This window comes from Microtus pennsylvanicus, chromosome Y (genome assembly GCF_037038515.1).
Source record: "Microtus pennsylvanicus isolate mMicPen1 chromosome Y, mMicPen1.hap1, whole genome shotgun sequence".
NCBI lineage: Eukaryota > Metazoa > Chordata > Mammalia > Rodentia > Cricetidae > Microtus > Microtus pennsylvanicus.
Genome location: NC_134602.1, coordinates 41,563,167 through 41,851,524, shown reverse-complemented (window position 1 = coordinate 41,851,524; position 288,358 = coordinate 41,563,167). Strand labels below are relative to the sequence as shown.

The following is a 288,358-nucleotide window of genomic DNA, read 5'->3' as shown; positions in this document are numbered from 1 at the left end:
GTTTGTAGGTTTTCTGGGGGTGAAATTGTTGTTAAATTCTAACTTCCTTCCATTTTGATCTGATAAGACACAGTAGATTACTCCAATTATTTTGTAGTTGTAGGTGTTTACTTTGTTACCAAGAATGTGGTCAATTTTAGAGAACGTTCCATGAGGTGCTGAGAAGAAAGTATATTCTTTTCCTGCTTTGGTGGGATGTTCTATAGATGTCTGTTAAATTCATTTGATTCATTACATATGTTAGTTCTCTTATTTCTCTGTTAAGTTTCTGACTGTTTGAACTGTCCATTGACAAGAGAGGAGTGTTATCTTTTACTATTAGTGTGTAGGGTTTGATATGCAATACAAATTGTAGTGATTTTTTTACATATGTGGGTGCTTTTTAATTATGGGCTAGATATTCAGGATTGAGACTTCATCTTGATGAATTGTTCCTGTTATGAGCATAAAATGTCCCTCTCCATCTCTTCTGATTGATTTAAGTTTGAAGTCCAGTTTGTTAGAAATTAGTATGGCCACACCTGCTTGTTTCTTGGGTCCATTTGCTTGATAAGCCTTTTCCCAGCCCTTTACTCTGAGTAGATGTCTGTTTTTGTGGGTGATGTGTGTTTCTTGTAAACAGCAGAATATTGGATCCTGTTTTCGTATCCATTCTCTTACCTGTGCCTTTTTATAGGTGAATTGAGTCTATTGATATTAAGTGATATTAATGACTAGTGGTTGTTAACTCCAGTTAAATTTTTTTGGTGATAGTGTTTGTGTGTTTCCCTTCTTTGAGTTGTGCTGCTGAAAGGTTGTCAGATGTCTCTGCTATTGTGTGTATTGTTGGCTTCCTTAGGTTGTTGTTTTCCTTCTAGAACTTAATGTAAGGTTGGGTTTGTGGATACCTATTATTTAAATCTGTTTTTTTCATGGAATATTTTGTTTTATCCATTGATAATGAATGAAGGCTTTGCTGGGTACAGTAGTCTCAGCTTTCATCCATGGTCTCTTAGAGTCTGCAGGACATCTATCCAAGACCTTCTGGGTTTCATGGTTTTTATAGAGAAGTCAGGTTCTGAATGGTTTACCTGGCCTTTTTCCTTTGCAGCTCTTAATATTTTTCTTTATTCTGTATGTTTTGTGTTTTGATTATCATATGGTGAAGAGATTTTTTTTATCCAGTCTATTTGGTGTTCTGTAAGTTTGTTGTACCTTTATAGGAATATTCTTTAGGTTGGGAAAGTTTTCTTCTATAATTTTGTTGAATATATTTTCTGTGCCTTTGAGCTGGAGTTCTCCCTATTCTCCCCCTTTTATTCTTATGTTTTGTCTTTTCATGGTGTCCCAGATTTCCTGGATGTTTTGTGTTAATTTTTTTTTTGGATTTGCTGCTTCTATTTCCTCTATAGTAGCTTCAGTGTCTGAGATTCTTTCTTTTATCTCTTGTATTCTGTTGGCTATACTTGTTTCTGTAGTTCCTGTTCATTTACCCAGATTTTCCATATTGAGCCATCCCTCGGTTTGTGTTTTTCTTATTACCTCCATTTCTATCTTCAAGTCTTGAACTGTTTTCTTTACCTGTTTTGATTGAATTTTTGTTTGTTTTCTTGGGTATCTTTGAGGGATTTATTAATTTCTCCTAAATTTTTGTCTTCTCTTCCATTTCTTTAAGGGAGTTTTTCACTTCCTGTTTAAGGGGTCTCCATCATTTTAATAATGTTAAGTTTAAAGTCGATTTCTTCTACTTCTTCTGGGTTAGGGTTTCAAGTCTCCGGTTGCGTGTTTGCTGGATTCTGGTGTTATCATCTTGCTTTTCAGGTTGTTGGATGAGTTTTTGCATCATCCATCAAATCCGGCCAGGAGAGTCTTGGCCTCTTGGTCCAATCTTTGCTGTGGCTGACTGTGTACTTGGGGGTTTTTCTTGGTCTGCCCTCCCTTAGGTCCCCAATGCACTGGAGCAGGCTCTCGATTCCCTCTGCCCTGAAGCAGGCTGTGCTAAAGGTTCTAAGGCCCCAGCATATGAAAAAGAGTGCTTGAGGAAAGATGGGATGGGGATAAATAAAGAAAGCTAGTAGCCGGGGAGATGCCCCACTGGATGGCCAGAAATGTTTAGGAAATTGGATGAGGCCTGTACTCCATTCCCAGGACCAGCCAGCAGACTTGGTGGCTACACTCACCCCTCCAGATGGATCTCATCAATACAGGAGCAGGGTCTGTTGCTGGGCCAAGGACCACTCCATATGGATCTCCTCCATATAGAAGCAGAGCCTCCTCTGTGTTTTTGTTTGTTTGGGGGGAGTTTTGGGTTATACTTCCATTTTAAGGTCCTTAATGGTTTTATTTGTTTCCATAAACTTTTTATTTTTTTCTTGTTTTCTTCACATTCATTAATAAGAAATTTATGATAACTTTCATTTTTCTTGGTTATCATTTCCTCAATATAAGAGATTTTTCCATTTCCTCTTTAAGCATTTTTATCATCTTCACTAAGTTATTTTTAAGGTCTTTTTCTTGTGCTTTGACTACATTCGAATGTTCAGGTCTTGCTATCACAGGACAACTGATATCTGGAAGTGACTTATTGCCCTTTCTATGACTGTTTCTTCCACTGTTGTTTGGGCATCTGGATTTGGGTTGATTATAGGTCAGGTGTAGATTCCTGTATTTGTATTCACATTAAGTCTCTGGCTGGAAAAGCAGATACAGACATTAGCTATAAGCAGGCAAATGAGCTAAATAAGGGTCAGAAGTATCTTCAAATAGATTCTGTCCTTATCCCTTAGAATGTCAGTAGAGAATACACAGAAGTGCAACCCTCCTTGTATTAGTAGCCTGTAGAGGGAAGTGCATAGGCCTGTTTTTCATCCCAGCTGACTCCCACATGGTTAGCTTTACACCCAAAATAACAACACACAGATTGTATTCTTTTAAACACTGCCTGGCCCGTTAGTTCTACCCTCTTATTGGCTAATTCTCACATCTTGATTAACCCATTTCTAATAATCTGTGTAGCACCATGAGGTGGTGGCTTACAGGGAAAGATTCAGCATGTCTGACCTGGTGGCTGGCTTCAAGGCATTTGCCCTCACTTCCCTTCTTCACAGCATTCTGTTCTGTCTACTCCACCCACCTATGTTCTGACCTATCAGGCCAAGCAGTTTCTTCGTTAATTAATCAATGAAAGCAACAGATAGTCAGATGACCACATCATTTCCCTTTTTTCTGTTTAAACAAAACAAAAGGCTTTAAATTTAACATAGCAAAATTACACATAACAAAAGTTATCAAGTAAGAATTACAGTTACAATATTTGTATCTACTTTATCTTTTATCATAACTAAGGAAAACAATAACTATCTATCCTTCAACTCCATCAAAGACTCCAAAAGGATATAATATTACCTAAGTAAACAGGAAGTAAGAAACTTCCAAAACTCTAGAAGTGACAGAGACATTTCACTGCCTGGACAGTCACACAAAGTTCTTTTGTACCACTGGAGCATCCATCTTTGGCCTTCAGGTCCATACTATCCAGAGACATTTCCATGAAGCAGGAGAATTCAAAGACAGTTCAGTCACTTTCTGCTGTGTCCTGTGTGCTAGGTTCATCTCAGTTGACAGTAGAGTGAATTAGTTTTCTGAAGGTGTTCACAATAACTTTTCAGAAGGGCATGGTCTATCATACCATATTGAGATAGAAGCAATCCACAGGGTCTCATCCTCTGTGAAAACAAAAGAACTTTTCCAAAGCATCATAACCTTAGACCCAAATTTTGAAGTCAAGATATTTTCAAAATATCTATCTTGGATTAGTTCAGCAGCATTTATAAACAAATATCTTTAAGCAGCTCTTGCTCCTTCCTCAGCATTCAAACAATACAAAGAGAGCATAATAGCATACAGTATCAAGATTCTCTGTGTATTTTCCATCTTTATGTGGCTTTACTTTAACCTCTATTTCATTTATTTTTGCTTTTATTTTTTGAGACAGGTTCTCTATATATCTTTGTCCTGGAATACTCTGTAGACCAGACTGTCCTTAAACTCTGAGAGATCCATCTGTCTCTACCTCCCAGGCATGGGGATTAAAGGTGTATGCTACCACACCTTGAACTCACAGAGATCTGTCTACCTCTGCCTCCCAGGCACTTGGATTAAAGGTGTGTGTCACCACACCTTGAAGTCACAGAGGTCAATCTACATCTGCCCCTTTAAGTCACAGAGGTCAATCTACCTCTGCCTCTCAAGTGTTGGGATTAAAGGTGTGTACCACCACACCCAACTACTCTCTTTCTTTTTTACTTTTAAGAACTTTAACCTTTAGCCTGCATATATTTTAACACAATATAAACCATTTAGAGGTTTTTTTTTCCCTTTGAATCTCTCTTTACTGTATATCTGTCTTTTTCTGATTACATAAGTCTTTAAGAAGAGGATTGAAGGAATGGATTTGATGGCTAAATCCAGCCCATTCGTTAGCTTTCCAGGCTCATGGCAGAGGTATTAGCTGTAGCCATTTTTATTGCCACAACTCTATGGCATTTAAAGGTCCCTGCCAGCAAGCAAGCTGCAGCATTCTGCTCACAGACCACACTCAGTCAGACTGCCTGCCTGAAAGAGTCAGAGTTTTTCCAGGCAGGATGGCGCAGAAAGCCAGCATTTTAAAAACAGCACAGCTTTTTTCCTGCTATGGTTGAAAACCAAAAAGCATGCATTCAGGTTTTCATCAACACCATTTAAGAGTTTTGTGGCAGGACATCTTCAAAGAGCTGCAGGGTTTTGTAGCTAAAGCTGAGTCAGGAAGCCTCTCTTAGATGAGAGCAATTGGATGCCTCTGGCAAGCAGAGCAGACCTAAGAAATTGCTGCTTCCAAGAAAACACACTTTATTCTTTCCCAAGCTTTCTCAGGCTTTCTGTGTATTCAGTTATCCACGTTGGGTGCCATTTGTAGAGAGAGGTGCACAGGACTGCATTTCGACCTGCCCTACTCCTGAATAACACAAATTGTATTTTTTTAAACACTGCCTGGCCCGTTAGTTCTACCCTCTTATCGGCTAATTTTCACATCTTGATTAACCCATTTCTAATAATCTGTGTAGCACCACGAGGTAGTGGCTTACCAGGAATGATTCAGCATGTCTGACCTGGTGGCTGGCTTCAAGGCATCTGCCCTCACTTCTCTTCTTCACAGCATTCTCTTCTGTTTACTCCACCTACCTATGTTCTGACCTATCAAGCCAAGCAGTTTCTTCATTAATTAACCAATGAAAGCAACAGATAGACAGATGACCTTCCCACATCAGCAGCCTAGTGAATCTCTGCAATTCTTATGAGACAAATTTAGGCAAAGATTCCTGAATTCAAACTGAAAAAAAAATTATTGACAAGTTCTTATGAAGCAGAATTATAGATTTGGTAAAAGATGATTTTCAGAAAAACATTATGTGTGTGTGTGTATACATTCACAAATATATAATAATCAATCTTTAGAAACATTTTGGAGAGATTAGGGATATACCTCACCATAAAAGTATGTATAAATAAAGGGAGTTTACAGCAAACTGACAGCCAACATCAAATTAAATGCAGAGAAACTAAAAAAGAAACAACACAAAGCTGTCCACCCTGCATATCTATTCAACATAATTCTTGAAGTTCTAGCAAGATGGAAAAGTGAAGAGTCAATATAACTTTATTTCAAGATCATATGATAATATGTTCTAATGACCAAAAAAATCCATGAAGAAACTCCTGTGACTGATAAACAATTTAGCAAATATTTAAATACAAAATTAAGACACAAAAACCAGTAGCCTTCCTATACACAAAGGACAAATGGTCTGAGAAAGAAATCAAGAAAACATTTCACCATAGTCTCAAATAATAAAATATCTTGGGTAAATTTAACCAAACAAGTGAAAGACCTCTATGACAAGAATTTCAAGTCTTAAAAGAAAGAAATTGTAGAAGATTTTAGAAAATGGAAAGAGGGCACATGCTCTTGACTAGGTAGGATTAACATAATACAAATGGCAATCTTACCAAAAGCAATCCACAGATCCAATGTAATCTCTATGAAAACTCCAACACAATTTTCACAGATCTTGAAAGGATAATTCTCAGCTTCTTATAGAATCACACACACTGACCCACAAACAAACAGGACAGATAAAAGAATCCTGAAAAATAAAAGAACTGCTGGAGGTCTCAACATTCTGGATTTTCAAGTTATACTTCAACCGTATAGTAATAATAAAACCAGTCTGGTATAAGTGTGTGCATGTACACATATGTGTATACATATATGTGTATATGACATACAACAGTTTATAATGACTAGTAAATGAATTGCAATAGAGATGTGGGCAAGATGATGACAAAATAAAAACTCACATCAGAAAGAGGTGAGGCCAGAGACAACCTGGTAACAGTAGGAATGGGAATGTGGCTGAGGTGAAAAAAGGAGAGTTGCAGGGAGGTGAGCTCCTGCGTGTCACTCAGGCAACACTATGGACATCTGCAGAACCACCCTGTCTTTAAACAACAAGATTTCCAGGATGAAGTTCAGGGATCCACCCATGAAATTTGCTTGGCCTGGTTGCCTTGAGAAGCATGCATTATTGGTTTTTCAGGTTATAGTTTGTAATTCCTGGTTCAAAATGTACCTTGCCAGTTCCTGAGAGACAGATATACTCCCTACGACAGTGAAACATTCAGACTGAGTATTTTGTGCAGGTCTGGCCAGAATATTGTATAAGATGTGGACCATTTCAGCTAACCAAGTTGGAATCGTCTGGTGCAGCTGGTACCCAAAGCAGGTCTTGTAGTAGAGCTATCAGTATCATGACGTCATATCAACCAGGTTGAGTTGTTGTTATGGGGCCCCATCTTCTTCCTGGAAACTTCAAATGTCACTTCAGGAAAAACTCATTGTTCATTATGAAAAACTTAAACATTAATCATAATATATATAGACATATATATTCAGTGAAAGGCATGATAGATATATTCAATGAAATGTATGGTAGATATGAAGAAAAGCAAAGATGTTTTCTAAAGTCATATTTCTTTCTGTCCCATATCATGGCTCTTGACATGAGGCAAAAACTCCAGAAACTTTGGGTTTTTCTCTTACCAACAGGCTTGGAATTGGAGAGGGACTGAGCCAGAGTCCAACTTCAAAACCAGTTCTATATATTTATAAATAAATGCACATTAATACATATTTAAAGATAAGAGTAGAATAATTTTACTTAAGAGATCTATTTGATTTTCTTGCTGAATCTTATTGGGTTGTAAATAGTTTCCATCTGTCAGTATCCAAACATCCAGGGTCCCTTGAATTTTCTGAAAATGAGTGTTTTCCTGCAGAGATAAGAAGAGAACCCTGCGCCCATTCTATATGTTTTCCTTACCACCTGTATGAATATCATCATTGTGGATGAGTTGTCATTTCTCCTTTCCAAGTGGTTTCTCCTCTTCAAATCAAAACTTTATTAATTTTGATGGTATCCACAATTTTTCTTCTCCTGTGGAAATAAGAGCAAAACCCCTTCCCCAATGTAGCACATCGCCTGGCTTCCATTGAGAGGTCAGCACATCTTTGAAATAAATCGGTTGATTTTGTTCAGCAGACTTTTCCATTATCCAATGTCTTTATGCTGCTGTCGTTCCTTTCTCATTAGCATTAAGAAAATTCAAGGTTAATAAAACATTATGTAATCTATTTCTGGGGGTATTTTCGGTCCCTTTCTGTTTGTTCAGCATATCCTTTATAGTACGATATGATCTTTCTATAACTGCCTGACCTGTAGGATTATTTGGTATACCTATAATGTGTTTTATATTATAATAATCAAAAAAGCGTTTCATTTTCTTAGATACATATGCTGGACCATTGTCTGTCTTTATTTGTGCAGGTATACCCATGATGGCCATAACTTCCAATAAATGTGTGATTACTGAATCAGCCTTTTCTGAGCTCAGGGCAGTAGCCCATTGAAAACCTGAATACGTGTCTATGGTGTGGTGTACATATTTTAATTTACCAAATTCCATAAAGTGGAACACATCCATCTGCCAGATTTTATTCTCTTAGTACCCTTTGGGTTACTCCTTGCAGGCAATGGTATTTGATTACAGAAAGAACAAGTAGGACATCTCTTTATAATGTCCTTAGCTTGTTGCCAAGTATTGGAAAATTCTTTCTTTGGGCCTTTACTATTGACATGATGCTTTTTATGAAATTCTGAGGCCTACAACACACTTCCAATCAATAATTGATCAATCTCAGCATTGCCTTGGGCTAGAGGACCAGGCCGACCTGCATGGGACCGGATGTGTGTTATGTACATCAGACAAAGCCTGTTCCTGATTATGTCTTGTACCTGGATAAACAATGAAGTCAACTCTATGTCATCTGGTATAAATTCAGCGGTTTCAGTATGCAAGATATTCTTTCTGCATATTGTGAATCTGTAACTATATTAAGAGGTTCTTTAAAATCCCTTAGCCCCATAAGAATGGCATATAATTCTGCCTTCTGGACAGAATTATAAGGGCTTTGTTCCACCTTACTCAATTCATCTGACATGTAACCTGCTTTCCATGCTTTATTTGCATCAGTATAGAACGTACGGGCTCCAGTTATTGGAGCATCATGTACAATTCTAGGAAGAATCCAAGAAGTTCTTTTTATAAGGTTAAGTCTACCACTTTTGGGATAGTTGCTATTAATTTCTCCCAAAAAATTAGCACAAGCTCTTTGCCATTGTTCACTGTCTTGCCACAACTTTTTTATCTCTTCAGTAATAAAAGGTACCATAATTTCTGCTGGGTCTATACCTGCTAGTTGATGAAGTGTCAGCTTACCTTTTATAATTAATTCAGAGACTTTTTCCACATAAGTTTTTGATTTTTTACTTGGTTTATTAGGTATAAATATCCACTCTAAAATAATATCTTCCCTCTGCATTAGAATCCCTGTAGGAGAAATTCTGGAAGGCAATATGACTAGGATGCAGCGAAGATTTGGGTTCACCCTATCCACATGTGCCTCCTGTAATTTTTCCTCAATCATTGTCAGTTCCTTTTCTGCTCCAGCTGTCAGTTTTCTTGGACTATTCAAATCTTTATCACCATCTAAGATTTTGTTTATATGATCTATAACATCAGGTGTTATCCCAACAGCTGGTCGTAGACTGGAAATGTCTCCTAACCATCTTTGGAAGTCATTAAGAGTCTTTAACCAGTCTCTCCTAATTTGTGCCTTTTGCGTTTTAATTTTCACTAACCCTATTCTGTAACCTATGTAATTAATAGAATTTCCTCTTTGAATGTTTTCAGGGGCAATTTGTAATCCCCACCTAGGCAAGACTTTCTTTACTTCTTCAAACATCCTTTCTGAAATATCTTTATTTGAATCAGATAACAAGATGTCATCCATGTAATGATAAATGATGGACTTGGGGAATTGTTTATGAATTATTTCCAATGGCTTACTTACAAAATATTGGCACAATGTAGGACTATTGAGCATACCCTGTGGGAGGACAGTCCATTTATATCTCCTATTAAGCTGAGAATTATTATAAGTAGGCACTGTGAAGGCAAATTTTTCTCTACCCTTTTCTTGTAACAGTATAGTGAAAAACCAATCTTTCAAATCAATAACTATAAGAGGCCATCCTTTTGGTAACAGAGAAGGCAAAGGATTTCCAGATTGTAGTGGGTCCATAGGTTGAATTACCTTGTTGACAGCTCTTAAATCTGTCACCATTCTCCATTTACCAGATTTCGTTTTTACAACAAACACAGGAAAATTCTAAGGCTGGTTGATTCTTCAATATTGTGAGCATCTAGTTGCTCTTGCACCAGCTATTCCAATGCCTGTAATTTATCTTCAGCTAGAGACCACTGTTTGATCCATATTGGCTTCTCAGTTAGCCATTTTAAAGGTAGGGCTGTTGGTATCTCTAAAGGTTTGGTAATTGCTGTATGCTCTTGTACAGCCTGAATGGCTGGTGACCTTTTTCCATAATACCTCATCATATCTTTCCCAGAATTATGAGTTCCTGGAACTACAGGAATGTTAATCTGGGTATTCCATTGCTGTAGCAGGTCATGGCCCCATAAATTTATTGCAATATTTGATATACATGGCCTTAGTCTTCTTATTTGCCCTTCGAGCCCTATGCATTCAACCCATCTTGTGCTTTGTTTCACACGAGATAGGGTTCCAATTCCCAGGAACTGAACATCTACCTCTTGAAGAGGCCAATTTGGATGCCAAGATTCTGGGGTAATGATACTTACATCCACACCTGTGTCTAATAAGCCTTCAATAAAAGTGCCATTTATACAGACTCTTAGCTTTGGTCTTTGATCATTAATAGAAGTCTGCCAAAATATATGTTTACTCTGTCCTACTGGGTTTTTTGACTCATCCTCCACTCGTAATTCATCTTTAGATTAGTATTACTTTTTACAGCTGAAATTGGAGTTTTAATTTTCTTGGTGAAGCACGTTCTCCACTGTGACTGGGAATGACTGGGCCACTGTTGGCTTGGGAGCCTGCGAGAGGCCCTTCAAGCAGTTTGCCAATGATATCTGGTTGCCTTGCCTGTCTGTTGTTGACCTGCATTCGTTGGACCAATGCCGTCCTTTACCTCATCTCTTACATATACCTGAAAGCTGAGGTCTCCTATTTTTGTCATTCCCAGAAGAGATATTATTCCTAGAAATTCTGTGCCTACAATCCCTTTTCAGATGTCCTAATTTACCACAATTAAAACACCTGGCAGTTTGATGTCTCCTCATTGCTGTGGTAATCGCTTCTCCTACCCAAGATTCATCGTTATAGCTAAACATCTCAACATTCATCGTATGCTGAATCTATTCATCCATAGGTGCTGATCTAGACTTTAAAGGCCCAATTATCATTTTGCATTCTATTTTGCATTCTCAAAAGCTAGAGATTCAAGAAGTATTCGTTTAGCTTCTGGGTCTGTTACCCCTATGTCCGGAGCCTTAATTAATCTTTGCAAAAAGTCAATAAAGGGTTCTCTCTGTCCTTGCCTAATTCTGGTATATGATTCAACCCTTTTTGCTGGATCTTGTATCCTATTCCAAGCATTTAAAGCTGCTTGGTGACATAGACACATTACTTCATCATCATAAAGAGCTTGGACCTGTGGATCAGCATATTCTTCTGCACCAAGAACTTGATCTTGGGAAACCTCGATACCTTTTGCTCTTTCTTGCTGTTTCATATGTTTGGATTCTTCTCTGAAAAATATTTCAAACATAAAGGAAGGTCCATTATCTAAAACTGCAGACACTAACTGATGGAAATCATGGGGGGTAGCTCTAGCATTAGAAGCCCAAGTCCTTATCATTTTTTTACATATGCAAAGTGCAAGCCAAATTTACCAATAGCTTGCTTAATTTCTTTTAGATCATTCATTGCTATTGGCTTCCATCTAGCTTCTCTGACTCCCTTTGAGCCTTTAGAAGTTGACGCTTTGTCAGAATTAAGTATAGGGTATGCCAGTAAAACCTTGGGCAAGCCAGTTCTAATAGCTGGTGTTGGCATTGTATCCTGTCCTCGTGCCTTATTACTCTGTTCACCAGCTCCAATAATTTCTTCAAACATTTCAAGTCTTCTTATTATTGCCTTATTAATGTCTCTTTTGAATCCTGAATCTCCTGACCTGCATGAGTTTCTAGTAAAGATTGTATGGTTCTTAGGAGTGCCATGATCTTCCTAAATGATAGAATATGCAAAAGAATACTGAAACCGAGTAACCAGTAAATTAAGTTATCCCCATAGTCATATAAACCTTGCATGATATAACCCATTGTATTGGTAACCAGAACAGTAAAATTCGCGTTGGAAACGAAAACTGCCATATTACCTATTATCCAGCAGGTGGCGCTGTTGCCAAGTCATGACAAAAACAGGGCCCTGTTTCAGAGTCCACCTAGTATTTGTTAAAAACTGGAAAATGTAAGTTGTTCAACAAAGTAAATGTAATTAAATCAATTCCAGAGACGGAACCAGAAACCAGAATCCAGGGGTAGAGAAGAGCAACCTGGAAGCCGCTTATGCCTCCACATTACAGAGTCACCCTGAGGGGTTGCAGCTTTCAGCAACCACGTGCCCTGGTTCACGCCACTTAAGAGCTGTACTTGCAAGTGAGATTTAAAAACGACTCAGAAAAGAGCAAACCAGGAGGGCAGAGACTATGCGGGCCTGTGGAGTTTAAATCCACGTGGGGAGGCCAAGGCACCACTACAAGGCACAGGCAGCGGCTGAGGAAGGGAGGGCTCCCGCCAAGCTGAACTCGCGGCCGGCAGCCGAGTGGGGAAAGGAGAGGTTCTAAAACCACACGTTGGGTACCAACTGAAGGCGTAAGTCATAAACAATGCCACACCAGTTTGGAATTATGATTAATAGGGTGGTATTTATTTAGAGGGAACAAAACTTACAGATCACCGTCAGCCCTCTATGCAACCAGGAAGGGAGTCTAGTCGCCAGCGGAGCAGGAAGTGAAGAGAGAGAGGAGAGGGAAGTGGCCGCTTTTTTAAATGGAGAGACACCATGCCCCAATGGGCTGGTATCTCAGCGGTGATAGGCTGGAGGAGTGGGAGGACCTCCCGTAACCGATGGAAATAGAAAATAGTATCCTGAGTGAGGTAACCCAGACCCAAAAAGATGAACAAGGGGTACACTCACTCACATTTGTGTTCTAGCCATAAATAAAGGTCAGTGAGTCTATAATTTGTTATCCTAAAGAAGCTAGATAAGAAGGTGAACCCAAAGAAAAACATATAGCTATCATCCTGGGTAGGGGAAGTAGACAAGATTGCCATGCAAAAAATTGGTTTCTAGCCATAAATAGGGGTCACAGAATCTACAATTGGCGAACCTAAAGAAGCTAAGTAAGAAGGTGAACACAAGGAAAAACATATCGTTATCCTCTTGGATAAGGGAAGTAGACAAAATTGCCGGGGAGAAAAGTGGGATCTTGGGGGTGGGGTGGGAAGGGGGTAAGGGGAGATGGGGAGAGAAAAGGTAGAAGGGAAGGAGGGGGGACTTGGGGAAATAGGAGGATCGGGATAAAGGAAGGATGGATAGGGGAGCACGGAACCACAATCCTTAGTTAAGGGACCCACTCTAGGGTGGGCAGGAGAATTGACCCTAGAGGGGCTCCCAGGTGCCCAAGCTGAGGTCCCCAGTTAGTTCCTTGGGCAGCTGAGGATAAGGAACCTGAAATGACCCCATCCTAGCGCAATACTGACGAATATCTTGCATATCATCTTAGAACTTTCATCTGGCGAGGGATGGAGATAGAGACAGAGACCCACACTGGAGCACTGGACTGAGCTCCCAAGGTCCCAATGAGGAGCAGAAGGAGGGAGAACATGAGCAAAGAAGTCGGGACCACGAGGGGTGCACCCACCCACTGAGACAGTGGAGCTGATCTACTGGGAGCTCACCAAGGCCAGCTGGACTATTACCAAAAAAAGCATGGGATAAAACTGAACTCTCTGATCATGACGAACATTGAGGGCTGATGAGACGCCAAGGACAATGGCACGCAGTTTTGATCCTACGCAATCTGCTGGCTTGGTGGGAGCCTAGCCAGTTTGGATGTTCACCTTCCTAGATATGGACGGAGGGGGGAGGACCTAGGACTTACCACAGGGCAGGGAACCCTGACTGCTCTTTGGACTGGAGAGAGAGGGGGAGAGGAGTGGGGGGAAGGGGAGAGGGGTGGGAGGAGGGGGAGAAGAGTGGGAGGAGGGGGAGGGAAAGGGGAGGCTGGGAGGAGGTGGAAAGTTGTTTTTTTTCTTTATTCTTCTTTTATCAATAAAAAAAAATGTTAAAAAAACAAAAAAAAAACTGGATGTCCACACACAGAAGAATAAAACTATACCTGTGTCAATTCCCTGCATACACACAGAAAAAAATTAACCACAAGTGGATCAAAGGCCTCACAGCGAAACAAGAAACGCTAAAACTACTAGAAGAACACATGAGTGTAGGAAATGCCTCTCTGAGCAGGACTCCATTTGCTCAGGAATTAAGGCCCAAAATTGTCAGGTGGGGCCTCATAAAACTAAAAAGCTCTGTATAGCTAAGAAGGCAGTGAGTTGAGTGAGGAGAAACCCACAGAGTGGAAGAGGATCATTGTCCGCTGTTGGGAGCTATTGGGGGCTCTGGACCCCCGAACCTGAATTCCCTGTGAGTGGCTTGTTTTTCCTATGCTCGCAGCTGCTCTGAGCAAAACAACTTGTTTTTCTCTGCTCTGAGCAGGCTGCAGCTGCTCTGAGCACGAGACCTTGACTGACAGGCTATGGATCTGCAGCTGAAAGATCCAGAGAGCTGGGACGTGGCCAGAGCCCTGTATAAGCTGCCCCTGAGCACAATAAACTTGGCATTTGTGTATCAGGGATGGCCTGTGTCCTCGTGTCTCTGTCTGTGTGTGCATGTGATTTTAAGTCTCCAGGCCAGTTCCCGGCTCGCCTAACTGGTCCTGTGGGGCAGGAGCTACAGGACCATGGGATTTTACAGTCAGCTCTACATCTGAGAGAGATTGAAAATGCAAAATATATGAAGAACTCAATACAAATAATCCAGAAACAAATAGCCCAACTGAAAATGGGGCTGTCGATCTGGACAGAGTTCTCAAAAGAAGAAAAACATAGCTAAAAATACTTCAAAAATATTCACAATCTTCAGCAAATTGAAACAACCTTGAGATTTTGTCTCACCCCAGTCGGAATGGGTAAGGTCATCAAAGCAACTGGCAGACAAGTGCTGGGGGAGGTATGGGGAAAAGGAACCCTAAGTCCTGTTGACAGAATGGCAAACCAGTGCAGCCACTGTGGAAAAGAGTATGGGGAATGCTCAAAAGCTAGAAATCTACCATTCAGCTTAAAAGTTAGCAGGGAAGTGACTAAGCTGTTGTTGACCTTTGATCTTTGCTTATCAGGTCAGCCATAAATATAGGCCAATGGGCTTAAATTTTTTTAATCATTTGTCTTCAATAAAAATAATTAATTTACATTATGATTCAGCACAATAGCTTTCTCTAGGTGCTAGTACCATGTTCTTGGACTTCCCAGCCTCCAGAACTGTGAGTACAGTAAAATTCTATTGTTTATCCTCAGTCTGTGGTCTTCTGTTCCAACAGGTAATTGCCTCATATAAGCTTTAATAACAAATATAGTTCCATAAATTAAAGAAAAACACCTTTTTAAGGGAACCATTATATTTATCTTACTAAAGAAGATGGAAATACCCTATAAGGATAATGTGGCAAGATTCTAAGGTGAGATCACTTCGATACATAGATTCGTGCTTGGAAAAGATACCACAGACACCCTTGCCATGAGTCAAGAGGCTTTCAGACAGAGGTGAAGGTTGGAGTCTCATGACAAACTCTACCTGCCAGAAAGTGGCTTAAACAGCAAGAATCTTTCTTTTTCTCACAATGCAATGGGTCCAGAAACACAATGATTTAGTAACAGTCCTTAGACCCCTAGGCCCTGCTACTTTACAATCCTCTGGCTTCTCCATCTTCCCAGCGTTCCAAAATCATATCAATCCACATGAGAAAGGACAGCTCGGGCTGGAGAGTTACAGGACACTAGTCAGGTCTGGAATTTTCTTTGATACTATAGACCCTGAAAACCAAGTAATATTCAGATATTTGCTTCTGGCTAAGGGCTAGGCGTGGTGAATAAAAGAATTGATAGGTCCCAGGCTGAGATTCTGGAGCTGAAGGTGCAAACAAAGAACTATTATAGATGAAGAATAATGTGAGTTGTACAAGTGAGCAGCTCGGGTGGAGCGACCTGAAGGTCACCGTGGAGCAGGACGGTAGTGAAGAGCCAGATGCGGCCTTGAGTGAGAGCCTGATAAACCCTGAATAATGACAAAAATGACTTTCAAGAAGTAGGAGGGAGACAGGTGCCAAACCCTTGGAGAGAAATAGAAAAATAATGGGGGCGTGGCAGCAAACTGTGAGAAATAGGAATGAGAAAAGAATGTTCTAGTCAGGCAAGCCCAAGAATGACCTTGTTCAACTGGCAGGAGCAGAAAAAGGGACAACTCCTCAAAGCCCTCGTGCGTGTTCATACCAGTGTGGTTATGTATATGTTATATATGTATAATATATGGTTTTACATAGGTATATAATGGTCAGATGCTTATTTCCAGCCTAAAATTATTGTTCATTAAAAAAATAAATATATAAGAAAATAAACGTTAGCAGGGGAGGGAACTGGAAGGCCTGGAGCTCAGTGGCAGAGTACTCACCCAGCACACACAGGCTCTGGGTTTTATCTCTAACACCACAGATAGAAACACTGTCTATGCATTCATACACTGAAAATCCAGTCAGATAATATATATAAGTAACTGGAGTCTTGGAGAAGTGATTAGATCATGGTATTGCGACTTCATGAATGGGATCGATGCCAATGATGGTCAGAGTTCATTGTCAGCGTAGAAAACCCCAGAATCACGTGGGAGGGAGGCCTCTAGGCTCATCTGTGGAGAATCGTCTTTATTACAACTGATGTGGGAAGACCCATCTCGGTGTGGACAAGACCGTTTGGCTAGGGTTTTCTGGATTGCGTAAATGGACCAATGCAGCGGAGGATCAGCACTTGGGCGTTGGTTTACTGCCCTTTGCTCCTGCCTGTGAGAACAAGAAGTCTAGCCCCACAAGTTCCCACTGCTGTAACCTGCCGTGATGGGATGTAACCGAAAATCGAGAGCCAAATAAACAATTTCTCTCTCAGTCGCCTTTGTCAGGGCATTTCCCCACAGCCATAAGGAAAAGGAACTGAAGCTATACACCTCTGGGAAATGATACAGCTGCTTGCCCTGACTCTTGCTGCTCCTTTCCATGTGAGAACAAAGGAATGAACTAGCTATAAACCAGGAAGAGAGCCCTCACCAGATACTGGATCTACCGGTGCCGGATCTTAGACAACCTAGCCTTCCAAACTGTAACCAATAAATGCTTACTTTATAAAAAAAAAATTTGCATAAAGATAAAACTTGCCCTTACGTTCACATGTATTCACAGAAACATTTTCCACAATTATGATTCTGGGGTGGTTTTTTTTTTTGAATTTTTTTACATTTATTTTTTTTATTGAAAATTTCCACCTCCTTCCCTACTCCCACTTCCCTCTCTCCCCCTACTTCCACCCTCCCTCTCCAGTCCAAGGAGAAGTGAGGGTTTCCTACCCTATAGGAAATCCAAGGTCCTCCCTGTTTCCCCCAGGTGCAGGAAGGTGTGCATGCAAACAGACCAGGCTCCCACAAAGCCTGTCCATGAAGTAGAATCAAAACCCAGTACCATTATCTTTGGCTTCTCTATGAGCCTCCACCATCAGCCACATTCAGAGAGTCCAGTTTGATCACATTCTCCATCAGTTCCAGTTCAACTGACCTTGGTGATCTCCCATTAGATCAGTCCACCATCTCAGTGGGTGGGTGCACCCCTTGTGGTCCTGACTTCCTTACTCATGTTCTTCCTCCTTCTGCTCTTCATTTGGACCTAGGGAGCTCAGTCCAGTGCTCCAATGTGGGTCTCATACTAATGCAAATTATTCATATCTATATCATATCCCCCTTTAAATGTAAAAGAACATTTATAAACTATATTTGGGAACATGGGCGCAGTTTTTTCTCTCCAAACTGCTTCCTGCTGAATGGGGGCATCATTAATTAAGTCTTTCATGGTATAACCTGTGTGCCAGGGTCATCTCAGTTGGCAATTGAGCGAAGCAATTTTCTGAAGATGTTCACAGCAACCTTTCAGGAGGGCATGGTCTATCATACCAAATTGGAATAGAAGAAATCCATAGGGTCTGGTCCACTGTGAAAACAAAAGAAGACCTGCTCCAAAGCATCATATCCTTAGATCCAAATTTTGAAATCGTAATACCCTTATGATATCCGTTCTGGTTCCATTTGGCAGTCCATATAATGAAATGTCTGTCTGTACTTAGCTCCTTTACAGTCAAAAATTTTAAAGAAAACACAATGTACATAATCCAGACTCTCTGTGAATTTTCCATTTTTACATGGCTTATTTTTACTCTATTACTTTACTTTATTCTGTCTCTTTAAAGACTTTACCTTTTTTTAACATTAACTTTATTCTCTATATTCTTTTTCTTCTCTCTCCCAAGCCTACGTACATTCATCCAACAGTGTGACTCATTTAGTGGTCTGAATCTGTCCTATTGTGAATCTGCAATTTTTTACTATCCAGGAGTACTTTTGATTTGCGCCTTTAAATCACTAGGCGCTTAAGAATCTAAGCTGTGACATTGCTAGATTAACTTTTTGCTTTTTGAGCACATATCTTTGACCTGGAATAACCCTGTAGACCAGGCTGTCTTTGAACTCTCAGAGATCTGCCTGTCTCTGCCTCCCAGGCATTGGGATTAAAGGTGTTTGCTACTACATCTTTAACTCACAGAGATCTGTTTGTCTCTGCCTTTTAGGCACTGGGATTAAAGGCATGTACTACCACACCTTGAAGTCACAGAGGTCAATTTCCCTCTGCCTTCCAAGCATTGAGATTAAAGGTGTGTGCTACCACACCCAACAACTCTCTTGCTTTTTTTGTTTTTTGCTTTAAGAACTTCAACTTTTAGTCTGCATATATTTTTAACACACTTTAAACCATTCATAAATTTTCTCTGTCTTTGAATCTCTCTTTACTGTATATCTCTGTTTTTCTGACCACATGAGTCTTTAATTTACCAAGCAATCTCAGTAGGACTAAAGGCATGGCTTTGACGGCTGGATCCAGCCCATTCCTTAGCTTTCCAGCCTCATGGCTGAGGTACTGGCTGTAGCCACATTCAGTGCCACAAGTCTACAGTGTTTCAAGGTCCTTGCCATCAAACAAGCTGCAACAGACAACACTCAAGTCCTCTCTCTGTTGCCGGCCCTCCTGCCTCCAACAGTCAGAGTTTGCCCTGGCAGGATGGCCCAGAAAGCCGGCATTTTAAAACACCACAGGTTTGTTCCTGCTGCTGAGTCAGTAAAATTTCAAAATGGAGGACGTACCATTTTGTGCTAGCTCTGGGGCTACCAGGTAGGAGCGGCACTCAGCACTTTAATTCTGAGACTGAGCATGCAGCACAGAAATTCTTTTCATCCAAGTTACATCCAAATCTGACACACAGAGCACTGCGCAGTCTGAAAACATGTCCCTGTATGGCGGCAGGAATCCTCCATGCTCATACGCCTGCCTAAGCCTGATTCTGCCTTCTGCCCAGGAGCAGGCAGGGAGCTCTGAGTCATCCTCACGGTCTCAGAGAACTCTCCTTCTGATCCCAAGCGGGAACACAAACATAAAGCCAGAGTTTACACTGGTGGCACAGCCCCAGGAAGCCACGCTTTGAAATGACACAGCGTTTTTTCTGCTGCTGTTGCCGAATCAGGAAATCTCTCTACAGCATGCCACCAACAAACAGCAAAAATCTGTGTTAAACTCTCTCTCCCACTTGATTCTGGTGGCTGAACACCCTGATGTGTGGATTTGTGTCTCATACTGTAGCAGCAGCAGTCTCAGACTTTAATTTCTGGGTGGGAATAAGGAGCTCTTTCCTGGGCACTGACACACAAAAACTTTACATAGAGATCCTCTGAAGGGATTTATCTCATGAAGGGCAATAAATGCTCAAAGAGAAGCAGGCTCCAATTATGTCCATACCACAGGATGTTCTTTTATGACAGCAGGGATTCTGCTTTAGTTCATGCCCTGATTTTCTTAATGATAGCCTGACATGGAAATTCATGTACCAAATACATGTATTGGTGAGAAGGCAAGGGTCTAAACCAAGGATTCTAGGGAAAACTTGCTTAATTATTTGATCTGTGACTCATCTGGATTTAATTCTTACTGTTTTGAGGGCACATTCCATGTTTTACTTCCATTTTAATCCTGTATTAACCTCAAAATGACACATTTATGCACTTATCCTGTTTGTTGACTTTACCTAAATCTTAAAGCAAAGATTATAAACAAAGACTAATTCTGTACTCATGGTTGTCAATTTTTTTCTGTCCTGTTGCTTCTGTATTGACTCACCACTGAGTTGTTTTATTTTACTGGCATTTAGGCTGTGGCTGTCCACACTTACTACCCTGCCTTCCTTCCCTAATGAGCAAGCATTTCTAATAAAGTTACTTGTAACAAGCAGGAATAGGTTTTGACAGAAATTCATCAGTCACAAGGCATCATATTATTACAAATTCACCTTTTATTATAACCACTCCTGAAGCTATTTTGATATACTAGTAGTCACCACCAACATTGCTCCAAAAATTAACATAATTTGTTACAATATTCATTATATCTGCCACTCTAAATATAATTCCAAGTATGATGTATACAACATGCCATTTCTGTTCTTCCTTTTTGAGACTGTGCTTCTCAGGAAGACAAAGCTTTCCATGTGTGTTAGAAGGCAAACCCAAATGCAGGGACACAATGAAGGTGATTCAAAAAGGAAAGTCACTCGGCACTAAGAGCCTACATAAGAACTGGAGAGATCTCTTCTTAGCAGTTTAACAGCACACTTTCAACTTCTAGTACAAAATAAAGAAATCACACCCAAGAGGAGTAGATGTCAAGAAATAAACTCAGGGCTGAAATTAATAAAACATAACACACACACAATGAATCAATGAAACAATGTTGGATGTCTGATAAAAATCAGTTAAGATTAGCTGTCAAACCCTTCTACAACTTAACTAAAAAGCAGAGATAAAATATCCACATTAACAAATCAAAAATGAAAAGGAGACATGACAACAGATGCAGAGGAAATCTTAAGGACATAGTTTCAAGAAAATCTGTATACTACCAAATTGGAAAACCTAAACAGCTGGGTAATTTTCTTTATGGGAACCTTACCAAATTTAAATCAAAGTCAGAGAAATAAGTTTAAAAGTTCCATAACCCACAGCAGAATAGAAGAAGGCACTAATGTCTCCCAAATAAAGCCCAGAGGCAGATGATTTCAGCAAAGAATTCTATCAGACATTCAAAGAACACTTGATGGGGGAGTGTCATATATCAATCTGTTGATTTCATTGGTTAAGCAATAAAGAAACTTCTAGGCCCATTTGATAGGCCCACCCTTAGATGGGTGGAGTAAACAGAACAGAATGCTGGGAGAAGGAGGCTGAGTCAGTGAGTCGCCATGATTCTCCCACTCCAGGCAGACACAGGTTAAGATCATTCCTGGTAAGCCAGCTTGTGGGCTACACAGATTATAAGAAATGGGTTAGTCCAGGTGCAAGAGTTAGCCGAGAAAAGGCTAGATATAATGGGCCAAGCAGTGTTTAAAAGAATACAGTTTCCATGTAATTATTTCGGGTAAAGCTAGCTGTGTGGGCGGCTGGGGAAAGTAGTCCTCCACTCCTGTTACAACAAACACTTCATGTCATTACTGCAAAAATTATTCTACTACAAAAGTAGAACACTGTTGTGTAATTCATTTTATCAGACCACAGTTACACAAAGAGGGTACCAATTCTCCTTGACTTTTTATAGGACACCATTATAGAACACAACAGTTCTCTGTATGACTCAGTTCACCAAAATAGCCACAATTCAATAATGTTAGTAAGAACAAGGATATTAGACATACATTCCTAAAATCAGTCTCTCTTAGCCTGAATAGACCTTAGTTAAGGAGAGGCCCTTTGCCTAACTGCTTAGGTCCCCAACTTGCTGCATTGTGAGATAGGAATACCTCCTCAGTCTCTACTGTCAAGCTGTGGCCCTATGTTTAAGACTTTTATTTAGCTATTTATCAATATTACATATTGATGATATTATAAAATATTCCATAACCTTGTAATTTTAAATAATTTTAAAAGCTGTTCTTTAAAAATAATCAGTTTCTTTGTAAAATCCTTAATTTTTTTGGACCCTGAAGTCCAATCACCAAGGAGGAGTTTCTCCAAGAGACCACTCTCACACCTCAGTTGATGTAAAAGTAAGAGGATTTAATTCTTTTGTAACAGTATCTTTCAGCATTTGGGAAGCCAAAAGCACCTGATGACTGTCACAAGCTACTTTTAAGTAAAATTCCATAGAAACAGGGGGGCGGGAATTCAGGGGTTGTTCTTTAACTATAAGGATTGGCTTATTCAAAGGACTATTAACAATAATTGATCCAAGACCAGGCTGGAGAGCAGTAGCCAGATCAGTTGAGGTAAGAGGAAACATTTGACGGTAATTTTGACCCCTTCCCAGGGACTGAGTCAAAATATCTGTGGACATCTGTGGTTTATCTTGTACCAATTCCAGGAATGGAGCTCTATTTGGAGAACACTCAAAAGGACTCAGGGAGATGGAAAGTCCCCAACAGTGTAGTAGGTGCATGTGCAGTTGTTAGGTTCCCAGGGAGGGGAGAAGCACTAACCCTGAGAGGCCTCAGAAATGGTCTCAGAGTTGTCCTAGAGTTCGACATTTCCTCTTAGAAAGTACAAAATCTCTCAAAAATATTTTTTACTTCAAGAGGGGAAAAATAAGGGAAAAACCATAATCCATACAAGGCAAAACCAAGGTCCAACTGAACAAAAATTTAATATTCAATATCTGAGGATTATTTTTAATACCTTGGGCTTTCCAAAGGGGCTTGGGATCACCTCCTGGATCCACCCTTGACAGCATTATGCAGCCGGCTTTCTAGGTCTCATCTGGCTCCATTTAATTGTGGCTGGGATTTCAGAAGATTATCACATGGCACAAGGGTGGGGGGGCACATATGACTCAGTTTCCATCTGGAGTCATTACTGACATAAAGACATCATTTGAGTTCCAGATTGCCTGCTGTGCTGGCATCCTTGAGGTCTGTGAGAAAGCTCTGATTAAGCCTGTGGGAAAGAGCATTTTTTTGCTGAAGAGAAAGAACAATTATCTATTAAGATTTGGTCTGGTGTATGCTGACTGGCGGCACTACTCCTTAGTGATTAGTATCTGCTTGCTGTTATTGAAATTCTTGTATTGAGAAAATCACCTGCTGCAGAACCCTTCATTCCCCGGTCATTCAGCAGGGGCTGCTCCCCTCTGCTGGGACCTCTGTCTCCCTAAACCATACCAGTTTGCACCCAGGAACCTCCTCCCTTTTTCCTCTTTTCTGCAGGGCCACACGATCTGCCAGCTCGGCTATTTGGATGCTGGGATGGGGTGCTGAGGGCAACAGGGCCAGCAGGAATTTCTTTGCTTCAATAGCCTGTCTGCAGCAAGGTAGGCCCTTTCTTAGTGAGGTTCCTGGCCACCAAGGGAACCTGATCCTGTTCCATAAGATCCATCAGATAGTATTTGAAGGAAGAGATGGGCAGGCGCCAAGCCAAGAATTCCTCCACCAAACTAAAAAACTACATGAAAATACCAGAACTCAGTTATTAGACAACAGGTCTTGAACACCCTAATCCGGAAGAAGGGGAAAAATTGACATTATGAAAGTGATAGAGTCCCTTATACAGCATGTAAAAATGCCCTTATAGAAATGGATGAGAATTATAACAAAAAGTTTGAGGAAATGAATAAATACGTAAATGATACACTGGGAAACCAAGAAAAAACAATCAAACAGGTAATGGAAACAGTTCAAGAATTGAAAACTGAAATGGAAGCAAGGAAGAAAACACAAACCGAGGGCCGACTGGATATGGAAAATCTAGGTCAATGAACAGAGACTACAGAAACAAGCATATCTAATAGAATAAAAGAGATAGAAAAAAGAATCTCGACTCTGAAGACACTATTGAGAAAATAAACACACCGAACAAAGAAAATAGAAAAAACAAATTCTCATCACAAAACATTCAGGAATATGGGAAACAATAAAAAGACCAAACCTAAGAATAATAGGGATAGAAGAAGGAGAAGAATTACAACTCAAAGGCCCAAAAAATTTATTTAACAAAATTATGGAAGAAAACTTTCCCAACAGGAGGATAGATTTTCCTATGAATATTCAAGAAGCATATAGAACACCAAATAGACTGGATCAAAAAAATCCCCTCGCCATATAATAATCAAAACACAAAACATACAGGTTAAAGAAAGAATATTAAGACTGCAAAGGAAAAAAGCCAAGTTACTTATAAAGGTAAACCTATCAGACTTACACCAGACTTCTCTTTGGACACCATGAAAGCCAGAAGGTCCTGGATAGATGTACTGCAGAAATTAAGAGACCATGGATGCAAGCCCAGACTACTGTACCCAGCCAAGCTATCATTCACTATCAATGGAGAAAAAAAATATTCCAGGATAAGAACAAATTTAAACAATACATAGCCACAAACCCAGCCTTACACAAAATAATAGAAGGAAAATCACAACCCAAGGAATCTAACATTGCCAACATTGCCTATAATAACACAGACAACTACTGACCCTTCACCAGCAAAACTCAAAGAAGGGAAACACACAAACTAGCAAAAATTTAATAACAACCAGAGTCAACAACCACTGGTCATTAATATCACTTAATATCAATGGACTCAATTCACCTATAAAAAGGCACAGGCTAAGAGACTGGATACGAAAACAGGATCCAACATTCTGCTGTATACAAGAAACACACCTCAACCACAGAGATAGACATCTATTCAGAGTAAAGGACTGGGAAAAGGTTTTTCAAGCAAATGGACTTAAGAAACAAGCGGGTGTGGCCATACTAATTTCTAACAAATTGACTTCAAACTAAAATCATTCAGAAGAGAGAGAGAAGGTCATTTTATACTCATAACAGAAACCATTCATCAAAATGAAGTCTCAATCCTGAATATCTATGCCCCTAATATAAAAGCAACAACTTAGGTAAATGAAACATTACTAGCACTCAAAGCAGACATCAAACCACACACGTTAATATTAGGAGACTTCAACACTCCTCTCTCACCAATGGACCGGTCAATCAGACAGAAACCTAACAGAGAAATAAGAGAATTAATGGAGATAATGAATCAAACGGACTTAACAGATATCTATAGAACATTCCACCCAAATAGGAAAGAATATACCTTCTTCTCTGCAGCTCATGAAACTTTCTCAAAAATCGACCACATAGTCGGTAACAAAGCAAACATCCACAGTTACAAAAAAAAATTAGTAACCACCTATGTGTTATCAGATAACCATGAATAAAAGTTAGAATTCAACAATGAAGCTAGCCCCAGAAAGCCGACAAAATCATGGAAACTGAAATGTCAATTGCTGAACCACACCTGGGTCAAGGAAGAAATAAAGAAAGAAATTGAAGTCTTTCTTGAATTTAATGAAAATAAAGACACAACATATTCAATCCTATGGGACACTATGAATGTAGTGCTAAGAGGAAAGTTCATAGCACTAAGTAACCACATAGAAAGGGGGGGAGAAAGCAGACATTGGAGAATTAACAGCACACCTGAAAGCTCGAGGAAAAAAACAAAGCAGACTCACCCAAAAGGAGTAGAAGACTGGAAATAATCAAACTGAGAAATAAGATCTACAAAATAAAAACACAGAAAACAATCCAAAGAATCAATGAAACAAAAAGCTGGTTCTTAGAGAAAATCAACAAGATCAACAAATCCCTATCCAAACTAATCAAATGGCAGAGAAAGAATATGCAAATTAATAACATCAGAAATGAAAACAGGGACATAACCACAGACACAGAGGAAATTCAGAGAATCATTAAATCTTACTACAAAAGCCTGTATGCCATAAAATTGGAAAACGTAAAAGAAATGGACATCATTTTAGATAAGTACCATATACCAAAGTTGAACCAAGACCAGCTGAACAATCTAAATAGACCGGTTAGTTACGAAGAATTAGAAGCTGTTATCGAAAATCTCCCTACCAAAAAAAGCCCAGGACCAGAGGGTTTCAATGCGGAATTCTACCAGATCTTCCAAGAAGACATAATACCTATACTCCTTAATGTTTTTCACAATATAGAAAGAGAAGAGGCATTGCCAAATTCCTTTTATGAAGCTACAGTTACTCTGATACCAAAACCACACAAAGAATATACCAAGAAAGAGAATTACAGGCCAATCTCACTCATGAACATAGATGCAAAAATCTTCAATAAAATACTGGCAAACCGAATCTAAGAACACATTAGAAAAATTATCCATTTTTCTATCCCAGAGATGCAGGGCTGGTTCAACATACGAAAATCTATCAATGTAATCCATCATATAATTAAACTGAAAGAAAAAAAACCATATGATTATTTCATTAGATGCTGAAAAATCATTTGACAAAATTCAACATCTCTTTATGATAAAAGTTTTGAAGAAAGTAGGAATAAAAGGGTCATACCTAAGAATAATAAAAGCTATTTACAGCAACCCGACAGCTAACATCAAATTAAATGGAGAGAAAATCAAAGCCATCCCACTAAAATCAGGAGCACGACAAGGCTGTCCACTCTCTCCATACCTCTTCAATATAGAGCTTGAAGTTATAGCAATAGCAATAAGACAACATAAAGGGTTCAAGGGGATCCGAATTGGAAAGCAAGAAGTTAAACTTTCGTTATTTGCAGATGATATGATAGTGTACATAAGCGACCTCCAAAACTCTACCAAAGCACTCCTAAAGCTGATAAACACCTTTAGTGATGTGGCAGGATACAAGATCAACTCCAAAAAATCAGTCGACCTCCTATACACAAAGGATATGGAAGCAGAGAAGGAAATCAGAGAAGCTTCACCTTTCATGATAGCCACAAACAGCATAAAATATCTTGGGGTAACTCTAACCAAGGAAGTGAAAGATCTATTTGACAAGAACTTTAAGTCTTTGAAGAAAGAAATTGAGGAGGACACCAGAAAATGAAAGGATCTCCCTTGCTCTTGGAATGGGAGGATCAACATAGTAAAAATGGCAATTCTACCAAAGGCAATTTATAGATTCAATGCAATCCCCATCAAGGTCCCATCAAAATTCTTCACAGATCTGGAGAGGGCAACAATCAACTTTATATGGAATAACAAAAATCCAGGATAGCCAAAACAATCCTATACAATAAAGAAACTTCAGGAGGCATTACCATCCCTGACTTCAAACTCTATTACAGACCTACCGTAATGAGAACAGCATGGTACTGGCATAAAAACAGAGAAGTCGACCAATGGAATCGTATAGAAGACCCGGATTTTAACCCACAAACCTATGAACACCTCATTTTTGATAAAGGAGGCAAAAGTATACAATGGAAGAAAGAAAGCATCTTCAACAAATGGTGCTGGCATAACTGGATGTCAACCTGTAGAAGAATGAAAATAGACCCATATCTATCACCATGCACAAAACTCAAGTCCAAATGGATCAAAGACCTCAATATCAATCTGAACACACTGAAACTGATAGAAGACAAAGTGGGAAGTACCCTACAACATATGGGCACAGCAGATGGCTTCCTATGTGTATCCCCAGCAGCTCAGACATTAAGGGCAACATTGAATAAATGGGACTTCCCAAAACTGAGAAGCTTCTGTAAAGCAAAGGACACTGTCACTAAGACAAAAAGGCAAACTACTGGTGGCAGGGAAGAGACAGAAATCTTTAATAAATAAATAAATTAATAAAATAAAATAAAAGGCAACCTACTGACTGGGAGAAGATCTTCACCAACCCCACAACAGACAAAGGTCTGATCTCCAAAATATATAGAGAACTCAAGAAACTAGGCTTTAAAATGCTAAGTAACCCAATTAAAAAATGGGGAACTTAAGTGAACAGAGAATTCTCAACAGAAGTTCAAATGGCCAAAAGACACTTAAGGTCGTGCTCAATTTCCTTAGCAATTGGGGAAATGTAAATCAAAACAACTTTGAGATATCATCTTACACCTGTCAGAATGGCTAAAGTCAAAAACACCAAGGATAGCCTTTGCTGGAGAGGCTGTGGAGGAAGGGGTACCTTCATCCATTGCTGGTGGGAATGCACTCTTGTGCAACGACTGTGGAAGTCAGTGTTTCGGTTTCTCAGGAAATTCGGGATCAACCTACCCCTGGACCCAGCAATACCACTCTAGGGAATATACCCAAGAGATGCCCTATCATATGACAAAAGCATTTGTTCAACTATGTTCATAGCAGCAGTATTTGTAATAGGCAGAAACTGGACACAACCTATATGTCCTTCAATGGAAGAATGGATGAATAAATTGTGGAATATATAAACATTAGAGTACTACTCTGTGGTAAAAAACAATGACTTCTCAAATTTTGCATGTAAATGGATGGAAATAGAAAACACTAACCTGAGTGAGGTTTCCCAGACCCAAAAAGATGAACATGGGATGTACTCACTCATAATTGGTTTCTAGCCTTAAATAAAGGTCACCGAGTCTGTAATTTGTGATCCTAAAGAAGCTAAATAAGAAGGTGAACCCAAAGAGAAACATATAGTCATCTGCCTGGATATGGGATGTAGACAAGATTGCCGGGCAAAAAACTGGTATCTTGGGGGTGGGGCAGGATAGGGATAGGGGGAGAGGGGGAGAGAAAAGTGAGAAGGGGAGGATGGGGGAACTTGGGGAAACAGGAGGATTGGGATAAAGGAGGGTTAGATAGGGGAGCACGGAAGCACAATTCTTAGTTAAGGGAGCCACCTTAGGGTTGGCAAGAGACTTGACCCTAGAGGGGCTCCCAAGTGCCATGGGTGATGTCCCCAGTTAGTTCCCTGGGCAGCTGAGGATAGGGAACCTGAAATGACCCTAGCCTATAGCCATACTGACGAATATCTTGCATATCACCATAGAACTTTCATCTGGTGATGGATGGAGATAGAGAGAGAGACTCACATTGGAGCACCAGACTGAGCTCCCAAGGTCCCAATGAGGAGCAGAAGGAGGGAGAACATGAGCAAGGAAGTCAGGACCACGAGGTGTGCACCCACCCACTGAGACAGTGGGGCTGATCTATTGGGAGCTCACCAATGCCAGCTGGACTGTGACTGAAAAAGCATGGGATAAACCCGGACTCTGAACATGGCGAACAATGAGGGCTGATAGAAGCCAAGGACAATGGCACGCGGTTTTGATCCTACTTCATGTTCTGACTTTGTGGGAGCCTAACCAGTTTAGATGTTCACCTTCCTAGACCTGGATGGAGTGGGGAGGTCGTTGGATTTTCCACGGGGCAGGGAATCCTGACTGCTTTTAGGACTGGAGAGAGAGGAGGAGAAAAGTGGGGGGGAAGTGGGGTGGGAGGAGAGGGAGGGATATGGGAGGCTGGGAGGAGGCGGAAATTTTTTTTCTTTCTTTTTAATAAAAAAAATAAAAAAAAATAGACCTGTCAGTCAAGAAGAATTAGAAACTGTTATCCAGAAAAGAAGCCAGGACCAGATGGTTTCAATGCCGAATTCTACCAGAACTTCCAAGAAGAGCTAATACCTATACTCCTTAATGTATTTCACAATATAGAAACAGAAACATCATTGCCAAATTCCTTTTATGAAGCTACAGTTACCCTGATACCAAAACCTCACAAAGACCCAACCAAGAAGGAGAACTAGAGTCCTTTCTCACTCATGAACATCAACACAAAGTTCTCAATAAAATACTGGCAAACAGAATCCAAGAACACATTAGAAAAATTATCCTTTATGATCAAGTAGGCTTCATCCCAGGGATGCAGGGCTGGTTCAACATACGAAAATCTATCAATGTAATCCATCATATAATTAAACTGAAAGAAAAAAACTATATGATCATTTCATTAGATGCTGAAAAATCATTTGACAAAATTCAACATCCCTTTATGACAAAGGTTTTGGAAAGAGTAGGGATACAAGGGTCATATCTAAATATAATTAAAGCTATTTACAGCAAGCCAACAGCTAACATCAAATTAAATGGAGAGATACTCAAAGCCATCCCACTAAAATCAGGAGCACGACAAGGCTGTCCACTCTCTCCATACCTCTTCAATATAGAGCTTGAAGTTATAGCAATAGCAATAAGACAACATAAGGCATCAAGGGGATCTGAATTGGAAAGGAAGAAGTCAAATTTTTGTTATTTGCAGATGATATGATAGTATACATAAGGGACCCCAAAAACCCTACCAAATAACTCCTACAGCTGATAAACACCTTTAGTGATGTGGCAGGATACAAGATCAACTCCAATAAATCAGTTGCCCCCCTATACACTAAGGATAAGGAAACAGAGAGGGAAATCAGAGAAGCATCACCTTTCACGATAGCCACAAACAGCATAAAATATCTTGGGGTAACTCTAACCAAGGAAGTGAAAGATCTATTTGACAAGAACTTTAAGTCTTTGAAGAAAGAAATTGAAGAGGACACCAGAAAATGGGAGGATCTCCCTTGTTCTTGGATTGGGAGGATCAACATAGTAAAAATGCCAATTCTCCCAAAAGCAATCTATAGATTCAATGCAATCTCCATCCAAATCCCATCAAAACTCTTCACAGACTTTGCGAGGACAATAATCAACTTTGTATGGAAAAACAAAAAACCCATATAACCCCAGCAGCACAGACATTAAGGGCAACATTGAATAAATGGGACCTCCTGAAACTGAGAAGCTTCTGTAAAGCAAAAGTCACTGTCATTAAGACAAAAAGGCAACCCACTGACTGGGAGAAGTCAAGTCTAGAAAGTCTGAGGCTCTGTCCTTATTTGGATATTATCTTGAGCTACCAACTCTGGAAGCTGGTTCAGGCCGGTTGTGTGCAGTTCCCCTTGTCCTTGGGAATGGGGCAAGTATTGGAGATTGGTAGCTCTTTGTTCATGACTTCCTCAGAAACTGCTTGTTCAGGTTCAAGAGTCAAGAATAAGACCCAGTTCTTAACTGAGTTATTACAAGCCTGCATGGTATTTGCCTGGCCTTCTCATTGAGTATTGAACGGTGTGACAATCATGTACATCTATGAATGAACATTAGGTACTACAGTTATAAACATTTATTTTCTAAATCTCTATCAGTGCTTATGAGTCTCTGAAATATACCATCATTTTTAAAAGGATGGTTCATTCCATGACTGAGGCTGACAGCAATTGTTTAGAAGGTTATTTAATTAGCACATTGCATCCATTTCAGAACATTAAAAAAATAGTTTTCTCATTATTTCTGTTCAGTTGGGGCCTCCAACTTGCCCTCATGTGATCCAGAAATACCCATTCCAGTCTCTCTTTCCAAATCCAAAGCACTCAGAGTCTCTGAGTAAAGGAAAAGCACCAAAAGCCTAGTTCCACATTCTTTTTTTAATTATTATTATTTTTTAATGTTTATTTACTTATTATGTATACTATATTTTGTGTGTATGCCTGACAGCCAGAAGAGGGCACCAGACCTCATTACAGATGGTTGTGAGCCACCATGTGGTTGCTGAGAATTGAGGAATTGAACTCAGGACCTTTGGAAGAGTAGGCAATGCTCTTAACCTCTGAGCCATCTCTCCAGCCCCCTAATTCCACATTCTTAATGGCTATTGCAATTTCTTACCATGTTGCCACTATCCATCCATGTTGCTGCCAAAACTCTCAATTTTTGACCAGATTTGGGAATAAACTCAACTTATGGAGGACATAGCATCACCCTTAGCCTATTACCCATTATCTGAAATTTCCCTGATTTCATTTTGGGGTGAAGATTCTTTGAGCTCAATCCCTGAGACTGGAGAACCTGAGCTAGAGATTCTTTGCTCAAATATACCTGTTATACTTTTTCAATTAGACTTGTTCTAGCTTACAGTATTGGAGGTAGGGGATAAGGTGGGAGATAGGATTGGGTGGAGTATAGAAAACCCATTAATGTCTTCTCAGGCTTCAAGTTTTTATTTGATTTACAGTGTGGATGGGCCTTAAATTTAACAGAAAATGAAAAATAGGTTTAACATAAGTAGTTATTACCCAAAGAATATTTTTGTAATTTTTGCTAGCATTGAAGAATATTCACCTATGCCAGGCCCCTTAAAGTAGCCTTGTATAGCTTATGGGATGACAAGGTGTCATAATTTTAAAAAGTGACATGAGAAAGACACCATGCAACAGAATACATGTGGAGGATTTTTTTATTAGTGGAAAAGGAAAGAAAAAAGAAGGAAGTGGAAAGCAGAGATCAGCCTGGAGACAGGAGCAGCAGAAGAAAAGAAAGAAGCAACGAGGGGAAAAGGAGGGAGGGAGGAACACAGGGCGGGAGAAAAGAAGGGAAGGAGAGAGAAGGGGGAGAGACAGAGAGACAATCAGTAAAGCAGAGAAAGAGAGAGGGAGAGGAGCAGACATAGAGAGAAAGAGACAAAGAGAGAAAGAGATGGGAGGTAGTCAGGGTCCATTTAAAAGGGAACATAGATAATGTACACAGCAGGCCTCTTACTGGCTGCAGCTGAGAATGTATCCTGTCAGAACACCAAGATCAGACCAGTACAGATGCCTAAATACTAATAGTCCTCCCTTTTGATTTATTGTGAAAGGTGAGGAATTAGAATTGGATGGTAGGTGAGGTAGGGATAAGGATGTTGTGTTTTCAAGACTACATCCTGCTGAACTGGGAGATGTCATTCATCTTTGGGGGACCTGCAAAATCTGAGGTGCTGGCCACACCCTGAAGTAGGTGACTGTTCACTTCACTGTTTAGGCTCTGTGGAACTGTCAGGCACTGCCTGGACCTGGAAAAACGCTGTTTGATGCAGATCCAAGTCGGCTCCCTAGGGCTTAAAGCACCTGATCCTTTCCCATCACTATAGCATCACCCAGACATGGTGTGGAAAGTCCTTTTGTATATGTCCAAATTCCCAAATAGTGTTTGTAAAAGTTTGTTTACATTGAAAGAGGGATACCTGCTATAGAGATCAATACTTTGCATTGGTATGGATCTTGGTTTATTGATACAAAATTAAGGTCAATTTTGTTATATGTGTATTTCTCCTCATGATTAAGGTATTTTAGCTTGTGCAGCTAAGTTAAAGATGTAATGCATAATAAAAAATACAGGTTAATAGTCATTTATAATAGTCAGGCTTGTAATCATGTTATTTAGGCTTTCTAGATATATAGAGAAATATTTCAGTTAATAGGTATTCTTTAAACATTTCAAAGACTGACAGAACATGGCAATTAAAATGTTTTTAAAACAAAATTTTTCATCACAATGAGACTCATCTGCTCTCATTACTTCATCAGCACCAAGTACTTCAAGAGAAAGAAGATTGGGCATCAAAGAACCCCCCTACAGAGTTTGCTAGCCATTTGTGCAAGAAACTGCTCTTGCCTGGACTGCTTGATGTTATGCTGTGTAAGCTGGTCATGTGGGACCCATGAAGAGATGACTGCTGAACTTGCCTAAAGGTGAGATCTTTCAGGGTTCCTGCTTCATAAGAATCTGACATTCTATGAGACACAGAAGAAAGTGACTGACAAACTGTCAATACAGGCTAAACTGTCTTTAAAATTTCATGCTTCATGGAAAAGTCTACCAAATACTATGGGCCTGTGGGCTGAAGATTGAGTACCTGCAACATTACAGAAGAACATTGGGTGACTGTCTAGGCAGCAAGATGTCTCTGTCAATTCTAAAGTTTTGGAAGTTGCTTTCAATGTACTTCCTGTTAACTTAAGTAATATTATATCCTTTTGGAGTCTTTATTGAAGTTAAAAAATAGATAGGCCAAGAGTGGTGGCATATGCCTTTAATTCCAGCACTCGGGAGGCAGAGACAGGTGGAACTCTGTGAGTTTGAGGCCAGCCTGGTTTACAAGAGCTAGTTCCAGGACAGGCCTCAAAGTTACAGAGAAACCATGTCTCAAAAAAAAAAGCTACAATTATGGTTTTTCTTAGTTATAATAAAATAAAATAAATTTTATAACCATAATTCTTGCTTAATACCTATTTTCTTACATGTTATTTTACTATGTTAAAGTTAAAACCTTTCTTTTTGTCCCAGCCCAGCCTGCTTGGGCACTGGGACCTAACCCGAAGCAGAGGGCAAAGGGGAGCGCGGATGCTCCTTTGTCCCCATAGCCTGCCTGCAGCAAGCAGGGTGGGCCCTTTGTTTGCGAGCTAACCAAGCAGCATGGAGTTTCGATCTGGGCACCTAGTGAAACATCATTGTGGTGAGTGAGTGCTGTGGCACCCGGGAACAGCCCACCTACCCTTCCTGGCCATCCTACAGGGGCTATACTGCCCAATACCCCCTCTCTCTTCCTATCCCATACAGCTTACATCCAGATCCCCCCACCCCCTGTCTCCCTCCCTCCCTCCCTTCTTTGGTGGCATAGCGCCTCCCAGCCCAGCCTGCTTGGGAGCTGGGACCTAACACAAAGCGGAGGGCAAAGGAGAGGGCGGTAGCTCCTTTGTCCCCATAGCCTGCCTGCAGCAAGCAGGGTGGGCCCTTTGTTTGTGAGCTAACCAAGCAGCACGGAGTTTCGATATGGGCACACAGTGAAATATCATTGTGGTGAGTGAGTGCTGCGGCACCCAGGAACAGCCCACCTACCCTTCCTGGTCATCCTACAGGGGCTATACTACCCTATACCTCCTCTCTCTTCCTATTTCATCCAGCTTACATCCAGATCCCCCCACACCCTGTCTCCCTCCCTCCCTCCCTTCTTTGGCTGCATAGCACCTTCCAGATCAGCCTGCATGGGCCCTGGGACCTAACCCGAAGCAGAGGGCAGAGGGGAGGGCGGTAGCTCCTTTGTCTCCATAGCCTGCCTGCAGCAAGCAGGGTGGGCCCTTTGTTTGCGAGCTAACCAAGCAGCAAGGAGATCCGATCTGGACACCAGGAGAAACATCACTGGGGAGTGTCATCACTGGGAAGGTACATCAGTGGGCAAGAAGACCTGATCCTGTAAAAGAAGATCCATAGGAGAATATTGGGAGGAAGAGATGGGGAGACGCCAATGCAAGAATTCACCCAACAATCTGAAAAACAACACGAAACCACCAGAAGCCAGCGACCTCACAACAGGAGGACATGAACACCTTAATCAAGAAGAAGTAGAAAAAACTGACTTCATGAAAGCGATTGACACTAAAAACAGCATATAAAAAACGCCCCTATAGAAATGGATGAGAAGTATAACAGAAAGTTCGAGGAATTGAGTAAATCAGTGAATGATACCCAAGGAAACCAAGGAAAAACAATCAATCAGATAATGGAAACAGTTCATGACTTGAAAACTGAAATGGAGGCAAAGAAGAAAACACAAACAGAGGGCCGGCTGGACATGGAAAATCTAGGTAAACGAATAGAGACTACAGAAACAAGCATAACCAGCAGAATACAAGAGATAGAAGAAAGAATCTCAGATTCTGAGGATAACATAGAGAAAATAAACGCACTAATCAAAGAAAACAGCAAGTCCAACAAACTCTCATCACAAAACATTCAGTAAATATGGGACACAATAAAAAGACCAAACCTAAGAATAATTGGAGTAGAAGAAGGAGAAGTGCAGCTCAACGGTCCAGAAAATATACTTAATAAAATTATAGAAGAAAACTTTCCCAACCTGAAGAAGGATGTACCTATGAAGGTTCAAGATGCATACAGAACACCAAATAAGTTGGATCAAAAAAAAAAACATTCCCTCGCCATATAATAATCAAAACACAAAATATACAGAATAAAGAAAGAATATTAAGAGCTGCAAAGGAAAAACGCCAAGTTACTTATAAAGGTAAACCTATCAGACTTACACCTGACTTCTCTATGGAAACCATGAAAGCCAGAAGGTCCTGGATAGATGTACTTCAAAAACTAAGAGACCATGGATGCAAGCCCAGACTACTATACCCAGCCAAGCTTTCGTTCACTATAAATGGAGAAAAGAAAATTTTCCAGGGTAAAAACAAGTTTAAGCGATACGTAGCCACAAATCCAGCACCACAGAAAGTAATAGAAGGAAAATCACTAACCAAGGAGTCCAACAATGACCACAATAACTCAGACATCTAGAGAACCTTCACCAACGCAACTCAAAGAAGGGAAACACACAAACCCTACTACTAAAAAAGTGACCGGAGTTAACAACCACTGGTCATTAATATCACTTAATGTCAATGGACTCAACTCACCTATAAAAAGGCACAGGCTAAGACATTGGATATGAAAACAGGATCCAACATTCTGCTGTCTACAAGAAACACACCTCAACCACAAAGACAGGTACCTACTCAGAGTAAAGGGTCGGGAAAAGGTTTATCAAGCAAATGGACCTAAGAAACAAGCAGGTGTGGCCATACTAATTTCTAACAAAGTTGACGTCAACCTTAAATCAAGCAGAAGAGATGGAGAGGGACATTTTATACTCAGGAAGAAGTCTCAATCCTGAATATCTATGCCCCTAATATAAAAGCACCCACGTACGTAAAAGAAACATTGCTAAAATTCAAGGCAGCCATCAAACCACACACACTAATAGTAGGAGACTTCAACACTCCTCTCTCACCAATGGACCGGTCAATCAGACAGAAACCTAACAGAGAAATTAGAGAATTATTGGAGGTAATGAAGCAAATGGACTTAACAGACATCTATAGATTATTCCACCCAAAGAGGAAAGAATATACCTTCTTCTCTGCAGCTCATGGAACGTTCTCGAAAATTGACCACATACTCGGTAACAAAGCTAACTTACACAGCTACAAAAAATATTACTAACCACCTGTGTCTTATCAGATCACAATGGATTAAAGTTAGAATTCAACAACAATGCTACCCCCAGAAAGCCTACAAACTCATGGAAACTGAACAGTCAACTACTGAACCATACCTGGATTAAGGAAGAAATAAAGAAAGAAATTAAAGTCTTCCTTGAATTCAATGAAAATAAAGAAACAACATACTCAAACTTATGGGACACTATGAAGGCAGTCTTAAGAGGAAAGTTCATAGCACTAAGTGCCCACTTAAAGAAAATAGAGAAAGCGTATATTGGAGACTTAACAGCCCACCTGAAAGCTCTAGAAAAAAAAGAAGCAGGCTCACCTAGGAGGAGTAGAAGACTGGAAATAATCAAACTGAGGGCTGAAATCAACAAAATAGAAACACAGAAAACAATCCAAAGAATCAATGAATCAAAAAGCTGGTTCCTGGAGAAAATCAACAAGACTGACAAACCACTATCAGAATTAGTCAAATGGCATAGAGAAAATTTGCAAATTAATAAGATCAGAAATGAAAAGGGGGACATAACCACAAACACAGAGGAAATTCAGAGAGTCATTAGATCTTACTACAAAAGCCTGTATTCCACCAAACTGGAAAATATAAAAGAAATGGACACTTTTTTAGATAAATACCATTGACCAAAATTAAACCAGGACCAGGTGAACAATCTAAACAGACCTGTCAGTTGCGAAGAATTGAAGCTGTTATCAAAAACCTCCCTACCAAAAAAAGCCCAGGGCCAGATGGTTTCAATGCAGAATTCTACCAGAACTTCCAAGAGGACCTAATACCTATACTCCTCAATGTATTCCACAGATTGAAACAGAAGGGGCATTACCAAATTCCTTTTATGAAGCTCCAGTTACTCTGATACCAAAACCAACAAAGACTCAAACAGGACAGATAATTAGAGGCAAACCTCACTCATGAACATCGACACAAAAATCCTCAACAAAATACTGGCAAACCAAATCCAAGAACACATCCGAAAAATTATCCATTATGATCAAGTAGACTTCATTCCTGAGATGCAGGGATGGTTCAACATACGAAACTCTACCAATGTAATCCAGCATATAAATAAACTGAAAGAAAAATACCATACGATCATTTCATTAGATGCTGAAAAATCATTTGACAAAATTCAACATCCATTTATTTTAAAAGTCTTGGAGAGATTAGGGATACAAGGGTCATACCTAAATATAATAAAAGCTATATACTACAAGCCGACAGCTAACATCAAATTAAACGGAGGGAAACTCAAAGCCATCCCGCTTAACTCAGGAACACAACAAGGCTGTCCACTTTTGCCATACCTCTTCAATATAGTACTTGAAGTTCTAGCAATAGCAATAAGACAATATAATGGGATCAAGGGGATTCAAATTGGAAAGGAAGAAGTTAAACTTTTGTTATTTGCAGATGATATGATAGTGTACATAAGCGACCCCCAAAACTCCACCAAAGAACTCTTACAGCTGATAAACAGCTTTAGTAATGTGGCAGGACACAAGATAAACTCCAAAAAAATCAGTCGCCCTCTTATACACAAAGGATATGGAAGCAGAGAGGGAAATAAGAGAAGCTTCTCCATTCATGATAGCCACAAACAGCATAAAATATCTTGGGGTAAATCTAACCAAGGAAGTGAAAGATCTATTTGATAAGAACTTTAAGGCATTGAAGAAAGAAATTGAAGAGGATACCAAAAAATGGATGGACATCCCTTGCTCTTGGATTGGGAGGATCAACATAGTAAAAATGGAAATTCTACCAAAGGCAATTTATAGATTCAATGCAATTCCCATCAAGATCCCATCAAAATTCTTCACAGATCTGGAGAGGACAATAATTAACTTTATATGGAAAAACAAAAAACCCAAGATAGCAAAAACAATCCTATACAATAAAGGATTCTCTGGAGGCATTACCATCCCTGACTTCAAACTCTATTACAGAGCTACAGTAATGAAAACAGGGTGGTACTGGCATAAATACACAGAAGTCGACCAATGGAATCGTATAGAAGACCCGGATTTTATCCCACAAACCTATGAACACCTCATTTTCGATAAAGGAGCCAAAAGTATACAATGGAAGAAAGAAAGCATCTTCAACAAATGGTGCTGGCACAACTGGATGTCAACCTGTAGAAGAATGAAAATAGACCCATATCTATCACTGTGCACAAAACTCAAGTCCAAATGGATTAAAGACCTCAATATCAGCCCGAAAACACAGAACCTGATAGAAGAGAAAGTGGGAAGTACCCTACATCAGATGGGCACAGGTGATTGCTTCTTAGGTATAACCCCAGAAGCACAGACATTAAGGGCAACATTGAATAAATGGGACCTACTTAAACTGAGAAGCTTCTGTAAAGCAAAGGACACTGTCACTAAGACACAAAGGCAACCTACTGACTGGGAGAAGATCTTCACCAACCCTGCAACAGACAAAGGTCTGATCTCCAAAATATATAGAGAACTCAAGAAACTAGGCTTTAAAATGCTAATTAACCCAATTAAAAAATGGGGCACTTAACTGAACGGAGAATTCTCAACAGAAGAAGTTCAAATGGCCAAAAGACACATAAGGTCGTGCTCAATTTCCTTAGCAATCAGGGAAATGCAAATCAAAACAACTTTGAGATATCATCTTACACCTGTCAGAATGGCTAAAGTCAAAAACACCAAGGATAGCCTTTGCTGGAGAGGCTGTGGAGGAAGGGGTACCCTCATCCATTGCTGGTGGGAATGCACTCTTGTGCAACGACTGTGGAAGTCAGTGTTTCGGTTTCTCAGGAAATTCGGGATCAACCTACCCCTGGACCCAGCAATACCACTCTTGGGAATATACCCAATAAATGCTCTATTACATGACAAAAGCATTTGTTCAACTGTGTTCATAGCAGTATTATTTGTAATAGCCAGAACCTGGAAACAACCTACATGCCCTTCAATGAAATAATGGATGAAGAAAGTATGGAATATATACACACTAGAGTACTACGCTGCGGTAAAAAACAATGACTTCTCGAATTTTGCATGCAAATTGATGGAAATAGAAAACACTATCCTGAGTGAGGTATCCCAGACCCAAAAAGATGAACATGGGATGTACTCACTCATAATTGGTTTCTAGCCGTAAATAAGGATCACGGAGTCTACAATAGGTGAACCTAAAGAAGCTAAGTAAGAAGGTGAACCCAAGGAAAAACATATAGTTATCCTCTTGGCTAAGGGAAGTAGACAAAATTGCCGGGGAGAAAATTGGGATCTTGGGGGTGGGTTGGGATGGGGGTAAGGGGAGATGAGGAGAGAAAAGATGAGGAGAGGGGGACTTGGGGAAACAGGAGGATCGGGATAAAGGAAGGATGGATAGGGGAGCACGGAACCACAATTCTTAGTTAAGGGAGCCACTTTAGGGTGGGTAAGAGACTTGACCCTAGAGGGGCTCCCAGGTGCCCAAGCTGAGGTCCCCAGTTAGTTCCTTGGGCAGCTGAGGATAGGGAACCTGAAATGCCCCTATCCTAGAGCAATACTGATGAATATCATGCATATCATCATAGAACTTGCATCTGGCGATGGATGGAGATAGAGACAGAGACCCACACTGGAGCACTGGACTGAGCTCCCAAGGTCCCAATGAGGAGCAGAAGGAGGGAGAACATGAGCAAAGAAGTCCGGACCACGAGGGGTTCACCCACCCACTGAGACAGTGGAGCTGATCTACTTGGAGCTCACCAAGGCCAGCTGGACTGTGACTGAAAAAGCATGGGATAAAAGTGGACTCTCTGAACATGGCGAACAATGAGAGCTGATGAGACGCCAAGGACAATGGCAAGGGGTTTTGATCCTACGTAATATGCTGGCTTTGTGGGAGCCTAGCCAGTTTGGATGTTCACCTTCCTAGATATGGACGGAGGGGGGAGGACCTAGGACTTACCATAGGGCAGGGAACCCTGACTGCTCTTTGGACTGGAGAGGGAGGGGTAGAGGAGTGGGGTGAAGGGGAGAGGGGTGGGAGGAGGGGGAGAAGAGTGGGAGGAGGGGGAGAAGGGTGGGAGGAGGGGGAGGGAAATGGGAGGCTGGGAGGAGGTGGAAATTTGTTTTTTTTATTCTCCTTTTATCAATTAAAAAGAAAAAAAACCTTTCCTTTTATTTAAACAAAAATGAAAAATCGTGTGGAACGTCCTTCTTTATATGTGTTGCTTTTATTGGTTCATGAGTAAAGAAACTGCCTTTTCCTATTGATAGGAGAGAGTAGAACTAGATGGGGAAAACTAAACTGAATGCTATGAAAAAAAATATGGAGTCAGGAGACACCATGGAGCCACCAGAGAAGAAAGACATGAGTCACCAGCCCCAACCTTGCCGGTAAGCCACAGCCACATGGCAATACACAGCTTAGTAAAAATGGGTTAAATTATGATGTTTTTGGTAGAAAGCGTCATCCCGGAAAGTTCTAAGTCCCCTCCCCAAAAGAGTTGAAGCAGTCCAGACTCCACCTCCAAGAAAGCCCGCCAAACAGTGTCCACTTCCATAGGCACTTAAATTGCCCCCAAAGAACGAACATGTGATCTCCCTGGTTCTTATCCCTGTTTCTGTATTTTCCCCAGAGGGTCACCCAGAAGAGCTGGCATGCATTCAACCTGGGCTCCTTTGATTTGGTTTAATTTGGTCTGATTTGGATTATTACATCAGCAAAGATATTTGTCGGACCAGAAAAACTTAATATTAAGAGTTAGTCAATAAAAAGCTAGAGCTAATAGACCAAACAGTGATTTAATTAATATAGTTTCTGTGTGGTTATATCAAGTCTGAGCAGCCAGGAATGAACAAATGGCCTTCTATAGCATGGACATGTTTAATAATCTTACCTCCAGCTCTATGGCCAACAGTTGATAGTCCTGCAACAATAACTGCATAGGAATTGTCAGTGGGGCTCCAAAAAAGACCCCCATGGGAGCAAGGAGGTATAAACAATGATGACACAGTTCCCATGAATGAAGGAGCAAAGTAAGATCCAAGGGTTTGCAATTCTTAAGGTCCATGGAATTCAGAGAGTTAATTTTGGAATGGCACAGGCTGCATTGTATTTTATCAAACTTACAGAGCACGGTTCAAGGTCTCTCAACCCAAGGGAGACACAGTCACTTGGTACCAGGACTTTGAAAAGAGACAGAGGTGAGGAGAGGGCTGTGTTTGTGAAATGAAGCCTCACATCCAGGAGAATGAAAAGGGGCAGTTAGACCCACCATAACCCCAATTGCTGATATTAAATAGAAGGCAAAGCCCCCAGTAAATGAGAAAGCAGGTTTGTTGCAGGTGGAAAAGATCAAATCTGTTGAGGGTGGAACAGGTGCATAAGGTCCTAGCATGATGACCATCTTTCAGTGAGCCCTGCCTCTGAGAAAACATGCCTTAAGCAACAGAATGAAAGAGTTTTATTGGGGGAAGGGAAAAGTGGAAGGATGAAAGGGTGTTACTTCCTTCCATTTATCAAGATTGTTGGCAAAATGTTGCAAAACTCCCCAAAAATTTCAGGATATAGAGTGCCTGAAAGTCGATTTTTGTAGGCTTATTTCCCACGAAAGAGACAGAACAAGTAAAAGAGGATTAAATGAGAAAGGCATGAGGTTCCCCAGAAGGTCATCACTCAAGGATCTGGGGCAGTAGTGCAAAGAGTCTGTGAGTAGTCCTGTAAAGCTGGGGGCTGAGGACTCTGAGTCCAAGGGCTTTAAGTCTGAGAGATCCATGTTTGCCTGGTACTAGGACTTTGCAAGGCCAAAAGTCAAGAAACCCTGCTCTAAAGATGAATCCTCTTGGGAAATAGACAGACATGGGGGAATGGTTGGGGCTTACCAACATTACCAGTTTTGGATAGTGGGGCCCCGAGATCTGCAGAAATGAGGCTGTCATATGTGGACCGAATTTCAGGGTCTTGGCATGCCTCAAACTGCCTGCAAGGAGGAGGAAGCCTTTCCCGGTCAATGTTGTATTTTTAAAAATCCACGAAAAGAAGACATACCACACAGCAGAACACATATGGGAGGTTTATTAGAAGAGAGAAGAGGGAGACTAAGAATCCCCAATGGAACTATGATTTTCCTGTTAACAGGAGAACAACAATTTTTTTCTTTTCTTTTAAATTAAAATTTTTTTCAGGTCTGTTCAATTTATTTGCACTCTTAAAGTCCTATTTTTGATGGGATTCTGACTTAGAAGTAGAAGACTTTAGAAAGAACAACCTGTGTCTCTTGACAATCTATTCCTGGTGTTTTCTTTGGCTTCCTTCATTCTCTTGGATAAATATTTAGCATATTCTGCAACCTCCTTGCTTTTCTTACTTTGTTGTTTATTCCGAGCAATATATTGGTGTTCATATTGCAAGTCATATGTAATAACAAGATACTGAATTTTGAGTGATTTGATGCCAGGCATTTTTTCTTCTTGTTTAAGGAATTTCTAGCAACATAGTAGTGAAAAATCATCATCTTTAGAGATATTGAAGATTTTTTGGATTCTTTTAGTTCCTTTGGGCTCCAGCTGTGAAGGTACCATTATATCTGTCAGTGAAAGAATATTCTTCTCTCCTTTGATTTCTTTTTTAATAATAACCAACTTGATAACACTTAGTTGAGAACAGTCCACAATGCATTCTTGGACATATGTGCCCTTCCTCTCTAATCTCCTTGGTCTATAATATGAGTGTTCCAAACTCAATATTAGTTGCACTGTAATGGGTCAGCACACCTTTCTCCATGGTAAAACATTATTTATTGTTTTACAATTGATTCATACCACATGACCCTTTTACTCTTTACCCAGAGCATCTACTTCTGTAGCCAGTCGATTATCATAGGAAGTATGAAGCTTGCATTCATCATCCACTGCAATGAGTTTCTGTTAGCCTTTGTTTGGGAAGAAAATATCTTGCTTTATCTTGATACCTAGAAGATTCCATGAAATAGAGCTATTTACTTTGGAACCAAGGCTCACTATGTAGCCCTGTCTGCCCTGAAACTTGCTATATAGACTATTTGGTATTGAACTCACAAAGAGAACCATATGCCTCTGCCTTCCAACTTTTGGGATTAAAGGCATGCAGCTATGTGTCTGATAGATCTATAACTTTTAAACATAAAACTTTTTTGATACTCTTATAGCACTACCTGCACTCTAGCGTGGCACTAAATAATACTGAACCGCCAGTTAAAGTAATAATTTTGTCATTGATTGCTAACTTGGTCAAAGAGATTCATAAAGCTGTCATAACACGGAGCTTATAACTCTTAGAGATACCTTAAAACATATGTACCAAAGCAAAATTACTTTCTGTTGGAGGAGGAGCCACTTATTCATCCTGGCCAACCAGAACCCAAATAACTACACAAAAACTGTATTAATTAAATCACTGCTTGGCCCCTTAGCTCTAGCTTCTTATTGGCTAACTCTTACATATTAAGATCTTACATCTTACATCTCCATTAATCTGTGCATTATCACGAGGTCATGGCCCGCCAGCAAAGTTTCAACACATTTATCTCTGGTGCTAACTCCATGGCATCTCCCTGACTCCACCCTTCTTTCTCTAGCATTCAGTCCAGTTTTTCCTGCCTTCATAAGTTCTGCCCTATCAACAGGCCAAGGCAATTTCTTTATTAACCAGTAAAAGCAACACATAGAAAGAAGGACCCCCCACATCAACTTTCCACAATGAAAAATCACAAATAGTTTAAGGGTTAAGACTGGTCTGGTGCACAGAATTTGTTTCATGATAACCAGGAGTACACACAGACCCTGTCTTGAAAAACCAAAAAAGAAAAGAAAATCAGAAATCTGAATTTGAAGAGAAGAGATCCTAAATAAAATCAAACCTCAAGTTTCTCAAGATATCATTGTGCAAATTTGTGTAGATAATTCTGATAATCACACTAATTGGTAAGGTCTTCTGTCATTTGAAGTAGGATTTGTTAGGCATTGTAATGTAATAGAATTAAAATGCCTTTCCATTAAGAAAATCACTCTGTATATTCAGAGATTAATGAAGTTTATTTAAGCTCCTTAGTATTACTTGTCTGACTCTTGGCTAATGCTCAAGGAAAAATAATGAACAGAAGAATTTGCTATCTTATATGCACCGTACAACTTATGAATTTTAATATGTTTTTCCTTTGTAGTAGTTTGAATATATTTGGTCCCCATAATCTCATAAGGAGTGGTAGTATTAGGATGTGTAGCTTGGTTGGAGAGAGTATGACCTTGTTGCAGGAAGTGGGATGGATTTAGGTCTTTTGTTTAAGCTTGCTCAGTGTCATAGTAATTTGATTTCTTATTGCCTGCACTTTCACCTCCAGTACCATATCTGCCTGCATGTTGCCATACTCCCCACCATGAGTTTAATGAACTGAACCTCTGAAATTGTAAATGACCCACCTCCAATGAAACGTTTTCCTTTATAATAGTTTCTGTGGTTATGATATCACTTCACAACTAAGATGTCTTTAGTTCTCTTTTGGCTCCCTGATTTGGGTTATGCTTTAAAAAATTTACACATAGACAAGCAAGCCTGCCCATTTGGACAGAGGTAAAGTTACACAGCAAAGATAGTGCCAGAATTATTTCAGAAGAACACAAGTTTTATTCTTTATAAATGGTAAAGCAGGTTCATATTGGTCACCTGGCAGAATTATGTTTTCTCTGTTAAGAGAACAGACGACTTAATGGCAGACCAGTACTTAATGATGGTTATTGTTTTATCCCATGTGCAAGCAAAATAATGAGAAACAGACCACTGAAGTCTAGGAACCAGAAGCAAACTTTATTCCAATCACAGTGGGGCACAAAAAGTTCCAGTGCACGTGGGCCCCAGGTCAGAATTCACACTTCTGACACTGTGACAATGGAAGCAGGTTTTGATCCTCTTCTTATAGTAAAATCAAGCACAAGGTGTGGGTCAAAGAGCTTTTCCAACCTTGATGTCAGACTTAAACACATGTTACATTTTAACTTTTACAACTTTTGGTTTAAATGATACTAACTTAGGATATTTGTGAAAACCTATGACTGACACAGCTGTTTTTCACTGAAAAATTCAAGGCAGAGAGCACAATCATGTAGAGGGACAGTTAAAAATTAAGGAAATATAATGCAAGGCATCCCATAGAGGCAATAGTTAGAAGCTAACGTTTGCCTGTAGTACCTGCCTAGCTGGAAAGCAGGAGACAATTGTTTAAAGGTTATCTCTGTACATAGTGACTGCTAAAATGTCTGCTCTTAAGGAAGAAAGTGGTTGTTAAAGGTTAACAGTGACTTCCAGCCTTATTTTTTTCCAAAATACATTTGCACTTAAAATTTTATATTTTGGGCTCTTTAGTTAAGACCCTATGCTGCCCCCTTGAACTGCATGTCTTTGATGATGGGCCTAACAACTGGTCAATCTTGGTGAATAAACAATGTACCATCCTAAATTTTGCTTATCTTTAACGGGCTGGTTAGCATATTACTTATCTTTGGGTTATTTGAAAGTAACACTCTTTTAGATAGATTCTACTCTAAGAAAATCCATTAGTAAATTTTTTTTTAATTTTTTTCCTATATGTTTTGCCTGAATGTAGATTTCTGATAATGCCGAATTCCCAGAAACTAGAGTTACCAAACAATGTTAGCTGTCATGTGGTTGCTTGGAATTAAACCTGTATTATCTAGAAGAGCAGTCAGTGTTCTTAGCTGATGAACCATCTCTCCAGGCTCAGTAATATTTAAAACAACTTTATTAAGTTTCTTCTATATCAGTAATGAATTTAACATTCACAATGCTGAATGTCAGAATTAAACAACTATTTTTACAAATTTAATTTTGAAGAGTTTTAAAAACTTTTCCACCCTGGCAGTGGTGGCGCACGCCTTTAATCCCACCACTCAGAAGGCAGAGGCAGGCGGATCTCTGTGAGTTCGAGGCCAGCCTGGACTACAAGAGCTAGTTCCAGGACAGGAACCAAAAAAAGCTACGGAGAAACCCTGTCTCGAAAATAAAAGAAAAATCACTAATTGCAACAATATATATACATAAATATTTGAGCTATGACTGTTTAGATGGACATTTCTGTGCCGCCTGGACCTAAAGTCATTCAGCCCCAAACAAACACACAGAGCCTTATATTAATTATAAACTGTTTGGACTATTAGTTCAACCTTATTAGTAACTAGGTCATATAACTTAAATTAAACAATAATTCTTACCTATATTTACCTTATTCTGTGAGGCATTCTCATCTTGCTTCCTTTGCATCTGGCTGGTGACTGCATCTCTCTGCCTTTCCTCTTCCCAGAATTCTTCAAGTTTGGTTGCCCACCTGTAATTTCTGCCTGGCTACTGGCCAATCAGCATTTTATTAAACTAATATGAGTGACTAATCTATACAGTGTGCAAAAAATTTTCCACAGCTTGTTAGTGTGCAAGTTCCTATAAATTATGTTTCTATTTCCTTGTAGTTAATACTATTTGAACTCAAAAATAATCTTTAGGACAGGAATTTTAAATGATTGAGTATGATTATATAATTTACAACCTTAATCTCAGCTTGTTTAGTACAGAAAAGCCAGATAGAATCTATGTGATATTTTGGGAGAGAACCAAGTGTAATCAATGTTCCTTATTCTGAACAATAAATTGATTAGTTATTTCAAAATAATGATTCTTGGGTGATTATTTTTTTGCTCAGCTTTTGGGCCAAATTGATAATCATTTTCCAGGTGATGGAATGTTGCAATTTGCCCAAACATATACCTTTATATTTCCTAAAGAAGTGATCAAAGGTTCTATAAAAGATGCTATGCTGCTTTTTAACTGTTCTAGCTTCAGCTCAAATAGTTGAATTATGAGCTGTAGCTAGGGTTTTTTAGTTTTTTTATGAATAGTTCAATTAATTTATATGCTGATAATTATTATATTTTGAGAGCACTTCAAATTATAGAGACTGTTTCCTGTATTAAAACTAGTAATGTTGTTTCAGCAAATTCCTCAAAAGAAAGTTGCCATGCTTTGTGGGTCATATTAGAGCTCATTTCAGTTTTCTTGGCCCTGTAATGGATGGTAATGCATCACCTATAAATTAACAAAGATTATTGCCTTATCCCTGGTAGAACTGGCTCAATAGTCATATGCCCTTCATCATTAGAATAGTAGAAATTTAAGAAAACAATTTGGTCTTACGTGGGAAATTGTTCATCAGATTGTTAAGAAACGTGATGTATGCTTTCAGTATTTGCCTGTGCCTCACTTAGGGGTAAATCCTCGAGATCTTCATCCTAATCATTTATGGCAAATAGAATTACTCACGTTGCAGAATTTACCAAATTAAGATATTTGCATGTGGCAGTTGATACCTATTCAGGGTTCTTGATGGCCACTGTGCAAACTGAGGAAGCTACCAAGCATGTGATTGTTTGAAGTGCTTTTCATATATAATTTCTAAAATTATAAAAATGGATAATTGATCCAGATATATTAGTAAAACATTTCAGAAAATTGAGCATAAAACAGGCATTACCCATAACCCTCAGTGACCTCGTGAAATGTGCCCATAGTGCCTTGAAAACACAACTTGAAAAAATAAAAAGGGGAAGTTATACACACATAATGCATTGAATTATGCCAAATTTATTTTAAAATTTCTTAAATGTGGATGCCCATGGATAGATTTTTGTCATGATGGCACTAGAGCAACTTTGCTCAAGTGAAATAAAAAGATCCTTGCACTAGAATATGGAAGGTTTCCAAGCCTGTTGATATAGGGTCAGGGGCATGTTTGTGTTCTTTACAGGAGGAAAATGAAACTCAATAGTTGCCTAAGCATTTGGTGAGGTGTGTGGAAAGAAGAATGCCAGCTCTGCTGATACTGTGGCTGCTAATGTACCACCATCCCCCTCAAATGAGTTGGAAAGAGATTTCTGAACCTATGTTCCTGATTGTCCAGTATTGTGTCCTGCAGTCTTGGAAGGGAAGGAGATTATAGTGATAGTTAATACTTCCCAACTTTTTGGTAGAACTACTGTGCAAATTTCACAGACCTCTGTGAGTCTTAATTATTCTGAGGAACACTGACTGAATGTTTGGTTGTTTTAGTCACTACATCTTGGAATGGAGAATATAGTGTTCATTTGCTATTGAAATAGAAAGCCTGGAGAACAGTTGCCTCAGAAATATACCCCTTTTGATTGTTGGAACAGTCAAATACTATTATGGAGGCCATGTGTAGCTAAAGTCCCTCTTCAGTATAGAAGGAGGAATGAGATAAAGGTTTTGCTGATGGTATTCATTACTCAGGAACTATAAAAGCTCAAACATACCTGGATGTCAGTAGCAGCAATACATTGGGTTTTAGAATATATTGGAAAAAATATTTCCCTTTATTAGATCAAAGTTATGAAAATTGTAATTTAACCAATTGTGTGCCCATTATTAATATTCATACTAGAATTATGTTATCAGATCTTCAGGTTGAACCCCAGTTTCTGACCCTGAGTTTTTATTAATCTTGGTTCAACTATGGCTTCCTACCAATCAGTCACCAGACCAATCTTTCCTCTACCAACCAGTTCCAGATTAAACCCTTCTCCCTGGAATTTTCATATCTCTGCTTCATCATTCATCATTCACTACCCCAACTTGTTGGAATTAATAAAGTTCTCTTATATGTTGCATATGTGATGGTTGACTTTTCTTGGGGGCTTACATAACAAACTGAAGTTGCTGAATTAATGAATACTGCAAAGGGTTCAAAATAAGGACCAAAGTAGCAAGGGCATGTGATGCTTTCCTTTAGGGAATATATGAATTAGAATAGGCACCTTGGTATAAATAAATATTTTACCTCCAAAAATATTTTGTCATGCCACCTCCTGTGGAGTCTGCATGATCTCTCATGTGAGATATGCCACAAGCTTAAAGGAAAAGTGCCTGCAGAGAAGGTGTGTGTGTGTGTGTGTGTGTGTGTGTGTGTGTGTGTGTGTGTTGTACTTCCTGCATTGGAGCACTTTTGGTGTTACCTGCTTATGTTCTAAGAAATACAGTCTGATTTCTTCTGGAAGGGAAGAAAGTATGTTTAAGCTTCCAGAGTCTACTGATGAGAGACATTGGCGTATACAGGAATATATGATGCTAATGGGGGAAGATGGGTTAACATTCAAGACAAAAAGGTTTCCAGGTTTAATCTGGTGCTTAATAAAGAGGAAAAAAGACAAACTTAATTAAGCAATTAAGACAGATTCACCTAACATGAGATAAGAATAGAAGAGAGAGATAAATGCCTGTAACATCTTGAGATTGGTTTGGGGGAAAATTTGAAAAGGAGTTAAAAATATGGAGAAGGAGTCTATGGCCATACCACCCGGAACGTGCCCGATCTCTCTGATCTCGGAAGCTAAGCAGGGTCAGGCCTGGTTAGTACTTGGATGGGAGAAAGATGGAGAAGGAGAAGAAAAGAAGTTCTTCTACATAGATCGCAGAAATATAAAAAGACTCTAGACTGTGTAACTATTAACCACAACTGCTTGCCCTTAGTTCATGCCGTGAACTCATAGCCTAGATATAAAGATTTATATTGAACTAATGCCAAGCCATGTCTAGCATGACCAACCATAGACTCACACCAGGATCATCTGTCTGATGAAAATCTATTCTCATATATCTGATATAATGAATTAATTTAAGATTATTTAAGAATAATCTGTATCACATGAAAAACAATGCTGTTAGGTGATGTGGGAGTGTCATATATCAATCTGTTGATTTCATTGGCTAAGCAATAAAGAAACTGCTAGGCCCATTGGATAGGCCCACCCTTAGGTGGGTGGAGTAAACAGAACAGAATACCGGGAGGAAGAGGAAGTGAGGTCAGACTCCACAGCTCTCCTCTCCGGAGCAGACGTAGGAGAGACGCCATGCTACCTGCTCCAGGGAAGACGCACGCTATGAAGCTCCAACCCAGGATGGACTTAGGCTAGAATCTTCCCGGTAAGCGCACCTAGGGGCGCTACACAGATGATTAGAAATGGGCTAAATTAATATGTGAGAATTAGCCAGTAAGGGCTAGAGCTAAGGGCCAAAGCAGTGTTTAAATGAATACAGTGTCTGTGTAATTATTTCGGGTAAAGCTAGCCGGGCAGGGCAGGCGGCTGGGGTGTTTGGGGACGCAACCCTGCCGCCGCCCCTATCTACAAATGGCACCCAGACGTGTGGCTAACTGAGTCCACAGAAAGCCTGAGAAAGCTTGAAAAAGAATAGAGTAAAGCATGTTTCTTATGGCAATTTCTCGGGTCTACTCTGCTTGCTAGAGGCAAGCAAGCGCCTCATCTAAGAGAGGCTTCCTGACTCAGCTTTAGCTGCAAAACCCAGCAGCTCATTAAGAGGTCCTGCCACGAAACACTTAAACGGTGTTGACGAAAAGCTGAACGCATGCTTTTCGGTTTTCAGCCGTAGCAGGAAAAAAGCTGTGCTGTTTAAAAATGCCAGCTTTCTGGGCCATCCTGCCAGGGCAAACTCTGACTGTTTGAGGCAGGAGGGCCGGCTACAGAGAGAGGACTTGAGTGTTGTCTGTTGTAGCTCGCTGGCTGGCAGGGAACTTGAAACGCCAGGTGTGGCTATAAACGTGGCTACAGCCAGTACCTCAGCCACAAGGCTGGAAAGCTAAGGAATGGGCTACATCTAGCCGTCAAAGCCACACCTTTAGTCCTACTGATATTGCTTGGTAAATTAAAGACTCATGTGGTCAGAAAAACAGAGAGAGATACAGTAAAGAGAGCGTCAAAGACAAAGAAAAATTTTAAATGATTTACTGTGTGTTAAAAATATACGCAAGCTAAAAGTTAAAGTTCTTAAAGTAAAAAAGAAAAGGAAGAGAGTTGTTGTGTGTACACACCTTTAATCCCAACACTTGGGAGGCACAGGGAGATAAACCTCTGTGTGGTTTAACTTCAAGGTGTGGTAGCACACGCCTTTAATCCCAATGCCTGGGAGGCAGAGACTGGCGGATCTCTGAGAGTTCAAAGACAGCCTGGTCCACAGATATAAGCTCAAAAAGCAAAAAGTTAACTTAGGAATGTCTCAGCTTAGATTCTTAAGCGCCTAATGATTTAAAGGCGCAAATCAAAAGTGCTCCTGGATAGTAAAAAATTGCAGATTCACAATAGGACAGATTCAGACCACTGAATGAGTCACACTGTTGGATGAATGTACGTAGGCTTGGGAGAGAGAAGAAAAAGAATATAGAGAATAAAGTTAATGGTTAAAAAAAAAAGTAAAAGTAAAGTCTTTAAAGAGACAGAATAAAGTAAAGTGATAGAGTAAAACTAAGCCGCGTAAAAATGAAAAATTCACAAAGAGTCTGGATTATGTACATTGTGTTTTCTTTAAAATTTTTGACTGTGAAGGAGCTAAGTACAGAGAGACATTTCATTATATGGGCTGCCAAGTGGAACCAGAACGGATATCATGAGGGTATGATTTCAGAATTTGGATCTAAGGATATGATACTTTGGAAAAGAGATTCTTCTTTTGTTTTCACAGAGGATGAGACTCTATGGATTTCTTCTATTCCGATTTGGTATGATGGACCACGTCCTCCTGAAGGGTTGCTGTGAACATCTTCAGAAAATTGCTTCGCTCAATTGCCAACTGAGATGACCCTGGCACACAGGTTATACCATGAAAGGCCTAATTAACGATGCCCCCATTCAGCAGGAAGCAGTTTGGAGAGAAAAAACTGCGCCCATGTTCCCAAATATGGTTTATAAAATGTTCTTTTACATTTAAAGGGGGATATGATATAGGTATGAATAATTTGCATTAGTACAGCTTTTGCTTTATTGATAGAGATTTAAGGTCAATTTTGTTATATGTATAAGTGTTTCTGATTTTGATTAAGGTATTGTGATTGTGTACTTCATTTAAATATGTACTGTATAATTAAGAAATATAGGTTGTTAATGGATAATCATCAATAATAGTAAAGCTTGTAGTCATGTTAGTTAGATTTTCTAGATATATAGAGATATATTTAGATAGACATTCTTCATGTCTTTCAACGAATACAGAATAGGACATTTAATGTTTTAATATCTGAGGACTTTTCATGACAATGAGACACTCTGCTCCTGGCAGCACCAATCTACTTCAAGAGGAAGATGGGCATCAAAGAGGATCCTTATGGAGTTTGATAGCCATTTGGGCAAGAAACTGCTCTTGCCTGGACTATTGCATAAACTGGACAAAGAGAACCCGCAGAGAGAGGATTGCTGAACTTGCCTAAGGTGAGATGATCTTTTGGGGTTCCTGATTCATGAAAGAGTCTGTGAGACATTCTGCAGGACACAACAGATAGTGACTGCCTTTGAAATTTCCTGCTTTATGGAAATGTCTGCTGGGTACCATGGGCCTGAAGGCTGAAGATGGATGCCCCAACGGTACAGAGGAACTTTGGGTGACTGTCCAGGCAGCGAGATTTCTCTGTCATTTCTAGAGTTTTAAAAGTTGCTTTTTTCTTGTTTGCTTAGGTCATATTATATCTTTCTGGAGTCTTTGATGAAGTTAAGAATAGTTAGTTATAGTTTTCCTTAGTTGTGATAAAGATTATTGTAACTTTTACTTGATAACTGTTTTGTTATATGTAATTTTGCTATGTTAAGGTTAAAGCCTTCCTTTTTTTTGTTTAAACAGAAAAAGGGGAAGTGATGTGGGAGTGTCATATATCAATCTGTTGATTTCATTGGCTAAGCAATAAAGAAACTGCTAGGCCCATTGGATAGGCCCACCCTTAGGTGGGTGGAGTAAACAGAACAGAATACCGGGAGGAAGAGGAAGTGAGGTCAGACTCCACAGCTCTCCTCTCCGGAGCAGACGTAGGAGAGACGCCATGCTACCTGCTCCAGGGAAGACGCACGCTATGAAGCTCCAACCCAGGATGGACTTAGGCTAGAATCTTCCCGGTAAGCGCACCTAGGGGCGCTACACAGATGATTAGAAATGGGCTAAATTAATATGTGAGAATTAGCCAGTAAGGGCTAGAGCTAAGGGCCAAAGCAGTGTTTAAATGAATACAGTGTCTGTGTAATTATTTCGGGTAAAGCTAGCCAGGCAGGGCAGGCGGCTGGGGTGTTTGGGGACGCAACCCTGCCGCCGCCCCTATTACTACAGTTAGGCAATTTTTTTGGTATAAAGAATGAGCCTCCTCCCCATCTAGGTCTGTGGGCCACAGAGGAGAGGGTGCCTGAATTGGCTTTTTCCCATAGACACACTGATGAATATCTTGCATATCACCATAGAACCTTCATCTGGTGATGGATGGATTTGGAGCACTGATCTGAGCTCCCAAAGCCCAGATGAAGAGCAGAAGGAGGGAGAACATGAGCAAGGAAGTCAAGTCCTTGAGGGGTTCATCCGCTCATGGAGCCAGTAGGACTGATCTAATGGGAGCTCACCAAGGCCAGCTCAACTGGTACTGAACGAGCATGTGATCAAACTGGACTCTCTGAATGTGGCTGACAATTGGGGCAGACTGAGAAGCTAAGGATAATGGCACTGGGATTTGTCTCTATTTCATGTACTGGCATTTTGGGATCCTATTCTATTTGGATGCACACCTTCCTAAGCCTGGATGGAGGGGGGAGGGACTTGGACTTCCCACAGGGCAGGGTACCCTGCCCTCTCTTAAGTCTGGAGGGGGAGGAAGGAGGGGGAGTGGGGGAGTGGGTAGGAATTAGGAGAAAGTGTAAATTTTGATTAGTATTATTTATAAAGTAATAAAAAATAATCTGCTGAAAAAGAAGCTAGCAAATGCTTTTCATTTAATCAGATGAAACTGGCCAAAATATAATATCCCTAAAATTAGGGTTGAGGAAGGTTTTGTTTCCGTCTTTTCAGGAGAATAAGGATATCCCACTGAGGAATCCAATGACCACTGAATAAATGTAGGTGAAGCCGCTTGTTAGTTCCTGGCTACCCAGACCATGAAATAATCACTCAGAAACCATATTATTTAAATCACTGCTTGCTAATCACATAAGTGTATTGCTAGTAAGTTCTTATATTATTGGTTAATCATTTCTATTAATCTGTGTTTTACATGGCTGTGGCTTACTGGCAACCTTCCAGTGCATCTGTCCCCGGCTGTGGCTTCATGGCTTTTCACTGACTGTGCCTTCTTTTTCCCAGAATTCAGTTTAGTTTTTCCAACTAGCTCTACTCTGCATTAGTCTGCAAAGCAACACATATACAGAAGTATTTTCCACCTCAGATAAATGAGACATCTGAAGAAAAAAATAGAAATCATCCAGAAAAAAGTGTCTCAAGAAAAGGAACATATTGGTTATATGACATTACAAAGACAATAAAATTTCATAAATTTTCCCAAGTTTGTTTCTGTTATTCTTTACAGTCATATAATGCTAATGGCCATTTTGTAGTCCCAGTCCAATTAAAGATTAAAGATGACTTTGTAGTTGGGAGTGTGGTTCTCTCCTCTAAACCCACATAAGCTTATTAAAGTAAAATCCAAAATCTGTCTCATGTCAGAAGAGTCACCTGGTATAAGACAGAAGAAAAGCAAATATTTAAGTACTGTTGTATTGCCACTTCACTCATAATCCTTTGGATCTATATTGACTTTTTCACAGTTTTTCCTACAGTATAAATTTTAAAGGATTAATGTGTCCATGAATATATATCTTAAACTTTTTGTCATAATATTAATGGACATATAGAGTACTAACAATTCAAAGGATTAATGTGTCCATGAATATATATCTTAAACTTTTTGTCATAATATTAATGGACATATAGAGTACTAACAATTCTAGAAAAAGGTTTGATCTACATTTCTCTACATGATTTGGGGTTTGAGTCTCCATCAGTTTTGTACAGTGAACCATGAGCATGCCTAACAATAACCTTTGAAGTCTCCAAAAGGGTGGGGCCCCACAATGACAACTACTCCATGACTCTGACAACACCACTAAACTAAAAAACTGCCACCTAAATATTGGCTTTGGTCTACAAACTGCTCAGAACAATATCAATCTATTTAGCTGAGATGATCCAGCCTCACAGACTACTCCAGGCAGGGCTTGATTCAAGTCTTCAACCTTCCCATTAGGTAGACAGTGGACAACAAATGCTAAAGCTATCTCTCCCAGGACTTGAAAATTAATCCATTTTTTTTTTCAGAACCCCCTAAAGATGTCGTTGAATCTGGGCACAAGGAAGTAAATTTAAGAGGTGGGTTGTGTGATTTTAGGTTGTTCAATGGGTTATGGATATTTGACGTTGTTTAGCGGGGTTGGTTACAAGTTGTTATTGATAATTGTTAGGAAACACATTGAACAAATGATAACAGACTCAGAGTTCTTGTTTTGAAAAGATAAAAGGGGATACAAATATTATAAGATAAAAGAGTAGATTATTGAATCTACTCTGAAAAGGCAGGTATAGATATATGTAGATATGATAAGAGAAAAAGGTAGAACACTAAAATGACTAGTTTTAAATATTTTACTTTGCACTAAATTATTGTATAGTGTATACAAATTTTGCATATCGATACAAATTTAAGATTAATTTGTAATTAATTAATTTTGTTAAAACATTGTACATACAATTCTAATCTTGTTCAAATTATTGTATCTATACAGCTCATTTAACAATGTAATACAAATTTATGTTCTTGAAAGTTATTACCGGGGCTGGAGAGATGACTCACCAGTTAAGAGCATTGCCTGCTCTTCCAAAGGTCCTGAGTTCAACTCCCGGCAACCACATGGTGGCTTACAATCATCTGTAATGAGGTCTGGTGCCCCCTTCTGGCCTGCAGGCATACATGCAGAAAGAATATTATATACATAATAAATAAATTTATTAAAAAAAGAAAGTTATTACCAACTGTTTAGGATATAAATAAAATTCAGATTAGTAATTAGATACCAATAACAATTAAATTGTAGTTATATTAGATATGTTTTCAATATCAAACAAAAATATTTTAGATAGGCCATTTTCAAACACCTCAGAGATGTACAGAACATGGCATTTTAAAACATAAATTATTATTTTTTCTTTGTTACAGTGAGACATGTCTACTCCTGGCAACACCAATCTACTTCAGAGGAGATAATGGGCATCAAAGAAACTCCACATGAAGTTTACTTTCTTTGTAGCAGAAGTAAGCTACTTCGCAAGAAAATGTCCTTCCTTTTACTGCTGTCAGTATGTTATCCTAATTAGGCACACAGTACTACATAGGAGTGGCTGCAAATCATTGTCAAGATAAGGCAGGAGAGCCCTTCAAAAATTCTGCTTCATAGAAAAGTCTGTCAGATATGCTAGGCTTGTAGGCTGAAGATAGATGCCCCAACATTGCAAAGAAACTGTGTGATTGTTCAGGGAGCCAGCTGTTTCTGTCATTTCTCACATTTTTTGGAAGTCTCTTGCTTGCACTTCCTGCTTACTCAATTAATATTATTTCTTCTTGTGTTTCTAAAGTAGTTGAAGACTAAATAGATACAGTTTTTCTTGTTTACGAGACTCAAAATAAATTTACTTAAGAAGTATAAAGCATATAAGATTTAGAGATATTAAAAGATAATTTGGGCCGGGTGATGGTGGCACAGGCCTTTAATCCCAGCACTTGGGAGGCAGAGGCAGGTGGATCTCTGTGAGTTCGAGACCAGCCTGGTCTACAAAAGCTAGTTCCAGGACAGGCTCCAAAACCACAGAGAAACCCTGTCTCGAAAAACCAAAAAAGAAAAAAAATAGTTTGGTATGGTAAAGCAATATGAGACATAAGTTAATTATGGTAGAAAGTTAATTAGTTGCAAGACTTTGGATTCACCAAGATAGGATAGCTAGTAGAGTATTTTCTCTGAATTTGTCAAATGCAAACGGACCAGATATTGTTGATGTATTTATTGCCTGTATATATCGTATATAGTTATTATACATAGTTTTTATAGTAGTTATAACCTTTTGTTTTATTTTAGACAAAAAAGGGGAAATATAGTGATATTTTATTTATGTTTCAATAAATAAAGTTTGCCTGACGATCAGAATCCAAAACCTGCCATACTAGTCAGCCATACAGGCTAGGCAGTGGTGGCACACACCTTTAATCCCAGCAGCCACACTAGTCAGCCATAGAGGTCAGTCAGTGGCAGTGCACACCTCTTATACCAATGCTAGAGAGGAATATAAAACATGAGGAGTCAAGAATTTAGGATCTTAATCTGCACTCTGAAGTTTGGTGGAGAGCATTACAGTCTACAGTCACTCTGAGGAGAGGACCACCCCTTTTTCTGTGCCCTGGTAGAGATAAGAGCTATCTAATGGCTTGGCTGCTTTACTTCTGTGATCTTCAGGTTAAACCCCAATGTCCACCTCTGGGTTTTTATTAATCATGCTACAAAGCTATTAAAAGAAAGTAAAGCAAAATATAATAAATTCAAAATAAATTGGTGTGTAAAGGATAAGTGAATGGGGTAGCCATGCTTAAGATCCTTCAAGTGAAGATAGGCTGAACATACCAAGCCATCCCTACTTCAGATGTTCGGAAACATTGAACAGCGGCACCGGGCTTAGATCCCGCGAGGTTATGACTAAAACAACGCGAGTTAAGAAAGTCGAAATAACACTGGCGAAATAAAAACCTGCTTCCTGGTTGTACGGACTGACGAAAGAGCTGTGCGTCCTGCGTGCTGGCGTAAAGCCGCCCAAACGTTTGGGTGTCTGCGTAAGCTGTATACTTAAACGTTTGAGTTCACCGAGCGAAGTCATAGTTAAGTTACCTACTGCGTGAGTGGTAGGGTGTTCAGTTCTTTTTCAACGATGAGTCATGTGGTGGTGGGAAATACAGCCGACCTGGACCAGCAAGTGAGTTGAATCTATGTGAGACACCCTTCCCCCTTTCTCTCCTCTGGTCTGACATTGCTTGTGACGCAGTACTGAAAAAAACCGTTTCCGTTCGCTTGGTTTCTCCGTATTGGACTTGTGGCGTCTGATTAAAAATCTGATAGAAACGAAATTAAACTGATAAAATGGCGTGAGCGAGAAAAGGGCCATAACAATGACGTTACAAATTAGTTCAAAGGCCTCGCGTAATGGCGGCGTTAGTATTTGCGAACGGAAGTTTCTGCAGCTTGTGTTTGGCAGTGAGTGAGTTAAAAGGACCTTGTTTTTCTCTATAATTCTTTCTTTGAAGACGTGTTCAAATTGAGTGGCCCTGATACCTAATGTTTGTGAGCTAATAATGTCTGTAAATTGATAAAAGTACTGATGCCACGTAATTTGGTTGGAGGTTTGGGGAATTTAATGGAGGAAATGGCGGCCACCTATTGTAATATTCATAGGCGCCGCAGGGCTGTAATATTGTATCGGACCAATGGGGATTACTACATGAGATGGAGAAGGCTCGTATTTAGATTCTTATATTATTCCGCGAGGCTCCCACCCTCCCCGGCCTCTTTCCCGCGGATTGATATGTGGGCAAAACGGCGCTCGTTTGCTGAGTCTTGTGACGCAGGAAAACCGAAAGGAATACATGAGAGCATAAGAGATTAAATAATGGCTGTGGTGTAGTTCTCTTGATAGTGGCCTGCAAACAGTGGAGGTTGGATTTTGTTGAAAGATAATTAAAATTTAGCCTTTTCCCCCCCAGTCGGTGCATGAAGATAGGCAGATAATTGAGACCGGTGGGCTATTTGTTTAATTTTTTTTTTCTTACAAGTGCTTACTCCCGAGGTCAGACAATAAAGTGCTTAAATATTGCGTTGTCTTTGTTAGGCAGAAGAGAGGTTTTATTTTCTTTTTGCTAGTAGAAAATTATTTTCGATCAAAGTCATCGTTACACGGAATACCGTTCCTTGTCATATGTTTAGAACGGCAGAGAGGACTGTATCAAAAAGCCTCCTTGATTTCTCCTACTGAATTTCTGTCCCATAGGTAGAGCATCTCTTAGGTTACCTAAACAGTTTAAACTGATAAAACCTGACGCCCTCCCACCTTAAAAGAAAGTTTTTAACGTTTGTGGTGATTATAAGGCCTAGTTGTATACTGATTGAACAACTGCTTTTCTTTTAAACTTGGGCCCCAGAACAGTTGTTACCTTTTATTTTGAATCAAAACTAAGTAGTCCGGTGGTGTTCAGCTGAAGTCTTGTAAGTAATTGGGATTAAAAGAATATTTTCAAACACAGCTGACAGTAATTTACTAATTATCAGTGAGGTTAATTTGAACTCAGTACAGAGACATACATGTTCAAGAAATATTTTTTGTTAACGTTAAATTTGGGAAATGAACACCTGAAACTTTGCCTAAATTGCCTTTGAATGTACTACAAAACAAAATACCCTATATTTTAGTGTCTTGCCTTCTGTCTTTATAAGAAGGGTACAGATGAAAAGGTATACATGTACTCGTTAGCTCAGTAACCAAACATCTCTAACTTATGTCTTGATGATATACCTGAAAAGTATCAAGTATTAAATTCATACTCTGCTGTGTGCTAACATTTCTTACGCTTAGGAATTTATCACAAAATAGAAATAGCTCTTTTGTGTCATAAAGGAATTACAGGATCATGTCTTAATATATGCATTTAGATTTTTTTTTCCCTTAAAACTTAAAGTTAAAACTTAGCACTTACATATGCCTAATTTTAAAAAAAAGTTTGATATTTATCTTATGTGTATGCATGTTTACGCCTATGTTTGTGCATCACGTGTGTGCATGTTTACCCTTGAACTCCCGAAGAAATTGTCATATATTCTGGAAATGAAATTACAGAGATGGTGCCCCAGATTCGATTAATGGAGCTTAAGTCTTCTTTAAGAGTATAGAGTGTTTCTAACTGCTTAGCTGTCTCTTCAGTCTTACTCGTCACTAAATTTTGAGTTACTGAGAAATGAAGATACAGTTTTATTATTCATGGTCAGTGTACATATTGCATGCCACACCATGGGGAGGTATAGAGCTCAGAAGAAAATTTTGTGAAGTCCATTCCCTTTTTCCTTTATGTATATCTAAAGATAAAACACTATCAGGCTAGTCTTTTTTTTTATTATTTAATTTAAAATTTCCACCTCCTCCCGTTTCCCTCCTGCTCCCCCATCCCCCTTCCCTTCCCTCTCCAGTCTGAAGAGCAGTCAGGGTTCCCTGCCCTGTGGAAAGTCCAAGGTCCTCCCCCCTCCGTCCAGGCCCAGGAAGGTGGACATCCAAACAGACCAGGCTCCCACAAAGCCAGTACATGCAGTAGGATCAAAACCCAGTGTCAGGCTAGTCTTTATCTGTTGAGGATACTGACTTTTAGTTTGGTGATTTAGGAGTTTTTCTCTTGCTTCTAATTCATCTGTTTTAAACTAATGAATTCTCCTTCTTTCTTTCTTTCTTTCTTTCTTTCTTTCTTTCTTTCTTTCTTTCTTTTTTTTTTTTGGATTTTTGAGACATGGTTTCTTCGTAGCATTTTGGAGCCTGTCCTGGAACTTGCTCTTGTAGACCAGGCTGGCCTCGAACTCGGAGAAATCCACCTGCCTCTGCCTCCCAAGTGGTGGGATTAAAGGCGTGCGCCACCACCGCCCGACTCTGAACTCTTTTTCTTAAGTTATTGTTTATACCATGTTCTGTTACTTGCATTGACATGTATTATTAAGTTAAAAGAAGGGTATTCCCTTTGTGGTGTGTAAGTCACCCCTCTTTTTTCTTTTTCTTACTTTTTTTTTTTTTGAGTTTTTGAGCCAGTTTCTCTGGAACTCATTCTGTAGACCAGGATGGCCTCACACTCGATCTGCCTGCCTCTGCCTTCTGAGTGCTAGGATTAAAATTGTGCCCACCTCTGCCTGCACTTTGTAGTGTACTTGGTAGTAATCCTCATTCTCATTACCTAAAAAGCATTCTCTCACTCTTTCTTTCTCTCCTTCCCTCCCTCCTTTTTTTCTTTTTTCTTTTCTCTTTTTTTTCTTCTTTTTTTTTTTTGGAGATAGAGTTTCTCTGTAGCTTTGCAGCTGTCTTGGCACTAGGTCTGTATACCATGCTGGCCTTGAATTTACAGAGATCTGCCTGCCTCTGCCTCCCAAGTACTGGGATTAAAGGCCTGAGCCACTACTGCCTGGCAAGCATTTTCTCTTACAGAATTTATTGTTTTATTTGTGTGGGTGTTTTTCTGGCATGTACTTTGAATGTCCTAGGAAACTAGGATTGTATGGTTTAATCATCTGAGTTTGGAGTTAAAAATGGCTGTGAGTAGCTATATGGGTTCTGGAAATAAAACTATGGGGCTTCTGGAAGAGCAGCAGCTGAGCCATCTCTCCAGCCCCCAAAAGCACTTTAAAAAAAAAAAAACATACGGCAGTGCATTCTGGGTTAGCGTGTCCTTTCTGTCTGCCTAGGCTTTGCCCCAGCCACTCAGCACTACGGTCTGCCCTGAGGGAACCTGGAGGAGGTCCAGGGCTCTGTAGCCCACCCTCGCCCTCATGCAGGTGCCTGGAAGGGTCACACACTTGTGCAGCCAGTACAGTGGCGAACCCCTTTGATGTTAGAGTGAATTAAGGACCGAGTGTTGTATGTCTTAAAACTCTATAGCAAGATTGACCCAAAACACTCTTGGTAAATTTTAATTTTATGAGGGCCCTGAGCTTAGACAGTTTGTCCCATGTGGAGATTATTATGGCCATAGAAGATGAATTTGGATTTGAAATTCCTGATGTAGATCCAGAGAAGTTAATGTGTCCACAAGAAATTGTAGATTACATTGCAGATAAGAAGGATGTATATAATAAAGTTTCAGAGCCTTCTTCCTCATCAGGAAAACTCTGAGAATGCTAGACTGCATCATGGATGACTGACAGTGGTTCTGTTGGACTTGTATTTAAATTGGATGAGTGTTTTACCCTTTAGAAAGAAATCTATTATGAAACGAAAAAGAAAAATACAAGAACAACATACATCCAGGTGGTTATGGTGCACACCTTTAATTCCAGTTCTAAGGAGACAGAGTCCGACAGATATCTGTGAGTTTAAGGCCAGCCTGATCTACAGAGTGAGTTCCAGAACAGCCAAGGCTGTTACACACAGAAACCCTGTCTTGCAACGTATTTATTCAATATGTTTGTGTGTACTAAATACATGCAGGAGCCTGAGGAAATCAAAATGGGGCATCAGAACCCTGGGGCTGGAGTTTCAGATGGTTATGAATTACAATTAGGGTACTGGGAACTGAACCTGGGTCTTTAAGAGCTTTAGGTACTCTTAACCACTGAGCTCTCCAGGTCCCTAAAAACACTCTTAAGTGTTTGAAAGGCAATTAAGTAAATATTACAGCATAATACTTAGAGTTTTTAATTTTTGAGACAGGGTTTCTCTGGGTAGCCTGGTATAGTAACTCACAATGTAGACCAAGCTGGCCTTGAACTCAGAGTGGTCCTCCTGCCTCTGCCTCCCAAGTGCTGGCATTAAACGTGTGCTACAGCACCACTCAGCTGACTTGGAGTTTTAAATTTTCTGTTTTGTAACTTTTGGTGGTATCTAACCTATTTTATATTATTTTTGTTAACTTGTGAAACCTGCTTTTTGTTTGATTTGCTAACTTGTGAACCATAACTATTTATTTTTCAGTTTGCTGGTCTTGATCTCAACTCCTCGGATAATCAGAGTGGAGGTGGAAGTACTGAGAACAGTAAGTAAAATATTTTAAATAATAGATTTTTTTTTCTGAATTACTGCTAACATTCTGGTTAACTGTTTTGATTTAATTTTTATTTTCTGTTTCAACAAATACAGGAGGTACTGTTACAGAATTAACACGCGTATCCATATAACATGGTATAGAAATTACTCAGAGTTATACAGAACTGGTGAACTGTAAAAATAATCAGCCCTGAAAAGTGTAGTAAGGAGCAACAGGCCGCACTTTCCACCTTCCAGCTCCCGGCCACCAGCTAGCTTTACCCAAAATAATTACACGGACACTGTATTCTTTTAAACACTGCTTGGCCCATTAGCTCTAGCCTCTTATTGGCTAACTCTCACATCTTAAATTAACCCATTTCTAATAACTGGTGTAGCACCACGAGGTGGTGGTTTACCAGGAAGGATCTTAACCTGTGTCCATCTTGGAGAGGAGAGCTATGGCCTCTGTCTCATTGCCTTTCACCCATCATCCTGTTCTGTTTACTCCATCTAACTAATTTTCTGTCTTATCAATGCACCAAGGCAGTTTCTTTATTAACCAATGAACTCAACACATAGACAGATGACCCTCGTCCATCATTTCCCCTTTTTCTGTTTAAACAAAGAGGAAGGCTTTAACTTTAACATAGTAAAATTACATATAACAAAGCAGTTATAAAGCAAGAATTACAGTTACAATATTTATATCTATTTTATCTTTATCATAACTAAGGAAAACTATATCCATTCTGCAACTCCATCAAAGACTCCAGAAGGATATAATACTACCTAAGTAAACAAGAAATAAGCAACTTCCAAAACTCTAGAAATGACAGAGACATCTCACTGTCTGGACAATAACCCAAAGTTCTTTTGTACCTTTGGGGCATCCATCTTCAGCCTTTAGGCCTATAGTATCCAGCAGACATTTCCATGAAGCAGGAAATTCCAGAGACAGTTCAGTCACTTTCTGCTGTGTCCTGCACAATGTCTTGCAGACTCTTTCATAGATCAGGAACCCTTGAAGGATCATCTCACCTTTAGGCAAGTTCAGCAGTCCTCTTTCTGTGGTTTTTTTGTGTCCAGTTTATATAACAGTCCAGGCAAGAGAAGTTTCTTTCCCAAATAGCTAATCAACTCCATAAGGATCCTCTTTGATGCCCATCTTCCTCTTGAAGTAGATTGGTGCTGCCAGGAGCAGACGTGTCTCATTGTCATGAAAAATCTTAAATTATTAAGACATTAAATGCCATATTCTGCAGTCTTTGAAAGATATGAAGAATGCCTATCTAACTGAAATATATCTCTGTATATCTAGAAAATCTAACTAACATGACTACAAGCTTTACTATTATCAATGATTATCCATTAGCAACCTAAATTTTCTAATTATACATTTTTAAATGCACTACACAATCACAATCCCTTAATCAAGAGCAGAAACACATATACATATAACAAAATTGACCTTAAAATCCACACCAATGCAAATTATTTATATCTGTATCAGAGAAGAAATCCCTATCAGCTTACCTAGTTTCATTGTCCCAATTTACATTTTGAGCAACTAAAGATATTTCACAGAAACAAATTTTATAATGGTTGTTTGGACAGATAGGGGAGATTTGTGATGTAAAATACTGTCATTGTTATCTGGAGTCAGACGAGAGCTGCTTTTTCTGCACCTGTAGTTCCACGGAATCTGACACCCTTTTTATGAACTCTGTTGGCTAGGCACAACATGGTATACATACACTCAAAGACATAAAAAAATTAGGCAAAACACTCAGACATAAAATAAATGGATTAAACCATATATGTCTTAGTAGTTTTGTGATATGGGAGTATAGATTTAAAATTTAAAATATTTTTGGGGGTGATACTTTGGAAATTTTGTTTAAATAGTAATTTGAAATATTTTTTAGAGAAGGGAACTAGATAGAATTATAGAGGTGGAGGTTAGTGGCACTAAAATATTAAGAAAAAGGCAGTGGAGCTGGTTGTTTGGGTATTGGTCATTTTTTCTCAAGGTCATTTTGTCTCCCTAGCTGTCATGCTTTTCCTAGCATGGAGTGTGTTCCTTTAACATTAATTTATTCTCAATTTTTTTGGTACTACCATGGCATATGGTAAAGATGGAGGTTCTTGCTGGGTGGTTGTGATGCACCCTTAATCCCAGCACTTGGGAGGCAGAGGCAAGTGGATCTCTGAGTTCGAGGCCAACCTGGTCTACAGAGCAAGATCCAGGACAGCTGAGACTGTTACACAGAGAAACCCTGTTTCGAAAATCAGAAAAAGATAAAAGTTCTTTTGGGTTTATAACAGCTAATTTTTTCCCCTCTCTTTCACGACATGCTTTCTCTGTGTAGCCTTGGCTGTTCTGGAACGCACTACTCTGTAGACCAGGCTGGCATCAAGCTCATAGAGATCCACCTGTCTCTGTCTCTCCAGTGACGGGATTAAAGGTGTGTGCCATCGCTGCCTGGCTAACACACCCTCCATTTGAAAAGGTTTTTGTATTTGATTTCTATAGTGGTTTGAAATATGGTCCACATAGATTCATAGGGAGTGTCCCTATTAGGATGTGTTCCCTTCAGGGTGAGCTTTGAGGTCTCAGATGCTAAAACAAGGTCTAGTATAACTTTCACTTCTGCTACCTGTGGATCCATATGTTGAAATCTCCAGTACCTCTCCAGCACCATGTCTGCCTGCATGCCACCATGCTCTCCAACATGATGATAATGGACTGAACCTCTAAAACTGCAAGCCAGCCTCCATTAAATATTTCTTGAAATTCTAGCTAATTAATCATTCCTAGAAAAATCATAATTAATGGAGGAGATTCTAAGACCACGACTTTACTAAAAACAGGTCTACAGAACAAGTTCCAGGATAGACTCCAAAGCTACTCAGAGAAATCCCTGTCTAAAAAAAAAAAAAGAAGAAGAAGAAGAACAAGAAGAAGAGGGCATGCTTTTGAAGATGTATTTGGAGTTGACTGGAAGGTGGTGATTATTTGGCAGCAGTTAATAGTTGATATACTTTAGGTCTTTAGTCTGGTTCATGTCAAACCATAGTTACCATTTAAAACTATTATCAGGTTCATTTTGTAAATGGAGTTTAAGTATTTACCTTAAAAACAGGATGAATATATAATGTAGTCCATCAGATAATGGTTGTCATCCTCTTCATTGGTTGGTTGCTTTTCTCAACCCTAGGCTATGATTTTGACTATTTATAAACCTTCAAATTGAAATGTTAATTTCATCCATTAAGTTCTGGCTTTTGTATATTTTCTAATAGGAGACAATAATTTTTGATGGGGAAAAAAAGCATGAATCCTGGTCCTTGACAATTTGATAAAAACTACTTTCTGGAAAAAAACAGTGTTACAGTTTTACATTTTCCTTTTTAGAAGGGCGCTATGTACCTCCTCATTTAAGGAACAGAGATACGTCTAAAGGTATGTTGTAGCAAATTTGTAGATTAACTTTTGATTTTTAGAAGTGAGATTTTAGGTATGTGGTGGTGGATACAACTTAATCCTAGTAGGAAGCAGAGGCAGGCAAATGGCTGAGTTTGAGGTTAACCTGGTCTACATAGAGAATTCCAGGACAGCCAGAGCTGTTACACAGAGAAACCCTGTCTCAAAACCACAAACAAAGAAGTTAGAGCTTGAAGCCAGTAAGATGGTTCAGCAGCAAAAATCAACTGGTGCTTATACTCTGGTCTGTGGTATATACATCTCATACGAAATAAAGAAAAACTATTTTCCTTTTTATGTTTGTTCTGTTTTTAAGAACTAATATTGGGTTATAGAGATGACTCAGTGGTTAAAACACTGGCTGCTCTTCCAAAGGTCATGATTTCAATTCTCAGCAACGATATGGTGGCTTACAACCAACTGTAATGAGATCTGGTGCCATCTTCTGCTCTGCAGGCAGAGCATACATAATAAATAAATATATAATAAATAAATAAGTCTTTTTTTAAAAAAGAAGAACAACAACAACAACAACTAGCCGGGTGATGGTGACACATGCTTTAATCCCAGCACTCGGGAGGCAGAGGCAGGCAGATCTCTGAGTTCAAAGCCAGCCTGGTCTACAAGAGCTAGTTCCAGGATAGGCTCCAAAGCTACAGAGAAACCCTGTCTCAAACAAAACAAAAAAACCCTAATACTATGTATCTTTAGCATTTTATAACTTTACAAATGTGAAATAATGGACATTTTCTTGTTAATTTGACAGTATGACTAAAGACTGATTATTAGACTAAGAATATGTTTTATATTATATAGTTTACTTTACTAATATAAATTTCTACCAACACAGCCTCTCTTTGAAAAGGTATTTTGAATGCTATGTGGTGTAAGAATTCTATGTCTATACCTAACTTCTATAGTGAAAAATTTAGAGGTACTGGAAAGATGGATTCGTGGTTAAGAACAAAGAACCATCAACACTGAAATGAGTCCTAGCACTCAAATGGTGGCTCACAGCTGTCTCCACTTCCAGTTCCACGTGATCTAATACCCTTTTTATGAATTCTATGATGAGACACACATATGGTATACATATACACTTATAGGTAAAACACTCATAAAATAAAAATAAATTAATTAAAACATTGTATGTCCTAGTAGTTTTGTAATATTGGAGTATAGATTGAAAATATTTTTGTGGGTGATATTTTGAATATTTCTTCACCCAGTAATCTGAATTTTTTTTTAAGAAAAGAAAACTATAAGGGAAGATGTAATACAGAGGTGGAGGTTTGAGAGATAAAACACTGAGAAATGCATATAGTGGCATACCATTCATTTTTTTCCCCGCCAATAACATCCACTGTGTATATGCTAAGATGTATGCTTGGAATTACATTTCAGAAGTTCTTCAAAAGAAGTGACAGTATTTAAGGACTTAAATTGATAGAAGAAATCTTTAGCTACCTGATTGTAGTTAGGTGTGTGGATAGTGGTGGGTGTTTTCTAGGGAATGACTGCACTTTCTGGGCAAGTACTCTTAGAGCCCTTTTTTCCTTTGCTATAAAACTTTAGTCAACTGTGTGTTCAAAATTTTTACATATAGTAGCAGATAGATAACTTAACTTCTAAATATCAAACAATTATTAAAATGAATTTAAATATCTTTCTAATGGATCTTTGGAGTCTTTCTACATACAAATTATGGATCAAACTGAATGTGACCTTCATCTTGAGGTAGAGGCTGGAAGATGAGAATTTCAAAGCCAGCCTCAGTGACATATTGAACTGAGGCTACCCTAGACCATGTGAACACAGACTTAGATTCAGAAAGAAAAAAAAATGTTGATGCCAAGTATTATATACATAAAACAACTTAAGCAGTATTTGTCATGTAATTATGTATGATGAGATATAGCTAAGAAGCTAACATAGTTGAAACCTGCCTGGTCTGCATAGAGAGTTCCAGGACAGTCTGGACTGTTAAACAGAAAGTCTGTCTTGGAAAAAAAGAAGAAGAAGCTAACATAGTCTGTAATACCTCTCATTTTAGAGTTTTATTGTAAGTAGGTTGGAGTTTTGTTTTGAGCAATCTTCCTGTTTTGTTAACCAGATTGGCAACAAATTTGCAGCGATCCTCCTGCCTCTTCTTCACAAGTGCTGAGAAGTTACAGATTTGTTATTACAGGTAGTTTTATGTCTAGGAATTGAACCCAGAGTTTCACGAATGGCAGATAGGGATCTTACTAAGTTAGTTTACATTAGCAAACCAAACTAACCCATGGTAACTTGTGTTTGATGTCTCTGTATTATACAGACTAATAAAGTAAATTTAACCTGTAGTGATGCTAATATAATGATAACATTCAAAAGCTGATTATTTCTCTTAGCTGCTGTTTTTCTTTTCTATAATGCTAATGAGTTTTGAACCCAGAACCTTGATCATTCTAGGCATAATCTGAACTTACATCCTCAGGGAAATCTAAATGTAATAATACTTTATCAAGATTGGATCTAGGGTTTCTTTTATACTTGCTTCAAAGAGTCTGCAACTGAGCTACATCTATAGCTCCTCTTTTGGTTGTAGACAGGCTCTTACTATATATCTCAGAGTGACTTCAATCTCAGTATCACAAGTAGTAGGTGATAAAAGCATTTTTTAACACACTTGGCAGCACATTATCACAGTACAAGGTACTTCTTACTGTAATTTTTTATGATTGCTAAAGTATTAAAAAATTTGAGCCAGGCGGTGGTGGCTCACGCCTTTAATCCCAGCGCTTGGGAAGCAGAGACAGGTGGATCTCTGAGTTTGAGACCAGCCTGGTCTAAGAGCCTCGCCAGGACGGGCTCCAAAGCTACAGAGAAACCCTGTCTCAAAAAACAAACAAACAAACAAAAACTGTTGAAATTCTTACAGTATTTTGGAAGAGACTAATTTGTTGATTGTTTTTTGTTTTATTTTCCTAAGGAGTCTATGATAAAGACAGTTCTGGGTGGAGTTGTAAAGATAAAGATGCCTACAGCAGTTTTGGATCCCGTGATTCCAGAGGAAAGCCCAGTTATTTCAGTGACCGTGGAATTGGATCCAGGGGAAGGTAAATTCTTTACTGGTGTATATAAAGTGCTGGTTAAGAATCTTTATTCTGGGGTTGGAGAGATAGCTTAGAGGTTAAGAGCATTGACTGCTTTTTCCAGGTGTCTTGAGTTCCCAGCAACAAATGGTGACTCACCGCCATTTATAATGAGATCTGATGCTCTATTCTGGAATACATGGAGACAGAATGTTGTATTTGTAATAAGTAAATTAAAAAAAAAAAGATTTTGTTGTTGTGTTTTGATTTTTGTTTTTTTGACACAGTATTTGGTCCAAATAGTCTAACAATGGTTGTCTCCAAGCAGAAAGTCCCCAAAAGTTGTTTTACTACTTGAAACTAGATGTCTCAGATGGTCTTAGCAAATGTAAGAATCTTGAAGTAGGCACTAATACAATGAAGCAAGGCCTAGAAGGCAAAGAGCAAAAACTTACTTCCTTGTCCTTTATATAGGCCCAGATTAAAGGTGGTCTTCAAACTTCACATGATTTATTTAACTAAAAATTCCTCACAGATGTGCCTAGCATCTTTTAGTTAGTTCCAGATGTTGTTCATGACCATCACAGGAGCATGGTGCAAATCTTTCAGCTGAACATATGTGAGGCAGAGGTAAAAGGGTCTGCAAAGCTGAGGCCAATCTGCTGTCTGTAAGAAGGTATTTAAAAGATGTTGTTTGGTAAATGGATCAGGGTTAAATTGTTGATGTATTTGTTGCATTCAGTTAAACTAATACTCTAGAAGAATGATATTTTTAGTGATACAGTCTAATTATTTTGTTCCTCAGGTTTGATGATCATGGTCGAAGTGACTATGATGGTATTGGAGGTCGTGATCGAACTGGATATGGCAAATTTGAAAGAAGTGTTCATAGTCGTTGGGGTGACAAAACAGATGAAGATGATTGGTCAAAACCACTTCCACCAAGTGAACGCTTAGAGCAGTAAGTTTTTAAAATGTTAGATATATTTGTGCCTGGTATATACAAGCATGACTTTTTGTGATCTCTGTCTCAAAACAAGAACAAATTTAAAAAATATTTAATATGAGGTTGAAAAAATGTTCAGAGAGTAAAATGTGTGTTTCTCGCAGAGGACCTGAGTTTGATTCCTAACACCCATATCAGACAACTCACAATTTCTTGTACCTTCTGTCACAGGGTATCCAGTGCCTCTGGCTTCAGGCATTTGAGTCATGTGTATGTGCCTACACAGAAACACACATACATATACAAAATGAAAAATAAAATTACAGAAATAATTAAATTAGCTAATAATACTTGGTATTGAAACCCATAGTTTTAATCCTAACACTTTTTTAAATATATAATAATCATCTGATTTCAGAGAACTTTTTTCTGGTGGAAACACTGGGATTAACTTTGAGAAATATGACGATATACCAGTAGAGGCAACTGGAAGTAACTGTCCTCCTCATATTGAAAATGTAAGTTCTTTTGTTTGACTGTTAATTTTATATTTGTTCAAAGTATGTAATAGTCACAGCAAATACATGTACAGATCAGAGGACAACTTCTGGGAGTAGCTTTTTAAAACTTGGATGGCAGCAAGTACTTTTACCTGCTGACTGTTCTCAGCAGTCCTTGTTTGACCTTGGTTTATTCTTTGTTTGTTTGTTTGTTTTTTTTTTTTTTTTTTGAGACAGGGTTTCTCTGTGGCTTTGGAGTCTGTCCTGGAACTAGCTCTTGTAGACCAGGCTGGTCTCGAACTCACAGAGATCCGCCTGCCTCTGCCTCCCGAGTGCTGGGATTAAAGGCGTGTGCCACCACCGCCTGGCTCCTTGGTTTATTCTTGAAATTATAGTTTCTTCCCTTTCCTCACTCCAAACCCTATACTCCTTAAAATCTGTGGCTTCTTTTTTCATTGTTACTGCATGAATATATGTATATACATATATATATTGCTAAATATTACCTTTTGAGTTCATATTATTAGTTATTACAAGTTTTCAATGCTAACTGTTTAACATTGGACAACCGGTTGATGTTCACTTTCCCACTTCTCCTACTCCCATCTTTACTCAGTTCCCTGTAGTACTTTGTGTAGAGTTAAGGTTTTGTGGGCTTTTCTCCTTCCAATTTAGTATGGTGTCATTGTTGAGTTTCTGTTTAGGCAGTCATGTTGGTGAGACTTGACTGGTGTATCTTCTGACATTCCTAGGAGACAAATCTCACAACAAACTTCCTGATCCTCTGACTCTTTCAATTTATGCCCCATCTTAAGCAGTGTTTTCTGAGCTCTTGAGTGCCTGAGTCTTGTAAATGTATCCATTAGAACTGGTCTCCACAACACTGCATTTGGATTAAATTTGGTTTCCTATAGGAGTCACCATCTGTTGCAAATAGAAGTTTCTTTGGTGAGGGGTGGAGTCTATATCTTGTAGGTGTAAGTGTAAATATTTCCAGATTTATTTTTAGGTATTGTGGTTCAGTAAAGTAGTGGTTGTAGTGTCTCCTCCAATAACTATGATTTCTCTAGGACTGATTAGTTAGGTAGAATTTCATTACCAGGCTTGGGTTCTCTCTTCAGTCTTCAGTCTTAAGTCTAATTATAGAACCAAAATATGCATGCCAGTATTGGACTCAATAGGGTTATTGTGCCATGCTAGTCATTGGTGTGGTTCATAGGCATCATAATTGGGGTGGGATTGTTGATTGCTACCCTTCTCAGGAACCTTGCATGGTGCCTTCTAGTATCATAAAAAAAAAAGCTCCTCCTCAGGGAGGAGAAAATTACAGCTCAGGGTTCTCAGAAACTTGGTCTGAAGTGCATGGTGTTTTCAGCAGTAGAGACTTAGCGTCCACCTCTTTGGCGCAACTAAGGGGAATACCAGTAGGCTGTGTGTTTTGAGTGGCTTTTGTACAGACCATGCCAACAAACTGAAAAGAGAGTTTCTCGGGTCTGGTGTAGTGAAGAGCTGCGGGCCTGCTTTCCTGCTGCCCGGCTGCCGCACGCCTGTCTAGCTTATGCCCTGAAATAATTACATGGAAACTGTATTCTTTTAAACACTGCTTGGCCCATGAGTTCTAGCCTCTTACTGGCTAACTCTCACATCTTGATTAACCCATTTCTGTTAATCTCTGGTTATTGTGGTTCTGTTTTTTTGTTTGTTTGGGTTTGGTGTTTTTGAAGGAAACAGAAAGAAAAAAGTCAGGGCAGAGGACAGGCTCTTGTTAGGTGGTCTTTATCTCGGAGATCTTTGGATGAGAAGAATAAATTAAAACTTACGCATATTTATACACCGAATTAGTTGCTTTATGGTTTTTTTCTTGTAGATTGTTACTATGTTACCTTGTGACTTTACTTTTCTTCTGTATTCCCCCACTTCGTAAGAAGCCCAGTTATCCCCAATTTTCTCTTTTAGATTACTTGTATTCTGCAGTTCCTTTTTTTTTTTTTTTTCTAAGACAGGGCCTCACTGTGTAGCCTTGGCTCTCCTGGAAACAAAATGCTTTTGTCTCAGATTCCCAAGTGCTGAGATTTGAGGCATATACTTTAAAAAGTAGCTTATGTATTTAAATATTTTGCCTGTATGTGTATTTCTGCCATGTGTGTGCCTGGGGTTGGTGGCAAGCAAAAAGCATTTGATCCCTGGAACTGAAGTTATAGATGGTTATGAGGCATTGTGTCTGTTCTGGGAATGATCCCAGGTCCTCTGCAAGAACAGTGAGTGCTAAACAATTTCTATAGGACCTTTGTCTGACTCTTAGATAACTCATATAATAATGTCATAATAGTTACTATTATAAGTACTATTGATAGAGGAAATGTATCAGACATCAAGAAACATAGTTTTTCTCAGTGACAGAATCTGTTTCTTAGAAACATACTATTAATTAAGAATCAAAACAACTCAGCCGGGCGGTGGTGGCGCACGCCTTTAATCCCAGCACTGGGGAGGCAGAGGCAGGCGGATCTCTGGGAGTTCAAGACCAGCCTGGTCTACAAGAGCTAGTTCTAGGACAGGCTCCAAAACCATAGAGAAACCCTGTCTCGAAAAACTAAAAAAAAAAAAGAAAAGAAAAAAAATCAAAACAACTCTAAACTGGACACAGTATTTACCCTTTATTAGCATAACAAATAACCAGTTTGTGTTTTTATGTTACTTGCTTGGTGTACTTTCTTTGACAGTTCAGTGATGTTGAGATGGGAGAAATTATCATGGGGAACATTGAACTAACACGTTACACTCGTCCTACTCCAGTGCAAAAACATGCTATTCCTATTATTAAAGAAAAAAGAGACTTAATGGCTTGTGCTCAAACAGGTAAGATTATTTTGTTAAGAACAAAAAGCCTTTAATTCCGGGATTCTTTTAAAAGTGGTAAGTCCTATATTAAAGTACGGGATAGATAAAAATAGCTAGGAACTGTACATCTTTTGGGTCTTGGTCACTTTTCTATTGCTGTGAAAAGACACCCATCACTTACTTACAGTGTGAATCTTACTTAGTCCATTAAGGCAACAAGTATGATGGTAGATGTGGAGGCATCTTGCAGGAGAGGTTATTGGGAGCTGCTACATCCTGTCCAAAAGCAGAGAGAAATAGCCTAGCATAGGCTTTTGAAATCTTAAATCCCATCTCAGTAACACAACATCTTGCATAACCTTGTTTGTTTGTTTTGATTTTGTTTGTTTGTTTTGTTTTTTGAGACAGGATTTCTCTGTGGCTTTGGAGCCTGCCCTGGAACTAGCTCTTGTAGACCAGGCTGGTCTCAAACTCACAGAGATCTGCCTGCCTCTGCCTTCGAGTGCTGGGATTAAAGGCGTGCGCCACCACCGCCCGGCCTTGCATAACCTTGTAATCCTTTAAAAAAGTTCCACTCCCCTGTGATTAAGCACTTATTATTATGTAAGTTTAAGGATGCCACAGATTTTTATTGGTGTATTTTTAAGGTACATTTAGGAACTTGTATCTAGTTGTCAACCTTCTAATGTTGTATCGGGAAAAGAGCTAAATGTTAGAATAAATACAAAATTAACAATTTAAAAAGAAATTTAAGTTACAAAAACATGTCTTAAGAAGGTACCCCATTTCTTATTGGGTATTGAGGAAGCATATTGGATGTTGTCCTCTATCAGAAAATGATACCACCTGAGATAGAAATAGCAAAATTTTCTGTGTACTTGTATATACAAGTATTTATATCTTGACATATTTGAAGTTATCTGATAGATATGTTTGTTTTGTTTTTTTTTGTGTTTTTTGTTTGTTTGTTTGCTTGTTTTTGAGGCAGAATATTTCTCAATACCTTTGGGGCCTGTCCTATAACTCATTCTGTAGCCCAGGGTGGCCTCGAACTCACAGAGATCTGCCCACCTCTGCCTCTTGAGTGTTGGGATTATAGGTGTGTGCTCCTGCTGCCCAACTGTGATATATTTTTTAAATAAAATTGCATCATATTTAACTAGAGATAAGACATTCTTGAGTTTTTTTGTTATCTATCTGCATGTACACCTTTAATGACAGAACAGAAGAGGGCACCAGATCTCACTATAGATGGTTATGAGCCACCATGTGGTTACTGAGAATTGAACCCAGGACCTCTGGAAGAGCAGTCAGTGCTTTTAACTGCTGAGCCATCTCTCCAGTCCCCACTGTGATGTTTTTTAAAAGCTAATCATTTATTTATTTAGTTTAGTTTAGCACTTGATCCTTTAAAAAAAATTTTTTTTTTTAAAGGCAGTGGTGGCATAAACCTTTAATCCCATCCCTTGGAAGGCAGAGGCAATTGGTTATGAGTTTCAAGACAACCAGTACTGTTACATTTAGAAATAGTCTTAAAAATGCCACCCCAAAAGTTTTGCTTCCCTTTAATCCTAGCAAGGTAGATCTCTGTGAATATAAGGCCAGTCAGCCTGGTATATATAATGTTTCAGGACATCTAGGACTGTGTAGAGAGAGCAGCTCCCCACATTCCACATCCCCAAAAAGTTATTCCTTATTGCTTTATTTAGATAACTATTCGTTGTGGTTGTGGCTGTATAGGTAAGCCAATTGAAAAATAAGACAAATTTTCATTAAAATGATTACTTGCTTGGTTTTGTTGTTTGACACAAGGTCTTACTGTGTCAACAAGGATGACCTTATTCGTAGAGATCTGCTTGCTTCTAGAGTGTCTTGATAGGCTTTTGAGAGGGCTTTAGGTAGTCCAGTGTTGCCTTAAAATCACTATGTAGATGAGACTGACATTAAATTATTATTCTGACTCTGTATACCACTTGCTGAGAATGTAGGCATGAGCCAGTATGCCTAGTACTTTAGCTTGTCTTAAATATTCAAAATTAATAATACAATATTTTCTGAACAGGTTCTGGGAAAACGGCTGCATTTCTACTACCTATTCTCAGTCAGATATATACAGATGGTCCAGGAGAGGCTTTGAAGGCTATGAAGGTGACAGTCTTTAAATTTTTGTTAGGAGAAATAAAGATATTTTTATTTTTGTATATGAGGTGTTTTGTTTGCATATGTCTATGAAGGATGTGCATACAGTACCCTCAAAAGGGAGAAGAGGGCATTGGATTGAGATAGGAAACATTTATGAGCTGCCAGGTGTACTTTATTTTCAAGTAATTCTTAAATTACAAATGACACTATAAACTTTAAAAATAAGTAAGTAATGGGTGGAGAGATGGCTCATTGGTTAAGAGTATGTGCTTGGCTCCTCACAAATGACTATAACTCCAGTTTATGTTCTTTTGTCTTTAATAGACATCAGGTACTCACACAAGACATATACATATACATATATGTAGAGAAAACATTCATACACAGAAAAAATTTTTTAGAAAGGTAAAATTTTGGATCTTAGACTCTAAAATTATACTTGACTCTTAGGAAAATGGAAGATATGGTCGCCGCAAACAGTATCCAATCTCCTTGGTATTAGCCCCAACAAGAGAATTGGCTGTACAAATCTATGAGGAAGCCAGAAAAGTAAGCATAGCTTTAGTGATTTAATTTTCTTCTTAATTTCATTGTTTCTGTGACTAATAATTTTTTGTATATAGTTTTCATACCGGTCTAGGGTCCGTCCTTGTGTAGTGTATGGTGGTGCTGATACTGTTCAGCAGATTCGGGACTTAGAACGTGGATGCCATTTGTTAGTTGCCACTCCAGGACGTCTAGTGGATATGATGGAAAGAGGAAAAATTGGATTAGACTTCTGCAAGTATGTTAATTTTGATAAAAGAAATAAGGTTCCTATGTACGACTTTTTAAATTCTTGCATGTAAATGTTGAAGTATAGTGATTTTACTCATCCATTATGTAAGACTTAGTAATATTACTAGTTTTATAATGTAGGATCTCACTCAGGCCCAGGCTAAAACTCAGTATAATTCTCTAGCCTCAGCTCTTATCTCAGTTCTAGGAATAATAGATGTATGTTACCATTCCTCTACTTGTATTTTGTTATAGATTTAATGTTTGTTTGTGTGTCACTTTTCAAAATCACAAGATTGAACAAATGAAATTGACTTTCTGTTCCTCCTTTTTTCTTCTCTTTCATTTTTCCCCTTTTGACTGAGGTTCATTTTAACAAATAGTGCTTAATATTTAAATTGAAAACTGCTATGTTTAAGACCTGAGATGTTATATTAATTGTGAGAATAATTTACTCAATAGTTTAATGTAGTCAGTGGCCTTCTCAGCATAACTATTTTTTGTCAATAGATACTTAGTGTTGGATGAAGCTGATAGGATGCTAGATATGGGATTTGAACCTCAGATACGTCGTATAGTTGAACAGGACACTATGCCACCAAAAGGCATTCGTCACACTATGATGTTTAGCGCTACTTTTCCTAAGGAAATACAGGTATTGTTTGTTAGAATTTTATTTTTAAATAAATAAATGATGGTGATTTATATATTAAAGAATTTAAATTCAAGAACTTACATTTTTCTTTTTATTTTCAGATGCTTGCTCGTGACTTTTTAGATGAATATATCTTTCTGGCTGTAGGCAGGGTAGGCTCTACTTCTGAGAACATCACACAGAAAGTAGTTTGGGTCGAAGAACTAGACAAACGGTCATTTTTACTTGATCTTTTAAATGCAACAGGTAAAATTAGGACTATTACTCTAATAAAATGAAAATATCTAGATTTGTGTCCTCTTAGTTTCCAGTCTTTATAGCCTCACTTTTTCTGTATGTTTGTGTATGTGTGTTCTTCCATGTGGAGGATTTCCTCTTTATTTTCTGAGGCAATCTCTATCTAAACCTGGAACTTGAAAATTCAGCTACACTATTCACTGCACCTTGAAGATCCTCCTGTCCAGCATGTGTGCTTTGTATAATATGTGTGGATGCATAACCTCTCATCAAGGAATCGTTTCCAGATGACTACGCTTGTTAAATTTTACAATACACAGCGATATCAAATAAATAAGTCTTAGTAAATGAAATCTACTTTTTCAGGGAAGGATTCACTGACTTTAGTATTTGTGGAGACTAAAAAGGGTGCTGATTCTTTGGAGAATTTCTTATTTCAAGAAGGATATGCTTGTACCAGTATTCATGGAGACAGATCACAGAAAGATCGAGAGGAGGCTCTTCACCAGTTCCGCTCAGGGAGAAGGCCAATTCTAGTGGCTACAGCTGTGTGTAAATTTTATATTATTTTTTTACTATTAAATCTGAATGTTGCTTTATTTTAATAAGTTTTTTTTTTAAGGTGGCAGCAAGAGGTCTAGATATTTCAAATGTGAAACATGTTATCAATTTTGATTTGCCAAGTGATATTGAAGAATATGTACATCGTATTGGCCGTACAGGACGTGTAGGAAACCTTGGTAAAGTATTTTTTCTTCCTCTAGGTCTTGGGACTGAAGATAGGGTCTCAAGTCCTTTATCACTAAGTCCCTTTACATTTATGTGTCTGTATCTGTGTACATGTCACAGTACAGTCGTGAAGATCAGAGGCCAACTTATGGGAGATAGTTCTTTCTTTCTGTTATGTAGGTTCCAGGGATTGAATTCAGATCATTAGGCTTGGACCCATTTTATTAGTCGTTTTTCTTTAAATAGATATATTAACAAAGGATTTAATAGGGTAGGTTTATTTATTTATATTAGGTCCATTCATCCATTGTCATCCCGTCCACCCTCCTGGAGCTGAGGACTGAACTCTGGGCCCTGCTTTTGCTAGGTAACCTCTACCACTGAGCTAAATTTCCAGCCCCCCCCCCCCCCACACTTTTTTTTAAATCATGGCCTTGCTCTGTCTTTTACCAGTACTTTGAAAAGCAGAGGCAAGGGATTCTTGGGTTCCAAAGCCAGTGTAAAAAAACTCAAAGGTTAGAGATTCTAGATTCTTGATTAGTTTTTAAAGAAGAAACTTGAAAGCTGGGTATAGTGGCATGTGCCTTTAATCCCAGCAGTCAGGATGCAAAAGTCAGGCATATCTCTGTGTATTTAAGGCCAACCTGGTCTACATACTAGGTGCCAAACCACGGCTATGAAAAAATACCCAGTCTTAATTTAAAAAACATACACACACAAAAAGAAACTTTATCACCTAACAAACTTCTTTCAACTTATATATTTAGTTATATTGCAGAATATCATGTTATGTTACTTAACTGTATGGGAAAGAGAGCAATAGTGAAATTATTGCAATTAGGGAAACCTTTTTTTTTTCTTTAACTTTTTAGGACTTGCCACCTCATTTTTCAATGAGAGGAATTTGAACATTACAAAAGATCTGTTAGATCTCCTTGTTGAGGCTAAACAAGAAGTGCCGTCTTGGTTGGAAAATATGGCCTATGAACACCACTACAAGGGTAGCAGTCGGGGACGGTCTAAAAGGTAAACATTGTTTGAATTTTTTATTATTTCAATTTGTTTAGAACTAAGTTATCTTAGTTATTCATTTTTAAATTATTACATGTTTGTTATTATGTATACATATGGACCTGGTTTTTGTAGAAGCAGAGGACTAACTTTCATGGTCTTCAGGAAATGAAGCTTTATTTTATAGATTTGCTATCCCCAAACCTAAAATAGTTTTTAAGAAATACCTTGATAAAGAATAAGTAGAAAAGGCTACAGTGCAAGGTGTCAGCTCTACATTGCTGATGTTTTTGGAGATACAGATATAGGTTAATTTCCAACGGGAAGCAAGTTTTCTAAATGAAATAGGAAGTTTGAGCATGGATTGACATTTTGATTGGATATCATACATAATGTTTTTCCTTACAATAGCCGATTCAGTGGAGGATTTGGTGCCAGAGATTATCGTCAGAGCAGTGGTTCTGTAAATTCTGGGTTTAATAGTAATCGTGCCAGTAGCAGCCGAAGTGGTGGTAATAGTCACAACAACAGAGGATTTGGTGGAGGTAATGTTAATTTTTTGTTTTAAAAGAGTTTTTTATGTTTGTTTGTGTTTCTTGATCTTTACTGATCTTTTCAAAGCAATTTTAAAGGGAAATTAATACTGTATAGTGAACCCTGTTGAAAAAAAGATAATAATAGTAGTTAACTTAATTTTTCTTTTCTCAATAGGTGGCTATGGAGGTTTCTACAATAATGATGGATATGGAGGAAATTACAACTCCCAGACTGTTGACTGGTGGGGCAATTGAATTTGTGCCTAAGTCAACTGTTCATATAGCTAATATGGAAACCACATGTAACTTAGCCAGACTGTTTGTGTAGCTTCAAGAACCTGCAGTACATTACCAGCTGTGATTCTTCTAAAAATTGATGTGAGCTCAAAGTCACAAGACATGAAAGCAACAACCTGTACCTCTGTTCAAAAGTTGATGTAAAGATTTATTGTACCTTGGATAAACTCCCTTCATACTTGGTTCCTCCTAAACTGCACTTAAAATTTGTGACTGCGAATAATAATTTGTTAATGTACTGTGACTTTTTAACTTTAAACAACTTATTTGTTTGTTGTCCTGTTGACTCAGTAATCTTCAAGATAACATTTGTTTTAACAAAATAAATTTCATTGAACTTGGGCTACAACCAAACCTTGGCACACAAGTGTGAGATATTTTAACAGGAATCAGTCAGTTCATTGCTAAATATGATGGTGAAAGAATTTAGGCAATAGCCTGAATAAGAAATTTTGGTGTATGCAAAGTTGATGGTAGAAGCTTTTTTTAAAGTTTGTAATGTGGCAGACAATTCAAAACTAAAGTTCTGATTTGCTCACTCTATCCTGGATTGGCACTTAGAACCTTAAAACTATTTTTTAAATGGAATATATGAATATAACCTTAATATTTCTTAAAATTCTCAATACAGATAAAACAGAGATTTCTTATTTAATGTTTTGGTAACTTAATGGTGGCATACTCCTATAGGAAAAGTTTCGAGATCTGGTAAGAATTTGGGATATAAAGTTTATTTTTATTTAGTGTCTGCCATAAAGAAAAATGACATATAAGAATGACTGACTTTGACAGGGATGAGACCTCATTACAGCCTTGCTAATTCTGGTCTTTAATGCATGCTAGTGTTGTGTTTTTTGGTCAAGAGAGTATGAGCAGAAAGAATTGCACAGCAGCAGGCTTTTATTATTAAATATCAAATTTTTCTGTTACAGCTTTGTTAAAATGTAAAATGGCTTACATTTGTCTAAGACTTCATAAATCTAAGAATGGCAAATTGTAATCCTGTATCTTACATGTTGGCTATGTGTACTAATTATTCATGGCGGTCAGTACAGTGCAGTTTTCATGTATTTTAGTTGTATAGGTTTCCATTGTATAATAGTCATTTTAATCGGCCAAAAATGATTGTTCATCACTAAAAATGCCTCTTTCTTTGAGATTTTTTTCTGGATAGGATACAGTAACTTTAAAAAACAATTGAGATTGTCGTGAGTTGACAGTTTTTTTCTAAAAGTGCAATAGATTTTCAAGTGTATTGTGCCTTGTATTAAAACTACTAAAGTAGGTGTACTTGACAGTATTATTAAGGTTCTTTGTTATGGTGCTATTTCAATTAATAGAGGTTTAGACTGTACATTGCCCACAACTTTCTACAAAGCACTTATTTTATTGCACATGAAAAGAATTTTATATATGTATAATCTGTACAAGTCTTTAAGGTTCCAATTGGAGGTTTCTGACTGAAAACTACAGTGTTTCAGTAACTTGGTTCAAAAACTTGGGACCAAGTAATGTTAGTTTAAGATAAACTATTTGCACAAAACAGACTATTTTGTTGCTAGCTTGTGTAATATTTATTGAACATTTTGACAGATATTTATTTTTGTAAGCCTAAAAGTGATTCTTTGAAAGCTTAAAGAAACTTGACCAAAAGACAATATAAAAACACTGGCATTTGAATGTTGATTGTCAATGTGTGTGAAATAGTATATTTTGGGGTAGTGTGAGATTTAATATTAAGTTCTACTATGCTTGAGTCAAATTAATCTAACTCAGATTGGTGTTATAGATATGCTTTTATGACAAAATGAGAGGCAACTGGAATATTGAAAATTTGACTTGCCAAGGTTTAATATATTTAAGATACTAATGAAAACTCATTATTTTCTCAAACTGTGTCTGAATTTACCTTATTAACATGGTCTGTTTGGCTTAGCATTGTAACTGTCTGGCATATTTGTAATTTTCAAACATGTGGTTATATCTTTGTGCTGCCATAAGCAGTGACTTTTTACATTCAATTTTTAGCCAGTAATATTTTTAGTAAATAATAGATTTGACTTGCTGAATGTAAACATGGAGCTTTGAGTCACTGTAAAGTTAGTAATTGCTTTATCTTATTAGCATTAGATACTAGCACTGCATGTGCCTACTTTACTCTCATTTTACTAAAATAAAAAGTATAGCAAAATGCTATATTTTGTGACTTGATATTTTTGAGAACTTCAATGCTTGAAGTATTAAATCTACTTTTTTAGTTAATAAATGGTACTTGTAAAGTACATTTTAGGTATTAATGTGTGTGAATTTGAATAAAAGATGAAGGTGGTATAAAGTTAAGAGTGAAGGAACAAGATTTTCATTATGAATGATGACATTCACAAAATGTTTACAAAGACAACAAAGAGGATCTTGTAAACATTTGAATACAAATCATTTTTGTACCATTCCAATACTGCAGAAAAGGGTTTATCCAATTTTTTTATATAATTTGTTTTTGTTTTTGAGATGGATTTTCTATGTAACAGCCTGTGTTGTCCTGAAACTAGCTCTCTAGACCAGACTCACCTATAACTCAAAGAGATCCATTGTCCCCAATACTGGGATTAAAGGCATATGCCACCACTGCCTAGCCCTATCCAGCATTTCTTTATAGTGGAGTTTTTTGTTGTTTTGTTTTGAGGCACAGTTTCACTGTGTAGCACTTCCTGACCTAAAACTTCCTTATGTAGATCTGCTTAGCTTGAACTAAAATATTCCAACTTCCTTTGCCTCTCAAGTGTTGAAATTTAAGGTGTGTGCCACGATGGCAAGCTCGTTCAGCATTTCTGTAGTTGAGCTACACCCTATGTTTATAGATTTTGTTTACGGGGGAAAGTGGTAGTTCTTTTGTACCATGTGTGCCGTAGTTCAAATCTCAAATCATCATACTTTTCAGCTAGCATATTTACTCACTACACCATCTCATCAGCCTGTATATTGGTATTTTGAGATAGCCTTGCAGTGGAACATGGGATGGTTCCAGATAAGGCTGGTTGTTTGGGGTTTTTTTTGTTTTTGTTTTTTATTGTTGTTGTTTTGTGGCTATATCATCTTTCTGCTTCCTTCTAAACCCTATGTTACAGGAATACTTTGCCATAGCTAGCTTTTCCCTGTTAGCTTATTAGGGCATTGGAATTTGGATTGTCTGGCCTGTTTCTTTGTTGTTTGTCATGTTTTAGCAGTCCTGTAATTCACTGTATATATTAGACTGGTCTGAACTCACAGACATCTACCTACTTTTGCTTCCCAGTACTGAGACTAAAGGAAGGCATCACCATGCCCAACCTCTTTGAGTTTTACTTTTATTATTTTATTCTAATATTTTTATTTTATATTTAAAATGTATTTTTATTTCCTCTTACATTTTTCATATCTGCCATCCTCAATTCATTGCTTTATGTGAGGGGATGTAGTAAAGAAACTGACCACTCCATTATTAGGTGAGTTTTTTGTTTTTGTGTGTGTGTGTGTGTTTGGTTTTTTTTTTTTTTATGTTGGCTTTGTGTTTTGATTTTTCGAGACAGTTTCTCAACTTGTCCATAACTCGCTCTCTATAGACCAGGCTGACCTTGAACTCAGAGATCCACCTGCCTGTGCCTCTTGAGTGCTGGGATTAAATGTATAAAGCACCACTATCCAGCATAGGGGAGGGCTTTTTTTTCCTTAGTTGTAAAAAAAAAAAAATATCGAAATATTTGGAATATTCCAGAGCAGAGAAAGTGATTTAACGTGGCCAGGGTTAGGGAATCAGTATGGTGTAGGAGGTTGTTCTGTATTTGTGTTTCTTTCATTGGTTGAGTAAAGAAGCTGCCTTGGCCTTTTGATTGGGCAGCCCTTAAGTGGGTGGAGTAGACAGAACAGAATTCTGGGAGGAAGAAGGCAGCAAAAAGAGCTGCCCTCCATGAAGCTGCCAGGTCAGACATGCTGAATCTTTCCCAGTAAGCCACTGCTCATGGTGACATATTAGAAATGGGTTGAATCTACATGTGAGAGTTAGCCAATAAGAGGCTAGAACTAATGGGCCAGGCAGTGATTTAATTAATACAGATCTCCAGGTGATTATTTCGGGCATAAGCTAGCTGGATGGCCAGGACTACAAGCAGCCCGCCAGCCCGGGTGTAAGCTAGCTGTCCCGCAGCCCACCACTCTTCCTACTACAGAGTGGTGCTCCAACGTGGTAATGAACTCCACATAAAATCTGAGAGGGCTTGAAAAGGAATTCTAGACACACACATACACACAAAGAAACAGAGTTTAACACAGCTTTTTGCTGTTTGCTGGGGCATGCTGCAGAGAGATTTCCTGACTCAGCAGCCATACAAAAAAAACGTGCAGTTTTAAAACACAGCTTCCTGGGCCCTGCCGCTGGTGCAAACTCTCACCTAAAACTCAGCAATAAAGAAGAGGTGGCATAAACATTGTAAGGGCCAGAGAACTAGAAAAACTGCTGTAAGATGTTACCATCTGGCTATGACAGGGAACTGATACCCATGAACTCTCAACATGGGTAGGTAATAAAGAACAATGACAATACTCTGGTGAATTTCAGAGAAAATCTCATTAGGGCCCCTAAATGAAGAGCTAGAATCAATTAACAACTGAACAGAAGATGTAGTCTTCCCAAGGATGAGTCTTGACATTGGTTATCCAATCAGCCCTAGAAACAAACATGCATGCAAACAAACATGATTGGTTTACGTTATTTAACAATAATTAAAGAACAGGAGGCAATTATTAGGTCTCAGGCTGTCCAAATACTCCATTTTTTAATTGGATTATGTGATCTTTTGGTGTTCAATTTCTTAAGTTCTTTGATATGGGGTTAGTGAAGATCTTTTCCCATTCTGTAGGCTGTCGTTTTGTCTTGTTGACTGTGTCCTTTGCTTTACAGAAGGTTTTCAGTTTCAGGAGGTCCCATTTATTAATTGTTTCTCTCAGTGTCTGTAATGCTGGGGTTGTATTTAGGAAGTGGTTCCCTGTGCCAATGTGTTTAAGTGTACTTCCCACTTTCTCTCTCTCTTTTTTTTTTTTTTTTTTTTTTTTTTGGTTTTTCGAGACAGGGTTTCTCTGTGGCTTTGGAGCCTGTCCTGGAACTAGCTCTTGTAGACCAGGCTGGCCTCAAACTCACAGTGCTGGGATTAAAGGCGTGCGCCACCACCGCCCGGCCCACGTTCTCTTCTATAACATTCAGTGTGACAGCTTTATGTTGAGGTCTTTGATCCATTTGGACTTGAGTTTTGTGTATGGTGATAGGTATGGGCTTATTTTCATTCTTCTACATGTTGATATCCAGTTATGCCATCACCATTTGTTAAATATGCTTTCTTTTTCCATTTGATATTTTTTGCCTTTTTTGGTCAAAAATCAGGTATTTGAAGGAGTGTGGATTAATATGCGGGTCTTCTATTTGGTTCCATTTGTCCTCCAGTCTGTTCTTATGCCAATACTAGGCTGTTTTCAGTATGTAGCTCTGTAGTAGAGTTTGAAGTCAGGGATTATGATGCCTCCTGAAGTTCTTTTATTGTACAGGATTGTTTTGGCTATCCTGGATTTTTCACTTTTCCATATGAAGTTGAGTACTTTTCTTTTGAGACCTGTGAAGAATTTTGCTGGGATTTTGATGGGCCTTTCAATGAATATGTAGATTGCTTTTGGTAAGATTGCCATTTTTACTATGTTAATTCTACCTACCCAAGAGAATGGGAGATCTTTTCACTTTCTGGTGTCTTCTTCAATTTCTTTCATCAAATATTTAAAGTTTTTGTCATACAAGTCTTCCACTTGTTTCAAGATATTTTATGCTATTTGTGGCTAATGTAAAGGTGTTGATTCTCTGATTTCTTCCCCGGCCCTTTTATCATCTGTGTATAGAAGGGCAACTGGTTTTTATGAGTTAATCTTGTATCCTGCTGATTACTGCAAGTGTTTATGAGTCATAGAAGTTCCTTGATAGAATTTTTGGGGTCGCTTATGTAAACTATTATATTATCAGCAAATAGTGAGAGTTTGATTTCTTTTTTGATTTTTATTCCCCTGATCTCCTTTGGTGTCTTATTGCTCTAGCTAGGACCTCAAGAACTATACTGAATAGATATGGAGAGAGTGGACAACCTTGTCTTGTTCCTGATTTCAGTGGAATCATTGGGAATTTCTCTCCATTTAGTTTGTGATGTTCACTGTTGGCTTGCTATATATGCCTTAATTATGTTTAGGTATGTTCCTTGTTTTTCTGCTTTCTCCATGACCTTTATCATGAAGGAATGTTGTATTTTGTCGAAAGCTTTTTGGCATCTAATGAGATGATCATGGGTTTTTTTTTATTTTTCAGTTTGTTTATATGGTGTATTACGTTGGCAGATTTTGGTATGTTGAACTATCCCTGCATCTCTAGGATGAAGCCGACTTGGTCATGGTGGATGATGGTTCTGATGTGTTCTTTGATTTGATTGACCAGGACTTTCTGATTTTCATTGTGTGCAGTGAGAAGTCAGGTGTAATTCTGATAGGTCTACCTTTATATGTTACTTGGCCTTTATCCTTTGTAGCTCTTAATATTCTTTTTTTACTCTGTATGTTTAGTGTCTTGATTGCTATGTGGCGAGGGAAATTTTTTTTTGTCCAGTATATTTTTTTGTTCTGTAAGCTTCTTGTATCTTCATAGGCATATCTTTCTTTTTTCTTTTCTTTTTTTTTCTTTTTTTCTTTTTTTTTTTTTTTGGTTTTTTTCGAAACAGGGTTTCTCTGTGGCTTTGGAGCCCGTCCTGGAACTACCTTTGTAGAACAGGCTGGTCTCGAACTCACAGAGCTACACCTGCCTCTGCCTCCCGAGTGCTGGGATTAAAGGTGTGCGCCACCATCGCCCGGCAGGCATATCTTTCTTTAGGTTTTGAAAGTTTTCTTCTATTCTTATATTAAATATATTTTCTTTGCTTTTGAGTTGAACTTCTTTTTTTATACCTATTATTCTTAGATTTGACATTTTCATGGTGTCCCATATTTCCCAGATATTTTGGGCTAAGCTTTTGCTAGATTTAATGTTTTCTTTAACTGATGAGTCTATTTCCTCTATTGTATCTTCAGCACTTGAGATTCTCTCCTCCACCTCTTGTATTCTGCTGTTCAGGCTTGCGTTTGTGGTTCCTGATCGTTTTCTCATGATTTCTGTTTTTATAATTCTCTTGGCTTGTGTTTTTTTTACTGTCTCTATTTCAGTTGAATAGTTTCTTTTATATGTTTGATAGCTTTTTCTTGGTTTTAAGGAATTTGCTGATGTCTTCCAATTTTTTGTCTTCCATTTCTTTTCTTTTTCTTTTTTTTTGGATTTTCGAGACAGGGTTTCTCCGTAGCTTTTGGTTCCTGTCCTCGAACTAGCTCTTGTAGACCAGGCTGGCCTCGAACTCACAGAGATCCGCCTGCCTCTGCCTCCCAAGTGCTGGGATTAAAGGCATGTGCTGCCACCGCCTGGCTTGTCTTCCATTTCTTTGAGGGAATTTGGGAATTTCTCATTTCCTCTTTAAGCATTTCGAACATTCTTCTGAAGTTATTGTTTAGGTCATTTTCTTCTGCTTCATCTATATTTGGATGCTCAAGTCTTGCTGTTGTAGGGTTTTTAGGTTTTACTGGTATTGTGTTGCTTTTTGTGGTGTAGCATGGGATCTTACCTTTTCTATTCACCTTTTCCTCTAATAGGTGTGGTTGGGGCTGTCTGAGATTCTGTTTATTAATCTAGGTGCCAGTGAATCTAAGGCTCAGATGGTTATTCCTTGTGATACAGTCAGTGCCATGGTTCTAGTTACCCTGTTTGTTGTTACTCTGTGTTCCTGGAGATCACTCAGCACTCCTTTGCTCTGCTCTCTTGGAGTTTGCTGTCCCAGGCCTACTGTTGGCTCAGACTTGTTTCTGTAAATCCTGGTCTGGATCTACTCCTGCAGAGGTCCCTGGCTTAGGGTTCGTCCTGTCAAGGTCTCTGGCTCTCGTCTACTTCTTCAGAGTTCCCGGTCTCGGTTATGCCCAGACTCACAGAGGACCTGGTTCTGGCTTACTTTCTGTGGTTCCAGACTCATGCTTTTGCACCTAGACCTGCAGAGGTCCTGGCTCAGGCCTAGTTCCTGAGAAGTCCTAGTCTCATGCCCAAACCCACAAGGGTCCTGGCCTAGGTCTACTCCCTTGTAGGTCCCAGAATCACGTCTGGACCCTCAGCGGTCTCTGTCTCACTTGCTCAGCAGTTGCTCTCCTCTACCTGTTCCGGTGTCTCAGATCTGTTCTGCCCAGGTCGTTGGCTCAGTTCTGGTCTGCCAGTGTCCTGTGGAGCTTGCTTTCTTAGCAATCAAATCTTTTTAATCAGAGGTAGAAAATAGGAATTTACTCACTTTGTTTCTGTTGACTACTGTACATATTTCTACAGGTAGCCATTATTAAATAAGTGTATCATCTGAATTTGATTGTTAGCATGTAAATTAGATACAAATTTTCTCTTAAAAGCTTATTTCAATAATGTTTTTTTAAATTACTGTAGCTAGGGCTAGAGAGATGGCTCAGTGGTTCAGAGCATTGACTGCTCTTCCAGAGCACCTGAGTTCAATTCCCAGCAACTACATGGTGTCTCACAACCATCTGTAATGAGATCTGGCGCCCTCTTCTGGCTTGCAGGCATTTATGGAGGCAGAATGTTGTATACATAATAAATAAAATCTTTAAAAAAACCTAAGAAATGGATAATTAAAAAAAATTACTGTAACTAATTTGTTTGTTTGTTTGTTTGTTTTGGTTCCCTAGCCAGGAAACGAACCCGTGTAACTAATTTGTTACCATGACCAAAGGTCAATTACTTTTCCTGTCTTTTAATAGAATAGATTGGTCTTCATTCATTAGCATTTTTGTTTTTTGAGACTGGCTTCCTTGTTGTACAGACCTGTTAAGTAAAACATTGTTGAATATGGTAGTTGTAGTAACCAATGAAATTGGATCCATTTACTAATAATGTATATCTGTTTGAATATCTTCACTCTAGTTTCTGTCTTTTAGGAGTTACATTGTATGATTTATATTAGACTTCTGTATATCAGAGTTTCAGTTGCTTTGCATTCTTTTCAGTACTTGCCTTTTCACATTTTGATAAGCAGGTATTTTCATTTCTAATTGGTGAACTGTTAGCTTTGTTCTTGAAAATAATGCAAAATTTGTACTTACCATTAAGAACATTGGAATATTTTGCACCGAAATGGCCTGATAGTTCTAGCAAAACTAATGCATTTTTATTTATATCATGGGTGTGTGTTTATATCTGTTGGTATCTGTATCCATTGTGTATATTGGATACAAAGGACAACTTTATGAGTTGGTTCCTCTTTCTCCTTTCTCCACGTAGATCCTTGGAGTCACTCAGAATATCATACTTGGCAGTGGATCTTTGATACCCTAAACCATTTTATAACCCCAATTTTTAAAATTATTGAAACTGGCTTATGGGAACTTAATTTAAGTTAAACACACACAGAGACAAAAGTTGTTGGAATGACTTTCAGTGGCTACAGTGTAACAATGGGTAGCTGAGAATGGAAAATCCAAGACTCTAGTAGTTGGTCAGTCTCACAATCCTGGGTGTTTCAGGTGGTCTTCTGTATGGGCCAAAGTAGGCTTCAAGGCCAGTAAAGGAATGGATGTGCTGAAAGGGAGGGCAAGCAGGAGAAGAACTAACCCATTGTCCTTAAATGGGCTGGTGGCAGAAGTTGTGGCCCTGGATAAAGATGTGCCTTCCAGCTTTTAGGTCTGGATTAAAAGTGGTGGTTGTCTTGTCTCAATATCTGTCCTCCATTTCTGGATTATAGTTCATTCCAGGTAGTCAAGTTGACAACCAAGAATAGCCATCACATAATCTAAAAATTTTTGCCAGTCTTTGTGGTTGATGCCTATAATCCCACAGCTTGATAAGTAAAGATGAATTAATTTTTGTGAATTTGAGACCAACCCGGTCCACTTAGTAGAGGCCACACAGAGTTGTATGGTGAGATACTGTCTCCAAAAAGTAAGACAGAGGTGTGTGTTGTAGTAGTGGAATAATTATGAGTGATTTATGAATTCAGACTTGTATATGGAAATCAGCCATCACTTTTAAGTTCACAATTGGTTCTGTGTGCCAAACTCATGCTGTGAGGCTCACAAAGTACTTGACAATGTGTTTTACCTACATAATGTATAGTCCTGGAACAAGTACCATTAATAAAACTTCAGCACTGTACCAGTGAAATAGCCAGATTAACATTGAAAACTGTATCCTGGACCATTCTTGGATTTAGATGTTATTTATATTGCACGTGACTGCAAGATTCACGGGCGTAACAGATTATTGTTGCTTTTATGTGTGTGTATTTTTGTGTGTAATTGAATGTAAAAGTTGTCTGTCGAGAATAATTTTAAGTTGAATATTTTTAGTTTCAGAGACTGCACAATGACTTAAACATTTGTCAGGAAATACAGATATAGCAAAGAATCTCATTACTCTTGGACAGCATAGTATTATTGTGAGCTGTTTCTGCATGAGATATAGGAGCTCTTTTTGAAAGTTTCTCCAGGATCACATACAAATTACAAATAACTGTACAGTCACATATACAAGTTAGAGGAAATGATTATACCGAGGGGTGCTATATAATAGTAATTGATAAATTTCAGGTGTTAAAGTGATGTACATGGTCTACAAAGGACTTAATTCAGATCCCAGCATCAATATTGAGTGACTCGCATCTGCCTGAAGCTTCCAAATCCACAGAGTTGATGCCCTCTTCTGACATCAGTAACTTAATACAGCATTAAGAACATGATTTTCCAGAGGATCAGAGTTATTTTTCTAGCACAAGGTGGGCCTATAGTTGTCTATAACTCATGAATGTGGTCCACAGACATATTTTCACACAAAACACCCATTAACATAGAAATAAGTGAAAAATTGTAAAAAGCCACATTGTATTTATTCTAAACATAAAATAGTTGTGCTTGTACAGAAGTATAAAAGTTCCATAACTTGCCAGGACAGGCTCCAAAGCCACAGAGAAACCCTGTCTCAAAAAAAAAAGTTCCATAACTATTAGGAGTTTTATAGATATACCCTGTCTCTAAAAATAACAAAAACATGTAGGACTCAGTCATCAATAACTTTAATAGAGGCTTGAGTCTCAGTAGTTTACCCTGAAACAATACTTGGTTGCCGGATGGACCACAAACTGAGATTACCTGGACACCACCCAGAAACAGACCATTCCGTAATCCCAGCACTTGGGAGGCAGGGGCAGGCAGATCTCTGTGAGTTCAAGGCCAATCTGGTCTACAGGAGCTAATTCAGGACAGGCTCCAAATGCTACAGAGAAACCCTGTCTCAACACTCCACCTTCCAAAAAAGGAAATGCCTGGCATTCCAACCACTATAGATAGGATTACCTGCCAGCACACACCAGGACACCCCTAGACAAATGTCAACAAATCAGGGGTCCTAAACCTCAGAAACGCCTTACCTCCACATTTACTGCTATAAAAACTAACCGAACTCTGGGCTCTCTGTTTATTCCAATACTTTGGACATGGAAGGAGACTGAGTTTACAAACTTGCATAAAATAAAGGCTTATTACTTTTACATACGGGACTCGGTCTCCTTGTTGGCTTTTAGGGGACTTTGTAAATTTGGGCATAATATTTAAAACTTATGTTTTCACAAACTCAAAGTGTGTTGCATGAGGAAGGTGGTCTTTTTTTTTGTCCCGTCTGCCCAGCTAGCTTACACCCAAATAACCACACAGAAATTGTATTAATTAAATCACTGTCTGGCCCATTATCTCTAGCCTCTTATTGTCTAACTCTCACATCTTGATTTAACACATTTCTATTAATCTGTATATCGTCACGTGACAGTGGCTTACCAGGAAAGATTCATCATATCTGATTCTGGCAGCAGCATGGCTGTTCTCTGACTCGGCTTTGTTCCTCCCAGAATCCAGTTCTATATTCTCTGCCTACCTGAGTTCTGCCCTATCAAGAAGGCCAAGGCAGTTTCTTTATTCATTATCCTATGAAAGCAACACACAAGCAGAAGGAACTCCTACATCAAAAGTGTTGTGCCCCCTCCCCCCAGAGAGGCCACCAGTAACCAGGAGACCAGACTGCAAAAGCATGGTATATTGTTGCCTATTAGCGTAAATCAAACAGCAGTTCGGAGTTCATTCAGATACCCTTGTATGTCGTGAGGGTGGAGGAGCTAAACTCCTTCTGCAGGGTTAGTCTTTTTAAGGAAAAACTACTTTCAGAGCCATTTTGGCATAGGTGCAAGGTCTTTTGTGCTTTCCTATTCTGCTCTGTTAGCTAGTTGCTGGTACTTTGTTTCTAGGGCAAGGTCACTCCTGCCTTCCTTACTCTAAGATGGTCTTGTGCTTGGAATTTTTCCCGGGATGGCCACTATCTTCCTGGGAACAAGATAGTCTGGGTTTCTATTTTAAAATATTTTGCTAGGAAATTCCTTTTTCATCTCTATGAGAATAGAGGTGAGGGTCCCACAAAAGAACTCTTGTAAGTTCCAACTCCTTACCAGGTCCAAGACACTGGACAGTTCCACAAAGGATGGAGAACAGTGAAGTTACCAGATAACCTCGGATGTGGCCAGCATCTCAGCTTTCTCAGGTCCCCCAAGATTTTGAGGCCCACAAATCAACAGGAAGCAGTCTCAAGAATTCGACACCCTCATTCCCTTAACCTGCCACACCTAATTCTTGTTGCGGGAGGTCCTTCCGCTTCCTCAGCCAATAGCTGCTGAGATACCAGTCCATTGGGGCATGGTCTCTCTCTTTAAAAAAGCGGCCACTTCCCTCTTCTCTCTCTTACTTCCTGCTCCGCTTCTGGCAACTAGACTCCCTTCGTGATTGTGCAGAGGGCTGTTGTCTGGGACGGTGATCTGTAAGTTTTTTCCCCTTTAAATAAATAACCATTCTATTAATCATAATTCCAACCTGGTGTGGGATTGTTTGTGACTTAGGCCTTTGCCTTCATCTGGCGCCCAACGTTTGGTTTTAGGACCCCTTCCTTCCCCCACTCAGCTGCCTGCCGCCAGTTCGGCTTGGCAGGAGCCCTCCCTTCCTCAGCCGTGGCCTGTGTCTTGTGGCCTGTGCCTTGTGCATGGAGCCAGCAGTTTAATATAAATTATCACGCAGTGGCTTTTCTTGCTGCAGCTCTTTATATTTTCCCTTTAGACACCTCAGATTGACTTCAAGTCCCCTCACACCCTATCGTTTGCCTCCCCACGTGGATTTAAACTCCACAGGCCCGCGTAGTCTCTGCCTGCATGGTTTGCTCTTTTCTGAGTCATTTTTAAATCTCCCTTGCAAGCACAGCGCTTGAGTGGCATGAAACAGAGCACAAGCAGTTGCCAAAAGCTGCAAGCTCTCGGGATGTGGAGTTATAAGTGGCTTCCAGGTTGCTCTTCTCTACCTCTGGATTCTGGGTTTCTGGTTCTGTCTCTGAAATTGATTTAATTACATTTACTTTGTTGAGAAACTCGCATTTTCCAGTTGTTAATATCTACTAAGGCGGACCCTGAAACAGGACCCCATTTTCATCGCGACTCTGCAACAGCGCCATCTGCTGGATAATAGGTAATATGGCATTTTTTGTTTCTAATGTAAATTTTACTGCTTTATTTACTAATACAATGGATTACATCATACAAGGTTTATATGATTATGGGGATATCTTAATTTGCTTGTTACTAGTTTTCAGTTTTCTTTTCCATATTCTATCATTAAGGAAGATTATGGCACTCCTAAGAACGATAGAGTCTTTATAAACTAATAATGAACAGAAGAATATGGCACTCCTAAGAATGATAGAATCTTTACGAACTAATAATGAACAACAAATTGACAGGATTAAAATTATTGAAAATCAGCCGGGCGATGGTTGCGCACGCCTTTAATCCCAGCACTTGGGAGGCAGAGGCAGGCGGATCTCTGTAAGTTTGAAACAAGCCTGGTCTACAGAGCTAGTTCCAGGACAGGCTCCAAAGCCACAGAGAAACCCTGTCTCGAAAAACCAAAAAAAAAAAAAAAAAAAGATTATTGAAAATCAGAGGTTATCTGAACAAGTGGATACTATGATAGACAAAATTGACTCCATATCCAAGGGTACTAGAAAGTTACCTGAAAGGATGCAGGCTGTTGAATTTGATGTTCAGACGTTATCACAAAGTTTTGATAAGGTAACAGACAGAATGTACCTCCAAGATGGGAATCTACATGATATACAAGAAAAGTTTAAGGAGGACATGTTATCTTTGAAGGAAAAAATTAAAGCTTTAGAATCACGGGTGCAGAATCGGGACCAAAAAATTTATACCTCAGTGAAACAAGAGCTAGTTTCAGGGCAGGCTGCAATGCTACACAGAGAAATCCTGTATTTAAGAACACAATCAAAAAGGAGTGAGAGAGAAAAAATAAAAGAAAAAAATAGTATGCACAATACTCCCCCAATGAGAAGTTATTACTATTTTTTTTAATTAAGTGATTCATGTCAGTGTTAGGTATATTTCCTACAATTTGGTTATAGTAAACAAGTTCTATCATTGAGATATGTGCTCAAACTAAAAGAGTAATTTAGAAGATTTTTTTAAATATAAAATTAGTAGTAATATGAGCAGCGGGTCCGCATTCCCAGCACCCCGGCCGCCTGCTCGGCTAGTTTATGCCCCGAAATAATTACACGGACACTGTATTCTTTTAATCACTGCTTGGCCCATTTCTATCTAGCCACTTCTAGGCTAACTCTCGCACCTGGACTAGCCCATTTCTAATCATCTGTGTAGCACAGCTAGGTGCGCTTACCGGGAAGATTCTAGCCTACGTCCATCCTGGGTTGGAGCTTCATCACGTGTGTCTGCCCAGAAGCAGGGAGCATAGCGTCTGCTCCCGAGAGGAGAGCTGTGGAGTCTGAGCTCACTTCCTCTTCCTCCCAGCGTTCTGTTCTGTTTACTCCTCCCACCTATCTTCTAACCAATGAGGGCCAGCCAAGCAATTTCTTTATTTTTTTAACCAATGACTTTCCTCCATCAATAAAACATTTTTTTTTTTGAGACAGGATCTCCATTTATAGAGTAGATTGCCAGAAAGGATCTCTTCATAGGGAGTATATTGTCAAACATTGAGATCCATCTGTCTTTGAAACCTGTGTTCTGGGGTTACAGGGATTCATCACTAAGCATGTCTTCATAAAAGTAAGCATACAAAGTTAAGAACAAATAATGGACAACTTCCTTTTACTTTTTTGCTGAGGCTTAGTCCTGACTGTGTTGGTAGGCCAGGCTTGCCTGGAACTCACAGATATCTTTCTTCCTTTGCTTTCCAAGTCCTGGAATTAAAACTGTTCCCAGTTGGTGGCTATATTTATCATTCCAGAATTCTTCAGAGAAAGGAGTGTAAGAAATAAGTCAGCGGAGGGAAAGAAAAAATGAACCCAATTTGGTGTTAGCCTACCCAGAGCTGATTTTTTTGGTCTGAGAGGTTTGTGATTCTAAACCATGCAGCTGGTGTTTGAGGGTAAAGTAGTGAATACTGTGCATAGTTGAGAATCAGTTTTTCGTAGTGGAGAATAGGAGGCCCAGAAATTGTTTTTCTGATTAAATTGTATTCTTGAAACCACCATGAGGCCTGGGGGAAATTGTTTTGAAACCTGGCTGCAGGGTAGGAAATGAGTCAGATTGGGCCTGGAGAGATGGTTTAGAAGTTAGAAGCTTAATTCCTGGCCTGAGGATACATTCAGACAGAACATGGTATACTAATGAATAAATAAAATTTCAAAAAAAGAAGTGAGATCAACTGTTTTTTGCAAACTTAGGGCTGCAGGGCACCCAAAGAACTTTTCTTGCTTTCCAGAATTTCATGGTTGAAGGTTTCTGGAAGGTTTGGGTGTGTTTTCTAGGTCTGTTTCTGAGGTATAGAATTTAATTGAAGAAAGAGTAGGAAGTTTCTGCCAGTCACTCCTGCCTACAACACAAGTTTGAGGTCATTCTGGATTTACAAACAAAAGTTGCTTTTTCAAAAATTAGAAAACAAAGAAAAACAATAATAAATAACAACAAAGCAAACAAACAATGAAACAACAAAAACAAGCTAAGCCTCCATGCCTCCACCTCTCCCCTAGAGCAAAAAACATACCAAAAAAAACAAAAAAACAAAAAACAAAACAAAAACAAAACAAAACAAAAAAGCTCTGGGTGTGCAGACTTTTAATCCTGGCTACAGGGGTTTGGAGCTAAGGTCCCTATGTAGTTCTAGGTCTAGTTAGGATCTAGTAGTATAAGTAGTATAATTCAAAATTCCAAACAAGAACAAAACTCAAACTTGCTTTATTATATTTATTATTTTATTGTGTGCATCATATTTATAACTTATAGTCACAAACAAGAGGACAGAAGAAAATGATTATTGCATCTTTGAAGTGTAATAAGGGTTTTCTAATAAGGCATAATCTCAGGGATTTTTCATTCACTGTGGCCTTTTGTCTACTGCTAAAGTTACACTATCTTTATAAAGTCTTTGTTTTTATGTGGTTGGGTGGATGGATGATAAATGAATACAATTACAGTCACAGTAGTGACAGAACACGACGCAGTTATTCAGGAAAGCTTAATTTTCGCTGCATGAATTCTCTGTTTTTTCAAATTGTGCATCGTTTACCTCAAGTTTGTTTTTAATGTTTGCTGGAACTAGTATAAGAAAGCAGAACGTGTGATGTTCCTGCTCCCTGGGGAAAATACTTGATATAGTTTTTTTTTTTTTACTTTACTGCTCTTTATTCCTCATGAGACCAAAATAGCAGTCAAATGAAAGAGCACCAATACTTAATTGGGATAAACGAATTATCTAGCATACCTAAAAGTAGTTTCACTCTGGTTGGTGGTGCTTTTTGGCAGGGTTTGCTGTTTAGCAAGCTAGCGAGCCTTTAGCCGTACCGGTCGTGACGTAGGTCAACAAAAGTCACGTGAGATAAAACGGTTGCTTCCATTGGTAAGCCGGGCTAGCTTTGCGGCGAGGTTACAGTAGTTGTTTTTTGGCTCACACTGACCCTATTACAACAACTTTATGCAGATACTAGGTAAGCTTGCTAGTCTAAGAATTTCAGGTAGGTTCTACAACAGTGTCTGCTTCCGGCTTCATGTGATCAACACCTCCTGGGCGATGTGAACTAACGGTATCAGGAGGTTTCGCCTTTGCCTGGGAGTTTGTAGTGGCCTCAGCTGCGGCGATAAAGTTGGCGTGGTAGTTTCAAGCTTCGATTGAAGCAGTCATTTCAATCTTTGGACTGGTCGTGAATGAGCGTGAACGTGGAACTTGAACACTTTTTGCTTTTCCATGAAATCATACGGATTGTCTCTTGCTACTGCTGCTGTCTTGCGTGATGAGAAAAAGAAAATGGCGGCGGATACGGCGAGTAGCGAGGGCGACGAGGGGTCCTTTAATCTCACAGTCGAAGAGAAGGAGGCGCTTTGTGGGTTGGATAGGTAAGCATTACTGATACAGGTTATTTTTTTCTGGGGTCAGAACACTCTGCAAGAAGGTCCAACTGCATCTTGTTTGCGGTGGCGACTTCGCTATGGCTTTTACCCGTGTTTTGGGATGTTAGTTACTCATGTTTTTCTGAGCATTAACAAGAAGAATGTATTTTTTCTACAGCAGCTTTTTCGGGTTCTTAAGCCGACGCGAAGATGGCGCTAGGACGAAGACGCTATTGAACAAGGTACAGCAACTACGATTGGACTTAATTGCTTACATCTTTTGCCTAAGGTTTGAGGATCCCAGGCCTGAGCCTTTCCGTACACAGTAGCCTTTAGGGTAGTTTGAACCGGTGTTTTTTCTTTTTCTTCCCTTTTCTCGTTTCTTTCTCGGAGTTATGTATCTTTCTGATAGTTTGAGGTCCTGCCTCAACATACAGTTCAGAGCATTTGCTTATTTTAGTGCTTTTTGGTGGGTGAGGTCAACGGTATTTCCAGTTTCTTATCTCAAGTTATGAAAGTCAGTAGATTGAGAATCTACGTCTTCGATATCGCAGCCGATTGTAATATGCACACGTCTTATCCTTTAAAATATTTCCTTTTCACATAACGAGCAAGTTACAGGCAACCGAGATAAAGAGTTTCGGGAGACTTAAAAGGAACTTTTTTTTTTTTTTTAATGTAGTAGCCATAGAAATAATACTAAAAATACTATTTTGCAAGTAATTTTTTTCCTTCCTTGGAGTTTGTTTCCCGAGTGTGAAATACCGGAAGGCGTTTCATGTTTGAAAGTTGGCACTGCTATTTAGTTAATGGCTGCTGGTAGCAGTCAAGATGGCTGGAAATAGTGGGAGGAGAAATAAAACAGAGTTTTAGAGAGGAAACAGGTTAGTGTTAGCAAGAAAGCAGGTATGTCATCGATTTTATACATGGTTAACTGTGATAAGTACATTCAAGAATCTCTTTTTGAGGTTAGTAAGGACTTGATAATTCTACTCTTAAGTAACAGGGAATCGTTTTGATTAAGCGGTTTTAACCAGGTTCAATTTCTTGCTAGGATTGCCCTGCTTCCTTTTAGACTTTATGGTAAAAACTTTAAAAAAGGTGTTTTCATCTAGTGTATATGCTATTTAACTATACCTTTAAAAATTTGAACTTTCAGAATTTTCATAAATTGAAAAAAAAGTCATGGTATTGACTGTAATTTTGAGTGACTACTGTTATTAGAGGCAGGGTTTTGCCTGGTTGTCATAGAACACACAGACAAGAATACTCCTGCCTCTGCATTCTCACTGCTGATATTGAAGACATGTATCATGAAAACTTATTCTTTTCTCCCCCCTTTTCTATTTATTAATTTTTTATATGATTATATATAGAGTCATAAGATAACTTCTGGGAATCAATTTTCTTTTTCCACCACACAAGGCTTGACAGCAAGTTCTTTTACCAGCTAAGCTACATCCTTTGACTTTGAGTTTATAGTGTATGTCTACTCTTCTTGACCAGAAGAGAAAGATTATGTGGAACTGGACTTAAGTAAAGGTTGTGAACTGTGTGGACTCTTGGAATCAAGCAAGTGTCCTTTGTAAGAGCCCCTTAGTTCATTTAAATTAAATATGAAATTTTCAGGTCCTTTGTAATATAAATTTCAGTGTTATTGAACTGTTTTCAGATATTGAGATCTTTAGTATTTTTCTGAATTTTAATTGTAATGGCATTTATTTAAAAATGAGAAGCTAAAAAATTATGAGAATGAGAAAGTACCAAGACTTTGAGAACAGCTGTGAGCTATGACTTTATTAAACACTAGATAATATGTATTGTTATACTCATCATATATAACATATATTATATATAACAATATATACAACACACATTGTTATAATATGTTGTGGATATTTTTTTTTTTTTTGGTTTTTTGAGAGGGTTTCTCTGCGGCTTTGGAGCCTGTCCTGGAATTAGTTCTTGTAGACCAGGCTGAGTGCTGGGATTAAAGGCGTGTGCCACCACCGCCCGGCTATGTTGTGGATTTTTACTTTAGACCTTCAACCTTCCTAATGCTGTAAGCCTTTAGTATAATTTTTCATGTTGTGATGACCCCATCCATAAAATTATTTGTTGCTACTTCATAACTGTAATTTTGCTACTGTTATGAATCAAAGTGACTTAAAGGTTGAGAACCACTATTTTAGACAGTGTCATACTCTTTATTTTGTTGCCCAAGGTAGTTTCAAACTTACATTAGTACTCTTTCCCTCAACCCCCAACTACTGAGATTGCAGGTGAGAGCCACTCTTCAACAGTTATTGAAATGTACTACAGTTATAAAAATGCCCTATTATATTAAAAATATAATTAAAATATTATAATTTTTAAAAATTATTAAATTTTATTAAAAATATTTACAAAATATTATATTAAAAATATAAGGACAGATGACAATTTTTAAAGTCTGTGTTCAAGTAATTTTTATCATGTTGTATGGTTACACTTTTCTGTAATTGCACCATTCAGAAGAGACTGAAGAATTTCTTGAGTCATACTTGGTGGCAAGTGTCTTTACTCCTTGAGCCATCTAAGAGGCCCTAAATCATTATTTTTATTGTCTGTCTATCTATCTATCTATCTATCTATCTATCTATCTATCTATCTATCTATCTATCATCTATCTATGATTTTTTTGAGACAGAGTTTCTCTGTGTAACCCAGCTGTTATGGATCTCACTCTGTAGATGAGGCTATCCTGAAACAGTTTGTTATTGTTATTATTATTTTGAGGTAGTCTCAATTTTAGTAAGTTTTGACTGGCCTGAACAGAGATTCTTCTGTCTCTGGAATGCTGGGAAGAAAGGAATTTGTTGCCACTGCCAGTTTAAATTTTGTTTCTCTTATTGTTTTTGTTGTGTGGGTGTTTTTTTTTATGTTTTTATTTTTATATTTATTTATTTATTTATTTATTTTTGGTTTTTCGAGACAGGGTTTCTCTGTGGTTTTGGAGCCTGTCCTGGAACTAGCTCTTTTAGACCAGGCTGGTCTCGAACTCACAGAGATTCGCCTGCCTCTGCCTCCCGAGTGCTGGGATTAAAGGTGTGCGCCACCACCACCCAGCTAGTCTGAATATTTAATTAAAGATTTTTTCTTAAAAACATTTTTAATGCTGTGTGTTTCACAGTGCATGTGTGAAGCTCACCGCAAAGGACAGGTTGGAGTAGTCTGTTTTCTCCTTCCATAGAGTGGATTTTGAGGTTAAAACTCAGATCAAATTTGCTTTTGTATCCTGGACCCTTACACTGTATTTAGGATGGCTTTGCACTATTTAAAAAAAATTGTATTTATGTGTATATGTGTGCACGTGTGTGTATGAGTATATGCCAATGTCTGTATAGGTAACCCCAGAAGGTCAAAGCTGCTCTTATAGGGAGTTAGTTATAAGCTGCTCAGCATGTTTGGTTGGAAGGAAGTGATTTCTTTTTTCACCAGTGCTTTATTTAACAATTCAGTTTTTTTTTTTAAATCTCTGAAAGACTTTTAAAAGGTTTTTGACAGTAATGAAGAAATATCATTAATGGAATAAGTATTTTAAGTCCCCTTTCAGAGATAGGAAGGGACAAATATTTCTTCATATACTTTTTGATTTAAGGAATCATGGGCCTAGGGAATATATCTCAGTATTTATCTAAAGTTAAAAAATCAAGGGCTGGATTTCTAGCATCATATCTGCTGATACAGTAGTGCATTGCTTTAATTCTACCAGTCTAGAGGAGAAGGCAGAAGGATCAGGTATTTATAGTCATCCTCAGCTATATAGTAAATTTTAGGACAGTTTTGGCACCATGAGATCTTGTCTCAGGAGAAAAAGAAACGAAATCATGGTTTTGTACTTGATATATTTTTTATGGTCTTGTTAAAGATACAATGTATAAAGTAATTTAGAAAGATTGAAAAAAGAAACATGGATGATTTTTAAATTCCAAGAACCAGCTGGATGCTTTACCTTCTGTTTAAAAAAAAAAAAAAAGTATGAGAGATCCCAGCATCTATAGTTTCAAACCCTTACTAAATTAAAGAAAACTCACTGCTAGGAAAGAAAATGGGATATGTGTTTCTTTTTTCTTTTTCTGAAATAGTTAAGAGAACTGCTTGGTGTAACCTAGTCTAGTATGCTATTGTGTGATGTTTCTGTGTATGTGTGTTGGAAAACTCAACATCTTACTATCTTGTTAAATAATAAGTTTTACACACTACTGGTCTTTCTTGAAATGGCCACTTGGCACAATGAGGTAGGTCCTAAAAATTTTTTTTTTTGGTTTTTCGAGACAGGGGTTTCTCTGTGGTTTTGGAGCCTGTCCTGGAACTAGCTCTTGTAGACCAGGCTGGCCTCAAACTCAAAGAGATCCGCTTGCCTCTGCCTCCCGAGTGCTGGGATTAAAGGCGTGCGCCACCACCGCCCGGCTTGTCCTAAAATATTTGTATAACATAAAAGTTACTTTAGTCTCAGGCTCTAAGTATTCAGGGTCTGATTGCTAATAAATGAGATGTCTGCTTTTACTTTTGTTCCCCTCCCTCTTTGTTTTTCTTGTCTGTGTATTTGTATATATTGGGTAGACAGTTTTGGATTGTATTTGAAATATGTGAAGAGGAGTAGGTATTGAACAATTGAATTTGTGGTACTCTAAAAACAGTTTCTGACAAAAAAATTATCAGATTTTTTTAACTGTTCAGCAGCTAAATATTGAATGTCATAAAAGTGCTGGGCAGTGTTGATATACACCTTTATTCCCAGGCAGTGACGTCTCAGAATTCAAGGCCAGCCTGGTCTACAGAGTTTCAGGACAACCAGGGGTTTGCAAAGAAACTCTCTCAAAAAACAAAAACAAACAAACAAACAAACAAAATAAAAATAAAAGTCATGAGTCATTTTCTTTTAATAGCAAGTTTTCTAAAAACAGTAAAAATCAAACCAAGTCAGGTAAAGGTAGGGTAGTTAGTGGTTGTGTTAGTTACTTGTCTATTGATGTAATAAGATACCAAGATCAAGCTATTTACAAAGGAAAGCCTTTAGCTAGAAGGTGATGGTGCCATTAATCCCAGAACCCAGGTGGAAGACACAGATGAATCTCTGTGAGTTCCAGGACAGCCAGGGTTACACAGAGAACGCCTGTCTGAAAAAAAGCTAAAGAGAACAAAAATGAAAGCATTTGTCGGGCCTTTGTGTTTAGAGGAGTAGCAGAGGTATCTTGATCTGCAAACAGGAGGCAGAGAGAGGCAGAGAGAGAAATGATTCCTTTGAAACTTCAAAGCCTGTTTGGAATGGTAAAGCTCTTCTAAGGTCACACCTTAAAGAGTTCCACAAACTGAGGATTGAGCATTCAAACACAGAACCCTAAGAGATCATTCTCATTCAAACTACTTTAGCAGTCCTCTCTCCCTCCCTTCCTTCTTTTCCTCCCTTCCATCCTCTCTCCCTTCCTGCCTTCTTTTCTTTCCTTTTTTTTTTTTATTGTATGGTTTAAGCAGGCTCATAATGACTGAGGTGTTTTGTTTTGTTTTTATTTTTCAAGATAGGGTTTCTTTGTGTAATAGTCCTCTCTGGCCTCAGCTGGCCTCAAACTCACAGTGCTCTCTACTCAGTCCCTCTTAATTGTGCTGGATATGGCACCATTGCCCAGCTCACATGTTTAAAAAATTAATATGATTATATGGATTCTGAGCCTAATAAAATCTCTTTCTGAGCCTTTTTAAATTTCTTTGTTGTGTGACCAGGATCAAAGTAATAGTTTAGCTTTTTGACTTTTGTGTAACTTTCATAATGCATTCCTTCGTATTTTATTGAAAGTTTTTTTTTTTGCATTTTTTTAAATTGATGTTTATTGAGCTCTACATTTTTCTCTGCTTCCCTCTCTGCCTTCCTGCTCCCCCTTGTTACTTACCTTCTCTGTAGTCATGGACTATAGGGTCGTTATCCTTAACTACTAAGCCATCGTTTTATTCTTTATCTGTTTAATTTTAATATATAATATTCAGGTCATTGTTGCTAACTATCATAGAGTAGCCTTTTTTTGTTTCTTTTTATTTGTTTTTGAGATAGGACCTCACTGTGTATCCCTGGCTATCTTGAAACTTACTATGTAGGTTAGGCTGGCCTTAAACTCACAGCAATAAACCTGACTGCTTCTTCGACTGCTGGGATTAAAGGCAAGCTCTAACTCTTGGTCATACAAAAGTCTACTCTTATTGTATCAAATCCTCTGTCTTTAGTAGAGAATACAGTTATGATATCCTTAGTCATAAACTATATGCATTCTTTGAGGTAGAATTTTATTAATTCTAACTTACAGTTTTATTTTATTTTTAAATGTTTGTATGTTTCATTTCTAGGCTATTCACTGCTACGAATCTTTAATAGTAAAAGCTGAAGGAAAAGTGGAATCTGATTTCTTTTGTCAATTAGGCCACTTCAATCTCTTGTTGGAAGATTATTCAAAAGGTAATTTTTTTCTTTCAAAATTTTAATTTATGTTTTAGTGGTTTTTGTTTGAGGTGATGCTGTTTACTATATGTATATGTGAAAATTTTAATCTAACTGTATGCAAATATTTAATACATTTGATGACTTAGTAAATTTTTAAAAATATTTATTTATTTATTATGTATGCAATATTCTGTCTGTGTCTATGCCTGAAGGCCAGAAGAGAGCACCAGACCCCATTACAGATGGTTGTGAGCCACCATGTGGTTGCTGGGAATTGAACTCAGGACCTTTGGTAGAGTAGGCAATGCTCTTAACCACTGAGCCATCTCTCCAGCCCCAGTAATTTTTTTTTATTTTTTTGATTTTTTACTTTTTTGAGTTTTCTGAGACAAAAGTTTTTCTTTTTAACAGTCTTGGCTGTCCTGGAAATTACTCTGTAGACCAGGCTGGCCTTGAACTCAAAGAAATCTGTGTGTTTCTGCCTCCTGAGTGCTGGGATTAAAGACATGCACAACCACTGCCTGGCTGCTCTATCTTCATACCACAGAAAAACATCATTTTATAGGCAAGACTGCTGATTTTTTATGAAAATAATGTTTTGGTAGATATGTTTTAATTTCTAGCAAATATGGTTGCAAAGAAGGACACTGAACTACCTGTGTCAGGATTTACAGGCTTTTGGGGAAAGGAAATGGAACTGGGTGGTAGGAAAGCTTAATGAGCATGTTTGAAATTTTGGGCTGTATGCCTAGTATCTATCTAAACTCCATATACAGTATAAGATCTTTTTTTTTTTTTTTTTTTTTTTTTTTGGTTTTTCGAGACAGGGTTTCTCTGCGGCTTTGGAGCCTGTCCTGGAACTAGCTCTTGTAGACCAGGCTGATCTCGAACTCAAAGAGATCTGCCTGCCTCTGCCTCCCGAGTGCTGAGATTAAAGGCGTGTGCCACCATCGCCCGGCTTGATTTTGTTTTTTTTAATTATCTTTTGGGCTGGAGAAATGGCTCAGAGGTTAAGAGCCTTCCAAAGGTCCTGAGTTCAATTCCCAGCAACCACATGGTGGCTCACAGCCATCTGTAATGAGATCTGGTACCTTCTTGTAGGCATACATGCAGGCAGGAAAACTGTACTTATGATAAAAAATAAAATCTTTTTTTTTTTTTTTTTTTTTTGGTTCCCTGACTGGGAATCGAACCCGGGCCGCGGTGGAACAAATAAAATCTTATTAAATTTTTTTTTCTCATTTTACATATGAATCCCAGTTCCCACTCCTTCCCCTCTTCCCTTTCCCTCAACTCCACCCACCCCTACTCCAACCCTCAACCATTCCTTAGAGAGGGTAAGGCTTCCTGTAGTGAATCAACAAAGTCTAGCACATTGCTTTGAGGAAATACTAAGGCATTATATTTTGACTGAGCAAGGTATCCCTTAAATGAGAATGGGTTCCAAAAAGCCAGAACAAGAAGAAGGGATAAATCCTGGTTCCACTGCCAGTGGCCCCACAATCTGCCCCAGCCATTACACTTGTTACCTACATTTAAAGGACCTAGTTTGGGCCTGTATTTGTTCCTTCCCTGTCACTGTGGAGTGGGTTGGGTTCCCATTAGCTCAGGTGAGCAGTTTCAGTGGGTGTCTCGATGCTCATATCCTCACTCCTCCCTCTCTTTGACTGGACTTTGGGAGCTAGCTCAGTGCTCCACTGTGGTGCTCTGCATCTACTTGTATCAGTTGCAGGATGGAGACTCTATGGTGACGTTTAAGACAGTCATCAGTCTGACTACAGGGCAAGGCAAGTTCAGGCACCCTCTCCTCTATTGCATAGGGTTTTAGCTGGAGTCATCCTTGTGGATCCTGGGAATTTCTCTAGTGCCAGGTTTCTTGCTAGTCCCATAATGGCTCCCTAAATTAAGATATATCTTTCATTGGTCTTTGTCTCTTTCTAGATTTTCCCCACCCCTCAAGTTCTCTTCCCCCTCCCCTTCCTTCCTCCTCCACTTCCACCCTCCCTTCTCCTCATGTTCTGAGTTTTCTTAGGAGATCTTGCCTATTTCCCCTTCTCAAGGTGATCTATGTAGGTTTCTCTTAGGATTCTCTTTGTTACTTAGCTTCTCTGGGGTTGTGGGCTATAGGGTCGTTATCCTTTGCTTTACACCTAATATCCACTTACAAGATACTTCATACTATGCTCATCTTTCTGAGTATGGGTTACCTCACTCAGGATAGCTTTTTTCTTTTATACTTTTTTTATTGATATTTATTGAGCACTACATTTTTCTCTGCTACCCTCTCTGTCTTTCTTCTCCCCCTTTCAATCCTCCCCAAAGTTCCCCATGCTTCCAATTTACTCAGGAGATCTTGTCTTTTCTGCTTTCTACTTCCTATGTAGATTATATCTATGTTAAGTTCCCTGAGATTGTAGTTTGTAAGCTGGCTTTCTTTGCTTTATGCTTAAAAACAAACTATAAATGAGTACATGTGATAATTGTCTTTCTGTGTCTGGGTTACCTCACTCAGTATGATGTTTTCTAGCTCTATCCATTTTCCTGCAAAATTTAAGTTGTCGTTATTTTTTTTTCTGCTGTGTAGTACTCCCTTGTGTAAATGTACCACATTTTCCTTATCCATTTTTCGATCGAGGGGCATTTAGGTTGTTTCCAGGTTCTGGCTATGACAAACAAAGCTGCTAGGATCATAGTTGAGCACATGTCCTTGTGGCGTGATTGAGCATCCTTTGGATATATACCCAAAAGTGGTATTACTGGGTCTTGAAGAAAGAAGGTTTGTGCCCTAATTTTCTGAGAAATCGCCACACTGATATCCAGCTTGCATTCCCACCAGCAACGGAGAACTGTTCCCTTTTCCCCATATCCTCTCCAGCATAAGTTGTCATCGGTGTTTTTCATCTTGGCCACTCTTACTGGTGTAAGATGGAATCTCAGAGTTGTTTTGATCTGCATTTCTCTGATGACTAAGGATGTTGAACATTTCCTCAAGTTTCTTTCAGCCATTTTAGATTCCTCTGTTGAGAGTTCTCTGTTTAGGTCTGTACTCCATTTTTTTTTATTGGATTATGTGATCTTTTGGTGTCCAATTTCTTGAGTTCTTTGTATATTTTGGAGATCAGACCTCTGATGTAGGGTTAGTGAGGATCTTTTCCCATTCTGTAGGCTGTCGTTTTGTCTTGTTGAGTGTGTCCTTTGCTTTACAGAAGCTTTTCAGTTTATTGATTAATAAATTAGTTAATAAATTAATTTATTAATTGTTTCTCTCAGTGTCTGTACTGCTGGGGTTATATTTAGGAAGCGGTCTCCTGTGTCAATGCATTCAAGTGTACTTCTCACTTTTTCTTTTATAAGGTTCAGTGTGCCTGGCTTTATGCTGAGGTCTTTGATCCATTTGGACTTGAGTTTTGTGCATGGTCTATTTTCATTCTTCTACATGTTGATATCTAGTTATGCTAGTACCACTTGTTAAATATGCTTTCTTTTTTTCATATGATAATTTTTACTTCTTTATTTATCATTATATTATGTTTGGATGTTTGCCTGCGTGTATATCTATACCATTTACAAAACTTATTTTTAATTTTAATAAAATATGGTTTGAGGTCTCAGTACTTCTCTTCCCAGTAGTTGGGTTTTTTGAAACTTTTGAAACTTGAGTATTGAGTGTTATTGTAGGGGCATTATTTTTACATTGGAATTTTCTTTTTCTTTCTTTTTTTGTCCCTCTTTTTTTGTTTTTCGAGACAGGGTTTTTTGTTAGCTTTGTTGTCTGAACAATTCAGAGGGAATAGTTGGGGACAGAAACATATATGAGGGGTGGCTACCTAAAGACAAAACCAGGCCAGTCTGGGGTAGATGAGTTTTGTGGTGTTTGGAGTCCACGAACTTCTGGTGTTTGGGTGGCAGCTTGAAGATTTTTTCAGAGAGGCTACAACAGAAAAACCCCAAAATCACTCAGAGACTTGGCAAAAAAAAGAAAAGATAGGTTAGCTGGGTGGGGATGGAGCCTCATGTACAGCTTTGGCCTGTGCTTGTGGCTGAAAAGCCACAGGCAAATGGCATTTTCTTGAATTTATACCCCAACCATTGGATGCCAAATGTAGCATGAGTAATAAAAATTCTGAGGCAGATATTGGGGTTTAACGTGAAGACCAGAAAAGCAAAGCAACCGAACCCTAGAGAGTTCTTATTTCTATGGCTAACTAGTGTGGGCTGCTGAATTAAAGGTGTGTGCCTGACTTGTATGACTGACTAGTGTGACTGCTTCGCATTCTGGTCTTCAGGCAAGCTTTTATTCATTAAAATATAAATGTGCCTGGTGGTGGTGGCGCAGGCCTTTAATCCCAGCACTCGGGAGGCAGAGGCAGGCGGATCTCTGTGAGTTTGAGACCAGCCTGGTCTACAAAAGCTAGTTCCAGGACAGGAACCAAAAGCTATGGTGAAACCCTGTCTCGAAAATAGAAAAAATAAATAAATAAATAAATAAAAATATATATTTATATAAATGAATTATCACTACAGGAAAGAGTTAAGGAGATTAAGATTCAGAATCCTCAGGATGTTGGAGGTAAGTTAGGAGGAACAAGGAATTCTGCAAATTGGATACATTAAGGCAAAGACTTTTTTATTTAGAGAGACAGGGATGTAAGGACTAGGGGCTGAACAAAACAAAAGTTGGAGTCTCTAGTGAATGGTATTTAACTGGGAGGAAATGCTTCTAGGTATTTATTGGTGGCTGACTGAATGGAACAAACGTGCCAGAAGCAGTGTGAGAGTATTCCATAGGAAAGAGTGAAGTTGTGTCCATACCCAAATTTGGTGGAAGTCCCTGGGAATGTAGGTTTGAAGGACAGTATTAACTTTTTGACATCTACCATAAACATCTTCCTAATGGGGTCCTGTTGATCATTTACCTCTTAGTGGTTGTTCAGAGAGAAGGAAATTTTCAGAATTAAAGTCAGACAGTTCTTTAATATTATTGTCTATAATTCTAGCACTTGGGAAAGGCAAAGCAAGGAGATAATGAAAGTTTGAGGACAACCTAAAATGTGTTTATTTTGTTTTTTCAAGACAGGGTCTCTTTCACCGTGTGGCCTGCGCTGTCCTGGCACTTACCCAATAGATCGCATTATTCTCGAACTTAGAGATCCAGCTGCCTCTGTCTCCTGAATGCTGGAATTAAGGTTAATCGCCACTGTCCAGTTTGACAGTCTAGAATTTAAAGAACTGAGTCTAACAATAAAAATTTGCTTATCTTTCTGTTTCCAGTCAAGGATATAGATACGACTTAAAAACTTGGGAATTGTCAATATTTTCTTCTTTAAAATAAAAGAAATATTTACAAAATTAAAAAAAAAAAAAAACAAAAAACAGAATAGGGGTACTAGCAACCAAATCTGACCCTGGGTAGATCTCCAGCATTCACACTATAGAAGTAGAGAACCAACTCTCACAAATTTTATTCTGATATACATGTCCCTCCTAAAACTTTTATCACTAAATGTGAGCAAATAAGTTGGCTCAGCTAGGAAAGAGCTGACTATCTGATTTTAATAGGCAGAACCCATTCATTGGAAAGAGAAAATGGACCACTAAAAGTTATCTTCTAAACTGTGTATATATAAATAATTTTTTAATCACTAAGATTTTGAAGAGAGTGAAGTAGGATTATTTTGAAAAGTCCATAAACAGTTTCTTCAGTATGTCTCTTTACTCTTCTTCTTAGCTTCTGTGCAACAGATTTTCTTTGAAACTTTTTCTTAAACTCTACTTGACAATTGAACTCAACTAGCTCATTTAGGATAGGACAGTTCTTGATGTATACCCGGCAGTGTTACAATTGATAAGGTAAAAGATGGAGGTAGGAAGAAAACTAAGTCTTTGAGAGTCCAGAAAGTAGGAGTTAGTCCCTCTCCTTAGATAGAGCTACTTGATTGTTATTTTCACAGTCATATTTGAAAATATTTCTGTATATTTAATATTTCTATGCATTTATTTAAAATACTTTCTCTTTGTAGGGTTTTAGATGGATGGCAGTGACAGCTTGTTTTGAAATTAATAGGGACTTGTGCAGATACGCACTTATCACTGTCACAAAATGATACCTGTACTAAGGCAAAGAGATCCTGCACATGGGCACATAATTAAAATTAAAAAAAAAAACTTGGGACAAATAGAAAAGACTCAGTTTTTAAAAATAGTGGTTTCTACTAGGCAGTGGTGGCATTCTCCTTTAATCCTAGCACTTGGGAGGCAGAGGCAGGTAGATCTCTGTGAATTTGAGACCATGCTGGTCTACAGAGTGAATTCTAGGATAGCTAGGACTATACAGAGAAACCTTGTCTCAAGAAACAAAACAAAACAAAAAGAATACTGATTGCTGGATATAGTGGAGAGGGCCTTGGACCTGCCTCAAAGGGATGTGCTAGATTTTGTTGAATCCTATGGAAAGCCTACCCTCTCTGATTAGTGGGAGGATCATGGGGGTGGTGGAGTGCGGGTAGGGGGTTGGTGGAGGGACCAGGAGGAGAAGAGGGAATGGGAAATGGCTTTGGCATGAAAAATGAAAAAAGATAGTTTTTTTTTTTTAATAAATAAAAAGAATACTGGAATACTAGCTTTTTTTTTTTTTTTTTTTAGAGGATCTAGATTCAATTTCTGCATTTACATGGCAGCTATAACACCAAATCCAGAGAATCTGGTGCCATCGTCTGTATTCTTGAGGACTCCAAACAAATACATGCAGTTAAAACACTCTAAACACATACATAAAGTAAAAATCAAACAAAAAAAAAATTTTAAAAAGTCAATTACTTATGATCCAGGAACATGGATTCATGGTTCCTTTAATAGCAAGTTGGAGTATGCTAACAATTTTATGAAGTCTTTATTATAGAACAAAAGAACTTTTAATAAAGGTGTTTTTCAAAGCACAGTTGTGGAAATATCTGGTAGGAATCTTATTTTAAATCATAGTAAGTACTTTTTGGGGGTCTTATATGCTGACAACATTATTAATATTATTTTTTTTATTTGGATGTATGTGTTGTATGTGTGAATACCAGGGTTTTGGGTTGTCTGCAGAGGCCAGAAAAAGATTTCTGGAACTGCATTTACAGGCTGTTGTGAGCCACCAGATATAGGTGCTGGGAACAGAATTCTAAAACCTTTAAAAGAGCAAATCAAATATTTTGTTTTGTTTTTCGAAGACAGGGTTTCTCTGTAGTTTTGGAGCCTGTCCTGGAACTAGCTGTTGTAGACCAGGCTGGCCTCGAACTCAGAGATCCTCCTGTGTGCTGGAATGAAAGGTGTGCACCAATACCACCCAACTGAGAAAATACAATTTTAATCATTGAGGCATCTTGCTATTCCTACCTGCCACAGCCAGGGCTGCCATGGGTATAACATGAATCTGGAATGTTAGAGAGACACATTAGATTCTGGGTTCAGTTCAAGAACGAACAATTTTTATCCTTCCCATTGTTGTGGACATGTTGTTTAGTTCAGTTTTGGAGATCATATTGTAAGCAGAGCTTGACCAAGTAAGTGTTTCTTTATTGAAATTTTTCCTTCTGTACTTTCTGCTCTTCTGTCCACTTTTTCTTTTTTCTCCTTTAAGGACATTACCCCTAGACTTTATTTCCTACCTGCTGTTTCTACAGCTATGGGGCCACATCTGGGTCTGGTGTTGTGTTTGAGAAAAGAACTATAGCTTATATCTCCAGTACTCACCAGTGATAGACATTCTTAGCTTAGTTCACTGAATCTAGTTTTCTCCTAATTTATGTTTCAAAGGTCTTTCTGGAAAGTTCATTTCATAGTATTTATGTTATTGTTGGGAAATGAAAAATTTATCTTTAGTATCTTTTTGTGGAACTGGAAGCACCATTTAATGAATTATTTTTCTTTTTCAGCGTTGTCATCTTACCAGAGATATTACAGTTTACAGACTGACTACTGGAAGGTCAGTGCACATTTCAGTGGCAATTTTGCTTTGTGTGTTGAGTGTATATATGTCATTGAGTGTATATTACACTTAATATATCATCTTAATGAATTACTACTATTTCTAAGGATGAATCATCGAAAGGGGAAAAGTAATTTGTGTTTGAGATTTCTGGGTGAGGTCTCTTAATTTTTAGTGAAATATAATCATCAGATTTCTGTATAAGAGCCTGCGCTGGAGAATGGACAGTGTTTCTTGTCTTTTTTCTTTTTTTAAGCATTTATTTTATTTTTAATGATGTGTATATCAGCCGGGCGATGATGGCGCACGCCTTTAATCCCAGCACTCGGGAGGCAGAGGCAGGCGGATCTCTGTGAGTTCGAGACCAGACTGGGCTACAGAGATAGTTCCAGGACAGACTCCAAAGCCACAGAGAAACCCTGTCTCGAAAAACCAAAAAAAAAAAAAAAATGATGTGTATATCTGTGTTATGAGGGTGTATGTGTGAACACAGGTATTCAAGGCATCAGATTAAGGTACTTTGGTGCTAGCAATGTAATTCAGATACGATTAGAGTTCTTTTCAAGTGCAGTAAACGTTAACTATTCAGTTGTCTTTTTAGCCCTACAGTTACTTGACTTGTTGTGATAAAATACTTGATAAAAGCAGCTTATGAGGAATTTTGACTGTAAGGATATCTTCAGAGTTACTATGAATAACCAGATTTGAATAATTAAGACCACAATTTGGCCAAGATACAGGTTTATTGATTTGTGGGTTTCTGTTTTTATTATTTTTTCCATGCATGATTTCACTGTTTAGCTCTGACTGTCCTGGAACTTGCTTTGTAGACCTTTCTGGCCTCTAACTCACAGAAATTTAGCTGTCTCTGCCTACTGAGTGCTGGGATTAAAGATGTGCACCACCACCACCTGGCAAGATTATTGATTATTGACATCACTCATTTCTACCTCACTTTTCTTCTTTTTAAAATAAAGATCATATTAATACCTCAGACTTTAAGGTGCAGTCCTTTCTGAGAAGTTATTACAGTGGAGAGGTTAAGTGTACTTGCTGTATTATTTCTGATAAGGAAACAAAAACTTAGTTTCATCTCATCTATCTTTTTTATTTAGTCTTGTATTTTAGCCTTGGAACAGAGCTTCCTGCATTTAGTTTTCTTCCTACCTCAATTAACCCTTTGTGGATACCAATTTGGATTTTCCTTTGAGTATATAGTTTTCTTTCTCATCTTTTTTGATTAGTTTTGGCTTGTTCTATCTTATCAAATATTAAAATGGTTATACCGACTTGCCTCATAGTTTCAGTTGCTTAAAAAATCTGTTTCCATCCTTTTATCCTGAGACGATTTCTTTCTTTAATGTTCAGGTGTGTTTCTTTGGATGCATCAGAAAATGTTTTTTGAGAGGAATTGAGACTGGTACTTAAATTTTAATTATAAGCAAGCACTGTTTATAGATTTGTGTTATTTTGTTGTGGTGTGCCTCTACCCCTTGATTTGCTTTTTCGTGTGTTATTTCCTATTTTTCTTGGTTGTGACTGAAAAACTTTCCTTTTGTTATGTTCCGTATGTCAGGATTTGTAGATAAGATCGAAGCTGTTTAAATTAGTCTATATTATGACATGGTTTTCTTTTTCCATTGAAAGTTTTTCTGGCCTTAGTTGTTTCTGGCATTTGGTCTCTTAGAGTAGCATTGACAGCAGGGATAAGGCATTCTGTGATCTCAGCCAGTTGGAGGGCTGTGGCTAGAGTGTCATAGTGATTGTGGCTTTGTTATTCCTCACATGGTACACCTTAAAAGCCAACTCTAAGACTTCTGCTTGTGTGGTCAAGGGGCCTTTCTCCAAGTGTCTAAGTTTAGCCTTAATGTCACATTAGCACTGAGGGAAAAAAAAATGAGTCATGAGTAACTGTTTGCCTTCCATGGTTTCTGGATCTAAGTTTGTTTATTGTAACAGAGCTTTAGTGAGGCGTTCCAAAAATGCAGAAGGAGTTTTTCATATCTTGAATGACCTTTGAGAGCTTATTATAGTTTACTGGCTTGAGGGCAGCCTTATGAAGACCTGCTTGGAGGCAAGTAAAAAACTGGTCCCTAGCTAAAATCTCATCTAAGTGTTATAGTCCCAGTGAGATTCCTCTGCTCCCGGAGGGTGTGTTACATGTGTTTGGTGAAAATGTAGAGTTAGATGTATAGGACCCCAGTTTTGTTCAATATGGGGGAATTCTGAGAAGGAGATAGGAACGTGTACCCCAATCAGTCCATCTACACCAGCCACCTATCGCAACGGGAGAACTGCAGCTAGCTTGGCTTGGTCAGGGTTGGGTTCCATAGCAGCACATGAGCTAGTGAGAGAAGGTGTAAAGGTGGGTGCCAGAGCCAGGTGGCTGCTGCGGTTAGGCACCAGAGAGAAAGAATGGTCCAGCGGGATGGAGTAGTTAGTGGGGGAAGCACGAGAACTGAAGAGGCCAAAGGAGCAGAAGTATCTGTCTGCTGAGGTTTGGAAGGTGTGGACTCCTTAGCGTGGTCTAGAGGAGTAGCTGAAGGAAATGGGGGTAGGAGCTTGAGGAGTGGAGGTAGGAGCTGAAGGAACAGTTGTAGGAGTTGGGAGAGTGGGGGTGGGAGCTAACGAAACGGGTAGGAGCTGAAGGAATGGTGGTAGGAGCTGAAGAAATGGGGGTAGCTGCCTGCTTAGGTCAAAAAGGTGGGGTTCATTAGCTGGGTCCAGGAATATGTGTGCAGGCAAACAACTTGCAAGGAAGAGGACTTAGGCTTAGAGCTTATATAGTAAAAGGCTTGGATATAAGGGAACTCCTTTCCATTAGTCTGTGCACTGACAGTAGTTAAAAAGCTCCTATCCTACTGCACGCACTGGCTTTGTGGGAGCCTAGGCAGGTTGGATGCTCAACTTACTAGACCTGGATGGAGGTGGGAGTTCCTTGGACTTCCCACAGGACAGGGAACCCTGATTGCTCTTCGGGCTGGGGGGAGACTTAATTGGGGGAGGGGGAGGGAAATGGGAGGCGGTGGCGGGGAAGAGACAGAAATCTTTAATAAATAAATAAATTAAAAAAAAACTATAAAATATCAGGATCGGACTGAGCTCCCAAGGTCCCAATGAAGAGCAGAAAGAGGGAGAACATGAGCAAGGAAGTCAGGACTATGAGGGGTGCACCCACCCACTGAGACAGTGGGGCTGATCTATTGGGAGCTCACCAAGGCCAGCTGGACTGTGACTGAAAAAGCATGGGATAAAACCGGACTCTCTGAACATGGCAGACAATGAGGGCTGATGAGAAGCCAAGGATAGTGGCACTGGGTTTTGATCCTACTTCATGTTGTGGCTTTGTGGGAGCCTAGCCAGTCTGGATGTTCACCTTCCTAGACCTGGATGGAGGGGGGAGGACCTTGGACTTTCCACAGGGCAGGGAACCCTGACTGCTCTTCAGACTGGAGAGGGAGGGGGAGAGCAGTTGGGGGAAGGGGAGAAGGGTGAGAGGAGGGGGAGGGAAATGGGAGGCTGGGAGGAGGTGGAAATTTTTTTTTTCAAAAAAAAATTAGCCCAATATAAGGAAAAATAAACATTTAAAAATAAAAAAAATATCAGGATCAAAGGTGCCATTAGATTGCCACTTTAAATTGTTAATCTAAATTGTAACGAGTCCACTTTTTTGAACAAAGTTGGACAAGTGTGGGAATCTGTAAGTAGGGCATTAAGGCCTAAGGTTTTAGGGCCTCTAAAAGACATTCCAGGAGGAGGTTGGATTGATGGTCTTGAATGGCTTGCTTACCCATAGTTGAGACTGTGAAAACCTGTGAAAATGGTGACACTACAAGTCTTATAGGGGAACATCTCCCATCTGTAGGCAGGGCATAAAATGGCAGAGAACACTGCAGGACATGTAGGACAACATCCTATATCTACAGGCGGGGTGTTAAAGCCTGACTGACTCTGGTCGGGGTGACTTAGAAGCCAGAGAGATCATGGCTGGGACCACTGATGAGTGGTCCAAATGAAAAGAAAAAGAAAAGGGAGAACTGATCCCAGGTTATCCAAACACAATTTTAGCTAATGGAAGCAATCCAGACATGAATGTCAGCAAAGGGCTCAATCATAGCTGCCATAAAGACTGGTTGGACACTGTTTTCCCATTTCTAGGAACACCAGAAGATTTCCAGGAATGCAGTGGGCCAGAATAAGGAAGCTCTCCAGTTGAAGCTGGTAGTGTATGTAGAAATTGTGCTCAGGCTCAGGAAGATGGAACACGTGGTTGTTGCAGAAAAAATGCCTGGTTCCGGATCCTGACCACGGGAGAGGGGCTCAGTGCCGGAGCCTCTTGAATTTCACGGCACTAATAAAATTACTGCCTGGCACGAGTGGGAAGGAATGCAGAGCATGCAACAAACCCACTTATGAGTTTATTAGAGGAGGTGTGTACAGGCCTGGGGAAGTCAGTGTGCAGAGAGAAAGTGAGAGGGAGGCAGAGAGAGAGGAAGTGAGATAGGAAGGGAGGGAGGGAGGGAGGGAGGGAGGGAGGGAGGGATAAGGGTGGGGGAGGGAAGGGTGTTCTTTCCCTGACCATTTTACCCAACAATGAGACTGGAGAAATTATAAACCAGAACAGAAAGGGAAGTAAAAATTGCTTACCTTGATTTCCAGCCTTTTGTCCATTGTGGATTTCAGGTAGAGAGTGCTTCTAGGTACCTGCAGTTTGAGTAATGGATTGGAAGGAAAGCCTTAGATAGTTCACAGAAAGAGGAAAAGCTGGGCTAGTGGAAATGTTTGTCATAGTCATCATTTGATGGAGCATTATTGACCAACTTTTAACTAATAAGCCCCCCCCCCCCCCCCCCCAAAGATAGAGCCTGAACTGGTCACTGGTAGGCCTCTAAAGTAGTCACTAACAATTTTATTTTATAAAGACTAATTTTCTCTTTAGGCCTAAATTGGTCTAGATAACTTTTTCTTTTTTTAAAGGAGAGAGTGTAATAGGAAACATATCCTGTATAAGCAGCTGGGGAGTAAGAAATAAAAAGCTTAATGGGTATTATGGGCCAAAGTATTTGCTAAGATTCAAAACATACACAAAATTTTTTGAGATAGAATTAGAGTTTTTAGCAATTAAATATCAGTCCTAGTCAGTTTATTTAGGGTATAGAGGAAGTTTCCAGAAAAATGAAGTTTTAGGGTATGTTTAAGGACTTACTTACTTGTTAAGCCTTGTCTTAAAAGTTCAACTTTTCTAACAATGGAAATTCAGGCAACATAAAATTATAGTAATTATTACTATGAAGCTATGTTTCCTTTTAAAAGAATAGTGAGATTTTAGCACTTGGAATTTAAACAGATTATACACTTGGACATTAAACTCTTGTATTGGTTAAGTGACTTAGGTTAAAATATTTTGCTTTTAACTTAAAAACAAATTTAGACTTGCATTTCTTTTATTACTACCAAAAACACTAAATCTGTTTATAATTTACATAGTGGAAACCTGGTTGTGATGACACACACCTTTAATTCAACACTCAGAAGACAGAAGCAGGCACATCTTTGTGAGTTCCAGGCTAGCCTTCTTAGTGAGTTTCTAGTCTGCCAAAGCTATATCAAGACTTATCCTCCTAATTCCCCCAAAGTAGAAGAATACAAAGAGATTGTCTGTAGGCTTTCCTGTCATTAGGCATTTCTGCAAAGAGAAGTTTTAGGGCACCCTTCCATTCTTTAGGATGGAGTGATTGGAAAGAAGCTAAATATTCTCAATATTGCTTGTCTTCTCTTTGGCTTTGGTCAGTTGTTTTGTTACATGCATTGTGATACCTGGAAAATAGTAAGAATACCTTATATGCCTGTTTTAAATTTTTTTTGTTTTGCTATATTGACAGGGTCTTTCTATGTATGTCTGGGAACTCTGTATAGAGTGGGATAGCCTTGAATTTGTAGAGATATATCTGCCTTTGCCTCTTGAATACTGGGATTTAAAGTGAGTGCCACCAAATGCTTGGCTTTTTTTTTTTTCTTTTCTTTTTTTGGTCTGGCCTACAGAGGCCAGAAGAGGGTGGCAAGTTCCTTAGAACTAGAGTTACAGATGTGTTGACGTGTTGACATTCGTAATCTAACCAGGGTCTTGTAAGAGCAGATGGTGCTCTTACAAGCACAATCTCTCCAACAACTGAGCCATCTCTCCAACAACTGCTTAATTTCTTAATATGTGTAACAAATTGAAAAAATAGTAAAAATTATTTTGCTTTACAGAATGCTGCCTTTTTATATGGTCTTGGTTTGGTTTACTTCTACTACAATGCATTTCATTGGTAAGTTCACAACAATCTTAAGTTTTTCCAGTGAAGTATACTATATGTAATAAGTACAGTATATTAATGTCTGTAACTTCGTATTTTTAGTAGTCCTATTTTTACCTTTCTAGAATTCCAATGAGTTTTGATTCTTTACTCCTTTGGTCTGCCTACACAAATATTGGAAAGTTTAATAGGTTTTTGTTAGGATTCAAATAACCAAAAGAAATAGTTTAAGAGGAAAATTGTTTTATTTTTAGTCACTGTGGATTTCAACATTTGAGTAATTTAGGTCTTTAATTTCTGGGCTGTGGGCTTTGATGTGGTGGGCACACTGTATTGAAATGAGAAAATATTCAGAGGAAGCATGTCAAGATACTGTTCCAGGGAATGTGTCCTTACTAACTTAGCTCCTTCACACAGAGTCTTCCATCAAAGATTTTCATCTCTTCCCATCAGTACTCTATTTGTAACCTAAGAATCTACTTGTGTGTTATTGATTAGGTTAGAGATTGATTAGGTTAGATTTCTTCCCAAAAGCGCATCATCTGACCAGTAAGTTTTTAACGTAGGTTCAAATAATGTAATGATAAGAACCATTACAATGATTGCGATAGCAACTTGTAATTGTAAGTTGAAAAAAAAATCTACATGTTAGTATATAAATGTGGGTTTGTGTGTGATATACTGCAGAGCTTGAAGAGGCCAGAAGAGGGCATGGGATTTTCTGGGATTGTTGTTAGAGTTAAGTGTGAGCTACCTGGAAATTGAATTTGGTTTTTCTGCAAGAGCAATAGGCACCCTTAACCATTGAGCCATGTTTCCATTTTAAATGTTTAAATTTAAAACAGTATTTTTTTTTCTTAATGCATTGGTATTTGCCTCAGTGTATATCTCTGAGTATACTATATACATTTAAAGGCATGCAAAGTCCAGAAACTGGATGGAACTGGAGGTAAAATGTTGTCTTATGTTTTCAAATAATTGAACCTTGGTACTCTGGAAGAGCTGCAAGTGCTCTTAATTACTGCATCATCTCTCCATTCTTAATTTGCAACAAATGTCAGAATTTAGAATGAACTTTTTCAAAAGTTTACTGATATTAATCATTCTTCACTGAGCATTAAGTAATAGATAAGATAATATTAAATGCAGGAACCATTTTGACTCCTCACCCCATTTGAAGTCAGAAGGAAGTTAATGGAACTTTACTATGTAGACTAGGCTGGTGTCTTTCCCACTGCTAGCTTTAAGGTGCACCACCACACTGTGCTTCTGAATGTTAGTCCTTAATTCATGAAAAATGTGATATATTTTGACTGTGGTTGCTCATATCCTTAATCCCAACAGACATGCATATCTCTTTGAGTTCCAGGCCAGTGAGGGTTATATAGACTTTGTTTCATCACTTCTCTGTTAAGATGATACTTTTTGTTGAAGTGAAAATAATTTTCTTTCTAATTATGATAGACTCTAGGAAACAGAACAGGAAAATTTCAAAACTGACCTTTTCTAAATCATTCTTTCTTTCTTTTTTTTTAAAATATTTATTTATTCATTATATATACAATATTCTGTCTGTATGTATGCGGAAAGGCCAGAACAGGGCACCAGACCTCATTATAGATGGTTGTGAGCCACCATGTGGTTGCTGGGAATTGAGGAATTGAACTCAGGACCTTTGGAAGAGTAAGCAATGCTCTCAATCTCTGAGCCATCTCTCCAGCCCTAAATCATTCTTTCTTATACTAACTTGCAAGTGGATTGTCAACTAAATATGAAAGGAAAAATAAACCTTCTAGAATAACAAATAAGTAACATTAACATCCTCATATTCTTACCTTTTCAAGAACTTTGCCATTTCTTCAGAAATCAGCTGTTATAGTCTTGTCACATTCTTGTATTCTTAGGAGTTATGATATAAGTTCTAAGTTCAAAGATGTATATAGTTACAGGGCAAGTTCAAGACCACCTTTCATCACCTAAAAATTTTATTAGAATAAATTTTGTCAAATGTAATAGTCAGGTATTACTAGAGTCACAGAACTTAGGGAATGAATTTCTTTATATGTGTATGTATATACACATACACACATGTACATAGATACACACATATATGAATTTATTGGAATGACTTTCAGTGGCTACAGTGTAACAATGGGTAGCTGAGAATGGAAAATCCAAGACTCTAGTAGTTGGTCAGTCTCACAATCCTGGGTGTTTCAGGTGGTCTTCTGTATGGGCCAAAGTAGGCTTCAAGGCCAGTAAAGGAATGGATGTGCTGACAAGGGAGGGCAAGCAGGAGAAGAACTAACCCATTGTCCTTAAATGGGCTGGTGGCAGAAGTTGTGGCCCTGGATAAAGATGTGCCTTCCAGCTTTTAGGTCTGGATTAAAAGTGGTGGTTGTCTTGTCTCAATATCTGTCCTCCATTTCTGGATTATAGTTCATTCCAGGTAGTCAAGTTGACAACCAAGAATAGCCATCACATGAGATAATTGCAGAATTTGAGAAGAGATTAGGTTGAACTACATTTATTGTCTTTTGTTTTTATTATTTACTCATAGGTTTGTGTAAAAATAGCATTCACGTTTCAGTGCACATTAGGAAACTAGATTATTTCCTGTATAATGTAGAATACATGTGTTGCATACATAATCTTTTAAAATATTTTCTATATATATCTTTTCTCTTCAGGGCAACTAGAGCATTTCAAGATGTCCTTTATGTTGACCCCAGTTTTTGCAGAGCCAAGGAAATTCATTTACGCCTTGGTTTTATGTTCAAAGTGAATACAGATTATGAGTCTAGTTTAAAGGTAAGTGGTTGAAATTTTCAGGTATATTATAATCATATTTGTTTTCTATCTCTTTCTGTTGTATCTGTTCTGTTAAATATTATTTTAAAATGTTGAAGTTAATGGCAACACTATGAAAGAAATTTAGAATATGAACTAAAAAAAAGATGGAGCTTGATTTTAAGGTATAAAATGGTTTCTCTAAATTTAGATTTTGTCTTTTGTGTAGATTTAAAGAAGTTTATGGTAGGAAAGTGGTGAAAATATTGGTTAATAGGATAATTAGCCTTGACTACACTTAAAACAAACCAAATATAGAAAAGAAATTATTATTGTAGATGGATTGTCTTATACTTAGTTCAAACTTCTGTAGGTTTTTCTTTCTAAAGAACTTGTGTTTTCTAGGAGACAACTCTTTATCCTGGTAGTCACTAGTAGTAGGACTATTTTTTTATGCTTATATAGTTTTACTATTTAAGTGAGGACTGATAATAAAATTATGAAATGATTAATGGAAACTGATTTGCTTATTTGCTCTGTTAATTTATGAATTCTTTTTAGTAAAGTGATTTTAAACTCATCTGTTTATGATTAAAAGGTTGTAATTTATCAATATACTTTTTGAGTTTGGCAATGCTATGAAAATGTTTTCCAAGTATTTTCCTATCTATATAACAGATAAGTCAGTGTTTACTGACACCACTTTGTATGGATATAAAAGTAAACAAAATATATGTAGATTAAGGATGTGTAGGAAAGGTTTTGTAGTATGGATGTATAGAGCAGGTTTTTTTTTTTTAAGAGAGTCACGTTCATATTTATAGGTAGATAAAAGGAGTGTACTAGAGCGTAGAATAAGTATTTTTTTTTTAAGAGTAATTTGAATATCTGTTAGAACATAGCTGTATGCACTGTGGGAAGGCTCAAAGGGATCATGCAAAGTTTTGACTCAGTCTAATCTTCATAGACAATAATAGGTTTCTCAGAGGTAGTATGTTAAAATGACAACACAAACAGTAATATAGAACAAAAATATGATGAGTGAAAGAATATTTGAAGTTTATTTCATGACAGGAAAATTTGCATGATCCTGAAATATGAAAACTTTGCTAGAGATTTAGAATTTAGATTTAGAATTTGTAATTGTTTAGACTTCAGGGCTAAGGGTGTAGAATCTTTTTGGAGTAATTTTTGTGTTAAGAAACATTATTAAATTTCTTTAGGACAATGTTTAGTGAATTACTTTGTGGGTTATATGACTCTAGATTGAGATTTTTATATTGGAAATGAAGGTATGCAAGTTTAGGATAGCATTAATTGTTTTTTAAGTATTTGTATTCAGCATATTACTTGATGGAAAATATTTTGACATTTTATGTTTAGTGCTTAAACCATGAAAGAATTATTATTTTCCCTCCTGAAATAGTCTCATCTTATGTATCTTAGATAAATAGTTCAAACTGTAGAGATGACAGTGATCACAGATATGTATCACCGTTCTCTTTTACATAGTGCTGATTATTGAACCCAGAGTTTTTTACATACTAATCAAGAACTCTGTAAGATGAGCTATATCCATACTTCAACATGTTTTATTTTGTAAGATCTTGAATACTAACAGATAATGTTGGTTTCATTAATCTTTTATGTGGATTTATCTTTTCATTCACCATTTAGATTTTAGTGAGGGAAAAGGGAAAGTGTTTAAGAGATAGGCTCTGAGGTGAACATATTCAGGGGAGCAGCCATTTGTTAATAATGCTTAGTAATTAGTAATTTTGGAAGAATATGGTACAGAGTTGCATAAAGACACTTTACTTTTGTAAAATAAGGTATCTGCTTCTTTGTTTGTTTGTTTTTTCGAGACAGGGTTTCTCTGTAGCTTTGAAGTCAATCATGGAACTCACTTGTTAGACCAGGCTGGCCTCGAACTCATAGCCTCTTTAAACAACAGGTTTTGTTAATATATGACCCATGTTATGTGCCTGCAGTCAGTTTACCTCAGACTTGTCAATGGAAGTTTCTGTCCCTCCCAGATCTGCAGCCATTCATCTCAAAGAAACACACAGAGGATTGTATTAATTATAAACTGTTTGACCTGTTAGCTCAGGCTTATTATTAATTAGCTCTTACAACTTAAATTTACCTACAATTCTAGTGTATGTTCAGCCATGTAATTTGGTACCTTTTCTCAGTGCAACATTCTCATTTCGATTCCTCTGCATCTGGCTGGTGACTGTGTCTCTTCCTTTCCTCTTCCCTGAATTCCCCTCATTTGGTTGCTCCAGCTATACTTCCTGCCTCACTACTGGCCATTCAGTGTTTTATTAAACCAATGTGTATGACAAATCTTTCCAGTATTCAAGAGCATTATCCCACAGCACAGATTTCTTGGTGAGAGAGAAAAAAAGAGTTGATTTTTTTGTTAGAGTTGTGAGAAGAGAAAGGCTAAAAGGTCTATGAGACTGTTTAGGAGTTGGTATAGTCAATCAACTCTTTATACCAGCACAAGAGATCACAGAGGATGAGACTTTTGTAGCAGCATCAGAAAGGTCTGGATTCTAACTTCTTGTTGTACACTAGTAGCAATATGGAAGAACTGTTAGCTTTGAAACCTTTTTTTTTTTCTCACAACAGTTTTGATAATTTTTACCAGTAAATAAGTGTTATCTCTTGGAAATTCTTAGGCTAGATGATAGACGGGGGCCTGGGTAGTGAGGATTGTTGAAGTTGAGAAACAAAAAAGCAAACTATTATCAGCAAATTTTAAATCTTAGCAGTTCCTAAGAGGATAGAGATGAATAAGAATGCATAAATTTATAGTCTAAGAAAGCAGGCAGACCCTACATTGGTAGGAATTCATTATCACAGGGAAAGATTGATGTTTGTCTAGAGTAACATAGTAGTTTTGCTTAGAATTTTGGCCTGTTCTGCAAAGGGAAAAAAGAAAACTTAGACCCTTTGAATTAGAACTCAGACAAACAGGCAGGGTTAGTGTTGAAGATTTGCCAGCAACTTTATAGACTGACGAGTTTCTGGATTAGTACAATATCTCATTACTAGTATCATTATTTCTCTTATCTTCTTAGTGGTTCTTTAGGTGAATCAGCTTTCCTGAGAAAGTTGATTGGCAAACCCAGTCAGATTAAGTCTTTTTTAACAATTAATATGTTATTTAATGAGTGTTAAATTTACATCACTTTTTTTACTCCCTGTGTTCTTGTTGCCTCTCTTATCCCTGTCACTCCTCAAATTCATGGTCTCTTATTCTTAAATTACAGTAATTATAAATATGTGTGCATGCTGGGCAAATACCCTGCTTCTCCTGAATGCTAGAGGAGATTCTTTTCTTTTTTGATTTGTAGGAAGTAGATTTTCATTAATGGCCTTCAACAATGCCCTGATACCTCTACCCAATTCCTTTTACATGGCATTTTAGATATTTTTGTTTGTTTGCAAAACAGTTTTTTTTTTTTCCTGTACATTTCTGGCTCCTGGAACTACTCTGTAAACCAGGCTGGCCTCAGAGATCAACCTACTTTCGCCTCCCAAGTGCTGGGATTTAAGGTGTGTACCACCCCATTTAATTTTTTCCTCCCAGGGTTCTAATTGACCTAGAACTTTCTTTGTAGTCCAGGCTATCCTTGAACTTACAGAGATCTTTCTTCCTCTGCCTACCGAGTGCTGTGTTTATAGGTGTGTACTACCACCTACTTTAAATCTTTTAAGAGATTTTTTTTTTTAATGTATCTGTTTTGGTTGTGTTATTGGTTGTCTAATATGAGTCCAGGTACCGTCAAAGGCCAGAAAAAGTTGTAAGAGGTCACTAGCTTTTTGGAACAGAGAGATAGTTGTGAACTACTCACCATGTGTGCTGGGAACTGAACTCAGGTCCTTTCCTGAAAGGATAAATAAAATTGAAGGCCAAGTGGGTACGTTTGGCTGACGCTGCCAAGGTTATCACTAAGCAAACATGCCCTTTGATGTAGAGTTGGTGCAAGAGGTTTGTTAGGTAAGGGGGAGAGTGGAAGAATGGAAGGCTGAGTTGAAGTGGGCACTTGAGAAAATGAGACTGACAAGAGGAAGAAAAGTAAGAGAGGAAAAAAAGAGTTAAGAGAGGAAAGAAGAGACAAAGAAGGGAAAGAGGCAAGAGATGTGAGAAACGAGGTAAAGAGATAAAGAGGGCCAACTGTGCCTGCTGGGCACTTTGAAAAGGCTGCAAATGTCACATAGCTGACAGTGGAAAGACACCCGGTGATGACATAAATGCTTTGGTGCCAAAGGCAGGCTGCTGCTGTGGTGGATGCTAACAGGTACATAATCTTTTTTTAGATAACATGAATTTTTGCTCTAGATTTATATTTTAAATGGTATGAAGGCGTAATTATGATGTTTCGTTTTTTTTGTGTTACTAGAAAAAAGTGGAACTTATAAGTCTAAAGGTGGTTATAGCGGTTGATAGACTTTGGTACTCTCTTCAGTGGTCTTTAATCCTGCTAATACATATGTAGTTATCTAACATGACTCATTTAAGAAAGATACTTGTGAATCTGTATAGGACCTAGCTAGACCCTCTGAATGTGATGATATTTGCATGGCTGGGGCAGACTGCAGAGCCACTGGCAGTGGCAGCAAGTGTCCTTGCTGCTTGTACTGGCTTTTTGGAACCCATATTCTCTGGATGGAGACCTTGCTCAGTTTGGATATAATAAAGAGGGCCTTGGTTTTTACTAGGAGCAATGTGCCTTACCCTCTCTGGGGAGTGGATGGGGATAGGGTGTTGGAGTAGACTTGGAGAGGAAGGGATGGAATGGGAACTGGAATTGATATGTAAAATGAAAAGAAGATAGTTTGTTTTCTTTAAAAAAGAAAAAGAAAAAAAGGAAGGTCCTTGTTTCCCCAAATCTTATTTGTTTTGTTTTTAGACATGATCTCAGTATGTAGCTCTGGCTGTCCTGCAGTTTACTATGTGTGTTAGAAACACAATTGAAGCCAAGAGGTATGTCTTTAATTCCAGCACTCAGGAGGCAGAGGCAGGAGGGTATCTGAGTTCAAGGCCAGCCTGGTCTATAGAATGAGTTCCAGGACAGGAAATGTTCCAAAACTACACAGAGAAACTCTGTTTCAAAACACAAAACAAAAACGAATAAAATTCTGGAAAAACAAAACAAAAACCAAAAACCACAATTGAGGATAACAAATCAAAAGGCTACCACACAATTTAAGGTATCTCAATACAACAAATTTTATTTTAGTAGTAAAAGTTCTATTCTAAAATACTAAAGCAAGAACATTTTGTCTAAAGTGCTAGTTTTTTATTCCTAATGTAAGAGGAATAGTGACTGTTCCTCATTGGCTCAGTTCCAGTGTTTCAGTTTATTCCTTATTAACTAATATGAGAAATCAATAGACAAGAGAAGGAGACCAAACAAAGAAAGGTAATGCACATTTAAGCACTGTGAGAAAGTTGAAGCAATTAAGTAGAGGTGTAAAAACATTCTAAGAAGATGTCATTAATGAAAGAACTGAGTGGAGAGGCACACCAGGCCTGTAGGGCCTGTTTTTTTTTTTTTTTTTTTGGGCGCTGGGGGAGGGGAGTGTTGTTGTTTACTCTTACAGACCAGGCTGGCCTCAAACTCACAGACATCCACCTCTGTCTCTGCCTCCTAATTACTGGGCCACTTTCATCCAACAAGACATGCTGTTATAAAAAGGGCGGGCTTCTTGTTGACCCAGCTGCTCAGCTTTCTTATGCCCAAAATAATCACACAGAAATTGTATTAATTAAATCACTGCTTGGCCCATTATCTCTAGCCTCTTACTGGCTAACTCTCACATCTTGATTTAACCCTTTTCTTATAATCTATGTATCACCACGATATTGTGGCTTACTGGGAATGATTCAACATGTTTGACCTGGTGTCTCCATAGCGGCTCTCTGTGACTCTGCTTTCTTCCTCCCAGAATTCAGTTCTGTCTTCTCTGCCTCCCTAAGCTCTGCCCTATCAGGTCAAGTAGTTTCTTTATTGATTAACCAATGAAAGCAACACATAAACAGAAGGATCTCCTACACCAACATGCAGTTTTTAAAGCATGCTTTCAGGGGAGTGGAGAAATGGTTGAACCTTTAAAGAGTGTTGCCTCTCTTTTAAAGGATTCAAATTGGGTTCCAAGTATCATCCATATTGGCAGTTGACAACACTTATAATTCCAGATCTGGGGAATTTGATGTCTCAGACTTCTGTAGACAATAGGGCATGCACATATGTCACAGACATCCATGTAGGAAAACCACCCATAAACATAAAAATAAATAGCAAGACATAACAAGAAAAGACTGGATTTCTGGCATGTAGAGCAGGCTGGCCTGTAACTTAATAGAGATTACTGCTTCATTCTATGCATCTCAGTGTTTAAAATGTCTGGGTCCTTGCCATATAAATATCAATAGCTTTCCTGATCTTTCAATTATACCATATCAGAATTTCTTTTTTTTAAGTTATTTATTTATTACGTGTACAATATTCTGTCTGTGTGTCTGTCTACAGGCCAGAAGAGGGCATACAGATCACATTTCAGATGGTTGTGAGCCACTATGTGGTTGCTGGGAATTGAACTCAGGACCTTTGGAAGAGCAGGCAATGCTCTTAACCTCTGAGCCATCTCTCCAGCCCACCATATCAGAATTTCTGGCTTGGGTGTAGGCACACCTGTTTCTAAACCATTCTATTTTTATGGTAGAATGTTAAGAGATTAAGTCTACTATGAAGGAGCATGTAATCACAACTCTAGGGTAAGATGGACTGTGAGTGTGAGGTCAGCTTGGGGTAAAAAGGCCAGCATTGGCAAGGCCTTGCTACAGAAAAATAAGAACAACAGAATTTAAAATCTGGAGAGAGGGGATAGGTAATTTATTTTCTGCCTGTTTTTCCTTAATTGTGTCAGAAATATATTTGAGGTGGCAAAGAAAAAGGTCAAAACTCCATTTGAAGTATCTGGACAAGTCAAGGCTCGTCAGTGTAGAAGGAAACACAGAAAGGAAGGACACTTGGTTTTTTAATGCAGGTGGCAATTGTTTTTTTCCAATTTTTGCTGAGATCCGACTCCGACTTCACAGTCTTGACATTGGTTGGTTTAAATTTTTTTAAAGAATTTTTTTTTTTACTTTAAATTTATTTTATGTGTATGGATGCTTTTCCTGTATTTGTATATTTACCCTCTGTTCATTCCTGGGGAAATTTTTTTTTCTCTCTCTCTCTCTCTTTTTTTTTTTTATTGAGAAAAGGAAAAAAAAAGTTTCCGCCTCCTCCCAGCCTCCCACCTCCCTCCCCCTCCACCCACATTTCTTCCCCTCCCCCTACTCCTCTCCCCCTCCCTCTCCAGTCCAAAGAGCTGTCAGGGTTCCCTGCCCTGTGGAAAGTCCAAGGTCCTCCCCCCTCCGTCCATATCTAGGAAGGTGAACATCCAAACTGGCTAGGCTCCCACAAAGCCACAACATGAAGTAGGGTCAAAACCCCGTGCCATTATCCTTGGCTTCTCATCAGCCCTCATTGTCTGCCATGTTCAGAGAGTCCGTTTTTATCCCATGCTTTTTCAGTCACAGTCCAGCTGGCCTTGGTGAGCTCCCAATTGATCAGCCCCACTGTCTCCGTGGGTGGGTGCACCCCTCATGGTCCTGACTTGTTTGCTCATGTTCTCCCTCCTTTGCTCCTCATTCGGACCTTGGGAGCTCAGTCCAGTGCTCCAGTGTGGGTCTCTGTCTCTATCTCCATCCATCACCAGATGAAGGTTCTAAGGTGATATGCAAGATATTCATCAGTACTGCTATAGGATAGGATCATTTCAGGTTCCCTATCCTCAGCTACCTAAGGAACTAACTGGGGACATCGCCTATTGTATGTATGAGAGAGAGAACAAGCAGAAACATCTGAATGAATCCAGAACAGAGACAGAAAGTAGTAGACTGAATATGGGCAGCACCATATTCTGAGAGATATCAAAGCAGAACAAAGGGATAGAGAGAGTGGGCATGGTGAGGGCTATAGGAGAAGAGCTAGAGATGAAACAAGAGAAAGTAAGCAAGAATAGGAAGGTTATAAGGAGAGTGAGTAGCTGGGGATAGGGGAGTCTACGAGCTGGAAAAATTTAGGGTAGGGGTGGTGTATTGGGTGTACTGAGGAAGCCTGGAGACCAACATGAGCTTTGTATGCTAATAAGCACCACACACCTTTCTTCTAGTAAATAGGGAAATTTCTCCTTTGGTAGCAGGGAATCAGCTTCACAAGTTCTTGGGAAATGCTGACTTTTCCATAACCCCCAGAATTTGGGACAATGGAGTTTGGTTTCCACCTGACAGTTGTTAGCTATCATTTGTTTTGGAAGTGAAGCTAAGATCATCAAGTGTTTTTAAACCACTGAGCCACCTTTCTAGCTTCCATAGACTATTTTAAAAGCTCAAAGGAAATAAAAAGAGAAGAGGTGAAGGGTGAACTTTTTAAATCTGAGCATCAAGTAGGACCTTTATGTAAACTATTAGGGTCCTGGAGAAGTCCCAGAAAAGACCTTTGCCCATTCAAGCAATCAAGAGCATTCTTTTTTTTAAATCTCAAAAATAGAAGTACCAGCATGCTAGGGTGCACATCTAACACAAAGGCAAATGGTGAATGGTGACCCCCAAGAAAAGGTTGCAGTCTCTTTTATACAACTAGAGGAAAACAGTTCTACATGGCTAAAATTCTAAAAGCAGTGTGATGATTCTATCTGGGATTGACTTATGCAAGTGGCAATTATATTAGTACATTTCTAATTAGTTAGGGCTAATGGATATAGCTTCTACATTATTGGGCATGTCTGAACAATCCCAGGCTTTGTCTTTATTTGGTCATTGTCTTCACTGTCAAGGGGTGCTAGTGATTGGTTGCTCCTTGTTCATGTCTTCCTCAGAAACTATTTTGTTCAGTTTCAAGAGGCAGGAACTCAGGCCTAGTTATTAACTGAGTTATTAGGGGCCTAGCATTATATTTGCCTAGCCCCTCCATAAACAAAAGTTTGTAATGGTTTGGGGGATAAGAGGAATTTTTTTTTTTTTTAAAGAAAAAGATTTGGGTTTTTTATTGTAAACACTAGTTTTATGTTATCTGATAGAAGACTCATTAAACATTTCTTATAGAAAAATTATGTCTTTTGTTAGTGTTTTACTTACATGTGTGAAGTTTTGCCAGTGTATGTGTACTTCATGCATAAGTTGTGCCTTAGATGACCAAAAAGGGACTTGGAATTAGGGATAGTTCTTAGCCATACTGATGATGATTATTGAACCTGGGGTCTTCTCTCCAGCCTCAGAGTTTTATTTTTTTCAGAAACTCTGAACCTTCTAATTTTTGTTTTATTGAGGGTTTATTTCTTCACCTCCCTTTTTCCCCTTATTTTTCTTTTTTGAGACATAGTGTCTATATGTAGTTCTAGTTTTCCTGGAACTTGCTGTGTAAAACAGGCTGGCCTCAGACTCATGCAGATCCATCTGCCTTTGACCCCTAAGCACCATTACTTCTGGCTTATTTCTTCTTCTTTGGCAGCACTTATTTTCCTGTCTTTCCTCTTCTTAAGGAGAGTAGCTAATAGCAAACCATGTTAGGTATCACAGAAACTCAGGACAAATGACTGAAGTATATATTTAACATATTAATGTAGATACTGGTTGCTAGTGTCCCTCAGTCCCTCAGTCCCTGCTCCTGAGCTTTGTTTCCCTTCTCCAAACTTCTGTTTTCCAGTCACTCCTTAGTGCTCTTGGTTCCCATGTGCTCTTTTTGCTTCCTCTCTTCTTTCCCGTCCCCTAATGACCTGGTTCAGCCCACTGGCCTAGTTCAGGCTGGAATTTTCTAGATATCTCTTTGTCCTGCCTCCTATCTACAATAAACCATTTCCTCAAATATATCTAGTAGTAACCAGGTCTTCATGTTTTCATTCAGGTAGGTATCATGTCTTGGCTTAAAATGCTTATATACAGTGAATAATAATAATAATTTTTGTTTTGTTGAGACAGAGTTTCTCTGTGTTGTGCTAGCTGAGAACTTGCTCTGTAGACCAGGCTGGCCTTAAACTCACAGAGAGCCACCTGCCCGTGCCTCTTGAGTGAATGTATGTCATGACTTTAACTTGTTTGTTTTCATATATTTCTTGTCGTTTATAACACTTCTTTGATAATCTCTCCATTTTAATGATTTCATCAGTTTGAATTGTGTCATCTGTCTTTTGATTGTTGAATTTGTTAGACTTTCTTCTTGTTTGTTTATTTATTTATTTGTGTTTTTCAAGCCAGAGTTTCCATGTGTGGCGTTGGCTGTCCTGGAACTCGCTCTTTAGATCAGGCTGGCCTCAAACTCAGAGATTATCCTCCTGCCTCCTTTTCCCAAGTGATGGGATCAAACACATGCACCACCACTGCCAACTTCTGCCCACTTTTAAATTTTTATTTTTGATTTTGTTACAATTTCATTATTTATAGGAAATTGAAAAGAATTGAAACACACAGAGACCTCAAAGGCAAAATCAGACAATATTAGTCTGAGATAGGCATCTCAACAATTGACAGTAGTGTGACTATGGTAAAGCATTATAAGTCCTTGAGCTTGGTGATGTTACTGCCCATGGTAGGTTAGTTTTTCTCAAATCAGTCACTTATCAAGAAAATGTGTCTCATACTGCTTATTGACATTGTGGTGGCGACAGTTTTCTCAGTTGAAGTTCTTAGATGACTTGTGTCCAGTTGGCAAAAAACTAACCAGGACTGTACCCTGAAAAAGATATTGCTAAGCTAAGCAAAGAAGCTAATACTATGGCATTACAAATGACTTTTCCATGGCTGGATAGATAGCACAGTGATAAGAACACTTGGCTGTTCTTCTGAGGACCTGTGTTTGATTCCCAGCAACCACAGGTTGGTTATCTCACAACTGTCTGTAACTCTATTCGTAGATGATCTGATGTTCTATTCTGGCGTTTGCTGCTATCCACAACAAGTGACATGTACATATGTACATATAGGAAACATACCCATGAACATAAATATGTTCAAAAAACATTAAAAAACAAAAAGCGAGAAACTTAGAATAACAAGCCACTCTTGTTGGTAATTGAACATAAAAAAGTAGGAGTAGAAAGCTCAAATATTGCATCTTAAATCAGTTTGTACCTGGGTAATTTATACATAGAGATATGTTTGCCAATTTGAAAAAGCATGTATGTATGTGAATAGCTATTATACCTGTTGCATGTTTCTTACCACAGGTGACACTAGATTAATGTGTTACATATTTGAAATGTAGTCATTTTGAAAATTAGTAAAAATAGATATATTTTTATTAAGTTTTACAAACTGTTGTGTAATTTGGCCTATGAAGTTCATATTAAATTTCTTAAGATTTGATTTGATGCAGAAATGTATTGGCTTTCCAGGTTTTCAGGTAATCACCATTTAATAATTTTTGTCATTTAGTATTTTATTCATTTTATGCTTAAAATATTGACTCAGGATTTAATATGCAAAAATTTTTGCACAAATGTAATTTTGAGGATTTCTTGATTAACATTTCAACATTAATCACTACCTTTTAATACCTATTTTGAGTTAAATATTTCAGTTTTATACTATAGTAGTTTCATTTTATAGACTTTTAAAAAGAAATAAAAAGCTATTTTATGGAATTCTAACACATTGTATTTTCACTTTCTTTTGGCAGCATTTTCAGCTAGCTTTGATCGACAGTAATGCCTGTACTTTGTCCAGTGTGGAAAGTAAGTATTTTTGTCTTTTGAGTGTGAGTTTCAAATTGTATGTATTGTTTTTGTTTCTGTGATTTAATTTCTTTGGGTGCATTTTTAATAATAAAGAACACTAGAGAAATGATTTACTTCTTTGTATCAAATAGTAATATAAGAGCCATACCCCCCTTCTGTTGTCTTTAATGGGAAAAATCCTCTTCTGTTGTAATGTCTTAGGATTAGCATATTATAGGAACTATTTAGGGGCTGTGAGACCTGCTCCAGCCCCTATCCAGGGTTCCAAAGACGAAATGCTTCTCAGGAGTGAAGTGTCAGAGATCTCTATAATGACTTTACACACAATCTGAGGGTCATGATCTTTATTTCATGTGCTCTTTATTGTTCTGTAGTGCTGCAAAAGGTTCTAGCTTATAAACATGTACAATCACCAATTCTCCATCCCTAATCATGTACAAGCCCAGAGTTTTTCAGGGTCCCAGAAACAGGTAAAAGTTTTATACAAAGACTTGGTCAGCCTTTCTTTATAGCTCAAAGTGGGAATGGTTAAGCCTCTGATAACTTCTTAAAGGGAAAGGGGGTTAATTAAGAGAGAGACTAAGTCATTAAAGAGATCTAAGAGGAGAAGATGTGAACTTTTGTTGTTTTCTTAAATGGGACTAGGTAAATAAGCTGAAAGTTATAAACAGTGAAAATTAGGAACAAAGCAAGAACCATCTTTTCAGGATGCTGCTCTTCTCAGAGGACAGAAGGAGTATTTGGTAACTAGGCAACATATGTAAGAAACAGGGAAGCCTATGGTGTTTGGTTCCTGTTGGCACTTACACCACATGTTAACTGGCTGAAAGGAGTTTTTTGGCTCTAAGAATTCCATCCATATATTCTAAGTTCATACACAGATCTGGTTGAGAGACTGATTACTTGGGAGGAGTCATCCAATATACCAGTGCATAGGGGGAGTTGTGCTCATTAATCAGTTAATGTACTGCTAAGGTTTTTGCGAAGAATCCCCCCATACTGTGACTTCACAGGGAATTTATAGTAAGGACAGTGACTGTTCATAATACATAAACTTCAATCACCCTGCGTGCGGGCCTCCTTCATTGGAATTTAGGATCCCATTGGGAAAACTTGGTGATTTATCAGCTGAATTCTCACTACATAATCCTATGGACGGCAGCAAACTATGACTGTCTTTGAAATTTTCTTTCAAAGAATATTTTAAAAATTTGCTTCATAAAGATTACTAAGTATAAATACTCTTTCTTTTTTTAAAAAAATTTAAATGAATGAGCAGTAAGTGTAAGTTGTAGTAATATACTGCTTTCGGGCCTAAGAAATGACTAACATCTTTAAAATTATTTGATTTGTGTTGGGCATAACATTTATATATAATTTGAAACATATTATGGAATAAAGTTAGTTTGTTTTGGTGTCCATATTTGTCAGTTTTTAGTCTGTAATTGAAATTGGCTTATTCTATATTGCTTTAAATATGTGAAGAATAAAATATTAATAATGTCTTTACCTTCTGAAGTATAATACTTCAGCTATGATAGTGAGTCAGTATGGAACCTGAGACTAATCTGGTGTAAAGTCAGATTGTAAGAATATGACAGAGTTACCTCTGGTAGTTATTTTCTTATTACATTCACCAGATGTGTACAGAAGTAGAGTTTTAATTTTTTTCCTTTTCTTTGCTTTTAATCCTCTTTTAATCCTTTCCTACAGTAATGAAATGACATGAGATTTTTATTTACTTACTGTAGAAGTCAAAGAAACATATTGAAAATGAAGTTAAGTAGAGAAAATTCTCCACCTTATTTATATTGCAAATGAAATTTTTGATTGTGTGTTTATGTTACTATTTCTTTTGATGTATAGGAAATTTTTTTATTTAATCTTAATGCTGCTGCCTGGTTTAGCTTTTTATTTTTACCACATAAAGTCTCAAAATTGACAACTTGTTTGACTTTTACAGGTTGATTTTAGTTAATAAATATTTTTTCTCATTATTTATTTATTTATTTATTTATTTATTTATTTATTTATTTATTTTTTAAGCATGGTCTCAGTACATAACCTGGCTGTCCTAGAACTCACTGCGTATTCTAGGGTGGCCACAAACTCTCAAGATCTTCCTACCTCTGTTACCTAAGTATGCACTAACATGTGTAGTTCCAAATATGTTTATAAAGTAATTTAACAGTTTTCTGATGAAGTGTTCGCAAATGTATTTATTGAGAATTTAACAATCCTGGAGAATATATATTAAATGAAGCTTTTCCAGTTCATAGTATAGTCACTGGATCATAATCTCTTTAGCTTTGATTTTATGATTGTTATTTCTATCAGGCTTTTTAAGCAGATTTTTTAAAGCACTTTTTTTCATTTGCATGTTTTACCTGCATGTATATACACCACATATGCCTGGCATTAATGGAGGTTAGAAGAGGGCATCCAATTTCCTCGAACTGAGTTTGAGATAATTATGAGCTGCCATGAGGGTTTTGGGAGTGGAAGATCAGTCCTCTTAATCTCTGAGTCATATCTCCAATTCTTTAGTAGAATCTTTGTTATATTATTTTTAGTGTTGCCAGGTGGTGGCAGCAGTGGTGCACACTTTTAATTCCAGCACTCAAGAGGCAAAGACAGGCGGGCCTTTTTGAGCTACATACAAGCCAGTATGGTCTACAGAGTAAGTTTCAGGACAAGCTTCAATGCAATAGAGAAACCCTGTCTTGGGGGTGGGGAAGAATGTCATTGTAAAGACATCAAGAGGGGTAAAATGGAAGAGAAAGGTTGGAGGTGTAAAGGATGCAACAAGAGTTTTGGGTTTGCATTTAAGATTTTTCTTCCTGGGCTGGAGAGATGGCTCAGAGGTTAAGAGCACTGGCTGCTCTTCCAGAGGTCCTGAGTTCAATTCCCAGTAACCACATGGTGACTCACAACCATCTGTACTGACATCTGGTGCCCTCCTGTGGCATGCAGGCAGAGGCAGAATGTTGTATACATAATAAATAAATAAATCTTTTTTTTTTTTAAAAAAGATTTTTCTTCCAAAAGAAAATGGATAGAAACATACTTTATATAATTTGAAAAGTTTTTTAGTAGAAAAGTTCTCATAAATAAATTAAAAAATATATCATATTTAATTTCAGATGCTTGTATTTTGGTTGTTTGCTATAGTGATCATTAGTGTTGAATAATTTAAGCCATTGAAATGGGGAATACCTGCCAAATAGTCTGTCTTTTACTTTGGAAGTATCCTTATTTTATAATTGTATGGTTTTAGTTAGTTAATCTGTATTTTGTTTTTATTTTTAAATTCTTATTATTACTAATTTTCTGAACTGTGTGTTTCTTTGTATGTATGTGTGTAGTGCTATGAATGTTTACATATTTCTTTGTATATCTGTGTCTATATGTGGGTATATGTCATAGTTTGATGTTGTGTCTCTCTTGTTCTCTAACATATTGAGGAAAGGTTTTTCATTAAGGTTGCAGCCAGCTTGTGTCTGCTGGGTTTAACACTGCCACATACACCTTTTATTTTGGAATTCTAGTACTCCCCCATGTGGGGTGAATGTTTAACTAGCTAAATCATATCCTCAGGAACAACCTTTTCTTTTTCTTAAGGAAATATTCTTTATATTGAATTGAATATGAATAGAAGGACATGAAAAAATTATTCTCTTTTGTGAACATAAGACAAAATTTTTTTGATGTCAGACAGCAAGTTATAAGAATTTAAAAATTTGGGGCTGGAGAGTTGGCTTGATGGTTAAGAGTACTTACTGGCTGCTTTTCCAGAGGTCCTGAGTTCAATTCCCAGCAACCACATGGTGGCTCACAACCATCTATGGTGAGATCTGGTGCCCTCTTCATTCATGAAGGTTAACTTGCAGAGCACTCATACATAAAATATAAGTAAATAAGAATTTTTTTAACAAAGAATTATTTTAACTCTTTGATGTGAAATTTCCCCAATAAGTTTTTTGTTTGCTTGTTTCCATGCCTTCTGTTTACTAGTATTCTGGGTGAGTGGGTGGTCTCTGTAATTCATGCACATTGAGTATGTGATTGTCTTCTTTCGAAGCAGTTTCTTACTAATCTAGAATCTTATCAGCTAGGCTGACTGAGGTATAGGGTTCCATATGATTTTGTCCTTCAATGTTGGGGGTTTGAACTCAGGTCGTGTTTGTAGACTAAACACTCTTTTCCACTGGATGGTTTTTCAGCCTTTTGTATGAATACTTTTCTATAGATTTTTCATTCATATACCATGAATAAATAAATTAAAATTTTAATTTAATGATTTCTAATCAATATTTTTTTATTTGGCTTATAATTTTTTACTGTTTAATATAATTTATTAAAAATTTGCTCAAATGTTCTGGCATTATCAATATCTATTATTGATTATTGTATTGTTACCTTTATTTTAAACTTGGTGAATTGAAATTTGCTTTTTTCCCTCATCTGTTACAGTTCAATTTCACATTGCTCAGTTATATGAAACCCAGGTAAGTGTTTTAATTTATCTTTTTAAATAGGTTTTAAGTTTTGTCAATGTGACAAAATATGTGAGAAAAACCCATAATTTCAGAGTTTTCATTCCATGGTCTTTTGGTCTAGAATTCTTTCTGTGTTTGTACCAATGCAGAATATCATGGCAAAAAATTTATGGTAGAGCAAAGATATTTGTTTCATGGTAATCAGGCAGTATAGAGATAGATAGGAAGGAATCATGTATTGAAATATTTATCTTTCACAAGCTTATCACATTCTTTCTCCAATTATGCACACCTTTTAATAACTGACACAGCAAGAAAGTCATCAGCATTCTCATAATCTAATCATTCGTCAATATCACTACTAGTTGTGTACCAACCAATATTTAATACAGCATTTTGACAGAACACTTAATGTCTGTTCCCCCTTACCCCTCAGACTGGGTTTCTCTGTAGCTTTGGAGTCTGTCCTGGAACTAACTCTTCTACACCAGGCGGCTTCAAACTCACAGAGATCCCCCTATCTTTGGCCTTCCAAGTGCTGGGATTAAAGGTGTGCATCACCGCACCCAGCTCCATTTTCATTTTTTTTTATATTTATTATGTATACAACATTCCTTCCATGTATGCTTGCATGCCAGAAGAGGGTACCAGATCTCATTCTAGATGGCTGTGAGCCACCATGTGGTTGCTGGGAATTGAACTCAGGACCTTTGGAAGAGCAGCCAATGCTCTTAACCTCTGAGCCATCTCTCCAGCCCCCCATTTTCATCTTTTAAATGCAAAATGCATCCTGTATGATTTTTATTGTTTTAGGTTTTGTAGTTTCATTTATCTTTTAATGTATTCATTTTATTAAATAGTTCTGATTATTTTAATGACAAAATTATTCAGGATAGCTGTCTAGTAGTTTCCATAGCTGGTTCAAATACTAGTATATTTTGCAGGCAGGGCGATGTGGTTGGGTTGTTAGTCTGGAGTACCTATGTAGACAATTGGGGTGAAGGTTCTACATAGTCACTAGATCCAACTTCCATGTTCAGAGAATCGTATAGGTGTTGTCTTCAGCCATGGCGCCTTGCTATCAGTTTGTGGAGAGCAACCTGCTGACTTGCCAACAGCCTGGTTTGGGAATTTCCATGGAATCCTTTTAGCTAACAACTCAACTAGATGTAACCCAGGCACAATATGGGAAGTTTCATGATGAAAAGAGATGGGCAGTTTGATCTCTTAAAATATTTGGAGACTTACTTTCAAACACTTCAGTTTTTACTGTCCCTCCTTTTATTCCCTCCTTCAGTCCCATCTCATGTTGAAGGAGCTGCGGTGGGCTGCATTCCCACCCAGCTCTGCACGGCTAGCTTTACCTGAAATAATTACACGGAAACTGTATTCTTTTAAACACTGCTTGGCCCATTATGTCTAGCCTTTTCTCGGCTAACTCTCGCACCTGGACTAGCCCATTTCTAATAATCTGTTTAGCCCATGAGCTGGCTTACCAGGAATGATCTTAATCTGCGTCTCCCTGGAGTAGGAGAATCATGGCGACTCTCTGACTTAGCTTCTTTTTCCCAGCCTTTCGTTCTGTTTACTCCACCCACCTAAGGGTGGGCCTATCAAATGGGCCTAGCAGTTTCTTTATTGCTTAACCAATGAAATCAACAGATTGATATATGACACTCCCACATCAATCTCACCTTCTGCTTCCTACCTGATCTTCCTGTTCTTTCTCCCCCATTCCAGTCCACCTATAAAATATATTCCATTTCTCCTTCCTAGGAAGATCCATATCTACCCCCTATTTGTTCCTCAATGCCTAAACTCTCTGGGTCTACAGATTGTAACTTGGCTATCAATTATTTAATTGCTAATAGCCAAATATAAATGAGTTTATACTATATTTTTGGGGGTTGGGGTTTCTCACTCAGGATGATTTCTTCTAGTTCCATCTATTTATCTGCACATTTTATGATGGATTTTTTTAAAAAATTGAGTTAATACCCTATTGTGTAAAATTATCACCTTTATACATTATTCTGTTGAGGGACATGTAGGTTTTTCCTGGATATTGGATATTATGAGTATGGTAGTAATGAATATAGTTGAGCAAGTGTCCTTTGGGTATATACCCAAGAGTTGTATAGCTGGTTCTTGAGGTAGATCAGTTTTCATCTTCTTGAGGAACCAGATTATTGGGGCAAATTGCATTTAAACTACCACAGGGACTTTTGATGTTTAGGGATATTTAAGACTCGTGATTATTGATTCCTGTTATGTTGTTGTTGATGATGGTGTGTGTGCACTTATGTTCGTTTTGATTTTGTAGGTTTGAGATTATTTTTCATGCTTTCATAGTTGGTAGTTAACCTCTTTAGGTTTGAATTTTTCTTCTTGCACCTTCTGGAGGAATGTATATGTAGATGAACATTTATTAAATTTGTTCTATGATGAAACATCTTATTTTCTCTCTTTATGGTGATCATATGCTGGGAGTAATAATCTGTGGACTCTTGGAATGTACGAGTCGTTTTATCTTTCAGAGTCTCCTTTGAGAAGTCAGCTATAATTCTGATTGGTCTGCCGTTACATGCTACTTGATTTTTCTCTTGCAGCTTTTAATAAACTTTCTTTGTTCTATACATTTGCTGTTTTTATTCTCCTATGTTGAAGGGACTTTTCTTTTTGCATTTCTTGTGTAGTAATCTTTTTCTTTAGGTTAGGGAATTTTTTTTCTATGAATGTATTGAAAATATTTCCTATGCCTTTGACTTGTGTCTTTTCTTTTCCTTTATATCTGTTCTTAGGGAGGGAGGGAGGGAAAGGAGGAGGAGGAAAGAGAGGGGAAAAAAAGAAAAGGAAGCAAGCTTTTCCTAGAGAATATACGAGATACAAAGAACTCAAGAAATTGGTCACTAAACAAACAAATAATCCAATAGAAAAATGGGGTACAGACCTAAACAGAGAACCCTCAACAGAGGAATCTAAAATGTCTGAAAACCACTTGAGGACTGATTTTAAGGATTGTTTTTAGTGCCTTAGTAGTTGAGATTATCCTCCAATAAGCATGATTTTACTAGTTCTGAGTAGTTAGGTCGGTTTCCAGTAATAGACATAGTGTTCCTCATGTTTTTCAGTTCTTAAGTTCAATTAGAGAATTATTGGTTACTGCCAAGACGTGTGTGTTCCACTATTGCCGCCATAGGGTTATCATGCCTTGCTGGTCTTTAATGTGGTTCATAAGGCTTTATAGCTGAGTAGGAATCAGATTATATTAATAATATAGTCTTTTATAATTTCTCCATGACATGAATGCATGTCTATAATGTGGCTGTTCTCAATGCTAAAGTGTCTCAGCTCTTTCTCTTTGAAACTTTTACTTATAATAATAATTTACAATAAGTAATTAGTTGTCAATTGTTTTACTATGCCATGTAAATTATCAGTAGTCAAAAATACTGTTTCTAAGCAGTTTGTTATATATATTATATCATACATAATATATAATAATAAGCAGTATATTATATATATAATAAGCAGTATATTTTATATGTATGCATAAAGTGCATAACTGAAGCAATTTAGTTGTAATAGAAAGGATTTCTGTTATTGTGAAGAGACAATATGACTATGGCAACTCTTAGAAAGGAAAACATTTAACTGGGGCTGGTTTACATTCAGAGATTTCATCTGTAATTGTCATGGGGGAAATCATGGTATCATGCAGGCAGATATGCTGCTGCAGAAGGAAGGAACTGAGAGTTCTACATCTCTATAGGTGGACAGAAGGAAAACTGTTGCTGACTGCCAAGGCATGTATTTCACTATTGCTTTCTGTTATGCTCTGCTGGTTCTTGTAGTTCATGAATGTTACAGCTGGGTAGTACAAATGTTTGTAGTTCTTTGTCTGAAGTGCTTGATGTGCTCCTGTAGTAGGGACTTAACCTTTCACTTCTGAGAGACTACCAAGGACAATAGCAATGACCTGCAATGTTTTAGGAGTCTCTTGGATGCCTCTTCAGAGACATACTTCAAGGCAAGGTAAAGAATGAAGTTGAGATCCAGGCCTCTCCTATGCACTACACTAACAACTTGAACGGGCATCTCATGCTTAGTACTGGGGATGATATTTTTGCCTCATGATTAGTTGTTTTTTTTCTGTTATGTTGGTCTCTTTATTTTAGTTGTTTGCCCACAGTTTTTAATTCTGTTGAATATATAGAAAATACTATGGAGGTAGGTGCAGTCAGATCTCAGAGTTCAAGGCCAACAGAACAAACAATTAGGGCTACATAGAGAAACACTGTCTCAGAAAACCAAAATAAATGAATGAAAAATAAATAGATAAGTTCTATAAAGTATCCCAATACTTCTCCATGAAATACTTTCTCTACGGTTTAATAAATGTGAACACAACCCTGAGAAATGCTTTAAACAGGGACAGATACAAATACAGAAACAGATGGCTTTTCGGCAGGCACGATTCACAGTCTCTTACCACAGAGAATGGAAGACAGAAAGAAAGTAAAGTTGAATTCAAATCTGGACTTGCTTTAACTAAAGGACAGAAGGGGAAGAAAAATATTTTTATTTTTTTTAATGTGGTGATTGTGACACATTATGGATGATTCATAGTTAATCACTTATACATTTAATTCATGAGAGGGTTGCTGAAGTAAATAATTTATATTATTTTATAATTTTAAAACATACTGCATACTCTAACGGATGGTCATTTGCAGTTTAGACTGATAAGGTTCAGTTTGAATAATTGGTTTTAGCTGGTGTAGTGGTTTAAAAGGAAATGGCTCAGAAAGGGAGTGGCACTATTAGAAGGAATGGTATTATTGGAGTAGGTGTGAATTGTTGGAAGAAGTGTGTCATTGTGGGGCTTCTCTTTGAGACTTCTTTTGTTCAAGTTTCTCTCAGTGTTACTGTCAGAGCATTTTCCTTTGGCTTGCAAGATTTAGGACTCACAGCTCCAGTTCCATGTTTGCTTGCATGTCATCATGCTCCCCACCATAATCATAATGGACTGAACTTCTGAAACTGTAAGTAAGCCTTATCAATGAAATGTTTTCCTCTATAAGAGTTGTCATGGTCATGGTGTCTCTACATAGAAATAGACACCCAAACTAAGAGATGGAGAGGTGGCTCAGTGGTTAAGAGCACTGGCTGTTCTTCCAGAGGTCCTGAGTTAAATGCCCAACAACCACCGGGTGGTGCACAACCATTTGTAATGAGATATGATGCCCTCTTCTGGCCTTCAGGCATACATACAGGCAGAACATTGTATACATATAAATGAATAGATCTTTTAAAAAAAAACTCAAAATAAGATAATTTATTTACTTATTTTCAAGTTATATGCTGTCTATATGTTGTAGTTAATAATGAAAATGATGTGTTAAAGTCTGACATGATACATACCTGCAATTGTAGAATTAGAGACATAGAGTCAGTAGGATCAGCAATTGAGCATTAGGAAGCCACAACTTTAAAGTAAATTTGAAACCCTATGGGCTGTAAACCCCCTATCTCCCAAACAAAAAAAAAAAAAACAACAGTTGCAGCAATCACCTACAAAACTAGAACTTGAAAAAAAGAATTGTATATTGTGCATTGATTCTTCTAATTTTACTTCAGTTTTGTTAAGCTCCCTCATGTTTTGTACTGATGATGTTCATATGTATGTCTATAATTTAGCATATTTATGAATTAATTCTCAAAATCAATGTATTGTCCTTTTAAAAACCAATATTAAGACTTTGTGTGAAAGTGCTAGAATGTGTATTAATTTAGGCACATAGATTCCAGTGATGCTTGTTTGGAGATCTAAGCACAACAATTTTTTCCTGTCACTCTGTGGGATCTGTTGATTGAACATAGGTTGTCAGGGTTGGACAGAAATGCTTCTACCTACTGAGCCAACTCTTCTTTTCTCACTTAATACATGCTTTTTTTCCTGTTTTTTTTCAATCTTTTTATGTTTGAATCTAATTACGTTTTTGAAGATAACATAAAATGAAAATTGTTTTTATGACTTTTATCAACTCTACATTTACGTCTAAGAAATGACATACTTTGTGCTCTTTCAGTATTAATTTTCTTTTTGTTGTTGTCTTAGAATGGATTTATTTCTTTGGCATGGTTTTTAATACTGACAGGATCCTATGTACCTGAGATTAGCTTCAAATTCACTCTGTATTTAATTTAGCTAATTCTGGTCTTGCACTCTTAATCTTTCTCCTGAAATTCTCAAGTGCTTTATCTGAGTGTAATCTGAAGGGATTAAGGTATATATAACTACCTGTTGTGGTTTGGTACTTTCAATATTATTTTGATTCTATTCTTGTGCTTGGTATCATTCATAATGCGGGTGACCCTGGTAGGTCCCTTAGTGTGTGATAGCTAGACAGATATGCCCTTCGTAGAGAGCTTGGAAATAGAGTTTATTTAGTGTGGGGAGAAGAAAGAAAGAGAAAGAAAAAAAAGAAGTGGCAGGGGAGGGGAGAAGAGAGAGGCAGAAGGTTGCCTCTTTAGGAGATAGACAGAGAGAGATAAGGGAAAGATACTTTTATTGGTAGGAAGGAGGAGATTGGGAGTGGGTAGGTCTTGTAGGGCAGGCCAGCAGATTACAATAGGAATTAGGCATGGCAGGTTAGTGTATGAGAGTATCGGGTTCTCAAGACTCTTCTGCTTGTTTATGGACATCAGAGTCTTAGGGAACCACAGAAAACTGGGATGCTGGTCACCATTGCTTTATTTCTGTCCAGGATACGTGGTGTGGAACTGTCCGGTGTCTCTTGAACCTGGCAAGGTGTTGACAGAGCAGAGGAGAAGGTTAAATTTAAAAAGAAAAAAAGTTTTCTTTAGGTCCCATTAATTGAGGAGGAGGAGGGTATCAGGACCAGGGAATTGAGAGAGGGATTTATCTGACCTGTTTAAGGTGAATCCTTCAGTTTGTCTCTCTGAAACTCAAAGATTCTTGGAGTTTGTAAAACATAAATTTTAGACATTGTATAAACAGCAACATCTTTATGCCAGAATGACTGGAACAGATGTATTTGCACAATAAAAAGTATCTTTAGAAAATGAACAAAGAGAATTTAAAATCCTGATCTTGCAGTATAGTAATAAGCTTCCAATAGCATATTAGCATTTTATTGGTAATATTAAGATTGTGGCAGGCAGCAAAAGAAATTAGATAACTTGGATTTGTCCTCAGACCTTTATAATTTATAGGTACACACCTTAATAACTTGCATTTGTATATCTTAAAATATCCTTTATTTAGAACATGGTAAGAAGTTTTACTGAAATGTGTTTGATGAGGTTGTTCTTTTTAAACTGGCAAAACTTCTGAACTGTCAAGCTGCATCAGAGATCTTTGAGAAGGATAAAATATTACTTGAGCTATTGATTTAAAGAATGACTTACTAAATAGGCTACCTAGAGCCACTCCTCAGTGTCCTCCATGGTTGAGGGCGGGACATCAGATCTGTATTTGCCTTGTGCTGTTTACCACAGGGCCTACCAGGTTTTACAAGATCCTGTGGATTAGGACATCTGTAGGAAGACAAGCCTACCTCACCCTGAGCAACGATGATGTGTGCTGTCTGGAGATTTTAAAAAATTTAGATGAAAGGCAGTTTTTCTCACTTAGTGCTTTCACTTGATGAAGCGAATTTCAGATGGACATTGTTTGGAAATGGCCTGCAGTTGCTAGGAGCCAACCCATCCCATTTATGAAAAGTCTTTTGATAACTAACATTTAAGTGCTATATTCCCCAGATCTCTGAGCAGTTGAGGGCTGTTTATCGGGTATAGAAAGTTATAACTACAGTATAGGATCTGCCTGGAGAGCTGAGTTCAAGCTTGACTCTACTGGCTCTTAACAGGTAATATTTATACTTGTGGAAGACAAAGAAGAAAAAGCTGCTTGTGGTAGAAGCTTAACAGTAAAACTGACAATAGTGGAGAACAGCTTATAGGAAATACTGTAGGTTAGCTTTTGTTAATCTGAAATTGATTTTTATAACCTTAAAATTTTATCATTATACAGAATATATTTTAAAGCAGAGTTGGATTACATATACAGTATGTTCTAACAGATTTATAAGTGTGAATCAATTTTAAAATATTAGAGACATACTTCTTTCTTAGTCTGAATGAGCTTCAATAAACAGAACTCATTAGGACTGGGAATAGTAAAAATATTTTTAACAGTACTTACACCGTTGAATTTAAGTTTCATGCATATATACACACAGTTAAAGCTAACATATGTTTACACAAAGTTAAATCAAAAGTTGCATGCATGCACACACACATTTATTTATTTTATTTTATTATTATTATTATTATTTTGGTTTTTCGAGACAGGGTTTCTCTGTGTTTTTGGAGCCTGTCCTGTCCTCGAACTCCCAGAGATCCACCTGCCTCTGCCTCCCAAGTGCTGGGATTAAAGGTGTGTGCTACCACTGCCCGGCCACACACACATTTATTAAAAAGTTTAGTTACTTGGATGCTCTTGTTGACCCTGCTGAAAGCATGTGCAAAACAGAGACAGTAAGAGGAATTTAGAGACATAAGTAAAGGTGAGATGAGGCAAGGAGTATCTTTCTTTTTATTAAGATGGTGACCTGGTTATCTGACCTGCCTTTAGTAAAGATAGCAGTTATCTGACCTGCCATCCTTTCACTGTGTTAAGAGCACTGACTGCTCGCTCTTTCAGAGGTCCTGAGTTCAATTCTCAGCAACCACATGGTGGCTCACAACCATCTGTAATGAGGTCTGGTGCCCTCTTCTGGACTGCAGGGATATACACAGACAGAATATTGTATACATAATAAATAAATAAATATTTTTAAAAAAGATGGTGGTATTCACATGGAGAAACCACATTTTCAGAGGAGAGCCTCTGTGGGAATTTTAAACAAATACAAATAACAGGAGAGACATAGAGGATGTATAGAACATACATTTAACAACAGAATCAGACCTGTGTGGTAATACCATTTAAACATTTTTTTTATACATGAAGTAGACACAGGAAGAAAACACAGGAAAATTATTCAGCCCTGCCAGCCACCCCAGGCAGCTAGGACTCGGACTGGAACAGCTGCCTAGTGAATCTAGTTGTGGCCTGTGGCAGGGACAGAATAGGCAGGAGGAAAGGAATAGGAGTGAGGAGTGTTTACAGATGAGTGGGTGGGGCTTGTTTCTTAAAGGGACAGCTTGCCCAGGTGACAGGCCAGGCCAGCAGATTACAACAGTGTTTTTTTTTTCCCCTCTCTTAGGATCTCAAGGTCAGCTCTTTCACCTTCCTAAGGCATGGATGGGGGCATCTCTCATCCATTTATATCACACCAAATGGTGGCCGAGGGGTGGGGCTAGGTCTCCCACGCTTGTGTTTGCTGTGTTGGATTGCCTGTGCTCTTATTGGTTCAGCAATTCTGTGCTGTCCCAGTGAGGTGCAGAGCCTGCTTTCCTGACTAATGAAGCTGGTAAAGGGGTCAGGGCCCTCACGCGCTAGAGGTGACATCATTCCCTCACTCCCATTACTACATTGCAGACAAAGGAAGTAGTATCAGATATGCCCCTCTTGTGCTGTCAGGATGGCTCACCAGTGCTCATGTGCTGCTCCCAGCAAGGCCCAGGATCTATTCTGAGTGATATATCTGGTAAGGGGTTAGTTTTGGTCCCCTACCTGCTGCAGGCAAAGGAGCGTACTTTTCCCTCACCCATGCCACATGGCATATGAGAGGGGCATGACCTGCTCTTCCATTCTTACATCTTCAGGGATAGTTCACCCTGCCCCTGTGGTGTCCAGGTGAGGTGCAGGACCCTCTTTTCTGAGTGCTTCAGCCAGTGCAGGGCAGGACCAGTTCTGCCTTGGATTACAGTCTGTGAACTGCATGGCCGACTTTAACTCTATCCTTTATGAAATCTTGAATTTACATCTTGAAAATCACCTGTGTTTATTCTCCAGTTACATCAAAATGTAAATTGAGGGGGAAGTTTATTAGCATTTGGTGCCCTGACACGTGTATATATGTGTTTCTTTGTATGTACATTCCCCGTATATGTAGGTACATGTGGATCTTAGACTACGAGCAGGTGTCAGTCTTTGACCTGGGCACTAGAAATCATCTTAAAACCTTAGGGAGAGCAATGAGTGCTTTTAAGTGCTGAGCCCTCTTTCCAGACCTGCTATTTATAATTGCAACAGTAATTTGGACTAAACTGAAGTGCTAATATTTTTATAGACTTAGTTTATTCAGATTATATATTTTTTCAAACATCTTTAACTCTTCAGTGTCATTTAGTTTCAGTATCAATTAGAGGTTTTGTATACTTTTATTTTGGAGTTTGTAAATTTCTCCATTATTGAAGAATAGTTTCACTATACACAGAGTTGTTTTTAATATTTACTTTTGTCATTTTTAAGTTTTTTGGTGTATATACATAAAAAAATTTTTTTTGTATGCGTGTTTGTGTGTGATTCTACATGTGAGTTCAGGTGCTTAGGGAGGCCAGAAGAATGCAATTCAGGCTTCAACTTCACAACTTAATTCAGTGGCCTCACTTGGCCTTCAATGCAGGGACAGTTGTCACATATGCCTGGCCACAGCATCTTTGTTTTCCATAGAGGGAAAAGTCACAATCACTTTTTTCTGCCCTTAACTCTAATGTCAGAACCACATGGACAAAGCTCTTGTGTTTACTGGGACTGGAACATGGCCTTTTTGTTCATCAACTTTATGCTTTCCTCACTGCTTAAGGTTTTTTTTTTTTTAATTCTTTCTTATTGGAAGTTTAGCTTGGTGGCATATTGCCCTGAGGTCACCACTCCCTTCATTCCATTCAGCATCAGGTTTTTCTTTGGGTAGGGGCGGGGAGCACTGGATTTAGTTCCTTCCCAGTTCCTGGTGCTCCTTTTCAAACTACATTGTCCCTTGCTCACCTTGCTCCTTTTCATTATATAGGGCTACAGAAGTGTGGCCATTGCAAACCAAGCCACATAGTCAATACTAGGCTGTCTTGAAGTTTCCTCTCTTAAAGCCATCAATCAACAACTGTTCATTTTAGTGTTGGGCAAGTTTTTTTTTTTTGACAAGGTCAGAAAGCAGCTACATTATTTGCCAAAAGATAATGAGAATGGTCTCTTGGCCACTTGCTAATATTTTCACACCCTCAGAAACTCCTTGAGCCATATCCCCAGTTCAAATCATCCTCAACTGTCTTCTATGCTTCTACTAGGATGGCCTATTAAGCTATATATGAAAGTGTTCAACTGTTTGCTAATCAGAAACCCCCAAGTCCTCATTCTGCCAAAAAGCATCATTTTTATAATACTTTTGATGGATAATTTCATTTGGGGACTAGAGAAATGGTTCACTGATGAAGAGCATGACCTGTTCATGCAGAAGGCTCCTTAAAATCCTTAACATCCAGATAGCTGCTCTTTGTAACTTCAGTTGCAGGGGTTCTGCCACCATCTTGCTGCTTTTGGGCACTGCATGTGTTTGGTATGTATGGTATGTATGTATGTATGTATGTATGTATGTATGTCACATGTGTGTAGAAGAAACACATATACATAAAAGCAAATAGATACCTTAAATTTTTTTTAATCCTTTTACCTTCATTATTTGGATTGATCTAATTGGTTTTCTGACTTGTCTTAAAATCTAATATAGAGTTTTATTTATTAATGCTTTTAAGATATATATTATTGTTTCCTTTTTGTCATTTTTCTTTTTTATTGCAAGTGTTACTTGCACAACAATAATTGGTAGGGATATTTTTTATTTCTTAATTTTTTTTAAATCTTTTTTTTTTATTGAGAAAATGAGAAAAAAAAACCAAGTTTCCACCTCCTCCCAGCCTCCCATTTCCCTCCCCCTCCTCCCACCCTTCTCCCCGTCCTCCCACCCTTTTCCCCTTCCCCCACTCCTTTCCCTCTAGCTCTCCAGTCCAAAGAGCAGTCAGGGTTCCCTGCCCTATGGTAAGTCCTAGGTCCTCCCCCCTATGTCCATATCTAGGAAGGTGAACATCCAAACTGGCTAGGCTCCCACAAAGCCAGCACATTAATAGGATCAAAACCCCATGCGATTGTCCTTGGCGTCTCATCAGCCCTCATTGCTCGCCATGTTCAGAGAGTCCAGTTTTATCCCATGCTTTTTCAGTCACAGTCCAGCTGGCCTTGGTGAGCTCCCAGTAGATCATCTCCACTGTCTCAGTGGGTGGGTGCACCCCTCGTGGTCCCGACTTCTTTGCTCATGTTTTCCCTCCTTCTGCTCCTCATTGGGACCTTGGGAGCTCAATCCATTGCTCCAGTGTGGGTCTCTGTCTGTATCTCCATCCATCACCAGATGAAGGTTCTAGGATGATATGCAAGATATTCGTCAGTATGGCTCTAGGATAGGGTCATTTCAGGTTCCCTATCCTCAGCTGCCCAAGAAACTAACTGGGGACCTCAGCTTGGGCACCTGGGAGCCCCTCTAGGGTCAAGTCTCTTGCCCACCCTAAAGTGGCTCCCTTAACTAAGAATTGTGGTTCCGAGCTCCCCTATCCAACCTTCCTTTATCCCAATCCTCCTGTTTCCCCAAGTCCCCCCCTCCTTCCCTTCTACCTTTTCTGACCCATCTCCCCTTACCCCCATCCCACCCCACCCCCAAAATCCCAATTTTCTCCCCGGCAATTTTGTCTACTTCCCTTAGCCAAGAGGATAACTATATGTTTTTCCTTGGGTTCACCTTCTTACTTAGCTTCTTTAGGTTCACCTATTGTTGACTCCTTGACCCTTATTTATGGCTAGAAACCAATTATGAGTGAGTACATCCCATGTTCATCTTTTTGGGTCTGGGATACCTCACTCAGGATAGTGTTTTCTATTTCCATCAATTTGCATGCAAAATTCGAGAAGTCATTGTTTTTTACCGCAGCATAGTACTCTAGTGTGTATATATTCCATACTTTCTTCATCCATTCTTTCATTAAAGGGCATGTAGGTTGTTTCCAGGTTCTGGCTATTACAAATAATACTGCTATGAACATAGTTGAACAAATGCTCTTGTCATATGATAGGGCATCTCTTGGGTATAGTCCCAGGAGTGGTATTGCTGGGTCCAGGGGTAGGTTGATCCCGAATTTCCTGAGAAACCGAAACACTGACTTCCACAGTGCTTGCACAAGATTGCATTCCCACCAGCAACGGATGAGTGTACCCCTTCCTCCACAGCCTCTCCAGCAAAGGCTATCCTTGGTGTTTTTGATTTTAGCCATTCTGAGAGGTGTATGATGATATCTCAAAGTTGTTTTGATTTGGATTTCCCTGATTGCAAAGGAAGTTGAGCACGACCTTAAGTGTCTTTTGGCCATTTGAACTTCCTCTGCTGAGAATTCTCTGTTCAGCTCAGTGCCCCATTTTTTAATTGGGTTAATTAGCATTTTAAAGTCTAGTTTCCTGAGTTCTCTATATATTTTGGAGATCAGACCTTTGTCTGTTGTGGGGTTGGTGAAGATCTTCTCCCAGTCAGTAGGTTGCCTTTTTGTCCTATTGACAGTGTCCTTTGCTTTACAGAAGCTTCTCAGTTTTAGTAGGTCCCATTTATTCAATGTTGCCCTTAATGTCTGAGCTGTTGGGGTTCCACACAGGAAGCAATCTCCTGTGCCCATCTGATGTAGGGTACTTCCCACTTTCTCTTCTATCAGGTTCAATGTGTTCTGACTGATAGTGAGGTCTTTAATCCATTTGGACTTGAGTTTTCTGCATGGTGATAGATATGGGTCTATTTTCATTCTTCTACAGGTTGACATCCAGTTATGCCAGCACCATTTGTTGAAGATGCTTTCTTTCTTCCATTGTATACTTTTGCCTCCTTTATCAAAAATGAGGTGTTCATAGGTTTGTGGGTTAAAATTCGGGTCTTCTATACGATTTCATTGGTCGACTTCTCTGTTTTTATGCCAGTACCATACTGTTTTCATCACTGTAGCTCTGTAATAGAGTTTGAAGTCAGAGATGGTAATGCCTCCAGACAATCCTTTATTGTGTAGGATTGTTTTGGCTATCCTGGGTTTTTTGTTTTTCCATATAAAGTTGATTATTGTCCTCTCCAGATCTGTGAAGAATTTTGATGGGACCTTGATGGGGATTGCATTGAATCTATGAATTGCCTTTGGTAGAATTGCCATTTTTACTATGTTGATCCTCCCAATCCAAGAGCAAGGGAGGTTCTTCCATTTTCTGGTATACCCCTCAGTTTCTTTCTTCAATGCCTTAAAGTTCTTGTCAATAGATCTTTCACTTCCTTGGTTAGATTTACTCCAAGATATTTTATGCTGTTTGTGGCTATCGTGAAAGGTGAAGTTTCTCTGATTTCCCTCTCTGCTTCTATATCCTTTCTGTATAAGAGGGCAACTGATTTTTTGGAGTTGATCTTGTATCCTGCCACATTGGTAAAGCTGTTTATCAGCTGTAAAAGTTCTTTGGTGGAGTTTTGGGGGTCGCTTATGTACACTATCATATCATCTGCAAATAACAAAAGTTTTACTTCTTCCTTTCCAATTCGAATCCCCTTGATCCCCTTATGTTGTCTTATTGCTATTGCTAGAACTTCAAGCACTATATTGAAGAGGTATGGAGTGAGTGGACAGCCTTGTTGTGTTCCTGATTTAAGCGGGATGACTTTGAGTTTCTCTCTGTTTAATTTGGTGTTAGCTGTCAGCTTGCTGTATATAGCTTTTATTATATTTAGGTATGACCCTTGTATCCCTAATCTCTCCAAGACTTTTAACATAAATGGATGTTGAATTTTGTCAAATGCTTTTTCAGCATCTAATGAGATGATCATATGGTTTTTTTCTTTCAGTTTATTTATATGATGGATTACATTGATAGATTTTCTTATGTTGAACCAGCCCTGCATTCCTGGGATGAAGCCTACTTGATCATAATGGATAATTTTTCTGATGTGTTCTTGGATTCGGTTTGCCAGTATTTTGTTGAGGATTTTTGCATCGATGTTCATGAGTAAGATTGGTCTATAATTCTCTTTCTTGGTTGAGTCTTTGTGCGGTTTTGGTATCAGAGTAACTGTAGCTTCATAAAAGGAATTTGGCAGTCCTCTTCTGTTTCTATATTGTGGAATACATTAAGGAGTATAGGTATTAGGCCTTCTTGGAAGTTCTGGTAGAATTTCGCATTGAAACTATCTGGTCCTGGGCTTTTTTTGGTAGGGAGGTTTTTGATAACCTCTTCTAATTCTTCGCGACTAACAGGTCTATGTAGATTGTTCACCTGGTCCTGATTTAACTTTGGTATATGATATTTATCTAAAAAATATCCATTTCCTTTACATTTTCCGGTTTTGTGGCATATAGGCTTTTGTAGTAAGATATAATGATTCTCTGAATTTCCTCTGTGTCTGTGGTTATGTCTCCCTTTTCATTTCTGATTTTATTAATTTGCAAATTCTCTCTCTGCCGTTTGATTGGTTTGGATAGGGGTTTGTCAAATGTTGATTTTCTCCAGGAACCAGCTTTTTGTTTCATTGATTCTTTGGATTGTTTTCTGTGTTTCTATTTTGTTGATTTCCGCCCTCAGTTTGATTATTTCCAGTCTTCTACTCCTCCTAGGTGAGTCTGCTTCTTTTTTCTCTAGAGCTTTCAGGTGGGCTGTTAAGTATCCAATGTGAGCTTTCTGTTTTCTTTAAGTGGGCACTTAGTGCTATGAACTTTCCTCTTAGGACTGCTTTCATAGTGTCCCATAAGTTTGAGTATGTTGTTTCTTTATTTTCATTGAATTCCAGGAAGACTTTAATTTCTTTCTTTATTTCTTCCTTAATCCAGGTGTCGTTCAGTAGTTGGCTGTTCAGTTTCCATGACTTTGTGGGCTTTCCGGGGGTAGCCTTGTTGTTGAATTCTAACTTTAATCCCTGGTGATCTGATAGGACACAGGTGGTTAGTAATATTTTTTTGTAACTGTGGATGTTTGCTTTGTTACCGAGTATGTGGTCCATTTTCGAGAAGGTTCCATGAGCTGACTAGAAGAAGGTATATTCTTTCCTATTTGGGTGGAATATTCTATACATGTCTGTTAAGTCCATTTGCTTCATTACCTCCATTAATTCTCTTATTTCTCTGTTAGGTTTCTGTCTGATTGACCTGTCCACTGGTGAAAGAGGAGTGTTGAAGTCTCCTACTATTAGTGTGTGTGGTTTGATGGCTGCCTTGAATTTTAGCAATGTTTCTTTTATGTATGTGTGTGCTTTGATATAAGGGGCATAGATATTCAGGATTGAGACTTCATCCTGATGAATTGTTCCTGTTATGAGTATAAAATGTCCCTCTCCATCTCTTCTGATTGATTTAAGTTAGAAGTCAACTTTGTCAGAGATTAGTATGGCCACACCTGCTTGTTTCTTAGGTCCATTTGCTTGATAGGCCTTTTCCCAGCCCTTTACTCTGAGTAGGTGCCTCTCTTTGTGGTTGAGGTGTGTTTCTTGTAAACAGTAGAATGTTGGATCCTGTTTTCTTATCCAATCTCTTAGCCTGTGCCTTTTTATAGGTGAGTTGAGTCCATTGACATTAAGTGATATTAATGACCAGTGGTTGTTAACTCTGGTCACTTTTTTAGTAGTAGGGTTTGTGTGTTTCCCTTCTTTGAGTTGCGTTGGTGAAGGGTCTCTAGATGTCTGAGTTATTGTGGTCATTGTTGGACTCCTTGGTTAGTGATTTTCCTTCAATTACTTTCTGTAAGGCTGGATTTGTGGCTGCGTATTGTTTCAATTTGTTTTTATCCTGGAAAATTTTATTTTCTCCATTTATAGTGAATGAAAGCTTGGCTGGGTATAGTAATCTGGGCTTGCATCCATGGTCTCTCAGTTTCTGCAGTACATCTATCCAGGACCTTCTGGCTTTCATGGTTTCCATGGAGAAGTCAGATATAAGTCTGATAGGTTTACCTTTATAAGTAATTTGGCCTTTTTCCTTTGCAGCTCTTAATATTCTTTCCTTATTCTGTATGCTTTGTGTTTTGATAATTATATGGCGAGGGGATGTTTTTTTTTTGATCCAGCCTTTTCGGTGTTCTGTATGCTTCTTGCACCTTCATAGTACATCCTTCCATAGGTTGGGAAAGTTTTCTTCTATAATTTTAGTAAATATATTTTCTGGACCATTGAGCTGCATTTCTTCTCTTTCTTCTACTCCTATTATTCTTAGGTTTGGTCTTTTTATTGTGTCCCATATTTCCTGAATGTTTTGTGATGAGAGTTTGTTGGACTTGCTGTTTTCTTTCATCAGTTTGTTTATTTTCTCTATGGTATCTTCAGATTCTGAGAGTCTTTCTTGTATCTCTTGTATTCTGCTGGTTATGCTTGTTAATGTAGTCTCTATTCGTTTACCTAGATTTTCCATGTCCAGCCGGCCCTTTGTTTGTGTTTTCTTCTTTGCCTCCATTTCAGTTTTCAAGTCTTGAACTGTTTCCATTATCTGCTTGATTGTTTTTCCTTGGTTTTCTAGGGTATCATTCATTGATTTATTCAATTTGTCAAACTTTCTGGTATATTTCTCATCCATTTTTATAAGGGCGTTTTTTACATGCTGTTTATGGGCCTCTATCACTTTCATGAAGTCAATCTTTTCTACTTCTTCTTGATTAAGGTGTTCATGTCCTCCCGTTGTGAGGTCTCTGGTTTCTGGTTGCTTTATGCTGCTTTTCAGCTTGTTGGGCGAATTCTTGCCTTGGCGTCTGCCCATCTCTTCTTCCAAATGCTCCCGTATGGATCTTCTTTTACTCTGTCAGGTCTCCTTGTGTACTCAATGCTGGCTCTCCCCAATGTTGGCCCTCCTGGCACTGAGAGAGATCAGGCCTCCATGCCCAACACTGGCTCTCCTGGCGCCGAGAGTTCAGGCCTCCTTGCTGGTTGGGCAGCTCGCAAACAAAGCGCCTACCCTGCTTGGTGCAGGCAGGCCATAGAAAGAAACTCCAGCCCGCTTGGGTGCCCGGAGGATTCGGACCCAGTGCCCACGAGAGATCAGGCCTCCATGCTGGTTGGGCAGCTCGCAAACCTATTTCTTAATTTTTATTTTATTTATTGTTATTTATTTACTCATTCATCAGATATTTCAAGTATATCCCCTTCCTTAACGATATTTGTAGCATCCTCAACAGCTATCAATTTGTTGGTACACTGTTACTGTTACTGGTAAAATTTCACTGACATATCACTATATTTTGTTGCCCATAGTTTACATTAGAATTTATTCCTGTTGTGGGATATTTTTGTAAGTTTAATCAAATGAATGCACCCTTAATGCTACATTGACAAATGGGTTCATGTCCTAAGTCTTTTTGCCGCTCACTCTTCTTTTCTTCAACGTTTGACAGTGTTGTATTTTAGAGACAGATCATCACAGATGTGGAATTAGAGTATATAGACTTTTAATAATATTTTCTTCTTTTTCTTATGGTTGTCAGCTCAGTAATGGTCTGTGTAGCACAGACTTTCTCTCAAATATGTAATTTAGAATGGCTACTTGTCTCTCCAGTACTGGGATCTGAGCCATAATGCTCAGCTTAGCCTCTTTGCTTACCCTATGCCTTTAATCCGCATTAGTTCATGATTTAATGACATATTTTTTTTATGTGGTGATTTCTTCATATGAAGGTACTATACTATTTTGCCTTTTTCCTAGAAATAATACAGGTTCTGCTGTTGTGCTTCTTTGACACTATTTTATGTCAGTAAGATCTTGTCTATTCTAATACATATATGTAGACTATGATCCTAATTTGAAGTTCTATGATGTCAGGGGGTTAAGTTCTTACTGATGAATAGGGTGAGCTCTTTATATATTTTAGATAATAATTATCTGTTTCACAAATGTTTACGGGAGTGTCTTTTTTAAATATACTGATTTTCATTTTTGCATAGGAAAATTCTTAAATTTAATGAAGGTTATCTTATTCTTCAATTATTGAGTGTACCTTTGGTTTTGCATTTACTCGAAGAAGTGGACAGGAAGTCCTTTTTATTTTTTTAAAGATAGAAGATGTAACAGTTCTTAGGTGTTAGAAAAAATACTGTTCAGTGTTCAGTTCTCATATGTGATTTAAAATCTCATGTGAGAAAACACATGGAGAAAGTTTATGTATTTACAGTCATAAAAGTACTATCTACATATGATTTCATATATTACTTCTGAAAATGTAAAGAAAGAATTAGTGTTATTTGTAATAAAGATAAAGACGTAAAAAGGAACTTTGCTCTGGATGTATTTATAGCTGCCCACAGCCTGAATATCGTCTCCACCAAAATAATCATTATTTTTATATTTATATATTTAATTTTTATATATTTATATCTACTTTGTCAGTTGGTCAGTTATTAATTATGTGTGCCTGTCCTAGAACCTACTCTGTATTCCTGGCTTGCCTTGTACCCACAGAGATCTGCCTCTGCTTGGTATCAAAGGCATGTGCTAAATATGCTAAATATACCCAGTCTCAAAAAAAAAAAAAGAAGAAAGAGAGAAAGAAAGTTTTCTATAGATGTAAAAATTATATCCGTGAAAAATATATTAATATCAGTAAAAATACCCTAATTTTTTCTTCCTCCATAGTATTTTTCTAGAGTGTTTTTAGAATATATATTTAAATTTTGTATTAATATTTATGTTATATTGTTGCTTTTCCAGACATTGTTTGCAACGATAACACTTTTTATTGCTAATAATTTTTTGTCTTTTAAACTGTTTACAGACCAAAATTGTCATATAATATAATCTAGACATGAATTAAAGTATATGATGAGATATGTATTTATTATATGCAAACACTTATTTTATATGAGGGACTTTTAGCTTTTAAAATCTCTAGATTTATTTATTAATTTATTCACTTATTTACGTATTTATTTATTGAGTTTTCAAGACAGGGTTTCTCTGTAGCTTTGGAGCCTGTCCTGAAACTAGCTTTGTAAACCAGGCTGGCCTTGAACTCATAGGGATCCTCCTGCCTCTTTCTTTCGAGTGTTGGGCTTAATGGCATGCACCACCACTGCCTGGCTAAGAACTGTAGATTTTTATATCTCTATGGTTTCTGGAAGAAGTTTTGTAGCTATTAAAGGATGAGTTTATGTTGTTCTAATTTTAAACATTTTCTGTTTTCTTTTTAGTGTATAAAATGTTATAGCCATTAGTTTACTTTTAAAATAGGAATATTTATACTAAATTAAGTATTTTTCTTTTTTCTCTAAATACCTGTTTTCCCTTTTGTTTCTTAGCAGAAATACCATTTTGCAAAAGAAGCCTATGAACAACTTTTACAAATTGAAAGCCTTCCATCTCAAGTAAAAGCAACTATATTGCAACAGTTAGGTACATAGAAACTTAACTTCTATCATACTTTATATCAATTTATAAAGTTTTAATAAGTCTAACAAAATATCTCTTTGCTGATCATTTTCCTTCAGATATTTGTGTTCTAGGATTAAATATAATGTCATGGATATTTCTTATTATTTCTTTTATGAATACTTTGCTACTTTTGATCTAGTAGACTTTTATTTTTTGTTGAGCTCCTTGCATATCGTCATGCTTTTAAATACAACTCTTTACTGATCCCTCTTCCCTCCCTTCATTTCTTTCTTTTTTTCAAGACAAGGTTTCTCTGTATAGCCCTGACTGTCCTGGAACTAGCTTTGTAGACCAATCTGGTCAGCAATTCATAAATCTACCTTTTTCTGCCTCCCAACACTAGGGCGCTGGCTAATAATGTATCTATTTTATTTTATTTTATTTTTTGTGTTTTTTCGAGGGTTTCTCTGTAGCTTTTGTTCCTGTCCTGTAACTAGCTCTAGTAGACCAGGCTGGCCTTGAACTCTCAGAGATCTGCTTGCCTCTGCCTGGGATTAAAGTGCTGGGATTAAAGGCGTGCGCCACCACTGCCCAAAGACATCTCTTTCTTTTTATATATATATATATTTATTTATTTATTATGCATACAATATTCTCTCTGTGTGCATGTCTGAAGGCCAGAAGAGGGCACCAGACCTCTTTACAGATGGTTGTGAGCCACCCTGTACTTGCTGGGAATTGAACTCTGGACCTTTGGAAGAACAGGCAATGCTCTTAACCACTGAGCCATCTCTCCAGCCCCTTATCTCTTTCATTTAAAGTCTTACTAGTGTCTCGCAATAATGAATGAGGGGATGACAGGACTTGAATACTTCCCACACTTGTTTTTTGGTTTTTTAATAATGGTGTTGATGAAGTGACAGTTTCTATACAACTATAATTTTAAATTGTTTAATTAGTTTTAATATAATTGTTCACAAGTTATAAGATATCTAATTCTATAATTTCTTCAAGAATTTTTATGGTTTTAAAATACAGACAAAAGAATCTCTTTGAAAATAATATGAAACAATATCTGTTTCCTCTGTAAATGTTGTATATTTTATAGTAATTTAGTAAAGCTTGTTATCTCGTTTGTATTACATTTTGTATTGTGGATAAAGTTTTTCTGTTTGGTCCGAACAGGTGTTCAAAAGTTTTTGTTGACCTACTAGTGGCATGAATATTTTTTACGGCACTATTGATTTGTTCTTTCAAAACACATACAGTTTGTTTTTTGGAGTTATGTTTTGATGAACCTTACCGATTGGTCTAGTCAAAACAAATAGTTGTTTTACTTGAATATTTGGCATACCTCAATCCATTATTTATTTTGCTATAATAGTCTTAAGCAATTGTGTCCCTGGCAATAATTGTAATTTGTAAATTATAGGTTGGATGCACCATAATATGGATCTAGTAGGAGACAAGGTCACCAAGGAAAGGTATGCTATTCAGTATCTCCAAAAGTCATTGGAGGAAGATCCTAATTCTGGCCAATCTTGGTATTTCCTTGGAAGGTAAGGCCAGATATTTGGACTCTCTATAGTTGGTTTACACTGTAAAACACTTGCATATTTATTATTTATACTTAATGATTTTAACTTTAATTATAATAACTACTAGGAGTTGAGATGGTAGTACTGAAATTCTTTTCTTTGAGACATTTTAATTTGTTCATTTTATTTTTTTCATATTATTTTCATATTATCATGTTCTGTTGGGTTCTTTGCTGGTTTTTAATTTATTTTCAAATGGTGTTTATTATGAATTCCAGAAATTTGCATATAGTTTTGAAATAAAATTTTATGTCGTTTTAAATTTAGTGTGGTGATTTTTTTCCCCATAATAATCAGGAAATACATTAATTACAGTTCAAAATTGGTATTCTACTTTAAGTATTTATAAAAATATTAAGACTGGCAAGATGGCTCAGAGGGTAAAAGAACTTGTTGTCCAGCCTGAGATCTTGTTCAGTTCTTCGGGCCCTTATGGTGGAGAGAAACAGAGAGTAGATGTATGAACAATATCTTCTAACTTTCAAACATAGTGCATGGCATATAATTATCCAGTTTTATACCCAAACATGCTACATAAATAAATGTAAAAATGGGAAAAAAAATGAAAGATTGTTTTAGAATATGGAAAGAATGTAGAAAATAGTTTTGACTCTTTAGTTAGTTTTAAAATTAAAGTAAATATTTTTATTAAGCATTGATAAAAATTAAATTTTCTGAATAGTTTCAATAGACTATTTTTGTTTTGGAGACAGAGTTGAACTGTGTAGTCCTGGGTGGCCTACATAGTTGTGTAGGATGGGCTGGCCTTGACCTCTCAGCAATCTGCCTGCCTGTAGCTCTGGAATTTTGGAATTAAAGTTGTGAATTGCCATGTCAAGTTTCCTTATTATATGTATATATGTGTACGTTTTTCTTTAAGCATTTTACAATATCATATTTCTCTGCTCTTTCCTCCCTCTATCATATTCAACATTCCTTTTTTTCCAATCTCTCCCACTGAAGTCCTCCATTAACCTCTGAAATTATTGCCTTCTATTTATTTATTATTATTACATGTAATTATATAATTATATAACTTATATACTTAAGTGTATAAATTAAAACCTCTGCATCCATTTTTATTGTATATTCTTTTAGAGCTGACCTTGTATTGTTAGAGTCATGTCCTTAGGAAAGGCTTCTTCTCCCACTCTCAGTAATAATTTGTTGCCTGTATTTCTTTGTCTAGGGTTGCGGTGTTGTGAGATTTTCTTGTCTGCCTTTCATCTTAGCATGTCTAATGATATTACTATTGCCTACATCTTGTTTAGGTGAGAGGTTTGCTCTCATTTTTAGAAGACACATTCGCAGAAACCAAGTTTTATACTGTGTTGCTTCATCGTCTTTCCATCTCCTTTTCTGCAGTGTTCCTGAACCCTATGCATATAAGTTGTTTTGAAGATATATCTTTGGGTCTGAGCACCTCACAATCCTTTGACTTTTTTGTCTCCATTTGCAATAATATAGAGAAACTTGGTTCATTAGCAGTAAGAGTTATACTTATTTACCTATCTCTAAATTTATAATGTAGTTAGTAATTATGCTACTTAGTAAATCATTTATGATTCATGACCTCACTAGTCCTGAGCATGATTTCCCACCTGTATAATGTGTCCTTATATTCAATTAGATAAGCTGTTGGCTACCACCAAGATATAACTATCATTATTGTATCTTTAGGGATCTCTTGCTATTTGGGATAATATTGTGCTTGTATTGCATTTTAGTGGGAAAATTAGACTGAGAACTAAGCATTTCTGGCTTTGTTATTGACAGTTAAATTGTTTAGGTGTTAAGTTTACTTTAAGTAAGATGATTAGGTTTGGTCTCTTGCAAACTTATATTGATTTTAATTTTTCTAGTGTATTTGAATTGTATACTATGTCCCATTTATTATGTCAGATATTTTCAATAGATTGGGTTGTATAGTCATTTTTGTGTTTCAAATGAGTGTTAGTTTTTGTTACTATATTTTCTTTAAATCAAGTAAAATATATGTATGTATATGTATATCTGTATGTGTGTGTGTCTATATACACTAGAAAACTTATATTGGGTAAATTTCCTGTTCAAAATTGATTAACAGAATTTTTGGTAACAAAATTTTAATGGAACTAATAACTTAATTTTGGTACTCATTGTTTTCTGTGCTTGTCCTTGGTGTATGAAATTGTGTAGTTAGTGTTTTCTAACTTTATGTAGTAATTTCTTTTAAAGAAAAGGCTGACTTCTTACTTTGTGCAGATTATATCATGTAAGATTACCCTAGAGGTCCCTAGACAGTTTTTACTAGAGCAAAAATATTTAATTATTGAACTTACATATCTACTCTTAGGCTTTAATCAAATGTTGTTACAAATGTGATTTATTTGAATCAAGGAGTCTTGTAAGGGAGTAAATAATAGAATACCAGCTAGGACCACTATACATACATAAATACATACATACATACATGTGTGTGTGTGTGTGCGCGCCAAAGTGGCCTCTGATATATGTGGATTCTAAAGGAAAGGTTAGTGTTTCATTGAATAATTAATTACACAATTCTTTATGTAAGAAATGTTGTATGTTTAGTAATTATGGAAGCTGATGAGCCTAGCAGTAGACAGTTAGTATATAATGCTACATTAAATGTCGTATTTGGAAATTGTGGTTGAAGTTAGTGGCTAAATTTAAAACTATCTTAAACGTATGTTGTAATAGGAGCGGAGGGCTGCATCCCTGGAACCCGGCCGCCCGCACGGCTATTTTATGCCCCGAAATAATTACACGGAAACTGTATTTTTTTAAATACTGCCTGGCCTCTTATTGGCTAGCTCTTACATATCGATTTAACCCATTTCTAATATCCCTGTAACACCACGAGGTGTCTTACCAGGGAAGATCTTAACCTGCGTCTGTGTCCCGGAGGAGAATCATGGCGACCCTTGACTCAGCTTCTTTCTCCCAGAATTCTGTTCTGTTTACTCATCTGTGTAGCACAGCTAGGTGCGCTTACCGGGAAGATTCTAGCCTACGTCCATCCTGGGTCGGAGCTTCATCACGTGTGTCTCAGAGAGCAGAGCTATCGCATCTGCCTGGGAGAGGGGAGCATGGCGTCTTTGAGAGGAGCTGCATGGTTTCTGAGCTCACTTCCTCTGCCTCCCAGCATTTTCTTCTGTTTACTCCTCCCACCAATGTTTTAACCTATGAGGCCAAGCAGTTTCTTTATTACTTAACCAATGAAATTAACACAAAACAGAAGACTCTCCCCCCATCAAACGTAGACCAGGCTGATTTGTTGTTTTATTGAGACCAGGCCTTGCTTTGTAACCCTTGACTGTCTTAAAACTCATTTTGTTGACTAGGCTGGCCTGAGACTCATACAGATCCAGCTATCTCTGCCTCCTGAGTGCTGGGATTAAAGATATTTTTTCACCACACCCTGCCAAGCGTTTTAATGTTGATAATTTTGATGAAGAGAGTGTCTAGAATAGTTTTCTGTTAAATGTTGGAGGTTAATTCCATTTTCTTGGGATTTGGCATTAAAAATCCATTTGTTTCTATAATAAGCTTTTATAAGTGTATCAGCCTTTTTTTTTTTGCTATGTAGAAATGAAAATGTTGTACTTAAGTAGTGCTTACTTCTCCAGGTATTTGTCTGATTAAATGGAATTTTCTTTTAAGATAATTAACTTAAATTTCTGTCATCATATATGATCTACCTAGTTTCTCAACATTTACATTGACACTACAATACTAAAATTTTTGCATTTCCTCACCAAATGATAGGTAATCTCTTCAGATGTCTTCATCATACATTTTTATATTTGTCATTATGCAAAATATAGCTGTTTTGTGCTTGTTTTTTTAAATTTTTTTAAAAATATTTATTTATTTATTTATTATGTATACAATATTTTTTGTCTTTATATATATATTTTTTTATTGAGAAAAGGAAAAAAGTTTCCCCCTCTTCCCAGCCTCCCATTTCCCTCCCCCTCCTCCCACCCTTCTCCCCCTTCCTCCACTCCTCTCCCTCTCCCTCTCCAGTCCAAAGAGCAGTCATGGTTCCCTGCCCTGTGGAAAGTCCAAGGTCCTCCCCCCTCCGTCCATGTCTAGGAAGGTGAACATCCAAACTGGCTAGGCTCCCACAAAGCCAGAACATGAAGTAGGATCAAAACCCCTTGCCATTGTCCTTGGCGTCTCATCAGCTCTCATTGTTCGCCATGTTCAGAGAGTCCAGTTTTATTCCATGCTTTTTCAGTCACAGTCCAGCTGGCCTTGGTGTGCTCCCAATAGATCAGCTCCACTGTCTCAGTGGGTGGGTGCACACCTCGTGGTCCTGACTTCTTTGCTCATCTTCTCCCTCCTTCTGCTCCTCATTGGGACCTTGGGAGCTCAGTCCAGTGCTCCAGTGTGGGTCTCTGTCTCTATCTCCATCCATCACCAGATGAAGGTTCTATGGCGATATTGAAGATATTCGTCAGTATTGCTATAGGATAGGGTCATTTCAGGTTCCCTATCCTCAGCTGCCCAAGGAACTAGCTGGGGACATCACCTTGGGCTCCTGGGAGCCACTCCAGGTTTAAGTCTCTTGCCCACCCTAAAGTGGCTCCCTTAACTAAGAATTGCGCTTCCGTGCTTCCCTATCCAGCCTTCCTTTATCCCAATCATCCTGTTTCCCCAAGTTCCCCCCATCCTCTCCTCCCTTTTCTCTCCCCATCTTCCCTTACCCCCAACCCACCCCACCCTCAAGATCCCACTTTCCTCCCCGGCAATTTTGTCTACTTCCCTTAGCCAAGAGGATAACTATATGTTTTTCCTTGGGTTCACCTTCTTATTTAGCTTCTTTAGGTTCACCAATTGTAGACTCCGTGTCCCTTATTTATGGCTAGAAACCAATTATGAATGAGTACATCCCATGTTCATCTTTTTGGGTCTGGGTTACCTCACTCAGGATAATGTTTTCTATTTCCGTCCATTTGCATGCAAAATTCGAGAAGTCATTGTTTTTTACCGCAGCATAGTACTCTAGTGTGAATATATTCCATACTTTCTTCATTCTTCCATTGAAGGACATCTAGGTTGTTTCCAGTTTCTGGCTATTACAAATAATGGTGCTATGAACATAGTTGAACAAATGCTTTTGTCATATGATCGGGCATCTCTTGGGTATATTCCCAAGAGTGGTATGGCTGGGTGCAGGGGTAGGTTGATTTTAATTAAGAATTTTATTTAATACAATCTTTTTTCATTTTACATAGCTATCCCCAGGCCAACTCCCTCCCCACCTCCCTTCTTACCCTTCCTCTCACTCCACCCCATATCTACTCCTCAGAAAGGGTAAGTCTTCCCACAGGGAGTCTACAAATTCTGACACTTCATTTCAAGACAAGATTAAGTCTCTCCCCCTGTATTAGGCTTTGCAAGGTATCCTTCCAAAGAAAATGTACCCCAAGACACCAGTTTAACCACTAGGGATAGATCCTGATCCAACTGCTAGTGGCCCTACAGATTGTCCAAGTCTCACCACATCTAATATCCACAAAATCATAGAAGAAAATTTTCCCAGCTTAGAGAAGGATATGCCTAGAAGATCCAAGAAGCTTACAGAACAGCAAATAGACTGGATCAGAAAAGAAAGTCACCTCACCATATAATAATCAAAACATTAAACAAACATGCAGAATAAAGAAAGAGTATTAAGCACTGCAAAAGAAGAAGGCCAAGTAACATATAAAGGCAGACTCATCAGAATTATACCTGGCTTCTCAGTGAAAATTCTGAAAACCAGAATGTCCTTCTTAGTTATGCTGCAGACATTAAGAGATTACAGCAAAACTTTAACATGTGGAGAAAATAAGATGTTCCATGACAAAACCATATTTAAACATTACCTGTCCACAAAGTCACTATGACGGAAGTACTAGAAGGTAAAGTCCAACCCAAGAAAGTTAACTGCACCCATGAAAACACAGGGAACAAGTAATCCCACTCATTACATTAACAAACCCCAAAGAAGGAAACACAAACACTAGCACCGAAAAATAAGAGGAATAAACAATCACTAATCATTAATGTTTTTTAATGTCAATGGTGTCAATTCACCTATAAAAACACACAGCCTAACAGAATGGACACAAAAACAGGAACCATCCTTCTGCTGCATACAAGAATTATGTCTCATCCTCAAGGACAAACATTACCTCATATTAAAGAGTTGAGAAAAGCTTTTCCAATCAAATGGACCTAAGAAGCAAGCAGATATAGCTAACCTAATATCTAACAAAATAAACTTTAAGAGATGGAGAAGAACACTTCATTCTCATCACAGGAAATTCCATCAAGATAAAGTCTAAATCCTCAATTCTATATCCCCTAAATACAAGAACACTGACATATGTAAAAGAAACACTACTAAAGCTGAAATTATAACCAAACTCCAAACACTAACAATAGGAGGAGAGTTCAATACCCCACTCTCACCAATGCACATGTCCACTAGACAGAAACTTATGAGATAAATGAGGACTTACAGATGTCATGACTCAAATGGACTTAATAGGAATCTACAAAATAATTTATTCACACACAGAAGAATATACCTTCTTCTCAGCACTTCATTGAACCTTCTCTAAAATTGAACACACACTTGGTCACAAAAGATTTCTCTTTCTCCTCAAATAAAATTGGAATAACTCTCTGTATCTTATCTAACCACTGTGGCTTAAAGGTAAATTTAATAGCAACACTAATCACAGAAAGTTTGCAAACTGATGTGTAATGCTTAAGTGAATCACCCCTGAGTCAAAGAAGAAATAAAGTTAGAAATTAAAGAGTTCCTAGAATTCAATGAAAATGAATGCACAGAATACCCAAACTTATGGGTTTGTGCTTGTTTTTAGCCTTCCTTTGTGTAACTTCTGTTCATCAACTCAATTATAAAAGCTCCAAATAAACTTTATAATATTAATTTTAGTTACACATTTTGGTAGTTTTTCACATCAAAATTATAATTTTGAAAACTGTCATGATTTTTTTGTTTTTGCTGCTTTTTAAAAAACTATCATTTTTCTCCTGAATTATGGTAAATTACTGCTGTCATCTAATCTTGTCTAAATTCTTTTACTAGTTCCTAGGATTTATTCTTATTTTTTTATGATCTTATTTTCTTACTTGAAATAGGTATCTTAGAGAGCATTCTTCTGTTTATCCAAGACTGTATTCATTTAAAACTTTTTGGTGCATACATTGCTAACATTCTTGAGCATTTTATGATGTATTTGTTTGTGTGTTCATGTGCATCCATGTGAACATGCACTGTGCTTGTGCTTGTAGAGGTGAGAGGTTAAAATCAAGTGTCTTCTATCTCTCCATATTGTACTTTCAGTTATTGGACCCTGGAACTCAATAATTAACATTAATTCCATGGAGGACCCACATTGTCTCTGTATGTTTCCATTACTGAATTTGTGATTACATCCTCTTTTTCTGGGTGATTTTTGCATTATTGCTGCAGATCTGAACTTTAGTCTACGTTTTTACATGGCCAAATTTTACTCTGCCAAATAAGCTATAACACCACCCTTTCTTTATAGTCTATTCAGGTACCTTGCCATGCCTCTTGCATTTTCGAAATAAATATCAGATTGATTAAAGTATATGACATATATGAATATAAACTTTTCATTCAGGAGCCTTGCCTGTTGTTAGTCAAAATACCAACATACTTTTAGTGTTTTGTGTCCTTCATCATTAATACTGTTTAGAATCTTTCTGTTTTCTGTCTCTTTCTTTCATTAAAAGAAGAAAGCCTTGTAAATTGATATTGATAGACTTATTTTCCTAAAGAAATAACATAAAATATAAAGAATATTTGATTGTTAAAGTTTCAAAAATTAAAATTAAATTTATTACAGAACTCAACAGGTGATTTTTTTAATTAACCTATTGTGCAACTTCTTAAGTACAGGTTTGTATCTTTAGCCCTTAAAGTAAAACATTGAAGAAAATTAGGTTGTTTCAGGAGAGTTCATTAACAAAATGTGTTTGCAGATCATTTAATTATAAAGTATATTTATATTAGAATTCTTATATATAAAACTATATCTATATAATGTCACATATTCATTATAGCTTGTTATCTTCCCCTGTTGGGATATGTCATTTTGGGAAACAAGATATTCATTGATGGAATTTAATTTATTTATAACTATTTTCTTTTTTCAGGTGCTATTCAAGTATTGGGAAAGTTCAGGATGCCTTTGTATCTTATAGGCAATCCATTGATAAATCAGAAGCAAGTGCAGACACGTGGTGTTCAATAGGGTAAGCCTATCTCCCTATCTCCTTCAATACACAAACAAATATTATCTCATAACATTTTTAAATTTATGTACATGATTCTTTTTTGTTCATATTTTTATTTAAACAAATTGGTTTTTATTTTACATACCACTCCCTTCTCTTGCTCTCTCCTCTTCTCATCCCCTACCTACTCCTTCAAGGGGATAAGGCCTTGGTGAATCCACGAGGTCTTTCATACCAATTTGAGGTAGGAGCAAGCATCTCCTTCCTCACCCTAACCCCAATCAAGGCTGTTTATCAGCAGCTGGCATCAGTTGTCTTGGTGGTGTCATGGAGATAAAAACTATATAGAATTGTGTTAAATTACCTGGCTCCTGCCAGTATCTCCTCCATGAAGTTAGACTATCAGGATGGCAATTAGTGTGGCGGATCTAGCTGCCAAAGCCGTGACTTTAATTTTAGCCATATTGCTTAGTAAATTAAAAACTTCATGTGATCAGTAAAAGATATTTATACAGTAAAGACACACTCTGACAAAAAAAATCTGTAAAAGGTTATAGTGTGGTTAAAAATATATGTAAGTTTGGGAGAAAAGAGAAGGATAGAGAAAGTCTTTTAAAAAAAGAAAGAAAAACATAGGTATGTGGCACATGCCTGTAATTGGGAGGCAGAGGCAGGTGAGATCAAGGGCAGCCTGGTCTACAGAGTGAGTTTCAGTATAGATAAAGACAGAGAGAGAAATTTTGTCTCAAAAAACTAAAATTAAAAATAAAAGAAATTGAGTTAAATGTAAAAACACGTAAAGATTGAAAATACCCAGAGTCTGGGTATCGTATGTTATTGTTGTTTTGAAGTGTTTGCTCAGGAAGGAGCAACAGCTTCTAAAAGACATTTGATTATAAGTGCTGCTGGATGAATCCAACTATATGTTTTGGAAATGCCTTGAATTCAAAATTTATTTCAAAAGGTTAGTTTGGTGAAGAGGTTTTGCTTTTGTTTTCTCAGGAATGATGTTTTGGATTCATTGCTCGTGGATGAAAAATCTGTGATAGGAATGAATGACCCAAATGATCCAAATTTCAGAGCACCTCTGTTCTAGTTTCCTCTGAGGTCTACATCTAAACAGTCTCAAGACTGCCGGCTGAGATGATCCGCCTCAAAGAATACTGTAATCAGGACTTGACCATAATGCTAAATTTTCTTGGGACTGTAAGATTATCAGCACCCCCAATTAGAAGGATGTAGCCTAGAAAAACTACTCATAAATTCCTGATAAATGGATGTTTGGTGGCAGAACCTCTTAAAAGAGCTACAAGGTTTTTATTTTTGCCACTAATGCTGAGTCAGGAAGCCTCTCTTAAAGGGGCTGTGGCTTGCCTCTAGAAAACAGCTCATATGAGAACATGCTTCTACCGAGAAGTCATGATTAACTCTGTTCTTTTATGTCTAGAGTCCTTTCGCAGTCTTCTCAGGTTTTATATGGATGAAGTTGAGCCACATTGGTGCCATTTGTAGCTGGAAGTTTCTGTCCTGTGTGGTCCTGCAGCTGTTCATCCCCTCCCAAAAAAAACCTGGTCATGTAGCTAAACATAGACAAGAATTTAATTTGTAATTAACTTAGGGCTAATTTAAGTTGTAACAACTAGTTAATAATAAGCCTAAGCTAAAAAGCCAATTAGTTTATTCTTAATAAATGCCTCTATGTGTCTGACTGGTGACTGCAGACTGCGCAGAATTCTCCTCATCTGGTTGTTCTGCTTGTACTTCCTGCCTGACCTCTGGAAAGCCAATACAAGTGACAAATCTTTACAGGGTACAAGATTGTTATTTCACAGAAGTTATTCTTTGATTTATGTCTAATATCCACTTAGTGAGTATATACATGTTTGTCTTTCTTTTTGGTGACAACACTTAGGATATTTTTGTGGTGGTGGTGGGTGTCACTCTTTTTTACTGTTGAGGAGCACTCCATTGTGTAAATGTGCTACTTTTTTTTTTTTAATCTATTCTGTGGTTGAAGGGCATCTAGGTTGTTTCTAGGTTCTGGCTACTGTGAATACTGCTGCTATGAACATGGCTGAGCAAATGTTCTTGTGGTATGATTGGAGGCACAAGATTCTTGAAAGACACGGTGCAGTAATATAAAATTAAAGTACTCAATTTTTCTTTACTTTTAGAAATATTTTATTTTATGTGTAAGTTATAATTTGCCTTCATGTATATTTAGGCACTACAGGCATGCTCTCAGAAACCAAAAGATGTTAGTTTATGGAACTGGAGCTACAGATTGTTGTGAACTACCATTTGGTTGCTGGGAATCAAACCCAGGTCCTCTTCAATAACAACCAATCCTTTTTCTTTTTTGTTTTCCTTTTTTTTTTTTTAAGAGAAAACAATCCAGTTCCTACTATTTCTTCCCTCCCCCCATGCCCTTTACCTTTCTTCCCACCCAACACCCATCCACTTCCCTGCAAGGCACCTTGCTTCCAGGAACTTCCAAGGCCCTTCCCACTGTATCCAGGCAGGACAAGGTATCCATTCACTCAGGCTAGCACCCCTCTCTCGAGTGCTTTTTTTTTCAACCCCTGCTTTTATCAACTTACTTACTGTGTGTGTGTGTGTGTGTGCGCGCGCGCGTGCCTGTGTGCTTGCTTGTGTGTGCCTTTCTGCCTGCCTAAATGTATGTATGTATACCATATGATTGCAGGTACCTGTGGAGGCTAGAAGACAATGTTGGATCCCATAGGATTGGAATTACAGATTGGAATTACAGGATTGGAATTACATCTGTCTCAGATGTTATGTATATACTTTCTGCTGCAGGAGTAGAAATTGCTCAGCCATTGAGCCATCTCTGAAGACCCTAATTAGTCTGTTTAAAACAAAACAACCAATCATTATTTTTTCTTTCTAGTGTGCTCTATCAACAGCAAAATCAGCCTATGGATGCCTTACAGGCTTATATATGTGCTGTACAGTTGGATCATGGACATGCAGCAGCCTGGATGGACTTAGGCATTCTTTATGAGTCCTGCAACCAACCTCAGGATGCAATTAAATGCTACTTAAATGCAACTAGGAGCAAAAGCTGTAGTCATACATCTGCACTTACATCAAGAATTATGTTTTTACAGGTAATTTCTTAAAATAGAGTATTATAAAGAACAAATTTCCTAATATAATAAGTGACAGATAAATGGTCGAAAAGTTGTTTAAACAATGTTTATATTTTTAGTTAACATTTGTTTTATGTTGGTGTGCTGTGTATTACTTGTGAGCTACTGGAGTAATTTGGAGATTAGAGGACAATCTATGGGAGTCAATTCAATTCTTCCAGTATGAGGCATTACAACAGCTCTTTTGGTCTTTATTTGTTCTATACTTTGTAGTATTTTATACTGTTTCTTTATTTTTAATTCTAATAAGATAGGTAGTATTTAACACATGTCCTGTTGCACTTACATATTGTGATGCCTATTAATTTACATATTATACATTTAATAGGCCTTTTTTCAATATGGTATCTTTCTTTATTCCTAAGTTTTCATAAACATAGGAAAATATGTGAACCCTTATTTTCACTTTTGATTGAAAAGTAATGGAAGAATAAGAAATCAGAAAGTTGGAAGATGGCTGTGTTCTTATTCTCCTGAATATATATTAGTTGCCTTTTTTCTACTTAAATATTTTTCTAAAACTCCCAATTTAGAATTATATTTCTGTAAGAATTAAATACCTATAACAGTGAGGAAGATTTACTTGACTTTATCTTACTTAAATAGGATTGTGTTAAATTTGCTTTTTATATAATTTTTCCTAGGCTCAGTTGTGTAATCTTCCACAAGGTAATCTACAGAATAAAACTAAATTACTTCCTAGTATTGAGGAGGCATGGAGCCTACCAATCCCTGCAGAGCTTACCTCCAGGCAGGGTGCCATGAACACAGCACAGCAGGTAAGAAGTTATCTTCCATAGGTGCCCAGCTTTTAACCGTTTTTCATTTTTATAATAATCAAAAACTTGTTTTACTGAATAGTTTATTAGAGTCTTTAACATGTGAAGTCCTTCAAATTAAAATATTTAGTTGTGAAGGAATTTTAGATCAATATGGGACTCCCTTTGATTTGGGAATTTACTTGGGGTTAACATTTTAAAACTTTTATGTATGTTCATGATTTGGAAGAGATAGCTATTGGAAAGAGGTTTCTCGATTTAGAAACTTTTTTTTTTTATTGGTTTTATGAGACAGGCTTTCTCTGTAGCTTTGGAGCCTTTCCTGGAACTCACTCTGTAGACCAGGCTGATCTTGAACTCATAGAGATACACTTTCCTCTGCCTCTGAGTGCTGGAATTAAAGGTGTGTGTCAACTTTCCTGGCTTTGAAACAGTTTTTTAAAGGAGCTAAAGTCCCATGATAATTATAAATGAATATAATCATATTCTTACCTTAAAATCTGGGATTTTTTTTAAACTTAAAAAACTGATGATTCAAATATTGGACCTGTATTAGACTCTAGTCAGATACCATTGTCACAGCAATACTTGTTACACTCAGATTAAAATGACTTGCTTACTTCTTCCAAAACCAAACCAAACCAAAACAAACAAAAAACAACACTTCCATGTAAGGTGTAACAGATACAAGTTCGTCCCAGAAACTAAAGCAGTACATTTGTTTCTGATAATCCTTGCATTGGATTATATACAGAAGAATGAGATAAACTTATGTTCATTAATACTTTTTCAGATTTTACTGCTTTTTACTTATTACCAATTTATTATTATTGCTATTACTGTTTCTATTACTACTACTACCCTTTTAAAAGTATTTTTTATCATCTCTGTTCATTGACATTGAAATAAATTGATTGTTTACATATAGTAGACAGTCTTAATAATACTTTTAAACATAACTAAGATACTAACCTTCTAAAAATTTATAGGTTTGGAAAAGTGTATTTAGATTGTTTTGTAGTATTTAAAAGCAATATCCCATGTATTTGTAAATATTTTGATTAATAGTCAATGTTGTCTCATTAGACATAATTGTGTATGGATTTAAGCAAATATTTCTAATATTAAAAATAAAATTCTCCAGAATGTTTCTGATAGCTGGAATAGTGGCCAGCCAGACTGCTTTACATCATCCAGTACAAGTTTATACACAGTGCTTCACAGCACAGAAATCACAGGTATGAAGAATTTTGTTTTAGTCAGTTAATTAATTACTTATTGTTGTGATGAAATACAACTTATAAAGCTAGAGACTCATGCTTCTGTTCATTCTGTAGAGATGAAACAGGGGTTAAAACTAACACAACAAAGACAGGCTGGAAAAGAGCTGACATAACCTGGCGCCGTGTTTGGAGAACTCTTTCTGATGGCGTTTGTAAAAATGATAAGTTAGTTACCATTCAACTCTAATGATCACATTGTTTAGGAAAAGTTTACATAATTTATTTTCTGTCCAGGATCTAATCCGGGCAACACAAGATGATAGGAAGCATATGCCCAGGATTTTCTGAGTGTCCTATTTTAACTATTCTGTTTTATTAGTCAAACAATATGTAAATTGAACCCAGAAATGTCAATATTTTGGGATCTGAACAGTATCCCTCAGACTGTCAAGAGGATATAAAACCATCCATTGCTGTGGCTCACCACTGGAGACACTTCCATGGTACAGTAAAGGCTCTTCAGGGCCCTACACTGAAGGAAAGGGCCACTGTTCCTTCTGCTCTGTCTCCTCACACACAGGATGAATGGCTCCTGCATGCTGGGTGACAATGATCTGTACAACCCCCAGGTTACTGGTCTCCACAGTGCCTGAGCTAGCCAGTCTTGCCAAGTCACAGGAAAAGCCTAACCAGGACGTCTTTTTTTTTTTTTTTTTTTAAATTACACAAAATAAACAAACAAAGAACAAAATACCAGAACTGGGTTAAGTTTATCTGTACAGCAGTCTAGGAACACACCAGTCCATGCAGATGGCCGTCCAGGGATCACTCAGACTCCAATGACACCTTGGCAGACAGAGGCCTTAATTTTGGAGCCCTCACAGGTCCTGTACACCCTTGGGAACCTGCCACGCATGCTGTGGCCTATGCCTGAACCTTGGCTTTGGTCTTTAGGAGACAGAGCCCAAGAACCCTGGCAACATGCTCATGGGCATGCCTCCTAAGCTCAGGACAGGTGATATACAGGACAGCAAGACTCACAGTGATGCCCTTTGGATTCTTGAGATAAACTTTCTTGGATGCCATGAAGGTCTTGATAGACTTGGCATGCACCCTCATGCCTGGGCATTTTGCCCTGCATCTTGTCAGGACTTTATTATGCTTCCTGAAAAAAAAAAGCATGTTCTTCAGGAAAAAAAAAAGGAAACACAACTTATATGGGAAATAAAAGAAAGAGAGGAGAAAGACAGGAAAGAGAGAAAGTGTGTATTTATACATGTGAGGTAGGAGGGCAGGCTTAATATTTTAAGTAGGTAAGAGACTATTATGGCAGGGAGTCATGATGGCAAGACTCAGGTTGAAGCAAAATGCTGAGAACTCACATCCTTAGCAATCCAAAAGCAGAGAAAGTATACAAATGGCATGAAAATTTGACATCTAAAATTTTTACTCATGCCTTGATCTTTCAAAACAGTGTCATCAATTGAGAACCACATGTTTAAATGTCTGAGACTGAGGGGGATGTGTCATTCAAATTTGAATTATGTCTATTCGCCATGTGCATGCCTAGTACCTGACGAATCCATAATGGGGCAGGGTGGGGCAGGGGAAAGATTCCCTGGCACTGGAATTCTGAGTAGTGCATTACCTTATTTGTATTGAGAATCAAACCTGGGTACTCTGGAAGAATAGCTGTGCCTCTTAACCACTGAGCCATCTCTAGCCCTCATGCTCACTTTTATTATGTGGTGGTTATCACAAATTGAGGCATTTTAATGAATTGGTTAACGTGAAGACTTATATAACATGATTTTTAAAAAAGATTATTTTTACTTATGTGTACTTAAGATTTTTCTGTGTACCACCAGCATGCTTGGTTTCTTTGGAGGCCAAAAGAGGACATTGGTTAGGGTGCTTGAAATTGGACCATGCTCTTAACCCCTGAGCCATTTCTTCATCCCTATATTTCTAATAATTACATAATACCTATTATTTAACTGCTTTCCTTGACAAGAATGGGAAGTTTTCTGTAAAACCTTCTTCCATTTTCAATTTTATTTTAAAAGACCTACGTGTGTGTGTGTGTGTGTGTGTGTATGTATGTATGTGTGTGAATGTACAGGATAACCATGTGCCTATAGGTGGAATTAAGATAAACTTTCTAACCTGGGTGTTGGGAACTGAGCTCAAGTTGTCTGAAAAATTGCAATGCTCTTAGCTCCTCAGTTATGACTCTAGTCACTATAATGTTTTGCTTTGTTTTCTTAGACAAGAGTTTTTATTACTCTGGCAGGCCTAGAATTTACAATGTAGACCAGTCTAGTGTTGAACTCACAGGGATTCTCCTCCCTCTGCTCTCCAACGTCTGGCATTAAAGGCATCACACTACACCTGACATGTGAATTAACATTCAGTACATGAAATTTATTAATCATTTTCTAAATTATACAAGCACTTTTTTTTGTCTTTGAAGATGAGACAAACAAGAGTTGATCAAGTCCAAACTTTTGGAATACTTAATGGATGACCAATAGCTGACACATCACTGCCTACAAACTCTGTCCAGCAACTACTTGCAGCTCTGACCAGAGTACCTAGTATCTATCTGTCAGCCTGGAGTTCACCTTGCTGGTTTTGAACAGTCTTTGTCAAGTGGACCTTTCTTTGCAGGCTATGGTCCTTTGGGCCATCAAAATCTCTAGGGATTACAAATAGTACTGTGACAGGCAATACTTATTTTATGGGAAATGGAAATAATGGAAATGTGCCTTACCTGTAGCAAAATACACTTATTCTACCTCATAATTGCACAAATATGACTACAGGAGGGCCATGGAGAAAACAGCCATCTAACTCTGCTCAGGTAAAAGAAGGACTAGCAGTTTTGTCAGCCCTTAAACAAATAGTTTATCTTTATTTGGATGATTTTCAGAAAATAGGGTATGGTCTTAGAAGTACCATTAAATAATTCATAGTGGGGTAAAAAATCTACAGGCTTTTTTATTTCATCATGCCTTCTTGACATAATGAAGCCATTCAGTTTTTTACTTTCTTTCCAATATTCAATAACTTATAAAAGATCTTTAGTTTTTCATTGTGAAAAGATACTTTATTTCATGTCTTAGTCCAGTCACAGACAAATATATTTTCTAAGCATGATTATGAACTTTAGTGGATTGAACAGGCTGTGATTGTATTTCCCACATGAGATCAGTACTGTGCAGGATTTTTATACACATTTATTCTAGTAGGGGAATTGATAATCTGTTTCAGTTGTAAATCATAACATGAATGTCTACGTAGTTGCCTAAATTTTTGAGAACTTCGAAAGAAGCCTTTTTTTGTTTGTAGATAACGTATAAGGAAGAGTGGCCAAAATGATAAAGTTTTGTGAATATTTTCTGAATCTAAAGTTGAGTTAATATGTTGTTATTGTACAGACATAATCTTCTTTAAATTGTTATTATTAAACCATACTTTGGAGATGCTTTAGCTATAGAGAAAACATAGGAAGGATGTTTATATTTCTGTTCTCTCTCCACTTCTTAGTTTTGTCTTAATATTTTGCATCAGAGTGATGCAGTCTTTAAAGTAATAAATCCACTTTTGTAAACTGAATCTGTACCTAACATCTTAACTTGGAACAATCATTGGTTGTTTTTAATCATGTTTGCAGTGTTAACTTTTTCAGAATGTCACATTTATTTTTATACTATACCATTTTTTTTCAAGATTGACATCTTTTACTTAATTTGCTTTGAAACTAAGTAACAGAAAACAAGTAAACTCTATGTTTATTATATTTTTAATCTGATGGTTTCTCCTTTAGATATATAGCTTATTCTTTCATTTGTTGTTGTATTCACGTATTCTTGAGTTGAAAGCTACTTATACAGTTAATACAATCGTCCATGTGGAAATTTTAACTTGCATATCTTGGCTCACCCAGTTAGCACAAATGTTCAATTTTGTAACAGTTTATAACTGTAGTTTGACCTTGTTATACATATTATATATCAGTATTCTGGTGGACCTTACAATTTCTAGAACTATTATCAGTGTTCTGGAGTCCAGAAATTTTTATTTGGGGTCAGTCAGTGAAATTTCATTGTTGTAGTACAAATAATAAAAACCCAGAGATAGTGGGGTTCAACTTGAAGATCAGAAAAGCAAAGCCACTGACTCTTACTTCTACCTCAGATCAAAAATGGTAATCCTTCCTCCAGGAATCCTCAGATTGAGATGGAGGATGAGACCTGTCTTCTCCGTTTCAGTGCTCAGATTAAAGGTGTGCACCACTATTACTAGTTAGTCTATGGCTGACTAGTTTGTCTGCTGTAATTAAAGGTGTGTGTAACAATTGCTTGTCTTGAATAGCTGACTAGTATCTCTTTTGCATTCTGGTCTTCAGACAAGTTTATTTATTAAACACCAGTAATATACCATTGTTTTCCCCCTTTTTTTCTAAAGTAAAAAAGAAGGCTATTACTAAATCAAGAAAATCTATATACAATAATTATAATAATACAGGTAATAAATATATCAACAATTTCTAGTCCATTTGCATTATACATTCTGAGAAAATACTTCATTATCTATCCTATCTTGATGAGTTTAAAATCTTCTATCTAATTTACTTTCGATCATAACTTGCTTTCTGTGTCTGGTAAACATGGAAACCATAACTACCTGCTTTTCACTCCCTCAGAGACCCAAGAAGGAAATAATATTAACTAAGCAAGTAGAAAGTGCCTGCAAATGACTTCCAAAAAATGTGAAAAATGTCAGAAACAGGAGGCTGTCTGGGCAATCACCCAAAGATCCTATGCAACATTGGGGTATCCATCTTTGGCCTACAAACCTAGAATATCCAAAAGACTGTGAAGCAGAATTTTTTGAAGAACTGTCTTTGTGTGTGTGTGTGTGTGTGTGTGTGTGTGTGTGTGTGTGTGTGTGTGTGTGTGTGTATGTTTTGGACAACATACTGTCAATAGTCAAGGCAAGGGTATTTTGTGGCTTACTTTTGCCACAAAGAAAACTCCATGTGGACTGTCTTCAGTAGCTGTTTTCTTCTCTGATGTAGTTTGGTGCTGCCAGGAGCAGACACATTTCACTGTTTTAGAAAAAAAGTGCATTCGTTATTAAAACATCTTCTAGGCCATACCATATTCTGTTGATCTCTAAAGTGCTTGAATATGACCTGTCTATCTAAAGTATATCTTTGTTTGACCTTGAAAGCAGACTTAATGACTACAAGTTAGATTATAATAGGTGATGAATTACTCACCTGCACTTTATTATTTTCATCAGTATAGAATGTAGAGGCTCCAGTTATTGGTTTGTCTTGTATAATGTGAGGAAGGATCCAATTAGCTTTCTTTATAAGTTGAATTCTCTTGCTTTTGGGCTAGTTACTGTTATAGTTTAGTTATAGTTATAGTCTCTCCCAAAAAATTACTACATGTGCTTTTCTCAGGTTCACTTTATTCCCATAGTCTGTCCATTTCATCATTATTAAAAGGTACTATAATTTCTTCTGGGTCTATTCCTAGTAATTGGTGAAGTCTCAGTTTTCCAAATTTACTCAGGGTCCTGTTCCACATAAGCTTTTAATTTCTTACTTGGTTTATGTGGTAAAAAGATCCATGCTAACATAATATATTACCTCTGTGTTAAATTACTGAAGGGGTATGTTTAGAGGGTAATGTGACCAGAATGCAGTTCAGATTTGGATCCACACAATTCACATATGCCTCCTGTAATTTCTCTGCAGTCAAAGTCAATTCTCTCTTAGCTTTAGCAGATTATTCCTTGGAACTGTTTAAGTCTTTGTCATCATCTAAGGTTTTATTTAAATTAATCACATCATCAGGACCCTATCCTAAGACTGCATTGTTGATGGCAGGCTTCTTCTAGCAATTTTGGGAAGTCATTAAGAGTCTGCAATTGATCTATCCTATGTTCTGTATCCCTTTGCCTGAAGTCTTTCTCCATGGTTACTAACTAGTTTCCTGCCTTCTATGGGTATTTTCCATGAAGCACATATATCTAAAGAGATAGTGTATGATGTTTTTCTTTCTGTGTTATGATGACCTTGACCAGAATGATTTTTTTCAGTTCTTTCCATTTGTCTCTGAGTTTAAGAGTTTTTTTAAGTTATTTTTTTTACAGCAGAATAATATGCTTTTGTGTATCTGAACCTTGTTTTCATTAACTATTTAACTGTCGATGGACATCTAGTCTCTTTCTACCTATTGTGAATACAGCAGCAATATGATGAATCTTTTGAGTATTTTCTAGATCAGTTTCTAGATTGATTTCTAGGGTTTTAAGATACTCTACATTGATTTCCATAGTGGCTACAGCAGTTTGTATGTTCCAACCAGCATTAACTGTGTTTCTCTTTACCTAGGGTAAACTATTATCCTAGGCTTTTTGATTTGGTTAAGGTGAAATCTAAAAGTACTAATTATTTCTCTGCTGGTTAAGTGTGTTGAACATTAAAAACAAATATTTGTTTGCTACATGTATTTATTCTATTTTTTGCCCTTTAGGTGTTATTTTTATGACCTAAAACAATTTTAAATTTAAATATATTTTCATCATATTCTTTCGGTCTCCCAAGGCCTTCTATATTCTTTCCTTCTAACTATGTAGATGGGATTCTACATACCCATTTAACTTTAAATTTTCCTCCACAAACAAAACATTATGCTAAAACAAAACCCTTCAAATGAAGAAAACAAAATAAAACCTTTCCCTAGACAGACAAACAAATAACAACACCAAATGACAAATTAATAAGAATACAAAGAAAAAAAATCTTTGGAATCCATTGTATGTTGATCAGCTACTGAATAAGAGGTCTTACCTTTAGTAATTGATATACTCAATGCCTTGCAATTGGACAAAGCTGATTTCCCCTCATTTAGCAATTTTCAGAGACAGTTCTGTTACTAATGTTTATACTGGTGGGTAGATTTTTATTAATTTTTTTTACTAAAATATGTGATTATTATGTGTGTGTATGTGTTTGTGTGTGCATATAAAACAAAAAATAAGGAGAACAAAATTATCACATAGAAATTGGACAGGACAAACCAACAGAAGGAAAAGAGCTCCAGAGAAGAGACTTACTTTTCCACACACAGAAATCCCATAAAATCACTAACCTGGAGTGTGTGTGTGTGTGTGTGTGTGTGTGTGTGTGTGTGTGTGTGTGTGTAGGATTGCTGCATTTAGAACATTCCAAATAGATTCATGCCCTAATTTTTATTTCGCTTATTTATGTTCTTAATGTTGAGTTCTGTATTTACCCCTTACTCTACCTAGTAAAGATATTTTCTCATTCTGTAGGCAGTCTTTTTTCACAAATGATATTGTTCTATGCTGTATCCCTTTAAGTCTCATGAAGTCTAATTGTCATACCAAATAGCCCTTTCCTTTTCTTATAAGTTGTGTACTTTCTATTGTCTTTTCTATCAGATTCAGGTTTTTGGATCTTATATTGAGCTCCCATTTGGAGTTGTATGATGCAGGTTGATAGATAAGGTTTTAGTTTTCTTCTTTAGTGGTTTTCCGGTTTGGCTAGCACCCTGTTTTGAAGATCCTAACTTTTCTCCAGTGTATATGTACAATGTGCAACTTTTGTACTCTAAAGATTTGTAGTCATTTCCAACTTCTTGATCAACTGTTATCCTTTTTATTTTTTCCACATCAGTAAGTCAAGGTAAAAGGGATATAACTAATGTCTGTGGCCTTTTTATCATAGATCAAAGTTGACTATGTTTAATAAGCGTTTTCTTTGTTGTTTTTCTGATAGCTTCCCTTGTAAGAAAAAATTTAATTTTTTTTATGTGTGTGAATGTTTTGTCAGTTTGTAAGTCTGTGCACCATGTCTGTCTTTGGTGTTCTTAGAACTCAGAAAAAGTCAAGGGCTTTGGATCTTCTGTGTTTTGATTAGGAGTTTTATTGCTGCTTCCATGACCAAAAAGCAGTTTGGGGAGGAAAAGGGTTATTAGTCTTACACTTCCACATGCCAGTACTGTGTAGTGACATTTCATTTGTTTTTTAATAAATAAAGCTTGCCTGAAGATCAGGATGTAAAACAGCCATACTGATTATCCTTACAGAACAGGCAGTGGTGACACATACCTTTAGTCACAATATACACACTTGTTGCCATAGAAACTGGACATGCCTTTAATCCTAGGGGTGCATACCTTTAATCTCAGCCTTAGAGAAAGGATTATAATATGGGAGGAGACAGCTCTCAGTCTCGGTTTCTTTAAGAGGTTTTCTGGAGGAAGGATCACCATTTTAGGTCTGAGGTCCAGGTAAGAGCCGGTGCCTGGCTACTTTTCTGATCTTCACGTTGAACCCCAGTATCTGTCTCTGGGTTTTTAATAGACATGCTACCAGATTAGAATTTAAACATCGCAGTAACCTAAAGGCAGGAGCTGATGCAAGAGGCCTTGGAGGCGTGCTGCTTACTGGCTTGCTTCCAGGGCTTGCATAACTGGCTTTCTTTTAGAAGCCAAGACAAGTCCAGGGATGGCAGCACCCACCATTGACTGGACCTTCCACCATTGATCACTAATTTAGAAAATGCCTCATAGCTGGATGTCATGTAGGCATTTCCCCAATTGAAGTTCCTTCCTCCCTGATGATTCTAGTGTCTGTCAAGTGTCACACAAAACAAGTGTCAGTACTCCTTGGGACTGGAATTACAGATGGTTATGAATTACCATTTGTGTCCTGGGACTCATACTCTGGTCCTCTGTAAGAACAAGGAGTGCCCTTAACTGCTAAGTCATCTCTGCCACCTTTGAGTGCCATTTTTGTGTGTGTGAGTGTGTGTGAGTGTGTGTGTGTGTGTGTGTGTGTGAAGTTTAATCAAACATGCCATTTTTTGTTTTAATGTATCTATTTTCTGCATTGAATATTATATATTTTTTTAGCATATGTGCTCTTCATGTTGTTTATTTTGTGCAGTGCTTAAATTGGATATACAACAAAGTATTTTAACAGATTTAGAATCATTCTCCTTGATTTCTTTAAGTATATTTCTTTGAGGGAGTTTGCCACTGAATAGCAGGAGTTTCAAAATATTACATCATACTTTTAATTTTTTAAAAAAAATGCATTTATTTATTGTGTATGCAATTCTTTCTGCATGTAAGCCTGCAGGCCAGAAGAGGGCACCAGTTCTCATTTCAAATGACTGTAAACCACTCTGTGGTTGCTGGGAACTGATCTCAGGACCTCTTCACAGCCAGTGCTCTCAATCACTGAGCTATCTCTCCAGCCTGATTTTTATTATTATTATTTTTTTTTTTGGTTTTTTGAGACAGGGTTTCTCTGTGGTTTTGGAGCCTGTCCTGGAACTAGCTCTTGTAGACCAGGCTGGTCTCGAACTCACAGAGATCCGCCTGCCTCTGCCTCCCAAGTGCTGGGATTAAAGGCGTGCGCCACCACTGCCCGGCTGATTTTTATTTTTTAAAATTATATATTTAAATACTTTAAAATTAAGTATACACATGCTGTATCATAATTTTATTATTTTATTTTTAATATTTATAATCTCAAACATTAATTTTCTTGTATGAATATCAGCTTATGATTCTACTTATGTCTGAAGATTGTAAGCTTTTTTTCATGAGTGTTCAGCTTTCTGTGATTCAAGAAAGACATCCAAATTTATTGTCTGCCCTCCAGTTCTTTGCTTTCATCACACAATGAAGTTTTACTAAAGGAATTTGTAACTCAATGCTTTGATCTGGCTAGGAATAGTAGCTCAGGTCTTTGTTTTAATCTCATCACTCCAGACACACAGCTAGGCAGATCTCTATGATTTTGTAGCAAGTCTGGTTTACAGAGTGACTTCCAGGTAATCCAGTACTTCATATAAAGACATCCTTTTCATTAAACTCCCAGTGCTTTAGTATTTTGTAGAGGAAAAAAATAGAGATGCTATTTTTAAACATGGGTCAGCTTATTTTCTGATTTCTGTGAAGCTTTTGAAATTTTGCACACTGTTTGGACAATAGCTTAAGCATAGTTTTAGCTAGTTGTTATATCCTAAACTAACCCATCTCCATTAAAATCTGTGCATCACCATGAGTCATGGTTTACCAGCAAAATTTCTGCAGGCACCAATGGAGGCATGTGTCTCCTGCAAGGGCTACATAGCTTTTCCTGACTTCACCTACTCTCTCTATATATCTCTTCAGCCTAGCTTTACTGTGTTAAACCATTGGCCAAAAACAGCTTCTTTATTAACCAATGGCAGTAAAACCTATTCACAGCATATATCACCTCCCACATCCACTGTAGAATGTAATAATGTCTCTGTTCTATAAGAAGGTTCGTTTGAGAGTGATTACAGTGTTTTGTATTTATTTACTCTATTGCTACATACTACTTTATTAACTGTTTTATCTGAGAAAACAGGAGAATCATCTATTGAGATCAGTTTGTGATTTTGAATACAAATTTTGTTTGAAGATTATTTAATTCATTACATATTTTCCTCCGTATCTTAAGCTTTGGCAGTAAAGTATTAAGTGTTCTTTTTTTTTCTCTTTTTAGCATTATTGCTTTATCTACTGATTCAAAAAAACTGATATCAGGGCTGGAGTTATGGCTCAGTGGTTCAGAGCACTTACTGCTCTTGCAGAGGTTATGGGATGAGTTCCAAATATCCATAATGTGGTTCACAACATCTTTTATTGCCCTGAAATCTAATGGTTTTTTAAATTGCATGCCCAAATTTTGCAGACAAGTCCCTCATAAAATCCAAAATAATAATAATAAAAGACTGATAAGACTAGGACTTTTGATATTTGCAGGTCCAGAGAATATGAATGCAAACACTAAATACAATAAATTGAAAAAAAATTGTTACTATATTTTTGTTGTTTACAAAGTTTAATAAGTATAAATTGTATATTAAATTTACTATAAATCAGAATTAGTTCTCCGTTTACTTTATGGTAATGACTGTAACCAAGCATGTGTATTATTTAATTTAAAACTATGTTTACAAGTAGTATAGTATTTTGCTATGAGTATGTAAATCAGTATTGAACAATATGAACTTATCCAATTTTTATATAGGAGCCAGGCGGTGGTGGCGCACGCCTTTAATCCCAGCACTCAGGAGGCAGAGGCAGGTGGATCTCTGTGAGTTCGAGACCAGCCAGGTCTACAAGAGCTAGTTCCAGGACAAGCTCCAAAACCACAGAGAAACCCTGTCTCGAAAAAACCAACAAAATAAAATAAAATAAAAAACAAATTTTTATATAGGAAAATTGGGATGGGACCCTTGTAAATGGCCTCAGATTATATCATCAAGTTATGCTACTTATGCTACAAACTTTAAGATTCTGGTTAGAGACATTGTTAGATATTTAATTGTTCATTCTTTGGTGGCTTTTGCTTTTATTTAACATTTTGTTATTGTGTATATGCATTTTATGGTATGTAAAATGTTTTCTTCTTCCTTTTCTCAGGGTTTTGATAAAGATGAGAGTTTACATTTGGCCGTACAGAATGATGACCATCCTCTCTTTCCCACTGGTTCCACACGATATCTCCAAGCAGATAGCACTGGTATTCAAAATCAGAATGAAAATCATGGTCTGCCTCAAAATACAGATACAAAGGGGGATCCTCAAAACCATTTCACTTTTCATATTGCTACCTCAGAAGAACAAAAGGGCACTAACTGTACCAAAGAAAACAAGCATTCAGGAAATAGATCACTCAGTTTTAAGTCACGTAGGCAAGGCACATCTGATATCTGTATTAATGTAAAGGAATGTTCTAATCATGTTCATCAGATTCCATCAGTTGCTATCTCCAGTCCTAAAAATGAAGATTCTGTGCCAGCAAATTTAATAATTGTAGACAGTCCTCAGCCTTCTGCCATGGCTGGAGAAGTTATTGACAGTATAGGTACTAGAATGTGTGAGAAAATCAATAATGTTCATCCAGCTGTTCTCAAAAAGCCTGATAATCTTGTTGCTTCTCCACCCTCTTCAGAAACACTTTTCCCAAAGTTCAGTGACAAGATGCACAAACATACTACCAGTTTTATCAGTCCTCACAGTGGATTACATAAAATTAATGGAGAAGGCCAAGAAAACTCAGAGAGTTCTATCAGTGTTAACCCTGGTCTCAGACCTAGACCTCAAATCCTACCATCAATGTCTGTGTCCATATACTCAACTTCAACAGAAGTTCTGAAAGCATGCAGGTTAGTGTGGTAAAGTTTATCAAAAGGTGAAAATGATTGAGTAATGCCCATATAAGACTTGACATACAAGACAAAATACTATTCTATCTTAGTGAAATGTGCAAAAGACTGTATAGTTTTACATATGTAATAAAACAGTTTCATATGCAGATTTTTTTGTCTTAAGTTTACATGTTGCAATTTTTTCTTATCTTTTTTTTTGGTAAACTGCATTATGTCAGATCTAAGACATGTCTTCGTCTAGTATTACTACATTTTATTGCTTATTACAATTGCTAGCGAAAATTCGGGGGATTAGATTGACAGTTGAACTTTTGTTTGTTTGTTTCTTTGTTGAGACAGGGTATCTGTGTAGCTTTGGAACCTTTTTAGAATTAACTATGTAAACCAGACTGTCCTCAAACTTAACAGATATCTGCCTGCCTCTACCTCCTAAGTATTTGGATTGAAACTTACTTGGTAGAAAAGAATAATGCCAGATACTCCTTTTTCCCGTCTATTTTCTTTTGTTTTATTTTTGATAGTTTTTGTTAGTTTTCTTTTCTTTTTTTTTATGTTAACAAATGCTGACCGTGATATGATAGTCTGCTATAGCAAAGCCTTTTATTTTATTTTTTTAACATAGGGCTTAATTTTAAAGGAGTCAGAAAGAGTTGGGAAACTAATAGGTTTGATAGACAATAAGCTATTTTGTAAGAGCAGTCATAGTCTGTCAGAACTATGACAGTAACACCACAATAACTTATTTAATAGGTTTTCATCTTCCATTTTAAAAAGATGAGGAAGAAGAATCAAAAGAATCAAGGATTTTTCTTTGTACCCGGTACCATTAACAATAGGAATTTACCTTGAATTTATTGGAGGCAATCAGGCAAGAGTCTACATTGTTTTGAAAATCTCTTGGAAAATCCTGATAAACAACTTAAAAGGGAGTTAATGATTCCTCATAATAGTGTGTGGCTTTTTAAGGAGCAATATTAGCCCAAGAATTGTAACATCATTTAAAAAACAGTGAGCTTGCTTGTGTGTGTACTTAAGATACCTATAGTCTTTCCCTTTAACTTAAAGTTGAGGTAGACTATGTTTAAATTTCTTTATGGAAATTCCAAGCATCTGAAATGACCTGAATATATAGTAATTAGTAAGTATAATTTGATTTGATCATTTATCCTGAACCTTCCTGAAGAATGTTTTAATTAAAAATTCCTTTTCTCCTTTTTTGACCTTTATTTGTTTTATTTTGAGCTAGGTTCTTGCTGTTTTGCCCAGGCTGTTCCAAGTGTTCTCAGTCTTCTGCATATCTAAGATTGCAGATATTTGCCTCCAACTTATGCTCTAATCAGTTATTTAGTATCTGACTGTTATAAGGATTATCTTTGTTGCATTTGTAGTAGTTTTAATATTCACATGATTGCATCACAATAGTATCATTCCTTATCTTTTTGTTTTGACCTAAGAGCAATTTCATATTTTAATTGTTTTATACTTCTATAAAACATAGTATCATTCCATATCTTTTTGTTTTGAACTATGAATAAAATTTCATTGTTTTATACTTAGAAAAAGTATCATTCCTTATCATTATTTGTTTATTTTTATTTCCCTTGGTTCTCTCATCCTTGTTGCTCTTCTTTTTTTTTTTAACTTAATGGATATTTATTGAGCTCTACATTTTTTAAAATTTTTTTTATTTTTTTTTTATTTTTTTTTTAGTTGTTGAAAAAAAATTTCTGCCTCCTCCGCATTTCCCATTTCCCTCCACCTCCTCCCACACATTGCCTCCACCCTCTCTCCCCCCACTCCATTCCCCCACCCTCTCGATAATGAAGAGCAGTCCAGATTCCCTGCCCTGCAGGAAGGAAGTCCAAGGTCCTCCCACTTCTATCCAGGTCCAGGAGGGTGAGCAACCAAACTGGCTAGGCTACCACAAAGCCAGTTCATGTCTTAGGATCAAAACTTAGTGCCATTGTCCTTGACTTCCCAGCAGCCCTCATTATCTGCCATGTTCAGAGAGTCCGGTTTCATCCCATGCTTATGCAGTCCCAGTCCAGCTGGCCTTGGTGAGCTCCCAATAGATCAGCCCCACTGTCACAGTGGGTGGGTGCACCCCTCGTGGTCCTGACTTCCTTGCTCATGTTCTCCCTTCTTCTGCTCCTTAATTGGATCTTAAGAGCTCAGTCCAGTACTCTAATGTGTGTCTCTGCCTCTATCTCGATCCATCGCCAGATGAAGGTTCTAAGGTGATATGCAAGATATTCATCAGTATGGCTATAGGATAGAGCCATTTCAGGTTCCCTCTCCTCAGTTGCCCAAGGTACTATCTGGGGACATCTCCCGGGACACCTGCGAGCCCCTCTAGAGTCAAGTCTCTTGCCAACCTAAGATGGCTCACTTAATTAGGATATATATTTCTCTGGTCCCGTAACCACCCTTCCTTTATCCCAACCATCTCATTCCACCAAGGTACCCCAATCCTCTCCTCACGTTTCTCACCCCAATTCCCCTTAGCCCCATGCCACCTAATCCCCAAGTTCCAAGTTTTTCCCGGCAATCTTGTCTATTTCCCATATCAAGTCGGATGTCTATATGTTTTTCTTTGGGTTCACCTTCTTATTTAGCTTCTCTAGGATCACAAATTATAGACTCAATGTCCTTTACTTATGGCTAGAAACCAATTATGAGTGAGTACATCCCATGTTCATCATTTTGGATCTGGGAAACCTCACTCAGGTTAGTGTTTTCTATTTCCGTCCATTTGAATGCAAAATATCTAGAAGTCATTGTTTTTTACCGCTGAGTAGTACTCTAATGTGTAGATATTCCACACTTTCTTCATCCATTCTTGCATTGAAGGGCATCTAGGTTGTTTCCAGGTTCTGGCTATTACAAATAATGCTGCTATGAACATAGTTGAGCAAATGCTTTTGTCATATGATAGGGCATCTCTTGGGTATATTCCCAAGAGTAGTATTGCTGGGTCTTGGGGTAGGTTGATCGCGAATTTCCTGAGAAACTGCCACACTAATTTTCAAAGTAGTTGCACAAGTTGGCATTCCCACAAGCGGTACCCCTTCCTCCACAGCCTCTCCAGCAAAGGCTATCCTTGGTGTTTTTTATTTTAGCCATTCTGACAGGTGTAAGATGGTATCTTAAAGTTGTTTTAATTTGCATTTCCCTGATCGCCAAGGAGGTTGAGCATTACCTTAAGTGTCTTTTGGCCATTTGAATTTCTTCTGTTGAGAATTCTCTGTTCAGATCAGTGCCCCATTTTTAATTGGGTTAATTAGCACTTTAAAGTCTAGTTTCATGAGTTCTTTATATATTTTGGAGATCAGGACTTGTCTGTTGCAGGGTTGGTGAAGATCTTCTCCCAGTCAGTGGGTTGCCTTTTTGTCTTAGTGACAGTGTCCTTTGCTTTACAGAAGCTTCTCAGTTTCAGTAGGTCCCATTTATTCAGTGTTGCCCTTAATGTCTGTGCTGCTGGGGTTATACGTAGGAAGCTATCACCTGTGCCCATATGTTGTAGGGTACCTCCCACTAACTCTTCTATCAGGTTCAGTGTGTTCAGCCTGATCCATTTGGACTCGAGTTTTGTGCACGGCGATAGATATAGATCTATTTTCATTCTTCTACAGGTTGACGTCCAGTTATGCCAGCAACATTTGTTGAAGATGCTTTTTTTCTTCCATTGAATACTTTTAGCTCCTTTATCAAAAATCAGGTGTTCATCGGTTTGTGGGATAAAATCTGGGTCTTCAATATGATTCCATTCATCGGCTTTTCTGTTTTTATGCCAATAACAAGCTGTTTTCAGTACTGAAGCTCTGTAATAAAGTTTGAAGTCAGGGATGGTAATACCTCCAGAAGTTTCTTTATTGTATAAGATTGTTTTGGCTGTCCTGGGTTTTTTGTTTTTCCATATAAAGTTGATTAATGTCCTCTCAAGATCTGTGAAGAATTTTGATGGGACCTTGATGGGGATTGCATTGACTCTATAGATTGCTTTTGGTAGAATTGCCATTTTTACTACGTTGATCCTCCCAATCTAAGAGCAAGGGAGATCCTTCCATTTTCTGGTATCCTGTTCAATTTCTTTCTTAAAAGACTTAAAGTTCTTGTCAAATAGATCCTTCACTTCCTTGGTTAGAGTTACCCCAATATAGTTTATGCTATTTGTGGCTATCGTGAAAGGTGATGCTTCTCTGATTTCCTTTTCTGCTTCCTTATCCTTTGTGTATAGGAGGGCAACTGATTTTTTGGAATTGATTTTGTAACCTGCTACGCTACTAAAGGTGTTTATCAGCTGTAGGAGTTCTTTGGTGGAGTTTTTGGGGTCACTTATGTATACTATCATATCATCTGCAAATAACGAAAGCTTAACTTCTTCCTTTCCAATACGAGTCCCCTTGATCCCCTTATGTTGTCTTAGTGCTATTGCTAAAACTTCAAGCACTATATTGAAGAGGTATGGAGAGAGTGGACATCCTTGTCGTGTTCCTGATTTTAGTGGGATGGCTTTGAGTTTCTCTCTGTTTAGTTTGATGTTAGCTGTTGTTTGCTATAAATAGCTTTTATTATACTTAGGTATGACCCTTGATTCCTTAATCTCTCCAATACTTTTGTCATAAAGGGATGCTGAATTTTGTCAAGAGCTTTTTCAGCATCTAATGAAATGATCATATGGTGTTTTTCTTTCAGCTTATTTATATGATGGCTTACATTGATAGATTTTCGTATGTTGAACCAGCCCGGCATCTCTGGGATGAAGCCTACTGGATCATAATGGATAATTTTTCTAATGTGTTCTTGGATTCGGTTTGCCAGTATTTTATTGAGGATTTTTGCGTTGATGTTCATGAGTGAGATTGGCCTGTAATTCTCCTTCTTTGTTGAGTCTTTGTGTCGTTTTGGTATCAGGGTAACTGTAGCTTCATAAAAGGAATTTGGCAATGCCTCTTCTGTTTCTATATTGTGAAATACATTAAGGAGTATAGGTATTAGGTCTTCTTGGAAGTTCTGGTAGAATTCCGCATTGAAACCCTCTCAACCTGGGCTTTTTTTGGTAGGAGGTTTTTTATAACAACTTCTAATTCTTTGCGACTAAAAGGTCTATTTAAATCGTTCACCTGGTCCTGGTCTAACTTTGGTATATGGAACTTATCTAAAAAAGTGTCCATTTGTTTTACATTTTCCAGTTTTGTGGCATACAGGCTTTTTTAGTAAGATCTAATTATTCTCTGAATTTCCTCTGTGTCTGTGGTTATGTCTCCCTTTTCATTTCTGATCTTGTTAATTCGTGTATTCTCTCTCCGCCGTTTGATTAGTTTGGATAGGGGTTTATCAATCTTGTTGATTTTCTCCAGGAACCAGCTTTTTGTTTCATTGATTCTTTGAATTGTTTTTTGTGATTCTATTTTGTTGATTTCAGCCCTCAGTTTGATTATTTCCAGTCTTCTACTCCTCCTAGGTGAGTCTGGTTCTTTTTTTTCTAGAGCTTTCAGGTGGGCTGTTAAGTCTCCAATATGTGCTTTCTCTGTTTTCTTTAAGTGGGCACTTAGTGCTATGAACTTTCCTCTTAGGACTGCTTTCGTAGTGTCCCATGAGTTCGAGTATGTTGTTTCTTTATTTTCATTGAATTCAAGAAAGATTTTAATTTCTTTCTTTATTTCTTCCTTGATCCAGGTGTGGTTCAGTAGTTGACTGTCAGTTACCATGAGTTTGTAAGCTTTCTGGGGGTAGCACTGTTGTTGAATTCTAAATTTAATCCATGGTGATCTGATAAGACAGGTGGTTAGTAATATTTTTTTGTAACTGTGGAAGTTTGCTTTGTTACCGAGTATGTGGTCGATTTTCAAGAAGGTTCCATGAGCTGCAGAGAAGAAGGTATATTCTTTCCTATTTGGGTGGAATGTTCTATACATGTCTGTTAAGTCCATTTGATTCATTACCTCCATTAATTCTCTTATTTCTCTGTTAGGATTCTGTCTGATTGCCCTGTCCATTGATGAGAGTGGAGTGTTGAAGTCTCCTACTACTAGTGTGTGCCATTTGATGGCAGCCTTGAGTTTTAGTAATGTTTCTTTTACGTAAGTGGGTGCTTTTATATTAGGGGCATAGATGTTCAGGATTGAGACTTCATCCTGATGAACTGTTCCTGATATGAGTATAAAATGTCCCTTTCCATCTTTTCTGATTGATTTAAGTTTGAAGTCAACTTTGTTAGAAATTAGTATGGCCACACCTGCTTGTTTCTTACGTCCATTTGCTTGATAGACCTTTTCCCAGCCCTTTACTCCGAGTAGATAACTGTCTGTCGATGAGGTATGTTTCTTGTAAACAGCAGAATGTTGGATCCTGTTTTTGTATCCAGTCTCTTAGCCTGTGCCTCTTTATATGTGAGTTGAGTCCATTGATATTAAGTGATATTAATGATCAGTGGTTGTTAATTCTGGTCATCTTTTCTTCTTTTTTGTTTTTTTTTTTTTTTTTTTTTTTTTGGTATTAGAGTCTGTGTGTTTCCCTCCTTCTAGTTGTGCTGGTGAATGGTCATTAGACGTCTGAGTTATTTTGGGCATTGTTGGCTTCCTTGGGTTATGATTTTCCTTCTATTACTTTCTGTGGTGCTGGATTTGTGGCTACCTATTGTTTAAATTTGTTTTTATCCTGGAAAATTTTGTTTTCTCCACTTATAGTGAACAAAAGCTTGGCTGGGTATAGTAGTCTGGGCTTGCATCCATGGTCTCTTAGTGTCTGCAGTACATCTATGCAGGACCTTCTGGCTTTCATGTTTTCTATAGAGAAGTCAGGTGTAAGTATGATAGGTTTACCTTTATTAGTAACTTTTTTCCTTTTTCCTTTGCAGCTCTTAATATTCTTTCTTTATTCTGTATGTTTTGTGTTTTGATTATTATATGGCGAGGAGATTTTTTTTTTTTTGATCCAGTCTATTCGGTGTTCTTTATGCTTCTTGAACCTTCAAAGGAATGTCTTTCTTTAGGTTGGGAATGTTTTCTCTATAATTTTATTAAATATATATTTTGTTCGTTGAGTTGTACTTCTCCTTCTTCTATCCATATTATTCTTAGGTTTGGTCTTTTTATTGTGTCCCAGATTTCCTGAATGTTTTGTGATGAGAATTTGTTGGTTTTGCTGTTTTCTTTGATCAGTGTGTTTATTTTCTCTATGGTATCTTCAGTGTCTGAAATTCTTTCTTCTATCTCTTGTAATGTTGTTAGTACTTGTCTCTGTAGTTCTTGTTCATTTACCCAGATTTTCCATCTCCATTCTTCCCTCGGTTTGTGTTTTCTTCATTACTTCCATTTCATTCTTCAAGTCTTGAACCGCTTCCCTTACCTGTTTGATTGCTTTTTCTTATTTCTCTTGCTTTTCTTGGTTATCTTTGAGCGATTTATCCATTTCCTCTACCTTTTTGTATGTAATCTCTAATTGTTTATTGCAGTTTTTCTCCTCCTGTGTAAGGTCCTCTATTATTTTCATATACTTCACTGTAGTAATAAGAGTGGCCTGGCTGTGTCCTGCCACCCAGGTAGCTTTACCTGAAATAACAACACACAAACTGTATTCTTTTAAACACTGCTTGGCTCATTATATCTACCCTCTTCTCGGCTAACTCTCGCACCTGGACTAGCCCATTTCTAATTATGTGGGTAGCACCCCAAGTTGCGCTTACCTGGAACATTCTAGCCTATGTCCATCCTGGGTTGGAGCTTCATTGCATCTGCCCTGGAGAGGGGAGAGCTATGGAGTCTGAGCTCACTTCCTCTTCCTCCCAGCATTCTGTTCTGTTTACTCTGCCTATCTAAATTCTACTCTATTTGAGGCCAAGCAGTTTCTTTATTACTTAACCAATGAAACAACAGATGGAAACATGACCCTCTCCATCAATTCATTTTTGAGTCGATTTCTTCTAATTCTTTTGGAGTAGGGTGTACAATTCTTCTTATTTCGGGATCCCTGGCTCTGGTGATGTCATGTTGCCTTTCGGTTTGTTGGAGGAATTCTTGCATTGGCGCCTTCACATCTCTTCCTTCAAATGGAGCCATTAAATGCCTGGTGTCTTGGTCCAGTCTTTGCTGTGACTGACTCACTGGGTGGATCTCCTCAGTGTAGAAGCAGGAACCATTCCCTTGCAGATGGAACTCCTGAGCACCTAAACAGGGACGCCTCGAGCTCTTCAATTTTTTCTGCTCCTCTCCCTGCCTTTTCCCTTCAAACCTCTCCCAAGGTTCCCATATTCCCAATTTACTCAGGAGATTTTGTCTTTTTCTACTCTCTACTTTCCATGTAGATTAGATCTATGTAAGTTTGTCTTAGTGTCCTCATTGTTGTCTAGGTTCTCTGGGATTGTGGTTGGTAGGGTGCCTTTCTTTGCTTTATGTTTAAAATCCACCTATGAGTGAGTACATGTGATAATTGTCTTTGTGTGTCTGGGTCACCTCACTCAAAATGATGTTTTCTAGCCCCATCCATTTTCCTGCAAAATTCAAGCTGTCATTATTCTGCTGTGTAGTTCTCCATTGTGTAAATTTTTCTTATCCATTCTTGGATCAAGGGGCATTTAGGTTGTTTCTAGGTTCTGGCTATGACAAACAAAGCTGCTGTGAACATAGTTGAACACATTTCCTTATGACATGATTGAGCATTCTTGTGATATATACCCAAAAATGGTATTACTCGGTCTTGAAGAAGGTTGTTTCCTAATTTTCTGAGAAATCGCCACACTCACATCCAGCTTGCATTCCCACCAGCAATGGAGAAGTGTTCCCTTTTCCCCACAACCTCTCCAGCATAAGTTGTCATTAGTGTTTTTGATTTTGGCCAGGTGTAAAATGGAAGCTCCGAATTGTTTTGATTTGCGTTTCTCTGATGACTAAGGATGTTGAATATTTTACAGCCATTTTATGTTTCTCTGTTTAGAGTTCCCTGTTTCTGTCTGCACTACAATTTTTTTTATTGGATTATGTGATCTTTTAGTGTCCAATTTCTTGAGTTCTTTGTGTATTTTGGAGATCATACCTCTGTCTGATGTGGGGTTAGTGAAGACCTTTTCTCATAGGCTCTCAATTTGTCTTGTTGCTCGTGACCTTTGCTTTACAGAAGCATTTTAGGTTCATTCAGGAGGTCCCATTTATTAATTGTTTCTCTTAGTGTCTGTGCTTTTGGGATTACATTTAGCAATTGGTCTCCTGTGCCAATGCATTCAAGTGTATTTTCCACTTTCTCTTCTATAAGGTTCATTGTAGCTGGCTTTATGTTGAGGTCTTTGATCCATTTGGACTTGTGTTTTGTGTGTGGTGATAGATACGGGTCTATTTTCATTCTTCTACATGTTGATATCCAGTTATGCCAGCACCACTTGTGAAATTGCTTTCTTTTTTCTATTTGATATTTTTTGCTTCTTTGCCTAAAATCACGTGTTTGAAGATGTGTAGATTGATATCTAGGTCTAGGTCTTTTATTCAGTTCCATTGGTGTTTATCTCTGTTCTTTTGCCAATACCAGGCTGTTTTCTGTACTGTAGCTCAGTAGTAGCGTTTGAAGGATTGTGATGCCTCCAGGGATTGAGATGCCTCCAGCTGTTCTTTTATTGTACAGAACTGTTTAGGCTATCCTGCATGTTTTGCTTTTCCATATGAAGCTGAGTACTATTCTTTTGAGGTCTGTAAAGAATTTTGGTGGGCATTGTATTGAATCTACCGATTGCTTTTGGTAAGATTGACATTTTTATTATGTTAATTATGCCTACTCAATTTCTTTTTTTTTCTTCTTTCCGTTTATTTACTAAAGATTTCTGTCTCTTCCCTGCCACCGCCTCCCATTTCCCTCCTCCTCCCCCAATCAAGTTCCCCTCCCTTGTCAGCCCATAGAGCTATCAGGGTTCCCTGCCCTGTGGGAAGTCCCAGGACCACCCACCTCCATCCAGGTCTAGTAAGGTGAGCATCCAAACTGCCTAGGCTCCCACAATGCCAGTATGTGCAGAAGGATCAAAAATTCATTGCCATTGTTTTTGAGTTCTCAGTAGTCCTTATTGTCTGCTATGTTCAGCGAGTCCGGTTTTATCCCAGGTTTTTTCAGATGCAGGCTAGCTGGCCTTGGTGAGTTCCTAGTACAACATCCCCATTGTCTCAGTGTGTGGGTGCACCCCTTGCGGTCCTGAGTTCCTTGCTCGTACTCTCTCTCCTTCTGCTCCTGATTTGGACCTTGAGATTTCAGTCCGGTCCTCCAATGTGGGTCTCTGACTTTGTCTCCTTTCATCGCCTGCTGAAGGTTAATATTCAGGAGGATGCCTATATGTTTTTCTTTGGGTTCACCGTCTTATTTAGCTTCTCTAGGATCACTAATTATAGGCTCAATGTCCTCTATTTATGGCTAGAAACCAAATATGAGTGAGTACATCCCATGTTCCTCTTTTTGGGTCTGGCTTACCTCACTCAGGATAGTGTTTTCTATTTCCATCCATTTGTATTCAAAATTCAAGAAGCCCTTGTTTTTTATTGCTGAGTAGTACTCTAATTTGTATATATTCCATACTTTCTTCATCCATTCTTCCATTGAAGGGCATCTAGGTTGTTTCCAGGTTCTGGCTATTACAAACAATGCTGCTGTGAACATAGTAAAGCATATACTTTTGTTGTATGATAAGGCCTGTCTTGGGTATATTCCCAAGAGTGGTATTGCTGGGTCCAGGGGTAGGTTGATCCCGAATTTCCTGAGAAACCGAAACACTGCTTTCCAAAGTGGTTGCACAAGTTTGCATTCCCACCAGCAATGGATGAGTGTACCCCTTTCTCCACAACCTCTCCAGCAAAGGCTATCCTTGGTGTTTTTGATTTTAGCCATTCTGACAATGCCTACTCAATTTCATGGGAGACCTTTTCACTTTCTGTTGTCTTCTTCAGTTTCTTTTTTCAAAGATTTAAAGTTCTTGTAATAGAAGTGTTCCACTTGTTTGGCTAGAGTTACTCCTCGATATTTTTGGCTATTGTGAAGGGTGTTGATTCTCTGTTTTCTTCCCCAGCCTTTTTTTATTATCTGTGTACAGGAGGGCTACTGATTTTTTAAAAATTTAATCTTGTATACTGCTGAAAGTGTTTATGAGATGTAGATGTAGAAGTTCCTTGATAGAAATTTTGGGATCACTTATGTAAACTATCATATCATCAGCAAACAGTGAGAGTTTGTCTTCTTCTTTTCTGTTTGTATCCCCTTGATCTCTCTTTGCTGTCTTATTATTCTAGCTAGAACCTCTAGACCTATATTGAATAGATATGGAGAGAGTGGACAACCTTGTCGTGTTCCTCATTTCAGTGGGTTTGCTGGGAGTTTCTCTCCATTTAGTTTGATATTGGCTGTTGGGTTGCTGTATATTGCCTTAATTATTTTTAGGTATATTTCTTTTATCCCTGCTCTGTCCAAGACCTTTATCAGAAAGGGTTTTTGTATTTTGTCAAATGCTTTTTTCTGGCATCTAATGAGATGATCATGTGGTTTTTATTTTTCAGCTTGTTTATGTGGTGGATTATGTTGACAGATTTTTGTATATTGAACCATCCCCGCATCTGTGGGATGAAGCCGACTTGGTCATGGTAGATGATGATTCTGATGTGTTCTTGGATTCGATTTGCTACTACTTTATTTAGCATTTTTCATCAACGTTCATGAGTAAGATTGGTCTGTGATTCTCTTTCTTAGTATTGTCTTTTTGTGTTTTTTGTAGCCTCATAAAAAGAGTTTGGCAATGTTCCTTCTATTTCTATTGTGTGGAATAATTTGAGGAGTATTGATATTAGTTCTTATTTGAAAGTGTTGTAAAATTCTGAGTTTAAACCATCTGGTCCTGGGCTTTTCTGGAATGAGTATTGCTGTTGACTTCTAGTTTTAAACCATGATCTGATAAGGTACATTGGGTTATTCCAATTTTTTTTTTGCATTTGTTGCAGTTTGTTTTGTTACTGGGTATGCTGTCAAGTTTTCAGATGGTTCCATGAGGTGCTGAGAAGAAGGTATATTCTTTTCTGTTTGGATGGAATGTTCTATAGATGTCTTTTAAGTCCATTTGAGTCATAACATCTGTTAGTTCTCTGTTCATTTTTTGTCTGATTGAGAGGGGAGTGTTAAAGTCTCCCCCTATTAGTGTGTGGGGTTTAATATATGATTTAACCTTTAGAAGTGTTTCCTTTATATATGAGGGTGTCCTCCTTGTATATCGGGAATAGATGTTCAGCATTGAAATTTCCTCTTGTTGGATTTTTTTCTCTGACTAATATGAAATGTCCTTCTTTGTCTCTTTTGACTGGTTTTATCTTGAAGTCTATTTTGTTAGGATAGCTACAGCCACTTGTTTCTTAGATCCATTTGATTGGTATATTTTTTCCCAACCGTTTATTCTGAGACAATGTCTGTCTTTGTGCTTGAGACGTGTTTCTTGTATGCAGAAGAGGGATGGATTCTGTTTTCGTATCCAATTGTTAGCCTGTGCTTTTTTATATATGAGTTGAGTCCATTTACATTAAGGGAAATTAATGACCAGTGGTTGCTATCTCCTCTTAATTTAGTTTTCATAGTTGGTGATATTAATTTGTGCACTTTTTTTATTCTTCGGGATTTGCTGTAATGAGGTCAACTGTCTGTGTTTTTGTTGGTGTAGCCATCTTCCTTGGGTTGGAGTTTTCCTTCTAGTATTTTGTGTAGGGCTGAGTTTGGGGCTAGGTATTGGTGAAATCTAGATTTGTCATGGATTATGTTGTTTTGTCCTTCTATGGTGACTGACAGTTTTGTGGGTATAGTAGTGTGGGTATGGCATCCATGGTCTCTTAATATCTGCATAATACTTGACCATGCATGACCTTTTGGCTTTTATCGTCTCCGTTGAGAAGTCAGTTGTAATTCTGATAGGTCTACCTTTATATGTTACTTGGCCTTTTTCCTCTGCAGCTCTTAATATTCTTTCTTTACTTTGTACGTTTAGTGTTTTGATTATTATGTGGTGAGAGTACTTTTTTTGGATCCAGTCTATTTGGTGTTCTGTAAGCTTCTTGTATCTTCATAAGCATATCTTTCTTTAGGTAGGGAAAGTTTTCTTCTATGATTTGTTAAATGAATTTTCTGTGCCTTTGAGTTGAACTGCTTCTTCTATAACTATTATTCTAAGATTTGGCCTACTTATAGTGTCCCATATTTCCTGGATATTTTGGGTTAAGCTTTTGTTAGATTTAATGCTTTCTTTAACTGATGAGTCTATTTCCTCTGTTGTATCGTCAGCGCTTGAGATTCTCTCTTCCATTTCTTGTATTCTATTGTTCATGCTTGCATTTGTGGTTCATGATCTTTTTCTCATGATTTCTGTTTCTATAATTCCTTTGGTTTGTGTTTTCATTATTGATTCTATTCAGTTTTCAATTCCTGAATAGTTTCTTTTATATGTTTGATTTCTTTTTCTTGGTTTTTTGTAAGTGATTTGCTGATATCTTTCAATTTTTTGTTTGTTTTTTCCTCAATTTCTTTAGGGTAACTTCTCATTTCATCTTTAAGAATTTTAAACATTCTCTTGAGATTATTTTTTTAGATCATTTTCTTCTGGTTCATCCATATTTGGTTGTTTAAGTCTTGCTTTTTTAGGGTCTTTAGGTTTTACTGGTATTGTGTTGCTCTTTGTGATGTAGAGTGTGATCTTACCTTTTCTACTCATCTTTTCCTCTAATAGGTATGGTTGGGGCTCTCTTGACATTCTGGTGAATAATCTTCTAGGTGCCAGTGAATCCAAAGCTCAGATGGTTGTTCCTCATGGTACAGTCAGAGTCACAGTTCTAGTTACCCCGTTGGTTACTCCGTGTTCCTGGAGGTAGCTCAGTGCTCTTGTGCTTTGCTCTGCTCCCTTGGAGTTGGCTGTCTTAGGCCTACCTTGGCCTAGCCTGCTGGCTTCAATCTGTTTCTGTAAATCTTGCTCTGGATCTTCTTCTGAAAAAGTCCCTGACTTGGAGTTGGACCTCTTCTGGTGGAGATTGCTGACTCTGAATCTGGTTGCTGTCTCAGTCCTGATCCACCAGTGTTCTGGGAATGGGTTGGGTTCCAGCAGTGGATTTACTCCTGGCTTCTGCTACCCTGGAGCTTGTTTCCTCAGGCCCTCTCTGTCTTAGGTGTCTTGTTCATTTTCATTCCTGTGGAGTTTGTTTCCAAGGTGAAGTTTATTGCCTCAGGTCAACTTTTGCCTAGGTTACTGGCTTTGACCTGTATCTGTAAATCCTGGTCTGGATTCCCTCCTAAAGAAGTTTCTGGGTTGGAGTTAGACATGGAAAGGTTTCTTTTTCTGGTCTACTGACTTGGAGGTCTCAGGCTTGGGTGCACCTGATCCCGCAGAGGACCTGCTTACTTCCTCGGAAGTCCCAGACTTGTGCTTGAACCCAGCAGGGGTTCCAGGTTCCTGCCTATTCCCTTTGATGTCCTAAACCAATGCCTGAACCCATAGAAGACCTGGCTCATGCCTACTCTCTCTGAGATCCCAGACTTGCTCCTGGCACCTCCTAGGCCTATTCCTTTGGAGGACCCAGGTTCACTCAAGCTCAGGCTGACAGAGGTCTTGGCTCTGGCATAGTTCCTGGAAGGTCCTAGACTTTCACCCTGACCGGCAAGGTGTTGGCTTAGGTCTACTCCCTTGAAGGTGCCGAATTCTGTACCCTCAGCAGTCTCTGTCTGTGTCTCACTGTCTCTGGTTACTTCCCTGTACCTGTTCCAATGGAGATCTTTGACTATGGATTTAGTTGCTGTCTCTATCCTGATCAGCCCATGTCCCGGGACTGAGTTTGCTTCTAGCTTCTGCTCCTGGTGGAGCTTGTTCTCTCTCCTAGGCATCTGGTACAGTCCCACTCTGGTTCTGGTGGAGATCACAGACTCTGAGTCAGGTTGTTGGCTCAATCCTGGTCTGCCAGATGTCTCGGGACTGGATTTGTGCCTGGCTTCTGCTCCTGGTGGAGCTCCATTCTTTTATTTTGAACTAGGAGCAATTTTGTATTTTCATTGTTCTGTACTTATATGAAAATAGTATCATTTATTAACATCTTTTTATTTTGAACTATTAGCAATTTCATAGTTTCATTGTTCTATATTTATATAAAACAAATTTCATATTCTTTGGTAGATTGAAATTGAAAAGATACATTTATACACTCTGGTTTGCTGCCCCTTAGTATCAGTTGATTTTGTTATGAAATCTATTTTTTGATACCAGGATAAACATAAGCCTACTTTCTTTTTCTTTTCTTTTTTTTTTTTGCAATATTCTTTTTAAAATTGTATTTATTGAGTTATACCTTTTTCTCTGCTCCTCTTCTTTTCCCTCTCCCTCCCCTTCTACCCTCGTTAATGGTCCCCATGCTTCCAATTTACTCAGGAGATCTTGTCTTTTTCTACTTCTCTTGTAGATTAGATCCATGTATGTCTCTTTTAGGGTCATCTTTTTCATCTAGGTTTTCTGGGATTGTGAACTGTAGGCTGGTTTTTCTTTGCTTTCTGTCTAAAAGCCACTTATAAGCGAGTACATATGATATTTTCTTTCTGGGTCTGGGTTACCTCTCTCAATATAATGTTCTCTAGATCTTTCCATTTGCTGCAAATTTCAAGATGTCATTATTTTTTTCAGGACATTATATAATTGTACTGCATTTTCCTTATCCATTCTTCGGTTGAGGAACATTTAGTTGTTTCAGGTTCTTGTATGACAAACAATGCTGCTATAAATATAGTTGAGTATATGTCCTTGTGGTACAATTTAGCAAACTGGTGCAGCTGCTTTGTATATCAATGTGGCGATTTCTTAGAAAATTAGGAAACAATCTACATCAAGATCCTGCAATACTACTTTTGGGCATGTGTATATATATACCAAAGGTATACCAAAGGATGCTCAATTGTGCCAAAAGCATATTTTCTAAGACAATTAAGCATTTGAGTTACATGCTTATATAAACTTAGGTACTGTTCATTACTATAGTCATTTATCTAGATGTTGTACTTGATAATTTTATCATTATGTTAAAATCATATATTGTATGTATTCATACTAAAACAGCAACAGTTTTTATGTTATCTTCCATGAGTTATCCAGTCAGCCAGATATTTATGCTTCTTATGTATATTTATGTTTTATTTGCCAAATTAGATTGATTTCTTTTTTTTTTAATTCCAGGATAAATATAAATTCTAATTTTTAAAACATTTTACCTAATTCATAATTTAAAGTCCATTGTATCATTCTTGTGGTTATAGTAACTCATTATATTTATTAGGGACTATTTATTAGTAATTTCCATATGTCTTGCTGGGTTTTTTAGTTTTGTTTTGAGACAGGGCTTACTATGAAGTCTTGACTGTCCTGGAACTCATTATGTAGACAAATAAATATATTACTTTCTAATATACCTTTCAGTCAGCCAACCAAACATGCTTTAAGTTCATGTACTTTTTTCCTGTAAAACAAAACCTTTTTCTTAAGCCTTAAATTACGTTTTTCTATAATTTAGATTGCAAAACAATGATATCAGTAGTTTTTTTGTAACTAATTAAAACAAATTATTAATTCATGGTTTTCTTGAGACAGGATTTCTCTGTGTATTCCTGGCTGTCCAGGAACTCATTATGTAGACTTTACTGGCCTTAAAATAATAGACCTGACTCCTGTTTTTCAAGTGCTTATTTTAAAGGTCAAGTGCCACCACCGCACAATTTATTTATTTATTTATTAGGCTTTTTTAAAAATATTTATTTATTTATTTATTTATTTGTTTTTTTTTTTTTTTTTTTTTTTTGGTTTCTCGAGACAGGGTTTCTCTGTGGTTTTGGAGCCTGTCCTGGAACTAGCTCTTGTAGACCAGGCTGGTTTTTATTTTTTTTTAAATTTTTTTTATTTTTTTGCACAATTTATTTTATTATCTTATGTGTATTGATATTTAGTCCACATGTATGTCTGCATACTACATGTATGTCTGGTGGCTAAGGAAATCAGAAGAGGGTGTCAGAATTCATGGAACTGGTATTATAGATGGTTGTGAACTTCCATGTGGGTTCTTGGAAATGAAACTACTTATGGAAGAGCAAGCAATAATATTAACTTCTAAGCCATTTCTCAGGTTTGAATTCTTTAAGGCAATTTTAATATTTTGAGTTCCACTCTATCGACTTTTATTTTTTTATTTTATTTTTTTTTTATTTTCGAGACAGGGTTTCTCTGTAACTTTGGAGCCTGTCCTTGTACTAGCTTTTGTAGACCAGGTAGGCCTTGAACTCCCAGAGATCCGCCTGCCTCTGCCTCCTGAGTGCTGGGATTAAAGGTGTGCTCTACCATCGCCGGGCTCCATTGTCATTTTAATATGGTCAAAGTTTTAACACTAAATTTAAAAGCCTGACTACTGGATTATTTGAAAAGTTTAATAGTTTTCTGAATTTTTTCAACTTCATATTTAGAAATATTGTCTTACAGTGTTATGCCAAATATTTAGAATTTGAAGTAATCTTTACCTACCATGTTTTTATTAATTAATAACTTAGCAATTGTGATACTTTTCACTAAAGGAAACAAGTTAATTCAAAGTTACATAGGTGTACAGTGCTTATATAAGAAGGTGAACCAGAACTACTTGTAAACATAACTTTAAAAATTATTAAAAGTTGGCTATATTGATCGATCTGTCCTGAAGAGAACTTGCTTTTGCAGAGGATCTGCATTTGGTATCCAGATATGGTGGTTATAGTCAACTCAGTTGCAGGGGATTTGAAACATTCTTTCTGTCATTTGTGTATAGGCATGCACATACTTTATGCAGGCACAGTGATCATATGCTTAAAATGATAAATAAATTGAAAATATATTTTCAGGTATGAATTTGGAGTCTTCAGAGTACTCCAACAAGTCAATATTTTTTAAACTGATATATTTATTTTTATTTTCTTTGAAGTATTTGCCTATTTGAATTTGTGCCATGTTTATGTCTGGTGCTTATGGATTTTAGATCTAGAGTTATAGGTGGTTGTGAAGCTCTGCGTGGCTGTTTGGAAACAAAACTAGATCCTCAGCAAAAGCAGCAAGTGGTCCTAATTTCTTTAATAGTCTCTCTAGCCCTGAAATTTGATTTTGATGATGCAGAAAAATGAACTTTTTGGATTTTGGATTGGTTACAAAGCTGTTTTGGAAATAGTTATTGGTAGTATGTAGGAAAAGAAATATAATGACAATACTATTGTAAAGTTTTTGGTGTGAATATTTAAAATCTAAAGAGAATTTGAGGAAAATAAAGTTAGGGTTTTTAGTTCACGTTTATGTTGAAATTGAGAAAAGAATTTAGAAAATTCTAACCAATATAAAATTGTGTAAGAATTCATTTCTTAGAAACATCTTAAGACTAATCTGACTTTTATTAAAAATCAATTTATAGCTTTTATATGTTTTCTGTTATCTTTTTTTTCTTAAAAAGGAATCTCGGTAAAAATGGTTTATCTAATAGTCATAGTCTGCTGGATATATGCCCACCTCCAAGACCACCATCTTCACCATACCCTCCATTACCAAAGGAGAAGTTGAACCCACCCACTCCCAGTATTTATGTGAGTCTGATTAATTAACTAGAACTAAGTCAATTGTTTGAACTAACTTGAATGATACTAAAAAGTAGTTATTTAAAACAGTGTAAATTGACTTTTGGTAGCTATAAATTTTGACTCTTAATGGGTTGAATATTTCAGAAATTGTATTCTGAATCTGAAAAAGGTGCTCTTGTTATAGCATTTATTTTCTAATCTAAATTTATTTTCTAAATCTAAATTTTGTTTATAGGTGGTAAATTAAATATTTTGTTTAGATTATGACATCAATGAAACAATTTTTTCATTGTAATTAGTAATGTTTCTGTTTTCATAAAATGTTACTAATACAAAAATGTATTTATTTCTTGTTTGTCAAATATAAAGATTGTAAAATTAACATGTTAACTGGATTATATGGTTATATTCTTAGCACTTGTGAAAATGAGGGAGGCAGAACACATGTTCAAGGATAGTTTGTTGTGTATGATCAGTTTCAGACCAGCCAGGAATATATAGTGAGACCTTTTATGAGAAAAATAAAAGAGCAATAGCCTTACCAGTATTTGTGCTTCCTACCCCTCTTTTTTCTATTTGAAGTGATTAAAGTTCTAGATAAATAAACTTAAGGTAGTATAGTGTTGCTACATTGATTTACATATCTCTTTTCATTCCCTATATGTGTACATATGGTTGGGGATTGTATTGATTGCTTCCTTTTGAGCTTTTCTTTTAACACATTACATAAATCTTCTAAATACAAAGTGTTGAAAAAGAGACTCATGCAGAGATGTAGAAATTTTCAAAGAATGTTGAGAACAAACATAAAATAAGATTTGTTGTTTTGGGGCCCTAAATAGTTCTTTTTACATTTTACATTCTTTTAAAAATTTATAGATATTAAGCTCATGATTTAGCACGTATTTTATTAAATACATGAAGTCAGTGCATTCAAAACATGCTGCTGGAAAGAAATTTGGTTAATTAAAATTTGCATATCACTAGAAGTTCGATTGTTATGCAACTGATAAGAAGCATTTAAAGAGAATCAAATTTTTACAATTCTTTTAAAATTATCATTTAAAAGAAGAAAGTTACATTTTCTTGAGAGGATGATCATAAATACTATAAGTCATATCAGTACATATCATGCCTACATTGTCCATACTATGTTAATGGCTTGGAATGTATTTGTTGTATATTTTATATTGCCACATTGATGAAAGAATGAAATGTGCATACATTGAAAACTAGTGAAATGTTTTAAATTTGCAGTTGGAAAATAAGCGTGATGCCTTTTTTCCTCCATTACATCAATTTTGCATCAACCCAAAAAACCCTGTCACAGTAATTCGAGGCCTTGCTGGAGCTCTTAAGTTAGGTAAGCTTAAAAATATTTGAGAACTTTCATTATTAGTGAACTTAAGATGCCAGTCATTGGTTGCTTTATTTTTAATCATATCAAATATTTTAATTGTTTCTTTACGTTTGTCTTTTTAATCTTCTATTGCTTCTGTTTTTTCCTCACTCCATTTTCTTTTTTCCTCCCTTCTGTTTTTATAGTACTACTTTGCTTATTTCTTTTTTCCCTCCTCCAGCTCTCTACCTAGGCCCATGTGTATTTGTTTTCTATAACTTACTCTTTAAAGTTTTTCATAGTAATTTATCACTTAAACATGTTATTTGAGCACACATGATATAAATGATATTGTTTGGTGACAGTTTACTTTAATTGAACATTTGTTTTAAAATATGGATAATTATGTTGTGTAATAGAATATTTTAAAATGTATTTAAAAAAAATTTTTTTTGTATTTTTTGATACTTTTAATATAAAATACGCCAGATACTTCTTTGACCTGTCTTGATGGCTAGCTAGATCAAGGTACTCTCTTGCAATTCTACCAAATTGAAACTATTTTTATAGAAACATACTATTCCATAATGTAAAATTTTATGGTCTTTCAAATTTTCATTTCATTTACTGTAATTTTACAAAATTAACAAATATTATTTATTTATGAAGATCTTGGACTTTTCTCTACCAAAACTTTGGTAGAAGCTAATAATGAGCATATGGTAGAAGTGAGGACACAATTGTTGCAGCCAGCAGATGAAAACTGGGATCCCTCTGGAACAAAGAAAATCTGGCGGTATGAAAATAAAAGTTCTCATACAACAATTGCTAAATATGCCCAGTACCAGGCCTGCTCCTTCCAGGAATCATTAAGAGTAAGTTTATTTTGCATTAAAATTGGGGAGAAGAGTGTTAAGGGGATTTTAGTAAAGTAGTTTACTGTTCAGCAATTCATCTATGATACACTAATGTATGTTTTTAACACTGGTGCTATATGTCTATGGGCCTGTGTAATGTGTGTACTTTATACTTTGAGAAAAGACCTTTGAACTTGCAGAACAGAGTATGCTGGATGACTAGTGAGTTCAAAGGATCTGCCTGTCTCTATCTCCCTATACTAGAATTACAAAGCTATGACCTTAAGTACTTTGATAAGTTTGGTTGTGTTTTGACACAGGGTATCACTGTGTAGCACTGGCTGGAATGAAATTTAAGAGAGATTGCATCTGCATCTGCCTTCCAAGTGTTGGGATTAAAGATATGTGCTACTATACCTAGCTAGTACACTGTCAAAATTAAGAACATGTATATACACCATGAAATCCACAAATAAATACACACAGGAAATTAAGAACTCCATAGAAGGTATTTCCAATAGAGTCAATAGTATAATCATAGTGTAAGAACAGTATAATTGTCCCATCCATGTTCAAGATGGATAGCCACTAGTAAGTAGTCAGGAGCAGAAAAGAAACTCCTCTCAGAATCTTCCTTTTGCTAGGCAAATGATCTATTTCTACGCTAAACTCTAACCCCTCTTATGTTATATTTAAAGCACTAAGTATTTAGAACAAAGGGAATGTTTTGAAAGCTGCCAAAGGGAAACAACCTCATTTCATATAAAGACAGAGACACATCAAAATAATGGTTCCTCAACAGAAACCTTAAAAGCACAAATAGTTTAAAGTGACATGTTTTAAGGTATTTAAAAAAAAAATCACATTTTTAAATACATGTACCAAATTAAGTAAAACTACTAATGCTAATGGAAAAAAACAGAAAAATACTCCATGATAAAGGAATTTATACTCATTAAAGGATAGTCAACTAATTTTTCAGACTGAAAAATATAAGATTATCTAAGTTTGTCAAAGTTAATAAAGAATTCTATAAATGAAAAAGAAATTGCATATATATATTTTTTTTTTTTTTTAATTTTTCGAGACAGGGTTTCTCCGTAGCTTTTGGTTCCTGTCCTGGAACTAGCTCTTGTAGACCAGGCTGGCCTCAAACTCACAGAGAATATTTATTTTTAGTAGTTTAAAAATTCAGTTATAAAATGTAAACCATTTCATCTTATTTTGATGTCAATAAAACAAATACCAAATGCTGTAATGGATTTGGAGAAAGGGAAATCTTTGTGAATTGTTGCTTAAGCTGAAAACTTCTGTAAAGCAAAAGATATTGAGCCTATATAATTCATGATCCTGGAGAAGCTAAATAACAAGGTGAACCCTAAGAAAAACATACATAGATCCACCTGGAAAGGGGAAAAAACAAAATTGCCTAACAAAATTAGAATGCTGAGGTTGGGGAGAATGGAAGGTGGAAGGGAAAGGGTAGGAGGGTGGGAACTGGGTAGTTGAGATGGAGGAAGGACAGAGATAAGAACAAGGAAAGAGATATCAAAATTGAGGGAGCCATTATAGGGTTAGCAAGAAATCAGACACTGGAGAAATGACCCCAGCTAAGACCCTAAGCAATAGAGAAGAGGGTGTCCGAACTGGCCTTGCCCTGTAGTCAGACTGATGAATATCTTAAATATCACCATAGAAACTTCATCTAGCAACTAATGGAAACAGAGATAGAGACCCACAATGGAGCACTGTACTGAGTTCCCAAAGTCCAGTGGAGAAATACCAGTTTTTTAAGTTAATTATAATGATGCAGAGTCTTGAGAAATCATAATAGGAGCAGGGACATCTGGTTGATGATCCCCGTTGTTTCATAGTAGCATTTATGCCCCTAAGGTCATATAACATTTGAAATTTACTTTAATATCTATTTTCCTCACAGATTACCTGAATGTCCTGAGACAATGTAATGCTGCACAGTGCCAGAAGAAGAATTTTCCCCTGTCCAATTTAAGACATTAATACACTTTCTTTTGGAAATATTTATTTACTTGAAATTTACTTTTGTATCTATTATTTTACATTTAGGCCACAGTTTCTTCTCCCACATTTCCTCCCAGTCCATATCCCCAACATTCACTTTGTTCCTCTCCTCCAATCAACTCCTCCATTTCTGTTCAGAAAAGGTCTGGTCTCCCATAGTTATCAAGAAAACATTGCATTTCAAGTTGCAATAAGACTAAGCATCTCCCCTTGTATCAATGCTCATCAAGGTGACTCAGCATGGAGTAGGGTCCCAAAAGCCCATAAAATAATCAGAGGTAGCCATTGTTCCCACAACTTTAAAATATATGCAGAGTGACTAGGTCAGTCCCATGTAAGCTTCCTGATTATCCATTCAGTCTCTATGTGCCCCTATGAACCCTGATAGTTGATTTCATGGATTAGTTTGTTATATTATTGACCTCACTGACTCCTACTAGCCTTTCCTCTCTTCAGCAGGATTCTATGAGCTCCATTTAATCTTTGACTGTTATGGGTCTCTGCATTAGTTTGCACCAATTGCTGGATGACGAGTCTATGATGATTATGGCTTAGCCAACTATCTATGGGCATAGCACTATATTGTTAGGCATAATTACAGTAGCTTTTTTATTTTTTTCCATTGATGTTTGGTTTTATTCTGGGTTTCTATGTCATCAATGTCTGGGTCCAGGGTAGGCTCACTCCTGTGGCATGCGTCTCAGTCTAGACCAATTTTTGGTTGCCCATTCTCACAATCTATGTGTCAGTCTTACCTAGTACATCTCATAGGCAGGACAGACTGTAGGTCGAATATTGGGGTCTAGGTTGTTGCTTGATTTACCTACTCTCTCTGTGTATCTCTTTTCCATTTTCCTACTTATGTAGTATGAGTAATGGGCTGCTTCCTGCCAACCAACTGTTGTATGAGGAGTGGGCTGCACCCGACTCCCGGCTGCCTGGCTAGCTTGTACCACAAAATAACACACAAATTGTATGTTATAAGGAATTTTGCAGTGAGGAACCACAGGTCTCTGTTAACTCTTGCTAATTCTGGCTCATTATGTCTATCCTCTTAATGGCTAACTCCTGCTTCTTGATTCAGCATATTTCTATTAATCTGTGTAGAACCACAAGGTTGTAGCTTACCAGGAAAGATTCGCCATGTCTGACCTGGTAGCTGGCTCCATGGTGGCCCTCTCTGCCTGCCTTCCTCCTCCCACGATTCAGATCTGTCTTCCTGCCTCAGTACGGCCCTATCAAAAGGCCAAGGAAGCTTCTTTATTTAACCAATGAAAGAAACAGAAATACAGAAGAACCTTCTACACCATACATTTCTTTAATCTTCTAGACTGTTGGTTGAAACAGATTCATTCATCAACCAATAAGAGCAACACATATACAGAAGGACATCATACATCACTTACCCTTGCATTTTTTACTATAAGCAGAGGTGAGAAGTTTTGCCATGAGTTAGTTGCTAAGGAATTTTGCAGTGAGAAACCACAGGTCTCTGTTAACTCTTGCTAGTTCTGATTACAGAAACTGGCAAGCGATCCAGGTCCCTCTGTTAAAAAGATGGTGATTTAATAACCGAGACTTCTGCAATCCTATCTTTGTGAGTAATCTGAAAAGTATAACTTGCAAACTGTATTCAGAGACTCTCAGGCTCGCTTAACTAATTGTAGAAAATAGGTTTAGAAATTTCTCAATGTACTGTGGACCAAAGACTGAACTTGGAGGGCTTGTTTCATTCGCCAGAATTATACAGTGTGGAGAGAAATGTTTCTTCTCTCAGGACACAGGAATAACGGTGTCTCAAAAGTGAGGAAAACATTGCTAATATTATGGGACAAATTCAATGGCATTTTATAGTGGGGTCCAGGATATCACACAAGAGAAATTTTTTATGTATATATATTTTTTTTGAAGAATTTCACCCTCATCCCCACCTCCCCTTTCGCTTTCCCTCCCACTCTTCTCCCCCTCCCACCTTTCTTCTCCCTCTCCCTCTCCAGTACAAAGAACAGTCAGGGTACCCTGCCCTGTGGGAAGTCCAAGGTCCTCCCCCCCTCTATCCAGTTCTAGGAAGGTGAACATCCAAACCGGCTAGGCTCCCACAAAGCCAGTACATGCAGTAGGATCAAAACCCAGTGCCATTGTCCTTGGCTTCTCATCAAGTCTCATTGTCAGCCATGTTCAGACAGTCCGTTTTTATCCCATGCTTTTGGTTGATCCCAAATTTCCTGAGAAATTGCCACACTGCTTTCCAAAGTGGTTGCACAAGATTGCGTTCCCAACAGCAATGGATGAGTGTACCCCTTTCTCCACAACCTCTCCAGCAAAGGCTATCATTGGTGTTTTTGATTCTAGCCACTCTGACAGGTGTAAGATGGTATCTCAGAGTTGTTTTGACTTGGATTTCCCTGATTGCTAAGGAAGTTGAGCACGACCTTAAGTGTCTTTTGGCCATTTGAACTTCTTCTGTTGAGAATTCTCTGTTCAGTTCAGTGTCCATTTTGTAATTGGGTTAATTAGCATTTTAAAGTCTAGTTTCTTGAGTTCTTTATATATTTTGGAGATCAGACCTTTGTCTGTTGCGCGGTTGGTGAAGATCTTCTCCCAGTCAATGGGTTGCCTTTGTGTCTTAGTGACAGTGTCTATGCTTTACAGAAGCTTCTCAGTTTCAGTAGGTCCCATTTACTCAATGTTTCCCTTCCTGTCTGTGCTGCTGGGGTTATACCTAGGAAGCGATCACCTGTGCCCACATGTTGTAGGGTAATTCCCACTTTCTCTTCTTTCAGGTTCAGTGTGTTCAGACTGATATTGAGGTCTTTGATCCATTTGGACTTAAGTTTTGTGCATGGTGATAGATATGGGTCTATTTTCATTCTTCTACAGCTTGACATCTAGTTATGCCGGCACCATTTGTTGAAGATGCTTTCTTTCTTCCATTGTATACTTTTGGCTCCTTTATTGAAAATTAGGTGTTCATAGGATTGTGGGTTAAAATCTGGGTCTTCTATACGATTCCATTGTTCGACGTGTTTGTTTTTATTCCAATACCAAGCAGTTTTCAATACTGTAGCTCTGTCATAGAGTCTGAAATCAGGGATGGTAATGCCTCCAGAAGTTCCTTTATTGTATAAAATTATTTTGACGGTCCTAACCGTTTTTGGTTTTTCCATACAAAGTTGATTATTGTCCTCTCAACATCTGTGAAGAATTTTGATGGGACCTTGATGGGGATTGCATTGAATCTATATATGGCCATTTTGACTATGTTGATCCTCCCAATCCAAGAGCAAGGGAGGTCCTTCCATTTTCTGGTGTCTTCTTCAATTTCTTTCTTCAAAGACTTAAAGTTCTTGTCAAATAGATCTTTCACTCCTTGGTCAAAGTTACCCCAAGATACTTTATGCTGTTTGTGGCTATCATGAAAGGTGATGCTTCTCTGATTTCCCTCTCTGCTTCCTTATCCTTTATGTATAGGAGGGCGACTGATTTTTTGGAGTTGATCTTGTATCCTGCTACATTACTAAAGGTGTTTATCAGCTGTAGGAGTTCTTTGGTAGAGTTTTTGAGGTCACTTACGTATACTATCATATCTTCTGCAAATAACGAAAGTTTAACTTCTTCTTTTCCAATTCGAATCCCCTTGATCTCCTTATGTTGTCTTATTGCTATTGTTAGAAGTTCAAGCACTATATTGAAGACATATGGAGAGAGTGGACAGCCCTGTCGTGTTCCTGATTTTAGTGGGATGGTTTTGAGTTTCTCTCCGTTTATTTAATGTTAGCTGTCGGCTTGCTGTAAATAGCTTTTATTATATTTACGTATGACCCTTGTATCCCTAGTCTCTCCAAGACTTTTATCGTAAAGCAGTGTTGAATTTTGTCAAATCTTTTTCAGCATCTAATAAAATAATCACATGGTTTTTTTTCTTTCAGTTTATTTATATGATGGATTACATTGATAGATTTTTTTTTAAATGAATGAAGATTTTATTTGGTCTCACGGTTCAAGATGATCTATTTCATCAAAGCTGAGAGGAGAAGGGGTCACGTGGCATGTACAAATTGATTTATTGATTTCTATGAGTGTGTGTTCTGCGTGCTTGTGCGTGTGTGCGTGCGTGTCCACATGTATTCCGGAGTGTATGTATGAGAGTGTACATATGTGTGAAGGCCAGAGATAAACCTTGTTCCTCAGGACACTGGCCACCTTTGGTTTTTCAACAGGTCCTCTTACTTTGAACTGGAATGTGTTAATCTGGCTAGCTCTGCAGTAGCATTACCATTGTATTTTTTTTTTAATTTATTTATTTATTAAGGATTTCTGCCTCCTCCCTGCAACCGCCTCCCATTTCCCTCCTCCTCCCCCGATAGAGTCCCCCTCCCTCATCTGCTGGAAGAGCAATCAGGGTTCCCTGACCTGCGGGAAGCCCAAGGACCGCCCACCTCTATCCAGGTCTATTAAGGTGAGCATCCAAACTGCCTAGGCTCCCCCAAAGGCAGTAAGTGCAGTAGGATCAAAAACCCTCTACAATTGTTCTTGAGTTCTCAGTATTCATCATTGTCCACTATGTTCAGCTAGTCCGGATTTATCCCATGCTTTTTCAGACCCGGCCCAGCTGGCCTTGGTGAGTTCCCTATAGAACATCCCCATTGTCTCAGTGTGTGGGTGCACCCCTTGGTGGTCCTGAGTTCCTTGCTCGTGCTCCGTCTCCTTCTGCTCCTGATTTAGACCTTGAGATTTCTGTCCCGTGCTCCAATGTGGGTCTCTGTCTCCTTTCATCACCTGATGAAGGTTAATATTCATGAGGATGCCTGTGTGTTTGTCTTTGGATTCACCTTCTTATTTAGCTTCTCTAGGAACATGAATTATAAGCTCAATGTCCTTTATTTATTGCTAGAAACCAAATATGAGTGAGTACATCCCATGTTCCTCTTTTTGGGTCTGGCTTACCTCACTCAGGATAGTGTTTTCTATATCCATCCATTTGTATGCAAAATTCAAGAAGTCCTTGTTTTTTACTGCTGAGTAATACTCTAATATGTATATATTCCATGCTTTCTTCATCCATTCTTCCGTTGAAGGGCATCTAGGTTGTTTCCAGGTTCTGGCTATTACAAATAATACTGCTATGAACATAGTTGAACAAATGCTCTTGTCATATGATAGGGCATCTCTTGGGTATATTCCCAGGAGTGGTATTGATGGGTCCAGGAGTAGGTTGATCCCGAATTTCCTGAGAAACCGAAACACTGCTTTCCAGAGTGGTTGCACAAGTTTGCATTCCCACCAGCAATGGATGAGGGTACTCCTTCCTCCACAGCCTCTCCAGCAAAGGCTATCATTGGTGCATTTTATTTTAGCCATTCTGACTGGTGTAAGATGGTATCTTAAAGTTGTCTTGATTTGCATTTCCCTGATCGCTAAGGAGGTTGAGCATGACCTTAAGTGTCTTTTGGCCATTTGAACTTCTTCTGTTGAGAATTCTCTGTTCAGTTCAGTGCCCCATTTTATAATTGGGTTGATTAGCCTTTTACGGTCTAGCTTCATGATTTCTTTATATATTTTGGAGATCAGACCTTTGTTAGTTGCGGTGTTGGTGAAAATCTTCTCCCAGTAAGTGGGTTGCCTTTTTGTCTTAGTGACAGTGTCCTTTGCTTTACAGAAGCTTCTCAGTCTCAGGAGGTCCCATTTATTCAATGATGCCCTTAGTGTCGGTGCTGCTGGGGTTATACGTAGGAAGTGGTCTCCTGTGCCCATGTGTTGTAGAGTACTTCCCACTTTCTCTTCTATCAGGTTCAGTGTGTTCGGACTGATATTGGGGTTTTTAATCATTTTGGACTTGAGTTTTGTGCACGGTGATAGATATGGGTCTATTTTCATTCTTCTACAGGTTGACATCCAGTTTTGCCAGCACAAATTGTTGAAGATGCTCTCTTTTTTCCATAGTATACTTTTAGCTCCTTTATCGAAAATCAGGTGTTCATAGGTTTGTGGGTTAAAGTCAGGGTCTTCTATTCGATTCCATTGGTCGACTTCTCTGTTTTTATGCCAACACCAAGCTGTTTTTAATACTGTAGCTCTGTAATAGAGTTTGAAGTCAGGGATGGTAATGCCTCCAGAGGATCCTTTATTGTATAGGATTGTTTTGGCTATCCTGGGTTTTTTGTTTTTCCATATAAAGTTGAATATTTTATTCTCCAGATCTGTGAAGAATTTTGATGGGATTTTGATGGGGATTGCATTGAATCCATAGATTGCTTTTTGTAGAATTGCCATTTTTACTATGTTGATCCTCCCAATCCAAGAGCAAGGGAGATCCTTCCATTTTCTGGTATCCTGTTCAATTTCTTTCTTAAAAGACTTAAAGTTCTTGTCAAATAGATCCTTCACTTCCTCGGTTAGAGTTACCCCAAGATATTTTATGCTGTTTGTGGCTATCGTGAATGGAGAAGCTTCTCTGATTTCCCTCTCTGCTTCCTTATCTTTTGTGTATAAGAGGGCGACTGATTTTTTGGAGTTGATCTTGTATCCTGCCACATTACTAAAGCTGTTTATCAGGTGTAAGAGTTCTTTGGTGGAGTTTTGTGGGTCGCTTATGTACACTATCATATCATCTGCAAATAACGAAAGTTTAACTTCTTCCTTTCCAATTCGAATCCCCTTGATCCCATTATGTTGTCTTATTGCTATTGCTAGAACTTTGAGCACTATATTGAAGAGGTATGGACAGAGTGGACATCCTTGTCGTGTTCCTGATTTTAGTGGGAGGCTTTGAGTTTTTCTCCGTTTAATTTAATGTTACCTGTCGGCTTGCTGTATATAGCTTTTATTGTGTTTAGGTATGACCGTTGTATCCCTAATCTCTCCAAGACTTTTATCATAAATGGATGTTGAATTTTGTCAAATGCTTTTTCAGCATCTAATGAAATGATCATATGGTTTTTTTCTTTCATTTATTTATATGGTGGATTACATTGATATATTTGCGTATGTTGAACCAGCCCTGTATCTCTGGGATGAAGCCTACTTGATCATAATGGATAATTTTTCTAATGTGTTCTTGGATTCGGTTTGTCAGTATTTTGTTGAGGATTTTGTAGTAATAGGGGCGCGCGGTGGCGGGGCTGCGTCCCCAAATCCCCAGCCGCCTGGCTCGGCTAGCTTATGCCCCAAATAATTACACAGACACTGTATTCATTTAAACACCGCTTGGCTCACTTCTACCCGGCCTCTTATAGGCTAACTCTCGCATATTAATTTAGCCCACTTCTAATCATCTGTGTAGCGCCCCTAGGTGCGCTTACCGGGAAGATTCTAGCCTAAGTCCATCCTTGGTCGGAGCTGGGGCATGGTGTGCGTCTTCCCTGGAGCTGGTAGCATGGCGTCTCTCTTGCGTCTGCTCTGGAGAGGAGAGCTGTGGAGTCTGACCTCACTTCCTCTTCCTCCCAGAGTTCTGTTCTGTTTACTCCACCCACCTAAGGGTGGCCTATCCAATGGGCCTAGCAGTTTCTTTATTGCTTAGCCAATGAAATCAACAGATTGATATATGACACTCCCACATCACTTCCCCTTTTTCTGTTTAAACAAAAAAGAAAGGCTTTAACTTTAACATAGCAAAATTACATATAACGAAACAGTTATCAAGTAAAAGTTACAATAATCTTTATCATAACTAAGGAAAACTATAACTATAACTAACTATTCTTAACTTCATCAAAGACTCCAGAAAGATACAATACTACATAAACAAACAAGAAAAAGGCAACTTTTAAAACTCTAGAAATGACAGAGACATCTCGCTGCCTGAACAGTCACCCAAAGTTCCTCTGTACCGTTGGGGCATCCATCTTCAGCCTTTAGGCCCATGGTATCCAGCAGACATTTCCATAAAGCAGGAAAATTCAAAGTCAGTTCAGTCACTATCTGTTGTGTCCTGAAGAATGTCTCGCAGACTCTTTCATGAATCAGGAACCCCGAAAGATCATCTCACCTTAGGCAAGTTCAGTAGTCCTCTCTCTGCGGGTTCTCTGTGTCCAGTTTATGCAATAGTCCAGGCAAGAGCAGTTTCTTGCCCAAATGGCTATCAAACTCCATAAGGTGCCTCTTCGATGCCCATCTTCCTCTTGAAGTAGATTGGTGCTGCCAGGAGCAGAGTGTCTCATTGTCATGAAAAGTCCTCAGTTATTAAAACATTAAATGTCCTATTCTGTAATCTTTGAAAGACATGAAGAATGTCTATCTAAAATATATCTCTATATATCTAAAAAATCTAACCAACATGACTACAAGCTTTACAATTATCAATGCTATCAATAAAGCAAAATCTATACAAATGCAAATTATTCATATCTATATCATATCCCCCTTTAAATGTAAAAGAACGTTTATAAACCATATTTGGGAACATGGGCGCAGTTATTTCTCTCCAAACTGCTTCCTGCTGAATGGGGGCGTCGTTAATTAGGTCTTTCTTGGTATAACCTGTGTGCTAGTTTCATCTCAGTTGGCAGTTGAGCGAAGCAATTTTCTGAAGATGTTCACAGCAACCCTTCAGGAGGACGTGGTCCATCATACCAAATCGGGATAAATGCAATCCACAAGGTCTGATCCTCTGTGAAAACAAAAGCAGAATCTCTTTTCCAAAGTATCATATCCTTAGATCCAAATTTTGAAATCATACCCTCATGATATCCGTTCTGGTTCCACTTGGCAGCCCATATAATGAAATATCTGTCTGTACTTAGCTCCTTTACAGTCAAAAATTTTAAAGAAAACACAATAATACAAAGAATCCAGACTCTCTGTGAATTTTTCATTTTTACGCGGCTTATTTTTACTCTATCACTTTACTTTATTCTGTCTCTTTAAAGACTTTACTTTTTTTTCTTTTTAAACCATTAACTTTATTCTCTATATTCTTTTTCTTCTCTCTCTCAAGCCTACGTACATTCATCCAACAGTGTGACTCATTTAGTGGTCTGAATCTGTCCTATTGTGAATCTGCAATTTTTTACTATCCAGGAGCACTTTTGATTTGTGCCTTTAAATCACTAGGTGCTTAAGAATCTAAGCTGTGACATTCCTAGGTTAACTTTTTGCTTTTTGGGCGTATATCTGTAAACCAGGCTGTCTTTGAACTCTCAGAGATCCGCCTGTCTCTGCCTTCCAGGCATTGGGATTAAAGGTGTTTGCTACTACACCTTGAACTCACAGAGATCTGTCTGTCTCTGCCTTTTAGGCACTGGGATTAAAGGCGTGTGCTAACACACCTTGAAGTCACAGAGGTCTATCTCCCTCTGCCTCCCAAGTGTTGGGATTAAAGGTGTGTACCACGACACACAACTTTTTTTGTTTTTTTGCTTTAAGAACTTCAACTTTCAGCTTGCATATATTTTTAACACACTTCAAACCATTCAGAAATTTTCTCTGTCTTTGAATCTCTCTGTACTGTATATCTCTCTTTTTCTGACCACAAGAGCCTTTAATTTGCCAAGCAATCTCAGTAGGACTAAAGGCATGGCTTTGCCAGCTAGATCCAGTCCATTCCTTAGCTTTCCAGCCTCATGGCGGATATACAGGCTGCAGCCATGTTTATAGCCACAACTGGCGTTTCAAGTCTCTGCCAGCCAGAGAGCTACAACAGACAACACTCAAGTCCTCTCTCTGTAGCCGGCCCTCCTGCCTCAAACAGTCAGAGTTTGCCCTGGCAGGATGGCCCAGAAAGCCGGCATTTTTAAACAGCTCAACTTTTTTCCTGCTACGGCTGAAAACCGAAAAGCATGTGTTCAGCTTTTCGTCAACACCGTTTAAGTGTTTTGTGGCAGGACCTCTTAATGAGCTGCAGGCTTTGCAGCTGAAGCTGAGTCAGGAAGCCTCTCTTAGATGAGGCGCTTGCTTGCCTCTAGCAAGCAGAGTAGACCAGAGAAATTGTCACAATCAAGAAAACATGCTTTACTCTTTCCCAAGCTTTTTCAGGCTTTCTGTGGACTCAGTTAGCCACACGTCTGGGCGTCATTTGTAGTAATAGGGGCGCGCGGTGGCGGGGCTGCGTCCCCAAATCCCCAGCCGCCTGGCTCGGCTAGCTTATGCCCCAAATAATTACACAGACACTGTATTCATTTAAACACCGCTTGGCTCACTTCTACCCGGCCTCTTATAGGCTAACTCTCGCATATTAATTTAGCCCACTTCTAATCATCTGTGTAGCGCCCCTAGGTGCACTTACCGGGAAGATTCTAGCCTAAGTCCATCCTTGGTCGGAGCTGGGGCATGGTGTGCGTCTTCCCTGGAGCTGGTAGCATGGCGTCTCTCTTGCGTCTGCTCTGGAGAGGAGAGCTGTGGAGTCTGACCTCACTTCCTCTTCCTCCCAGAGTTCTGTTCTGTTTACTCCACCCACCTAAGGGTGGCCTATCCAATGGGCCTAGCAGTTTCTTTATTGCTTAGCCAATGAAATCAACAGATTGATATATGACACTCCCACATCAGGATTTTGCGTCCATGTTCATGAGTGAGATTGGCCTGTAATTCTCTTTCCTGGTTGAGTCTTTGTGTGGTTTTGGTATCAGAGTAACTGTAGCTTCATAAAAGGAATTTGGTAATGATCCTTCTGTTTATATATTGTGGAATACATTGAGGAGTATAGGTATTAGGTCTTCTTGGAAGTTCTGGTAGAATTCCGCATTGAAACCATCTGGTCCTGGGCTTTTTTTGTTAGGGAGGTTTTTGATAACAGCTTCTAATTCTTCGCGACCAACAGGTCTGTTTAGATTCTTCACCTGGTCCTGGTTTTACTTTGGTATTTCTAAAAAAGTGTCCATTTCTTTTACATTTTCCAGTTTTGTGTTATACAGGCTTTTGTAATAAGATCTAATGACTCTCTGAATTTCCTCTGTGTCTATGGTTATGTCTCCCTTTTCATTTCTGATCTTATTAATTTGCGTATTCTTTCTCTGCCGTTTGATTAGTTTGGATAGGGGTTTATTAATCTTGTTGATTTTCTCCAGGAACCAGCTTTTTGTTTCATTGATTCTTTGGATTGTTTTCTGTGTTTCTATTTTGTTGATTTCAGCCCTCAGTTTGATTATTTCCAGTCTTCTACTCCTCCTAGGTGAGTCTGCTTCTTTTTTTTCTAGAGCTTTCATGTGGGCTGTTAAGTCTCCAATATGTGCTTTCTCTGTTTTCTTTAAGTGGGCACTTAGTGCTATGAACTTTCCTCTTAGGACTGCTTTCATAGTGTCCCATAAGTTCGAGTATGTTGTTTCTTTATTTTCATTGAATTCAAGGAAGATTTTAATTTCTTTCTTTATTTCTTCCTTAATCCAGGTATGGTTCAGTAGTTGGCTGTTCAGTTTCCATGACTTTGTAGGCTTTCTGGGGGTAGCCTTGTTGTTGAATTCTAACTTTAATTCGTGGTGGTCTGATAAGACGCAGGAGATTACAAATATTTTTTTGTAACTTTGGAAGTTTGCTTTGTTACCGTGTATGTGGTCAATTTTCGAGAAGGTTCCATGAGCTGCCTAGAAGAAGGTATATTCTTTTCTATTTGGGTGGAATGTTCTATAGATGTCTGTTAAGTCCATTTGATTCATTACCTCCACCAATTCTCTTATTTCTCTGTTAGGTTTCTGTCTGATTGACCTGTCCATTGGTGAGAGAGGAGTGTTGAAGTCTCCTAATATTAGTGTGTGCCGTTTGATGGCTGTCTTGAGTTTTAGTAATGTTTCTTTTACGTACGTGGGTGCTTTGATATAAAGGGCATAGATATTCAGGATTGAGACTTCATCCTGATGAATTGTTCCTCTTATGAGTATAAGATGTCCCTCTCTATCTTTTCTGATTGATTTAAGTTTGAAGTCAACTTTGTTAGAAATTAGTATTGCCACACCTGCTTGTTTCTTAGGTCCATTTGCTTGATAAGCCTTTTCCCAGCCCTTTACTCTGAGTAGGTGCCTGTCTTTGTGGTTGAGGTGTGTTTCTTGTAAACAGCAAAATGTTGGATCCTGTTTTTGTATCCAATCTTTTAGCCTGTGACTTCTTATAGGTGAGTTGAGTCCATTGACATTAAGTGATATTAATGACCAGTGGTTGTTAACTCCGGTCACTTTTTTAGTCGTAGAGTTTGTGTGTTTTTCTTCTTTGAGTTGCGCTGGTGAAAGGTCTCTAGATGTCTGAGTTATTGTGGTCATTGTTGGACTCCTTGGTTAGTGATTTTCCTTCTATTATTTTCTGTAAGGCTGGATTTGTGGCTACGTATTGTTTAAATTTGTTTTTATCCTGGAAAATTTTGTTTTCTCCATTGATAGTGAACGAAAGCTTGGCTGGATATAGTAGTCTGGGCTTGCAGCCATGATCTCTTAGTTTTTGCAGTACATCTATAGGACCTTCTGGCTTTCATGGTTTCCATAGAGACGTCAGGTGTAAGTCTGATAGGTTTACCTTTATAAGTAACTTGGCCTTTTTCCTTTGCGGATCTTAATATTCTTTCTTTATTCTGTATATTTTGTGTTTTGATTATTATATGGCGAGGGGATGTTTTTTTTTTTTTTTGATCCAGCCTATTTTGTGTTCTGTATGCTTCTTGAACCTTCATAGTTACATCCTTCTTCAGGTTGGGAAAGTTTTCTTCTATAATTTTATTAAGTATATTTTCTGGACCGTTGAGCTGCACTTCTCCTTCTTCTACTCCTATTATTCTTAGGTTTGGTCTTTTTATTGTGTCCCATATTTCCTGAATGTTTTGTGATGAGAGTTTGTTGGACTTGCTGTTTTCTTTGATCAGTACGTTTATTTTCTCTATGTTATCCTCAGACTCTGAGATTCTTTCTTCTATCTCTTGTATTCTGCTGGTTATGCTTGTTTCTGTAGTCTCTATTCGTTTACCTAGATTTTCCATGTCCAGCCGGCCCTCTGTTTGTGTTTTCTTCTTTACCTCCATTTCAGTTTTCAAGTTATGAACTGTTTCCATTATCTGCTTGATTGTTTTTCCTTGGTTTCCTTGGGTATCACTCACCGATTTACTCAATTCCTCGAACTTTCTGTTTCTTTTAAGGGCGTTTTTTATATGCTGTTTAAGGGTGTCAATCACTTTCATTAAGTCAGTTTTTTCTACTTCTTGATTAAGGTGATCATGTCCTCCTGATGTGAGGTCGCTGGCTTCTGGTGGTTTTGTGTTGTTTTTCAGATTGTTGGGTGAATTCTTGCATTGGCGTCTCCCCATCTCTTCCTCCCAATATTCTCCTATGGATCTTCTTTTACAGGATCAGGTCTTCTTGCCCACTGATGTACCTTCCCAGTGCTGTCACTCCCCAGTGATGTTTCACCTGGTGTCCAGATTGGATCTCCTTGCTGCTTGGTTAGCTCGCAAACAAAGGGCCCCCCTGCTTGCTGCAGGCAGGCTATGAAGACAAAGGAGCTACCGCCCTCCCCTTTGCCCTATGCTTCGGGTTCAGTCCCAGTTTCCAAGCCTGCTTGGGCTGGGAGGCGCTCTGCCGCCAAAGAAGGGAGGGAGGGAGGGAGATGGGGTGGGGGGATCTGGATGTAAGCACAATGCTGTTTCACTGGGTGCCCAGTTCGAAACTCCGTACTGCTTGGTTAGCTCCAAATTAATTGATTCTTATGTGTTGTATATTCCCTGAATTTTACATAGCAGTGTTTAAGATTTATAATATTTTAGTACTTTATGTATGTATGCACTCATGCACATGTACGCATGCCTCTGTGTGTGCATGCACATGTGCCCCTGTGTATTTGTATTCTTTTCATGTTTTCAGCAGAGGATAGTTTGTAGGAGTGAATTACTTCTACAATACAGTTTGGGGAATTGAACTGGAGTTGTCAAATTTGCCAGAAAGTTTCTTTTCCTTTGTGGCTATTACAGTAGCCTTTTTTTTTCTGTTGACAAATAGTATTCATTAATTAAGGAAATCATTGTAGTTTCCCTTTGTGGCTATTCTCACTAATACTATTATAAATAACCTAACCCAGATATTTCTGTGGACATAGATTTTTTTTCTCGAACAGTATATAATATGATTGCTAGGTTTTGTAAGAAATTACTATGTTAATTTTAATAATGGTTGATTTAAATTTATACTTGATTTACTTGGTCTCGTTTCTGCTGTCTTTCTACTAGTTCTCTTTTCATTTTAGTTTCCTAAGTACTTACAAAATTAGGCTTCCTTAAGATTTTGATAGCCATTTCTATAGTAACTTTTACTAAGCATCTTCTTGTTGACATTTGTGTAGTATCTTTTGTGAAATGTGTATAAAATTCATTTGTTTACAGTTTAATTGGGACATCACTGTTGGGTTGCTGATATTTGTTATTTTTGACAGAAGTAGCTATTTACCAGTCCTTCAAGTTAAAACCTTTTGTTTCTTCCTTTGTTCATGAGGAACTTCATTGAAACACAACAATACTGTTTTACAATTTTTCATTGTATTTTTATTTATTTTGGGTGTGAATGTTTGAATGTGTGTATGTATTTATAGAGTTATTGTAGACTTTTGAAGACAACTATGGGGATAGTTCTGTCATTCTTCCATATAGGTCCATGCGATTGAATTTATGTGGACATGTTTATTGTCAACCTTTTTTTTTTGGGAGAACCATCTTGCTAACTTGATTTTTTTCATTTGTTTGTTTTTGTTTTAAAGTCAGCCACTTGTTAGACTTGGGTAAATGACATAGACTAAGCTAGCCTTGAACTTCAGAAATTGTTTTGCCTTTGTCTCTTATTTGTGGCAGTTAACGACATATACTGGTATCCTTTTCCTGGCTTTTATTTTTTAATGTCATGTGTTACAAACATGTTTCAGAATGAGTGAATTCTTTTAATATTTTTCTAACAAAATAGTATTGTAGAGCACGTTCTCATTTAGATATGCCATTTTTTATAGTTTTAATTCTTACATCCTAATTATTCCTTATGTATTTTTTATCTATGACAGCTTTGTTCTGTATTTATATCCATTTCTTTATAGTAGTATTATTCGTATTAAAGAAATTACTATGTTACTCAGTGTGTTTTCTTCATTGTTCTCGAACTTTATAATTCATATAGAACTCATTATATAAAAAAGCTAGTGTTTGGGGCTGGAGAGATGGCTCAGCGGTTAAGAGCATTGCCTGCTCTTCCAAAGGTCCTGAGTTCAAGTCCCAGCAACCACATGGTGGCTCACAACCATGTGTAATGAGGCCTGCAGGAAGAATACTGTACATATAATAAACAAATAAATAAATATTTTTTTTAAAAAAGCTAGTGTTTGAAGAACTTATAGTTTTAACCGTGTTAGTGAGATTCAGCAAGGTAACAACAAAATGATAATTTAAAAAAAGACATCCTTAATGTTTCTTGCTTTGTACAGCTAAAGTATGTGATTATGTAAGTATACAAATAATTCTTTTTGTTTAGGTAGTATTCTTTACTACTTGACATTCATATTAAGTATTGGTATATAAGCCCATTTTACATTTGTTTTTGTCTGTTTTTTTAAAATATCAGTTTTATTTTTGGCAAGTGTCAGAATCACCATTAAAATGGCTTTGTGTTATTCCAGTAAATGAATCTAGAACAGAAGTTTCATTTTTGAAGCTTTATGAGGCTGTGTATCATGGTTCTGGGGTCTGTCTTTGACTCTTTATTTCAGTGGTTCTCCACTTTCCTTGTGTGTAATCCTTTAATATAGTGCCTCATGTTATGTTAACCCCAACCATAAAATTATTTTATTGCTACTTTATTACTGTAATTTTGCTACTGTTATTAATCATAATGTAAATAACTGATATCCTGGATATGATCTTACCACCCACAAATTAAGAAATGATGCTTTATTGAATGTGATAACTGAACTACTCCTTACTTTTTAAAATATAGACACAAATGCTCACATCTGTTGATTTATGTTGTGCAATAGGAATTTGTTATAATAATTGTGAATGTTTTGTTTAATGAATAGGAAGAAAATGAAAGAAGAATGCAAGCTAAGGATTATTCAGATATTGAATCAACATCTTCAGAGAAGTAAGTAACTATGGGCATTCATTTACTTGTATTAAAGACATGAGTTCACCTTTTACTTTTTCTTTTTATTTTCATTTTAGTTCTGGGAGGAAACGGAAAGGACCTTTTAAAACCATAAAATGTGGGATTAACATTGATCTGTCTGATAACAAAAAGTAAGTCTTCTTAGTATGAATGGAAACAAATAGGATTTCTGTATTGTAATATGTGTATTTTCCTGTTCCTTTTCATGCCTAGCATTTTTATTTAATATCATATTATTTCATCATCATCATCATTATTCTATTATTTTTCTAGTCAGGTTTTCTCTGTGTAACTTTTCACTGTCTTGGAACTAGCTCTTGTAGACCAGGCTGGCCTCAGACTCACTGAGATCCGCCTGCCTCAGCCTTCCAAGTGCTGGGATTAAAGGTGTGCGCTACCACTGCCTGACTTTCAAATTATTTTTACAAGTTTATTATTATACTTTTTTCTTATTACTGAAGACCAAAGAATTAAGCTGTAAACATTCTAAAATAGACAATAAATTATTTATTCTATTTTGCTAGGTTATACATTTTATGCACTCAGTGATCTTTGTTTTTGGATATTTTGGGGCATATAAGTTCATTACTACATTAATTTGAAATGCTTATTATTAACTTTTTCTGCATAATGAGAAAACAATTCAGGAACAAGTTAATTTTCACTAATATTTTCAGAAAGTTTCACTGTAAATCTGTTTTATTGCAGGTGGAAGTTGCAGTTACATGAGCTGACTAAACTTCCTGCTTTTGTACGTGTTGTATCAGCAGGAAATCTTCTAAGCCATGTTGGCTATACCATTTTGGGTATGAACACAGTTCAACTATGTATGAAAGTTCCAGGGAGTAGAATACCAGGTGATTGATATGATCAAACATTTTTCTTAGTTGAAATGAATCAATTAATCATCCTTGTAAAAGATAAAAGTAATTTCTTACCATTTATAATTAAACAAAACTACTGAAATATTATATGTTCTTTATGTTTCTAATATCTATAATGATTCTAATTACGAAACCCATATTATTATTTTTCCAAAGTGTTTAAAAATCTCTCCCTATGACAGGATCAGTATAATTAGAAACATTTAAAAACTAGACAGAGGTACTAAATCATTTATTTCCTAAAATTATACAGAGTTACTTTTAAATAATGTTATGCTTGTTTTACTTAGATTTATGTATATGTATCATATATATACAGTGACCACAGGATCTAGAAGAATGCATCCTAACCGTGGACATTACAGATGAGTTTCCATCAGGATATTGGGAATTGTAACCTGGGTCACTGGAAGAGTAGCCAGTGTTTTTAACCTCTTTTTCAAGTCCATGTCTTGAATCCAAATTCAGATCTTGAAACTTGTAGAAGTGCTTTATAATCAGACCTTCAAGAAGTGTGTGTGTGTGTGTGTGTGTGTGTGTGTGTGTGTGTGTGTGTGTTTCCTCACCTGTGTACCCAAGAGGCAAATGGAATTTTTTTGGCGTGGAATGAGGCTGCTAAATACAGCTATGAATTTATAAACATGTTTTATTGAGCACATACTTGAGCTGCTTTTTTATTTTCCATTTCAGTTTTATAGTTCTGTAGTTATTTGCTGTTCAAGATTAGTTTTATCTTCATTAGGAAGGTAATATAATGTCTATAATGATTCTAATGAGGAAGCTCATTTTATTATTATACCAAAGTGTTTTAAATTCTTTTCCTATGCCAGGTAAAATATAATTAGAAAAAAAAATATAAACCTTCAAGGAACCCTTGTGTTTATGTAAATGTTCAGATATAGAAATCTTTATCCTTGTTAATTTTTTAGCAAGTGGTCTAATTTGAATATGAAACTTATATGTTGACAAAGTGTGAAAAATGGTATTTAAATATATATTTTGAACTAGAAAGGAAATGTAGTATATGAAAGAGATTGATAGCCTGAACTGACCTGAAAGTCTGAATAGTAGAAGGTGGGCTTGAATTTCTGCTTCTGCTTACAAAGTGCTGGGATTATAGGCTTCTACTCCAGCTCTTGATTGTGTGTAATGCATATAGGAATGATGTTTTAAAAAGTGAATCCTGAGAGTCAATCTTGCAAGTCCAACACCTTCCTAACCAATTTATCTTCCTAACTTTTGATGAAATTTTATTTGAAAGATTGTTTTGTATTCAAGTTGAAGTATATTCTTCCATCTGAATATAGTCTTAAATATGTAAAAATTTTGTGACCTTTTTAAGAAATAATTTTAAGACCACAACATGATTTTTGTAGCTAGTTAGAGTTGATGATAGTTGATTCAGAATTCCATCTTACACTGAATTATGCTAAGAAACAATATGCCGTTTGCCAGTGTTAAGTCAGTTATTTGCCTCTTGGGTATAGAGGTGAGGAAACACACACACACACATACACACACACACACACACACACTTCTTGCATGCCCAGACACATGCATGTAAAAAGCTGAGCTGGTGTGGTAACTAACTGTAATCCCAGTCGTATAATTACAGTACTGTTATGACTTTAATTTCCCTTTTCTTTTCAGGTCACCAAGAAAATAACAACTTCTGTTCTGTTAACATAAATATTGGTCCAGGTGATTGTGAGTGGTTTGTTGTACCTGAAGATTATTGGGGTGTTCTGAATGAATTCTGTGAAAAGTAGGTTTCAGAAATAAATTTATTTTAAAGAAAGGTGAAAACAGCTGTGGAGAATAAATTTAAAAAAAAGGCTGAGTTTCTTAGTGCGAGGGTCAATTATTATTTACTGTTGTACATTTTCCATTAGGGATTTATGTGACTTTTTGGGAGGCATGAGAAACAGCTTTTACCCCTTATAGTGCACTAATGACAGATTAAAGAAATGATTTTACCAAAGACTAGCTTGGAGAACCAATGAATTTATTGGGATTACTTTTTTTTTTTTTTGAGACAGGGTTTCTCTATAGCTTTGGTGCCTGTCCTGGAACTAGCTCTTATAGACCAGGCTGGCCTCGAACTCCCAGAGATCCACCTGCCTCTGCCTCTCAAGTGCTGGGATTAAAGGTGTGAGCCACCACCGCCTCGCCTGGGATTACTTTCAATACTGTGGATGAGGAGTTCCTTGCAGGAGGGTGGGTATAAAAAAGAAAGAAAAAGAAAAGGAACCAATTTTTCCTTTGCGAACAGTCATCAATTAGAGGTACCTTCTATGTTTGTAATGGATCTTGTGCCTACTTCCCATCTCAGCACTGAGACACTTTCTGCCTTGGACTTGTATAGGCCTTGAGCATGCAACTTTAGCACTATATGTGTTAGTCTAGCAGTGTTTAAGCAAGTCTTGTTTTCCTATTGTTCTTTACCCTCTGCAGTTCTTCAAATTTTTATGTCTCCTTTTCCACAGGATTCCCTAAGCCTAAATTTAGGAGGGCGGGATTTGATGGTGATCTAAGGTCTCTTACTCTATTGCCCAGTTGTGTTTCTATGTTTGTGTCTGAGTGAAACAAAGATCTATGAGTATAGCAGAATGTTGATAGGAATTGTTTATTTATTTATTTTTAAATATGTATTTATTTATTTGTTATGTATACAATATTCTGTCTGTGTGTATGTCTGCAGGCCAGAAGAAGGCACCAGACCTCATTACAGATGGTTGTGAGCCACCATGTGGTTGCCAGGAATTGAACTCAGGACCTTTGGAAGAGCAGGCAATGCTCTTAACCACTGAGCCATCTCTCCAGCCCCGGAATTGTTTATTGTTAAATTGCCTTAGAAAAACTGTATAGTAGGAGGCCACTTGTTTGTTTTCTTGCCTCCTGGCAGCTCAGACCCAAAATAACCACACAGAAACTGCATGAAATATGTCAGTGCTTAGTCAATTACTTAAGCGTATTGCTAGCTAGCTCTTACATCTAGAATTAACCCATCTCCATTATTTTATATTTTACAATGAGATCGTGGCCTACTGGCAAAGTTTCAAATGGCTTCTCTTTTTACTCTGCCTTCCTTCTCCCAGCATTTCATTTAGTTTTTCCCACTTTCTCTACTCTCTCCTATCAGGCCAGTTTCTGTATTAACCAATGATATACACTGCATCCAGAGGGGAAATCCACATCAAAACTGTAGTATTTGGATTTCCCCAAGGCCTGTGACCTAGACATCTTAGGATCTTGCCCATCAACACAGTTTTGGCCATGGGTTCTGTCTCATGTAGAGGATTTTAATTTCGATCAGATAGCGTTTGTTTACTCCTACAACTTTTGTGCCATTATTGCTTTAATATATTTTGCTGGCAGGTTGCCATTGTGTAGGCTCAAGGGTTTATCGTGATGTTTACCTCCTCTAGTAGAGTATATGTACCATTTTAGTACCATTTTCTTTATCCCTTCATCTGCTGAGAGACATATAGGTTGTTTTCAATTTCTGGTTGTTATGACTAGAACAGCAATAAATGTGTTTGAATAAATGTCCTTGATGTAGGTTATAGAATTCTTAGCGTATATACCCAAGATTGTTATAGGTGATCTTGCTGTTAACAGAGTCCCATCTTTCTGAGGAAACCACCACACAGATTCTACAGTTGCTGTACAAGTTTGCACTTCCACCATATATCAATTATTTTCCCTTATTTCTGTCCTGGCCAACATATGGTGTTAATGGTTTTCTTGATTAGTGTAAGAGGAAATTCCAAAGTAATTTTGATTGTATTTCCCTGATGGCTAAGACTATCGAACATTTTCAGTGTTTCTAAGTCCTTTGAGTTTCTTCTATTGAGAATTCTCTGTTCAAATCTGTTACTTGATTTGAATTGGGTTAGTTTTTTTTCTTGATATTTTTCTACATATTTTTTTTTTCTTTGTAGATTTTCATTGTTATTCTTTACCTATTTTGGATATTGGTCTTCTACCTGGTGTGTACTTAGGTAGCAGAGAGGAATAGAAATGGGCCAGAAGTTGGAAGGAAGGCTAGTTTGACACCAAAATTTTATGAAGTCTCCATTGTCCTGTCACCCCTAGCCCCAGGAATGGAACCCCTACCAGCAGTCTGCTACAGGGCTGAGAATAAACTACAGAGATTTGTAAGGAGCACTAGACAGAGAGGATGGTCACCTTCCTGAATCTAAGTACAGTGTGGTCACTGGATTCTTGGAGAGTGTTTGTAGACCACCTACAACAGGGTGGGAAGAAGGAGCAAAGCTGGATCTGCTGTGTGGTTCTTGGAGATCATAAGGAATGGAGGTAGAGTGCAAGGAGAGGACACTGCAAGCAGATTCCTATAGGGAACCTCTCCATTTCCTCTCAGATTTGACAGATTGTAATTAAAAACAAGAAAGTGGAAATGGCTTCTTGAGTTCAGGTCCAGTGAGACCTGTAAAGTGTTTTGGATTTTTATATTGCAATGAAAGTCATAAGAATAATACATTTAAATGATCTTTGTAACTTATTAGTGATACCGGTGATGTTGCTAGAGCATGTATGTTCATGTTTTATATATTATTTTTCATAAATGTAATGCTTGGGATACTTTTTCTGTTTTATTTAAGTCAATGAATTCCCTAAAATCCTAGAAATACTTATTTTCCATTTTTTTCTTCCTTCCTTCCTTTCTTTTCTTTCTTTCTTTCTTTCTTTCTTTCTTTCTTTCTTTCTTTCTTTCTTTCTTTCTTTCTTTCTGATAATAATTTAGAATAGCTTTAGGGGAAGTTTCTAATTTCTCTGGAGGTTCTGGCTCTCATTATGTACCTTTGTGATTGTAGTCAATGACTCTAGTTAAAAATTTGTATACTACTTATTTATATAAATCACTGATCCACAAAAATGAAAATCAGAAAAAGTAGACAAAAGAACAATAAACCAAAAACTAATAAAAAAGAAAGAAAAAAGCCAAGACAAAGCAAAACAAAACAGCCTATCAAAATATCATTGAACTAGTATATTAGTGAAGTGACTTATTTTCTCTTGAACTTTCCACTCTGGAATCCAGTCTGGAATGGCTTAACACAGACCCTGTGCATTTGACACAGTATCTGTGTGCCCATTCTGTTATGTATGGACAACACTGTTTCCTTGAATTCACCCACCCTCTTTGGCTCTTAAAATCGTTGCACCTTCTTTTTTGCATGGGTTCCTGAGCTTTGAGGGAAGGGCTTTGATAGTGACATCCCATTTAGGACTAATTCTCTCACTAACTACACATTTTCTTGTGGGTCTCAGTGTTAATGTTGAATATGATGTTTAATAAAAGTAAACTTTGCTCTTTAGATAAATCAGCAATCAGTTGTAGATCAGATGAAGTATTTAATCTTTTTAGGCTTGATGTCTTCACTTTTCAAAAAGAAATGCAGCTCTTCCACTACTTCCCAGTTCAACATTTTAATGAAATACTAATAGCATTTTTTTTAACTTTTTGTGATTAATTTTGCCTTTTATAAGTCTATAAATATTTGACTCTTTGTATTTCTTCCTTTCCCAGAAATAATTTGAATTTCCAGATGAGCTCATGGTGGCCAAACCTTGAAGATCTTTATGAAGCAAATGTTCCTGTGTATAGGTTTATTCAGCGACCTGGAGACTTAGTTTGGATCAATGCAGGCACTGTCCACTGGGTTCAGGCTATTGGGTGGTGTAATAACATTGCCTGGAATGTTGGTCCACTCACAGGTATTTAACGTAGCACACCAATAAGATTATTATTTTATAGATCATTCCTTACATGTTTTGTTTTGTGTTAGCAAATAACTCAGTTAAAGTAAGAAATGTAGAGATTAATTAACAAGTGGCATTCTAATAATAGATTTTAACAAAGTAGTGAATTTTTTTTGTGTACATTAGAATGTTGCCCATTTAATGTGTAGAGTTCTTTACTTCATTTTCATATAGTTCTTTAGAGACTTCTAAAACACTTGCAGTTATTCTTAAGATTTTTTTAAAACTTATTTATTTTACATATATGAGAATTTTGCTTGCATCTATGTCTGATATATGTCTTGTAACTCCAAATGTTGGAAGAGGATTTTATGGGGCTAGTGTTCTAGACAGTTGACCTGCCTTGTCTGTGATGGGAACTGAAGCTTGCTTTCACTGCAGAAAGTACAAATGCTCTTAACCACTGAGCTGTCTCTCCAGCTCTTGTTCTTCAGAATTTTTATTTGATGAAATATAGGAAACCTTATTATATGTGTTTCTGATTAATATACATAAGTCTGGCCTTCAACAGTAAAAGGGCCAAAAATGGACATATATTCAACACCTTTGTACTAGTTGTTTTTAATCCCTGGGCCCTCAGTTCATTTTGTACTATGGGTAGATTGAAAAATACAAAACAAATTTTAAAAGATGAAATAAAAAACTATAAAAACAACTTAGCATAATACCTTAAATTGAGACTGTTTATTACATTACATGATAAGCTAATGATGGTTACACTATATACATGATCATTTTTAAACTATTAGTATCTCAACATAATCTACTAATGCCTTTAGATTTTTCAGAATTGATGGACTTATAAGGTAGGATATGATAATAGGTTTTCTAATATGTTTTATTTTTGTTTCTTTGTCACATTTTATTTTCTTCTTAGCTTTTCAGTATAAATTAGCAGTTGAACGGTATGAATGGAACAAGTTGCAAAGTGTCAAGTCAGTGGTACCTATGGTTCACCTTTCATGGAATATGGCACGAAATATCAAAGTATCAGATCCAAAACTTTTTGAAATGATTAAGTAAGTCCTTAATTGTCCTCCAATTTTATTTATATTGGAAAAAAATGTATATATGCCATATTACGTGTGTGCAAGTCAGAGGACCACTTGCACTTGTTGGTTACCTTATTCTACAACATAGTGTTGATTGAGCTCAGATTTCAGCCTTGATGTACTAACCTGAAGTCCCTTAAGTATACTTTTTTGCTTTCTCTCTTCTCTTTCTCTTTATTCTACCTTTGTTTATTGTATAACGATATTATTTGAAAAAAATTGAGGAAATAGCCTTTGTTTTTATATTTATCTTGGGTAGAAGTAATGGTACTTCATAGTCTGTGCGCTCGCTCTCTCTCTCTCTCTCTCTCTCTCTCTCTCTCTCTCTCTCTCTCTCTCTGTCTCTCTCTCTCTTTCTTTCTCTCTCTCTCTGTCTCTTTTTTCACCTCTCTCCTGGAACAGGGTTTCTCTCTGTATCCCTTGCTGTCTTGAAAAATCACTTTGTAGACTAGACTGGCCTTGAGCTCAGATTCATATGCCTTGTTTCTCAAATGCTGAGAGTAAAACCATGTGCTACCACCTGGTACTTTCTGTCTTTATTCTCCCCCTCAACTATTTGTTCATTTATTTATTTTTATGTTTAATTTTTTGTTGTGCCATTTGTTTATTTATTTTTCTACCCAGCCACAGTTTCCCCCTTTTTCTCCCTTCCTATTACCCTAATCTCTCTTTCTGTTTCCCTCCCTATTTACTCCCCCTCTGTTTTTATTTAGAAAAATGCAGTCCTCCCATGGATATTGATAAAGCATGGCATGTCAAGTTGAAATAAGACTAAGCACTTTACTCATGTATTAATGCTGGGCAAAGTGATCCAGGGTCCAAAAGCCTGCCTTTCTATTAGGAACAGCCTCTGCTCTCACAAGAATGTCAAGCAACACAACTGTCATATATATGCAGAATGCCCATGTAAGATAGATAGATGCCTATAGGTTCCCTGGTTGTTGGTTTAGGCTCTGTAAACCCCTGTTAACCTAGGTTAGTTGGTTCTATGAGTCTTCTTGTGATGTCCATGGCACCTCTAACTTCTACAGTCCTTTCCTTTCTATCTCTCTGATGACTATTGGACTAGGCAACTATCTATGACTGTAGCAGAATATTGTTAGGCTTGACTGACATCTAACATCTCTCTTTTTGATCTCCCACTGTTTTTGGTTCTAGCCCAGTTTTTGGGCTACCTGAGTCCTGGCAATCCAAGCAGTGTCAGGGGTGGGCTTACTCTGTGGCATGCATCTCAGACTGGACCAATTATTGGTTGGACACTCTCACAATTTCTATGCCACCCTTACCTTAGTACAACCCCATCAGCAGGACACACTGTAAGTTGAAGATTGTGGGGCTAGGTTGGTGCCCCAGTCCCTCCACTGAAAGTCTTGCATGGTCACAGGCGATAGCTTGTGCTTGTTCAGGCTATGTATCTCCTATTGCTGGGAATCTTTTTTTTTTTTTTAGTTATATCATTTGATCATTTTTTCCTTTTATTGAAAATTGAGTTTTTCTTTCATAATATGTCCTGGTTATTATGGTTTCACTTCTCTCTATACCTCCCAGTCCCCATCTCTCCCCTACTTTCCCTATTTGGATAAAAACTCTTTCTGTCTCTCATTAGAAAACAAACTTGCTTCTGAGGAATCTATTGCTGGGAATCTTAGCGTGGGGTCCTCCTTATAGGTTTCTACCGTGACCCTGACTTGTCTTCTTCCCAGTCTCTCTTTCAGTACTTTCCACTCCTCTCCTCTTCCCTCATGTTTCCATCCCCATCTATCTCCAGTCTACCCATGAGATCTCTATTTAACCTTCCTAAGAACATCTGGACATCTCTGCATGAACCTTCCTTATTACCTAGCTTCTCTGGGCCAGTATTTTATATCATAGTCATCTTTTACCTTATAGCTAATAATCACTTATGAGTGAGTACATATCATGCTTGTCTTTCTGGGTCTGTGTTCCTCACTCAGTTCCTCACCTAGTTCCGTCCATTTGCCTTCAAATTTCATGATGTCATTGTGTTTAATAGTTGAATAGTAGTCCACTGTGTAAATGTACCTTGTTTTCTTTATCCATTCCTCTTTGGAGGGACATGTAGGTTGTTTACAGGTTCTTGCTATTACAAATAATGCTGCTGTGAACACAGTTGAGCAAGTGTCCCTGTGGTATGATTGGGCATTCTTTGGGTATATGCTGAGTCTTGAGGTAGATCAAGTCTCAATTTTGTAGGGTGCCTCAATACTGATTTCCAAAATGGCTGTACAAATTTTCATTCCTTCAATATAGAAGCGTTCCCCTTATCCCACATCATTTCCAGCGTAAGCTGTCACTTGTGTTTTTATATTAGCCATTCTGAAAGGTATAAAATGGAATCTTGTTTTGATTTGTATTTCTCTGATAGCTAAGGATATTGAGCATTTCTATAAGTCTATCTCAGCCATTTGAGATTCTTCTATTGAGAATTTTCTGTTTAGAACCCATTTTTAATTTGGGTTATTATTACTTTTTGATGATTAATTTCTTGGATTCTTTTCATATTTTAGTGATCAGCTCTCTGTGAGATGTGGGATTTGTGAAGATCTTTTCCCATGATGTAGGCTGCTGTTATTGATAGCATCCTTTGGCTTATAGAAGCTATTCAGTTTTATGAGGTTCCATTTATTAGTTGTTCATCTTAGATTCTGAACTATTAACGTTTTGTTCAGGAAGTTGTCTACTGTGCCCGAGCATTCAAGGATACTTCCCATTTGTCTTTCATCAGGAGCAGTGTAACTGGAGCTTGTTGAGGTCTTTGATCCTTCTGGGTTTGAGTTTTTTACAGTTTTTTACAATAGATAGACCTCTAGTTGCATTTTTTTCTAAATACAGACATCCAGTTCGGACAGCATTATTTGTGGCAGATGCTTATACTTTTAGCTTCTTTTTAAAAAGTAGGTGATACTTTGTGATGCCTCTGGAAGTTCTCTTATTGTACAGGATTGTTTTGGCTATCCTGGGATTTTTGTTTTTCCATCTGAAGTTGAGTATTGTTCCTTCGAGTTCTGTAAAGAATTGTGTTGGGTTTTTGATGGGGATTGTGTTGAATCTGTAGATTGCTTTTAGTAAGATGGCCATTTTTTACTATGTTAATTGTACTGATCCTTGAGCATGAGACATCTTCCAGTCTTCTGATTTCTTTCATCAAAGACTCGAATTCTTGCTTTACGGGTCTTGCTTGGTAGCATCACACCACACCAAGATATTTTATATTGTTTGTGGCTATTGTGAAAGGGGGATTGTTTTTTTGATTTTGTAGTTTCTTTATCATTTGTTTATAGGAAGGCTACTTGTTTTTTTTGTTGTTGTTGTTGTTTTAAGTTAATATTGTAGCCAACCACTTGACTAAAGGTGTTTACCAGCTCCCAGAATTTTTGGGATTGCTCATGTATACTATGGTATCATCCGCAAATTGTGGTACTTTGACTTCTTCCTTTGTAATTTATAACCCTTTGATCTTCTTTTCTTGTCTTATTCCTCTAGCTAGAACTTCTCAAGTACTATGTTGAAGAGATATGGAGAGAGTGGACACAGCCTTGTCTTGTTCTTGTTTTTATGGAATTATGTTGAGTTTCTTTCATTTGATGTTGGCTATGGCTTGATGTATATTGCTTTATTATGTTTAATTATGTCTCTTGTATCTTTGAGCTCTCTAAGACTTTGATCATGAAGGGGGTTTAGATTTTGTCAAAGGCTTCCCCTCCCCCAGCATCTAGTGAAATGATTATGTGTCTTTTTTCTTTTAGTTTGTTTATATGGCAGATTTTCATCAGTTGAACCATCCCTTCATCTCTGGGAGGAAGCCTTCTTGACTATGGTAGATCTTTTGATGTTGTTGGGTATTTTTACATCAAAGTCATGAAAGCAGTTGGTCTATAATTATTCTTGGTTGAGTCTTTTTGTAATTTGGGTGCCAGCATGACTGTGGCCTCAGAGAAGAATTTGGCAATGTTTCTTTTATCTTGTGGAATAACTTGGCATAATGGTATTAGCTCTTCTAATACCATTCAACTAAAGGTCTAGTTGAATTCTACATTAAAAACTGTTTTCTCCTGGGATATTTTTTTTTTTGTTGGGATACTTTAAATGAATGCTTCTATGTCTTTAGAGGTTATAGGTCTATTTAAATTGTTTATGTAATTTTGACTGAATATTGGTAAATCTTATCTATCAAGGAATTTGAGCATCTCTTTATTTTTTTCAACTTGTGGAGTACAGACTTTTGAAGAATCATTTTAATTATCCTCTAGATTTTCTCAGTGTTTTGTTAGTCTCCCTTTTCATTTCTGGCTTGTAAATTTATATTTTCTCTGAATTTTTTCATTAGTTTGGATATGTGTTTGTCTATCTTTTTGATTTTAGAAGGAAACAACTCTTTATTAGTTTTTTATTTTTTTTTTATTTTATTGATTTCATCCTCATTTTGATTATTCCCTGTCATCTACTCCTCTCAGGTGTGTTTGTTTCTTTTTGTTCTTGAACTATCCACTATGCTGTTAAACCACTGTTGTGAGATTACTCTAATTTTTTTCATATAAGTCTTCAGTGCTACGAACTTTCTTATTATTACACTTTCACAGTATTCCATAAGTTCAGATATATTGTACATTCATTTTTATTTTCTTCTGGACTTAGTGGCATCTTAATAGAGAGCTATTCAGTTTCTTTCAGCTTGTACATTTTCTGTAGTTTCTATTCTTGTTGAGATCCAACTTTAATTTTTGGGGATCTGATAAGATACATGATGTTCTTCCAATTTTTGTGTCTGTTGACATTTGCTTTGTGACCAGGTATATGGGCATTTTTAGAGAAGGTTTCATGAGGTGTCGTTAAAAAGTATATTCTGCATGAACTGGCTTTGTGGGAGCCTAGCCTGTTTGGATGCTCACCTTCCTAGACCTGGATGGAGGGGAGAGGACCTTGGACTTCCCACAGAGCAGGGAACCCTGACTGCTCTTTGGACTGGAGAGGGAGGGGGAGGATAAGTGGGGGTATGGGGGAGGGAAATGGGAGGAGTGGAGGAGGTGGAAATTGTTAAGTAAAAATAAAAAAAAATAAATTAAAAATGTATATTCTTTTGTGTTTGGATGAAATGTTCTGTAGATGTCTGTTAGGTCCATTTGAGTCCTAATATCTATTAGCTCTATTACTTCTCTTTTTAGTTTCTGTCTGCAAGCCCAGTCTGTTGCTGAAAGTCAGTTGTTGATGTTGTCCACTATTCCACTATTAGTGTGTGGGTTTTATGTGTGATTTAAGCTTTAGTAATGTTTGTTTTACAAATGTGGGTGTTCTTGTATTTGGGGCATAGCTGTTCAGAATTGAGTCTTTATCATGGAAGGGGGTATTGGGTTTTGTCGAATGCTTATTCAGCATTTGGTGAGATGATAGTATATTTTCATTTTTTCCAGCTTATTTATATGAGTTACATTGGTAGATTTTCATATTTTGAACCATCCCTGCATCTCTGGGATGAAGCCAACTTGATTATGATTGATGATTTTTTTTTCCAATGTGTTCTTAGATTTGGTTTGCTAGTAGTTTATTGCGTATTTTTGCATCTATGCAAAATCTCATATGAGTGAGATTAGCCTGTAATTTCTCTGTTTTGGTTGAGTCTGTTTGTGGTTTTGGTATTAGGGTAAACTGTAGCCTTATAAAAGGAGTTTGGTGATGTCCCTTCTGTTTCTTTTATGTGGAACACATTGAGAAGTATAGGTATTAGCTCTTCTTGGAAGTTCTTGTAGAATTCTGCACTAAAACCATCCATAACTGGGCAATTTTTGGTTGGGTAGACTTTTGATGACAGCTTCTATATCCTTGCAGTTTATAGGTCTATTTAAATTGTTCACCTCATCTTGATTTTATTTTGGTATATGGTATCAAGCTATTTGGTATTCAGAAAATTGTCCATTTCTTTTATGTATTACAATTTTGTGGAGTACAGGTTTTTGCAGTATGACCTAATGATTCGCTGGATTTCCTCAGTGTCTGTTGTTATGTTTCCATTTTCATTTCTGATTTTGTTAATTTGGATTGTCTCTCTCTGCCTTTTGATTAGTTTGGATAAGGGTTTGTCTATTTATTGATTTTTCCCCCCAAAGAACCAGCTCTTGCCTCATGCATTATTTGTCTGTCTTTCTTTCTTTCTTTCTTTCTTTCTTTCTTTCTTTCTTTCTTTCTTTCTTTCATTTTGTTGATTTTAGCCCTCAATTTGGTTATTTCCTGTCTTCTACTACTATTGGGTGAGTCTGCTTATTTTTGTTCTAGAGCTTTCAGGTGTGCTGTTAAATCACTAGTGTAAGGTTTCTCCACTTTCCTCTTTTTTTTTTCTCCCAAGACATGGTTTCTGTGTGGTTTTTTGGAGCCTGTCCTGGAACTAGCTCTTGTAGACCAGGCTGGTCTCGAACTCACAGAGATCTGCCTGCCTCTGCCTCCCAAGTGCTGGGATTAAAGGCGTGCGCCACCACCGCCCGTCCACTTTCCTTCTGTAGGCACTTAGTGCTATGAGCTTTCTTCTAAGGACTTCATTCATAGTGTCCCATAGGTTTGGGTACATTGTGTCCTCATTTTCATTGAATTCTAGAAGTCTTTAATTTCTTCCAGGGCTGATTCAATAGTTCACTGTTCAATTTCTATGAATTTCCATGTTTTCTGCAATTAGTGGTGTTCTTGAATTCTAAATATAAACCACGGTGATCCAAAAAGATACAGGAGGTCATCTCCCCCCTTTTTTTGTTTTTTAATTTGTTGAGGTTTGCTGTGTTACCGAGTATATGTTCTATTTTAGAGAAGGTTCCATGAGGTGCTGAGAAGAAGGTATATTCTTCGTGTTTGGGTGGAATGTTCTATAGATGGCTGTTAAGTCCATTTGGTTCATTATATCTGTTAGTTCTCTTATATCTCTGTTAAGTTTCTGTCTGGTTGACCTGTCCATTGTTGAGATTGGGGTGTTGAAGTCTCTTACTATTAGTGTGTAGGGTTTGGCATGTGATTTAATCTTTATTAATAATTCTTTTACGTATGTGGAAGCTCTAGGATTTGGAGCATAGATATTCAGGATTGAGATTTCATCTTGATGGATTGTTCCTGTGATTAGTGTGAAGTGTCCTCCATTTCTTCTGATTGATTTTAGTTTGAAAACTATTTTGTTAGCTATTAGGGTAGCTATACCTGCTTGTTTATTAGGTCCATTTAATTGGAAAATCTTTTCCCAACCCTTTACTCTGAGGTAATGTCTCTCTTTTAAATATTTTAATTTTTTGAAGTTCAGATTTTTAAAATATGACCTGACAGTTCTGGATTTCCTCAGTGTCTGTTGCCATACTTCCTTTGCTTCCCGACTTTGTGTTTCTCATTTTGTTATTTTGTAAAATATCTTTTTGCCTTTTTATGAGTTTGGAGAATGGTTTGTCTATTTTGTTGATTTTTTTTCAAGAATCAATTTTTGTTTCATTGATTTGTATTGTTCTTTTTGTTTTCTTTTTTATTGATTTCAGTGCTGAATTTGAGTTTGCTGTTTGAATTTGCTTTTTATTTTAGAACTTTCAGATGTATTGTTAATTCCCTAATGTGAGATTTTTCCAAATTCTGTATGTGGGTTTTTATTGCTATAAGCTTTCCTCTTAGCACTGCTTTCATAGTGTTCCATAAGTTTCAGTATGTTGTTCTTTCAATTTCATTGAAATCTAGGAAACCTTTAATTTCTTTCTATTCAATTTTTTTTATATCTGCTGAGATCTGCTTTGTGATTATTTTGTCAAGGTTGCATGAGGTGCTGAGAAGAAGGTATATTCATTAGTGCGAAATGTTCTATAGATGTCTGGTAATCCCATTTGAATAATAACATCTGTTAGTTCCCTTATTTCTCTGTTAAGTTTCTGTCTGGCAGACCTGTCCATTGGTGAAAGTCGGGTATTGGAATCTCTCAGTATTAGTGAATGGGGATTGATGGGTGATTTAAATTTTAGTAATGTTTCTTCTACAAATTTGGGTGCCCTTGTATTTGGGACATAAATGTTCAGATTTGAGACTTTGTCTTGTTGATTTTTTTGTAATAAATATGAAATGTCCTCTATCTTTTTTGTTTAATTTTAGTTTGAAGTTTATTTTGTAGATATTAGGATATGGTTTCTTAGATCCATTTGATTGGAAAATCTTTTTCCAACACTTTGAAGTAATTAATGTCTGGTTTTGAATTTGAGGTTCATTTCTTGTATGATGCAGAAGGATGGGTGTTCTGTTAGCTTATGTCTTTTTATAGGACAATTGAGTCCATTGATATTAAGAGATATTAATGACTTTTGTTGTTAGTTCCTGTTAATTTTTGTTTTCTTTGGGGGGGAGGAGTTTAGTGGTGGTATTGTGTATGTGTTATTTTTGTTTGGACTTGCTGATGTGGGATTATATATTGCCTCTTGTTTTTTGGGTGCAGCTAACTTCCTTGGGTTGGAATTTTCCTTCTAGTACTTTTTATAGGGATAGGTATTGTTTAAATCTGGTTTTGTCCATCTATGGTGATTGAAAATTTTTATGAATATAGGATTCTAGACTGGTATTTCTGGTCTCTTGTGTTTTCAAAATATCTGTCCAGGACTTTGATGGGTTCAGTGGGTTTGGTTGGTACAGTGGGTCTTCTTGATTTCAGTGTTTAATGAGTGTGAATGTTGGAACAGTCTTACAGCATGTCTTTTATCTGCTAGTTGACCATTAGGGCTGAGATTGGAGGGGTAAGGGCAATGTATGTATCCAGGAAATTACCTTATCTTAAGGGCTGAATTCTTAATAGAATGTAGACAGTCTAAAACTGTTTTAAAAACCATTTCACCAATCTAAAACAGTTATATACTACAATTAAAATAAAACCAAACATATTTACATCACACCACACACACACACACACACACACACACACACACACACACACACACACACACACACCCCAGACGAGATTTAAAGTTGCAGCCCAGGTATGTATGCCACCACTCCATCTTTAGCATAGTCATTCTATGTTGATAGTGGTTGTGTATTATAATAGAGCTGATTGGTATGTCCCTCCTTTGGAAGTTTTTATGGTATACATTTTTTAAGCTTTCTTATTACTAGTCCCTTCTTTTTCCTGCCATTCTCTTGTGTTGCCCTCCCTCCCCCTCTCTAAGTTAACTCCATAATTTTTCCACATTCATATCAGCTTCTATTTTTTTCTAACCCTTTCTTACCTTCCTTATTTCTTTCACATTTCTAGCTTCTGTGGTAACTCCATAGCATACACATGAAGACTTTTGTGCTAATCAATACATTACTTACTCAGTATAGTATATTATTATTCCATCCTGTCAATTTCATTTTTTCTTTTTTAAATATTTTAAGTTTTATTTTGTGCATTTATGTGTGATTTGTGTGAAGGCATATCTTCCTGATGCTGTCGTGATAGGTGAATGTGACCTACACAATACATGTACTTGGAACTGAACTCCTGTGTAGTAGCAGTACATGCTCACAAACATTGAGCCATTTCCTTAGCCCAGTTATATTGTTCTTTAGCCAGATAGTATTCCATTTGTGTGTTTGTGTATTACCACATTTTTATTATCTATTCATCTGTTGAAGGATGTGTAGTTTGTTCTATTTCATGGCTATTGTGAATAAAGTGACAGTGAATGTGTCTGAATAAGTATCTGTGAGCCAGGATGTTGAATCTCTTGGGTATATGCCAATGGATAAGTGATTCATATGGTAGGTTTACTTTGAGCTTCATGAGGATTCTCCAGAATGTCTATACCATGTTGCAATCTTCAGAAGTTCCACATGCATTTTAGTATTTGTTGTCAATTTTGTTCTTCTTAGCCATTTTGACTAGGGTAACATGAAAATCTAAAAGTTGTTTTAATTTACTTTTTACTCTTTGCTAAAGATGATGAATATTTTTTGAGATCTTAGCCATTTTTATTTCTCCTTGAGAACATTGTGCTGTCTTTTTTTTTTTAATTCTTTGTATATTCTCTGCTATTAATCCTCCATCAGATATATACTTGGCCTTAAGGTTCCTTTTTCTCTTGATTCTTTCATTAACTGTGCAGAAGATTGTTTTATGAGGTCCTGTTTGTCAAATGTTGGCCTTAGTTTCTTGGAGAATGAAATTAAAAAGTACTTTTCTGCAACTATTTTTTGCTTTATTTTGTCCTAACTTGCTTTTTTTATGGTAATGTTGGTTGCATTGGAGAAGTTTAGATGTGTTCTGTTTTGTTTCTTTTTAAGTGTTCTGAAGTATTGCTTGTAGATATTTTAAAAACAATTGTATAATTTTGCTGCAAACACATCAGGACTGGTTTTGTTTTGGTCAGAAAGCTATTCAATACTGTTTAAATCTCTTTATCTGTAATGAATCTACTTTTTTGCTCTGTTTTTAGTTTTTATGTTGGTAAGAATGAATCTAAAATTTTAGGTTTTATAGATTAGTGGATTAATTATAGATTAATTAAATTTTTAGAAGTATTTTTTCTTAATAATTACAGTGGGTTTTTGTGTGTGTGTTTGTGTTTGTGTGCGCGTCTGCTATAATGTTTTACTGTTCATTCTGGACCCTGTTAATTTAAGTCATCTCTTTCTTTTGGATAGTTGATGATTTTGTTTTTATTTTCAAAATGCAAGGTTTTAGATTATTGATTCTCTGTTTTGTCTTCTTTGTTTCTCTTTTGTTTTCTTTCTTTTTTTTTTTTTTTTTGTTCTTTTTGAGACAAGGTTTCTCTGCAGCTTTGGGGCCTGCCCTAGAATTAGCTCTTGTAGGCCAGACTCCTAGAACTCAAAGAGATCTGCCAGCCTCTGCCTCCCTAGTGCTGGGATTAAAGATGTGCACCACCACTGCATGCCTGTTTCTCTTTTCTTAATCTCTGCTCTGTTATTATTTATTAGCATCTACTGGTTTGTTCCTGTTTTTCCAAGTTCTTGAGTTTCATTATTAAGTCATTTATTTCTGCTCTTACAGACTAAATGTAGATAGTTAAGGCTAAAAGCAGTAAATATGTCAGAGTTACTTTTGTGTGTTCCCGAGCTTTAAAAAAATTCTTTTATCTATTGAAATTATGGTTTTATCATTTTACCTTACCCTTTCTCCTTCCAAGCCATCTTCTTAGTTTTTGCTCCCCCTCAAATTCTTGGCTTTAATTGGTGTGTGTTTGTGTGCGTGCGTGCATGCGTGCGTGCATGCGTGCATGCGTGTGTGTGTGTGTGTGTGTGTGTGTGTGTGTGTGTGTGTGTGTGTGTGTTATTTCTAAATACATAATTGTAGACAGTAACTGCTCATTTGTTTCCTGGTGGCTCAGACCTGAATAATAATAACACAGAAGCTATAGTAATTACAACTGTATTGGCCAATAGCTTAGGCATATCTTAAATTTACCCATTTCTATTAAATTGTGTGTCATACAAGACTGGCCTACTGGTAATGTTTAGGCATGTCCTGCTTTGGCAGCTACAAGGCATATCTCTGACTCCACCTACTTTCTATATTTCTGTTTGAATTTCTTTCCCACCTGTCTTTACTAAGCTATTAGCCAAAACAGCTTTGTCAACAACCAATGGTAATAAAACATATTCATGACATACAGAGAGAAATCACACATCACATAATACTTGCTTAATCTTTATGTATGTATGCTTTTAGGGATGGCCACTTGCTATTGCATAATCAATTGGTGTTTTCTTCCCCGGAAAAGATTTTCCTCTGCTTCCAGCATTCCTTAGTTGCCTGGAGTTCTTTGTGTAAAATTGAGTGCCTCCCACCACCCACCCCTGGGCTTTTTTCTGTCTTCTTTGTCTTGTTTATTTTTGCCGTTATTGTTCATCTCATGATTATGCAGTTATGTTGGTGAGATGTTTGGATGTAACTTCTGACATAACTAGGAAACACATTCTCATAGCAAACTTTTCATTTGACTGGCTCTTAACAATCTTTCCTCCCATTGTTTCTAACAATTCTTGAATTGATTTGTAGAAGCATGCTTTCAGACCTAGGTTCCATAACACCAGAAGTTTTTTTTTTTGTTGTTGTTGTTTTGTATTTTTTGCCAACCTGGTACCTAGTAAAGGACGACAAGATATAGATCCTCTGATACTAGAATTGCAGATGGTTTGATCTGCCGTGTTGGATCTGGGAATAGAACCCATGTCTTCTACAGTGCTCTTTGTTGTTCATACATTTCCCTATCACTTGTATTTAGGTTGTTTTATTCTTTTGGTTTTATAATTGAAAAGGTTTTGTGTTTTTGTGTGTTTATGGGTGATTTGTCTTCTTATCTTTGCTCAACATGTGAATAATGTTCTTGGTGGCCGGAAGGTTGCATAGGGTCCCTGGTATTGAAGTTACAAATGGTGGTGAGTTCTGTGTTTATGCTAGGAATAAAATCTGGATCATTTTAAGCACTCAGCCAGTTTTTCAAGCTTTGTCCCAGAGATTTAGCAACAGATTTTTTTTTTATTAAAAATTTCTGCCTACAACCCCCTCTCTCCCCTCCTACACCCTTACTGTCCTACACCTCCCTCTCCAGTATGAAGAGCAGTCAGGGTTCCCTGCCCTGTGGGAAGTCCTAGGTCCTCCCCCATCCATCCAGGTCTAGGAAGGTGAGCATCCAAACAGACTAGACTCACACAAAGCCAGTATATGCAGTAGGATCAAAACCCAGTGCCATTGTCCTTGGCTTCTCATCAGCCTTCATTGTCCGCCATGCTCAGAGAGTCCAGTTTTTTCCCATGCTTTTTCAGTAACAGTCCAGCTGGCCTTGGTGAGCTCCCAATAGATCAGCCCCACTGTCTCAGTGGGTGGGTGCATCCCTCACGGTCCTGACTTCTTTGCTCATCTTCTCCCTCCTTCCGCTCCTCTTTGGGACCTTGGGAGCTCAGTCCAGTGCTCCAGTGTGGGTCTCTGTCTCTATCTCCATCCATCACCAGATGAAGGTTCTATGGTGATATGCAAGATATTCGTCAGTATTGCTATAGGATAGGGTCATTTCAGGTTCCCTATCCTCAGCTGCCCAAGGGACTAACTGGGGACACCACCATGGGCTCCTGGGAGCCACTCTAGGTTCAAGTCTCTTGCCAACCCTAAGGTGGCTCCCTTAATTAAGATACATACTTCCCTGCTCCCATATCCACCCTTCCTTTATCCCAACCATCCCATTCCCCCAAGCTCTCCCCATCCTCCCCTTCTCACTTTTCTCTCCCCATTTCCCCTTACCCCAGTCCCAACCCACTCCCAAGTTTCCATTTTTACCCAGCAATCTTGTCTACTTCCAATATCAAGGAGGAAGACTATATGTTTTTCTTTGGGTTAAGCTTCTTATTTAGATTCTCTAGGATCTCAAATTATAGGCTCAGTGTTCTTGGTTTATGGCTAGAGTCCACTACTGAGTGAGTACATCCCATGTTTATCTTTTTGTACTGGGTTACCTCACTCAGGATAGTGTTTTGTATTTCCATCCAATTGCATGCAAGATTCAAGGTGTCATTGTTTTTTTTACCGCTGAGTAGGACTCTAATATATTCCACACTTTCTTCATCCATTCTTCCATTGAAGGGCATCTAGGTTGTTTCCAGGTTCTGGCTATTACAAATAATACTGCTATGAACATAGTTGAACAAATGCTCTTGTCATATGATAGGGCATTTCTTGGATATATTCCCAAGAGTGGTATTGCTGGGTCCTGGGGTAGGTTGATCCCAAATTTCCTGACAAACAGCCAAACTGATTTCCAAAGTGGTTGCACATGTTTGCATTCCCACCAGTAATGGATGAGTGTGCCTCTTCCTCTACAATCTCTCCAGCAAAGGCTATCATTGGAGTTTTTTATTTTAGCCATTCTGACAGGTGTAAGATGATATCTCAAAGTTGTTTTGATTTGCATTTCCCTGATTGCTAAGGAAGTTGAGCATGACCTTAAGTGTCTTTTGGCCATTTGAACTTCTTCTGTTGAGTATTCTCTGTTCAGTTCAGTGCCCGATTTTTTAATTGGGTTAATTAGAATTTTAAAGTCTAGTTTCTTGAGTTCTCTATATATTTTGGAGATCAGACCTTTGTCTGTTGCAGGATTGGTGAAGATCTTCTCCAAGTCACTGGGTTGCCTTTTTGTCTTAGTGACAGTGTCCTTTGCTTTACAGAAGCTTCTCAGTTTCAGGAGGTCCCATTTATTCAATGTTTCCCTTTCTGTCTGTGCTGCTGGGGTCTCCTGTGCCCTTATGTTGTAGAGTACTTCCCACTTTCTCTTCTATCAGTTTCAGTGTAGCACCAGATTTTTAAAATGCTTTTGATCTATTTATATTTCAGTAATGATTTGTTTAATCTCCATAGATGTTTGTATATACTGAAGATTTGTTTTCATGATGGTCAGATAATATACATGAAAGTATTTAAAATTTTTCTAATTTTAAAGATTCATTTAGTATCTCAGAATGTCATTGTTTTAGAGAAATTTCTATAGACTGCTGAAAAGAATATATATTTATTAGTTTTTAGGTAGAATATTCTGTATGTATATGGTATGTTCAGTTGATGTAGGATGTCATGTAATCCTGGTTTTTCTGTTCTTTTTTCAAAGTACCTGTATATTGGAGAAAGTAGGTTTTCATATCATCTACCAGTATTGGTTTGTAGTTGATCTGTGTTTTTTCTTTTAGTAGCACATTTTTAAATTTAAATTGTTTGCAATGGTGCTTGGTGAATATATGGTTAGGATTATAATATCTTCTTGGTTTGTTATTCCCTTGATTAGAGTGATGTCTCTTTTGACTAGTTTTAGTATGAAATCTTTATTTTCAGATATTAAGATAGCAACATCTGCCTGCTTATTGGTGCCATTTAATTGGAATACTATTTTGTTTCTTTTCAGTTCAAGTTGGTTTGTATCTTCAAAACTGAGGTTTTTCTTTTGTCTTCTTGTTTTTGTAGATGGCAGAAAGATATAAAATTTTTTTTTTAATCAATTCAATAGCCTAACGCTCTGTTATTTTAAGTCATTATTGATACATGTTGATTGCCTGCCTGTACTTTATTTGCAAGTGCTAATACAGAGGGCTGGATCAGCACCAAGGATGTATGTTGTGACCCTAGGTCTGGAGATTGGGCATGCTATATGTAGGCCTGGGACACTGGATATGGGACTAGTGATAGGTCTGAGGATTGGAAAGAATGCTGATTGGTAGCCTCAGGTAGACTTACTAAAATGAGCCTGGAGCCTAGGATGTGTGGCTGGACTTTGCCAGGAGATTGACTATGGTGAAGGAGAATCTAAAATTCTTAATACTCACTTTTCAATTTCTCTTAAAAATGTCTTCAATTGTAGATATTGTCTCTTAAAAATTCTAAAGCAATGTCAGACTTTGAGAGAAGCTCTTGTTGCAGCAGGGAAAGAGGTTCTATGGCATGGGCGGATAAATGATGAACCAGCCCCTTATTGTAGTATCTGTGAGGTAAGTAACATTTCTTAATTTTGTTATATTCTTGTAAATTCTTTAATGTTACAGGTTCATTGATTTATTTGGATTTTGAGACATGGTCTCATGTAACCGTCAGTGACTTTGAACTCTGGAAGTTCTTATATCTACAAGCTTCAGTGATAATAGGTATTATATATCAGCATTATATGGGTTAATTTCTCTAAGTACCTAATCTTTATAAAATATAAAATCATTTATATCTTTGTCATGATTCTTATTAAAATCACATATTATAGTTATTTTAAATTCTTACCTAAAAATAAAATATTTCACCTTTAATATTGGACTGCACGTTCTTCTAAAATAGGCATACATGCAATAACTCTTTGCCAAATGACAATTACGTTAGAATTTCAACTAGCATTAATACATATCAAAAAGTACAGATGCTGGAAGACTAGTTTTAGTGGAGTACAAAAAGTTACTAAGTCTTTAACGGTACTTTTAATACTAGGTGAATATTTCTGGTGCAAAATTGCAGTGTCACATTCTAGAATTTTTGAGTCTAATATGAAGAAATACAAGTAATTCTATACTGAATTTTGGTTAGGTTTTAGTCACAATACCAAGGTAAGTGGCACATTATGTAGCATGACTGACTTTTGGGATTTGTTTACTATCACTAGGGGAAAAGCACTTTTCACTTTACCAGTACACCAATTATAAACAACCAATGAATGTACATATATATACAGACAAACTGATCAATACTGAGAAAAGGTGGTTTTTCTAATTCAGATAGAAGTGCAGGCTTCCCACCATTCATCTTTCTTTGAGGGCTGAGTTCAATTTCATCAGTCAACAGTTAACTGTTGCAGAATATCTTCAGGCTTTGGGCATATTCAAAGGTCAAAAAAAGAGTAAGCAGGTAAGCAGTGGGGTGAAAATAGTCTTTTTTTTTCTGGGTATAGGAAAAATGTTTGGAATGGAATGGGCTTGTTCATACCAAGTGAGAGCGTACTTCTGAGATACGTGTTTAGCTCAAGAGAGGCCTCAGATTCTTATAACAGTATGAATATTGGTAGATATATTTAAAATATGTGCTACTCTGAAATAATTGAAGTATTTGATAATTGGAGATAGTATAGACAGAATTGTCATTTTTTCGGAAATTGTTGGAATGACCTTCAGACATAGTTGCTATAGCGGGACCAAGATGGTTCAGCAAGTAAAGAAAACCACTTGTCACTTGGTAGTGGAAGTCTGATGATCAAACACTACAGAATTGTCCCTTGACGAGCATGCTTGTGTACATATAGGGTGCATATTAAATATTTTGTTCCTTTTTAATTGTTATGCAGTTTATTTAAAAACAGAATGAATTAGATAAAACTAGATGACAAGTTGAACATGACCAAGTCTTTTAAACTCAGGATACTAGAATATTGTTAGTAACATATTGGAAGGTCTAGAAAATATTAAAAAAAAAAACTTTGGATTTTGATGGAGCTTTCTAAGATATAATGATTGGATATCAATGGTGAAGTAGAAAAGAAATGGGAGTTTCACTTTTAATCTAGAAATTAAAGGCATTTAAATTTTATTTTTTTGTTTTGAGTTTCATTTTGTTTGGGAAGAAAGGTTAGCAAACATGTATGGAGTTTGATGGTTTAGAGAAGTTGGCATCATCGGGGAGAAGGAAAAATTATGGGATCAAGGAAATGATAGCTTGTTTTATACAAAAAAAAAGTGGATCTGTATCTTTCCTGGTATTAGCACATAAGTTTTATCTTATTGTATCTAAGCCTATTTAATTCTCCATTCTTTTTAAAATGTACCTACCATTATGTTAATGCTCTTGAATGCCCCTTTATTTGTACTTGTTTTCATTAATATAAGAGAAAGAAAGCTAGAACACTTTTCTAAGTCACACAAAAGTTTCCTAATTTTTAAACACTACAAATTATATTCACTTAAATATGTTGTTGGGTTGTTTTTGCTTATCTGTTTATTTTTCCATGTAAATTATGTAAATTATTAAAGGTTTCTAGCTAGAATGAAGACAAACACTGAGTGATAAATTATGAGGAATTATTATAGGAAAATATTTTTATCTGAATATATACATGTTTAGAGTAAAATAAATGAATAAAATAAAATAAATGAATACTAATGAAGCCACTATAAGCTTTAGTCTTTTGACAAATACTTAACTATCTTAATATGAATCTTCAATGGAAAATACTATTTCAATCTTCTAGGTCTGTGTTAATTATAGATATCTCATTGTATTTATTGATATCTTTTTAGTTCTTTCTTCTAGCCAGATGTTTAAATTCCAGCTATTTATTTTTTGCTTCTTTCTCTTGTGTAAAAATAGGTGGAAGTATTTAACTTGCTTTTTGTTACTAATGAAAGCAATTCTCAAAAGACATATGTAGTACATTGTCAGAACTGTGCACAAAAAGCGAGTGGAAATTTGGAAAATTTTGTGGTGCTAGAACAGTACAAAATGGAAGACTTGATGCAAGTCTATGACCAGTTTACATTAGTAAGTTATTTTATATAAAGTGTCAGTATCTAATTAACTTTCTTGTAAAGTACCAATATGTCCACCCCTCCCTCCCTTCTTCCCTCCCTCTCTCCCTTCTTCCCTCCCTACCTCCCTCCCTCCCTCCCTCTTTTTCTCCATTCCCCCCTTTGCTTGTCTCTCCTGTATTGCTGTCTTCAGAGGTTGTTTTTTCCCCTTCCCTTACCCCTTTTTCCATTTCCTTTACCCCAATTAAAAGAAGCCATCTATGTAAGCTGTATCGTGTGGTCTATTTCACATCACCTTTTAATTTATAACACACACACACACACACACATACACATATATGAGAATGTTGTCCTCTTTTGCTATTTAGGATACTACAACCTATATGTTATTGATCCTAGTTGATATTTAATTAATTCTTTTGTAGTTAATATCCAGATGGAAGTATGTTTATTTCAATCTTTTTCAATATTTATTCAAGATATAACACTTCTACTTGTTATATCATGGGAGTATTTTTTGGAACCAGAGTAAATGTAAAATTCATATGATAACATTCTGTGATGAATTAAACAGTTTTTTGTTTGTGTTTTAGATTATTTATCATTATATTATGTTTAGGTGTTCGCTTGCATGTATATCTACACAATGTACAAAACTGATTTTTAATTTCAATAAATATGATTTGAGTTCGCACTACTTCTGTTCCCAGTAGTTATGTTTTTTGAAACTTTTGAAGCTTGAGTTGTATGTATTATTTTAGGGGCATTATTTCTACATTGGAATTTTCTTTTTATCTCCCCCCCCTTTTGGTTTTTCAAGACAGGGTTTCTTGGTAGTTTTGTAGTCTGTCTTAGCACTAGCTCTTATAGACTAGCTGGCCTCATGACATTTGTTTTCTGAATTTTGTTATTGTTTATGGTCATCTTGTTTGGGGAGAATTTAAAACAATAATGAGTCTTCAAAAATAAATAATAGAACAGAATTATAATTATGCCAATAGATAGTTGATAAAATGTTAATTTTTTAGTATACATTTTGAACTAAATGTTAACTGAATATTCCAAAAGTTTTTGATTAAATAGAAAACTGCAAAATAAATTATGGAGATTTTTGGTAGCAGAATCTTGGGAACTGACTTCAGGGTAAATGAGTGGCTGTTGAGATTTTGTTATCTTAACAGCTCTTCCAAAGGATCTGGGTTCAGTTCCCAGCACTCACATGGCAACTCAAAATTGTCTATAATTCCAGTTCAAGGAGATCTGACACCCTCACACAGAGCAAAAGACCAGTGCACATAAATAAAAAAAGATTTTATTTTTTTCAAAGTCGACTTTTACAGCCTTATGTAACAAAACCATAATATGATGTTTTTTTTTTTTTACTCGTAGGCTCCTTCATTATCTTCTGCATCTTAATAATGTTCCAGAATTATTGAGTACATTGTTCTTCAGGAAATATGTTTCTTATTTTGTTGTTATTTCAGAAGACTGCTCTCTCAAAGCTGTGTCTATGCAATCTTTCAAGAATAGAGGATAAGGAGACTAAACAAAGAGTACAGCTTCTACTCCAAGATTTATGGTGTTGACCCAGATGTATTTACTTTTTGTAAAAAATTAGTATATTCATATTATTTGTATATATCTAACAAACACATTTTGACTGTATTTCTGGGCTGCTTGATTCATTTATGTTCGTATGTTACCTTTTTTAATTTCTCCAGAATTACATAGAATCCTACTTGGCTGTTTCTTTGCAAGAGAGTTAGCAATTTAAAAAATTTTATCAACATTTTCTAAATTTGAAATAATATGGCAAAGTTTTATACTGCTCCCTGTCTCTTATTTTGAAGTCATGATTTCATGTGATTAAAAAATAAATAACAGCAAAGACAAACATGTAATGGGTTGCATATAAAAAATAAATTTCTGATAGGATTCTGTTTTGTTTTTAATCTTGATTCAAATATAAATTTATATATATTTATTGCTTGAAAATATTTGTGAATGGAATGTTATTTTTCCTAGACTTACATGCCATTAAATATTGAGGAGTTGTGTAATTTCAAATACATTACATTTTATATGTGTAAATAAAGCTATTTAGCATTGGACATTAAATTTTATTACAATTGTTTACTGTTTAAAGGATTTTTTTCAATGTTTGAGTTTTAAAGACTATATCCACTCTATGTTCTTTTTCAAATGTAATGGATTTATGTATTTTATGTGTTTGTAAACACATGTATTATATGTAGAAATCTCAATATATCACTGTACATGGAAACCAAAAATTTTTAATTTTTATATCTGATAGTTTATGAAAGTATTTGATTATTAAATATGTATGCTTATTTTTAAAGACCATAAGTGTCTTTCAGTCTGACTAGGTTGCACTGACAACTGGTTAATAATTGCTGTCGTAAATAGTTTTTAAGGACATAAAAAATTGCAAAGTTAATATTTTATAAGATATGTATAGATTTTACAAATACTTATCATTTAGGATTTGCTTTAATGAAAAAGTTAATGAGAATGATGACCTCTGTTTTAGAATATGAGTATACTAAAGGACTTTTTTTTTAAAATAGACCTCTTTAAAATTCTGTGTGTTCTTGCTCGTACAACCTCATGTGTTTAGGGAGATAAAGGTACTAAATTTTATTATTAGTATATCTTGGCAAGGTCTATAGAGACTTTATTTCATATGAAAACATTGCTTTTTTTATTTAAACAGGTTTGTTTTACTGTATAATAATGACATCCCTATTTTCTCCCATTGCTTTTGTTATTCTTAAAAACGATCCCTGAGTGGCTGGTGGAGCCTGCCATGAGAAAAGCTGCTACAGCTTTCCACCAGCAGGAGGGCACCAGCAGGAGGGCACGCGCAACGCTGACGGTGGAGGCTGTAACAGACACATAAACACATAAGGAAGCCATAAGTGTTTATTAAAAAGGAGAAAAAGAGAGAAAGGGAGAGAGAGAGAGAGAGAGAGAGAGAGAGGGAGGGAGGGAGGGAGGGAGGGAGGGAGGGGAGAGAGGAGAGAAGCAAAGCCCCGTGTGTACACCGGGAGAGAAACGGAGAGAGAGCGATGGTAGGCAAGTTCAGAGGTTAAAAAGGAGTGGGCGTGGCTAGGGCAAGGACTGAAAGAATAACATTCCCACATCTTGCTTTTAATAAAAAAGCAAATTAGATGCTCCAGTTTGAAGGAATTGGGGCAGCGAATTCTCAAGACTGCTTCCAGCTGATTGTGGGCATCGTCTTTGGGGGGGGCGCGAGAGAAGGCTGGGTGCTGGGAACATCCTGGCATAGCTGGTCTCTTTGTTTCTGACCCATGTCTGTGGCATGGAAATGGTCTGGTATCTCTTATCCTGTTTAAGGTATTGGCAGAACAAAAAACAAAGTTAAATTAAGGGGAAAAAAATTTTTAGGACCAGGGGATTGAAGGGGTATCTGACCTGTTTAAGATGGATTCTTTAATTCGGCTCCCTGGAACTCACGAGAACTCCTTGGATTTGTGAAAACAGAAGTTTTAGACACATAATGACTGTAGCATAAGAGATAAATTTGGTTTGAAATTTGTTTGGTGAGGTCACCTTGCAAAACCTCTCAGCTGTCAAACTGTCAGAGATCTTTGAGAAGGATAAGATTTTACTTGAGTTTCTGATTAAAAAATGACAGAAAACTTACTTGGTTGGCACCCAGAGCTACTCTTTTTTGGGTCCTCCGTGGTCGCTGAAGGTTGCACTTGACCTTTGCTGTTTAGCGCAGGGCCTGCCAGGTTCCAGAAGATCCTGTGGGCTAAGAAATCTGTAGGAAGACAGGCCTACCTTGATCTGAGCAGCTAGGCTGTCAATTCCAGCGATTCCGTCCATGTCTAGAGAGGTCTTTAGACGGAAGGCAGGCTTGCCCAATGGTCAGCGCTCTGTAGTTGAAGCGAAATGCAGAAGGACTTTGTTCTGCACGTGTCTGTCTTTTTTGGAGGAAGCAGAGAGCTGCTGGTAGGAGCCAACCTGTCTCTTTTTTGTTGTTGTGAAGTTTTTTAATAAATACTTAAATATCACATTCCCCAGATCTCTGAGCAGTTGAGGGCTGTTTATCAGGTATAACTATAGTATAGAATTTGTTTGGAAAGTTGGGTCTGAGCTTGACCACACTGGCTCTCAGCAGGTGAGATTTACATTTGTAAAAAGGTAGAGAGAGGGAAAGAACTGCTTGCAATATAAGGTTAGTGGCAGAACTGACAATGGTACAGAACAGCTTAAGAGACTTAAAGGTACAAAGCAGTTTAAAATATAAGACTCATGTTTTGTAGTCTGAAATGAGATGTAATAAATAATTATTATACATAGAGAGAGTGAACAAGAATTGGGCAACGTGGGCGCCTCTGACAGGCCCTATCAAAGGCATTTAACCGTTGCTCAAAACACATTTAACAGAGTTAGCATGAGGAGTCTAGTGAAAGCCAAGTGAAAAGGCAGGGTAAAACCAAGAGAGTGTGGTCACGTGGTCTGGCCCTCAGCCAATATGGTGGAAAAAGTCACCTGACCCATCTGGCCTTCAGCGAGACCACGTGTAGTCTGCTCTGTTAGAGAGCCGCCATGCCACAACAAAAGCCGCAGAGGGGAGGGGCAAAAGGCTGGAACCGAAAAACGGCTATGTATAGTTTTAATGGGGCAATTTATTTGGACAGAGACTGATAAGTGTAAGGCATTAAAGCATGAGGCCAGAGTGATAGGTCTGGATGGCTTGGCTCCCATGGTCAAGGCTGTGCAAACACCCGCAAAAACCGTGGCACCTCAAGCCTACAACGAGAACGGCTCCCCGTTAAGGTGAGATGCAGATGGCACGAACACCCAGGCCCTATGGAAAGACATCTGATTCCATGGGGGGGGGGGCTATAACCTAGCTGAGTCGACTTGTGGGCAGGAGGGATTCAGCCTAGGTCAGGCCGCATCGTAGCAGCATGCTGCACCGTAGCAGCAGTTACAACGAAAAGAAGGAAGAAAATGAATGAAAAAAGAAAAAGAGGGAGAACTAGAGACACCGGGCCTCCAGGTGCGGGTGAGCTGAGGGGCTGGCTTAAGGACATGCCATCCCAGGCACAGGCTTAGCACAGGAGACAAGCCGAATTGAATGCCAGCGAAGAGAACAACCGAGGCCCTGAAAGCCCGCCATTGGAGGTCCTCCCATTCCTAAAAACTGTGAAGGGTTACCGGGAGCTCAACGGTCAACCCCTTGGGTTAAAAGAGATGGTTAAGCTGGTCGAGATGGGCACACTCACGATTAGTTGATTTGTTGTTTGGAGGAGCTGCATCCAGGCAGATGGAACACGTGGGTCATTGTAGAGAAGGTACTCAGTTCCTGATTCTGCCCTGGGAGGGAGGTCAGAGTCCTAAAGCTGGAACTCCAGCCCCGGGTAGAAGTCCAGGGCGCACAAATCATCCCAGTCATGGCACCATTTGTTATTCTTAAAATATGATCCCTGGGCAGGCTGGCGGAGTCCGCCACGAGAAAAGCGGCTACAGCTTCCCACCAGCGGGAGGGCACACGCAGCGCTGGCGGTGGCGGGCAGGTAACAGACACATAAACTCATAAGGAAGCAATAAGTGTTTATTAAAAAGGAGAAAAAGAGAGAAAGGGAGAGAGAGAGAGAGAGAGAGAGAGAGAGAGAGAGAGAGAGAGAAAGAAGGAGGAGGAGGAGGAGGAGGAGGAGGAGGAGGAGGAGGAGGAGGAGGAGGAGAGAGGCGAAGCCCCGTGTGTACCCGGGAGAGAAATGGTGAGAGCGGTGGTGGGCGAGGTCAGAGGTTAAAAAGTAGTGGGTGTGTCTAGGGCATGGACCGAAAGAATAACAGCTTTGAGGTATTTGCCGTACAGTTTCATTTTTGTTATTTCTGAAATAATTTAAGTGCAAAACAAAATTTATAGTGTCTGATGGTTAACTGGTTTGATGATTATGTTATGATTCACCTTTATACAATTTGAAATACTATGTTATCTTAGAAATGGTATAGTCCATGAGTATATATATATATATACATATGTATGTATATATATTTGTGTGCATTTGTAATATTTGTAAGTCTTCATAGTAATGGTTAGCCAAAATGAAGGCAATTGTTATAAATTTTTTGTTGTTGTTAAAAAGGAAGTACTAAAAGTAGAATGAGATGGGTCAGTGGATAAAGTTCTTTTTAAAAAGCCTATCTACCCCGGCCTCGCTCCAGGCCCCGGTGGCAGCGCTGGTGGCCGGCCCTGGCAAGGGCGAGGGCGCCGGCTGCGCCACCATGGGCCTAGCTTTGCGAGGCAGTCAAAGATATATGCCTACATGAGTCCAAACAAGTGCTCTGGAATGCGCTCCCCTCTTCAGGAAGAGAACTCAGTTACACACCATGAGGTCAAAAGCCAGGGGAAACCATTAGCTGGAATCTACAGAAAGCTAGAAGAGAAAAGAAATGCTGGGAATACAATCCGAAGCTCAGTGAAGTCTGATGAACAGAAAATCAAAGAGGCCAGGAGAGGTCCCCTGGCTCCTTTCCCAAACCAAAAATCTGAAGCAGCAGAGCCTCCAAAAACTCCACCCCCGTCATGTGATTCTACCAATACAGTGGTTGCCAAGCAGGCCCTGAAAAACCCCTCAAGGGCAAACAGGCCCCTCGGAAAAAGTCTCAAGGGAAAACACAGCAAAATAGAAAGCTTACAGATTTCTACCTGGTGCGAATAAGCTCCAGGAAGAGCAAGGCTGAGCTACAGTCTGAAGAAAAGAAAAAAAATTGATGAACTGATTGAGAGCAGGAAGGAAGAAGGCATGAAGATTGATCTCATTGATAGAAAAAGCCGGGGTGTAATTGCCACCAAGCAGTTCTCCCGGGAAGACTTTGTGGTAGAATACCATGGGGACCTCATTGAGATCACTGATGCCAAGAAGCAGGAGGCTCTGTATGCACAAGACCCCTCCACAGGCTGCTACATGTACTATTTTCAGTATCTGAGCAAAACCTACTGCGTGGATGCCACACTAGAAACTAATCGCCTGGGAAGGCTGATCAATCATTGTAAGTGTGGGAATTGCCAGACCAAACTGCATGATATCCATGGTGTGCCTCACCTCATCCTCATCGCCTCCCGCGACATTGCAGCTGGGGAAGAGCTCCTGTACGACTATGGAGACCGCAGCAAGGCCTCCATTGAGACCTATCCTTGGCTGAAGCATTAACCATGTGGCCTCCCTCCCTGCCACTCTGCCTCCTTCAAAGGACAAAGTGCCCTCAAAGGGAAATGATTTTTTTTACACACACTTACTCTTAGCTAATTACTTCAGATGTTTTTAAGAAGTCTTTTAAAGATGCCTTTTCATGTAGTATTTAAATATCTGTTACAGGTTTCCAAGGTGGACTTGAACAGATGGCCTTATATTACCAAAACTTTTATATTCTCGTTGTTTTTGTACTTTTTTGCATACAATTGAGCATTTGTGCTTCCCGCCCAGTCGAGGACTTGGCCGGCACAGGTGTAGAGAATGGAGTGGAACGTGAACTAGGAAGCCCGGCTCTACCCAAGATGAAAGCCAGGACTCCCCCGCACCCCATGTCCACAGACAGGCGGGTGTGAGGGTGCTGCCACACCACACACACAGCCTGGATGGGATGTCTCCAAGCTCTTGTTCTCCTCAGCGTCTTGACAGGTGTACACATTGATGTGTATGAATATTTTTTAGCAAAAGTTTTGCAGTAAGCCCGTCTTCCCCTCTGCTTTCTCCAAAGCTTAGTGAGCTCGGGGCTCTGAAGCCCGGCCGGGAACAGACCTCTTCCACAGGCTTTCGGCTTTTCCAGGCACCTCGAAGCATAAGAGTGGGCAGTCAGACTAGAGGCAGGCCAGGAAAAGAACTGTTCACCTGCCCCAGCGGGGCAGGTATCCTGAAACTGCATTAATTCTTTATAGAAATGTGAACACTGAATTTATTTTTAAAAAAATAATAAAACAACAAAACGTTTTAAAAAAATAAAAAAAAATGGAAAGAAAAGCCTACCTACTTAAGATTGGATTCAGTATTCCAGGTGGATTCCATATTCCAGTGAGTTGCAGTGGCATATGTATATAAACACACAAGTGAACAGTTAGAAGTACTAAATGATGCTAGGTGTTTTAAATACCCAGTAGTTAAAACTAGTGTTTAAATTCTTTCAGTTTCTCAAATCTAGTTCCATGATTTTATGAAGAAAATCCTCATTTTCAAACAATTTGCAAATCAACCAACCAGAAATAAAGATTCTAGAATTCTAAACAAAAATTTTGCTTACTAGTTCTGATTTGCATTACTGAATCTTATTTTGTATTAAATTCTTCAAAGCTAATTTATTTCTAAAATAATATAAATTTAACTAAGCAGATTACTCTGCAGTTCAAAAATGAGTTTTTATTGGCTATTACTATATGAAGTATAACACATAGTGATAAAAGGTAGGGATGGACACCAAGGAAATTCAGAAAATTATAAAGATATATTTCAAAATTTTGTACTCTTAAGCTGAAAAACTTTGAATTTGAAATTAAAATTTAGAAATATCTTCATAGGAGTGTAGAGTCTTAATAACCATATAATAAACAATATGTAGCAATGCACACTTTTAATACCAGCCCAGGTGAGTTTAAGATAATAATTTCTGGGGCTTGCTTGCCAACTAATCTAAGAACTTGGCAAAAAGGTGATGGTTCCTGAAGAACAACATTCAAAGTTGATCTCTTACCTGTACAGCAGGAGTGTACAAGTACATATCCATTATTAAAAACTCAGAAGTCATATATTTAGGCACACAAGCCTAAAAAAAAATGTCCAGAGAAAATGAAAGTATGTATCATCAGATCTAAACAATAACAAAAGACTCACATACTTTAAAAAAATACTATTACGTTTAATTTGGATTCATCATAAAGCTCAGTATGAAGTTTAAATTGTGTATATATATATATAATCCAGAAAATATGAGGGCATGGTTTAAAACATTGTTTAGTGTCTCCCAGAACGGGATGCTTGGTTTAACTAAGACTTAACATCAATTATGAGAGAAGGATCTGATGTTTCAAATAGTAGCTTCAGTATTAGGCTTTTAGATTTTTCTTGCTATGAAAATTGGTACTATTGACTGTTTTATATGTATGAAATAAAATCTTACTATTTAGCATTCTCTATTTTTTATATGTGTGTGTGTATTTTATAGGGAATATTAATATATTTGTATGGAAAATCAAGAAAGATGTTTGCACAAATTTACTTAGAATTTTAGGTAATATTAAGTAATAAGTATTATTGCAATTGTTCTTGTTACGGGAGGTCCTCCCACTCCTCCAGCCTATCACCGCTGAGATACCAGCCCATTGGGGCGTGGTCTCTCTCCCTTTAAAAAAGCGGCCACTTCCCTCTCCTCGCACTCTTCACTTCCTGCTCCGCCAGCGACTAGACTTCCTTCCTGGTTATGCAGAGGGCTGACGGTGATCTGTAAGTTTGTTCCCCTTTAAATTAATACCACCCTATTAATCATAATTCCAAACTGGTGTGGCATTGTTTATGACTTGCGTCTTCAATTGGCACCCAACGTTTGGTTTTAGAACCTCTCCTTTCCCTGCTTGGCTGCCGGCCACGGCTTGGCGGGAGCCCTCCCTTCCTCAGCCGCAGCCTGTGCCTTGCAGTGGTGGCCTTGGCCTCCCTAAGTGGATTTAAACTCCACAGGCCGGCGTAATCTCTGCCCGCGTCTTTTGCTCTTTTCTGAGTCTGAGTCGTTTTTAAATCTCCCTTGCAAGCACAGCTCTTAAGTGGCGTGAACCAGGGCACATGGTTGCTGAAAGCTGCAACCCCTCAGGGTGACTCTGTCATGTGGAGGCATAAGCAGCTTCCAGGTTGCTCTTCTCTACCCCTGGATTCTGGTTTCTGGTTCCATCTCTGGAATTGATTTAATTACATTTACTTTGTTGAGCAACTTACATTTTCCAGTTTTTAACAAATACTAGGCAGACTCTGAAACAGGACCCTGTTTTCATCGAGACTTGGCAACAGCGCCACCTGCTGGACAATAGGTAATATGGCAGTTCTCGTTTCCAACGCGAATTTTAGTGTTCTGGTTACCAATACAATGGGTTATATCATGCAAGGTTTATATGACTATGGGGATAACTTAATTTACTGGTTACTAGGTTTCAGTATTCTTTTGAATATTCTATCATTTAGGAAGATCATGGCACTCCTAAGAACCATACAATCTTTTCTAGAAACTCATGCAGGTCAGGAGATTCAGGATTCAAAAGAGACAATAATAATGACAATAATAAGAAGACTTGAAATGATTGAAGAAATGATTGGAGCTGGTGAACAGAGTAATAAGGCACAAGGACAGGATACAATGCCAACACCAGCTATTAGAACTGGCTTACCCAAGGTTTTAGTGGCATACCCTATACTTAATTCTGACAAAGCGTCAACTTCTAAAGGCTCAAAGGGAGTCAGAGAAGCTAGATGGACGCCAATAGCAATGAATGATCTAAAAGAAATTAAGCAAGCTATTGTTAATTTTGGCTTGCACTCTGCATATGTAAAGGAAATAATAAGGACTTGGGCTTCTAATGCTAGAGCTACCCCCCATGATTTCCATCAGTTAGTGTCTGCAGTTTTAGATAATGGACCTTCCTTGATGTTTGGAATTTATTTCAGAGAAGAATCCAAACATATGGAACAGCAAGGAAGAGCAAAAGGTATCGAGGTTTCCCAAGATCAAATTCTTGTGCAGGAGAATATGCTGATCCACAGGTCCAAGCTCTTTATGATGATGAAGTACTGTGTCTATGTCACCAAGAAGCTTTAAATGCTTGGAATAGGATACAAGATCCAGCAAAAAGGGTTGAATCATATACCAGAATTAGGCAGGGACAGAGAGAACCCTTTATTGACTTTTTGCAAAGATTAATTAAGGCTCTGGACATAGGGGTAACAGACCCAGAAGCTAGACGAATACTTCTTGAATCTCTAGCTTTTGAGAATGCAAACATAGAATGCAAAAAGATAATTGGGCCTTTAAAGTCTAGATCAGCACCTATGGATGAATGGATTCAGCATATGATGAATGTTGAGACGTTTAGTTATAACGATGAATCTTGGGTAGGAGAAGCTATTTCCACAGCAATGAGGAGACATCAAACTGCCAGGTGTTTTAATTGTGGTAAATTAGGACATCTGAAAAGGGATTGCAGGCACAGAATTTCTAGGAATAATATCTCCTCTGGGAATGACAAAAATAGGAGACCTAGGCCTTCAGGTATATGTAGGAGATGCGGTAAAGGTCGACATTGGTCCAACGAATTCAGGTCAACAACAGACAAACAAGGCAACCCGATACCATTGGGAAACTCCTTGGGGGGCCTCTCGCAGGCCCCCAAGCCAACAGTGGCCCAGTCATTCCCAGTTACAGTGGAGAACGTGCCTCACCAAGAAAATTAAAAGCTCCAATTTCTGCTGTAAAAAGTAATACTGGTCTAAATGATGAAATCCGTGTGGAGGATGAGTCAAAAAACCCAGTTGGAGAGAGTAAATGTATATTTTGGCAGACTTCTATTAATGATCAAAGACCAAAGCTAAGAGTCTGTATAAATGGCAATTTTATTGAAGGCTTATTAGACACAGGTGCGGATGTAAGTATCATTACGCCAGAATCTTGGCATCCGAATTGGCCTCTTCAAGAGGTAGATGTTCAGTTCTTGGGAATTGGAACCCTATCTCGTGTAAAGCAAAGCACAAGATGGGTTGAATGCATAGGGCCCGAAGGGCAAATAGGAAGACTAAGGCCATATATAGCCAATATTGCCATAAATTTATGGGGCCGTGACCTGCTACAGCAATGAAATACCCAGATTAACATTCCTGTAGTTCCAGGAACTCATAATTCTGGGAGGGATATGATGAGGTATTATGGAAAAAGGTCACCAGCCATTCAGGCTGTACAAGAACATACAGCAAATACCAAACCTTTAGAGGTACCAACAGCCCTACCTTTAAAATGGCTAACTGAGAAGCCAATATGGATCAAACAGTTGCCTCTAGCTGAAGATAAACTACAGGCATTGGAACAGCTGGTGCAGGAGCAACTAGATGCTCACCACATTGAAGAATCAACCAGCCCTTGGAATTCTCCTGTGTTTGTTGTAAAAAATATATCTGGTAAGTGGAGAATGGTGACAGATCTAAGAGCTGTCAACAAAGTAATTCAACCTATGGGCCCACTACAGTCTGGAAATCCTTTGCCTTCTCTGTTACCAACAGGATGGCATGTTATAGTTATTGATTTGAAAGATTGTTTTTTCACTATACCGTTACAAGAAAAGGATAGAGAAAAATTTGCCTTCACAGTGCCTACTTATAATAATTCTCAGACTAATAGGAGATATCAATGGACTGTCCTCCCACAGGATATGCTCAATAGTCCTACACTGTGCCAATATTTTGTAATTAAGCCATTGGAAATAATTCATAAACAATTCCCCAAGTCCATAATTTATCATTACATGGATGACATCTTGTTATCTGATTCAAATAAATATACTTTAGAAAGGATGTTTGAAGAAGTAAAGAAAGTCTTGCCTGGGTGGGGATTACAAATTGCCCCTGAAAAGATTCAAAGAGGAAATTCTATTAATTACCTAGGTTATAGAATAGGGTTAGAGAAAGTTAAAACGCAAAAGGCACAAATTAGGAGAGACCGGTTAAAGACTCTTAATGACTTCCAAAGATTGTTAGGAGACATTTCCAGTCTACGACCAGCTGTTGGGATAACACCTGATCTAGTAGTTCATTTAAACAAAACCTTAGATGGTGACAAAGATTTGAATAGTCCAAGAGAACTGACAGCTGAAGCAGAAAAGGAACTGACAATGATTGAGGAAAAATTACAGGAGGCACATGTGGATAGGGTGAACACAAACCTTAGCTGCATCCTAGTCATATTGCCTTCCAGAATTTCTTCTACAGGGATTCTAATGCAGAGGGAAGATATTATTATAGAGTGGATATTTATACCTAATAAACCAAGTAAAAAATCAAAAACTTATGTGGAAAATGTCTCTGAATTAATTATAAAAGGTAAGCTGAGACTTCGTCAACTAGCAGGTATTGACCCAGCAAAAATTATAGTGCCTTTTACTACTGAAGAAATAAAAAAGTTATGGGAAGACAATGAACCGTGGCAAAGAGCTTTTGCTAATTTTTTGGGAGAAATTAATGGCAACTATCCCAAAAGTGGTAGACTTAAACTTATAAAAAGAACTTCTTGGATTCTTTTTAGAATTGTACGTGATGCTCCAATAACTGGAGCCCGTACTTTCTATACTGATGCAAATAAATCATGGAAAGCAGGTTACATGTCAGATGAATTGAGTAAGGTGGAACAAAGCCCTTATAATTCTGTCCAGAAGGCAGAATTATATGCCATTCTTATGGGGCTAAGGGATTTTAAAGAACCTCTTAATATAGTTACAGATTCACAATATGCAGAAAGAGTTATCTTGCATATTGAAACCGCTGAATTCATACCAGATGACACAGAGTTGACTTCAATGTTTATCCAGGTACAAGACATAATCAGGAACAGGCTTTGTCCGATGTACATAACACACATCCGGTCCCATACAGGTCTGCCTGGTCCTCTAGCCCAAGGCAACGCTGAGATTGATCAATTATTGATTTGAAGTGTGTTGCAGGCCTCGGAATTTCATAATAAGCATCAAGTCAATAGTAAAGGCCTAAAGAAAGAATTTTCCATTACTTGGCAACAAGCTAAGGATATTATAAAGAGATGTCCTACTTGTTCTTTCTATAATCAAACACCGTTGCTTGCAGGGAGTAACCCAAAGGGCACTAAGGGAAATGAAATCTGGCAGATGGATGTGTTCCACTTTATGGAATTTGGTAAATTAAAATATGTATACCACACCATAGACATGTATTCAAGTTTTCAATGGGCTACTGCCCTGAGCTCAGAAAAGGCTGATTCAGTAATCACACATTTATTGGAAGTTATGGCCATCATGGGTATACCTGCGCAAATAAAGACAGATAATGGTCCAGCATATGTATCTAAGAAAATGAAACGCTTTTTTGATTATTATAATATAAAACACATTACAGGTATACCAAATAATCCTACAGGTCAGGCAGTTATAGAAAGATCAAATCGTACTATAAAGGATATGCTGAACAAACAGAAAGGGACCTAAAATACCCCCAGAAATAGATTGCATAATGCTTTATTAACCTTGAATTTTCTTAACGCTAATGAGAAAGGAACGACAGCAGCAGAAAGACATTGAATAATAGAAAAGTCCGCTCAACTAAATCAACCGATTTATTTCAAAGATGTGCTGACCTCTCAGTGGAAGCCAGGAGATGTGCTACGTTGGGGAAGGGGTTTTGCTCTTGTTTTCACAGGAGAAGAAAAATTGTGGATACCATCAAAATTAATAAAGTTTCGATTTGAAGAGGAGAAACCTCTAGGAAAGGAGAAATGACAACTCATCCACAACGATTATATTCATACAGGTGGTAAGAAAAACATATAGAATGCGGGCAGGGTTCTGTTCTGATCTCCACAGGAAAACACTCATCTTTGAGAAATTCAAGGGACTCTGGATGTTTGGATACTAACAGATGGAAAAATACCTGCCCAATAGGAAAAATCAAGAAAACTGAATGGGTTGTGTAAGTAATATTAAACAATATTTCTAAATTTATAAAGCTGGTTTTGAAGTTGGACTCTGGCTCAGTCCCTATCCAATTCCAAGCCTGTTAGTAAGAGAAAAACCCAGAGATTCTGGAGTTTCTGTCTCATGTCAAGAGCCATGATGTGGGACAGAAAGAAATATGAGTTTAGAATACATCTTTGCTTTTCTTTATATCTATCACACTTTTCATTGAATATATCTATCATGCCTTTCATTGAATATATATATATATATATATATATATATATATATGTCTATATGATTAATGTTTAAGTTTTTCATAATGAACAATGAGTTTTTCCTGAAGTGACATTTGAAGTTTCCAGGAAGAAGATGGGGCCCCATAACAACAACTCCACCTGGTTGATATGACGTCATGATACTGATAGCGCTACTACAAGACCTGCTTTGGGTACCAGCTGCACAAGACAGTTCCAACTTGGTTAGCTGAAAGGTGCACATCTTATACAGCATTTTGACCAGACCTGCACAAAATACTCAGAGACTATTGGCAATTTTAAAAGACATTGATCTTGAAATTTGACCATCATTTTACTTTCACAGGATCCCCAGAAAGTACGTTGCCCCCATGACAGCTGGAAGTAATTCTAGAGGACAACATCCCCTCTCCCAGTAAAGTTTGCCCTTGGGTTTAGGGACATCATTTAGGGGTTGATTATAATTAGTATACGATTGAGGGTTGGGGGAGGAATTTTATAAGCTCAGGGATCATTTTGAAAAAAAAAGAGGGATGATGGGATAATAAATTTGTAATTGTGAGTTACTGTTTTTAGACAAATATATTGGTATAGATTCTTGTATATTGATACAAAGTTAAATTATATTGACTATTGTATGCATGCATGTTTCTACCTCTGTTTAAAACATTTTTATGTATTGACATATATTGTATTGATATATATTGTATATATTTACCATATTGCAGTGTACATTTCTACCTCTGATTAAGATACTTATATAATGTTTGTGTATTGATATATATTTACCTACTACAATGTATATTTGTACATTGTTTGTATTTGGAGGTCATTGTCCTCATTTGTTTCACAGTCGTTTATTGTCTTAGTCTTTAAGTTAGATAGATATTGAGAATTATATAGATTAATAGTCATCTAAGTTTGTCATTTATAATTAGACTAATCAGGTTCTTTAGATATATAGAGATTAAACTCAGTATAGATAGATAATCTTCAACTTCGTCAAAGAGCTGTAGAAAATGGCCTTTAATCTAACTCAGAGTTTTGTGGTAGTGAGACATAATTGCTCCTGGCAACACCACTCTATTCCCGAGAGAATGTTGAGCACCAAAGACACTCCACCTGGAGCCTTTCTTTTTGGCAGAACTGGCCTTGGGGTAAAGAAATGCCCATACCTCAACCACTGACAAAAATACAGAGCATGCATCAATGGATAAAACAGGACTGTCATATCCTGCCAAGACAGGGTAAGATAGTTTTGAAAAGTTGCTTGCCTTTGAAAATGGTATGTCAGTTATGTTAGGCCTTAGACAAAGTTGGTTGCTTCACCGCTGCTAATGTGACTTTGGGTGATTGCCTAGGTAGCTAGTTGTCTCTGTGATGTGTTGCATGTTTTGGAAGTTGTTTTACTGAACTTCCTAATTAACCAGGTAACATTATTTCCCTTCTCAGATCTTTGATGGGGTTGAAGACTATATAGATGTAGTTACTTTTTTTTCATGACTTGGCCAAGTTATTTATTATACAAGACCTAAGCTAGTTAGAATAGGATATTTGTACTTATTGTATATAATTTCATAGTAGGTTTAGAACTCTCTTATTTCAACAAAAGGGGGAGGTGTTACGGGAGGTCCTCCCACTCCTCCAGCCTATCGCCGCTGAGATACCAGCCCTTTGGGGCGTGGTCTCTCTCCCTTTAAAAAAGCGGCCACTTCCCTCTCCTCTCTCTCTTCACTTCCTGCTCTGCTGGTGACTAGACTTCCTTCCTGGTTGCGCAGAGGGCTGACGGTCATCTGTAAGTATTTTCCCCTTTAAATAAATACCACCCTATTAATCATAATTCCAAACTGGTGTGGCATTGTTTATGACTTACGTCTTCATGTTCTTTTTTCAGAAGTTTGTGTCTAGTCACAATGAACACTGGTATGTAATGTTGTTGTTGAGTCTTTCCATGGTCTAGGTATCAAGGTTATGTGGCCTGGTAAAACAAATTAGTCTGTATTTTTGCATTATTTGAGGAATTATCACATTAATTATTTTTTAAAGGTCTGGGAGAATTTTGTATCAAATTTACCTGACCCTGGAATATTTTGATTGGGAGTTTTTTTTTAATTACTGCTTCTGTCTCATTAGGGATTATGTGGCTTTTAAATTGCTTGCTAGATTTTGATTTGATTTAACTTTTGTAGGATATATATATCTCAACAAATTTACCCTTTTAGTTCTTTGGAGTACAAAGTTTCATTGGTATTCGCTGAAGAAATCTCTCTCTCTTCTCTGTCTTTATTTTTGTTAGTTTTCAAAGATTGTCAATCTTTTTCATGTTTTTTTTAGGTTATTTGCATGTTTTGTTTTTATTTTACTGATATCAGTCCTGAATTTGGTTTTTACCACATTTACTTTTTGTTTTCCAGGTCATTATTATTTTCATATCCTTATTGAAGTCTTTAATCTTTTCCAATTTTAGTGAATTTTGCAATTGGCATTTCTATGAGTCTATTTCTAGTAACAACCTGCTTTTGTTTATTTAGGTTTTTTATATATGGTAGGACTTATGTATTTGTAAGTAAACTGGTGGTACTATTTCTTCCTCTGAAAATCTTGTCTGTCTTAAAAAGTCTGTGAAAGTTTTTTTCCCCCTTTCTTCAGTTTGCCACATATATGACAGGCTTTGTGGGGCTAAAAGTTCTGTCTTTAGCAGTTCAGTATTGATGATGTTCATATAGGGTTTCTGAATAGTGATGGTTCTGCTTTGGTTAAATAGGCTGTTTTTTTTTCTTTGAGATTGTATTTTAATTCCACATTTCCCCCCTTCCCCTTTCTCTAAGGCCTCTCTATACCTCTCCTCACATTTCTTAAAATTCATGACCACTTTTTTCTTTCATTAGTACTACTTTTAAATGTAGCCCCTCCAGTCTATATTATGTTACTTATGTGAATGTTTTCAGGCCTGTTGGCTCTGTTCAGTCAATTCTTGTACTTTTGTTTGGGGAAAATGAACTCTCCTCCCATCTTTATGAAGTTTTACTGAGATATTGGTCTTAACTGGTCTGATGATCTCGGGTGGATATGCAAAGTAGGCAAAACAAAAAGTCTGACCACTTGTTTCGAACAAGTTGCCCCCGGATAGCCTGAAGTGTTTTTATTTGTACAGTTTCAACAGTTTGTACAAACAGTATTACAATCGTTTATTTCCTTAAGTTTCTAATAATAAGTATAATAATTGCCAGTTCTCTTATCTCCTTTCCTTTCCTCAACTTCCCTACTGGTAAACATTACCTACTTAATTTGTAGCCTTAATATTAGAAGCATAAGCCGTATAGCAACAAATGAAAATTTCTAGATAGGCACACCTAAAAGTAGAACAGTGTGCCCCGTTGGCAGCATTTGCAGTTATAGCATCATTTAAGGAAAGATCTGCCTCCACTGGTTCATGTTTCCCTCTGGTCAAATATAAACTGACATGACCAACTCATACTACTCTATTTCCTAGAGGAATATACCAGGTTTTCTCCTATTATCATATAAACTACATAAGTTAAAAGCTTGTTCTTAATAGTTGGCATTGCTTTTCTTTTGTTCTCATGTTCCCTTCCTTTCAACTTCCTACAGTATTAGCATAGCTATAGAGATGAGGGCATTTTGGGTTTCTATGACTCTGCTTCATTCCCTGTTCTTAAAGTCTTCCCATTAACTCTTGATATCATCTACTTATTAACATTTCACCTAGACTTTTGTGGTTAAAATCATTCTCTCCAGGACAATTATGCTAATTTTTAATATTGTCATGAACTTCTGTGTCTCAGGCCAGTCATAAGGTTCATTGGAAAGACAACATTCATTCTTGACAATTCTGAATTCATGGTCACACTTGAAACATCAAAAACTTTAGGTTTTTGATCTACTATATATTTTTAATGTTATCCCCACCAGTTCATACAGAGGGGAAACACCAGGGAAAAAAATTTTCTAATACAATCCCATTTTAACTATGGCTCTTAGAAAGTGAAACTAGAGGCAGCAAGGAGAGCATGTAGCACAGATGTTCCTGGGGTCATGCCCAGAAATATCCAGCAAACTACCCATCAGCCTTGCCAAACATGAATTAAATTTTCCCAGGCCTTGCCAAAAGGAGAATGTTTGTGCTATTCTTGGGCTTTGTACCTTAAAGTAGTCACATGCATCCAGGTACAGTTGCTCATATTGAGGTCTTCGGGGTTTTGCTTTCTTAATTTTGGCATTTTTCAGCTTACAATTGTGTGGTCATGTTGCTGAGAGGCATTTTGAGTGTAGCTTCTGATGCTAATATGAGGTACTATTTCACAGCCCATTTTCTGATCCTTTGCCTCCTGTTTAGCCTCCTCTTCCAAAATAGTCCCAGATCCTGAACTGTGGGAGTGTTTTGTACATGTTGCAATGATCCACTACAACTCTATATTGGTGGTGGTTTTATGTACTGTTCTCTTGTTGTTAAGAGAAGTTTCCTTGATGATGTGTGAAGATTTGAGTTTTCTGTGGGTATAACATTTAGTAAATTATTGCTTCTTTTTAAATAACCATTAATTCACTGCAATAGGTTTCTAGTATCAGGCATAATTTTCCTTTTGTTGAGTGGGTACTAAGTCCAGTTACAAAACTCTAGGTTACTGCCAACATATGCATGTAGCTACTCCTTTCTTAGAATTCTTTGCCATGGTGGTCATTGATGTGGTTCACAGGTTTCATAAATTGGTGGGACTAATGGCGCTTCCTCACTTTGTAGCTTGCATGGCATCTGTGGTTCCATGAAATCTAATCCTCAGGCAGGGGGCAGTTGACTTAATTTCAGCTTAGAGGCCTCTAGGCTCTGTTTCTAAAATGCTTAGTGTCTTTATGACTGCAATACACGTATCCTCAGGACCCTCTATTTATTTATTTATTTATTTATTTATTTGTTTATTTATTTATTTAAGATTTCTGCCTCCTCCCCGCCACCACCTCCCATTTCCCTCCCCCTCCCCCGATCAAGTCCCTCTCCCTCTCCATCCAGAGCAATCAGGGTTCCCTGACCTGTGGGAACTCCAAGGACCACCCACCTCCATCCAGGTCTAGTAAGGTGAGCATCCAAACTGCCTAGGCTCTCAGGTACCCTCTTAGTAACAACCCAAATTAGGTTTTTCATGTTTAGTATTCGAGTTTAGAGTTTTTTGTTAAGTGGTCTTTGTCACTAGTAGGTAACACATTAGAAAGGTCCATTAAATATCTGTGTATTTATAGAGTGAGGTTTTACTTTTTTTTAGGTATGTCTCTATCTCCATCCATCACCAGATAAAGGTTCTATGGTGATATACAAGATATTCATCAGTATGGCTAGAGGATAGGATCATTTCAGGTTCCCTATCCTCAGCTGCCCCAGGAACTAACTGGGGACATCACCATGGGCTCCTGGGAGCCACTCTAGGTTCAAGTATCTTGACAACCCTAAGGTGGATCCCTTAACTAAGAAATGTGCTTCCGTGCTCCCCTATCCAAACTTCCTTTATCCCAATCATCCTGTTTCCCCAAGTTCCAACCATATTCCCCTTCTCCCTTTTCCCTCCTCATCTCCCATTACCCCCATTCCACCCCACCCCCAAGATCCCAATTTTCTCCCCGGCAATTTTGTCTATTTCCCATAGCCAAGAGAATAACTATATGTTTTGCCTTGGGTTCACCATCTTACTTAGTTTTTTTAGGTTCATCAATTGTAGAATCCGTGTCCCTTATTTACAGCTAGAAACCAATTATGGTGAGTACATCCCATGTTCATCTCTTTGGTTCTGGGTTACCTAACTCAGGATAGTGTTTTCTATTTCCATCCAATTGCATGCAAAATTCGAGAAGTCATCGTTTTTTACCGCAGCGTAGTACTCTAGTGTGTATATATTCCACACTTTCTTCATCCATTCTTCCATTGAAGGGCATCTAGGTTGTTTCCAGGTTCTGGCTATTACAAATAATACTGCTATGAATATAGTTGAACAAATGCTCTTGTCATATGATAGGGCGTCTCTTGGGTATATTCCTAGGAGTGGTATTGCTGGGTCCAGGGCTGGGTTGATCCCGAATTTCCTGAGAAACCAAAACACTGATTTCCAAAGTGGTTGCACAAGATTGCATTCCCACCAGCAATGGATGAGGGTACCCTTTCCTACACAACCTCTCCAGCAAAGGAGTTTTTTATTTTAACCATTCTGACAGGTGTAAGATGATATCTCAAAGTTGTTTTGATTTGCATTTCGCTGATCGCTAAGGAGGTTGAGCAAGACTGTAAGTGTCTTTTGGCTATTTGAACTACTTATGTTAAGAATTCTCTGTTCAGTTCAGTGCCCCATTTTTTAATTGGGTTAATTATTATTTTCAAGTCTAGTTTCCTGAATTCTCTATATATTTTGGAGATCAGACCTTTGTCTGTTGCAGGGTTGGTGAAGATCTTCTCCCAGTCAGTAGGTTGCCTTTTTGTCCTAGTGACAGTGTCCTTTGCTTTACAGAAGCTTCTCAGTTTTAGTAAGTCCCATTTATTCAATGTTGCCCTTAATGTCTGTGCTGCATGTGTTATACATAGGAATCGATCTCCTGTGCCCATCTGTTGTAGGGTACTTCCCACTTTCTCTTCTATCAGGTTCAGTGTGTTCAGATTGATATTGAGGTCTTTAATCCAATTGGACTTGAGTTTTGTGCATGGTGATAGATATGGATCTATTTTTATTCTTCTACAGATTGACATCCAGTTATGCCAGCACCATTTGTTGAAGATGCTTTCTTTCTTCCGTTGTATAATTTTGGCTCCTTTATCGAAAATGAGGTGATCATAGGTTTGTGGGTTAAAATTCGGGTCTTCTATACGATTCCATTGGTCGACTTCTCTGTTTTTATGCCAGTATCACACTGTTTTCATCACTGTAGCTCTGTAATAGAGATTGAAGTCAGGGATGGTAATACCTCCAGAAGATCCTTTATTGTATAGGATTGTTTTGGCTATCCTGGGTTTTTGTTTTTCCATATAAAGTTGATTATTGTCCTCTCAAGATCTGTGAAGAGTGTTGATGGGACCTTGATGGGGATTGCATTGAATCTATAAATTGCCTTTGGTAGAATTGCCATTTTTACTATGTTGATACTCCCAATCCTAGAGCAAGGGAGATCCTTCCATTTTCTGGTATCCTCCTCAATTTCTTTCTTCAATGCCTTAAAGTTCTTGTCAAATAGATCTTTAACTTCTTTGGTTAGAGTTACCCCAAGATATTTTATGCTGTTTGTGGCTATCGTGAATGGAGAAGCTTCTCTGATTTCCCTCTCTGCTTCCTTATCCTTAGTGTATAGGAGGGCGACTGATTTTTTGGAGTTGATCTTGTATCATGCCACATTACTAAAGGTTTTTTATCAGCTGTAGTAGTTCTTTGGTAGAGTTTTTGGGTGTTGCTTATGTACACTATCATATCATCTGCAAATAACGAAAGTTTAACTTCTTCCTTTCCAATTCGAATCCTCTTGATTTTCTTATGTTGTCTTATTGCTATTGCTACAACTTCAAGCACTATATTGAAGAGGTATGGAGAGAATGGACAGCCTTATCGTGTTCCTGTATTTAGTTGTATGGCTTTTGAGTTCCAGCCTCTTATTGGCTAGCTCTTACATATTGACCTAACCCATTTCTAATAATCTGCATAACACATTTCTTTACGGGAAACTCACGATTCTATTTAAAAGGTAAGAACACAGTCACAAAATGATGGATGCTCCCAGAATCAACAAATAGTTTATAGATGAGCACTCATTATATTAGAAAATGGAATACTCTAAAGAAACTTGCTTCTCTTCAGAGAGAAATGAATGTGTGTTTCTTAAAATATCTTTCCAATGTTCCAACAACAGTGTATGGAAATGGTAAAAGTAATGTGATTCCTTCAGAGAAAGCATAATGAATTTCTTTAAAGGAAACTCACAATTCTCTAAAGAGGCACAACATTTTCCCAAAATGTGGTGCTTTACAAAAATACAGCATGTAGTTAATAGATGAACACTCATTATACTAGAAACAAAGCTGTGAACACTTTAAAGACACTTGCTACTCTTCAGATGGAAATGCATGTGCTTTTTCCAAAAAAGTTTTACACATGTGCTAACTGTGCATAGAAATATCAAAGAAAACTTTTTTTTTGAGAAAGCATAATGCATTTTTAAAGGGAAACTCATGATTCTATAAAAGCTTAATACACTTTCACAAATATGTGCTGATGCTACCGATATACAGCATGTAGTAATTTGGGGAGTACTCATTATACTACTAACAATGCTTTGAATCGAACTTGCTTCTCTTCAGAGACAAACACATTCACTGACAGCATAATTTGTTTCTTTAAGGAAAATTCACATTTCTAGTAAGTACACTTTCAGAAAAACATGTTGATTCTCCAAACGTAAAAATGCAGTGATTAGAGGAACACTTATTATACTACTAACAGTTCCTTGAACAGTTGAAGAAAGTTTCTTCTCTTCAGAGAGAAACACACATGCCTTTCTCAAGAAATCCTAATAGTGCACAGAAATGTTTTAAAAGTGCTTCTTTGAGAGAAATTGTAATGCATTTCTTTGAGAGAAACTCACGATTTTACTTTGAAGGTAAGAATACTTTCACCAAAATATGTTGATGTCCATACATACAGTATGTAGTTATAGATGAATACTCATTATATTAGAAACAAAGCTTTGAACACATTAAAGAAACTTGCTTCTCTTCAAATGGAAATGATTGTGTTTTCTCCAAGAAACCTCATATTTCTGCTAACAATTCATAGAAGTGTGAAAGAAATATCTTTTTTCAGAGAAAGTATAGTGCGTTACTTTCAGGGAAACTCAGTTCTTTTTTTTATAGTGATAATGCTTTATTTTTCCATATATATAGTTTTTTATTGAAATTTTTCACCTCAAACCTCCTCCCATTTACCTCCCACTCTCCCCACTTCCCCTCCCCCTCCCTCTCCAGTGCTAAGAGAAGTCAGGTTGCCCTTCCTGGTGGGAAGTCCAGTGCCCTCACCCCTCCATCCAGGTATAGGAAAGTGTGCATCCACAAAAAAGCCAGTACATGCAGTAGAATCAAAACCCAGCACCATTATCATTGGCTTCTCAGTCAGCCCTCCTTGTCAGCCACATTTAGAGAGTCCAGTTTGATCAGATGCTCCATCAGTCCCAGTCCATCTGGCCTTGGTGAGCTCCCATTAGATCAGTCCCTCTGTCTCCGTGATTGAACGCAGCCCTCCTGGTCCTGACTTCCTTGCTCATATTCTCTCTCCTTCTGCTCTTCATTTGGACCTTGGGAGCTCAGTCGAGTGCTCCAATATGGGTCTCTGTCTCTATCTCTATTCACTACCAGATATAGGTTCTATAGTTATATGCAAGATATTTTTCATCAGTGTGGCTATGGGAGAAGGCCAGTTCAGGCACCCTCTTCTCTGCTGCCCAGGATCCTAGTTGAGGACATCTTGGACATCTGGGAACCCGTCTAGAGCCAAGTCTCTTGCCAACCCAAAATGGTTTCCTTAATTACGATATCTTCTTCCCTGCTTCCATATCCACCCTTCCTCCATCAACCATCCAAATTCTCTGAAGCTTTCCCCAATCCTCTCCTTTTGCCTTCTCTCTCCTCATCTCTCCTTCCTCAACCCCACCTCGACCCCCCCATGCTCCCAACTTTTGCCTTGCAATCTTATTTGCTTCCAATATCCAGGAGGATAAATATATATTTTTCTTTGAGTTAACCTTATTATTTAGCTTCTCTAGGATCACAAATTAAAGGCTCAATGTCCTTTATTTATTTCTAAAAACCAATTATGAGTGAGTACATCCCATGTTCATTTTTTTGGGTCATTCAGGATAGTGTTTTCTATTTCCATCAATTTGCATGCAAAATTCAAGGTGTCCTTGCTTTTTATTGCTGAGTAGTACTCAAATGTGTATATGTGCCACACCTTCTTTATCTATTCTTTTATTGAGGGGCATCTAGGTTTCCTGATTCTGCTATTACAAATAGTGCTGCTATGAACATAGTTAAACAAATGCTTTTGTAGTATGATTGAGGAACTTTTGGGTCAATTCCTAAGAGTGGAATTGCTAGATCCTGAGGTAGGTTGATTCCCAGTTTTCTGAGAAACCCCCACACTGATGTCCAAAGTGGTTGCACAAGTTTGCATTCCTACCAACAATGGATGAGTGTTCCCTTTACTCCACATCCTCACCAGCATGGGCTCTCATTGATGTTTTTTTAATTAATTATTTATTTATTAAAGATTTCTGTCTCTTCTCCGCCACAGCCTCCCATATCCCTCCCGCTCCCACAATCAACTCCCCCTCATCAGCCCGAAGAGCAGACTGGGTTCCCTGCCCTTTGGGGAGTCCAGGGACCTCCCACCTCCTTCCAGGACTAGTAAGGTGAACATCCAAACTGCGTAGGCTCCTACAAAGACAGTACGTGCAGTAGGATCAAAACCCAGTGCCATTCATTGTTCTTGAGTTCTCAGTAGTACTCATTGTCCGCTATGTTCAGCGAGTCCGGTTTTATCCCATGCTTTTTCAGGCCTAGTCCAGCTGGCCTTGTTGAGTTCCCGAAAGAACATCCCCATTGTCTAGGTGTGTGGGTGCACCCCTCGCGGTCCTGAGTTCCTTGCTCGTGCTCTCTCTATTTCTGCTTCTGATTTGGACCTTGGGGTTTTAGTCCTGTGCTCCAATGTGGGACTCTGTCTCCTTTCATCGCCTGATGAAGGGTAATATCCAGGAGGATGACTATATGTTTTTTTGGGGGTTCACCTTTTTTCTTTTAATTTCAAATGTTTATTATTATTACTATAATTATTATCATGTTAAATTAATTGCATAAGCTGATCTTTTTGGTTTTTTAATTATTATTTTTTATTGAAAAAAATTTCCGCCTCCTCCCAGCCTCCCATTTCACTCCCCCTCCACCCACCCCTCTCCTCCTCTCCCCACTTTTCTCCTACTCCCTCTCCAGTCCAAAGAGCAGTCAGGGTTCCCTGCCCTGTGGAAAATCAAAGGTCCTTCCCCCTCCATCCAGGTCTAGGAAGGTGAACATCCAAACTGCTTAGGCTTCCACAAAGCCAGAACATGAAGTAGGATCAAAATCCCATGCCATTGTCCTTGGCTTCTCATCAGCCCTCATTGGCCGCCATATTCAGAGTCCGGTTTTTTTATTTTATTTATTTTTTATTGAGAAAAAAAAACGTTTTTGCCTCCTCCTAGCCTTCCATTTCCCTCCCCCTCCTCTCACACTTCTCCCCCTCCCCCATTCCTCTCCCTCTCCAGTCCAAAGAGCAGTCAGGGTTTCCTACCCTGTTGAAAGTCCAAGGTCCTCCCCCCCTCCGTTCATGTCTAGGAAGGTGAGCATCCAAACTGGCTAGGCTCCCACAAAGCCAGAACATGAAGTAGGATCAAAACCCCTTGCCATTGTCCTTGGCTTCTCATCAGCCCTCATTGTTCGCCATGTTCAGAGAGTCCAGTTTTATCCCATGCTTTTTCAGTCCCAGTCCAGCTGGCCTTGGTGAGCTCCCAATACATCATCCCCATTGTCTCATATGAGAGTTAGCCAATAAGAGACTAGATATAATGAGCAAGTCAGTGTTTAAATGAATACAGTTTGTGTGTTGTTATTTTTTGGGCATAAGCTAGCCTGGCTGCCAGGAGCCAGGTGCAGGAACGCAGCCTGCAGTTCCATCTTCAAAGGATTACATTGACAGATTTTCATATGCTTTTTTTAAATTTATTTATTTATTAAAGATTTCTGTCTCTTCCCCTCTACCGCTTCCCATTTCCCTCCCCTCCCCCAATTAAGTCCCCCCTCCTCACCCAGAAAAGCAATCAGGGTTCCCTGTCCTGTGGGAAGTGCAATGAACCCCCACCTCCATCCAGGTCTAGTAAGTTGAGCATCCAAACTGCCTAGGCTCCCACAAAGCCAGTACGTGCAGTAGAATCAGAAACCCACTGCCATTGTTCTTGAGTTCTCAGTAGTCCTCATTGTCTGCTATGTTCAGCTAGTCCGGTTTTATCCCAGGCATTTCCAGACCCAGGCAAGCTGGCCTTGGTGAGTTCCCAGTAGAACATTCCCATTGTCTCAGTGTGTGGGTACACCCCTTGCGGTCCTGAGTTCCTTGCTCGGACTCTCTCTCCTTCTGCTCCTGATTTGGACCTTGAGATTTATGTCCGGTGTTCCAATGTGGGTCTCTGTCTTTGTCTCCTTTCATCGCCTGCTGAAGGTTAATGTTCAGGAGGATGCCTATATGTTTTTCTTTGAGTTCTCCTTATTTAGCTTCTCTAGGATCACTAATTATAGGCTCAATGTCCTTGGTTTATGGCTAGAAACCAAATATGAGTGAGTACATCCCATGTTCCTCTTTGTGGGTCTGGCTTACCACACTCAGGATAGTGTTTTCTATTTCCATCCATCTGCATGCAAAATTCAAGAAGCCATTGTTTTTTTACTGCTGAGTAGTACTCGAATATGTATATATTCCATACTTTCTTCATCCATTCTTCCATTGAAGGGCATCTAGGTTGTTTCCAGGTTCTGGCTATCACAAACAATGCTGCTATGAACATCGTAGAGCATATACTTTTGTTGTATGATAAGGCCTCTCTTGGGTATATTCCCAAGAGTGGTATTGCTGGATCCAGGGGTAGGTTGATCCCGAATTTCCTGAGAAACCGCCACACTGCTTTCCAAAGTGGTTGTACAAGTTTGCATTCCCACCAGCAATGGATGAGTGTACCCCAATTATAAAATGGGGCATTGAGCTGAACAGAGAATTCTCAACAGATTTTCATTTGTTGACCCAGCCCTGTATCTCCGGAATAAAGCCTACTTGATTGTAATGGATAATTTTTTAAAATGTGTTTTTGGATTTGGTTTGCCAGAATTTTATTGAGAATTTTTGTATTGATGTTCATGAATTAGATTGGTCTGAAATTCTCTTTCTTAATTGGGTCTTTTTGTGGTTTTGGAATCAGAATGACTGTAGCTTCATAAAAAGAGTTTGGCAATGAATTTTCTTTTTTTTAAATTTTTTTGTTTATTTTATTTTTTTTAGTTGTTGCAAAAAAAATTTCCACCTCCTCCCCGTTTCACATTTTCCTCCCCCTCCTCGCACACATCATCTCCTCCTCCTACTCCCCTACCCCTCTACTCCTCCCCTCCACTCTATTCCCCCTCCCTCTTGAGAATGAAGAGTAGTCCAGATTCCCTGCCCTGCAGGAAGTCTAAGGTCCTCCCACTTCTATGCAGGACCAGGAAGGTGAGCATCCAAACAGGCTAGGCTCCCACAAAGGAATTTGGCAATGAATTTTCTGATTCTATTTTATGAAACTCATTAAGGAGTATAAGTATCAGCTCTTCTAGGAAATTCTGATAAAATTCAGCATTAAAACCATCAGGTCCTGGGTTTTTTTTTTTTTTTTTTTTGGTTGTGAGGTTTTTTATGACAGCTTCTATTTCCTCATGACTTATAGGTCTATTTAAATTGTTCACCTGGTTTTGATTTCATTTTGATAAATGGTACTCACCTAAAAACAAGACCATTTCATTCACATTTTTTAATTTTGTGGCATATGTTATTGTACTAAGACCTAATGACTCTCTGAATTTCCTCAGTGTCTGCTGTTATGTTCCCCTTTTTATTTAAGATCTTAATTTGCATGATCTCTCTCTGCATTTTGATTAGTTTGAATAAGGTTGCTCAATCTTGTTGACTTTCTCAAAGAACCAGTCTTTGTTTTATTGATTCTTTGGATTGTTTTCTGTGCTTCTAATTTTGTTGATTTTAGCCCTCAGTTTGATTATTTCCAGTCTTTTATCCCTCTAGGTAAGTCTGCTTCTTTTTTTTTTCTAGAGCTTTCTGGTAGGGTATTAAATCTCCAATGTGCGCTTTCTCTGTTTTCTTTAAGTGGGCACTTAGTGCTATGAACTTTCCTCTTAGGACTGCTTTCATAGTGTCCCATAAGTTTGAGTATGTTGAGTCTTTATTTTCACTGAATTCCAGGAAGACTTTAATTTCTTTCTTTATTTCTTCCTTAATCCAGGTATGGTTCAGAAGTTGACTGTTCAGTTTCCATGACTTTGTAGGCTTTCTGGGGGTAGCATTGTTGTTGAATTGTAACTTTAATCCATGGTGATCTGATAAGACACAGGTGGTTATGAATATTTTTTTGTAAGTGTGGAAGCTTGCTTTGTTACCGATTATGTGGTCGATTTTTGAGAAGGTTCCATGAGCTGCAGAGAAGAAGGTATATTCGTTCCTATTTTGGGTGGAACGTTCTATAGATGTCTGTTAAGTCCATTTGATTCATAACCTCCATTAATTTTCTTATTTCTCTGTTAGGTTTCTGTCTGATTGACCTGTCCATTGATGAGAGAGGAGTGTTGAAGTCTCCTACTATTAGTGTGTGCGGTGTGATTGCAGCCTTGAGTTTTAGTAATGTTTCTTTTATGTACGTGGGTGCTTTTATTAGGGGCATAGATATTCAGGATTGAGACTTTGTCCTGATGAATTGTTTCTGTTGTAAGTAAAAATGTCTTTCTCCGTCTCTTCTGATTATTTTAGTTTGAAATCAACTTTGTTAGAAATTAGCATGGCCACACCTGCTTGTTTCTTGATAAACCTTTTCCCAGACCTTTACTCTGAGTAGATGTCTGTCTTTGTAGGTGAGATGTGTTGAAGGTGCAAGTCACAAACAATCCCACACCAGTTTGGAATTATGATTGATAGGGTGTTATTTATTTAAAGGGGAAACACTTACAGATCACCATCCCAGACAACAGCCTTCTGCACAATATGAAAGGAGGAAACCAAGCAGGAAGCAAAGAGAGAGAGAGAGGGAGAGAGAGAGAGAGAGAGAGAGAGAGAGAGAGAAAGAGAGAGAGGAGGAGGAGGAGGAGGAGGAGGAGGAGGAGGAGGAAAGTGGCCGCTTTTTTAAAGAGAGAAAGCATGCCCCAATGGGCTGGTATCTCAGTGGCTATTGGCTGGAGGAGCAGAAGGACCACCCACAACACCTCCCCCCTTGTTTAAGTAAGAGAGTTCTAAACCTACTACGAAATTATATACAATAAGTACAAATATTTTATTCTAACTAGCTTAGGTCTTGTATAATAAATAACTTGGCCTAGTCATGAGAGAAAAGTAACTACATTTTTTTCATTGAGAAAAGGAAAAAAAAAGTATCTGCTTCCTCTCAGACTACAACTTCCCTCCCAATCCTCCCACCCTTCTCCCCCTCCCCCAAACTCCTCTCCCCTTCCCTCTCCAGTCCAAAGAGCAGTCAGGGTTCCCTGTCCTGTAGAAAGTCCAAGGTCTGTCCCCCTCCGTCCATGTCTAGGAAGGTGAACATCCAAACTGGCTAGGCTCCCACAAAGCCAGAACTTGAAGTGGGGTCAAAACCCCATGCCATTGTCCTTGGCTTCTCAGCAGCCCTCATTGCTCACCATGTTCAGAGAGTCCAGATTTATCCCATGCTTTTTCAGTAACAGTCCAGCTGGCCTTGGTGTGCTCCCAATAGATCAGCCCCACTGTCTCAGTGGGTGGGTGCACCCCTCGTGGTCCTGACTTCCTCGCTCAAGTTCTCCCTCCTTCTGCTCCTCATTGGGACCTTGGGAGCTCAGTCCAGTGCTTCAGTGTGGGTCTCTGTCTCTATCTCCATCCATCACCAGATGAAGGTTCTATGGTGATATGCAAAATATTCGGCAGTATTGCTATAGGATAGGGTCATTTCAGGTTTCCTATCCTGAGCTGCCCAAGGGACTAACTTGGGACATCACCATGGGCTCCTGGGAGCCACTCTAGGTTTAAGTCTCTTGGCAACCCTAAGGTGGATCCCTTAACTAATAATTTTGCTTCTGTGCTCCCCTGTCCAACCTTCCTTTATCCCAATCCTCCTGTTTCCCCACATTCCCCCCCCTCCTTCCTTTCTTGCTTTTCTCTCCCCATCTCCCCTTACCCCCATCCCACCCCACCCCCAAGATCCCAATTTTCTCCCTGGCAATTTTGTGTACTTCCCATAGCCAAGAGGATAATATATGGTTTTCCTTGTGTTCACCTTCTTATTAGCTTCTTTAGTTCACCAATTGTAGTCTCCGTGACCCTTTTTTTTCTTTTTTTTAAATCTTTTTTTTTATTGAGAAAATGAGAAAAAAAACAAGTTTCCACCTCCTCCCAGCCTCCCATTTCCCTCCCCTCCTCCCATCCTTCTCCCCCTCCTCCCACCCTTCTCCCCCTCCCCCCACTCCTTTCCCCCTCCCTCTCCAGTCAAAAGAGCAGTCAGGGTTCCCTGCCCTGTGTTAACTCCTAGGTCCTCCCCCCTCCATCCATATCTAGGAAGGTGAACATCCAAACTGGCTAGGCTTCCACAAAGCCAGCACATTATGTAGGATCAAAACCCCTTGCTGTTGTCCTTGGCGTCTCATCAGCTCTCATTGTTCAGCATGTTCAGAGAGTCCAGTTTTATCCCATGCTTTTTCAGTCACAGTCCAGCTGGCCTTGGTGAGCTCCCAATAGGTCAGCTCCACTGTCTCAATTGGTGGGTGCACCCCTCGTGGTTCCGACTTCTTCGCTCACGTTCTCCCTTTTTCTGCTCCTCATGGGGACCTTGGGAGCTCAGTCCAGTGCTCCAGTGTGCGTCTCTGTCTCTATCTCCATCCATCACCAGATAAAGGTTCTATGATGATATGCAAGATATTCGTCAGTATTGCTATAGGATAGGGTCATTTCAGGTTCCCTATCCTCAGCTGCCCAAGGAATTAACTGGGGACCTCGGCTTGGGCACCTGGGAGCCCCTCTAGGTTCAAGTCTCTTGCCAACCCTAAGGTGGCTCCCTTAACTAAGAATTGTGCTTCTGTGCTCCCCTATCCAACCTTCATTTATCCCAATACTCCTTTTTCCCCAAGTTCCCCCCTTCCTCCTCTTCTCCTGTTTCTCCCACACCTAACATTACCCCCATCCCACCCCACCCCCAAGATCTCAATTTTCTTTCTGGCAACTTTGTCTACTTCCCATAGCCAAGAGAATAACTATATGTTTTTCCTTTGGTTCGCCTTCTTACTTAGCTTCTTTAGGATCACCAATTGTAGGCTCCGTGTCCCTTATTTATGACTAGAAACCAATTATGAGTGAGTACATCCCATATTCATCTTTTTGGGTCTGGGTTACCTTACTCAGGATAGTGTTTTCTATTTCCATGCATTTGCATGCAAAATTTGAGAAGTCATTGTTTTTTACCGCAGCATAGTACTCTAATGTGTAGATATTCCACACTTTTTTCATCTGTTCTTCCATTGAAGGGCATCTAGGTTGTTTCCAGGTTCTGGCTGTTACAAATAATACTGCTATGAACATAGTTGAACAAATGCTCTTGTCATATGATAGGGCATCTCTTGGGGATATTCCCAAGAGTGTTATTGCTGGGTCCAGGGGTAGGTTGATCCCGAATTTCCTGAGAAACCGAAACACTGATTTCCAAAGTGGTTGCACAAGATTGCATTCCCACCAGCAATGGATGAGGGTACCCCTTCCTCCACAACCTCTCCAGCAAAGGCTATCCTTGGTGTTTTTGACTTTAGCCATTCTGACAGGTGTAAGATGATATCTCAAAGTTGTTTTGATTTCCATTTCCCTGATTGCTAAGGAAATTGAGCATGACCTTAAGTGTCTTTTGGCCATTTGTACTTCTTCTGTTGAGAATTCTCTGTTCAGTTCAGTGCCCCATTTTTTAATTGGGTTAGTTAGCATTTTAATGTCTAGTTTCTTGAGTTCTCTATATATTTTGGAGATCAGACTTTTGTCTGTTGCAGTGTTGGTGAAGATCTTCTCCCAGTCAGTAGGTTTCCTTTTTTTCTTAGTGACAGTGTCCTTTGCTTTACAGCAACTACATTTATATAGTCTTTGACTCCATCAAAGATCTGAGAAGGGAAATAATGTTACCTCAGTAATTAGGAAGTTCAGTAAAACAACTTCCAAAACATGCAACAAATCACAGAGACCACTAGCTACCTGAACAATCACTCAATGTCACATTTGCATTGTTGAAGCAACCAACTTTGGCTAAGGCCTAACATAACTGACTTACCATTTTCAAAAGGCAAGCAACTTTTCAAAACTCTCTTACTGTGTCTTGGCAGGATATGACAGTCCTCTTTTATCCATTCATGGATACTCTGTGTCTCAATCAGTGGTTGAGGTATGGGCATTTCTTTGCCCAAAGGCCAGTTCTGCCAAATAGAAAGGCTCCAGGTGGAGAGTCTTTGGTGCTCAACATTCTCTCGGGAATAGAGTGGTGTTGCCAGGAGCAATTGTGTCTCACTATCACGAAACTCTGATTTAGATTAATGGCCATTTTCTACAGCTCTTTGAAGAGGTTGATGATTATCTATCTATACTGAGTATAATCTCTATGTATCTAAAGAACCTGATTAGTCTAATTATAAATGACAAACTTAGATGACTATTGATCTATATAATTCTCAATATCTTTCTAAATTAAAGAGTAAGACAATAAACAACTGTGTAACAAATGAGGATAATGACCTCCAAATATAAACACTGTACAAATATACATTGCAATATGGTAAATATATATCAATACACAAACAATATATAAGTATCTTAATCGGAGGTAGAAATGTACACTCAAATATGGTAAATATATATGCTATATATATATAGATAGATACAATATATGTCAATACATAAAAATGTTTTAAATAGAGTTTGAAGCATGCATGCATACAATAGTCAATATAATTTAACTTTGTATTGAAAGACCCCAGCTTAGCTGCTGTAATGCCATTTTGCAAGGCTTTCACACCAACAAGTATAAGTTCAAGGTAAATTCGGTACTCCTAGGGTGCCAAACAGGATATCTGTGGTCAGACATCAGGCCTAGGAGGGGAACGAAAAGTTCTGGGAAAAATTACATGTGCCCTAGATAGAGCCAAGTCAGCTATTATCAGATATTCATGTCCCTGAGGAACTTGTCCCCAAGTGAACCTATCGCCTCATTTGAACTGACCAATGGGATTCCTGTAGCCATGCTTCTGCTTCTGTATGCCTGCTTCTGCCAACCATTCTATATAAAAGACCCCCTGCCCAACCTGAGGGCAAGCAAGTCTTACAAATAGACTCTGATGCCCGCAGGTACCTGTGCTCTTCTCAATAAAAAACAAAACAAAACAAAACAACAACAACAACAACAACAAAAAACCTCTTGCCGTTGCAGCCAGTGGTCTCCGACTTTTCCTTGGGTTCAGGGGTCTCCTTTTGAGGGAAGGTCCTCTCTGAGGTTCTTTCAGTATCAGTATACAAGAATCGATACCATTATATTTGTCTAAAAACAGCAACTCACAATTATAAATCTATTATCCCATCATCCCTCTTTTTTTTTCCAAAATGATCCCTGAGCTTATAAAATTCCTCCCCCAACCTCCCAACCCCTAAATGATGTCCCTAAACCCAAAGGCAAACTTTACTGGGAGAGGGGACGTTGTCCTCTAGAATTACTTCCAGCTGTCATGGGGGTGACATTCTTTCGGGGATTCTGTGAAAGTAAAATGATGGTTAAATTTCAAGATCAATGTCTTTTAAGATTGCAAATAGTCTCTGAGTATTTTGTGCAGGTCTGGCCAGAATGTTGTATAAGATGTGCACCATTTCAGCTAACCAAGTTGGAACTGTCTTGTGCAGCTGGTACCCAAAGCAGGTCTTGTAGTAGCGCTATCAGTATCATGACGTCATATCAACCAGGTGGAGTTGTTGTTATGGGGCCCCATCTTCTTCCTGGAAACTTCAAATGTCACTTCAGGAAAAACTAATTGTTCATTGTGAAAAACTTAAACATTAATCATATAGATATATACATATATAGACATATATATTCATATTCAATGAAAGGCATGATAGATATATTCAATGAAAAGTATGATAGCTATGAAGAAAAGCAAAGATGTTTTCTAAACTCATATTTCTTTCTGTCCCATATCATGGCTCTTGACATGAGACAGAAACTCCAGAAACTCTTGGTTTTTCTCTTACCAACAGGTTTTGAATTGGAGAAGGACTGAGCCAGAGTCCAACTCCAAAACCAGCTCTATATATTTATAAATAAATGCACATTAATACATATTTAAAGATAAAAGTAGAGTAATTTTACTTATGAGACCTATTTGATTTTCTTGCTCATTCTTATTGGGTTGTAAATAGTTTCCATCTGTCAGTATTCAAACATCCAGGGTCCCTTGAATTTTCTGAAAATGAGTGTTTTCCTGCAGAGATAAGAAGAGAACCCTGCCCCCATTCTATATGTTTTTCTTACCAACTGTATGAACATCATCATTGTAGATGAGCTGTTATTTATCCTTTCCAACGGGGTTTCTCCTTTTCAAAATGAAACTTTATTAATTTTGATGGTATCCACAATTTTTCTTCTCCTCTGGAAACAAGAACAAACCCTTCCCCAACATAGCACATCTCCTAGATTCCATTGAGAGGTCAGCACATCTTTGAGATAAGTCGGTTGATTTAGTTCAGCAGACTTTTCCATTATCCAATGTCTTTCTGTTGCTGTCGTTCCTTTCTCATTAGTTTGAAGAAAATTCAAGGTTAATAAAGCATTATGTAATCTATTTCTGGGGGTATTTTCGGTTCCTTTCTGTTTGTTCAGCATATCCTTTATAGTACGGTTTGATCTTTCTATAACTGCCTCACCTATAGGATTATTTGGTATACCTGTAATGTGTTTTATATTATAATAATCAAAAAATCATTTCATTTTCTTAGATACATATGCTGGACTTTATCTGTCTTTATTTGTGCAGGTATACCCATGATGGCTACAACTTCCAATAAATGTGTGATTACTGAATCAGCCTTTTCTGAGCTCAGGGCAGTAGCCCATTGAAAACCTGAATACGCGTCTATGGTGTGGTATACATATTTTAATTTACCAAATTCCATAAAGTGGAACACATCCATCTGCCAGATTTCATTTCTCTTAGTGCCCTTTGGGTTACTCCCTGAAAGCAACAGTGTTTGGTTATAGAAAGAACAAGTAGGATATCTCTGTATAATGTTTTTAGCTTGTTGCCATGTAATGGAAAATTCTTTCTTTAGGCCTTTACTATTGACATGATGCTTTTTATGAAATTCTGAGGACTGAAACACGCTTCCAATTAATAATTGATCAATCTCAGCGTTGCCTTGTGCTAGAGGACCAGGAAGACCTGTATGGGACCGGATGTGTGTTATGTACATCGGACAAAGCCTATTCCTGATTATGTCTTGTACCTGAATAAGCAATGAAGTCAACTCTGTGTCATCTGGTATAAATTCAGCGGCTTCAGTATGCAAGATAACTCTTTCTTCATACTGTGAATCCGTAACTATATTAAGAGGTTCTTTAAAATCTCCTCGCACCATAAGAATGGCATATAATTCTGCCTTCTGGACAGAATTATAAGGGCTTTGTTCCACTTTACTTAATTCATCTGACTTGTAACCTGCTTTTCCTGATTTATTTTCAGAAGTACAGAATGTAAAGGGTCCAGTTATTGGAGGATCACATACAATTCTAGGAAGAATCCAAGAAGTTCTCTTTATGGGATTAAGTCTACCTCTTTTGGGATAGTTGCTATTAATTTCTCCCAAAAAATTAGCTCAAGCTCTTTGCCATGGTTCATTGTCTTCCCATAACCTTTTTGTTTCTTCAGTAGTAAAAAGCACTATAATTTCTGCTGGGTCTATACTTGCTAGTTGATGAAGTCTCAGCTTGCCTTTTATAATTATTTCAGAGACTTTTTCCACATAAGTTTTTAATTTTTTACTTGGTTTATTAGGTATAATTATCCACTCTAAAATAACATCTTCCATCTGCATTAGAATCCCTGTAGGAGAAATTCTGGAAGGCAATGTGACTAAGATGCAGCTAAGATTTGTGTTCACCCTATCCACATGTGCCTCCTGTAATTTTTCCTCAATCATTGTCAGTTCCTTTTCTGCTTCAGCTGTCAGTTTTCTTGGACTATTCAAATCTTTATCACCATCTAAGGTTTTGTTTAAATGAACTATTAGATCAGGTATTATCCCAACAGCTGGTCGTAGACTGGAAATGTCTCCTAACAATCTTTGGAAGTCATTAAGAGTCTTTAACCGGTCTCTCCTAATTTGTGCCTTTGCATTTTAATTTTCTCTAACCCTATTCTGGAACCTAGGTAATTAATAGAGTTTCCTCTTTGAATCTTTTCAGGGGCAATTTGTAATCCCCACCTAGGCAAGACTTTCTTTACTTCTTCAAACATCCTTTCTAAAGTATCTTTATTTGAATCAGATAACAAGATGTCATCCATGTAATGATAAATAATGGACTTGGGGAATTGTTTACGAATTATTTCCAATGGCTTAATTACAAAATATTGGCACAATGTAGGACTATTGAGCATATCCTGTGGGAGGATAGTCCATTGATATCTCCTATTAGTCTGAGAATTATTATAAGTAGGCACTGTGAAGGCAAATTTTTCTTTATTTTTTTCTTGTAATGGTATAGTGAAAAAACAATCTTTCAAATCAATAACTATAATAGGCCATCCTTTTGGTAACAGAGAAGGCAAAGGATTTCCAGATTGTAGTGGGTCCATAGGTTGAATTACCTTATTGACAGCTCTTAAATCTGTCACCATTCTCCATTTACCAGATTTTTTTACAACAAACACAGGAAAATCCCAAGGGCTGGTTGATTCTTCAATATGGTGAGCATCTAATTGCTTTTGCACCAGCTATTCCAATGCCTATAATTTATCTTCAGCTAGAGGCCACTGTTTGATCCATATTGGTTTCTCCGTTAGCCATTTTAAAGGTAAGGCTGTTGGTACCTCTAAAGGTTTGGTATTTGCTGTTTGTTCTTGTACAGCCTGAATGGCTGGCGAACTTTTTCCATAAAACCTCATCATATCCTTCCCAGAATTACGAGTTCCTGCTCTCATAGCAGGTCACGGCCCCATAAATTTATTGCAA

General features: G+C 37.8%; 2 protein-coding genes and 1 pseudogene across 10 annotated transcripts; all 3 read left to right on the top strand.

The window, feature by feature from the left end:
- Positions 1-58,389: 58,389 nt before the first annotated feature.
- Positions 58,390-82,836, top strand: LOC142842036 (ATP-dependent RNA helicase DDX3Y). Of its 3 annotated transcripts, none has more exons than XM_075959016.1 (17): positions 58,390-58,623; positions 63,358-63,418; positions 66,827-66,874; positions 69,867-69,993; positions 70,775-70,930; positions 71,334-71,433; positions 74,139-74,274; positions 76,319-76,404; positions 76,849-76,947; positions 77,022-77,182; positions 77,686-77,830; positions 77,932-78,076; positions 78,434-78,615; positions 79,091-79,163; positions 79,669-79,822; positions 80,219-80,352; positions 80,519-82,836. In XM_075959016.1, exons 1-17 carry the CDS (start codon positions 58,579-58,581, stop codon positions 80,596-80,598), a joined length of 1,932 nt encoding a protein of 643 aa, XP_075815131.1. In that variant the 5' UTR covers positions 58,390-58,578; the 3' UTR covers positions 80,599-82,836. The 3 variants fall into 3 exon arrangements, with proteins under 3 accessions (XP_075815131.1, XP_075815130.1, XP_075815132.1); XM_075959015.1 differs by lacking the exon at positions 79,091-79,163 and adding an exon at positions 78,690-78,807; XM_075959017.1 differs by lacking the exons at positions 79,091-79,163; positions 80,219-80,352 and adding an exon at positions 78,690-78,807 and having other exon boundaries at positions 80,519-80,678.
- Positions 82,837-93,544: 10,708 nt separating this feature from the next.
- On the top strand, positions 93,545-252,902 carry LOC142841994 (histone demethylase UTY). 7 transcript variants are annotated; one of them, XM_075958979.1, is made up of 28 exons: positions 93,552-93,619; positions 94,214-98,213; positions 98,386-98,449; positions 104,586-104,694; positions 112,596-112,645; positions 118,901-118,959; positions 121,638-121,758; positions 133,476-133,530; positions 138,007-138,041; positions 158,327-158,420; positions 159,832-159,958; positions 168,209-168,307; positions 171,201-171,420; positions 172,107-172,241; positions 184,978-185,077; positions 185,510-185,723; positions 204,206-204,335; positions 205,587-205,692; positions 206,338-206,543; positions 224,520-224,584; positions 224,665-224,739; positions 225,317-225,465; positions 227,143-227,257; positions 231,047-231,234; positions 232,157-232,298; positions 247,682-247,808; positions 250,156-250,326; positions 251,703-252,902. In XM_075958979.1, the coding sequence occupies exons 2-28, from the start codon at positions 98,065-98,067 to the stop codon at positions 251,727-251,729; spliced, it is 3,132 nt and encodes a 1,043-aa protein (XP_075815094.1). In that variant the 5' UTR covers positions 93,552-93,619; positions 94,214-98,064; the 3' UTR covers positions 251,730-252,902. The 7 variants fall into 7 exon arrangements, with proteins under 7 accessions (XP_075815095.1, XP_075815092.1, XP_075815090.1 ...); XM_075958975.1 differs by having other exon boundaries at positions 93,550-93,619; positions 158,330-158,420; positions 184,978-185,723; XM_075958974.1 differs by having other exon boundaries at positions 93,550-93,619; positions 184,978-185,723.
- A 3,602-nt stretch (positions 252,903-256,504) lies between these two features.
- LOC142842005 (N-lysine methyltransferase KMT5A pseudogene) lies at positions 256,505-258,292 on the top strand (annotated as a pseudogene).
- Positions 258,293-288,358: the final 30,066 nt, after the last annotated feature.

Excerpts from the sequence above, each read along its gene's own strand:
- LOC142841994 (XM_075958974.1), top strand. The coding sequence starts at position 98,065 with ATGAAATCATACGGATTGTCTCTTGCTACTGCTGCTGTCTTGCGTGAT. Across the intron at positions 104,695-112,595 it reads GTTGGAAGATTATTCAAAAG|CGTTGTCATCTTACCAGAGA; the intron begins GTAATTTTTTTC and ends TTTCTTTTTCAG. Across the intron at positions 225,466-227,142 it reads TCCAGGGAGTAGAATACCAG|GTCACCAAGAAAATAACAAC; the intron begins GTGATTGATATG and ends TTTTCTTTTCAG.
- LOC142842036 (XM_075959015.1), top strand. The coding sequence starts at position 58,579 with ATGAGTCATGTGGTGGTGGGAAATACAGCCGACCTGGACCAGCAA. Across the intron at positions 66,875-69,866 it reads GAACAGAGATACGTCTAAAG|GAGTCTATGATAAAGACAGT; the intron begins GTATGTTGTAGC and ends TATTTTCCTAAG. Across the intron at positions 80,353-80,518 it reads CAACAGAGGATTTGGTGGAG|GTGGCTATGGAGGTTTCTAC; the intron begins GTAATGTTAATT and ends TTTTCTCAATAG.